The sequence below is a fragment of the Tenebrio molitor genome, chromosome X (genome assembly GCF_963966145.1).
Source record: "Tenebrio molitor chromosome X, icTenMoli1.1, whole genome shotgun sequence".
In the NCBI taxonomy this organism is placed as follows: Eukaryota; Metazoa; Arthropoda; class Insecta; order Coleoptera; family Tenebrionidae; genus Tenebrio; species Tenebrio molitor.
In genome coordinates this window covers 4,651,022-4,870,776 of record NC_091055.1, presented here as the reverse complement: position 1 = coordinate 4,870,776, position 219,755 = coordinate 4,651,022, and the positions used below count along the sequence as shown (strand labels likewise).

The 219,755-nt window shown below is 35.6% G+C and overlaps 27 protein-coding genes and 2 long non-coding RNA genes across 71 annotated transcripts in view; 11 read left to right on the top strand and 18 right to left on the bottom strand.

Annotated features, from left to right (window-relative positions):
- Nucleotides 1-7,472: 7,472 nt before the first annotated feature.
- On the top strand, nt 7,473-14,295 carry LOC138139746 (facilitated trehalose transporter Tret1-like). 4 transcript variants are annotated; one of them, XM_069060203.1, is made up of 5 exons: nt 7,473-7,604; nt 9,745-9,808; nt 11,195-11,491; nt 12,678-12,791; nt 12,918-14,295. In XM_069060203.1, the coding sequence occupies exons 1-5, from the start codon at nt 7,540-7,542 to the stop codon at nt 14,181-14,183; spliced, it is 1,806 nt and encodes a 601-aa protein (XP_068916304.1). In that variant the 5' UTR covers nt 7,473-7,539; the 3' UTR covers nt 14,184-14,295. The 4 variants fall into 4 exon arrangements, with proteins under 4 accessions (XP_068916304.1, XP_068916307.1, XP_068916306.1 ...); XM_069060206.1 differs by lacking the exons at nt 7,473-7,604; nt 9,745-9,808 and adding an exon at nt 9,987-10,185; XM_069060205.1 differs by lacking the exons at nt 7,473-7,604; nt 9,745-9,808 and adding an exon at nt 10,212-11,134.
- A 6,690-nt stretch (nt 14,296-20,985) lies between these two features.
- LOC138139753 (putative carbonic anhydrase 3) lies at nt 20,986-24,607 on the top strand. The gene is made up of 7 exons (XM_069060222.1): nt 20,986-21,158; nt 21,907-21,945; nt 22,396-22,545; nt 22,596-22,716; nt 23,726-23,831; nt 24,020-24,250; nt 24,301-24,607. The coding sequence occupies exons 1-7, from the start codon at nt 21,104-21,106 to the stop codon at nt 24,493-24,495; spliced, it is 897 nt and encodes a 298-aa protein (XP_068916323.1). The 5' UTR covers nt 20,986-21,103; the 3' UTR covers nt 24,496-24,607.
- Nucleotides 24,608-26,152: 1,545 nt separating this feature from the next.
- On the bottom strand, nt 26,153-27,578 carry RNF220 (ring finger protein 220). The gene has a single exon (XM_069060652.1). The coding sequence runs from the start codon at nt 27,242-27,244 to the stop codon at nt 26,255-26,257; it is 990 nt and encodes a 329-aa protein (XP_068916753.1). The 5' UTR covers nt 27,245-27,578; the 3' UTR covers nt 26,153-26,254.
- Nucleotides 27,579-27,822: 244 nt separating this feature from the next.
- On the bottom strand, nt 27,823-29,615 carry BNIP3 (BCL2 interacting protein 3). The gene is made up of 3 exons (XM_069060229.1): nt 29,435-29,615; nt 28,949-29,229; nt 27,823-28,813 (listed from the first exon to the last, which is right to left on the bottom strand). Exons 1-3 carry the CDS (start codon nt 29,472-29,474, stop codon nt 28,565-28,567), a joined length of 570 nt encoding a protein of 189 aa, XP_068916330.1. The 5' UTR covers nt 29,475-29,615; the 3' UTR covers nt 27,823-28,564.
- A 351-nt stretch (nt 29,616-29,966) lies between these two features.
- Nucleotides 29,967-32,524, bottom strand: LOC138139751 (protein ABHD18). Its single transcript, XM_069060218.1, has 8 exons — nt 32,138-32,524; nt 31,967-32,051; nt 31,734-31,916; nt 31,438-31,686; nt 31,296-31,385; nt 31,106-31,241; nt 30,599-31,037; nt 29,967-30,158 (listed from the first exon to the last, which is right to left on the bottom strand). The coding sequence occupies exons 1-8, from the start codon at nt 32,227-32,229 to the stop codon at nt 30,086-30,088; spliced, it is 1,347 nt and encodes a 448-aa protein (XP_068916319.1). The 5' UTR covers nt 32,230-32,524; the 3' UTR covers nt 29,967-30,085.
- Nucleotides 32,524-33,967, bottom strand: LOC138139754 (protein SETSIP-like). 2 transcript variants are annotated; one of them, XM_069060224.1, is made up of 5 exons: nt 33,844-33,967; nt 33,510-33,790; nt 33,261-33,447; nt 32,864-33,202; nt 32,524-32,813 (listed from the first exon to the last, which is right to left on the bottom strand). In XM_069060224.1, exons 2-5 carry the CDS (start codon nt 33,768-33,770, stop codon nt 32,782-32,784), a joined length of 819 nt encoding a protein of 272 aa, XP_068916325.1. In that variant the 5' UTR covers nt 33,771-33,790; nt 33,844-33,967; the 3' UTR covers nt 32,524-32,781. The 2 variants fall into 2 exon arrangements, with proteins under 2 accessions (XP_068916325.1, XP_068916324.1); XM_069060223.1 differs by having other exon boundaries at nt 33,510-33,937.
- A 229-nt stretch (nt 33,968-34,196) lies between these two features.
- On the top strand, nt 34,197-35,758 carry LOC138139756 (R3H domain-containing protein 4-like). Its single transcript, XM_069060226.1, has 4 exons — nt 34,197-34,340; nt 34,389-34,549; nt 34,602-35,024; nt 35,077-35,758. Exons 1-4 carry the CDS (start codon nt 34,264-34,266, stop codon nt 35,184-35,186), a joined length of 771 nt encoding a protein of 256 aa, XP_068916327.1. The 5' UTR covers nt 34,197-34,263; the 3' UTR covers nt 35,187-35,758.
- Tbc1d22 (TBC1 domain family member 22) lies at nt 35,748-37,514 on the bottom strand. 2 transcript variants are annotated; one of them, XM_069060216.1, is made up of 3 exons: nt 37,378-37,514; nt 37,184-37,323; nt 35,748-37,136 (listed from the first exon to the last, which is right to left on the bottom strand). In XM_069060216.1, the coding sequence occupies exons 1-3, from the start codon at nt 37,449-37,451 to the stop codon at nt 35,944-35,946; spliced, it is 1,407 nt and encodes a 468-aa protein (XP_068916317.1). In that variant the 5' UTR covers nt 37,452-37,514; the 3' UTR covers nt 35,748-35,943. The 2 variants fall into 2 exon arrangements, with proteins under 2 accessions (XP_068916317.1, XP_068916318.1); XM_069060217.1 differs by having other exon boundaries at nt 35,748-37,115.
- Nucleotides 37,515-37,542: 28 nt separating this feature from the next.
- LOC138139747 (tetratricopeptide repeat protein 39B-like) lies at nt 37,543-43,286 on the top strand. 5 transcript variants are annotated; one of them, XM_069060213.1, is made up of 11 exons: nt 37,543-37,675; nt 37,729-37,765; nt 39,215-39,283; nt 41,031-41,065; nt 41,120-41,227; nt 41,283-41,624; nt 41,677-41,839; nt 41,892-42,220; nt 42,271-42,432; nt 42,485-42,946; nt 42,999-43,286. In XM_069060213.1, the coding sequence occupies exons 3-11, from the start codon at nt 39,233-39,235 to the stop codon at nt 43,096-43,098; spliced, it is 1,752 nt and encodes a 583-aa protein (XP_068916314.1). In that variant the 5' UTR covers nt 37,543-37,675; nt 37,729-37,765; nt 39,215-39,232; the 3' UTR covers nt 43,099-43,286. The 5 variants fall into 5 exon arrangements, with proteins under 5 accessions (XP_068916314.1, XP_068916313.1, XP_068916311.1 ...); XM_069060212.1 differs by having other exon boundaries at nt 37,626-37,765; XM_069060210.1 differs by lacking the exons at nt 37,543-37,675; nt 37,729-37,765 and adding an exon at nt 38,544-38,674.
- A 3,242-nt stretch (nt 43,287-46,528) lies between these two features.
- Nucleotides 46,529-48,290, top strand: LOC138139761 (Na(+)/H(+) exchange regulatory cofactor NHE-RF1). Its single transcript, XM_069060231.1, has one exon. The coding sequence runs from the start codon at nt 46,974-46,976 to the stop codon at nt 47,463-47,465; it is 492 nt and encodes a 163-aa protein (XP_068916332.1). The 5' UTR covers nt 46,529-46,973; the 3' UTR covers nt 47,466-48,290.
- Nucleotides 48,291-50,333: 2,043 nt separating this feature from the next.
- LOC138139748 (uncharacterized) lies at nt 50,334-52,905 on the top strand. 2 transcript variants are annotated; one of them, XM_069060215.1, is made up of 6 exons: nt 50,334-50,457; nt 50,652-50,876; nt 51,377-51,601; nt 51,654-52,098; nt 52,151-52,328; nt 52,393-52,905. In XM_069060215.1, exons 1-6 carry the CDS (start codon nt 50,410-50,412, stop codon nt 52,667-52,669), a joined length of 1,398 nt encoding a protein of 465 aa, XP_068916316.1. In that variant the 5' UTR covers nt 50,334-50,409; the 3' UTR covers nt 52,670-52,905. The 2 variants fall into 2 exon arrangements, with proteins under 2 accessions (XP_068916316.1, XP_068916315.1); XM_069060214.1 differs by lacking the exon at nt 50,334-50,457 and having other exon boundaries at nt 50,562-50,876.
- An 831-nt stretch (nt 52,906-53,736) lies between these two features.
- On the top strand, nt 53,737-57,766 carry IleRS (Isoleucyl-tRNA synthetase). The gene is made up of 4 exons (XM_069060197.1): nt 53,737-54,013; nt 54,062-54,369; nt 54,417-55,162; nt 55,211-57,766. The coding sequence occupies exons 1-4, from the start codon at nt 53,883-53,885 to the stop codon at nt 57,659-57,661; spliced, it is 3,636 nt and encodes a 1,211-aa protein (XP_068916298.1). The 5' UTR covers nt 53,737-53,882; the 3' UTR covers nt 57,662-57,766.
- Nucleotides 57,767-58,368: 602 nt separating this feature from the next.
- lgs (legless) lies at nt 58,369-65,696 on the top strand. Its single transcript, XM_069060616.1, has 4 exons — nt 58,369-60,399; nt 60,457-60,688; nt 61,024-61,214; nt 63,898-65,696. Exons 1-4 carry the CDS (start codon nt 58,809-58,811, stop codon nt 65,289-65,291), a joined length of 3,408 nt encoding a protein of 1,135 aa, XP_068916717.1. The 5' UTR covers nt 58,369-58,808; the 3' UTR covers nt 65,292-65,696.
- LOC138139989 (retinol dehydrogenase 11-like) lies at nt 65,680-70,410 on the bottom strand. The gene is made up of 4 exons (XM_069060635.1): nt 70,000-70,410; nt 69,092-69,454; nt 67,725-67,847; nt 65,680-67,297 (listed from the first exon to the last, which is right to left on the bottom strand). Exons 1-4 carry the CDS (start codon nt 70,115-70,117, stop codon nt 66,954-66,956), a joined length of 948 nt encoding a protein of 315 aa, XP_068916736.1. The 5' UTR covers nt 70,118-70,410; the 3' UTR covers nt 65,680-66,953.
- A 231-nt stretch (nt 70,411-70,641) lies between these two features.
- Nucleotides 70,642-75,967, bottom strand: disp (dispatched). 3 transcript variants are annotated; one of them, XM_069060618.1, is made up of 11 exons: nt 75,796-75,967; nt 75,538-75,677; nt 75,219-75,474; nt 74,957-75,157; nt 74,747-74,897; nt 73,793-74,025; nt 73,554-73,736; nt 73,124-73,499; nt 72,875-73,070; nt 72,280-72,721; nt 70,642-72,232 (listed from the first exon to the last, which is right to left on the bottom strand). In XM_069060618.1, the coding sequence occupies exons 3-11, from the start codon at nt 75,360-75,362 to the stop codon at nt 70,835-70,837; spliced, it is 3,324 nt and encodes a 1,107-aa protein (XP_068916719.1). In that variant the 5' UTR covers nt 75,363-75,474; nt 75,538-75,677; nt 75,796-75,967; the 3' UTR covers nt 70,642-70,834. The 3 variants fall into 3 exon arrangements, with proteins under 3 accessions (XP_068916719.1, XP_068916718.1, XP_068916720.1); XM_069060617.1 differs by lacking the exon at nt 75,796-75,967 and having other exon boundaries at nt 75,538-75,777; XM_069060619.1 differs by lacking the exon at nt 75,796-75,967 and having other exon boundaries at nt 73,277-73,499; nt 75,538-75,777.
- A 504-nt stretch (nt 75,968-76,471) lies between these two features.
- On the bottom strand, nt 76,472-78,186 carry LOC138139990 (3'-5' exonuclease-like). The gene is made up of 6 exons (XM_069060636.1): nt 78,015-78,186; nt 77,843-77,964; nt 77,569-77,790; nt 76,867-77,008; nt 76,713-76,814; nt 76,472-76,658 (listed from the first exon to the last, which is right to left on the bottom strand). The coding sequence occupies exons 1-6, from the start codon at nt 78,081-78,083 to the stop codon at nt 76,602-76,604; spliced, it is 714 nt and encodes a 237-aa protein (XP_068916737.1). The 5' UTR covers nt 78,084-78,186; the 3' UTR covers nt 76,472-76,601.
- Nucleotides 78,187-78,411: 225 nt separating this feature from the next.
- Nucleotides 78,412-84,618, bottom strand: CRMP (Collapsin Response Mediator Protein). 2 transcript variants are annotated; one of them, XM_069060629.1, is made up of 8 exons: nt 84,416-84,618; nt 83,690-83,969; nt 83,221-83,636; nt 80,123-80,334; nt 79,524-79,860; nt 79,262-79,471; nt 79,086-79,212; nt 78,412-79,025 (listed from the first exon to the last, which is right to left on the bottom strand). In XM_069060629.1, the coding sequence occupies exons 1-8, from the start codon at nt 84,452-84,454 to the stop codon at nt 78,949-78,951; spliced, it is 1,698 nt and encodes a 565-aa protein (XP_068916730.1). In that variant the 5' UTR covers nt 84,455-84,618; the 3' UTR covers nt 78,412-78,948. The 2 variants fall into 2 exon arrangements, with proteins under 2 accessions (XP_068916730.1, XP_068916729.1); XM_069060628.1 differs by lacking the exon at nt 80,123-80,334 and adding an exon at nt 80,520-80,752 and having other exon boundaries at nt 84,416-84,615.
- Nucleotides 84,619-85,940: 1,322 nt separating this feature from the next.
- On the bottom strand, nt 85,941-92,296 carry GluClalpha (glycine receptor alpha 1). Of its 8 annotated transcripts, none has more exons than XM_069060390.1 (9): nt 91,900-92,296; nt 91,730-91,842; nt 90,813-90,886; nt 90,271-90,494; nt 90,132-90,214; nt 88,895-89,029; nt 88,686-88,838; nt 87,205-87,485; nt 85,941-87,030 (listed from the first exon to the last, which is right to left on the bottom strand). In XM_069060390.1, exons 1-9 carry the CDS (start codon nt 91,953-91,955, stop codon nt 86,800-86,802), a joined length of 1,350 nt encoding a protein of 449 aa, XP_068916491.1. In that variant the 5' UTR covers nt 91,956-92,296; the 3' UTR covers nt 85,941-86,799. The 8 variants fall into 8 exon arrangements, with proteins under 8 accessions (XP_068916491.1, XP_068916495.1, XP_068916494.1 ...); XM_069060394.1 differs by lacking the exon at nt 90,813-90,886 and adding an exon at nt 91,533-91,600 and having other exon boundaries at nt 91,900-92,176; XM_069060393.1 differs by lacking the exon at nt 90,813-90,886 and adding an exon at nt 91,137-91,204 and having other exon boundaries at nt 91,900-92,164.
- Nucleotides 92,297-92,451: 155 nt separating this feature from the next.
- Naam (Nicotinamide amidase) lies at nt 92,452-94,425 on the bottom strand. The gene is made up of 5 exons (XM_069060397.1): nt 94,246-94,425; nt 93,985-94,171; nt 93,564-93,932; nt 93,168-93,336; nt 92,452-93,105 (listed from the first exon to the last, which is right to left on the bottom strand). The coding sequence occupies exons 1-5, from the start codon at nt 94,278-94,280 to the stop codon at nt 92,867-92,869; spliced, it is 999 nt and encodes a 332-aa protein (XP_068916498.1). The 5' UTR covers nt 94,281-94,425; the 3' UTR covers nt 92,452-92,866.
- Nucleotides 94,426-97,721: 3,296 nt separating this feature from the next.
- On the bottom strand, nt 97,722-111,467 carry LOC138139983 (ensconsin-like). Of its 7 annotated transcripts, XM_069060622.1 has the most exons (9): nt 108,902-109,199; nt 106,818-107,327; nt 100,995-101,438; nt 100,181-100,655; nt 99,329-99,815; nt 99,027-99,269; nt 98,864-98,976; nt 98,703-98,809; nt 97,722-98,644 (listed from the first exon to the last, which is right to left on the bottom strand). In XM_069060622.1, the coding sequence occupies exons 1-9, from the start codon at nt 109,053-109,055 to the stop codon at nt 98,631-98,633; spliced, it is 2,547 nt and encodes an 848-aa protein (XP_068916723.1). In that variant the 5' UTR covers nt 109,056-109,199; the 3' UTR covers nt 97,722-98,630. The 7 variants fall into 7 exon arrangements, with proteins under 7 accessions (XP_068916723.1, XP_068916725.1, XP_068916724.1 ...); XM_069060624.1 differs by lacking the exon at nt 108,902-109,199 and adding an exon at nt 111,278-111,467 and having other exon boundaries at nt 97,722-98,809; XM_069060623.1 differs by having other exon boundaries at nt 97,722-98,809; nt 99,057-99,269; nt 108,902-109,201.
- Nucleotides 104,777-114,039, top strand: Acat2 (Acetyl-CoA acetyltransferase 2). 4 transcript variants are annotated; one of them, XM_069060634.1, is made up of 8 exons: nt 104,777-106,043; nt 111,975-112,137; nt 112,196-112,317; nt 112,368-112,480; nt 112,527-112,723; nt 113,067-113,290; nt 113,342-113,527; nt 113,633-114,039. In XM_069060634.1, the coding sequence occupies exons 2-8, from the start codon at nt 112,092-112,094 to the stop codon at nt 113,912-113,914; spliced, it is 1,170 nt and encodes a 389-aa protein (XP_068916735.1). In that variant the 5' UTR covers nt 104,777-106,043; nt 111,975-112,091; the 3' UTR covers nt 113,915-114,039. The 4 variants fall into 4 exon arrangements, with proteins under 4 accessions (XP_068916735.1, XP_068916733.1, XP_068916732.1 ...); XM_069060632.1 differs by lacking the exon at nt 104,777-106,043 and adding an exon at nt 111,576-111,706; XM_069060631.1 differs by lacking the exon at nt 104,777-106,043 and adding an exon at nt 111,749-111,910.
- Nucleotides 114,040-114,162: 123 nt separating this feature from the next.
- Nt5a (5' nucleotidase A) lies at nt 114,163-115,979 on the bottom strand. The gene is made up of 2 exons (XM_069060630.1): nt 115,684-115,979; nt 114,163-115,633 (listed from the first exon to the last, which is right to left on the bottom strand). Exon 2 carries the CDS (start codon nt 115,519-115,521, stop codon nt 114,256-114,258), a length of 1,266 nt encoding a protein of 421 aa, XP_068916731.1. The 5' UTR covers nt 115,522-115,633; nt 115,684-115,979; the 3' UTR covers nt 114,163-114,255.
- Nucleotides 115,980-116,123: 144 nt separating this feature from the next.
- On the bottom strand, nt 116,124-121,428 carry LOC138139805 (alpha/beta hydrolase domain-containing protein 17B). The gene is made up of 3 exons (XM_069060309.1): nt 120,641-121,428; nt 118,291-118,423; nt 116,124-117,969 (listed from the first exon to the last, which is right to left on the bottom strand). Exons 1-3 carry the CDS (start codon nt 121,282-121,284, stop codon nt 117,886-117,888), a joined length of 861 nt encoding a protein of 286 aa, XP_068916410.1. The 5' UTR covers nt 121,285-121,428; the 3' UTR covers nt 116,124-117,885.
- Nucleotides 121,429-121,752: 324 nt separating this feature from the next.
- LOC138140333 (uncharacterized) lies at nt 121,753-122,432 on the bottom strand. The gene is made up of 3 exons (XR_011162486.1): nt 122,253-122,432; nt 121,994-122,056; nt 121,753-121,945 (listed from the first exon to the last, which is right to left on the bottom strand). It is a non-coding gene; the product is annotated as an uncharacterized lncRNA (long non-coding RNA).
- A 902-nt stretch (nt 122,433-123,334) lies between these two features.
- On the bottom strand, nt 123,335-135,554 carry Cand1 (Cullin-associated and neddylation-dissociated 1). 2 transcript variants are annotated; one of them, XM_069060615.1, is made up of 16 exons: nt 135,493-135,554; nt 128,646-128,730; nt 128,417-128,586; nt 128,154-128,367; nt 127,808-128,100; nt 127,593-127,755; nt 127,158-127,413; nt 125,749-126,536; nt 125,399-125,699; nt 125,039-125,351; nt 124,791-124,989; nt 124,460-124,717; nt 124,221-124,409; nt 123,890-124,133; nt 123,689-123,835; nt 123,335-123,635 (listed from the first exon to the last, which is right to left on the bottom strand). In XM_069060615.1, the coding sequence occupies exons 2-16, from the start codon at nt 128,685-128,687 to the stop codon at nt 123,505-123,507; spliced, it is 3,708 nt and encodes a 1,235-aa protein (XP_068916716.1). In that variant the 5' UTR covers nt 128,688-128,730; nt 135,493-135,554; the 3' UTR covers nt 123,335-123,504. The 2 variants fall into 2 exon arrangements, with proteins under 2 accessions (XP_068916716.1, XP_068916715.1); XM_069060614.1 differs by lacking the exon at nt 135,493-135,554 and adding an exon at nt 134,773-134,865.
- Nucleotides 135,555-136,059: 505 nt separating this feature from the next.
- LOC138140273 (furin-like protease 1) lies at nt 136,060-205,082 on the bottom strand. 6 transcript variants are annotated; one of them, XM_069061175.1, is made up of 11 exons: nt 202,593-203,132; nt 201,520-201,799; nt 141,609-141,803; nt 141,080-141,208; nt 140,690-141,028; nt 140,104-140,639; nt 139,589-139,881; nt 138,915-139,490; nt 138,637-138,806; nt 138,521-138,572; nt 136,060-136,641 (listed from the first exon to the last, which is right to left on the bottom strand). In XM_069061175.1, the coding sequence occupies exons 2-11, from the start codon at nt 201,670-201,672 to the stop codon at nt 136,172-136,174; spliced, it is 2,913 nt and encodes a 970-aa protein (XP_068917276.1). In that variant the 5' UTR covers nt 201,673-201,799; nt 202,593-203,132; the 3' UTR covers nt 136,060-136,171. The 6 variants fall into 6 exon arrangements, with proteins under 6 accessions (XP_068917276.1, XP_068917278.1, XP_068917275.1 ...); XM_069061177.1 differs by lacking the exon at nt 138,521-138,572 and having other exon boundaries at nt 136,431-136,641; nt 202,593-203,135; XM_069061174.1 differs by lacking the exons at nt 136,060-136,641; nt 202,593-203,132 and adding an exon at nt 204,869-205,082 and having other exon boundaries at nt 136,897-138,572.
- LOC138140276 (uncharacterized) lies at nt 153,331-155,026 on the top strand. Of its 3 annotated transcripts, none has more exons than XR_011162466.1 (3): nt 153,331-153,494; nt 154,726-154,791; nt 154,846-155,026. It is a non-coding gene; the product is annotated as an uncharacterized lncRNA (long non-coding RNA). The 3 variants fall into 3 exon arrangements; XR_011162464.1 differs by lacking the exon at nt 153,331-153,494 and adding an exon at nt 154,156-154,286; XR_011162465.1 differs by lacking the exon at nt 153,331-153,494 and adding an exon at nt 154,351-154,549.
- Nucleotides 205,083-210,600: 5,518 nt separating the features above from the next.
- LOC138140274 (cyclic AMP-responsive element-binding protein 3-like protein 1) lies at nt 210,601-214,725 on the top strand. The gene is made up of 5 exons (XM_069061179.1): nt 210,601-210,951; nt 211,148-211,326; nt 212,614-212,792; nt 212,935-213,135; nt 213,188-214,725. The coding sequence occupies exons 1-5, from the start codon at nt 210,847-210,849 to the stop codon at nt 214,147-214,149; spliced, it is 1,626 nt and encodes a 541-aa protein (XP_068917280.1). The 5' UTR covers nt 210,601-210,846; the 3' UTR covers nt 214,150-214,725.
- A 454-nt stretch (nt 214,726-215,179) lies between these two features.
- gish (casein kinase I gish) overlaps nt 215,180-219,755 on the bottom strand; it is an 8,195-nt gene continuing 3,619 nt past the window's right edge. For 3 of the 6 annotated variants that reach the window (XM_069061181.1, XM_069061180.1, XM_069061182.1), the window contains 5 exons: nt 219,726-219,755; nt 219,231-219,670; nt 217,310-217,387; nt 216,173-216,369; nt 215,180-216,117 (listed from right to left, as the gene is read on the bottom strand). The exon at nt 219,726-219,755 is cut by the window's right edge and continues 85 nt beyond it. In XM_069061181.1, the coding sequence (XP_068917282.1) occupies nt 216,036-216,117; nt 216,173-216,369; nt 217,310-217,387; nt 219,231-219,670; nt 219,726-219,755 (827 nt within the window). In that variant the 3' untranslated portion in view covers nt 215,180-216,035. The remainder of the gene's footprint in view (nt 216,118-216,172; nt 216,370-217,309; nt 217,388-219,230; nt 219,671-219,725) is intronic. The other 3 variants (XM_069061183.1, XM_069061184.1, XM_069061185.1) reach the window with 3 other exon arrangements.

Below are 219,755 nucleotides of genomic sequence, written 5' to 3'. Positions count from 1 at the left end.
GGTTGAAATTCAAAAAGGTATATTATTATACTCATGTCACATCGTGAGGAAATTCCTTAACATTGACACAGAACATAAAACACAAAAAAGTCAAAATGCGGAGGCGAGACGCCGGTAATTATGTTGATAAGCACTGCACTATTACTTGATAGTATTATCCGTAATAGTGTATGTACTCCGGCAAAATTGCCGTGCCGCCGGGTGGAGGTGGGATAGGTTATATTTATAAGGTAATAAAAACTGTTATCGGCTAACCATGCACTACTTTTAAAAGTGTTATCGATAGTTATGTATGTACAGGTGGGTAACGATTGTTATTATTTTATAATAGTGACAATTAAGTATACCAGGATGCAACACAGATAAACTTTACATAATATCTTTCACTGAACGCAGTCTCGTCATCAATGTTTTTTCTTAATTGTTTGTGATTGTGAAAAGTATTCATTTGGGATATTTAAGAATAATTTTTATCAACAAAAACCTTGACCCGGTAATTTGACTTAACAACTATTTAAAAATAATTTATTTGCATTCACACTGTGGCCACATAATTGAAAAAAAAAACAGTAAAACTAATCGTCGACTTAAATATTTCAGTTCAATGATTTTTAAGCATGCTAACATTGCTAACACTGAAAACAGATCAGGGATTTTTTAAAACGTTGTACAATTAATTGATATGACAATTTTGTACAATATATAAATATTGAAAGTTTGTTGAGTTCTGTAAAATCTTTCCAATCTTTCCAATGTACCTAATGTTGTCTGAGTGGAGCGATTCCTTGTAAATTCAAAAAATCGTGGACTCTAACAACAAATCACAGTCCAATGTTAATTTTAAATTTTTACACTACTTAAAGATAAGTAAGTCCGTTGTTGACTCACGCCTTAAATTAAACGTGAGATAACAACGAAAAAAATTATTTTTTTAAATATTAATAAAATCTCAATTTGCCAAAAAAACTGCTTGTGCACATTTAGGAAAACCTTCCGGTTTCATAATTAAGTTTTTAATCAAGCTCGATGATTTATTTCTTGCGACACCACTGACATTTTTCATATTTTTTATTCAAGGTAAGACAACTACGTCTATGGAAGAAAGTTTGGAAGTAAATATTTATACGTGTTTGCCTTCTGCACCTGGAAATATTTTATTTTACTAAAAGATACAGATCTAGGATAGTTAATTCAAACTGCCATCTAATTTTTAATATTTTTAAAATAATTCACGACACAGTAGATAACATTGTAAACACTGTCGATGAATAAATTTGCATCTTGAATGTAACGATAAAGTTACAATGAACCTAACAATTCTATGAAACAAACGAAAAGTAACTAATACAAAACATAAGGACGTTCATCATTGTTTTAAACAGATATTTTTTTGTTAGATTGGCGTCAGGTCCTGTCATATGACAGTTGGTTTTTAAATATTCGTCTTATTATCAGTTCCGTAATTAATTTAGTTCAATTCAATTATAACCTCCATACCTACAGTGTGTCTCCGAATAGGTGAAACGACTGTTTTAAAAGGTTAAAAATTCTCGATTTAAATTTTCATTTTCTGTGGTTCAGCCGTGCTTGGTTAAAGACTAATTATTTATAACATAATTTAATTTTAAAAAATCAAGTATGCCTTGGAAATTTTCAAAAAAAACCTACTTTTCTGTAGAGCAAAGTGCCCTTTATCTGACAAATATAACAAAAAATTATTAATAAAAGTTGTTTAGAATCAACATCTAGGCCCCTATACTAAATTTCAAAATCATCGGCCAACTATGGTTTTTCATTTTTTTAATGTTTATCTACTTATTATTTATTTCACAAATCAAAATTATACGGACCTAAGATTTTGATTTCAAGCAACTTTTCTAAATATGTAACTTTTTGACGTATCTCTTACCAAAAAGCAACTACATATCTCGGAAAAAAAGAAGAATTATAGTTGACCGATGATTTTGAAATTTTGTCTAGGGACCTAGATGTTGATTCTAAACAAATTTTCTTAATACCTTTTTGTCGTATTTACCACATAAAAGGCACTTTACAGAAAAATATGTTTTTTTGAGAATTTCCGAGGCCTACTTGACGTATCAAAACTAAAATTATGTTAAAAATTTGTCTTTAACCAAGCAGGGCTAAACTTTAATTTTTAACCTTTTACAAGAGTCGTTTCACCTATCCGGGGATACACTGTAGAATAGATTTGTTATGACAAATAAGTAAATAACAATGCTGCCAACTAAAATGTCAGATTTTCATAGATAGTCCGAATTTGAAACAATCGTGAATGCTTAATATTTATGCATACTATTATCATAAACAGAAATTCGTAATTTTGTAACACAAACATTAAGAAGAGATCTGACATAACCTGTATGAACCAATCTAAGAACCGAATTTTGTTTGTCGTGGGTGACGTAGATTCTAATCAATGGTGTTCGTACTACTGTGTAAACATATTCAGACCTTCATTCTGTTTTTTGTAATTTTATAATCCAGTTAAACACTTTTGTAGGATTACAATTTCTGTCTAAGAGTACTGCGGAAATTAACACCGTAACTGTGTGTACACATTAATTATGATTAAAATAAATCTGACTTTCTAGAAAAACTTTCATCCCAAATCTAACGGAATTTGCGCAATTTATCCCCACACCTACGATACACTTTGTCATGTTTCCTGACTAACAATGTTATGAGCATATGGTTTCCAAAAATGATCTACTTCATTACCAGTTTTTTATTGATTTGTTAAATACTACTGCAAAAATTCCAATTTCATGTATGGCATCGACGCATTAATGGAGGTGCAAAAGTTGTTAATATATACCAATACAATTCACACTTTCTTATTTGGAATACGATGGAAGTACGCAGTAGATTGTGTGAAGCAGAGTCGTACCTAAGGCCACACTTGAGACCATAGACACTGGTTCAGGAAATTGCGGTTAAATGTGCAGAGGCGTAAGAATTATATCGATAATCCGATCGGCAGCAAAATTGTTCTTCCTAGACGCTAACGGAGGTTACTGGGAAAAAACCGACAGAAAACAATAGAAATTTCACACTTTCAAGGATTGCAAATTTCTGCCTTTTTACAGTAAGACTGTGTTGCATAAAAAAATGAAATGAAATGAAATTGCGACTCCACGACGCCGCTGTATGTGTCATTTTTTAGGTGTCACGTTATGAATCAAAATTTTTGGGATAAAGATGACATGACTTCATTGTGCAAATTGAAACAGTCGACACCTAAATGCACATTAGCACTTGGTCAAATTGTACTAATAGATGTCCTTACGAAAGCGACATGGAAGCTTCACATTTTAAGTGATATTGTCTCGGCTTATTGGTGACAATTTGCATTCTAAAACTAGTACAATAAATAAGCTTACGTATTTGCTATGCTTATTTGCAATTGAGAGTAGTGTAATTTGATTGAATGGAAAATTTAAAGGTCATTTGCTATTTTTATTTTGCAACATTAACAGCTTTTCGTGCCGGTGAAATTTAGTTTATTACGCAATTTACGCATCGTGATAATCATAATCAAGGTGATCCTGAAATTTTCAAAATTCTGATCCCGGTACATTTTCACCTGACAAGTAAAACCTGACATTTCGATTCCACTTAGCAAATTGTTATTACGTGCAAAGAGCCAAAAATTATTTTGATTATGTTTGATTATCATAGCGTGATAAAAATAATTTTACGTGTACCTGACTCTGCTCTCTTTTTAATACCGCAATAACAAATAAAAACATTTCAATGGGTAATTTTCCAGTTGTAAGGTTATTAAAACAAAGAGCGTGCAACACGTACAAAGAGCAACAGAAAAAGACAAAGTAACAAGCAATTATTTGCAAACGTCTAACGTGATACTGCTTTTAAAGACTGATATAAAACGTTTTACAGGTTTTCTTTACTCGAAATGCTTAAGTACCCGCCACTGATTGGTTTCTATTTTAAAGATACTAAAGCTACTTTCACCACTCACAAAATTAGATGGCAAACTTCCCTTATCGCAAAAAACATCTCTGCAGAGGTCAACTGTTATTGGTTTCGTGTTGAAAAACTGAATCATTTGATTGTTTGAAAGTCTAAAATCATTTCATGTAATGAAATAAAACAACAATTGCATTTTTTTATACAAATGGAAAATTAATTCATCTGTCTCTCGTACGTATCTCGGATACTTTATGTTTTTCCAAACCGTTATCTGAAAAAGCAAAATAAAGAAAACCGGCGCTGGTTTATCTACGCCCGCAAAGGAAATTTCAACCTCCAAGAAATTGGAGAAGTTTGATGTAGACTGTTTAATCGTTTTACGTTTACAAATACGTAAATGATCTTTTATGGTAAAAGATTCTCGTAATTCTTGCATTACTAATTATAAATACGCGAATTTAAATTTGTTGTGTTTGCTGATAACAACTGAGTCAAGTTTGTAACCACGTGACTTATCTAAGATACCACAAGATACCTTGGTCGGTACATATTAAAATTTACTTTGCGCAAAGTTCCCGTTATTTTGATCTGTTAGTTGTTGTTATAACCTCGCACAAAACATCATTTATCTGTCAGTTGTCTAACGTTAAAATAGATTGTGTTCATCGGTAACTTTTTAATTTTTGGACCTCGATTCGCGACATAGCGAGCGACACTACTTATGACCTATGAGTACATATTGCATCAGTTCCAAAATTCAGAGAGAAATTTCACACAGTTTTTCAATTTATCTTTTTTGTGTTGTACTAATTTTAATAACCATAGAATTAATTACGGTGGACCTACTTTACTTCGAAAAATTAGATTAATAATTGTCTTCAAAATTGCAGATTCAGCATACCAATTACTTATGCACACAAAATTTCGTAATAATTGTTAACCAACCACTTAGTTCAATGGTCTTTGTACTAAAACGGTTTTTACCAAACATTTCGCAATCATGTGTCAAAATTTAGGACGATTATGTCTTTTGTTTTAGGAGATTAAACTGCAAATTTTATGAAACTGAAATTTAAATACGTTTTTATTGTTACTAGTGAACCAATTCGTATTGGTACAATAGCAAATATTTTATTCATTTATAACACATTAAATTTGATTAGGTATGTATTTTTTTTTTTGAAAATGTAGTGTTGCTTGTTTCTTGTAATAGGTCATAAAATATTAACAATTGTATTACTGACTGATAAAAAGGTAATACAGTAATCAATTCTGTAACATTTGTAAAATTTTGTAAAACGCCAAATAGGTACAATTCTAGTTGACCTAAACCAGATATATAAAATGCAAAATTTACATAATTTAACAATGTTATAAACAAACACACCCTCACATTGGCGTATAATTTTAAATGATGCAAGAAACACCAATTTGCTATCATTTATACTGGAACGTCAATAATCACACCTCTCTAATACGGTAAAAATGTTTGCACAGTGGGTGTGAAAACAAATAACAAAATTTTTTTGGCAGATGAATTTTCATCCGATCGGAATTCTGCAAAAAATATTAATCTGATAAGTATCGTACCACAAAATAATTATGTTTCAAATTTTATTGTTTTCTTTATCTCCAAATCTGATGAATTTGATATCAACTGAATCTGTAAATGTAAATTATGTATATTTTTACAGAAATGGTGAATTAAATTGGAAAAGCGATTGTTAGATTCGTAGGGGCCAAATTAAAACACTGGTTATTATAAATTTAATTTGAAATATAAATTCAAAACTCTGTGAAATAGAAACAGTGAAGCCATAAAAATAATTTCACTCCTCTGAATTTATTTTGTTCATTTATGTACGTAAATAAGTATATCTAAAAATAGTGTTACTTAAAGATACTAAAAATTGCACTTCGTATAAATGGATCTTAACGTTTAATTTAATCTCACATGTATTTTTGTTCTGCTGTTAAAAATAGTACAACATCTATTTTTGAAATTCAGTGAGTTAAACTCTGAAATAATTCCAGAAGGTAGTAAAATATGATGCAATACATTCATTCAATTAATTTGGTTAAATTGGTGATGTTTTAATCACACGTTTGTTATTAAAAGTAATTACATTGATTAGTAATCGTTAACTTTAAATCGATCTTTCATCTTTCATCTTTTGGAGGCTCGTCTCTGACGTAGATCAGTAGACAGTATCAATAAAAAATCTGTACATTTGATCCAATCGTTTTTATTCATCTGTCACTCATTCTGAAGCTGTATCCTGTACAAAAATCTAAGGTCAAGAGGCGCGTCACAGATTTTTAGAAAGGAAGATGTTTTGACATTTCTAAGAATATATTTTTAACAATTTTTTACAGCCATATATTGTTTCACTTGCATTATTGTTATGTCATGGTTGTTAGAATTTACCTAAAAAACAGTTCAAAGTACAATCTTTTGGTAATTTGAATGTCAGGCAAAGCAGTCAGAGGTGGGCTCGTCTGTGACGTCGGCACACACCCATCTCGACCATGTGTCGAAACAACTTTCAGTAGCGCCACTTCGTGGGTACAGTGGGGAAGAGGAGTTAACGGCTTATGTAACAAAGAAATCATGTGAAGCATTAAAATCGCAGATTTATTACTCACGGATCGAAAAAAATTGATTGGATTTAATTTTTCAACGATTAAGGCCATTACTTTGATCTTTCAGCGGCAAATAACGATACGTTACATCATATTCATAAAAAAAACGATATAAATGGATTTACATGTTTCCTGTTTTGCTCCCAAACAACAAAAAAAGAGCAAAGTACAACTAAACAAATTTGCACATTCAGTAACACAACACAACAAGCTAAAATATTATATACTATATTAAATCCATTCTTTTTGTTAAGATTTGTAAAAAAAGACTACGCAGTATTTGTGTTAAGACATTTATTTGTTGGAATTAAAATTTTAAATATGTATTTCAATAATTTTAAGAACGAAAAAGGGTGGATGTTTTAATTTGTTTTCTCAAAATCTTTAAAAAATGTCTTTTTTGCTCATTAATTTGGCCTCGACATTCTAATAAATTGATTGATTCAAAATTTATGAAAAAGAATAATACATACATAAATTTTCAATGGTGTATAAATTTTAAATGCTCATCACAAATTTTTAGTTTATGTTTCAGTACATCTTTGGAGATTTACAATAATTAATTCATTTCAATAAATGATTAGTAAACATACCTAACAATTTTTACAACTTTTAGATTGTTTTATTTATGATTTTGAAGGTTAGAAATGAAAAAAGCTATAAACCGAAAGCAAAAACAAAAATCTAAACAATGTTTTAAAATCAAATTTAATACAATTCGTTTCTGATGACAATAAAAAATAATAACTGCGTCACATACAAGGGGGTGTGACAGGAGATGATATCAAAGTTGAAAGAGCGATTGTGATAAAAGATAATAAACGCATATAAAAAGATGATGGGGATAAAAGATTTTTTTTTATTGTGTGAAACTGTGTACGAGATAAAAGTGTATCAATTTTTTAAATATTTTGTTTTTAAGAGTACATAGTAACAAAAATGAGTTTTGCAAGAGCTTGGATAAAGAATTTAAAAGAATCGTTAAAACAAATCAACGTAAAAATGTAAGTCGAGTATCTTTATTGTTTTTTAGTCGTAAAATTTTAGTGATACCATTTTAGTTTAGTTTAGTTTGGTTACTGACGTAATATACTAGAAGCAAGTAGTTTAACCGGTTGCTAAGGGTACTACCGAAGTTGTTTTTCTTATGCAATTTTCACCACAATTACGATATGACTTGATCTTAAATAGAGAGACTCCACCAGTGAATGTAACTTACAAGGTTACGCCACTGCGTTTTCCGTTAAAAAAAATAACAGAGGGAGTTGGAGTTATCGTAACGTAGTGGAATGTCCGGCGGTCGAAACGAGTCGGTAAATGCATAACCAGGCAAAAAATAAAATCAACTAAAACCAGCTCTTTCACAATATGGGGCAACATAGGTCAAGTAAATAATCAAGGAGGTGTGTCGTGACGTATCGCACAGTTGTGCTACATGTTATGCATCTGTTAATTTGCAGCAATCATCTTAACTTGTCACAATTTACGCTCGGCGACAAGGTTAAGGTGCAAAGGGTTTTGTCCAGTACATATAAATTATGATTTGACGTAAAATATTAATAGATGAGGCAATTGGCTTAAATAACTAGTATTAATTCGTAAAGTCATGGGGCAATCGACTCTCTACGACTCTACCAAGGCTACGTCACGTCTCGGGAGGCTTGTCCACAAGGCGCTTTCTGATTGGTCGAGCGACACACCTCCGCCGTCGAATTCCGCGATAAGCGACGAGTGACGTAGCGATTGCAATATTGCATCAGAAAAACAAAATATTAAATTAAAAACTGCTATTTTGCAAATTCATGCGTGTTTGTAGACCAGACATTAATAAAAAAATATAACAATAAAATCGGTGCATCTTTTTGTAGGTAAAAGTCAAGCCAGACAATAAAAAATTCTGACATTTCCACAAGGACGTTTGGTTTTTTTCAACGTAACCACATTCTAGGGTTGGTCGTTGATTACTTCGGTAAATATGACTTACGAGCGGTTGACAAAAGCGTTTTGTAGCCACCCTTCGTTGGTCGTTGAGAAACAAGTTGCTCAATAAAATAGAATTAAAATCGATACGAATCGGTGACAAAATTTTTGATAATGTGTGTTTGTGTAGAACACAGCCGGCGGAAGGATCTCGTGGAAATCTAGATTTGTGTTGTTATAAGTGGACACGAATTTTGTGTAAACATATGTCAATTCGAGCGGAAAAATTTTCCGTCATATTATTGGTGCAAATTTCATTCGAATGTCCGATCTAAAATCGTATTCACAATTAAATTTCATATCCAGCTGTAGAAGCGGCGGCCACCGTGATACTTCCAGCGATGGAATATTCCACGACCAACGTACTGAAACTTTTGTCTTCGTTTGTATTATTACGGCAAAGACGCCGCCGTTTCAAAAACAAAAAACAATAATATTAAATTCAAATTATTTAGAAAACAAAAACATAAAAAAATAAATTCCTGGATAATACAAGTAGGAATAAATTACAGACATGTTGGTTTGTGTCAGACAAAGATTTAATTGTGTAATTGATTCTACTTAATATCGAATCCATTATTATTTGATGTCGTACAAGAGCAAGATGCTACGTGTCCAGCATCACGTGGACCACTCTCAGCCCTGCGCTTAATTTCTAATTCCTTGACTCTGCTTAATATTAAACTTTTATTCCGATATCGATAAATATTGAGCAAATTACAGATCAACTCGAATTACAACCGCAACGCAATTTGCAACTAAAATTCGCTTAAAAAAAAAAGTTTACACTTACGCAAAAACTTAATATCCGTTTCATTAATTTTTTTTATTGTTTGTTTCGAATTCTGTTTTGAACCTAATATTTTTTCTACAAAATAATTGAATGGTAGTAAAAAAAGTTTAGGCTAGCGCTATCCTTGTCTTGCCCCCACTTCCAGGTAATGAACTGTGTGTATATATATATAATGTATTGGATTCGATGCACCAAGCATCAAGCTAGTGTTTTACGCGAATACATAAGAATCTCGAAAATCTTGATAATCGTTCGAATAAAAAAAAAACAGTTGGAGTTTATTAATGTAAATCGATTTTTCTTGAATTGTTGATTCGTCCCAGTGTGAAAATGTCGAGAGACGTTAGAGACTCAAGTGATCTGTATTCCAGGGTGGTGGACAACCAGGAACCCCTACCCTCAAAGGACTTCTTCCAGCGCATAAAACTAAAATGGGTAAGTCCCGGTTTTTACAGATTGCTTGTTTGAATGATTTTTTGCCGCCTTCACCTAGCGGTGAATTACAATAATTAAACTGCACAAAAAGCGGTCAGACAAGGTTCCGATGAATTAAACCAATGATATTTTTGCATAAATTTCGGTAATATATAAAACCCCGGAGTTCGAGCGTCGAAAGTTTAAAAATCTATAAAGTGGAGCGGTGTGTTCGTGTGTGTTCTGGAATATTCTTTGGTAGATTCGAATTCGCGCTGAGGAACGCACCGTTCAAAACTTTTACAGTATCTTAAAATAAATCTCCATCAACGCATTCTCCTTCACCGTGAAACTATTATTACCATTTATACAATCGACGTTATTTTCGACGCGTCTAGGTGAAGTTGACGACGATTCCAAAACATAAATCTTGAATTTTTCCAAAACTCTCAAACACCGACGCGTTTTATCCGTTCCCTCTCATTAGCATAACGATTTTTATTCAAATAAACGCGTTCTCAGTTTGGTTTTTTCTCAAATCTGAAATGTCAGAAAGTCGATTGTGATATTGGAGCCACCCCGTTACTCAAAATAATTGGGCACACCCATACACTTATTGTTATTTGTGTGTAATGCCATTAAAACTTGAATACTCATTATTTTTTATTTTTCAATGACACTTGCAATTATGCCGAACCAAGGCCTCTGATCACCTGTTTGCAATACGGTTTTAATTTAAAATTCAGTGGCGTGCCTGTAATTATAATCGACAACGTTAATCTCGTTATCTCCGCCACTGCAAATTACCCCTCTGCAATATCAACAAAATTAGAATCTGTGGTCATATCGAAAAGTTGTGTTAAATTATAATGAATGGACAACGAACAGACACTTAACTATTTTGATTGAAATGTTTTGTCCACTTCACTTGATCCAATTTATAGGAAGTGGTCAATAATAAAATGATAAGATAATATAACGTGGCTAGGCAACCAACTATACGTGTTCTGCAAAAATGTAAATACTTGGAGACATGTAATTATTACTAATTTTAAATGAAATTACTCCGTTATGTCATAATTTTAGCTATGAATAACTCATATCTTTCTCCATTGACGTCTTTCTTTGTAGTCAGAGTCGGTACGGACGTACTTTTCGTGGCACCTTGTTTGCAAAATTTGACCCAGAAGATTATGTTAAATCAAAAATTGACAAATGTTTGTTTTGGAAAAAATCAATTTTGATTGAGTAAATACATTCTTATCGAAGTGTCATATAATAATGACGATTTGAACTGGATTCGGTTCTGGAATTCACACGCTAGAACTGACAATGAGTAGAATGACCGTGGGTTATAGTTCATATGTTATCAAAAAAATGAAAATTTTTATATATTTGTCTTTACAGAACGGTGGTCATCAGTTGCTTCCGACCACCGACAGTCCAACGATTTCTGCTTGTACAACTTCGACAAATCTCACGAATTTGGAGTTTCAATCCAGTTCGACCATCAACAAATTCATGACGGGAACCACACTAGAAAACAATCTAAGAAGAACAATATCCGAAATTGAACCTCTGCAACAGACAAAAATTGACATGGCCATAAATTCTACAAGACCAGAGTTGGATGTCTCCGATGAACAACTTTGTCAGTCTGAACATGGAAAAGAAAAAGTCATTTGGAGCAAAATTATACGACAAGTGAGTACTTTAAATATTTTCAAATTTGGAAATTTTTAACGGAAAAATGTGATTCTGAGCCTGTTAGAAATTAAGTCTTTTTTAAAAGAAGCTTCAGACGTTTGCGAATCTTTGATTCTTCGATTTAAACTTAATTGTATTGTGCTTGAATCTTTAATTCGCCGATTTAAACTAAATTTTATTGTGCTTGTACACTCTGGTTTCCCCATCATGGCACATAGCCAATATAGAACACTACCGGTATATATCTTAAATAGGTATCATCTTGTCGTGACTTTTACTCACTTACTGCTTTCAACCAAGCAGTTTTTTGAATCGTTACAAATGTAGCAGTTTTTTTTTGACTTTTTGTGGTTTTTAAAAAACTTATAAATAACAGTGTTGACTGTTCTATAATACTGTCCTAATTTTCATTCAATGTGGATCTGCGCTTTTAGTGTCTCACTATTATGAATGTTTCTATTTGACAATACTAAAAACAGATTCTCTCGCGTTCACCTTGAGTGTAAATTTGGAAATCTTGAAGACCACATGGAAAATCTTCGTGCTCTTCTCTTATACCTTTTCAAATTTTAATTACGGTCAAATTTAGTTTGTTGTTTTTTCGATAAGTATTCCTAAATTAGACTTTATATTTATATAATTGGGCATAACCCTGTAGGATATTCACATCAATAATAATACTAATAAGTTTTTTTTCTAAGTGAATCAGATTTGTATTTGCATATTTTTTTAATTTGCAATAATGTATTCCTAATTTGTTCAAAATAGAATTGAAAATAGCAAATTGGTAAACTCGTGCGAGGTTTACTCCATGAACCTAATAAGTTAAAGTTGAATGCAGATAAAAACAAATCATGTCACGCTCATCAAAAACTCTATTTTTAATGATTAAAAAGAAGTAGGGGGGATTATTGGGATGTTATAAATACAAAGTCTGCCAATCACGCATTAAGTTTCTTCAAGTGGTCATACGATTAATATTGTTCGGTTGTAACAGTTATTTTATTGCTGCATGATTTTATAATCATCCGGTCACAATGAAAGTGTTGATGCGCGCTGACACTCATGTCACTTTTACTATTCCCGAATCTGAACCGAAAGCCAAGTGTACTTGTTCTCAGGTCTGATTTAAATGCGAACTCGTCCAAGAAATAATTTCTACAATATCGTGTTTTTCTTCCAGGTAATTGCAGCAATTGCAGTTTCGTTGGTGTCCATGGTTATAGGATATGTTTCGAGCTACACCTCGCCGGCAGAGATTTCCATGAAAGGAGACCTGCAACTGTCAAAATTTCAGGTAACTATTCACTTTTTCTTCAACATAAGATTTGCAATCGGTCGTGTTTCCGCTGTGATCAAAACGACAGTTTGGAAGCTGCGAGTTTATCGAAGACGTGACAGTAAATTTCTGTTGTTGTTACAGTTCTCATGGATTTCGGGAATAATGCCTTTGGCTGCTTTGCTCGGCGGGTTAATGGGGGGCTCTCTGATCGAATGTTTGGGTAGAAAATGGACACTCTTGCTGACCAACATTCTCTTTGTGATCGGCTGGACCGTTAATTACTTCGCTCAAGAAGATTGGTACATGTACACTAGCAGAACAATTTCTGGCTGCGGCGTGGGGATCGCATCATTGACCTTGCCAGTCTATTTAGGAGAAACACTACAACCCGAAGTTCGTGGAACCTTGGGACTTCTTCCAACAGCTTTTGGCAACACTGGAATCTTGTTATGCTTCCTGATGGGTAGTTTGCTGCAGTGGAGGGGAATTGCGGGAGTCGGTGCTCTACTCGCCTTGCCCTTTTTGCTCCTTATCTGGTTCATACCAGAAACACCCCGCTGGTACGTTTCCAAAGGAAAGAACGAAGAATGCCGGAAAGCTCTGGAATGGCTGCGAGGCGGAAGCAATCAAGAAGCGATAGAAACCGAATATGAAGATTTGCTGAAGACTCAAAAAATAGCAGATGAAAAATCCGAATCGTTGTGGGATCTTTTCTCCAAGCCCAATCTAAAATCCTTGGTTATCATCCTTGGGTTGATGTTCTTCCAACAAATGAGCGGAATCAACGCCGTCATCTTCTACACCACACAGATTTTCGAAGACACCGGTTCCGACATCGACTCCAGCGTGCAAACAATCATAGTTGGAGCCGTCAATTTCATATCGACATTCATAGCGACAATCCTCATCGACAGGCTCGGAAGGAAGATCCTTTTGTACATCTCAAGCGTTGCTATGATCATCACTCTAGCAATCCTAGGCGTGTACTTCTACCTTATGAACGTTGCTGAAATTGACGTTTCGTCATATGGATGGGTTCCCCTCGCAAGTTTCGTCGTTTACGTCTTGGGTTTCTCGTTTGGTTTTGGTCCAGTTCCGTGGCTGATGATGGGCGAGATCTTACCCGCTAAAATTCGAGGACCCGCAGCGTCCGTATCGACAGGATTCAACTGGACGTGTACCTGTATCGTAACCACGACATTCCCTCTTTTCAAAGACATTATTGGAGCGTACGGTGCGTTTTGGTCGTTCGGTGCCATAACTGTATTAGGATTAGTATTCACCATCCTTGTCGTGCCAGAAACAAAAGGACAAAGTTTAGAAGACATCGAAAGGAAATTGGCTGGTGTTAAAGTGCGAAGAATGAGTTCCGTAGCTAATCTAAAGCCGTTGCAATCTACCTTTTAGATTAATTACTGACTTTCTTATCCAAATAATTTTTTCTCAAGTAGATCTGAATGTACATATATTTTAATTTATTGATTTAGTATTTTTATATATAAATAAATTATTATAATTATTCTTTGTTTTCAATTCGTACCCTCTAAAAAGGTACAAAAGGCGATGCCGTAACATCATTTTTCTAATTTGCTGTTATAACAAAGCTGTTAACGCATTCGTTTTGAATGGGTTTAATAACCTATTAAATTAACACATCCGAAATCTAGGAACTATTTTCAGTTGGTAACACACATTGCCGGCAGCAAAATTTCTCTGGTATTCTCTGCTATTTGCCGTATTTCTAGATAATTCATCTTTAATTGCAATTTCACTTGCGAAAAATTACAATTATGTTTAGTCTAGATTCAAATTTAGAATTTTACTTTAAATGTTAACCACCATGGTTAACCATGAAATAAATGTGTCACCAACTGTCACAAAATTCCCTAAATTACCAAAATTGATTTTATTTGTAAAAAAACATGTATTTAATATGCAAATTAGAAAAAATAGCATAAAAAATCCGTTTTATAAATCTTAAGGGCACTCGTCATTTACAGGCACTCCTGCTTGCAGCAGCCGTGCTGCAAATCTGACTCGTGTCTTAATATAAGTTTTATAAAACTCATGTTTTAATATATCGGGCGCTCAAATGAAATCCTGGGCTGAGTAGACGTTGGAAAAATTAAACCGTTTAGAACAGTGTAAAGTTTGAATTTCCCGCCGTTTGACATGAATGACATTTGTTTATGTTTAATCGGGACATAATTGAACATGTTTGTTTTCAGCAAAGGGTGCCCTTAGATATTTGCTTCGAGAATAGGATTCGTTACGTTATTTTATTTTTGATGTAAAACATTGCAAAGAAAAAAAAAACATTTTTTGGCTATAAATTTTAGGTTAGCTGTCAACATGTTCTAATTAACCTACGCTTTAAAAAAGCACAACAATTGACGGTTTCCAATGCCTTCCCAGCCCAGGATTTCATTTGAACGCGCGATACTATTTACTTATCGGAATTATGATGCTTTCTGGTTCTCTTATCTCATACGACACTTCTTGTCTTACGACGAATTAGTCAATTCTTAATTGTAAGTCACAACTCCACAATTTATGTACAGTTACGTTTCTTCGAACTAATTAGAAGCTTCTCATAGAACTCGATACTGCTTCTTATACAGGGTGTAACAGAAAAAAGTGCATTTAATTTAACTGGTAATAGGACTCATCTATTACAACTTTTCTAAATAATTTCTTTTTCGAAAACAAATTCTGAAGGGTTTTAAAAATTAATTTAAATTCACTAAAGATTTGTTTACCTGCGTATGGAACGATTTTAATCTAACAACATTTAATAAAGAAACAAAACAAACGAAAGTTTTCATCAAATAGTTACAATACGAAGGGAATAAAAACATTCAGTTTTTACGATTCCTGTTTAAAAAGTTTTCATAAAATTGCATTCAACGTGAACGGCACGTCAAAATAAAGGGGAGACAAATAGCAATTAAATTTTGCAAATTCCAAGAAACTTTATGTAGAAAAGTTGTTGGAATTGATGAGTACTACTGGGAGCATGGAATTTCGAGCAGCAATTTATTTGTCATTTAAAAAAACCCGTTGTAGTCTAAGCTTTATTGTCATAAATGTCATAATAGTAATAAATTTTGACTGAACTTCAAAATAAACTGTCACAATTATTTTACATTTTAGTTATTGATTTTCAAAGTTTAATCGAAGACTGTTTAGTTTTCGGAAAATCACATCAAAGTACTTGCAACTTTTCAGGATTGATGAATGCAATTTGTCAAAATGATATGTGACAATAGTAGATAATAAAATGAGGTTATTAATACGTCAAGAACCTAAAGCCTATTTCACATCATATATCAGTCAAATTTCAAGTCTGCCCGAAATTCCGTGCTCCCAATAGTAGGTAAAATACCTACTATTACCAGTTAAAATAAATGCACTTTTTTTGTTATATCCTGTATGTAATTATTTTTTATTATACATTATCTATTAGTTGTCCATAAAAATTTCGATGCTAAGAATAATACAAACAACCCAATCATTCTCTAGATTGTGATTGTGCTGTTAGATTACAAAGAACAAAAACATTGTGGAAAACATCAACTTGGAAGATGTCAGCCTCTCGATTTTTTTTTACAGTGAATGCATGACATATTGGATTCCACTAATTTTTTTCTTCTTTGACCTATTTAGTCATTAGTTTTGGTGATACAAATCGGATTGACGTAAATTTGTATGTTGAGAAATAGATATTTTTTATAAAAAATCATATCTACGTTATTAATTATAATTTGATAAATCGGAAGCTTGTAATCAGTGTTAAAAGATTGCCGTTTATATCAATTAACCCGGACATAATCCAATATCTTTAAAAAACTTGACTCAGTACATATTATGTTGATTGACCCTCACCAACATGTGGCCAACGCGAGTATGATTACTACATCAGTTTGTTTGTTTCTAAATTTGTTTGTATTTTCGGTCTCTTATAGCGCTTGGTTACAACTAGATTTAGAATGTTTGTCATATAAGGTTTAATAAGTGTGACGTTCTACTTGCAGCTTGTAGTAGCAACAGAATGAGGACAATTAGCAGAAGCTAGTACCACTCTGCAGCAACAAACAAGTGTGATCTTTGGAATTTATGTAGATGACATGCTGCTGATTCCATGTGCTAATTTTTCTTAATCTCTGCATGTTAAGAAGATTGTTAAAGATCAACCAAAAATTGTGTAATACCGTACATGTGTAGTGTATTTCGATATAATTTTTGCAGACCTTGAGACCTACCAAGTAGAAGCGGTGGTAGACGCAGAGTCGCTTGGAAAACAGATAAGAATATCTATTATTATTAATAAATAAAGACGTCTTCGTCATGGCATGTGAACAAACATTTAAAAATAAAAAAAAAATCACAACAAAGATAGATGTTTCCAAAAATATTAAAGCATGGTATGTGTTTACGTTTCACCTGCTTCTTCATACCTACATATTCTAAATGTTTTTATTTTATTTTTTAAATTTAATTTGTTAGGTATATTTTTTCCAGTGACTGAAAATTGTTTTCATATAATTTTTCAAGTTCGTTGATTCGCCTTGCAGAGCTCCATTTAAATACAACAAATATAAACATGACCTCTAGGATAATAATTAACGCAAAAGACCATCAACTGTTTTCTTTAAAGTAATAAAACGGAGTCATTGTTTGGTGCTGAGAATACAAATACTGTTGTACAAAGTGGTTATACCCGAGTAATTATTCCACAATATGTTAAAATTTAATTAAATAACTTACCACTAAATCAAATATATACTTACATATTTAATTTGTTATTAATTATATAATAACAGAAATTAACTTTTGTAGTTGGAAAATTCCAAAGCAAACAAATATTCCGCGTGAAATATCTCACAATCGCAACTTGGGAGGATTCCGCCTAGAGTTAGTGTCATTTAAGTTTCATCCCTTACCAAACTATTTGTTACGACTAATATCAATAATTAAAATAATGATTTCTTGAAACGCTGATGTGTACGGACTTTTCAAAAAGATATTACAATAATTTAACGGTCACTAAATAATTTATTTCAACATAAATTAATATAAAGTGTAGGTATATAAAATTGATATAAATTGAAAAGTTGAAAAGAATCCAATTATGCATCTAACGTGTCAACATAAACGTCCATTGTAAAACTATAAATCTTGAAATAGAGCCACGTGTTGTGTAAATTGCCTAACCTACATTTTTTGGCAAAGATATGCATAATATTTTTTTAGACGTTGCTGTGGTACAATAGGATTCATACTTTAAGAGACATCCCAAAGGTAGATGCCATAGATGCCTTGATGATGCTAGTAATGTAGGGCATGTTTTTTTTTTCACAAAAAAAAGTTACTTCACCACTAAATTTTTAACTGTACGATTAGTTCAACGTTCAGAATTATCAGTCTCGTAGCGTAAGAATTTTATATTTACAAAAGTTTGACAAATATGTACTTTTCTGATTAAATTATTTATCGAATTTGTCGAATCGTCTTAAAATTTGTGTTGTTTTAAATAATTTTATGATTCGATCTTCATTATTTTGCGTTTAAGCAGAATACATTGTAACTTCATGAAGTATAATAGTACAAAGCAAAAAATGAATTTTTTGTAATTCTACGATTAGTTTTATGCCTAAAATAAGTACCTAAGTACTTAGTTGCGAACTGAATACAAAGTTGTACAATGAGTTGTTTAAAAAGAGGAATTACTGCAACCTTTAAATCCTATTGGCAATACAAATAGACAATAAACACATTTTAGTGGATTTTCAAATACAAATTAAACAACGATTGTTACATAAACTTTCAGAAGTACTAATTTGCAAGACCGTTTTAAATCTCCAAAGTAAATCTCGTATCGTGTCAGCCTCTGGTGTTAACAAAGAGAACTGTCAAGGTAATGCAAACCTAAAACTGCAGATGGCGGGATATACTTACATGTAAAAATAAATTATATCCTGCTATTTTTGAGACTATTTATTTATTATTAAAGTTGTAATAATTATATTTTAAATAATAATAAAATGTTGATATTAAAATAAAAGAAATCAAGTCAGAATTTTAATAATGTTGATGAAAAATTACATTGAAATTTTTTAAAATCAATATTTTTCCGAACTACATATACCAAATGTCGCGCAGGATAAAAAAAGAAATATAAAAATGTGTCTTAAAATCTCCATACCTACATACAGTTTTTAGAAGGATTCCACAAAAATTAATGTCAATATTTTTTTGTAGAAATTGTTGCAAAAATTAAAAGATGTCTTAATGAGAGAAATATGTCAGTAAAAAATAATTGCTCAACATGCTGTATTATAGAAAACGCAAATAGTAAAAGATTAAATCTTAACATTTTCTCGAGGTTAATAAAAGAAAAATTTCAGGATTAGTATGAAAGATAAAAATACATGACTTTGCGTCTGCTCAAGTAACAGAAATGCCGAGATCAACATCTTTATTATTAAAAAGATCAGGAAAGGTAGGTTTTATATTTTTTAAATCTTATCAGCCATGTAAAAATTGAATCTGCTTTCAATTAGTCAGGAAGATTTCAAATCTAATTATTCACTGAAAAAATTATTACCGAATACCTACCCTTGGTATTTAGTTCACATTTATGGTATTATTATACATTTATAAAGTTAAAAAGTCATATGTTAATTTTTTAAAATTTGAAATATTTGGCAAAGTAAATCTCTAATAGTAATTAGGTGTAATATGGAGTATATAAGGCAAAAGAACAGAAACAAAGTACACAGTAAAATTTCGTTTCTGGATTATTTCAAGGATTCAAACTGTTTAGAAAAAAGCTTCAAATAATTATAAAAATGTATCCGACAGACTTGGCTTTCTACACGTTCTATTATTGTATATTTTATAATGTCTTATAATAAACTGTCGTTTATTTTAACTACATATCCTTAATCCCTTCACGTAATAGTTATTAATATTATCTCCAATTTTAAAATGTTTTTTATAAACTCGAAGGAAACCAAGAAATCAAGTTGTGAAATGATATGTAAACTCGGTACAGGTTGCAAAGACACACTTGTCATTTGCACCAGCGCTTTTATGGCATTAGTCCTTTGAAATTACTTTAAAACTGTATTTATATGGAAAATATTCAACCCAAACTATGATTTTCTGGTCCCTTTGTGCCTTTATTTGGTTCAGAAATATGAAAAAAATGCTGTTGCAAATGACAAATGTGTCTTTGCCGAGTTTATATGTTTTGAAAAATTATAATATTTTGCATGTTATTAATCTGATTATCTCATTATTTATTACATAAAATTGAGTAATAAATGTGTTAACGTGTTACACGATATTTAAAGTACAAACAAGAGTCGGGTCAATAAAAGATGTAATCTAAAGATAAAACGCATTATTCATTATACAAAAAGTATGCATTTCGGTATTTTTACACTACTCATTATTACTTTATCTGTTTCTTTGTTTTATTCTTGTCACATTAAAATGAATAAACTATAAACATCATTCCGTAATTTTTTATTTTGTCTGACAATAATTTCACAGAAATTACTTCAGTAGTTTCAGAGGAATCACTCAGGTTTACAAGAGATGTTTGAGTATAATTGCATTCCTTTTGATTGAAATTAGTAGGTATTTTGTTGGTTTATCCCGAGTTATCCTTTCTCACTAACCATTAGTCCAACAAAGACATTTTGTTGAGTACGAAGACATATGCAAAATAAAGCTCAAATAAATTTCCCATAAATTGTATTTTTTTTTTGATAAGTGAAATTTTTGACGTATTAAAACACAGTGTTAAGTGAATACCAATGCTAATTGAAGCATTGAATAATTTCAATACCTGTTTTAAAATATGTAACATACATTTTAAAATAGCACAGATTTAAAACAAAACGAATAATAATGTGATAATTTTCAACCTCGTCGCTGCTAGTGTTAAAGTTTTTTTATGGAACGATAAATAATAATGTAATTGTCATTTATCCTCGTCACCCCATACATTATAGATAGATATTAACTGCGTTACGTGAAAGAGTAAAAATTTATACTGAACTTTTTAATAATAAAAGTAACAGCTACAAAAGCACATTTCCACAATTTATTACAACTAAAATAAGTTTTCACTCATAATTTACTTTTTGTTTATATACTTCGACATTATTGTCAGCATTCATTTTAATAATAGTATTAGGTGAGAAAAAGTGACCGTAAGTTGAGTTTATTTTCGCACCAAGAGGCAATTTGCCAATAGACTGTCAGATATTTTCTTAGGAGGCAGTTAGTAACGACAGTAATAACCTGCATTCAGCATGATTACGACTTCGGTATTATCTTTAGTGATAATTTTAATTTTTAGTAATTCAGGTCAGTATTTTTTTTTAACAATAATATTATCTGTTGCAATTTTATTATAATAATTTAATAATAAACGTAGATTTTATTATTATTTAAAAATAATAAAGATAAAACAATACTTTGCTAATATACCTACTTTTAAAGTCTGCAATTAGTTATTTTCTAATCAATTAAGCAACAAGAGAACAGGTGAAACTGAAACCTATAAATTTTATTTGTTTATCTTTTAAAAATTATAGTCAGTAATTGTTCCAATTTGTCTTCGATACATTCAACAAACTACATAATTTTAAATTTTTATGGCACTGTAAAAAACGATCTCCACAACACATTAAAATTAGACATTTTATAATGATTTTATTGTAACCAAAATTATTTATTTTATCATATGCAACATGTACACTCATGATCAAATAAATCTAGGACAGATGTATTTGTAAACTCTAACTATTTTCTAAAATAACGACTATTGATTGTTATTTTTAGTCAAAATATTTTTTTTTAATAAAATGTTAATTAACTGCTCAAAGTCACATTTAAAACCCAAAAAAGAAGTTGTCCCAGATTTATTTGAACATGACTGTACAACATTTTACCAACAACAAAACGTTTTAATGAATAATTTTTATTTTTGTTTTATGATAAAATATCATAAATTGCATAACCGTGTTTAGAGTAGTTCTCTTTAATTTGAATTAAAATATTAGTGAATAATGCTACCTAATGATAAATATATTTTTTACATTTTTTGTTATAGGGGGAACATTCGCTGCGGACTGGAGTTACAAAAATGAAGGTAAAATTGTCGTCAAAATTATGATTTTGATGAAAAACGTTGCATATAAACCAAAATAAAAATTCTAAGATTACATTTCTGCTATAGAGTTCGTGCCAAACACAATAATAATATTTAATGTTTGTTTCAAGTTATTTTCGTATGTATTATTTATTTTTTGAAATGTAAAGTGGACTTTTATTAGCTTCCATGGCAAAAATTCACTTGTTTAACGAGCATTGAAAATTGTTTTCAGTAATTTATTGTTGTAACGCGAAACTAGCCTGAAATTTATGATATGTATGTATTTCTTGTTCCGCTATAAAGTCATTTTGTGTTGTAAAAACTGACCTAAACATCCTTTTATTCCCTTCGTTTATTTTCATCAAAAGCAAATCCGTGTGCTGTTATAATTGCAATTGTACATATAATAATTCTCTTTTGTGTTTTACGAGTTTTTTTTGAATGCAGAAACGTGGCCAGCCGAATGCATCAAAGGAAAAGAACAATCCCCCATAGCTTTGTCAGAAAGTGCGGCTGAAGAAAAAAGTTTTCCTGAGTTTGTTTTCGAACAATACGACGACAGATACATGGCCAAAATAAAAAATAACGGCCATGCGGGTATGAAATAAATATTTGTTTTTAAGATATTAATTAAATACTTGTTACAGTTGAAATACGACTTGATGGAAACGTGAGACCTACTGTGAGGGGTGGGGGGCTGCCCTCTATGTATATTTTGGACAATCTACATCTTCATTGGAAATCAGAGCACACGATCAACGATGAGAGGTAAATAAATTTTACTTTATAAAACAATGAATAAAATAAAAAATGTATGTGTGTACAATGTACATACGAGAATTTTTTACTTTGTCAGTGTTGAATAAAATCTTTGCAACAATAAATTCACATTTCTAAACTTGGAATGTGTATCAACTAACTTTAAGGCAAAAAAATCGAACTATGATCAATGGAGAGTGTTCATGTCCTTATTAGCTTTCCTTGAACTCGATCTTTGTAACCAGAATAGCAATAAAATATTCGCAGTGTAGGTGTGAACAAAAGAGGCCCTAAGATAATACCCTGAGGTGCCCTTAAAAGTACAAATCTCTGAACTCTCTGAAATAAGATTAATATAGTCAAGCTCCTTTAACTGGACGAGATTGCATAAGATTAACGGATACACAAAGTGTAATAAAACAATTTAACTAATAGAAGCTTGGGCCATATGGTATCAAAGGCTTTAGTCCGTAAGAACGAGGACGGATCATAACTTAATGTCAATCCGTTTTAATAATATCTCTTCCAATGTGTGCCAACGATGTTATTGCCTCTGCAAGGTTCACGCTGGCATTGAGAGAGCTGGTATGACACAAACAATTAGATCAAAATAAGAGAGTGAATTTGATTTTTTTTTTGCTAAAGGTAAACCAGTCGCTGATTTATACAAAAATATGTTTTAAACACATAATAAAAAAAAAATTGACACCGTTTCTGCTTCTTTTAAAAATCATCTATTCTCCTAATTTCCTCAACGAACATCACTGCATAACAATTGGAATCATCATTACAAAAAAAAAAAAAAAATACGTACTATTTAATAAATTTAGTTCATTCGTCTTTTTCGTTAACCATCTGTAATTTATTTTTGTTAACTAGCCTTTGCTATATAAAATTGTCCATATTCGTATATACAATAAATTGTGCTCGATAGAGAAATTTTTATAAAAATTAATTTAACTTCTCTTTTTAGTTTCGATATTAATTTGTTTAACAACTCTTACTTTTAATGTTTTAGATTTCCGTTAGAATTACATTTAGTGCATTACAGCAACAACAGTAGAAATGTGGCAGAAGGTTTGAAACATAAAGGTGGTGTAGCAGTAATAGCTGTACTTTTTTACGTAAGTTGATTACCTTTCCGCAATCGAAGACGCACTAATAAATCCTTGTAATGATGATTGATGATACAAAGCTGAGTTTTTCATAAGAAAAGCGAATGAAACAGTATGACTTAATAACATCAATTTAGGGTTAAAAAACGAAAAATGTTACAAATTTTACTTGTCTGACATAATGGATTAATTTGTAGTTTTCTCCTGATGACGATGACGAACTTGATCATGTGTTTGATGCAGTAGACAGATTACACAAACAAAAAATCAATGAATTTCAACAAATTGGAAAAATAGATTTAAACGATTTTCTCCCTCGAGATCGAGCTGGATTTTATCGCTATAATGGCTCGTTAACAACACCAGGTTGTACTGAAGGAGTAATTTGGACAGTATTTACAAATCCTCTGCCCGTATCTCAGAGTCAGGTGAGCGTAATTTTTCTCATTTTAAATTATACTCTACGTTCATTTTTCAGGTAAAATCTTTTTCCATGTTGAGAACACACGAGAACAATTTCCTCAGTGCAAATTTTAGAAACTTACAAGATCGTAATGACAGAGAAGTTTATCTTAAAATAAGCCGTCCACTAAACTCCGGTACATTTAATAGTGCTTTCGGCAGTTTTAAAATATTTATGATATTTATTGCTTTATTTAAAATAATGTTGTAAATGTAAAAGCGTGTGGAACAAATTATTTATTTTATTTATAAATTATTTAAAAATATTATCAGTGTTGTACGTAATTATAATGAATAAAAGGTGTGTAACGGCATAAATAAAAGACGATTTTTCGCGACAAAACAGTTTACTTGTTTAGGTACTTAAATTTTAGTAAACAGTTCATTTTACATATATGTGACGTCACTCCTGACGTCATAACCTATAAACGTTTCACAAATTCAGTAAACTGGTTACCGAGGTCCGAGGTGTTTAAGTACTCTGTGTGTTTACTGTTGGTTGTGAGCTGTGGTTGGACCCTCGATGGTTTATTGTCAGGTTACGGAAAGTAAAAAAATTGCAGAGATAAAATTACGCAAGTTATTTTGTAACATAATTAATTATTTCACCCGGGGACCGGGCGCCGTTGCGTTACGGTTTTGTTCTGGGCACTCTGCTCTCTCATTGGCCGGCCAATGAGTGGGTTCCATTGATCTCAACTTTCCGACAAATACGCGACGCTGGCCGAAATTAGTTTACTTTCGTTCACACTTCACGCCATAGACGTGTTCGTTTTGCTCACTTCTCTCCTCTCCCTCTACAAAAAATACTGGGGTTCCGTAAAAGCGAGCTGGACAAAAAGACGATGCTCTTCTTGGAGGTCGGTAAACTTGATTTTTTCATTAATATGACAATAAAAATTATTTTGATGCAACATATTTTCCTTTTTTTCTCGGAAATTTTGTTATCGAAGGGTATAGTTTTTTATGCCATTACAATCAGAAAAAAAAACTAACAATCAATAAGAAAAGTATAGGTTAGATACTATTTGAAAAATAAAAGTTGCCCATTGCCCATAAATGGGTAGATCGTATAAAAATTATATGCTTACTCAGATTTGTAGTGTTTTTAAAGCCATTTCGTTTTCTGTATATTTTTTTTCATTTGGGTCCTCAATACCAAAGTTATAGTGTGGGCCGTTTTTTTTAAGACAGCCTGTTTAAATAAAAAATAAACTTAAATTAAGAAAACAAGATGATTTAAACGAAGTTATTAATTATTATTATTGAATATATTGCAAATAATTCTTGTGGTGTTTCATATTTTAAATATATATTACCTAATTAATTATTTTAAATTCTAACCATCAATCAATATAAATATAATATAATAATATATGATATATATTATGTATTATGAGCACTTAATGTTAAACATTATAATTTTTTAGATTGCTTAATTAAATTTAAAAAATTCTCATTTTTATCAGAGTTATGATATTTAATTTGATTTAATATAAATTATTAATAAACAAACTACATATTTGAAATATTCAATTATTACCCAGTAGATATGCAACATAATATACAGACTTTGGCACAGAGACTATATCTGCAGAACAAATTTTATCATAACCTATAAAATGACGCCAACAAGATTTGAGTTTTGTCAAGCTTTAAAATTATTTTTTACCGAGTACCTAGTGGAGTGTGCATATTTATAACTGTAACCATATTTCTCAATTCTAGATGGTAATAAAATCAACGTCTAATTTCGCAAAATTTGATTCTTTATGCGGCAAACAAAATCACGACTAAAGGCAAACATCTGGTTAAGTTAGGATAGCAATGAAAACCTGTAGGCAAGGTAGTATGAAATAAGTAAATAATCAGTATTAAAATTATAATAAATTTCCTTAAATATCTAATAAACTGGTATGTATATCACACATTAGGTAGTCAGTTTTATTTAAAAATTGTGTAAATTAACTTTACATATAAATTTTTCTCAGATCTGCAGGTGAAGTAATCATATTACATTGAGGGCAAAGCTTTTTAGCCCCTAATGTCTGTAACCAACACTGTTCACAATGTACATGCCAACAACACACCGAAATGACTGGAGTACGGTACCTCTCCATACAAATCAAGCATTTATAAACCTCTTCCCTATTTTTTTCTTTGCTTTCTAATTCCCTAATCCTATTTTTTAAAACTTCAACCAAAGGATCCCCTTTAGGTTGCGCAGTCAAACCATCATTTTCTTCTGGTTGCATCCTTTTAGGATCCTCTCCAATGACTGCTTTTCGCAGGGCGATATTCTCAGGATCACCAGGTAAAAGAATTACATCTCTTTCTGAATATTGTGGTGAACCGTAAGTTTGAGCATCGTCCCCGTCCACATTTAAGTCTTCATCCTCTTCAGTCATACTAATAGAAGTTCCTAAATTTATAACTCCACCTGGGAGCAGGCTAGTAATTCGTACACGCGATTGCCCGGCCCACTCATATTCCTCAAACGCTTCAACGTCTATACTTTCGTCGCTTTCACTCTCATTTCGTTCTGTACGGCGCAAGCACTTCTCAACGTGTAACGTTATTTCTTCAGGGGCTTCCTTGTTACATATTGGACAGACGATTTCCTCAGCCTTTCGCTTTTTTGTTTTTGATCTGTGTCGATTCTGTCTATTTAGTCTCACTTTCTGAAAAGTTTCCCACGTCTTATCCGCATTGTTATCACTTGTATTTGATGAACTAGGGGCATTACGTCCATTTGATTTGTGTTTGGTCGACGGTATCTTACTTAGTTTATCTATTTCGAGCACGAAGTGCGACTGAACTTCCGAGATTCTAAGAGTTACACTACACACGGGGCAGCAGATCGGCTCAGACAATTTCCTTTTGTTACGACAACCGCGACCACCTTCTTCACCATTACAACTGCTACTTGCCAATTCAATTTCTTTAACAGATCCATCCATAATACTATTAAATAACACTTACTTTATGCGCTACGCGACCTGTACTATGATTATTTCATACACTGTTACATTAAAAACTCTATCTTTTTTAGATGTTCCAAGATTTTGTTTATTCGTTGAAGGTTATGTTACGATTTGCTTGTTTCCAACAAAACTGCCACAAATATCGAACAGTTTAAGTTCGTCCAACTGGCGACTTCTCAGAACTATATTAATTTCACATAATTAAAAACGGGATTGTTTCAATTATAACCGATTCATTCGCAATTAATATTCTGGTTAAAGGCAACACACAAAGTCAATAAACAACAGTTTGAAAGACATGGTTACCAACGTCCTGTCAATCGTTGACGTAAAAACTGCAAAGTTACTAGATTCAAATTTATTACGCATGAAACCAATTTTAATCTTCAACATACGTGAATGCGGTTAAAATTTATAATTTGGAAGCAAAGCCACGTGTCAGTATATTTGTTTACACAACGCAAGGATAATCTATAAATAGTTTTATTGGTGACCATATTAAATGCGCTTTATACTGAACAAGAGGGTTAAAGTAATGTCAATAATAAGGGACGCACTGATAAAAAATTTATTTGTGATTATTCAAACACAAATTGTGTATTATTAAATCTAAGTTCTATTATTAAAGTTACTCATAGTCCATTCTAGCTAAACCAGAGAACTAAATTTGAATATTAAGTTACACTGGTAGAGCTGAAAATATACAAGTTATAAAAATATCAAACATAACATGGCAAATTACACCCCACCAGTACAACGAAGTTATAATTTATCATTAAAAATCTCTGTAACTGTATAAATATAAAAACTATGACAGTGTCATTACTGTTCTGCAAATTTAACATACAATACCACATTGTGTAGTATTACAAAGAAGTCTAACTAGAGTGTGCAATATATGGGACTTAATTAATTAACAAAGTTGGTCTGTGATGTTTTGTACTTTACTTATTGCTTATTTATTGAAAGCTGTTGGGCTTAAGGAAGACAAAACAATAATGACACTGTTATAGTGAAGGTAGATAAATCACATGCGCTTTAAATTTCCTAACATGAGTTTTAGGAAAAAAGCACAAACCAAGTAGAAATAAGAGTACATAATTGTAGATTTTCAGACAGATTTAAATCAGTTAAAACTAAAATATGTAAAGTAGCCTTAAATGTAAAGGCTATATATGCAGTAGAAAATTCCAGTCTCATTCACAAGGCAGCATTCACAAGCCACAATATAGAAAATAATCACATAGGCATATAAAATAGCATGTCAAACACCCTCCTGTGCCTAAATAAGCCCATTTAACGGACTTTGACGGCTGGTACAAAAAATCCATGTTTGCTAAGCCATAGTCCAACCCCAGTACCAAGAATGAGTGATATCAGATTGGTTAAAAACAATGTGCACAATCCTTTGCGCGAAAAGACACTGGTATTGCCAACACGAGCATAACGAATGCTCAACATATCCCTCTTGGGAGGCCTAAAACACCAGTTCTTTGGGGGTAGCTGATCAGGCCGACTGCTCCAATCATTAAACAAGTCTCCATACTGAAACAATTAATAAGGAAATTATAAAAAACCAGACGAGATACCAAGTTCGTCGACCCATAAATTTGATAATGAAAGTGATAGTCTGTATTATATGGGGTGCTAATTGGATAAATACATAGTGTGAATATTTACATCTTTAGCTTCAGAGTTCATGTAATATGATTGCCATTCTAAGTTTAACGGAGTGCCTTGGACGGGGCTGTTCGGGGGCGACTTGGGGCTGCTGCGGGGCGAATCTCTCCTCGAACCCGCTAAAGAAACCCTAGCAGATGATTGGTTGGATTCCCTTTGGGCTTCTCTCAACAGTCGCAAATAATCTTCGACGTTCAATTGGTGGGAGACAGAGCTCGGGGTGCCTGTGCCTCCTCCACCTTGAGAGCACGTTGATCCAGCACTTACGTCAACCCAAGATTCTGTCAAAATTCGCTTATTAATTAGGTAAAAATAATCTTTTCAAAACGTCAAATGCTAATTATAGCGAGGTCTGTTGTATTTATTTTTTGCGGTTTTCCCAGCTAGTTGCGACTTTACACGCCGATTGATTTACGGATTAAATGCAGTGTTTTGATGTGAAGCGTTGGATGACATCCCAGATGGAATGTAAACAACGCAACTTACCTCCTAAAAGGTCATCTAAGCTCGATTTTGACGATGACATTTTACACGCACTTACGAAAACGTCGCACAACTAACTTTACACCGTTCGGTTAACTCTAATTACCAGTTATTCAATAAATTTATATTAAAATCTCCATACAAGAGATGCACTAGAGGCGTACGTGACAGACACCAACACTCATCAACAACCAGTTAGATTCTCTGCCTTTGTCTGTTTGGATTGACGTCACTGATCACATGATGCCCACAAGCCAATCACGACGAATCCCAACACGCCATTGTACTAACAACGCAAAAATAAACACAAGCAAAAGCAAAAACCACACATCTTAAGTTAGCAAGACAGAGATAAATACATCACAAATACGCGCCTATTTTAAAACAAGGTGCACAACGCACGCATGCAAACAAATCAATTGCTTTGTTTGCTAAGTCCACAACTCACTTTTTACTGAGAACAAACATGTTGATAAAAGATGCACTCCTTTGTCAATCTCGCGCTAAAAATAGTCAACCTTCAATAATAACATCATTTTCAGAAACAAGTCTTTATTTTATAAAATTATCACAATACCTCAGTCAGGTACATATGTTAAAATTTACAAAATTCAACTAACACAATAAAATTAACTTCTCAAAACGAACACACTTTTAGACCTCAAAGTACGGTCCGGGAGGTTGCACAACCTTTTTTGCCCTTTCAAAACCTTCCACAATACAATCCCTAAAACAAATATTACTGGATAGTATAAAAAAATAGATAACTTTAAAGCGAGCATGCGTTATTTTCCGGACCTTGAACTTGATTTTTTGCTCGAAAATCTATTCAAGTCACTAACCTCGGTGCACGCAAAGGCGAGACTATTTCGTGATTCTCTTTTTTATCGAGTGATAAAGGAGCAAGAACTCCATTACGACGCATTAAAAAACATGTTCATACTTGATTAATACCAGTACATGTAAATTTCAAACATCAATCATTGCAGCCACTTTAAATCAATGACCGCAACAAAAAAAAACACACTACATTTAGCAACAATGTAAATAATACATTAGAGGGCACAGCCTAGATGATAAAATGACAAAATAAAAACTAGCGTTACGATTCATTTCATTTAATAGAGGTGTTATGTTTAGACGTCATGGTGGGAGTAAAATACAAACCTAAATAATTTTCTATGCCAAATGTAGGCCCCTACATGTCCAGTGTCCACATATTTAATAGTGGCTCCTGGCCAAATTTCATCTAACTTAGAAACACCAACTCTAGGAACATAACCATCAGACTTGGCACAGACAGCTATAATAAGTGATGAGTCAAAAGGCACAGAGAAATTCTTTAAATGAGTAAATTCATCCATCATTCCTCTCATAAACCAAACAGCTTCTTTATCACGCTTCCTCATATCACTGATGTGTTGACTTGTTTTAAAAATTGATAAATTCAAAGTTGAGTATTCACCATGTTCTACTTTAATATTTTGACTAGAATGTTTGTACGTGATGGCAGGACAAGTGGTAGAATCCAATATGTTCATCATTTCATAAGGTGAAATGTATCGTAATTTGGATTTTTCTTCTAGTAGAGTATCCAGCCCGTACTCTAGAAAGGAACAAATAGTTGATATTAGGAGTTTTACTGTGAAAAACTAGTCTGATGAAGGAACAAACCTGGCATTCTACTAAGGGTGCATGCAAATGGACTGTCAACAATTTTACAAGATTTTGAGAGAGTATCACAGTATATTGGGTTTGAAAATAATTGATCTTGGAGCATGTCCCAATCAATAGATTCACTCATCACTCCCTGAAAGGTCGTCTTAAGCATGTCATTTACGTCATATTATAATTTGGTGGTTACCTCTGTGAAAACAGATGAGGCAGTTGACCATGACAGACAAGGTACTAGCACTAAAGGTTTTGGCCAATTAGAAGCCGCCAAAGAAGCCATCTAACGAAAAAGTGAAATGACACAATGTTATTGGAACAAAAACCACACTCACATGGCCACCCATCGATATACCTGAAACACCCAACGGACCAAAACCAAGACGTTCACACCAATTCAAAAGAGCTATAGATTCCAAAATTAAACAACCCCCCATCACAAAAATGTCAGAAACAAAATGTAAGCTTGAGCGAATTTGATTTTTTGGTTTTCTAAGGCCATAATAGGGGTTTTCTAAAATAATTGAGCCTATCCCTGCTTGCAACAGTGGTTTTGCCATTAAATTTCGGCGTCTCCAAAAATACTACAACCTTTATATAATTCCGTGATGTAGTAATATATTATAATTACATGATCTCCAGTACCCGCCAAATGGATACAAATCGGTCTATAATCTTGCGAAGGCCACTTTTGAGGTAGTATCATTTGAAAAAAAACTTGTTGAACTTCAGGAACAAGTAACGTGGGTAAGTATAGTCTGAGTGGAGTCCAAAATCTACCTTCTATGATTTGAAAACCTGGACGTTTTTGGGCCTGCAATATTAACACCGTTTAACTTTGGCTTTGTGAATTGGAACACTTACATTAATTATTTCTATGGGATAATCTTTAGGCACCAGATCGTAACAAACATCTCTGTTGGAGACCACTTTACGAAAATTGAATAATCTGGGAAAACATTTATTTACAAATTTGTTATGAAATAATGTCAACATAACCTCTAAATGTTTTTCCGACTAAAAAAAATTACTTACTCAAGCAAATCTTCGGCACATCCCCATCCTTTAGTAAAAAATTTTGTTAGAAGTATTTTTCTATAAATTACGTCAAGTCGACTGACCGGCATTTTAAAATTAAAAAAAAAAATCGGCCCCGAAGTTCAAATCATGAAATCCACTCTCCCCTCAAGCATCTACTGAAAAATTTTGACGTGTTCGGAAAAATTTTAAATTCAGAAATATCAGTTGCTAGGCGACTTTGTCCAACTGGTAACAATTTAATAATTCTTAGAAAATTTACTATTACAAAAATTTATGCAATTCTCGCATAATAAATAATATATGAATGCAGTTAGACAATGCAACCAAGTCAAATAGTGGCGGGTTGGGAAATAGTTCACGAGGTATTATAAATAAATCTCACTGGCTACAAAAATTTAATACGTATAAGGGTACGTTTATGTTGGAGCTACGATGAGCGATAAAAGCGGCGACAAGAGCGAATTGCCATTTGAAAACCATGGCAGTTCGCTCTTGTCGCCGCTTTTATCGCTCATCGTAGCTCCAACATAAACGTAGGTACCCTTAGAAACTCAGACCTGCGATAATGGTATAAATGCAAAAAAAAATTATAAATCTTCGTAAAAACTACAATGGCTGGTAACAGTGGATGTAAAACATTACTTTGAAGAACTTCCCTCGCCGCTCGATCCTAAAAATCCAAAATTTATTACACACGAACAGTCTTTGAAAAATTATTACTTGGTATGGATCCTTTATCTGTACTAACGTCAAACAATTCCTCTTCTTCATAATCTGAAGATGTGGAATCTGAAGAATCATCTTCTTTGTCGTTTGTTCCTTCCATGTCAGGATCAGGAACCAAATAATAATGTAAGGAGTTAACCCAAATGTCGTCTTTAATAATTTCTGCGATGATGTCACTTGAAGCGTCTTCATTATTTGCAAACCAACCAAAGAATGTTTGCTGTGTTGAATGCGAACGTTTGCGCGAGCCCTTGGAAGATCCTTCTCTTGCTGCTGGGGTTATGGGATGTGGCTTCTTCCAGTCGATTTTTGTACTCACTGACGATAAATGTCCTAAATGAAAATGTACGCGTTATTATTTATATTTTACAATAAATTTAGTTGAAAAAACCTTGTTTGTAGAAAAACTCTTTCATTAAAACCTCATTTTTAAAATATGGGTTTTCGTTAAAATACAGTTTGATGCTGTAACCGGATTTGATGTTGTCTGCAGTCTCCACTTCTAATTTCTGAAGATGACGCAAACAGTCTTCTTCATCTTCATATAATATATGACAAATGCTTGGATGACTGGTAAACTGCATGGTTAAGGAATTTCAACTATTTAACCTATAGCATTCTCTTATATTAAAAAGGATACCACAGTTGACCAGAAATCTGGAATTGTCTCGATGACTTCACTTCTTTTATTAAAATAATGTTGACGCAACTTTTTGTATTTTTGCTCTATTGTTAATATTTCTTCATTTTCTTTTTCGTTTAATTTATCTAGTTCAATATGAACCATTTCCAGTTGGAAAATAGCCGAATCGATATCGGATTCTTGATTTTCGGAATCTATGTCATTTCCAAGGGATGTCTCCGAGGACTTAATTTTTTTCGTGCTTATTCTTTCCGACATTTTCGATCCTACACTTGATACTAAAATTGTAGAAAAAAGCTTCGAACGTCGTGTAAAAGCAAAGTTAGGTTACCGTTTATATTTTCTCACCCCTTTAAATTTCACCCCCGTTTTTATATGGCGCCCTCTATTGGTATTTAATAAATATTTCATACAAATATCGCAATTTTTAACAGAACCAAGTAAAGCCTTACTTCTTATTTATTATTATTAAATATGTTTTAATATTCTAGAGTGTTTACTTTGTTAATCGAAAAATTATTTGTATTTTACCCTCATATTGATTTTAAATTTAAGCGATTTGGCGCCGTGTTGTTGGTAACAACCATGATGTAACAACACAACACAAACATATTACGTAATTGGCTGTGGAAGTTGACGTTTACGTATGTTTGTTGTAGGTGGTTTTTATTTTTGTTATGAAAATGGTACAAACCCACAGTTAACAAAAAAATAAAATATTTGCTAAATTTTTGAGAAGTAACTCTTAACAATGACAGTGATTAAAGGCAAACCCAGCTATGCATTTCCCACACATTCTGGAAATAATTCAGATGTCGAATCCTCACGGTATGTACAATATTAAATTAATACTATTCACTTACATCCCGTTTTTAGTTTGGGTAGTGCCTCTGCCAGTGATACTGAATCCTTAAACAATGAACCATTTCTCAGAAACCAGCCTTTTGTCCCTCCAATTTTTAAAAATTCAAAAAGTGAAGAACAGCCAATTTTAAAAAGGTGTTCTGGTAGAAAAAAATTAAGAAGATACCAGAATCGTTCGTATAATTGTTTTACAGTTAGTGCAAAAAATATATTGTGTCAATATAGGTTGCTTGTTACAAACTCTAGCTGAGGAACATGAAGAGGAAGAAGATGTGGTAATAATAATGGAACCATATCAAGGCCCTTTCACTCGATTATTACGCGATAGTGCTGCTTTACACTTTTGGAACATATTTGTGGACAAATGTGAAGAGGAACAAGCCCAACTGATTGCTGCTTTTACTGAGAAAAATACAAAAGAGAAAACTGTTGAGAAAGAAAAGCGTTCTATTAAAATTTCACCAAAAATGAAACGCATTTTTAAATTGAAGAATAAATTGTCACTCGAACAGGTGAAAATCTCAGAAGATGATCTAATTGCCTTTTTTAAAATAACACCAAATGGTATTTATGAAAAATCTCCACCTACATTTTTTGAAAGATTGCTCTTGCACACCATTGCTCAATACCATGGATTACAATCTTTAGGTAAGCTGTTTGTTTTTTTTTTTTAATAATTTATTTATTTAACTTATTTTAGGAATTGTTGAAAATGAACACAGAAAAATTGAGGTTTATAACACAATTGCAGATTGGATGCCTGTTGAACCTTTACTGATAGATTTCGCTGCCTATTGGAGAAAATGTTAGTGTTGACATTTTAATATTTTATGTATTTATTTCCATTATAATGTGAAGGCGGGACAAAATAATTGCTTGTAATAAGAATAAGTATTGTTTTAATTTTAAAAATTACGTTCACTTTTAATTCCGTGTTGTACATTATGTTAACGTAAATATAGGATTTTAGCATTTTAAATGAATGTGCTTAACTTGTTCGTTTTGTGTTTCAATTTTATGAGTAATGAATATTAATTTGTGTATAGAGTTCATTACGCATCTGTTACTATAATGCTAATTTTATTAATCTTGATTTTAAAAAATACAAAATGAATTAGTCAAGATATTTAATTGTCATGTCAGTATAAATATATATTTTTATGAAAAGTACTTGTGACTAGTCCTACTAGTGAGTAGTTAAGTGGCGTTACTTATTTTTTGTAGAGTGAATTTTTAATGTACAATTTTGATTTGTAAAGTAGACAGGCATGTGTGATATTAGTTGACCCATGCGTTCAGTTATCAATGATATGTTATGCTGGTGGAATCATTTTAAGGGTAAAGTTTTCGCAATTGATAAATAAAAGTCAATTAAAATGGAATGAGTTTAATTTGAACAGCAGCTTTGTTTTAATGGGTTCATGTTTTATTGAGTAACTATTACTTCAAATCACATATGATACAATATAAAAATATGTGTCAAGTCATGTATTTACAACAACAATAAATGTAAGTTTTGTTTCAAAACATTTAAAAAACATTCAGTTTACTACAATACAGTATTTAATCAGCTATCACCAGTGTTGCTTTGCAAATGATTTGGAGCATCTGCAAACATAACTTTTAATTTGTATGCTTCTGCTACTAACATACTAATTTGAGAACTTGACCAAGATTGAGTAGGAAGATTTTGAAGTAATAACAGCAGTCCTTGAAAATCATTTTGGCGCATTAAATCATCTTTCCAATAAAGAAGAAAAGAAGCACATACATAAAGTTGAAAAGACGCAAAACAATCGCTTTCCGCTAAATATGTATCCCACAACCTAATAGTACACCTTAAAGGAAGCTCTCTGGTGAGTAAATTATTTAACCAACGAAAAGAAAATTGTAAATAACTGACATTATGTTGCTTCAGATGACGGTGCAACGTTTCATCAACTCGCTTAATTAATTCTTCTAGCTGATGTACTTTGCGTTGAATACCTACTTGTGCAAAAACATAATTATCTTGAATACCATCTAGGAATTTAGAAAGACACCAAAATGAATCAGCCTCTATAATTTTGAGTTGTTCCTCGCTTAATTTGTCAACATGAAAAGTTTCAAATGCTTGATTATCTAAAATAAATTCTTGAAGAAATACTACATAAAATGGTGTTACCAAATCGTTGATCCCTTGCACATAACCTGATGCAGGATGTCTAATAGACCAAATAAACAAAATTCTTTCAAACATAATTTGTACAGTTTTTTGTTGGAAAAGCGGTATTGAAGGATTCATTCTTGGCACATCGATATTGATCTGATGCTGAATATCACGATTAGTCTCGTCATGCTCAGCATAATAATACTTTTCCACTAAGTTCCAATAATCTTGTCTTTTTCTCTCCAAAACGCCGTTTCTGCGTTCCAAATTTATCGGTAAGTAACCAGACAACAATCTCCAAGTTATCGCGCGAACTTTAACTGGAATTCCGGACCAACTTAATTTGCAGAGTTCCGGAAGGCTGGGAGGATTGGCCAAAACACTTTCGAACCTTTCCAACTTAGATTCACTGTCCTCATCTTGGGGAGGGTTGAAACACCGCAACTGTTGAGGTCTACCTGGAATTCTGTTATTTCTAACAAAATCCACTTCTAATGCTGAAACTGACTCCAGCTTGTCGTTCGAGGTTACTGGAATATCTGTGCTGTTACGATGACTATTTAATACGTTTAAAGCTGCTGACTGAGATACTTTTTTTGATATTTTCGTGCCTAAAAAAATCAGCTTTAATCCAGCACAATTTTCAACAAATACTTACTCTCTAGTCCGGAAATAATGCAAAAATCATCGTCATCCATGGCCCAAGCGTCACTAACAGAAGCCTGGAAGTCCTGGAATGATGTAGTTCCTACCACTTTTGGTTTTACGCTACTTTTTACATCCTTCTTTGGGCTAGGTCTGAGGAGTAACAAGTGACAACAATTAAGGAATTTTGACAATTGTCCGTTTTACCGTCCGGGTACAGTTTTACTGTTTTTCTTCCAAAAGGATGTTTTATCATTGTCGGGATTTCTTGATCCGTCCATTCTTACAGTTTTTTCAAGATCACACACTTGTTGGCCATAATTTTCAACAGCACATCCCCAAATTTTTGAGGTTAAATTGATTCGATAGTGTCAACAAACACGGCAACGTCAAAATATGTTACGTCACCACAGTTTTAATTATCACAATGAATTTATTTATTTGCAACACCCTCAACTAATATCCTGTTAAAGCACTCCAAATGTGTTTACAGGAGAATTTTTAAGTACGACTATTATATTAATTTTTGGGAATCATTTTCACCCTAGGCTTTTTCAGTTTCACGTGTCGTACCACCATGTTGGTTGGAAGACAGGTAGTTTCATTTATTTACTTCAGTTTTATGCAATTAAATAGTGTCCTTTACTTATTTTGTACCTTTGCAATACATTAAACTGCATCCGCGCAAATTTTAATTTTACTGATACTCACAAATCTTAGATTTTGTGCTTACAATATACCTATTGCTTTCGCTACTATTTTATTTTATAATAAAGCTGTTTACGAAATTCTGCTGTGATTGCTTCCTTGAGAGATTTGTTTCGATAACGAATTAGTCAACAAGTTCTAATTTCAGTGTGTTCCTTATTTTGGAATTAAAATAAAACTATTGAGCCGTCATGTCAATGTCGAGCGCTGGAAGGTGGAACCGTTCAAGGTGTTGAGTAATATACTACATAATTTCAATGACGTCATCAAATGACAATTTTTTCAAAATCTATTATTTCTGATTCGCATACCTATTCATCGAGCAGGCAGTTCATTAAAAAGTAATTTTTTTTAAATACCAACTTCTGAACATACCAATTAATGTAATGATAAAAACATTAGTTAATACTGCAAGTCAGTTTTTATATGTATATATTAGGGACAAAGAGTCGAAAACTCAGTTATAAAGTAGCAATAAAACGCTCAACATAAACTTAAAATTAGTATGTATGTGGGTCTGTGTACTTAAATGATAGTCAACAAATTTTGAAAAATATATTTTTTTTAAATATGAGCCGCATGGCCATCTAAACCATTTAAATTGTATTATTGTATTACATGTAACACCCATGTAGGTAGCAGGTACTTAATTATGTTGTTTATATATTTAAATGTTATCTTTCTCCTCGATAATTAAGAAAAACAGGTTTTTATATACTCCACGTGCAACCTATACAAATACGTAGGTACACTGTTGAATGTTGCTTAATTAGACGATAGACACCCATATTCACATGTAAGTAGCCCATTGGTTATTTTTTGTGATATTATTAAATAAATGTTGTACGAATTTGTGATCAACAATAATTAATTAATACCCACGCACGTGTAAGTGTAATTAAATTACCAATAAATATCGGTAAGTGAATGAAGTTATGAGAGCGGAATTGAACAAATTAAAGCAAGTACCTACTACCCACTAATTTTTCGATGGTACTTATTCACTGTATAATCGACAATTGCTGAGTTGTTAGATTTTACCGATTAGAGATAAAAACAGATCATTTAGTTTTATCGATGCACCAATTTAAGGTACAGTATTTATCTGTGTGTATTGATGGATAGGAGAGAGTGTTCTGATATATCGAGGTTAGTCCCTACTTTCTTTAACTTTTACCAAAATCTTTGAAGCTATAGCAGTGTACAAACGGTCGCGTAACTAACAAGATTATTGTGTAGAATTCTATATAACTTATAATTTCATTATCCATGTTTAAACAAGTACTTGTCTATTATTTTTGTATAAATATGTTACTGATGTTTGCATCTATTTTAGTGATCCTTTGTTCAAGACATGGCTTCTTACTCTGACAATGAAGATGTGGACGATCAGGACTGGGATGAGGTAAAACAATTTTATAATGACACTACATTATTAAACAAGGTCGTTTGAAAATTCAAATTCCACGCTAGGTACTTAGGTATCAATTACGTTACCTATTTATTTTTATTCATTTGCTCTTGAACCAGTTTAGTGTACCTATGTAATACAATTCAGTGGTACGGCAGGTACTGCATATGCATACTGTTTTTATTCATTAACGGTGAAGAAACAAATAATAAGTTACATTTATTATCCATCAAAGAAGAAACTTAAGAGTGAATGTGAAAGTCTACCACTTAAAAATAAACAAAAATCCATCTCAACACATTCCCGCTTTTACATTTCCAATATTCATAGTTCCGAACACCTGCAGAATTATTTTCGAACGGATTTGCTACGTTTTTATCCACATTTTTTAACACGGCACAACGTTGATAAAATAGCAAATTGTGACGTTAATAGTTAGGTACATTATGTCTGGTTCATGAAGGTCGGTCGTGATTACGTTTTAAATATGTTTTAATATGCAAATCGAGGCGCGCCCGAATTTTTGATTAGGTACCTGGTTTCAGTTCGATTTTTACTATTGGAAGTAAAAATTGCCAATCTCTTGCAGCTAAATAATTAAGAAAAGATGAGCCACGGACTCGTACCGTGTTTACACCTCATTTATTTAAAAGCATAAAAATTAAATTAAGAAATATTGTTATGATCAAGTTATTAAAAAAACCCGGTAAGACAAATATAGGTAAAGCAATGTAATGTAATATGTTATTATTTAATTACAATTTGCAACTCATTAATCTGATTACCTTTTATTATTTCAAGCCGACACAAAAGTCAAAGTTGACTCTTTACTTTTTTTCAGGATTGCAAAATATACTGAACTATTTGGACTTTGTGTTGTATTTTCATTAAATATTTATCTTTTCCGCGGACAAACTCTGGCAGTTGATTTTCATAAACATTATCAATAAACGGCACTATGTAACAAATTAAAAATTTTTCCACGTGCCCGGGTCATAGGGTATTATTTCTCAATTGTTTATGCTTCAAAAGTATAAAATATGATATTATTCCCCACAAAATACGCTAGTTCACTCATTTTCGATAACAGTATAAATTTCAAAATGTCACTGTCATCTTTCCGTTTGTGATCGAAGTGCGGCCTTAATTTATTTAAATATGAGTTGAGCGTTATTTCCGTATTGTAGCAAAGTTCCTCCATACCTAACTCTGAATTCTCGTAAAGATCAAATATCAAGGTCCTGATCACAAAAAAGTTTGTGAAGAATAATAGCCATTTTCCATACTTTTTGACAGACGCCGTTAGCAAAAACATTTATTATCCCTGAACAACGGTTGTATTACATAGTGCTATCAATAGGTACTATTTTTCTACAGAATAATCTTATTTTTATAACATTGATAACATTATTATCGCTGGCACTTGTATGGTATCCCGCAGGTGATGAACTTTGTCAGACCCTTTTTTTTTGTCAGCTGATCTGCTTTTTCGTCGATAAAATACTTACATATTCGTGAATTTTGCGTTAAATAGACGAAATTATTTTAATTACCATTCTTGAAGTAATAATCATTACAAGTACATTTGAATTATTCAGTAGTACATAACTGGTCTAAACGTAGGTATTTGGCAAACACGATCTGTTTTGTTTACTCAATGAAATGTTATTTCTTGTATCCTGTGGTTTCATGACCCAGGCCTTAAATTTCACTTTCCCTGTGGTAAAATTGATATTTGCAGTTCGAGGATGCGGTCAACGACATTGACTTGCCGACGTAAGTATTCGAGCCTTCGATGGGAACCATTCCTCCAAGGAATTTAATTTTTAGATCGGAAGGTGACATGACCTTAGGACGAGCCGTTGAAGAAAGTCAGAGAGCTATTAATTATTTTTTCAATAATCAATTCATAGAAGCGAAAAATTTAATGACACCTTAGTGGGTTTATTCGTACTTTGCTTGTCACCGTTTGTAACAAGAATCAAAATTACAGTGCCACTACCAGTATATATCATTCCTTGGGACATTCAGTATTTCTTTTTCTTGAAGCCATCCTAACATTTGAACATAAATCAATAGTGAATGCATCGGCGGCTTTAAAACACGCACTTCGAGTATGCAATAAACAGAGAAAGAAAAACACTATTGGAGAATCTTTGGGCAAGATGGTCAGGAGAAATAATTTCGATCAGTATTCAGAAGACGAAGCACATGCGGAACTTTGCCATGCTGAGTGTCTTTTATTGAAATCTATGCTTACTTTTATGGAAGACGAGACACTGAGCAGTTTTATTAAAGCTGGAATTAAAATTAGGTCGTGCTATAATTCGTACAAGTAATAGATCAACAGTAATAACGATGACAAGGAAATAAACATTGTTTTGTAGGGATTGCCAGCAAATTCTTGTGAAGAGTCGGTGGGAGAATTCCTCGAGAGTACATTTTGAAAGCGGTGTCAAGATGGGTATCGGTACATTCAATTTAATGATATCTTTGCTGCCTGGTAGGGTAATAAAATTATTAGAATTTATAGGATTTTCGGGGAATAAAGTAATTACATCATTTCAGTACGCACATTTAAAACTAATCATTCATATTTCAGCAAACGGGCCTTAACGATCTAATTGAGGGCTACAAAACGCAAGGTCTGCGCCAAATTTTATGTTTAATGACTCTGCTCGGGTACAATCTGATTGTGCTTTACGTCCTCAGCCATCAAGAAGGTGATATTAAACTTAGCGAAGAAATATTAGAAAAGCAATTGAAGAAGCATCCCCATGGAGTGTGGTTTTTATTTTTTAAAGGAAGACTGGAATTTATGAAAGGCAATCTAGACCTCAGTGTAGACTGGTATAAAAAATCTTGGAAATCTCAAAATTTATGGCCGCAATTTCATCACGTGTGCTTCTGGGAACTGTTGTGGGTTTACTGGTAAGACAATTCTGGTGTTAACCACCAGAATGTAAAAAATATTTTTCAAGCTTAAAAATGAACTGGAAAGAAGCGTTAGTTTATTGTACGTCTCTCTTGGAGGGTAGTAGATGGTCGAGGACCATATACAGTTATCAAAAAGCTGCTTTGATGTGTATGATGAAAGAAGAGCTTTCGAGCACGGACATCGTAGTTATCGACAATCTCATGAAGTAGTGATGTCTTGCGGATTTGTATTTTTAATCAGCATCATTTTTTTTGTAGGGACGTACCTAAATATAAGCAAAGGATAGCTGGAAAGTCGTTACCGATGGAAAAATTCGCTTTAAAAAAAGCGGAAAGATATTTTGAGCAGAACCACAATCTTGTTTTACCCGTAATGGAATTAATGTACATATGGAATTTATTTAAAGCAATGAAAAATTTTAATGTCGCCAGTAACGTGTACAAATTGACAGAAAAAGCTCTCAAAGATTTAAACGAGGGTTTAAAATCTTCCAAATACGACGCCGACAACAGAGCTCTCATTTTGTTACTTCAAGGGGCGTGCTTGAGACAAATGAAAAGTCCGTTGCAAGCTCTCAACTGTCTGGAGTCGGTTATATCCTTGCAAAAAGATATCGTCGAGGATAATTATTTAGTTCCGTACGCTATTGTAGAATTGGCATTAATTGAATGGGAGAGGGGCAACAGAGAGAAAGCTATTTTGGCCTTAGAGGACGCAAAGTAAGACACTAGTTTTGTATCGTCGCGAGTAATTTTGTGTGATTTGTTTTAGGAAAAACTATTCGGGGTATTCACTGGAGTCGCGGTTGCATTTTCGAATTCACACTGCTCTAACCGAGTACAAAGCAGAAATGAAAAATGTTAAATGTTAACCAAGTAACACATAGTTTGTTGCATTTTAATAATTGTTGTGTTCCTGGTTGTAGCACTCGTAACAACATACCATTTTGTGAAGTAGTAGCACTATACACCCATCATATTTATAAAGAATATAAGGCTGTGTTGTTATATATCGTTTTGTGTTGTTTATCCTAATAAATTTACATTTAATTTGTTAATACCTGCGGCCTTGTTATTTATTTAAAATTGCACGTCTACACGTGTAATCAGGATTTCCCATTTCACCCGAAGCGATTAAGACGAGAATCGTGGGAAGCTGGATTTGTCACTACCATTGTCAATTATCCTTCAGTAACATTGATTTGGCCTTAAAACCATTGCCATAACGGAGGAAAGTGTCGTTAAAAGAAATTCACGTGAAATTGATTATGTGCGAATAAATGCACAGATTCGTTTTGATTTGTTAAGCGAATGTTTGTTTTCTGAATAATTCGCTGCGAATGATGCAATTATTACACAGAAACACCTACAAACCGAGGTGGTAAGTCGGTGGTACGAAGTGAGTACCTACCTTGAAGAAACATCAACATTATATTAGCGATGAGTCATTTTATTTACCAGTCGTACTTATTAAAATTCAATTTACTTCATGCAGGCCGGTTTTCGTGCCATTTAAAAACACACAAAATATGCAATCGAATGAAAATAAAATATGTGAATGTCATTGTTTTGCCAAACCGCCAACAGCCAATTCGGTAATTAACACGACGTTTTTATTGAATTATTGACAGAAGTGAAAGTGTCCTAATGTTCTAAATTAGCTCCGTTTACTAATTAAATTCATTACGTGTCCGCGTTAATTGAGGAAAATGAATTATTAGAATTTGCTGCGTCAAATATTCCACAGTGAATACCCACAAAATGCAAACTGCTCAAAATACCTATGTAATAGGAAACACCTGCAGAATTATTGATTTAATCCACATCTTCACCGAGAGGCGTTCGATCCGACTTGACAGTGGCATTTAATAACAATATAATAGTTGATTTAAAACATTGTTCGAAGATCAATCACCTTTACTTTGTCTGAGTACAAATTTTAAAATACAATCACCTCTTTAAATACGAATTGCGCTTTATTTTTAACCGAATTTATATTTGACGACGTATTGTATTTTTAGAGCAACATGCAGAGGTGTGAGGCATCTATAATTTTAATGTGCGTAACCATTAAGTGTTTTATCAAACATTTTTGTGTTGTTAGGCATGAATCTGAATAATTAAGATTATCGTTAATTATGGGAACGAATTACGTGTCAATGAAATATTTTTGCCTAGGATTAAGATGACTACAAGGTGACTCAGATCAACCTTGAGTAAATCATCTCAGTACCTTCATAAAAATAGAATAATTACATGGAAGAGGTTAATTAAAAATCTCATGATCGGGCTCGATAAGACCTGGAAATATTATACTGAGATTATCTTTTTCCAACATGCGATGAGTAGGTATTCAACGCTCCGATCAAAAATGTTTTGAAATGTACCTTATCCAACTAAAAAATGTTAAATCTAAACGTGTCAGATTCCCCCAATCAGTGTAAATTAGATTTTTACGAAATGATCCAGTTCAAGAGCCTATTTATACTCTATGTAGACTTTGTTGCTTAACATCTGGACTAGAGGAATGTAGAACAAAACTAACCGTTTTTAGTATTTTTAGAAGTAAAATGAAACGATTGTGTATCCACAAGTAAACTGTGTTATCTAGTAATTTCACACTCGTACATCGAGTAAATGCAAAATACTTTAGCACCATTAATACAGACGGTATCATCGATCGATGTTTCAGAACAAACAGAAATCGACAATCAATTGTTAACGTACCTAACTGGAACAATGTCGAAGTCTGTATTTTATTTTATTATTTTAATTGTGACAGTAAATTTTTGCGTTTATTTTATAAACAATTCATGTGAACCGTTCGGTTTATCACTTCCACTTAAATTTGTTTTGATTTATTTAGCGCAAAATTGGTATTATTGCATAAGTTAATATTTAATCATTCTCAAAGCATATGAATATTTACGGGAATAAACATCTAATGAGTAGGTATCACTTCTGACCTAAGTTTTGTTACCCAAGGATTGGAACTCTAGATCTCAGATGGTCAGGATAAAAAAAACTATGCCAAATTTCAAGATAAGACTTTAACAAGGAAGGTATGAATAAAATACCGGGTGTCCCACCTAAGACTCTCAGGTCTTATATCTCTATTATTTAGGGACCGATTTTTGTGAAATTTGGAAGATAAGTATTCTATGAATGAAGAATAAATACCTGGTAAAAATGTCCGATTAATAAAAAATGTAATTTTAGAACATTTTCCTTTATTTATCTACACAAAACTAGTGTCCGATTGTTATTCGTTAGAAAACATGCATCTACACAAAAAATTTAATCAAATTAACAGATTCTACTTCAAGAAAACATCAATTATTTTGTTAAAAATGTGCAAAAATTTTGAGATTTCAAGTCAAGTCGCTTTGAAACAATTGAACAATTCTGCGAAAAATCAAATAAATTGACACGGTTTTTCCTCTTTTTCTTGTAGTACGACTACGAATTTTTACGGAAGCTATTGTTTATTGTTGTTCTACAGTTTAGTATAAATCTTAAACGATTTAATTCACAAATAAAGGGAGTTAAAACGGCGTTTTAAAGACTGGAAATACTTGAGTACCTAACGCGAGATTAATCTCCACCTTTTAAATTATCTCTCTGTTAAATTTCACAATAATCTTTTCATAAATAATAGAGATATAAGACCTAAAAGTCTTAGGTGGGACACCCGGTATAATAAGCGAGAAACTCAACGCATGTTTACTTTTTTGTCGACTTCAAATCTATTTTTCCCCGCGTTCCCCTAGATTTCTCGAAAAAATGGATTAACGGAATATCTAATCTAATAGTTTATAAAAACGTATCTTATCGATTCTGTTTATCCCTGCATATGTGAATTTCAACTGTGTTCGTATTAATAATCATGGTTGTAATATTTCTGATGATCTTAATATTTTGGAAGCATTTATTTTGACAGTTATTTTGACGTTTATGTCATGTCTCTAGATTTGTAGATGTCTCGCGGAACTGAATAAAAATAAAAGCTTAAAATGTAATTTAAAACCAATTTTTAAGATTGTAATGTTTGTATGCTACTTTACAGGAAGGCGATAATTATCAAGAGCGGAAGCCATCGCATGTAACAGTTCAGTATAACAAGAATGTGACATAACTGTTGAGAGTCATTTTACGTCATATGGCAGATGCAGTTCTGCTCGGCGGCGTGATTCTCATCACAATTTATATCAATATTGTAGGTAGGTAATTTCTCAGACGGTTATAATCATCATCTTTGATCCCGAGTCGTTGTACTCCACGTGGTTGTTGACTAGTTTTGAAGATGGACAGTCGAAGCGTGTGCAAGAATGAAAGAATGAATGGGAGAGGCTGGAGGCTTCGATCTTCGGCGTGGTTGCAGAATTCCTGTCGCGGATTGGGTGGCGGTGGGCGTAGTAAAAGAGCGACGATGCCGGTCGTGACAATGGCGAAGCGATAGCGGTGGTATCTTCGGCGTGGCGGAGTATGTTGTCATTGCGGTACGAAGAGCTGGGTGGTAGTCGTGGATGTCAAAGCTGTTGGAGGCGAATAAGCCGGGTCCGGTGCTGCGGCCGCGGCGGGAGCGGGGCGACGTGCTCACTTACCTTACCACTTCCAGTATCACATTCTAGTTACCGACCATAGCCTATTGGCGATCGCGGTGTGCACCTGTAGACGAGCGACTGTGCGCGATGTTCGGATGTTCTTTTGTTATCAGTGATTAAATTGGTGAATAATCGATCGCGCCATGTCTTCCGAGCTGAAAAGCCACCCAAACGCCCGACTCTGCCACATCAAGAAGTGGGACCACTTCGACGGCTACGGGTTCAACTTGCACGCGGAAAAGGGCAAACCCGGCCAGTACATCGGCAAGGTGGACGACAACTCTCCAGCAGAAGCAGCCGGTTTGCGACAAGGCGACCGCATCTTGGAAGTCAACGGTGAGAGCATCGCGAACAAAACACACAAACAAGTCGTCGAACTCATAAAGAACCTCGTCGGCGAGACGAAGCTGCTGGTGGTGGACCCCCACGAGGACGGGATCATCCCCACGGAGCCCGACGACAAGTCGGAGAAGCAACTCAATGACGTCACCAAAAAAGATCAGGAAAACGGAACGCTCAATTTGAGCATGACAGCCGCCGAACTGCGGGCTAAGTTAGCATCCAAAAAGAAATTTGACCCCAAGAAGGAGTCCATGGACTTCAAGCAGAAATTCGACATTGTACAGAAACTTTGAGTGAGCAGTGGACTGACATTCCCGAAATGCTATTGGAAACATTTTTTAAATGACTAGTGTAACATTATTGAACAAGTGACCTTGGGAAAATTACGCTGAAAATTCTATTATTGAATATATACAGGTGTTACATAAATAATAATGGTGACATTAAATGATGCGGAACTGTTCACCACACGCAGTCGTTTTCCAATTGCTCACGTTCAAAGAAGCACCTCATCTACAACCTATTAATTTATTCGTCGAAAAACTAATTTGCACCGCAACTTCTCTTATCTAGCAACAACACGACAACAACAGTAAAATCTGTAACAATTCGCAATTCGTGTTAACAAATCGACCCGATACCAGCATGCATCGGTTTCCGTCATAAAAACTATAAAAGCCCATTTTTCAGATGTAGAAAACAATTATTTCTTATCGTGATGCTATTATTAATTTTATCGGTTCACATTACGAACAAACTGTTATTACAAGTGACACCAAAATAATACACGACACGTTGCTATTAACTCTTCATATATGTCTTTGAGTGTAGTTGTCAATGCCAAACACGATACGATAACACCAATTACGTTTCAACAATTGATTTGATGATATAATAAGATTAAAACAATACATTTCCAGTCATTTCAAACAAAACAATTTACATGACCCGTGAGACCAAGTAATTAGTTTAGCGATTTTTAGAATCTTCATACTTTTAGTTACTATATGAGATTACGACTTATTAGTTATGTTACTTGAATGAATTAGTTGAAGTTTTTACCCATAATTTTGTAAAATATGTTACATAATCTGTATAAAATAAACTTATTATGAGAATCTCATCGTTTCATTCCGTATCCTTCACAATCATGGTTGGGAGATGAACATAATCGTGCCTTCTTTCTATTTGGGTGAAGGTTGTCCACCGTGTAGCGGAACTCAAATCATCTTGTGACGAGTTGGTTTTCCTATGACTCGGCACGTTTCACTCTTCGACCACCTCGTTTACCGTCACATATTGAATTTGTTCAACCCGATCCAAAAAAAAATACGCCGAAATTGTTCGATTCGTGTTTTTCTAACGTATGTTGTGTATTTGGCACGCTGCTAGAAAACCGGTGTCGTGTCGAAACGTTATTCGAATTTTTTAAATAAATGAACAATGATGCTTTGGTACGATCTGTTTGTTACCGCCTCCGGATGAAGAAATGTGGAAGGTGCAATTTCGATACGTTTCCTGCAAAATTCAAACAATTCATTGAGCAGCGGAAGACGCAAATTTGCTAAATAGGGGCGACCCTTCGATCTGATGCCGTCAGCAATTTAATTCCACTTTGCCATAGCGTTTTTATGTTTTTGCTTGCTATTTATCATGTGGCAAATACCTAATCATGTTGTAAATTCTTTTACGTTGATTTTTTCCACTTTGACTCATTTATTTCTCGGAATTCCAATACACTTTGATTGAATTACCGTGTTCAATTCTCAGAATTCATGGATAATGCATTAGAATCATAAAAATGAAGATGTCTACCGTGTTTTTAAAAAGAAAGTTTTCAAGATCAAGCTCGCATCGACATTTATCAGATTTTTCTCGTTTATTAGTTCCTTGATAACTTGTAAAAAATTAATTTGCACACTTAAAATATTTCTTACATTCATGAGATTTTTTAGTTAGTACCTACAATTTATTTTCAGTTCTCAAACGACAAACTACAAATCTTCATACCAAATTAAATCATTAAATCCCTTCGACGGCGACGTGTTGAATCTTGGAAAAGCTTAATCTCACTAGGTTTGTCCCCAGAAGAGAAATTAAATACAGGGTGTTTCTGAAATAAGTGCATTAATTTTAACTGGTAATAGAACTAATCAAAAAGAACAACTTTTCTCTTTACCATTTTGGCGAAAAACGTTGCGTAATGGCTTAAAAAACTAGGAAAAATTTTCCTAAAACCGTTCATATCTCCAAAACTAAGCTACCTAAAGACGTGAAACAACCAGATTCTTACGAAGTGGATTTTTTTCTATACGGGTAGATTTATTTGAATTTCGATTTCGGCGTTAAAACACGTTTTCTGGATAAAAATGGATGTTTTTTTCATATTAGCGCTGATCTCTATTAGCCATTGCAGTATTTAGTGACGTAGGGCTATTTTAGTGAAAAATCTCTCCAATTTTTTTTTGGAATTAAACATCGTTTTTCGGCAAAATGGTAGATAGAAAAGTTGTTCCTTTTGACGAGTTCTATTTATTATTTAATATTTTAATACAGTTTTTGTTTTAATGCCAGAAAAATATAAGAGACGTGAACAGATTCTTTGTTATTTATTAAACAAAAATAGATATTTTATCCAAAAATAACCCCATACATTCTACATATTCTGCATGTGACGCAGTTATGTAAAAAATGTTTAAAAAAATTAAAATCACTTGTATTTTTTTAATTGCTTGCACACATGAATAAATACGCCGTGGGTTAATTCGAATTTGGTTTTAATTTCCCGGAGAAGATAATTTCTCACTGCCAATGATTTAATGGTAAATCCGCTTTGAGAATCCTACAACATAGGTGCGCCAACCGGTACGACATAAAAACCTTTATTGAAAATTTGTGATGCTTTTTAAAACCAATTCAACTAGAGATCCATCTGTTAGTTTATTTTAAAAATTAACACACCAGTGTAAAATTGTTTGAAACAGATTCGTTCTTTTTAACACGGTAACTACACTGTTTAGTCCAGCGAGAAGAGTTTTGCTTCTGGCAAAAATCACAAGATTACCCTCTTGGATTTTGTTATTTAGGCTAATGTATACTCGAAGGCCATCCTGTAGTAAGTGAAATCAACATCTTTTTATTGATAAATATCCAGATGCCATGATTGTTGACTGTGAATGTAATTTATCTCGCGCTGAATCTTTAAATTTGTGATGTATCAGTTGAGACGGAGGAAGAATGCGAAGATGCGCTAAAAGTGAATTCGCTGATAAACGTTCAATGAAGGTAAACGAGTTGTGATAGAAATGAGATAAACCTTGAACATATTAACATAAGGTGAAAATAACGATGAAAGTTTGCCAGTAAAGGTCTCGGTATTATAGTTCGATATGTTGAGTGACACAGACGTTGAAGATCATTATAGTCCGTCTGTTAGACTGATAAATCTCGAAAGAAATGGATCGAACTGTGGCTTTCAGTTGACGAGAGGAAAATGGGATCCCTACCCTTGGGTGAATTCTGTGGCGTCCGACACCGCTGCAGATTTGGCTGGAATCAAACCTGGAGACTGCTTACTGGAAGTCAACGGTGAAGACATCTTGGGTCAGAGAATCACCGAGGTTGCCGAAATAGTGAAATCAAAACCCAATCAAGTTTCACTTTTGCTGTGGAATGCCGGTGTTGATTCCCAATGTACGCCTGAGGTAAACCAATTCGCAACCATCTCACTTTTTAACAATTCTTTTCAAACGTCGACGAAAGACCCGCCCGACTTTCTTTTTAGCGGTTTTACCTGCAATTAGAAATTTTTGTATTCAGTTGACGTACACAGCAATTGTGCTGCACTAAATTTTCATTGCAGGGCGAATCCACCATTTCATTGAAATTCTAGCGAGGAATTTTTTACGTGAGGTTAATTGTGTCAGCGCTTTAAGCTATCTCCATTTGAATAATTATTTCATTGTCTTATTATTACCTCTAATGAAAATTCTATGTTAATATGAAACATTCTCACATTCAGAAGTACATCCGCTGCTTCACACTTATCTTATCAAACGCTGTATCCTCCTCGGCTTCGTTTAAATTGCCGTCATTTCCTCAAAGCGGTAATAGAAATTAAAAATACATGTGCGCTAAGCATTGATGATAAAAATTGCATCATCAAAACGTCTGTCTAGCTATTCGAGGCCACTAATTTTTGTAGGCCGTATGTTGCGGACCAATGCCGACCAACTTGCAACGTCTCTCGGCTTGCATGTCTACAATTCTTGCATTTTTGGAGTGTCCGGTTTGTCTGGACACGATTCCACCCCCGACCTACCAGTGTGACAACGGACATCTGATCTGCGTCCGCTGCAGGTCCAAATCCGAGAGATGTCCCATCTGTCGTTTGAGGTTTAACAGAGGAAGATCATTACTGTCGGACCAGGTGAATTTCAAACTGATTCTAATTGTCACGCTTCATTGCGCCACATTCACAGGTTTACAACGCTTTGGTCGACGCTTTCAACCTCCGAGAAGAGCCAGTCGACGCAAGAACGGCGAAGATGCAGACGATCTTTAAAACGAAAAACAAGAACAAAAATGTACCCAACATAAGAGTCACGCCGTCACATGCGAATAAGTTTTTGGCACGGATCGTCGGCAAATCGAGCTCCGTTGACAACTTGGCCAATCCCAACGAAAACGAATTCCATCTGAGGGCCAAGTCGTTATCGACGCAAGATATTTTTCAGACTGAAAGTCCAGTCGTTTCCAGAGCGAGTTCTGCAACTCGTCTGGGTCGAAACGAAAAAAATCGAAATTTGCTAAATCCAGATCTTCGCTCTTCCTCCTGTCACGGATCTTTTGAGTTGTTGCACAGAAGCGCCGAGGCTATTGTGTTCCACTGTCCGTTTGCTTCAAACTGCACTTCTTTGATCAAAGGTTTGCGCTGGTTACGGTGTTGAGTACAAAATAATCGTGGTTATGTGCACAGGAAAAAATGTCATCGAGCATTTCCAATTAAACCATGACGGACCATTGGTACAATACTTCAAACCTCACGTCTACGTCAGCTTTGAAAAAATATTTCAAGCCAAGGATTTGTGTTATGTGATGCAGTTTGAACGGAATACATTTTTTCTAAAAATAGAATTGGATATTGAGTGTGAACCGTGAGTAGACGTTCGACATCCTCATTCTCTTATTTATTTCTTCTTGTGCGTCGAATATTTTCAGATCTAAAACTGAAAATGTACTTTTGTGGATTTGGCTTTTGGATGACGGTAAAACCGCAAAAGAATTCGACATGCAAGTCAAGGTGCTGATTGGGGAATCACACGATGTTATTATTAGTGTTCGAAATAATGTATTTTCGTTGAGCTGCACTTCTTATCAAGAAATAAAAGAACTGAAGAAAGGAGTATTTTTTAATACTAAGTCAATTGATACGGCAAATTATTCTCTCAATGAAATTAATTTTGACATAGAAATTTTAAAAAGCGATTACATGTAAAATCCAACAAATTTTAATTTGCTTAGCTGTGATAAACGATAATTTAAAAATTTGTGTCACTGCCGCTATCAGCTACAATTTGTATTACTGTAGGTACTAATGCATATATTTGTCATGTCTCATTTTGTAGGTAATTATCACTAGGTTTATAGTTTTTATATTATCTATTTATTTATTGCGTGATTATAAAATATGTATTTATTTTTAAGTTAAATAAAAGTACCTAAAAGATTAAATATTATTATACTTAATCCTAAATAAGATAAATCAATATTGAAAAGCAAAAAAAAAACAGAAAACATGAAATATTTAGTGAGCCACCGCAACAGGAAAACATCAGTTAATAAAAAAGCCATAACAAAGACAACCGTTGAATCAATAGACTAACGGAATTGTACCATTACAGTTAAACTACCTATTAATTTAAAAATTATGAAAATTTTTCGCAACACGAAAAAGACATGGGCGGACTTGCTACCTACCTGTAAAAAATTTTGGAGTGGGAGCACTACCAGCATACAATATGGATGGAACTAAAATACGTCGTAAACACGCAACACCTACTTAACTTAGAAAATCTCTCAATTTATTTTACAACTTTTACAGTGTCTTATCTTGTACAGAGTTGCCGTTTTAACGCAAAAGTGTTAAAAGTAAAATACCTATCATACAGAAATTATTTAATTTTTTAAAATACACTAACTACGTAGTATAAAACATTTTTTCTTGGAAGTAAAACGAATTATAAAATATTAAATTATGTAAGCGGATATGTGATTAAACAGCTTTCGAAAAATGTGAATTTGATCATCCTGTCAGAGAAATACCTACTATATCGAGTAAAATCGTATCATAGCGTAGCGTAAACGCACGATTCTGTGCAATCTTCGCATATTATTAATTATAAGAATTACATTTTTTCAATTAATATATTGAAATATTTTTGTGTCATCATTATCAGATTCAATTAGATTTAAATAAATGTGTTGGTGCCCCTATTTTATATTTTTGCTGTGACGGTGACGTACAGGTTCTGGGGAATTTCATTATAACCCTAAAAAAACGTGGCGTTCTTGATATTTGCATCATCTGCAAAATTTGAGGTTGTGTCATATTGCACCGTGAGACTGAGGTGTAGAATGTGATATAATTTGTAATGTAACTTAAACTCGTATTACTTAATCTTTACATTTACTGAGTGAAAGATATAAAAATGCCCGTTCAGGAGATACCGCGTGTGCCGGAAACAATTAACTTCCCCGAAGAGGAAGAAAAAATCATAAAATATTGGAAAGACATCGACGTTTTTCAAACATGTTTGAAACAGTCCAAAGGAAAACCAAGGTAATTGTTGATGAATAACGTGAGTGAAATATAAAAATCGTATCGTAGGTATTCGTTTTATGACGGACCGCCGTTTGCAACTGGTTTGCCGCATTATGGACATATCCTGGCTGGTACCATCAAAGATGTGGTGACGCGTTACGCTCACCAACAGGGCTATCACGTCGAGAGACGATTCGGATGGGACTGCCACGGTTTACCAGTGGAATTTGAGATTGACAAAGCCTTGGACATCAAAGGACCAGATGATGTAATGAAGATGGGTATTGACAAATATAATGCGGAATGTAGGAAAATCGTAATGCGGTACGCCAACGAATGGGAAATTATAATAGGCCGCATCGGACGATGGATTGGTAATTCATGATTATTTTCTTTTCGAAAAATAACACTTTCAATATAGATTTCAAAAATGACTACAAGACCTTGTATCCATCATTCATGGAGTCTGTTTGGTGGGTATTCAAGCAATTGTATCAGAAAGGTCTGGTTTATCAGGGAAGTAAAGTGATGCCATATTCTACAACTTGCACCACACCTTTATCAAATTTTGAGTCGGGTCAGAATTATAAGGACGTCGTTGATCCAGCGGTGACGGTCAGTTTGCCGTTGATTGGTGACAAAGATGGCGCTGCTCTTCTGGTCTGGACGACGACCCCGTGGACGTTGCCAAGCAATTTGACTGCTTGTGTTCATCCCACACTGCAGTACGCGCTTTTCAGACAAATTAGTACTGGAAAATGCTACATCATGTTGGAAGTCAGAATTGAAACAATATTCCAATCTGACGACTATAAAATCTTGAAAGTATTCCCCGGCAGCGCGTTGAAAGGCATGCGTTACCGACCAATTTTTCCTTTCTTTGAAAATTTGAAGGACAAGGGGTTCCGCGTCTTGGTCGACGAATACGTTACCGCCGAATCTGGAACAGGTGTGGTCCATCAAGCTCCGTATTTTGGTGAAGACGATTATCGCGTCTGCCTCAGCAACGGAATCATCACCAAAGATCAAGATCCTATATGCCCTGTTGACGCCACCGGGAAATTCGTCAAACCCATCACGGAGTTCGAGGGACTTTATGTGAAGGACGCCGATAAAAAAATTATCGCAGCTCTGAAGGCCAGCGGTCGACTGGTTCATCAGTCACAAGTATGTTTGCTCTTGAAATTAGACTTTACCTGATGTTGTTGTTTATAGATCAAACATAGCTACCCGTTTTGTTGGCGGTCTGACACTCCTCTGATCTACAAAGCGGTACCATCGTGGTTTGTCCGTGTTGAACACATGACTGAGGAGCTCCAAAAAGCCACTTCTGAAACGTATTGGGTACCAGATTTCATCAGGGACAAACGTTTTGGTAATTGGTTGCGTGACGCTCGCGATTGGGCCATCAGTAGAAATCGCTACTGGGGCACTCCGATACCGATTTGGATGTCGCCGAAAGGTGACGAGTTCGTTTGCGTCGGTAGCATTGCCGAATTGGAGGAATTGACGGGCCAAAAGATAACCGACTTGCACAGAGAAAGTATCGATCATTTAGAAATACCATCTAGAATCGCGGGGAATCCCCCGTTGCGACGCGTTCCAGAAGTGTTCGATTGTTGGTTTGAGTCTGGTTCTATGCCGTACGCGCAAAAACATTACCCATTCGAGTACCTCAAAGAATTTGAGGAGTACTTCCCGGCTGATTTTATCGCTGAAGGTATCGATCAGACTCGAGGGTGGTTTTATACTCTTCTCGTGATCTCGACGGCGTTGTTTGGAAAAGCACCGTACAAGAATCTTATCGCTAACGGACTCGTTTTAGCCAGTGATGGTCAAAAAATGTCCAAAAGGAAAAAGAATTATCCAGATCCTTTGGAAGTAGTTTCCAAATACGGCGCGGATGCTTTGAGATTGTATTTGATAAATTCTCCAGTCGTGCGAGCGGAAAATTTGAGATTCAAGGAAGAAGGAGTTCGTGACGTTTTAAAAGATGTTTTTCTTCCTTGGTACAATGCTTTCCGTTTTCTTTTGCAAAATATCGAAAGTTTCGTGCAAGAGCATGATCAGCCATTCTTTTACACTGAAGATATCACTCCAACCAACATGATGGATCGGTGGATTCTCTCTTTTACTCAGTCGCTTTTGGAGTACGTTCGCAAAGAGATGAGTCTCTACCATTTGTACAATGTCATTCCCAGACTCACTAAATTCATAGATTACTTGACCAACTGGTACGTGAGAATGAACAGGAAACGTTTAAAAGGCGACGGAGGAGTTGATGATTGTAAAACAGCTCTGCTGACTTTGTTTAACGTGTTGTTAAACATTGTAAGAATGATGGCGCCGTTTTCGCCATTTTTGTGTGAAACCATGTACCAGTACTTGAAGAAATTGATGAGAACGTCAGTTGATAGCGTTCATTATTTGATGTTACCATCGCCGAACAACGCTTTGATCAATGAAGATATAGAAAGGGCAGTTTCACGAATGCAAAGTGTTATAGAATTGGGACGCGTGCTTCGCGATAGGAAAACAATTCCCATCAAGTATCCTTTGCCTGAAGTCATAATAGTCCATCAAGATCCTCAATATATTTCGGATGTTCTTTCACTGAAAGAGTACGTACATCTTGAATTAAACGTCCGTACTATTAGCACAACAACTGATAAAAGCAAGTACGGAATAACTTTACGCGCCGAACCAGATTACAAAGTCTTGGGAGTTCGTCTCAAGCAGGAATTCAAAGCTGTAACTGCTGGGATTCAAGCGTTGTCAGATGGTGAAATCAATGAAATGGTCAAAGCTGGATTCAGGGTGATCGCAGGTCAGAGAGTGGAGATATCTGAGGTGAGATTGATCTTCAAGTCTGAGAACATCAACACCAATCAGTATGAGGTTAACAGCGACAACGACGTTCTTATTCTTTTGGACGTGACTCCAGACAGTTCTATGCAGGATGAAGGTACAGCTAGGGAAATAATAAACCGCATTCAGAAACTACGTAAGAAAGCTCATCTAGTCCCCACAGACCAAGTATCAGTATTTTATAAAGCAACCGGTGATCTGGATAGAGTCGCAAAGTCTTACTGTGATTTTATCGAAAGCACTATAAAAGCAACATTGAGACCGCTAGAGAACAAGCAGGATTCGGACCACGTGATAATCGAGGACGCGCAGCAGTTGAAGAATTGCAACTTGCAACTGGTTTTGACACGGTTCAAGGATATCGTGATTCCTACCAGCAAATGGGTTAATATACAGTTGCTAGGCGTGAAGGCGAGATATTGCAACGGGACAACAAAGGGTTTGGCTTTATTGGAGGTTGCAAATCAACAGATCGGTTTAGAGCAGTTGCGCTCGGTCGTGTTCTGCTTGTTCGGCGTAGAAGATTTCAAATTAGTCAACTGTAGTGGAAAGGAAGTTGCCGAGAGTGACATTTCGGGATTGTCTGGACAAACTATTTTCGTCACTCCTCCAAATAAGGAAATTGCTCTGCCCGAAACTGGTGGAATACCGTTTTGCAAAGTATTCAATTTTGTCGAGCAGAATGTTACCGGCACTTTGATTTTAGAAAATCCAGTCGGGAACGAAACTTTGAACGAGAAGGATTACAAGGATATTATCAATCGTTGGGTGAAGGCCGCCAAGGAAATCACAAAATAATTTATTTTGTTTCATCAGGTTTTATTTTCATTTTTTTTGCGCATTGAGCTTGTTAAGTTTTCCTTATTTATGTATTCAGTACTTTTCAATAAAAGATAAGAAGCACCACGTCCTTTAATTTAATTTAAGTCGGCGATGTTTAAATTTGTGGTCAAGATACGACAACCGCAAGTATTTTATCGAAAGAAATACAATAAAATACCAATCTTGAAATGAATATTGTTACTGTGGTAAAATGATATGTAGATTTTTTTATTAAGAGCAGTATTATGTATTTAATGTGATTTTTATGCTGTAGTAACAAAAAATCATAATTAAAGGTACATAACTACTTTATGAAACTAAAAATGTGGAGGTCAGAATTAAAAAAAAATAAAGAGAAAGTAAAACTAGATATTAAGTGATTTTGAAGAAAGTCGTACGTGTAATCAGAATGATTTTTAATTTCCAATGAATTGCCAAATAATATGATAAGGATGCTTTTCAATTAAAAATTATTGTTTCCATTTAAACAACAATAATTAATTTAGATTTCGGTAATTTCATCGTAAATGTGTAACTAATGCTTAATTTAGTGTTTTTCTATAAAATTTTGTTGATCGCATTGTTTAAATTAATACATTTTTTATATACGTGATTCAGAAAAGTTTCAAGTGCGTGCATTTTTAAAAATGGTGCTGCACGCTAGTAACATTTGACGTTTAAACTTTGGTGAAAAATGTCAAAGTTGGTAACAACGCGTGTGGACAGTTTGGCATTTTGTGATGTGAGATTTTTGTTAAAAGTTTTTATTATGGTCTAAATGTTAAAATTATAACAATCATACATGTCATTAGAAATATATGGTAGCAGAGGATTAAAATCTTCCATTTTTAGTGTTTGTGCAATGGTAAGAGGGCCCAGAACACCTTGTATGCGTCTCTTCAAATTTGGTTAAGAGATGAAAATAAAAAATGATGGAATGCAAATAAAAACATTAGAACATATGTGATATGAAAGATAATTTAGTGGTATTCCAATAAACGGAATGGTTCAAAATAAACGTTAGTGCTCGAATAAAGGACTTAGCGCGGTTTTGGACATGATACAAGTGCAGTGTTAGTGTGTATACAGCATGAAAGGAAGGGGTATGTGATAAAAATACGAGATGATAAAAGAAAAGCACGAGAAAGGGTCGGATAGCGTGAAGGAGGAACCCGGGAGTTCCGACAAAGAGACATCAAGTACGGATGTTCGTATTAAGAAAGAAGATGAAGCAGCAGGGAGCAACTGTTCAGTCAAAAAGGAGCCTGGTCGTCCTGTCACAAAGAACGGGGGAATTATTGGCTCCACAAACACGGGCTCTCTACAGACTGGAACTGAGAGGAAGACCGAAGGTGAGGAGACCACTTCAGCAACAGACCCAGCCAATTTGACACTAAAAACGGAAGAGTGCATCGACAGTGAACTGCCCGGAGATGCGTTCTCCTTAGGACTGTCCGGCCCACCTCCACATCCTACACCACCTGATGGAGTTCAGCCTTTGGCTAGCAATGTCATCAACAAACAACCTGGCAGCATGGAAGTGCAATATATGCAGCAACAAAGCCAGATATTTGTATTTTCAACAGTGCTGGCGAACACCGGTGCTGATGAAGTGCTACAAGGTCGGTACCCATCCATTATTGCCTACCACTGCGCCCAACCGGGCACCAAAAAGTACCTGGAGAAGAACCCTCTCAAAGTGACTCAGTTCAATCGCCAGAATCCCGCGCAATGGCTAAATAACTTAGCCATGATGAAAAACAAGGGCTGCACGCGTAGTCCCGGTTTGGGCCCCAAAAATCAGCCTTCCATTGACAATTTCTTGGGCCCCGACGGCCTCGACGAGATTGGTCTGGGCGACGGCGATTTGCCCTGGGATCAGAAGAACAATCATCACCTTGAAGGACTGGAAGGCGTCAGCAACGGTTTGCCGGACGTCGGTCCCGACATGGACGCTTGTAGTCCTTCCCTCTCAAACGTTCAGCCCTCACTGCAGGGCGTTAAAGTGCCTGATGAGAACCTCACCCCCCAGCAACGGCAGCACCGTGAAGAACAGTTAGCGACAATTCGCAAAATGCAACAAATGCTCTTCCCCGAAAACCAAACCATGGACGGCCAACCACCCCCGGGAAGCGCCAGTGCCATAGATCTGCCTCACAACATGATGCCAACAGGCCCGGCTCCACCCAACACTCAACTCATGTCTAATCAAATAGAATGGCTCAAGATGCAACACCAATTCGAGGACCGGAAGATGAAGCCGGACGGCAGACCCCCAGGTCCGGGGGTGCCCATCGGTCCAGTAAGTTCCGGCGCTCCCGCCTGCTCTGCCCCCAACGCCCCCGCCGGGCCTCGCGGCATGTCCGGTACCGGGCCCCGCCTCCAAGGGCCACCTCCGCCGTACCACCAGACACCCAGATCGGCCAGCGTGCCGATCGCGCTGCAAAGCCCCAGTCCCGCCTCGCCCAACAATCCCACGTCGAACCTGTCCTTACCCTCGCCGAGGGCCTCGTCAGCCCTGAATTCGCCCGCCGATCCCAACCGACAGTTCGGACTCGGCCGACACGTCAGCACCGGACAAAGCCCCACATCACAAGACTCTCCTTCCGCCCCCCGACATAACCACAGCAATCCTGGCACGCCCGTCTCGTCACATCTGTCTCCCAGTGTAAATAGCAGTAACACCGAACCCACATCAACCCATCAGTCTTCAGGTTTGTTCGGACGTCTTCCCCTCACTCTGATCTTTCTTGATGTCGATTTTTGTCTAGTTGATGGAATGTTTGGGCGCACCCTCCAGTCAATGGCACAACAAAAACAGCAAATGAACACATGTACAACTTCATGTTCGACAACCCCCACAGCCGGGGGCAAGGAGCCTAATCTCATGCCTGTTCCGTCACCGCAACAAATTCAGTACCTCAACACGTTCGAAGGCCAGGAACTGATCATACAAAAACAACCAAATACAAGTCTCAAAGAGCGAAATATGATTTCTCCTCCGTAAGAACACATTTTTTTTAATGCATTTCATAAATTACCAAAAGATGTCAAATATCTTTAAAGTTTTGCACCGTATTTTTATTTCGATTGTTAAAAACTACTCGTACTTTGGAAATATTCTAAGTCCAAGTCGCAGACGAATTTCTAATTTTGATTAAAGAAAGTTCAAGTAAAAAATTAAGGAACTGCATTACAGTTCGTTCAACCTATTTTTTTAGCGAGTTTACTCTTTCCAATGAGAGAACTTATAACTGATGTCTAGCATATTTCCAAAAATGAAATAAAACACTTAAATTTATTTGTTTATTTTTTATTAATTGTCGTTTATTTTGTAGTATTCTGGCAACAACTCTTGACAGTGGATTTCCAGGCAATACAACTGATCTTCCTCACACTAGAATATCAGGACCTAATACTCCTACATCAATAGACGTAGGACCCAGGTTTCCTCCTACGCCCGGTGTGTCCTCTGAAGGATGTCGATTTCAAATACCAAGTCCTCATACTCCCTCAGCTTCTTCTACAGGTATTTTGATAGCCCGTTTATGAAAACACCAAAATATAAAACCAAGAAAGTTAAATAAAAATTTACCTATCGCTTTGTAATGTTCTTCTAGAGACGAGAACATTTTTCAATTACATACTCAAATATTAACGTCCAGATTTTTTACGTTATTTAATTTAATCGTCTATTTTGAAATCCTGGTCTACGATGAACGAGTTAAATCAAGAAAAAATAAACTAGCCAAAACTGAATAGGGAATTCCACAATTTTTCTTAGAAAGCAAAATAATAATTGCCCCAATCCTCCCATGTATTCTTAAACACTAGATAAATTTAAAATGTTCCAGGTACTTGAAACATTCCATCTAATGTGCATATTTATATATTTCTAACACATTTCATTATAAATTTTAAACAGAATTTATAAAAAATTCAAAAATGGAAAAATTCCCTATTCATTTTTGCCTAGTTTATTTCTTTAACGTCATTAATAATGTTTAAAGCCAGACTATTCAAGTCCATCATAATTGGCTGTCGAGTGTCCCTGGTGTGAGTTGCGTATAAAATGACTTAGTACGAGTACGTCTTGTTGAAAGATAAAAGAAAAAACCAGTAGCAGTATATTTACTGGTTAGTTTAATCTAAAATCTAGTTAAGCTAATTAACAAGCGGTAAAAATGAGTACATATTGACACTGTTGGATGTTTTTGAAACTTTTTCGAAGGATTGGAGATGTTTGAAAGAATCTAAATTTGACAAAAATAGAGATCAAGACTGTAAAACAAATTCATGCGTTCCAGATTGCAAATATGACCAGGAAATGATTTTTTTTAAATATCTGTTACGGATGTGTACGTTTGGATTCTGTTCTGATCAGTTCCGGGATTGCAGCAAAATGTGGTATCCCGATAACGTACACACATGACGCGGATTCATTCTGCACCTATCGTAATCTTGTGCGGAACAACCAGATTTTGGCAGACCCCTTTGAGCAGAACGCACGTTGACAGAATTATTTTAAAGAATTTTAAATTTAGAAGGAGACGCAAATTTTATTCAAATAAAATAATTCGTCAATGCAATTTATGCGAATGTAAGGACGTCGTGTCGTGTTTTGAGAGTTTTTGTCACATATATTTTTTTTAAATCTGTTATAAAAGAAACGTCGTAATCGGAATATTTTTACTTTAATGTTTGGGGCAAATGTGTTGATTGATTTACAGTGACGTTAAAAAAAAATCATATAATGAAACCTCCACATATTTTGTTTGAAATAAAAACGTTGAATGAAGGAAAACGAACGTGACGGGAATAATGAATGATTCATGGTTTCACCGTATCGAGTACTGCACGTAATAATAATCATAGTCTTTATTTTTGAAAAATAAAAATACAAAAAATATACAAAACATACAAAAACATAAAATACAAAGTTCATCAGAATCAAATTAAAATTCGCATGCTGGAGAGTAAAGAATGAGAGTCGTACGTGAGTTGAAACACGGAACGAGAAAATTATTTTTATTTAAGAGCCAGGAGCAGTCGATACTATTTTTTGATAAATTATGTAGAAGCTCGAGTTCTATTGTGTTGTGTCGAATTTGTAACGATATGTAGGAAAATCTGTTTAATAATAAATAATGATCGCGTCCTTGCTCAGGATATAGAACGCATCAAATAACGGAACAAATTCGATTTCGTGAATGTACGATTCGAAACCAAATTAGAACAGCATGTTCAAATTTGGATCTAAATTACAGAAAATACAACGTATTCGTTGTAAGAACGTTGAAAACTGTTTACGATTTCTATAGTAAAACCACAAGTTTTGAGAGCCCTTCAAACAATATCTACAATGTGATCCTTAAACAAAAATTTACTTAAGGTGTAAAGTAGCCACAGTAAATTAAAAAAAAAGTTTGTTTACAAAAATCAACTTGACAAGTTGGACCACAAAGAACTTAAAGTAAGAATTAAATTAAAAATTAATTTCTGATGTTTAATATTGTAACGTAAACATTAAGTGACACGATCGTACACCGTTCAGATAAAATCGACGAACCGGGAATAAGCGAGACGAGCTCACTACACCACGACGTACTCGACACAGGTTTGTCATTGATGCTCAGCTCCTCGAGTTCATATCGTGATGAAAGTGAATGCGGAACACGGTCTGACATTTTTCGTTTTAATTGACTTTGGTTAAAGAAAATTTATTGCTTAAGTAATCCAGAAAAAGTAGGTTTAAACATCGCAACAACAGACAAGACACTCCGGTTTTATTTACATGCATAATACGTACATAAAAATTTGTTTTGAAACCAAACTACGATATTTGTCCAGTCGGTTTTTATCACCGAGTCACTGACGATATTTTTTTTTTTTTGCAAGAAGTGACAGTACGAGATGGACTCGATTTTGTGATGTAATAAATTGTAGGTTGTCAGAGCAAACAAAGATGATATTTATAGTATCGTTAATTAATAATAGAAGGAACAGCGGAGCCAGGTATGAGCCTTGGGGCACACCAGATGTTAGGGAATAACGATCAGAGACGTTGTTGTTATTATTATTATTATTATTATTGTTGGTGTTAACGTTTGAGAAAAAGAGAATAGTCGGTATTTTGTGCGTACGTAAAGTACGCACGTCGAATGATGGTACTCGTAGTAGGATTTAAAACGTTGATTGTGTCGTTTTATTAGGTGATAAATCTCAGCGACTTACTGGTCCGGGGCCGACTTCAGCGCCCGGTCTGAGCCCGCAGACAGCTCCCGGCCCGACGTCCGATCCACTGAAAGGTGACCTGTTTCCTACTCCAAGCCCCCACATGATGGATGTTCCTCGCTTTCCGGGTCCGAACGCTTCTCCAGGTGCTAAGATAGGAGGAGGTTTCGTAAACGTTTCGCCATCGGGCAAGCCGAGTCCGTTGGAACTTCCGAATTACTGTGCTCGTGGCGATAACGTGCCTCTAAATCCGAACTGTACAAGCACCATGTCCGGCAACGCGAAAGTGTCACACTTCGATCCGATATCTTCGCTAGCGCAGATGAGTCAACAGTTGACGAACAGCGTGGCGAGTTCGCTTAACGGCCAAGGCAATCAAGGGCCGGGCATGATGAACTTCGGTTCACCGTCGATGCAGATGATGGACATGGGCGGCTGCCACAACATGCCCGACATGGACCAAGGTCCGGGCATGATGGGCATGGGCATGCAGGGCCCGCCTCACGGGTTCCACCCGAACTCGCCCATGGCCCCTATCCGCTCTCTTTCGCCAAAACTGCCAGGTGCCTTTCCTAACCATATGCCTATGCCGAGGATGATGGGTCGCCCACCGGGGCCGAATCCCTACAACGGAGCCAACGTACAAGTCAAACCGAACGCGCCAAACACGATACAATATCTCCCGGCGAAGCCCCAAGTGGGCAACGCCCCGGGACCTCGGGGGCCGCCTAGTCTCGACTTCCTCCAGAGGTTCGCAAATCCGTTGGCCAACATGGATTCGAAGATGCCGACGCAAAATTTACAATACTTCCCCAACAACGGTCCGATGCAAGGTCCCGGAGGTCCGATGCCCCCGCACATGGGGCACATGGACGGGCCGATGCAGCCGGACCCGATGATGGGGGGTCCGTTGGGGAACGGCGCCGGACCCATGATGGGTGGCAACATGGGCATGCCGGCGGGGATGCTTCCCATGATGAGGGGACCGATGAGACCCCCCGGCATGATGAGGATGCCTCAGATGGGCTTCAACGGACCGGCTCCCGGGGGCCCGGAGATGTTCAATCCGGGCCCCAACATGGGTAATCCCAACGCCCAGATGTTCGTCAGCGGTCCCAAGGGGAGCCCGATGGGAATGGGGGCACCGGACGCCAGCCAACCGCTACCGCCGTCGATGGGGCAGAACAACACCTTTAAAAATTCTCCCTTCGTGGGGCCAACTACTTCAGATCCTAACTACGCTCAGCAGTACCATAACTTCCAACAGCAACTGTACGCGACCGGGACAAGGAGCCAAATGGGGGGCCAAGCCATGGGGCCCGGACCCGGACCCCCGCACACTCAACAACCTCCGTACTTTAATCCCAAATAGCAATTGTGGTGCTGAGTGTGTGTAACAGAGTATTTTGGTTTATTTTTGATATTACTAATGAGTAATCTGGCAATAATAACTATGTGAGGTTAATTTTGTACATTTTCGTGTGTACGCATCGAATTCAAGTGCAGTTAAGGGTTGGCATCCACTGTTCATGTACAAAGCTGCCTGCCCCCAAGGGCTCTATTCACCTGAATACTTACGCTATTCTGGATTTGTATATTTGCCATAAACTAGAAAGACTTTAGAATAATCATTAAGTGTTGGACTTGCTTGGTCCTTTTTATGACAGAGATTTCACTATTGCTCATATAATTTGTTTCTATCCATCTGTTATTCATTTTATTGTACATTTTATGAGTAATCATGAATGAAATGATAACAATAAAATTCTATATTATATATTCTGTTTTTTTTATTTTACCAGTTATGTATACATCGGATTCGTCATTCGACTCCGCGGTCAATCGAAACCGCTAAGATTAACAACTCAAAAATTCACTCCCCACAATATTTAAATGACTCGTGTACAATACAACATCCACGAGTTTTATTTACACCACTTCATATTGGTGTCGGTCTCGAAAACCGGAATACCCCCTCAACCCTCCCCAATAACTGGATTCTCGATCCCAGGCTAACGAGTACATCTCGAATACATAATTTCACGTCTGAATATGAAATAAATAAAAACGTGAAACCAGACTCTTGTAATACGCACGAAATATCAGAAGAGATAAACCACAAGAGATTGAAAACATGACAGTTTAATTTTAACGTGCCCTGAATATTCAGTAGCAATGACGTCACAACAAACAAAATTTGTTACACATTTACTTAACAAATTTGAAGCCGTACGAAGCGTTTTAATATGGAAATTGGAAAGAGCATGTTTTAGTTGAAATTTCGTCGTGTAGCCCTGAAACATCAAATTTTCCAACCGATTTGGTTTCATACGTTTCACATTAAACGCGATGTGTACTAAGTAATGCATATCTAAATCGATAGACTGCGCATCTCATCAACAGTTTCACTTGTTTTACGTGTGTTGCACGTACTACATATTGAGTAGAATTGTTAAAAAAGTCTGGGAAACCCCAGACATGATGGTATGTAATATCCATTTATTTGGTCTGTGTTCGTCTCGTTCTTTTGGAAACATAAAAACGTGCGTGGAAAAGAACTTTATCTTCTACAAAACGAATAATGTGCGACATTACTTTTACGGTAAATTTTGTTTTTGAGGGGGAATTTGATTTTTTAAAGGAGTACGAGATTTTCATGTGGAGGGCTAATAATGACGGTACGATTTTTCCAAAAAGGCACAAAACATTTTTCAAAATATGTAGTAGAAAAATAGTATCTGACAACAGTCAGATCGTTCTGTAAATATTCTCGAGCCTTTTAAAATGCAGCGACACATTTCGAATTTTTGTTGTCTCTGGTGGTATCTTGATGAAATTGAAACTTTCTTATAATGTAAACAGAAGTATATTGATTTTATAAATATCGCGTAAAAGCAATATAGCTTGTGTCAGTGCATTTATTAGCTCGAGGTGTCATGGAAGTGCGAATTTATCACCTGCTATAATTGCGTTTTGTTTTTTGATTAAATCCGATCGAGTCTATTTAGAGGTACGTAATTAACTTAAAATTGATTCAATTTATTTGTTTGAAGGGATTATAGTCTTTGTCAAGCCCCACAAGTTCTAAGCTCTTTACCCAAAGCCGCTCAGCGTCTATCGCGTTTTTTCCATTTTGTGCGACACTCGCGACTGCACAATTTGAATAGTAGAGTCCACTTTGATCGGCACATTTTTCGTCCACCGCACAATAAATCGTCGTTTGTGCTCCCTGTTCTGGCGTTTTCATGAAAGGTGTCGCAAAAACGCCTAAAATCCACCGAAAACCGCGGAAATAAATCGAGTCCAAATGGCGGCCAAGCTCCGTTGCGATGACCCCGGGATGCAAGGAATACACCGTGACTCCATTTACCGCAGCTTCTGTAAAATTATTTGCCATTAAGAATTCATCACGATCGAGTGGTTTCAACACTTCGTTTCGTGGTGGTACCTACTTCCGGACCAGGGGAAATTGGTCGTTCAAAAATTGTTTAAAACGAAACCCCCCAGAATCTTGTTAAAACACAACGAGGAAATTTTAGATCACTCAAAATGGCATTTCGTTTTGGGCCTAGACTAAAAAATGCTTCAAAATAAATAAAAACTCAGTATCCTGAAATTTTTGGCCCAAGAGGAATTGGGAGATCTAAAAATCATCACCACCATGGAATGAAAAATTTGTAAAAAAAAAACTCGCTAACCCATTTTCTTTGATTTTTGCAGAACTGAAACCTCCCCAATTTTACCTAGCCCAGAGTAACATTCAACATACCACGTTCGTAATCTGTTTCCGTTCGTTTTTATTTACCTTCCAGTTTTCTTGCAATCTCTTTGCTGAATAAAACATTCGCTAACTTGCTTTGTTGATAAGCACCGATAGCACTATAATTACGTTTCTGCCAGTTTAAATCATCGAAATCTATGCAACCATCTGAAACAAATAGTTTACTGTTAATAACATGCAATTATGAATTTACCATTATTCATTTGAAAAAATATTTTTGCTGGCGTTATACAAGGTGTCTCAGAAATAAGTAGGTACATTAATTTTAACCAGAGACAGATCTCTTCAAGAACAACATTGTTATGTACCTACCATTTTTTCGAAATCTAATTTTCATTTCAGTATTTTACCCTCTCATAAATTAACGAGCTGTCTATATTTCTAGTTATATAACCCAATGACAGTAACCGTGATATAATATTTTTTGTAAAATCGGCGCCAAACATTGTGTTTTTAGAATAAAGTTTTTTCGCTGCGTGGCCGAGGTAGAGACAAGAGGATTACATTTTTAGTTAGTTTTATACCACCACAAAAGGCAGGTGTTTACGTGTTGATTTTGTGATTTGAGCTAAAATTTTGTGAAAATGGAACGTTTATTTTCGAATATTGAATACATAGATAGTGTATGATTGTATTGTGTTGTGTGTGAAATGTGTGGGAGTGCTCCTCGTGCCCAGAGAATTTCCGTCCGACTTCTTCTTCTAGAGCTACGTGAAGGACTTGGTATAAATTGAAGTTTTAAATGAACAGGTAGGAAATGCTGCCACAATAATTCGCAATAACAGAGGAATGCTGGAAAGAGTGGAAGAATCGTTTCATCGGCGCCTTCATTATTGTATTGACAATAACGGGAGCCCCTTTGAACACTTCTTGTAATGATTAGTGATTACTCTGATTACTTCGTGGGAACTTTTACGGATTAGTACACTTTTTTTTTTATCATTATCTTTGGTATGGGCGATTCATTAGTTTAAAATATTTGTTATTAAAATTATATGATTCTCTTTTTTCTCCTCCACCCTTATCATTATAGGTCACAGCAACGGGCGCAGCAAAAAACAAGTGAAAGTTTTCTTGCATTTGTTTTTTGTTCTTCCCTATCGGCATCGGCGAAACAAATAATCCCCATAGGCGGGTAACGAAATGTGTGCCAAATCTTTAAAAAAAAATTAATTGGATAACTTCAAGGTTTAGGAAAAAAATATATTTAAATATATTGTTGCTATTAACGAGTTAATTACCAGTTAAAATTAATGTAGGTACTTATTTCTGAGACACGTTGTATAATACCAATGACAACGCAAGATTTTTCCCATCAAGAATAAAAACGTCATTTTAATGTTAACAAAAAATCTGGTTTTTGTGTTGGACACTTAAATTAACGCACTTACATTTGTGAGCAACCGAGGACACGTTGACGATTCTTGCGGGTGTACTTTGACAAATTTTGGGCAGCAGTAACATCGTCAGGAGGAAATGTCCCAAGTGATTCGTTCCGAATTGCATTTCGAAATCATCTTCGGTCCTGCTTTCCGGGCACATCATAACTCCGGCATTGTTGATCAGCAGATTTATGTTCCCTTCCGATTCCAAAATTGTTTTTGCGCAAATTCGTACAGAATTCAAACTCGTCAAGTCCAGTTTTGTCACGTGCATTTCGCCCACATTTTCACAATTTGCGCATTGTTTTTTGATATCTGCAACCGCTTCATTGGCTTTATCTAAATTTCTGCACGCCACAATTACTCGAGCTCCTGGAATTAAGTGGTCATTGTCAAAAGCTACGCTAGAATCAACTTTATTTCTAAAAATCACGTTGGACAACATATCGAATGGAGTATTATACAAATTGTGCCCCAGAAACTGCTTTTTATGTTTATTGTGAAATAAATTAAGAAGTGGTTTTTTGATTTTGATTTGCGTCAAAAATGTTTGTCATTATTTGACAATGACTTAATCGCAGAAATAGATTCAAATCACCAAGATAAGATCATGCACAAGTTTGTAATTGAAAAATAAGTTTCAACCTGTATCTGCACAGTTTAATCAATTTTGTTATTTAAACGGTTTAATAGAAAGACTACCAACAAATAATTAATACATAATTAGTAATAAACATATAAATACTAAACAAATTTATTTGTTTATTTACAATTGAAAAAAAAAAGGTATATTTAATAAAGGAATAACGAGTAAAATTAATTAACACGTTCACTATACGCTCAATAATCCAGACACTTTTTTCTAATTTCAAATCGCTTCTTCATAATGAACGTGTTAACACAATTAGCACATTTACCTCGTTTGAAAAAATCTTTGGCAGTTTCTTTTCCAATTCCCGAATTGGCACCGGTAATAATTGCCGTTTTCCCATCTAGACGTGTCTTGGACATGCATTTTGCACTGAACAACCCCATTCTGCGTCAACAGTTGGAATGTTAATACAGATTGTCGGTGTAGGTCAAGACCACAACTTTTCACTGTGTCGTTCACTAGTGAGATTCGAATTGCCTAGAAATGAGGCCGACGAAAATGATGGCGAAACTGTAAATAGTGAGCGCTTCTCGGTTCTTTGCTTTTGAGCATTTTACAGTTGCGAGAGAGATGGTTGCGCACGGTGAACTATCCACGATAAGCTATCACACACGCACACCTGTGTGACACCACCTTTTGTTTAGAATAAGTCGATAAGCACCTTGCAGAACGTAATTTAACAGAAGCACTTACCTACGTCTTTTTTAATTAACAAGCGCACCGATTAGATTTAGAACAAGCATACAAAAATTGCATTTTCGTAATCAGTCAGGCTTTTCAGTAAAGCAAAAAAAAATGCATTTTTTTTTGTAAAATCGTAAATGTTTTTTTAATGTGATAGTCGAGCATTTAGGGAAAAATCGGACGTGTAGAGTAGGATAAAATGTGGAATGAACAGAAAAACTAGTGGTTTTAAATATGTCTGTCTATAATTATATATGTATGTATATATATAATATATTTATGTTTATTTGTTACGTAAATGCCATTTGAACAAAGGTAAATGATAGTTGTTGAAAGAGCATTTATGTAATAAATCGAAATAAAAATAAAAAAGAAATACAGAGTATATCACAGAACATTTAGTCCTAATGTTACATTTAATTGTCATCGGCCATGATAATAGTAATGGCGCTGGTGGCGGATGGTGACTGATCTGTAAAGACATACCTATTTGGGTTGTTTTTGCCGACACCGCCACTACTTAAGGACCTTTGTAAAGCCCTCGGTACAGGCCTAACTCCACTCTTGCAAGTTAACGAATCTAATTCGTGAGTATCTGACAGAGAGGAGTTAACAGGACGATTTCTCTCGCTAGAGGACGTCTTTGATTTACTGGAAGGACAACAGCTAAGCTTGGAATAGTGGAATTGGCCGAACTGATTCTGGGGTCCAATAATGGCCAACATGGCGCCCAGGTGGAATGTGGCATATATCCAACTAACACTCATTACAGTTACAAGGAATACTCCGACTTGTATGTACGGCAGAATTAAAGAGGGCATCATGAACGCACCAGCTGCTCCGGTTGTTAACGCTGCCATCAATACAGGTCCTGCCATGTACGATAATGCATATTTTGTAGCAGCTATTCTTTCATCTGCTATAGCGAGTGGACACAATCTATAATTCACAGTGTAATGTAAACTAAAATCTACAGTAAGACCTATAGCTGTGGATACAGTTATAGATTCCAAAATGTTCAATTTCCATCCTAACAAAACTAATACTGCAACAGTTACAAAAATACTGCATGTTATAGTTAATATCGCGTATAAACTTGTCAAAATATTCAATGTTGATAAAAGCAATACTATTAACGCTAATCCCATTGACACTATAATTGCTAATATAGTATTTTCTGATAATTCCCTTTGTAGGTCGTAGAACTCTAGTTCGCTGATAAACCAACCATTTTTCATGGTTTTTGGAGCAGTTTTCAACTCTTCGCTCATCCATTTTTCTACCTTAGTGTAAAATTCATGCATATACTCATAAGACATTGAATAACTATAATTACTATCGTACTCTACAATAACAGCTTTTATTGTCGGAAATTGGTCTTTAGAAAATTTAGGACCGGCCATTCCAGGTATTAAATATTGACTAGGTGTTTCATAAATATCTGTCATTTCTTCAACGATGCATTCATAGAACACACTGCTGTTGTACGGAAATTTGGATGTTTTACAACACGGTGAGCGATCTCTGAAAGAAAACGAATCGACGCATTCTCTTTGCATTGACTTGATAAAGGTTTCTATAAAACAGTTTGGCAAAATGGGTCCGAATGTCGGTTGAAAAAATGGTTGACGGTGAAGATCACGGCAAAATTTCAAAAGCCAAACTTGCGATTCGGGCTGAGATATATCGAATTCCGGGTCCAAAACCAATTTACCCAAACTTTCAGGATTCAAGTGATCGCCGTTATCCTCGGGAAGGACTCCCCACACGAATCGCAGCGGTAATTTAAAATTCACGCCCACCTCGAGACTCAACTGAAAATCAAAATTAAAAACAACACAAACAACAATGAGAACCTTACCCTTTCTTCGCGCTTGAACCAGAAGTGATTTTTATATTTGAAGTCGTACTGTTCGAATGGATGTGAGCTATCGAACAGTTGAAATTCGGATGAATCTGGTAGTTGAAATTTCGGATAGTAAATCACTATGATAGTACTTATTAAAGCTATCGTGGACAATACAGCTAACCATATGTATCTGAAATTGACAACACTGTCTAGCAAGAAACGTTCCTTGGAGCTCCATATTCTTCCAAACAATGAACATTTTGGCCATGTCGTTGAGAGATTCCAAGTGGGCTTGATAAATCTCGAACAACACCAACGTTGTAAACATGCCATTAGACAACTCTTTGCTAAATCAACATTCGAACAACACGAACGTTCCCATATTACAACGCATGCAGGAAACCATGTTATCATCAATAAAAAGTTTGTTATTACAGCAGTTCCGGAAAAAATACTAAAAACAGATTTGTTAATCGGTCATCACGTCATCACAACTCAAAAAATTGGGATCACGGCGAGTCTGGTCGAATTAGATTAGAATTACAAAAAATTGTTAAAACACACCGTGATCCCAATTTTATTTGGTAATATTGTATATTTGCAATACCTAAAACAACAAATTGCGATAACTGAACTGGCGTATGATGCTAGAAAAGCTACTGAAGTGGTTAATGATGTCACAAACATGGAAAAAAATGCATGATGGAAGGTATCACCCATTAATTTGACAATTGAACTATTTTTTTCCTCCTTGACGGTATGCCAAATTTTGCAAAATATAAAAGCATCGTCTGCCCCAATACCTGAAATGTCTTATTAGTATCTGTTTGGATTTATTTTAAGTGCATTAGCGTACCGATTGCAACAATAATAGCTAGCAAATTCATGAATGGAAAGAAACTAAGCTCAAAAACGAGCATATAAATAAAATACGAAATTCCCAATGAAAATATGATTGCAATTATTGTCATGATAGTCAGGAACAATGATTCCGTATATAGCCACATACATAGTAACACAAACAGGGCTCCAGAAGTCATTAACCAAGCGTCCCGTAAGAGGCACTCGTCAAACAACGCATCTTTTATTCCGAATTCCATTGCTACAACTGATATACCTTCGTATTCTAAATCCATTTTAATTATTTCATGATAATAAGGTAACATTGCTGTACTACAAGCTAGTGGTAGAAATATCATTGTTTCTTGTAACGTTGTACTCTCGAGAGTATTCTAAAATAAAAAACTTAATAAAAGTAATTTAAAAAAGTGACGAAGTGGTGGTACATTAGGTGGTAGAAACGTTGTACTTGTTAAAAAATTAAGCACGTTAAAAACGGCGTCGTGACGAATGCATTCTGATGGTGCATCACAGTAACCTTTGTCGACGCAATCGGGCATCAATTGCAGTTTATGAAAATATTGCGAACAGTTAATCAGTAAGGTTTTTGTTGCGTTAACGTCTTCTTCCTGCAAGTTGATGGCGTTTGAAAAATACATTTTTGTCGATGGTCGACCTGTCATACCGTAATTGCTAAGCACGAAGTTCTATTGTGTAAAATTGCTATGTAATTCGCTAACGACCAAGGTTTACAACACTTCGAACGATAATCCCGATCAGCAGCAGTAACACATAAATCTTTATAATAACGTGCCTCTATAAACTCGTGCTCGATACGACACAAAGCCAGCAACGGCTTCAGCGAGAAGAGATCGTCGTTAAATTTCGATTTTAAAACTATGTGAGCGTATCGTTCATCTGCAACAACACATTTAATATACACATATATATGTGTGCACGCACACAGTATTTCCTGTTGGCTGTAAGATGTTTTATTAGCACAAACTGCATCTAGAATGTTTGCTAACGTTAGCGGTCGGGCAGGTGTTTCAGTTAATGACACACCACGAGACGTTTTCTCTTCCCAAAGATACAGTGCCATTGTCGATTGACTCTAACACTTAACAGTTCTTACCTTGGTTGTCGTGGGACTCCATAAAACTGTGTTGTGCTCTTTTAAGGGTCAACGTTAAAAGAAGTTGAGTTTTGGTGGTGTTTGATTGATTCAGTTTAAAAAGCAAAACGACGGCACTGCATTTTTGGGACTAATATGTGTATAGTGAAGAGACGAAATCTGTTTGGGATCATGATGTGTGGGATATTTTTACAGTTCCGTTTGGTTTTATAAAGTTTTTTTAAAACGTGGAAAACATCGATTGAGTTAAAAATTGTTTTTGTTTAATTAATAACAATAAATTGATAAAAATGGTAATGTTTTAATAAATATAGGAAATACAGAGCTTGACCAGGCTTTTGCTATTGCATGCACAAATATTTCAAAAAATATAAAAATAAACAGTATAAAACTACAATTCTACGTGATAAAAAACTTTTAAAAATACGTATGCTTAAAAATATTCAAAATGAGTAAAATATGTCTAAGTCTAAATCTAAAAATTTCTATAAACTTTTAGCTCACCAGGATAACCACACCGAAATCCCTCAGGTTCAATGGGCTTTATAACGATATTTTCAGCAGTTTTTGGGTGCAACATGTTTTTTAAAGCTCTCCAATTATTATTCGCGTAACTATTGTCGGAGCGATTATTACTTGCTTCATTTATAAATACCTAGAATGATACAATTTTATAAGTGTTACCGTTTCCTAAGCACTATACACGTTGAATACTTTAGAAAATTCAGTTTTTTGTTTGTTTTTCTTCTTTTTTCCACTTTTCTTAATTTTAGGTTTATAAAATGTTGTTACATTTCGCTTTATCAAAATATCTTTGGGGTTAATGGCAAATTGTCCTGAAGGTTTAGTTGATTCATCTAAATTTTTCCAAGCAGTCAATCGATTTGATATAGTTGTTCCTCTGGTGGAAAAGCCCTGCGACATTTTGAAAAATATCGTGTTAAAAATAATTAAAAATTCATGCAGAGCGACTTACCATTTTGGGGTCAGAAAAGTCTCGAAAGGGCTTGGTTTTTAGTGTAAAAGGTATCACCAGGCATGTACCAGAGAAAACAGCCACCGCTGATATAATAATGAAGGGGTGATGGACGATAATGTGTGCGAACCAGTTCAAATTCATTTTTAATGTTCAATCCATTTACCATTGGAAATTGCTTTTAGTCCCAAGTAGAAAAATTGCTTCTAATTTATAAAACGTCTTTTGACTTGTAGTAAAAACGGTCATTTTAGGGCTGAAACATAATTTTTTTTATAAATACACTGCGAATTATCGAGTCGGCGAATAAAACAATTACCCTATTTCATGTAGCCAAAGCCACCCTGGATCGCTCGTCCGGGCAGCCGGGTGCGGTAACGGGTAAACTAACCCACGAAATGAGACCGCTTCGTTTGCTCGCACCAAACAATTCACGGAAACAACATCAAATAACCCGACCTAAAATAAACATTCCCGATGACCAACAAACCGACTCCTGAGCAAATAAACCACGAAAAAACAACTTTTATCTCATAACTACGGCAAAATTCGTGACGAAACTCGCGTCGAAACTTACCGATGTCGCACGACCAGGGGTAGTTTTAGCGTGTTTTCAAGGCCACACGAGATGGAAGTCAGCTGTTTATAAACAAATACAATATTTCAAGGACACATCTACACTTTTCTACCAACAAGTCAAGGTTACTACCCGTGCACTCTGAAAAGTATCGCAGAATATTCTGATGTGTTCTGAAGGTGTACTGGCTTTTTCTTAAGCCAGCGACTTTCCTGTATTGATTTTAAATTTTTAGGATGTACTGCTCTTGATAAATTATACGCGGAAACCGCAGGCAAAAAATTATCGATTGACTTCATTATTCTATATTAGCATTTTATAAGCCGAGAGGCACTTGTTACGTTAAGGGAGAACGTGACTTATTAACTTTCGGGGCTCAAGGACTTTGTTTACTTCCATTTTTATTAAGTCATAACAAAATAACTCAATTTGTTAGGGCGGAACCTGTCTTTATTTATGGGCGTTTTAAATTCAGGAGAGCATCACTTTTCGACTCCACGAAGAAAAATTCATTTTTCACGAAACAAAACGTCGACGGTGAATAATTAACAAGCATAATTTCACTTTCTGCATGCCAAAGTACTGAACACTTCATTTTTTTAACGGCCGCGCATTGCATAAAATTTCACGCCAAATTTTTTTTAGACGACGTACGACATCTTAATTAAATGCATGATTATTGATTAAACAAACTTGTATTTTTGATCATTTATTGTATACAACTTAAATGTCCAAATGAAAAAGATCAACTACTAAAGTCCAATTTTGCTTAATAAAAATTCATCTCCGCACAGCAAAGGCTCATTTTAGTTATCTTGTTGCTCTTCCCTGCTTTTCAGTTCGTTATATAATAACAAGGAAGCCTGAAATGATTCAGATGTAAATCTATTTTTAGACTGCAACAGTTGTCTTCTTACATAAGCATCTGTGGCTGCATAATTTAATTGTTCCTTACTTAGAGGACTTATGTGCCATTTACTCATTCTTACTTTATTGTCCTTGCTAATTTTCATTTTAAGCTAAAACATATTTTGTAAATCATAAAATAATCACAAAAAAAGCTGAAAATACCAAATATCCAATCAATTTTTCCATACTCCATCGTTGCTGAAATGGTAAAATTTTATTGGCTAAAACACCACTGTCAATACAATTCTCTACTATTCTATCACCATCAAATCCTGAGAAGTCCCTTGATAATTTTCTAATATCACTGAAATCATCATATTATCTAAATCATTACAATTCAATTATACCATATGATCAAAAAACAATACTATCAAAGTTACCTATGAAAAACAAAAGCTAGTCAACAGTTGCTTCTTGATACTGTACTAAGTATAAGAACTATGTAATTGTTTCTTATACTTTTACACAGTATAAGAAACAATTGTTTGTGTGTACTGTGCTATACACAACCAATTGTTTCTTATATAGTGCTAGGGTCTTAGCCTAAAGCCTTAGTTGAAGTGTCACTGCTGTCATTTGGTAGGTAGGTACTTTGTTAAGCACCTAAATACTAATATTGTATTACACAATTTTTACAAGATGGTTTTTACTTTAGACCATTTATTCTTGAATCCTACTTTATAACAGACAAGTGACAAGTCTCTCATAACAGGTATTTATGTAAAAGTTACATGAACTATGATGCAGTGCTAAATTTTGTTTTTTGAAGGTAACTTGGATGACTTTTTTAATGTGGTCGACATGAAAGACAATTAATATGGAACAAAAACTATTAAGACATAATATGAATTATAAGAAAATTACTTTTTTATGTTTACTCCAGTTATTTTTACTTTGGGATGGGCTAAAAACATAGGCAAACCTTTAGGCACACTTTTAAAGTCACTGATTTGAATAAGATAGCAAGTGTCTAAATCAGGACTAATTTGAATTAATGCTACTTTTCCAGAACCTGTTTGAAAAGAAAATGGCCATTCTATGTCAAAACCTACTATAAGTAAATCTGCAGCAGCATCAGCCAAATTACTAAAAATTAAAAAAACATAATGGCTGGATTTCACTGTAACATTCATATTACACCAAGTGGTCACAAATAATTGCACATTCTACAAAATCTCTTATGTACTTTATCTTGCCCTTGAATTGAATAAACGGTCGATTTGCTTCTTCTTTTTTTTCTTTCTCTTTTTGTAATTTTATCTGGAAGCTCAACAATCAACAGGTTATTTTAAAACAATTATAGAACATACCGTTTCTCTTTGTTCTGCAGGTACTGATGACCTCAATCTCATAGAATAGCGAGGAGTAATTGCACTCATTGTATGGTATATTTGCACAAAAGTAAAAATATACTAGCACCTGTTAACGCTATAACCCCATCAAATTTGAACTATGAATTTGAATGACCCAAACAAAAAAACCGTTAATTCTAGGGATTTCTCGCTGAGGTGTTGGTACCCCTGATGTTTAAAATTTGAAGAATACATTTAAAAGTGACAGATCACAGCTACCTACAAGCCATGAATAATAAAATTTGTAATAAAAATTATTTTGGTTTTGCCGTTTACACATTAATCTGGATAAAAGATATACATATTTATTAAACCATTTAAAATATTTTACTGTAATTTTTAGAGGAATAAAAAATACTTTTGTCATTCAGTTTATTAGTTAAACTTAATAAATACATTGTCAATGAATAAAATTAGTAATTAAGAATATGTTTGTAAGGCTCAAAGCCGACAATTAAAGTCAGAACAGTGCAACTTAAAGATATACATCTGTGCTACTTTCATGCAAATTTACTTTCACATCTTTATGATTAAATTAAAAGTTATAACAAATGCCAGAAAATAAATTGTGAGTACAGCAATTATCATTAGTTTCATTTACTGCACAATACAACATTTAGTTTGATATTATATTATGAATAAACTCTCCCAATACATTGTAATGTATAAAACAGTAACAAAATCGTTATGCATCACTCTAATAATAATAAATCTATATCATAAAAACAAAACTTTTGATTTTTGAACAAAGGTACAGATAAAATGTGTAAATGATGTAATAAATAGAGAAATCGAACTATTCTAATGAAATGATTGGAAGATTATTTTGCTTTGGTACAGTTTTTGTAGTTTGTAGCTTAAGCATAACTATTGAGGCGCCATCTTCTAAATATTACCAGAAACCGGAAGATTTTCCACCAGGTGGGTTTCTTACACGAATACAGGACTTCCTGTCTACATCAAGCTCCTCTGGAATACAAAATTAGATATTAAAAAGTAAATATTTAAACAGAACCAAACAAGTTGTACCGCTTATAGAAAATGTTGAATCCTGAATGTTTCTTTGACCCTCAGGTCTAGCACCTCTGCATGAAGGAGTGCTCACAGCAGAATCTGGCAGTGTAGGTGTGGGACAAACTTTGTCCACAATTGTAACCTAAAACTAAAATTTTACGAACACGACCAATTTACAAATCGAAACGAACCTTTTGAAAATGTTCTGCTAGCTGATCGTTATGGGTACCATTTTTGATCTGTTTCAAATCAGCAACTTTGTCAGGATCGTAAACAAATGGTGCATACACGGGTGTCTCGATAAATCTACCGTAACCTTCAACGACCCGAAGTTGTTCTTCGTCAACACAGACTCGTCCGTTGACTATGACGTATTCAGGGACGCCATGACACACCATTCCCTAGATACGACAATTAAAAGTTAAACGAAAAACAATTCCTACGATCAAATACTTCAAATATGTTGAAATCGACGGCTTGATGATGCGTAGCAGCAGAAATCGTCCTGGTTTTAAAAGGATCCCAAATGACGAGGTCAGCGTCGGATCCCAGAGCGATGCACCCTTTTTGAGGGTAGATGTTAAAGATTTTGGCAGCGTTTGTGCTAGTAATGGCCACAAATCTACAAGGGTCGATGATCCCCGTTTGTACTCCTTTCTCCCATATGACCGACATCCGGTCTTCTACCCCGTTTACCCCATTGGGAATTTTGGAAAAGTCGTTTTTGCCAACTTCCTTTTGCGACTTGTTAAAAGTGCAATTGTCGCTACCGGTGACTTGCAACACATCCCTACATTACAAAAAAAGTGGTTATTTTCGATCCTTTGTTGTACATAGTTGTTTTGCCACAATTCAGCTAATTATTTACCATGTCATTTACCCTGTCAAGTGAGATATAACAATTCCCCAATTTAGATAGTAATGACGTCAACCTAATGAAGGTGACAACCGATTGAAACAAACCCCAAATTCATGCTTGAGATATACAATGATGATTTAAGAAACAACAGATCTATTAAAGTATGTTAAGTTAGGGGTTAATTCACACTTACGATGCCAACAACCCCAAAAGCTGGGAGGGCGTTTCAGGTCTAGAGCGTATAGCTGGTGACGTTACCAAGTTGGCATTACGTGGATCTCCTATAACACCAATACTAGAGGCAAGCACTTCTCCAAAAACTGCTTGTCCTTTAGAACGCACATCTCCGATAATATGTCCAGATTCTTCAGTAGTGACATTTAGGACATAAATGGGTGCGTTTACCTGTACTTAAAATTGTTTTGACACTGCTCACATGATCGATACATTGAATATAAGTGCTAACAAGAAGCAATGCAATGCGACAGGGTTAATAAGTGAGCCGAATGAGTAAATTAATTAGTGAAACTGAAGTAACTTAAATGATAACTTCGTCTAGCAAAACAACTGAATGGAAAACACAAACTTACTGTGCTAATAGGTTCAATAAAAATTGCGGTGTTGTGGGATCCGGTCTTAAAGGAGGACTTAAAACGTGGCCAGCCGAGTGGTTAAAGCATTCATGCCTATAATGGGAACCATCTGTAGCTATTGCCGCTACTAACGTTTCGCCATACACTCGGGTACCTTGTTCGCATGCTTGTTTTACAGCTAATCCTGCAGATTTGCTCATCACATGCACTACATACAATGGACAATCTACCTACAATTACCACCACAACTAAACATTTCTGTACAGATTTAAGATCAGAAAATAAAGAAATTTGGGGCGACTACAGTGCTAACAGCATTATTTTTCAATTCGAAAAAGATACACCCCGAAAATAAATTCGAGACGGTTGTTTGTACCTTTTTCGCATTTACTAAAATTACAGGAATCTCCACCAATATTATTTACGTTTTGTAATGCGATAAAATTACGTTGTTAGTTTGTATTTATTTTATTCGGTAAATCGTACGAGCACATTATATACTGGATTACTTTTTACATTTTTTCTTTAAAAGTATTACACATATTTAAAAATGATTTCTGAATTACCGATTCTTCTCTTAAATAAAAACGTGTTTAAAATTCTTGCAAAACTTTCATTACTTTAATACTAATATTTAATAGCTCCAAGTACATAATAGTGAACAGTTCTCTTAATTAGGTCGTTCAATAGTAAAGAAAAAACTTGACTGTAATAATGCTGCTTATTAATGACATCATCTCCACATAAAATACAAGCTGACAAATTGCTATTTAAAATGTCAAGTTACATATACAATGTACATCTTTAACAAAAAAGTTCTCGCATGTGTTAATCACATTTTGTTTGTTGTCGATAAAAAGTTATAGTTTAAGACAGTCATAAAAAAAAAACGATGAGAGAGAAATGGCAAGCTTTTACATTCTTTTTCGTTGCTCTTTAAAGAGGGTAACAAACAAATTCTTACGAGAAATTAATTTTGTGGATACATTTAACATTACCTATACAACGTGTCTCGGAAAAAAATACATAGGTGTATTAATTTTAATCAGTGACAGATATCGTCAAGAACAACAAAATTGTTATGTACCATTTTTTTTAATATAATTTTCATTTCAGTATTTTATCCCCCCATAAATTAACGAGGTGTCTATTTTCTAGTTATTTGACCCAATGACAGTGACCGTGAAAAACTAGTTTTTGTAAAATCGGCGCAAAACCTTATGTTTTTTTAATAAAGTTTTTTCGCTGCGCGGCCGAGGTAGAAACCAGAGGATTACATTTTTAGTTAGTTTTATACCACCACAAAAGGCAGGTGTTTACGTGTTGATTCTGTGATGAGCTAAAATTTTGTGAAAATGGAACGTTTATTTTCGAATATTGAATACATAGATATGTATTGTGTTGTGTGTGAAACGTGCGGGAGTGTACCTCGTACCCAGAGAATTTCCATACGACTTCTTCTTGTGGGGGTACGTGAAGGCCTTGGTATATTCGATCCCGATTGATACAATTGAAGTTTTAAAAGAACCGGTGGAAAATGCTGCCACAACAATTTGCAATAACAGAGATATGCTGGAAAGAGTGGAAGAATCATTTCTTCGGGGCCTTCATTATTGTATTGACAATAACGGTGGTCTTTGAACACTTTTTACGGTTAATATACAAGTTTTGGGAGACATTTTATCATTAGCTTAGGTATGGGCGATTCATTACGGTCAATTTAAAATATTTATTATTAAAATTGTTTTCATTTAATATCTACCATGATTCTCTTTTTTCTCTTCCACCCTTATTATTATAGGTCGCAGTAACGGGCGCAGCAGTTAGCCACTGTGCATAAGTTAGCAAAAAACAAGTGAAAGTTTTCTTGCATTTGTTTTTTCAACTTCGCTTATCAGCATCAGTGAAGAAAATAATCCGCATAGACGGGTAACGAAATGTGTGACAAATCTTTCAATAATTTTGATTTGATAACTTCAAAGTTTAGAAAAAAAAAATTGTTTCTATTAACGAGTTCTATTACCAGTTAAAATTAATGTACTTATTTCTGAGACACGTTGTAGACATCTACTTGAAACGCATGAAGTGTTGCTTCTTCCTTATTAATTTTTTTTACCACAAAGACGTTTAACCGAATTTATTTACTTTATGTAACGATTCATAAAATGAATTAGTAATTATTTACAAAACTGATTACTGTAAAATGTTTGTCTCATTAAGTATAAAAAATTAAAACAATGTTATAATGGTACTCAACTCATTAAATGTGGTAATTACATTGTTGTTGCGTGTAAAAAAAAATAACTGTAAAAATGACAAATCTAACTAAATAAAAAAAAACTTTATAATGCTCATTGTAAAATAATTAAATCGTTTTTTTTTTATAAAATTGGGTTGACGTTTATGAAAATAAAAAAATGTTAGTTAAACTGTTAAAGAATGAGTGGATTAAGAATCTTGCGTGTGTTTTGATTTTGAAGTTTTTTAAATGCATTAATAAAAGAGTCAAATAAGAAATGTAAAGATGATGATGCAAATTCTTGCATGCGTTAATTTTTTAGAGCCAATTTCGGAAACTAATAACAGATTAGGTAATTTTTGTGCTGTTTTTTTGTGGTGTCATACACACCATGATAAACATGATGGTAATAATAATAATTTTTTGGTGGAAATTCCCACACTACAGTTAAACAATTACCTGTTTGGCAATGACGCACGCTCTATTGACTGCTTCAGCTTCGACTTCTTCAGGTCTGGACAACTCATGTCCTTCAGGTCCAGTGACACCTTTAGCTAGAAGTTTTTCTACATTTTTCGCAATTATCGAGCCATTCTCGGCATGAACTTGAGCGATGGCTCCCAACTTCTGACACGTCTCAAAAACGCTGTACAGTTCAGAATCGTTCAACATAAAACTGTAAGCCATGAAAACTTTGAAAGAGTTGACTCCGTGTTCCTTGCATAGAATCTCCATTTCCCTTTTGACTTGATCGTTCCAGTGGGTCAACCCCACGTGAAGACCGTAGTCACAACATACTTTGTCGTCACCCTTGCGTCTGTACTCATAAAAAGCTTCAAGAATGGATTCTCCCTTCTTTGGCATCACAAAATCAACTAAGGCGAAAATTCATTGGTATCAAAATAAACCGCGATCAGTTAGAGCTTACTTATCATGGTGGTGCCTCCTGCGACGGCAGCTTTAGTACCCTGGTAGAAATCATCAACTGATGTTGCCCCCATAAATTCAAATTCAAAGTGTGTATGGGGGTCGATTCCACCGGGCAGTACATATTTGCCTCGTGCGTCGATAACTCTTGTACCACCAGGAATTATTAGATTACGACCCAATTGTTTGATAATACCGTCTTCAATGTAAATGTCATCTTCAGTGATTTCATCATCGTTTACTACCTTGCCATGCTTAATAAGCAAACGATTCTGGGCGCTCTGCAGTTTAAGATTTATAAAAATATAAAAGACAGATTCTCCCCGATTTTCTATTCACTACATCAGCACGAACCGGTCTACGACATGACGTTTGTTGACCATAGCCATGGCATACTATGTTAATTTAATCATTATATTTGGTTATGGACAAATAAAAAATTGTGTAATGTTAAAGATAAGGTTTCAAGTGTTTACGCATAGAGGTTTTAAGTGTTTACGCAAAATATTAACATGCCGTGTAAAACCGACATAGGTACAGGAAAAGGAAGCGAAGTAATGTTTTAAAAAATCAATACACATAAAGTACGTTGAAACGTCGTTACTTCCTGTGATATCCCCACACTACCGTGCATACTTAATTAATTGCGTGCTTAAAAATCGCAAGTACTCACTCATGGGGCATAACATTTAAAAATATCTTATGCAATACACCTGTTATTACTCACCTGTAAATGAATGGGAACTTTTTTCACTGGAGTACTCATTCTGGGTTACCTCAACCTTTCTAATGTTTACAATAATGACAATTTCCTGTTTTTTTACCAATCAAATCGAACTGGAACGGATGACAAATTTAACACCAACAACCTATAGCTAGAACGACCTTGCCCGGCAATGTTAATATTTATAATGTTGGCAGTGGTGATGGTGAAGGTTTGTGCAGAGTTGGTAGTAGGGCGAGGTTGCCGGGTCTGAAAAATTGACCAATCAGAAACGTTCTCGCTTGGATTATTGGACATGATCGGCAAACATCGCTCCTCGATAAATGAAACTCACCCTTAAGTACTTGGATATAAGAAACATTAAAGCGAAAAAAATTTGCCAAAATAATCGCTGTTTAGGCAACCAATAATACACCAGTGTAATTTGAGAGTTTTAAATTTGTATTAAAAATATTTAATCGGTCGGTCTAGTTCAACATAATTAAATTTGTTAATTGCAAATAACTCGACTAAATGCGATTTAATAAAACCAACATAAAATTGAATACCAGTGGTAATTCAAATTTCCCGCGTAAACCATTTTAAATGGTTGCGATGTGGTTGTAGGTTTTCGCTCGCCTGTTGCTGTCATTTTCGAACATGTGTGTTTGTTTACCAATTCTGCAAAAATTCCTCATTCGCCGGTATTCTTTGTGGTATTGTATTAATTTGTTATTGTATATTGTTGATTTTGGAAATGAGCATAAACGCGCTTGATCATGAATATTTATCAAAGTTGTGAATGCAATTAAATAAAATACGCACAAGTAACACCCCCACAAAGTGAAAATAATAAATAACACCATCGTAACGATTGATACGTATAATTAACAGGACACGAACGCATAATACAGGTATGGTTCGTACAGTCACGGCCACGGAATTTCGTCAGTCAATGTTATTCAACTGACGTTAGCTGTAAAACAGGTTTTATATATTTCTAACCCCAGATTGGAATTTGTGACATGGATGTCAATTTGTCAATCATTTTTATTGTGCGTGACAGAATTTCTGTCACAAAATTTTTGAATGTCAGTCATACCTAATGACAATAAAGCTTAGGCTACACAAATTTTTTCGAATTGACAGTAAAATAACTGACGAAATTCCGTGGCCGTAACTGTACGTTGTTTCTATTTTTAGAAATGTACAAATGTGCCACTTTTAGTCCCAAATATTTAGTTCGTGTTTCAACTTTAGTAAATTTGAACAATTCACATTTCAGGGGTGAACTCTAAATGTATGTGTTATTTGCTGTTTATTCAGTCTTGACTGAGGTTTAGTTTTATAACTGCCGCCAGCGTATTTTATTTGTTGGTTGGGTGATACAAAAAGGTAAAATACAGCCGGCACATAAATAAACCTCATACAGTATTCTAGGAATCACAGCTACTGAACTGTGTTCAGGCTGAAAGCCAGGAAAATATTCTACATAGGTATTTTGTTTGTCGACCGAGATTTCAACATTCATCGGTGAAATAAAACACTGTTAAATTTCTACAATTTTATTACATTTACAATAGTCAAAACTTACAGTTATAACGCAATATCACGTAAAATGAGATGTACACATTCCACCCTGATGTATGTAATGCGCAATGAAGAAAATTCTATTAAATTAACGTATGATTCTCTATTCTATGTACTAGGAATATAACGATGCTCCCTTCTTCATCGAAGGAATTATTAGAGTATTACAAAATTTCCGATTGACAATGCGTGTAAATGTATAATGACGTATTCAATCGATTGTGATACGGCATCACCCTGTATAAGCAACTGACAAGAGGGAAATATTAGCGATAAACGTATAATTAGAAGTTCTAACATATCGAATTGTATGTATCAAGTAAGAAGGTAACAAACAATAAACAATGTACAATAAAATACGAACGTATATGATAAAAAACGTCATAAAAACAGTCATCTCGTACACTCCGCCGTTAACAAACTTACATAATTTGAAAAAACTAATCGACTCTCTCAACATGTAACAATAAACAGTTTTCACGAAACAAGTATTAAAGTATCTAAGTAGTTCAGTTAATTGGTAATTACTTATTATATCAATACAAGTTTGCGGAAATCAGGCATGAAGATGATGTATAAGAGACTTGTAGAATTATGATGAATCAACGTTGCTTTTAATACTTTTACGCCCGTTCAAAGGACTTTTGTGCATCAATTTGTTCACACATTCGTCCGGGTTATATTTTTTTTTGTTTTTTTTTTTTGAGCAACTTATCTACAAATTTATTGCACATTCAACAAAAACGTACTTGAGAACGTAATAATCATATTTACATTTACGAAAAATCACAATACTATTACGACTCTTGCAAGAGCATTTACGATTCTTCGGCTTCTTCACGAAATAAATATGTTGACCAGTATATTACATTGAATAGTGCGAAAACTAAAGGAAACGTGATTCGGGAGATAACATCAATGCGCTTAGATCTTGTCGGGAACTTTGATAACCAAGATCGGCAACAATTTGGACGTGCTGGTTGCATGTGAATTTCACATTGACGAACTTTTTCTAAACTCATCGGATCTCCGGGATGACGCACCAAAGGCTTCTGAAAAAATTACCATAGCTCAACTTGTTTAGGTTGTCCATGACTGGTCAGCAACAGCGAACACCTACGAGATCGGTTGCACCCCCAAAACCGGACGGGGTGCAACGAATCCCTTTCACGGAAATTCAGGAGTCACAACAGCGGGCCATCTATTTCTTAATATAGCATTACCATTGCGAATGTTGCGTTGCTGTCCGTGTCTATCAGATCCGACGTTGCATCCATTGACGCGGCGTGCTCCAGCTCGCACTGTCTTCTTTGCTTCTTCATGTTTTCTCTGTGCATGTCGGAACGTGACGCATAGTTTACGAGAGCAAATTCTAATAACGCCCCGAATACGAATGTCAAACAAACCCCCGTCCACACATCAATCGCTTTTGTGTACGAAACGGGGGGTAGAGATGCGTTAATACCCGATGTTTGCGTAGCCATTGTGAGCAAAGTTGTAACACCTGAAAATTTAAGTACCTTGTAATCCGTATCAATATCGAAAATCTTCACTCCTTGCGAAAAAAGCTTTCGTCGCTAATGGTCGATTAAACTCGACAAGGTCAGAGAGCTTAAGTTGTTTGCGAGACGTAATATCAAATTGGAAACAATTTTCTTCAATATGCGAGAAAATTCTCCTCGAGTTAGCTAACCGAATTAGTCGGACAATTGTCAGAAACGTTTTCGAGAGGAAATTTGTTTACCTCACACATCCCCCATTATTAAGGGTTATTTTTAGTTTCGCACACAAACAAGCGACAGAGCTCGCTCTTCCGGTGTAGGCCTACAGAAATCAACCCTTAATAGAAAGCTTTTAGCATTTAACGCAGTTTCCACCTTTGTTGTCATATAAATTAATTACGGCTCTTAATTTACAGATTTTATTGAACGAACTTTGACATTTACCAGATTGCATTAACCAAACGATGGATACACGACAGGCATTAAACTTATCATAACGGGACAACGCTTTTAAATTAAAAGCACTTACGGTTCGTTTGTTCTCTGGTTTGTTATCGCAGAAACTTGTTCGCGGTAAAAGCTAATTGTTACGTTTGGAATTTTTAAAACTTCCATACACGACATCCAGGCAGTTTATTTATTACGCCGGATTTAACCGATGCGATTAATAGCTATTTACAATCGAGTGTGGGAAGTTACATTTTGCAGCTCAGTTTATGAAACACTCCGCTGCGCGTCGTGTTTCAAATTAAACTTCGCGCTGCATAATGTTTCACACACAAATTATGTATAATGCTTTTTGGCCGACGTTTTTTAATTTAAAATGCTAAAAACAATTACTACTTTTCGAATTTTAATGGAACGCACCCCAGAATTGTCAAATGTAAGGTAGAACCGACAGATGGCGCTGCTATTTTGATTTATATTGTTCTCCTGAAACTTCATTAATTTAAAATTGTGTATTTCTTCTACGTTTCTAAAGTTTAAAAACAAGGATTATTTACTTTGCCGCATAGTATGTGGGAAAAATTCACCGTCGCACAGTCGCCGTAAAAACAAAGTTTCATGTGACGTGAACAGTGCGTATTTGCAAAGTTTCCATCATAGGAGGCCAAAAAATAAATCATTTAATTTTCGATGTGGACGGAAAGAGAAAAAATTCACCGTACATAAAAAATATCAGAATAAAATAAGTTACTTACCCAGGGAGACACGTGCAGGTACAGCTCCTTGATCGAGCCAAAAAGACACCCACGATACAATTACCAACATACAACAGGGTATGTAAATTTGTATTAGATAGTAACTGAATTCTCGTTTAAATAATAAATCGACTTTTAAACAACTATATTCACCTGCAAAAAGGTTATCATGTTTGATTTGTCAGTCGGTGCATGTGTGCATGACGTACCAGTGTTAGTTTTACTGTTACAATAGTCAGTAAGAAATTTTTCTAATGTAAATCTAGGTAGGTGTAAATTTTTAACTACTTGTACGGGATCGCCTTCTTTCCACAAAAACACTAAATCATCGGTCGTCCAGCCATCTATAACGGGAAAAGTTAAAACTAATCTAACTATTTAACTAGAGATGTAAGATATTCACAGATTAATTCGATCATACTGGTACCTGACGATGGCTCGTGATACCACTATAAAATAGTTAATGTCGTCATTTTATAGAGACAGACCGTTTAACTTCAGTCAAATCAATATTTAGGTTTTAAGTAATTCACATGCTTCGGCCTTTCTAAACTAATCGCATTTTAAAAATAGTCATGCAAATCTGCAAAGGACGTATTTATTCGATCGTCGATGGTCCAGTCGGCTTGTTCAATAAATACACCGATTGCAGAAAATGGCAGACGTTAACAAGTGTTTTTTTTTGTGTAATGGGTACGAATGATGAATGAAAATCAAGCGGAAAATGCTCATGTGTTTTTGCGGAGCTCGGTAAAAAATACCCGTTTATTAAATGTTTTCGGGGTATATTTAGTGTTAGTCTATTTGGCACCACCGCAAGAAAAATAACATAATTATGTCCTCATACGTTTGTCGGATAGCGTGTCAGATAGGTACTCTTGTCATCACATTATTTTCGAGTCGTTATTTTTCCAATATCGGGAGAATTCAGCTACCAAATCAAGTATAAAAAATATATATACATACATGTATGTATTTTTTTGGTCGTAATGTATAAGGTGTAGAAGAGTGTGAGGTGACGTATTTGATTTGGTCGAAGTTGATACGGTTGTATGATGAAATATGTTTTAGCAATTCATGAGGCGTCGGCTTTCTTATAACAGGTTCCGTATTGGTATTCGAGTCCGGTAATACGTTAAATCCGGGGATTTCGGACGGCGTGCTCAAAACTGAAAGTAGGTACCTACACCTATCTAGGGAGTTATTGAATGATGAAGTTCGTGTTGTGTGTTGTAATTATTGTGTAGTTTATGTAGGCGATGGATACGAGTATGTGTGTGCGTGCGTAAGCGTGTGTGTGTGTGTGTTTTGTACATACGAGTATGTAATTAATTTGCGATGGTGCTAAATGGACAGAGAAGGGTTGGAAATCGTCGGTCAGAACAGAGACTAGAGAGTAGAGAATAGCGAGAGAGAGAAGGACGAGGAGGAGTAGATAATACTCACAGCTAGCCATCCGTAAGGAACATATTTGACGGTCAAGGGGGTAGAGCTTGAGGTTCATCGGACATGATAATGTCAAAGATATTCTGAAATTGTAAACGCATTGGAGTGGCGATGGTTGTTCAGAAGGAGATGATTTTACCTTATGCTATAGAGGACCGAACCGTACGGAAAAATGCGAATGTAGACGTTGGGCATAATAATGTTGTGGAAGTGCCCCTCTTTTTCGTTAGAGAAAAAGAGATCGGGCATCCAGACGCGGCTGGCTTCGGTTAAAGTGAGATATTTGAGACGACCACCAAAGTCGTTAAACTTGAGTCTCTCGTCTAACCATTGTTCTCTGAAGGTGAGTTGTACACTGTATTCCTGTAATATCCAGATTGTGAAGAAAGAGCGTTTGCGTCGAGTTAAGAGAGAAAGCATGCGACATGCACTAGAAGTTGAACAACCTGCGATGGGAGTATGAAACATGCACTAGGTGGTTGGGTAGTTAGGTGGGTTAGGTAAGTAAGTTAAGTATATGTACGGCGTGGACTCGCCGGGGCTGCAGCGCCACACGGCATGCTCGGGCTGGTGCTGGTGCCCTCATTGCAACATCACCTCTCGGCCTGGTGCAAGTGAACGCAACCGAGTATTACACCCATCCAATACTTGACATGACTGGCAGACCGCGCACTCACTCACCATTTTATAATCGTCTATTTTGCTGATAGACCGTAGAAAGAAGTTGATGTAAACTACAGTCGGGCCGTCTCCTACTGCGGTGGAACAGAACAAAATAAATTACTATGTTAAGAAGGTAAAGTCTTGGCTGCGGGGCACGGCGCCAATCACATCTCGCATTGGCCATGTCCGCATGCAAGCACGCGGTCGCCGGCCCACCGCCCCACAAAACACGAAAAGCACACGCAGGCCGTCCCGCCCCACAGAAGATCAGAAGATGAACTATGAACTACCATCCAACACTACACAAATAGAGACCATTCCCTGCTGCCAATAGCCACTTACCATGGTAACATCATCTATCTTTGAGATACTTCTGACAAATATGTTGACACGGACAATTGCGGGACCATCTAGCGGTTAAAAAGAAAAACGGCTTTATTAGTGGACATCATCACCGGGGGCTCGATGCGATCGATGCATGAAGGCAATGAGGCACCTGCACCTGCACGACGGCACCGACAGAGCAGCACCAAATGCTACCTTACTGCCCGCTAGCCCACTCGAAAGGCATTCAGCAATCAAACCTAGAAGCTAGACGGGGTCGACGAGTAGAGCCCGCTCGACGCTTCCTGGTGGAGTAGCCGCCGCGTCAAACGGTCCCTCCTCGCCGCCGCCCATGCTGGCTCGTGTAGCATCTCTATACTAGCCTACAGAACGATGTGGTGGGCGCCCACTTACCATCTTGATGTCACTAATGGTCGCAATGCTGCGGACAAACAGGTTTACTCGGACAATGGCTGGCCCATCTAGAGCGATGGACAACGTGTTACATTACATATATGTACAACAAGCAAAGGCAACAAAAGACAGAGGCCCCGTTCTCTGGACGTCTGACCTAGACATTATAGATACGGCCAACCACGAAATTCGCTCACCTGTGCCGTTCACGCCAGACGGTCGGATTCTGGCATCGTACATTCCCTGTCCCAAAATCTGATCCAACACCTCTTTCTCCTTTTCTCGAAAATTAATCTTGACATTTGTGCACCTATCGTGTACGTGAACGATTATACGAACATACAACAAAAACTGACAAACAACTTACACTGTCACGTGGATGATGTGCACTATCAACGCGACGAGGGTGTAGTATGTATACATCGCTACCGGAACTGGCCCCAAGAGTCGACCTCTCTTCTTCGAGATGTGTCTCGGCCAGTCCTCCAGTGAATACTATTTCACTCGATCATCGGAGGGCATCAATCTCAAGGAGTTGCTCTGACTCCTCCTCGCGAAAACACACGCACTCACTGAGGAGAGCCCGTGCACCGTCGATTATTATGAGCTGTACCTCTAACTCATAGGAAGCGCTATATTGATCGTCGGTCGGACCTCGCGCACTAACGACGTCTATTTTTGCAAGCGCGCGAGTTTGTCAAATCCGACAATCAACAAACCGACCAACCTTCTCACTTGCGTTTCACGATTTCCGCACCTACCTCCAGGACAAAACTCCACACAAAGACACACGACTCTCCCATTCCTTGCACTTTTTATTTTCACACCACACCGTTTTTACCAACACCATCTACATACCTACCCGCATATTTTCTCCTCTCCTCCTCCTCCTCCTCCTCCATCCACAGACGCGTACGCTGCCACCGTCATCTCTGACGTCACAACAAACGTACATTTACCCTTATTCTTACGGCTTCACGGGAAGCCTTTTCATCTTTTACCTCCCGTACACCGATATTTAACGATCCTTCATTAAAATCTACTTACATTCAATAATCATTTTTTATTAAGCAGTAAAAAGGCTCCTCAAAGCTGCTTACCAATTTTATTTCATTCATATACAATTTCAATACAATTCCGCACAAATTGCCTTTTTATCAAAAAAACACCCACCGCATGTTTCGTTTGGAGCTCGCAATTTTTTCTTCGTTAAAATTTAAAATTCGTTTAAGCCCTCTAATTGGCAACGTGGCGATGCGGCAATAACAACTAACATACATCTAAGTTGCTATTATTAACAAATGCACCTAATTATACCGATAATAAATAACACTTTAATGATTATTCTCTAGCCTGTTCATTTTCAGTTCCATCGCCAATTTATAACCCAACTCTGGACGTCTGTCCCTTCCTTCGACCATCGCTTTTACTTGATTAGAATTAATAATGACTCCGTTGTTCTTGATGACAGTATTTTTAGTCTTCTCTATGTCCAGCAGGTCTACTCCTCTGCTGCAATCATCCAGCAGAATCGTTCTGTAACCAATTGCAAGTGCATCAACAGCTGTCGCACCTAAATAAGACCGATTTTTATACAACGTGATCATCTTGAATTCCTCAAACTGATAGATTTACCTACGCACACGTCGTAGGCTAAACCGCAAATGTATATGTCCGTCGCATTTCGCATCCTCAACTGAGCGCAAAGGGTCGTGTCTGTCATTTTCTTGTTGTCCCAAAATACCGAATAAGAATCGACGTCTGGATTGGTCCCTTTGTACACTTTTATCGAATTTTCCACGACCTAACAACATAAAAAGAACCGTCAAAAAAAACAGAATCGTGTCTGGGCTTGTTACGCGAGATGTCCATTGTATGGGGGACTACACAAAAGTACTTAAAGGAAAAAACATGTTGCGCAGTTTGCTGGCGAAAAATTCGAAAGTGCTGTTACATTATTAGATTTATCTGTGCGGTTTGCTTTGTGGAAATGTACAGTTCAGTCGCAAACAAACGCGATTCGTTGTGTACCTTCAGGTCCTTGTGCAGCTCCGACCCCCAAGTGTCCTGGACGCAGTGACGCGGCCAAAGCCTTTGTTTCATGGGCGGTGGTCCGGCGAAAATGACGGTGTCGTAAGTTTGTGCATTTTCGGCTGTGACGGGACTTGATGGATGGATCTCTCTCTGACCAATATTATCGATAAATGATACGTGATTGCTCGGATGCCAGTCCAAAGAGTAAAACACCACGTCGAATTGGACCGTGTCCAACAAATGATTGATAGGTTCCACTACTTCTAATCCATTTTGCTGTGCGGAACAATTACTTATGTTTAATGTGCCACTTATGAAGTCGTTCTGAACGTCGACTATTAAAAAAGCAGCAATTGGACGCACTATCTGAAAACACTTCCATCAACCGTTTCCGTTCACTCCTCAACTGGAGACTCACGATTTTGATCCAGTGGTTCCAACAAAAGACAAACTCCTCACGGTCCACGTATCCGTCGCCGTTCGAATCAAACACGTTGAAGACTTCTCTCAGTTTTTCTTCTTCCAAATTGTATATTTTACCTTTGTCATTTCGGAAAAGGGCGCGACTGAGCAGTCGGAACTCGTCCAGATCCAAATGTCCGTCGCTAAAGAAAATTGCGGGACCGGTGAGCGGTCATTTTGACGAAATTTCTTGACAGTGTTGCAGTGTTGACGTTACCTGTTCTTGTCGAATGCCGAGAAGCACGCGTCCATGGTACACTAGCAAACAAAATCTACTAAATCGATCATTTCCACCATGGACTACTGGCTCTGTTGTGGTTCTACAAAGCCCCAATATAAACCGGGGGTGTTACGGACTGGTACGGGGTGGTGCAATAAAAAATACCTCCCTCGATACAGTTTTCGACAACAATGCCCGCATTAAGAGCACAATGGGGTGGTGCCTCCTGTCTTACACCTTCAAGGTGTGGGCATGTGTACCTACGTAAGCACACATCGAATAATAATTTTCAGAGGATTCGAATTTCGCCAGCCACTCAGATTCTGGATAAATATTTGCGAGGAAATTGAATTCGTTTTTCCACGTTAATTCATATTAATAAAAGGAATATCAAAGAGATGTTTTAAACAGATATCGATTCTTAACCAAACCGCTTCGTAGCAATTATTTTTTAAATTACATTTGCTTCCGGCGAAAGCTCAGCTATATTTTTATCAGGTAATTTACTACATGTTCAACTTATAAAGGATTTACAAGACCGCTCTCGGTGCGCTGTAACTGTCATTTGATGTCATTTCCGTTTCATATTTTTTTACAAAACGATCGGTAATATTTGCTTCCTAATATAACCCATATTTGACGTGTGCAAACATTATTCCTCTGTTTGGTGTATTTTTCGCTGTGCGAGGTTGTCACAGAGAGACATTTTCGCTTATCGTTGATGTAGATTCCGACGGCATTAGTGTCACCTCGAGTGTCGTCTTTCGCTTTTCTTTTTCTGCCGGACTGGAAGTGGACATTTGAAGGACGAAAGTGTCTCCCCTGCGTTGCTAAATTTATAACGTAATGTATGGATTTACGCTTGGTCGAAAGAGATCATCTTCTTACCTAAACAGAACAAAAGGAGCGGAAAAAATTACGCACGACGGTCACGTTCCATCTCTCATTTTGTTTTATAAAGCCCGTTTTTCAATTTCTGTAGCTCTGAACCGAGTTCATTACTTGCCGACTAATTGAATCTGAACAATTAAGTGAGCTGTACATAACGCACAGGATGTGGAAATACACACTCCCGTGATTTCAGAAATTAGTGCGAAAATTTGGCGAGGTCTGTACGCATAAATATATTGTTAAAAACAGCTTGATTGTGATTTTAGACCATCATTTGATTAAATTTAGTAACTGTGACTGTTGCGTTGTCGTGTGATTTTTTGGTGCCAATGTTAGCGTCCCGATTGTGATCAAATTCACTGAAATAACCCGAAAAACAAAACGTCTCTTAATTATCTCCGGTTCTTCGTACGAATAAATGTATTAGATAAACAGACGCATTTTTACACAAAGCACATGCCAAATAAAATCGTTCAAGAGAATAGATGATGACTGGCGTGAGTCACATGTTATATTACTTTGTGAAACTTTTTTTGCGTGACATCTAAATGATGAAAATATCAAAAGCTCGTTTACCGAAGCACGTATTACGAGCTTCGCAGCTGGACAAGACAAGACTTAAAATGAGAAACATTTGTAAATCGATAAAAAGTAATTTTCAATTTCGTCTGCTTGTCTTAGCCGTACATCAGATGCTCAAATATTAATGGATCTCCTCGTTGTTTTAATTAAAAAAAAAAAAATGGAAATGCAGAATTCGTATTGTAAATCGTGAAGGTGTGGCAAATTTCCGTCGCCACATATTTATACTACGGTGATTTTTTCCCATTGGATTTTTTACGAGAATTGAGATATTTCGAGCAATCACAACACGTCAGAATGTTTACATTTCGCCGAAAAGACAAGTTAGTTGCTTGTTATTGTTTAAATTATCTGTTAATCAAGATCAATAAAGTCATCTCATAAAAGATCCGACGGAAGTGAGCTTTTACACCGGGAAAATTGTTGCATTAGTCCAATTGAAAAATTGGCGAATTGTTTAACAATCAAGATGCAATTGGAGCAGTTGGTACAATGGCGACTATTATTTTTGTTTCGAATCTCGATGTTTCTCGTAGCGTTAAAGCTTAAAGCGCGCTTCTTGAACCTGATGAATTTACTTATTTGCCGTGTTTGCTCAAATGTGAACCTTGAACTCTGACAATAGTAATTGGTTTTATTAGCTACCTACGTATAAATTAATTAAGTGCTTCGCAAATTAATAGATACCACATAATGTATCATATGATGTTGCTTACGGTATCGCTGACACGAAACTAATCAAAATATCAAGTCGGGCCTAATTAATTATTTTACGGCGAACCTTTGATTTTTTTCACGATTCTGAAACACCGAGACCATGTTGATTTTTTTGAATTTATGATTTGTCATTTTGGCGATGTAAACTGTCAGCAAAAACAATGAATGTCTCGGAGAGCCGAGCATTAGTTTTTAAGAAAAACGTTTTTGGCACAGGCCGCTGTAAATATTTAGACATCAAGAGATTTTTTTCGGAAATTTATTGAAGTTTGCGATTTGACAAGACAGAGCGATTATTTTTTTTTTTATTAATTACACAATAGCAAATTAAAACCGCCTTGACCACTCATTCTGACATATCTCCTCATTAATTAGACCCGAAAAAATTTGGCACTTTAAATTGAGCGAAGAACACGTCCCGTGTGTAATTTTAAAATTTGAAATGGAATTAATGTGGTTTGTTAGAATAGGTGCGGTTAATATTTCATCGAGTCGTGAAACGAACTACCCTTCCCCCGGTGTCTATTTTTGACAACTGTGTCGGAGAAAAATAAATTCTTGGAGGATCTAGGTGTTACGGATGATCGAACGTAAAATAGGAAAAGTTATTTTCTTCGCTATTAGTGGGTGTAGCAGTTATTTCTCCTCATTCCAAGTCTTTACGATGGAAATCGACACAAAAACAACAAAACGCCGGACACATCAATTAATGCAATTTTCTGACTCGAGACGATATACCAGGACAATAAAATCAATAGTTCGTTTAAAAATATGAATAACAGCAGTTTTTTATTCTTTGATAAATACAAAGTATCCGTGATTTATAGTTTACATTTGGAATGCTGATAAGCAAGTTAGAGACGACTCGGTAATTAAAATGAACGCCACTTATTTATATTTTGGCAGGTCTGACGAGTTCGTAATTAATTAATCGAGTTTAAAAACGGAAGGGTTAGATTATTCGAAATTACGGGTTCTTTGTGATTATTTGTACACACTGTTCACATTAAAACCACTCGATCCGATTAATTAATGATAATTGTCTTTTGAAATGCAAATCGCGATGTGAAGCTTTTCTGTCTGAAAATTTTACAAGTGATTGTTACATCAGAAGCACTTTCATCTTGCGGCTTAAAAGCAACGTACTCGGTTAACGGTTTAGTTTATTTGAGAATGGTCCAAGTCGGGCCAAGATAATTTAATCCGACTTGAACTCTATAGATTTTTTACAGTTTATGATTGGGTGAATTCGGATCGGTTATTTAAAAAAATAAGACAACATGTAGAAGTCATAAATAAATTTTACATTTATTAAGCACTTTTCAACAAGCGTTTTACAGAATTGTAATTAACCACATATTATTATTGAGGGTTACCTTTGAACCAGATATTTAAACCTATAATTGCCTCCAATAGTGAAATTTGTTTATATATAAATATGAAAATTAATTACGAGTTATAAGAAAATTTACAGTTACAATTACAGTTCCAGTCAAACAAAAAAAAACTTTAATCTAATCTATACAAAACCTATTTAACACACTAACAGTTTAGAGTTTATAGGTAATGCAAATAGGTAGTATTTGAAAATATATTATTAAACACTAATAACGAAATAACCCTTTTCCATATCATTAACATGTTCAGAAAAAAACATGACTTTAATGTAATAATTTCAAATGCACTATATAAACTGTTGATAAAACATTGTTGGACGAACATTAAAAAAAACCAACTAGTCCAACAAAGACATTATAAGAGATAACATTACACAACAATTCAATATACAATCAAGATGACTAGTAATGACTGAGTTTATCAAATGGAAGATTGTGCATCTCGACCAAACTCAAGAAGTTTACAAACAACGGAAAAAATTTAACAAATATACATATAAAAAAATCGAAGGAAGGAAACATCTCAAGTAATACTGAAGAATCACAAATATTAAATATTGCTTTTGGTCGAGATATATATATTTTTTTACATTCTCAGTCGAAAATAAATTGATAACATATTATTTAAACAAATTATGAATAGAGTTGCCATACTTTCCATGCACCCAGAAATTAAATATATACACGTATGCAGCATCGACGTGTATTTAACACGCAAAATATCAAAATAAATTACTTTAAAATTAGGATAAGGGCAATTCTATACATATAAATATGCAACTACAATTCAGTTGTTCACATCAATGGATCTGAAAAATATCAATAATTTGCTTCTTCAACTGTTATTATTATCACACACAAAATTACCATACTGCTGCGTAGTTTGCCATGTATTATTTGAATTTATTGAATCAGTACTATTAATTGTATCTATCGACACAGTGTTCGCATTCTTCACCGTGTCATCCGGAATACTGAAAACTCAAATTTAGCACTACCGCCGCGACTACGTTACCTTATATACCTACATATTATCAACTATGTCCACGTCCTTTCCGTTCTTCGTGCCGTTTTCTTGTTCGACCGCTTTCGTTCCGTTTACCTTATTTTCAGACTTATTCTCATTTTTATCTTCGGAATTCTGCAACAGATTATTTAAATAAAAAAAATGCCTCGAAAACGTGTCAGTACCTGTTGTACTGGTGCGTTAGCATTATTCACCCCTCGTGTCCTGCGCATGATGGCTTCCACTCGTTTACGGCGCGCCTCTCTCTCCTTTTCTTCGTTTTTCAATCTCTCCTGTTGCTCGGCGAACTTCTTTTCGGCTTCTTCCCTCGCCTTTTTGTCTGCTTCTTCCTTCAACAACTTCGAACGCTGCTCCTCTTCTCTCCTCAATCTCTCTTCTTCCTCTCTTCTTTGCTGTTCTTTGATGGCCTGAAATAAAAAAGACGCGTTACGACACGTCCACTCTTCCCTCCCTCCTGAAAACTTACTTCTTCCAGTCTCTCTTGTTCTGCGAGCCTTTGTTGCTCTATTAACCTCTGCACTTGTTCTTCTTCCTTTCTTTGACGTTCGAGTTCGGCTTGCGCTTCCATTTCGATTCGCAGCCTTTCCTGTTCCGCCTGTCTTTCCGCTTCTTCCCTGGCCAAACGTCTTCGTTCCGCCAGCGCGGCTTTCGCTTCTTCTTCGGTGTTGATTCGTACTTTCGTGAACGAAGTGGTCATTTCGTTTTCTTTGTTTTCTACCGCGGACGGCGCTTCTGGTGGTTTCGTTACTGCGGGCGGCGCCTCCGGCGGTTTTGCCACCGCCGCCGGCATTTCTATTATTTTTATTTCACTAACTACTTGGACAGGCTGAGGTTGAGGTGTGGACTCGGATTTGATCAGTTCAGTTGTCAACTGTTTTATCTGATCACTGCTGGTTACGTTAACTGGTTGGGATTCGGATTTTTCATTCGTCGATACGGTATTAATTTCAACTCTGTCAAATAAGAACCACGTTTCAATTTTAGTACAAATAAAACCCTACAGATCGCGTTTTTATTACGCGTAACTATCGTTAAAAACGAAATGTTTCCTTTCGTCCCGATTCGAAGTCTCTTAAAAACACATCGGCGAAATCTAACAAAAAAATTTCTACTGCTCGCAAATATATGAAAAGAATCACCAACAATCTTTAATTAACATTTTCCTTTTGTCAAACAATTGTTAACCGAATTAATTTCTTTCTTCATCCGCTAATCGAAAATAGTTCTTAACTTGTGGTGGCGATTCTTTTAAAAATATTGTTTCATAAAATCGACGTAATCTAAAACTGTTCGTCTACTGAAAATGCGTTTGACTCACTGTTTTACGTCTAGGCACGCCGTTTTCTCATTTTCCGCTGGAAGTGGTTCCGTTGCGGCTTCTTCTGTTTTCGCTTCTTTACCCTCAGTGGTCGGTTGTGGTCGTACAGGGGGAACAACCTCCGGGGGTACTTGCGACGACGTAACCACATCGCTGGTTTTGTTATCTGCGATATTGGAATTAGGAGCGGCCACCGGTGACGCTAAACTCTTTGGTGTACTATCGACGGGTGATGTTTTACTTTTCGTCGGTGGTTTATCTTTATTTATGGATTTCCTAGTTTTTGGTAGCGGCGGTTTATTTTCACCCTTCTTGTTATCGGCGTTCTTCGTGATTTCGTGAGTTATTCCCGTTATTGCGATGCTGGCCGGTCTCTGGCGTCTCGGCGCCGTCGATGGACGATGCCTTACACTTACTGAACTAGTTACGCTAGTTGTGCTCTGTTGGCTTAGTGAACTACTTGGTCTCGACGATGCTAGATAGAAAAATAAATGTTAGCGTTTCGTGGGAGTGGACCTCGATAAGGGACCACCATGACCGGTCCTTCGTATCGGATAAAACAGGGATAAACCGTATGAGCCACCACCGTAACTTATTCTAAAATTAATCGAAGCGTGTGAGAACAATACACTTAAACTGTACCAACGTTAATAGATAGTCGAGTTACTGACGTGTGCTTAGTCTAGGAAGCGACCCTGTGTTAGGTTAAACTGCCACCAACACGTGCTTGGACCCTGAAGAACCAGACAAAGAAGGAGATTACGTAAAATACGACAGCAGTTGTTGTAGCGAGCAATAAGGAGAAACAACGTACCCTCACTGCAATTAGAGGATGCTAGCAATTTCTGCTGTCTCAATTGCGTGGCGCGCGTTGTGCGCGGTGCGATTGTGGGACCATCCACTGATAACTGATGCATACTTCTGCTATCTGCTTTGTTCAGAAGTCTCCTATTTTGTGTCGGCACTGCTTTACTTACTGCTAGGTGGCTCATGCTACGAGTTACGGAGGATTGTCGAGGGGAGGAGAGTGGTCTAAAGGAATATGTTGTTTCCACTACAGCTGGTAAATCTGGCCTCTTGCGTGGTTTCGCTAGTTGGTCTAAACGCGACATCGAATAAGCCCTACCTGGTGAGTGATTAAGTGATTTGCGTGATGCAGCAAAGGGTGAATCTCTAGAGGGAATGGTTGGCATTAAATCTGTACGACGACGACCAACATATCCACTGGCACAACCAGCAGGTGTCAACGGTGTACTACCTAATAACAAAACGTTATTTTTAGAATGTATGTTTTGCAACAAGCCAAAGCAAAGCGTCAACTAGAGAGAAATCTCGAAAACGTCTCTTCCTCTGAACACAACGAATCAAATCACGATCGGATGGTAGAAACATTATTTACCATTTTCTTTGAGTTTTTCTCTCACTGCACGTTTACTGGAAACGACGTCAAACTTATCAACTCTTTTAACACTCTTCGGCGTTATCAAAGTCAACAACAACCTTCATTTCATCGCACCTGGAAAGCAATTTTCTCGACTACCTCTGGAAGGAACAAATTTAATTTAGCATTTATCGTTCTAATGACGAGGAATCTTGAACAGCCTCTTTAATTAACGCGTATATTGAAGAAAAGTGTCAATAAGGTGTGTTTAATCGTAGAAACATCTCATCCGAGAATTTCAGGAATCTTATATTTGCTGATTTACTCGAAATCATTACTTGGCGCGGTTAACAAACGGAAACTCGAGAGCTATTATGACAAAATTGAGTTTAATTCCTTTGGATCATCCAGTCGGTAAATAACAAAATAACGTTCAAATATCGAATTACTTGTAGGTATCTCCTTATTAACGCGGCCCGGATACTCGACGAAATTGAATTTTCTACGTTCCGCCGAGAACACGATTACATCCTCGACGACAGTGTAAATAATAAATATTTTCCTCGCTGATTACGTCAAATCGTACTGTTTCTGCTTGGATATATTACTGCACTGGTCCACTAATGATTTATCTGAATGTGACGTCTCGTCAACACATTTACCTGTGAAAATTGATGTTAATTAAAAAATATAGCTGTTCACACAATCGCCTGATGACTACCGTAACATATTAATAAAATAAAGACTAGTTTTCAAAGTGTTTCAAATGTCTCTGATACACTTGATCAAGAAATAATTTTCATTTCAAGAAATTTTCCTTTTTACAAATAACGCAAGACACATCGACAAACGGATGGTATCGGTATTATTGTAAATTACACCAACATATAGTAGTCGCCATAAAGGCAGCATCTTTTGCATATTCGTTGAACTGTATAAGATTGAAAACAAAAGTTTTTGATGATGACACAAAGTTTGATTTGTTTCAAAGTGATGGAGCTCAATTATGTAACGGGTGTTTTTTTTAAATGTGGCGTCGAAGTTGGCGTTGAAAAGTCAATTGTGAACGCACCACCGGATTATAACTCTGATCAGCTGTTTAAATCTAACCTAACTTTTTGAGTTGTGTGTGATTTTAATCTGCAATTTGAAAAATCTGTGTTTTTCAGACGAGTGATTCATTCATAATCGACTCTTCAACGTCAAATGTGTTCGTTTCCCGAGATAGGTACCTACATAACGTAAAAAGTGGTAAATAACCAAATATACAGGTATTATGGAAGTTCACGTAATACATTTTTTCGGCCTCCGTCTAGAAACACTGATTTTTCATTCGTCTAAAAACTAGCATTTCCCTGCCTAGGCAAGAAAATCGACACAGGAATTTTTAATGAAAAATTTTAGGTTGGCAGCACAAAATGTCAGTGTCATGTGGCATTTTTGTACAATTTTTTAAGTGTAAAATATTGATGTCGGGCAAATTTGTATCCTTTATCGCAAGCTGTACATTGTGTACAGCGGTAGGGGCCGAGGGGGGTATCAAGCGATAGGTTAGGAATAACAGAAACAACAACGACGGTTTTGAATATTTGAAGAATTGGTTGATTTTTTTCATGACAGTCGCTTCTTGAATCCTTTATGTTGCCAATGGAAGAAAAATAAACTCCCTATCTGGTAATTTTTTAACAAAAATGATTATTATTTTGCCTTAAATAAATTGTCAGCCGAAAAATGTTTGTGTATTACACGGCTAGAAAATGTTTTGCAAGTGCTCGCACTTGTGGGCCTCGGCTGGCGCCTCTGCCCCACAAACTATAATCACCAATGGAACTCCTTAAAATCAACATTTTTTAAATATTGATCTTTTTTAATCGAGTTTTTTTTTACATTTTTCTAGCCCCTAATTCGACACTTCGCTCATGGGATAATCATCAATTGAAACGAAAGCGTAAGTGCAAATGTTTTTGCGTGATAAAAGGGTTGCAGTTTCTTTTAAAACAAGAACGACCGCTTTTCCAATGTTACCGTTATCAGTATTAAAAAGTCACAGTACGGTAGCTGTTCGATTTTTAAACAGAAGTTAATAATGGTTTTAAAATTGTTAAAAATGGTGCCGAATTAATTCACCGATATGGTCTTATTGGGAAGTTTTAGGTAATGCGGTCGAACCGCGGCGGTTGTACACGGAGCGATTTCCAAATCGTAGAACTCCGAATTCGGGGACTTTTTCGGCAACTGTTCAACGAGTGCGTGATCAGGGAAAATGTGATTAACCAACTCATGATATGGGACGTCCAAGACGTGACCACGTTTTGGAAATAAAACCTGAAATTTTACAAGCCATCGAAGAAGAGCCAAATTTGAGTATCAGAAGACTTGCTTTACGTGTCTGCGTTTCCACTTTTATTGTCTATCGCACGTTCAATGAACAAGGATTTACCTACATCTTTACCATGTCCAACGTGTTCAAGCTTTTCAACATGGGGATCCATTTCGGAGGATTGCTTTTTGTCAATGACGTGGCCGGAAGATCGACGAGGTACCAAATTTTCTGAGTCGATTATTATTAACAACGGACGAAATCGAAATCGTTTAATTGGGCCCCATAATTTAACCTCCACGCTTGAATGGCGCAACGTATTTTCCTTCAAAATGTGCTGAATGATCCAGTTAATACCATTGAAGAATGTGATGCAAACGCCCGAAAACATACGTGAAAAGCTGGAAATGTTAGTGCGAACACAGGCTTCTTTGATTCGAAGGACACAAGCCTGCATGAATACTGAAGGCCGCCATTTTGAACATTTATTATGATTAAATCAGGTCAGTGAAATTATTACTAACCTATCTCAATAATACGTTTTTCTAACCCCTAATTTGACACTTCGCTCATGGGATAATCATCAGTTGAAACGAAACAGAGAGTGAAAATGTTTTTGTGCGGTAAAAACGTTACCAGTTTTTTTGAAGAAAGAACGATCGCTGTTCTAATACTAATACAGTTTTTACTGTTTTCATTCGATGATTTTAATCGAGTAATTCTTTTTTCGTGCTTCGTTCTCAATGGAAGTGTAAACACATGTGCGGGTATGAATTTTAGGTTTCAAATCATATTTAATTTTAACTCTGCTTTGAAAATTTTGCGGAAAAAATGTTAAAAAAAGTATATTTTAACGAGTCCTACTGTTGATTAAATTTATTACGTGGACTTCCATAACACCCTGTATAGACTTTTCAGTATATATACCTAACTTGATATCTGTCAAAGATATACAATCAATTGATGTTTTTTAAGACTTTGCCTAAACGAACACGAAAAACACTTCAATATTCATGCGTTGTCAGTTTTCAGGTGTTAGGCTTGTTTTGCATCACTCGGTTGACGCCTCGTGCTTCAAACTTCGGCCTCATACCTGAAAAGTGATCTGACAACGCTACTCATATGAAAGTAACTATTATGTAAAACATTTCATAGGATATGCACATTATCTATGGCTAAACATGGAGGTGGATCGATTGCGGTTTGAGGATGTTTTTCGTCATATGGAATTGAGCTGTCGTGTCAAATCCACAGTATAATGGAGATTTATGTAGAAAGATATTGTGTAGATAATTTGGTGTCATATATTGATAAAGCAACACCACTACGCTATCAGATATAAGGTAATGACCCCAAGCATATTTCAAAACTTGTTAAAGAGTAGTTCGAAGAAGAAAGAATAAAAGTTCTGATTTGAATCCAATAGAAATCTTGTGAGACCATGTTGATGGCTTAATTAAAGGCCAAAACTGTAATTTAAACCAACTCTTTGAGGCACCGAAAAGATGTTTGGACAGCAACGAATCAATCTTACATTGTGTGGTCAAAAATGTTGCGTCGTTGTTACTAAATCTAGGTTATTATTTTTGATGTTGGCTTTTTGTCCACGGTTTTTTATCTATAACATTACGTACATATATCGTTCCAATTTGCAATGTAATATGGCTACTTATTTGGGTTTTGAAATTTCGCAACTAAACCAGGACGCTATATTTACGGCGACTAGTTTAGAGAGATAAAATAAAAACCACTTTTGCAAAAAAATATTAGCAAATTTGCTACTTAAAAGACTCAAATTCTCGCTTTATTTATTAATGGATGGATTTGTTTATTTTATTACTACTTGAAATTGGTCCTCCGTTTCATTGAATTTTATCAATCAAATCAGATTCGACGTAATTGTGTTTTGCTATAAGTTTTTATTATTTTTTACAGTAATCTACCAAATTATTAGTCACCCTGATAAGTATATACATATGTATGCCATTGATAAGCGTGCACATTGTAACGAGTAAAAAAATATATAAAAGTGAAATTGTCACATTACTGGAGCATTTTTTACAGTACAAAGAAAGTGCACACTTGGTTCGTTCTTCGCAAATCTATAACTTCCTACAAAAACATATAATCCTTTATCGTCTAATCGAACTTCCTCTACACACGTGAGTAATATAGAATTCCAGAACAATTGTGTTAACCACTCCACGTTTGCGAATTTCCACTTAGAAATGATAAAAACAAAATCGGACCATGCGTGACGTATTTACAAAATTTTTTGATGTCACAACTCTAAAATTGGCGTTAACGTAACAATTAGATACCACCCGACATTGTTATTAATTAGCAGGTACGATTTGCGTTCAATCTAATACTCGTAACGGTGTCCGGAGCTCACAATTCACGTTCATCGGCGCAACTTAACTGGCTGGCCCGTATCTTCATAAAAATATAATGCAGAATCCCAACGTCCGTCTCCATTTAAATTCATCAATTTTCTCTACTGTGGACATTGGAGGCAAAAAATCCATTGTACATTTCAAATTATGAACATTGATGTGTGGTGTTTTAATGTTTGCTCTTCTCGTGTCGTAAATGACACTGCCAACTCGTTAGTTAATTGCTTGCAGCGTGGTGCACCCCTTACATCTTCTCAACTAAGACAGTATTTTATGTCGTTTACGTTTTAGTGCCACTATTAAAACCCAAAAATTTAAAGCGTTTCCCAGTTTTAAATGACACCGATACGTGAACGAAAAACTCAAAAAAAAAAAAAAAAATTGGAAAGGAAGCGTGGATGTTAAAACACGTAGTGAGAGAAGAAAGGAAGAAAAAAAAAAGGTTTGTTTCTGTACCATCGCGACAGCGCACAGAATGCAAAATAAAAATGAAATTGCCATAAAAGCGTAAGCCGCCACTGTCAAAAACTTCATACTAACTTTCACCAGATCGCTCCAGTCCGCTGGCAGATGTAGCCCGCTTTTTGCTGCCACCGTCTAGATCCCTTTCTGACTGTCTTCTTGTCAACGACGTCGACGACGTACACGTGATATTTTGTATAGAAGTCGCCCTTCGGTGTCCCCAGAACGACGCAGTCATGTCCGTTGGATCCAACATTCGTGGCGTCGACGAACCAAACGCGAAAACGATATTACTCCTTTCGTTCCTCTTTTTCGCCTCGATCCTCGCTTCCCTTTCCTGATTCCTCTTCAAAATCGACACTAATCGATCCTGCTCTGCCTGTACGATCGCCTTTTTCCGTTCCTCGACTTGTTGCCGTCTCACATCTTCCTTGCCTTTGAGATCTTCTAATCGTCTTCTTCTTTCCATTTCTTTTTGTTCTTTAAATCGTTGGGCTGCCAACGCTTGTGCTTTGATTTCTTCCAGTTTCTTTTGTCTCTCCTCATTTTGTCTTTCTTTCAGATTCTTTAATCGCACTTCCTTGTCAACTGCAACAAAATTTCGACGGTCAGGATATTTTTTTCTGAGTCGCGACCGACCGTGAAAGTTAAATTAAGTTTTAGAAGATCTTGACAACCTGCCAAATTATGTCATCGCAAGGGAGACATTCTTATTTTCAGCAAATCTAACGAATTATTTACTTTTCATAATCAAAACTAATATTTATTGAATCATAAAAATTATCTACAAATACGCGTTCAAACATTGTTGTGGAAAAACACAAATTCTTTATCTAATTATAACAACTCAGTTAACGGACAAAAATAGATCCGGGGTGTGAAAATGCATCGGATTCTACCGTTGCTGCTGCATCTTGACCTTACAACGATCCTTCGTTTCCAGATTTTTGCCCAAAATCTGACAAGTGCATCGGCAACGATTCTCCAAATATTTATTACATTTTAAACTCGTGCCACCTTCTTTTTAATAATATTTTTTATTGTCATTCTTTAACTTTCGCGTGTTTCTGTTCGGAACGTTTTTGTGGATATTTTTTATTGTCGTTCTTGTAATTTTTGCGTGTCTCTATTCGGAACGCTGCGTTGTGTAAACCACCACCTGAAGACGGTGTGCGTCATCGTACTTAGTGTACTACAAGACGCCCACATTCGGCTAGGCAAATGATGCCACCTTAGACAGTTGGTCATAAAAGGAAAACATTAACAATACTGCAGTAGGTGTAGGTTATCGAGTTCAATGTTGCACACTTTATGAATAATTAAACAAACCACCATTATAATGAACTGAGAATGTAGGTACACTTGCAGAAAAATCAGAAAGTAAATTATAGCGTCTGCGAAAAATGTTGACACGAGTGGGATCTCCGATCTTCTCTTTTCAGTTGGATTGTTGCTCTTCTTAATGATCGTCTTTTAATTTACAAAACTGTAAACATTTCTAATTTCATCGTTCTGAACAAGTTGAAACTCTACCGATTTTTCTTAATGAAATTAATTGTGGTCGTGTACCGTTAAAGCCACTCCCATGCACGGTTTGTTCCTTATCGAATTCAAATATGCCACATTTTATTCGAAATAAAGTCCACGGTCTATAAATATTTATTGCGAATAATTACACCAAATCGATTTCTACGTATAGTTTCATTATTACGGTGACGGTTTGATTAATTATTTACACGAATACTTTTTTTATATGTGTACAAACATGGATCAGTCATAAACAAAGTTTTTGAAGACAAGATCAATTACCTCATTTCCTGTCGTTCCTGTCGAGACTTCCGTCAAGAATTCTAATTTTAAACGGTGAAAAAACGTAATGCAGGTTTATCATTTGCTTAATTAAAATTGCAATAATGAAGTAAATTTCCGCGGATTGTTAAATTTATCGATGACTTAATGAACGGATAATAAAAATTCCTGGCATAAATTATTCGCTTATTTGAATATTTACGGAGAAGTGGGACAAAACGTGAATAAGACTTGCAGGTTATAAACAAACACTTTAATTGCTTTAAGGTCATTTGGAGGCTATCGCTAAGAAAGTGATGGCAATTTTAACTTAAGACACCAATGTCTATGCCGAACCTTTAACTTGATCTTACCTACATTCTTGGCATCGAATGTGACTTTCTTGTTGGTCTTGTAATGTTTCACTTTCAGTACGTCACCTTTTCCGATATTTTCCGATGACAATGACTTCACGAGAATACTCCTCAAATAATCTAGCGAGTCACTATTAATACCTTCCGGAACCATAATTAAACCGACACACTCTCCTCTACGTGTAAAACGTAACGCACTAATAAACGAACTACATTCACATAAACATTATCAGTTTGATAAAAACGAAAATATGAATAATCTTTTCGGTGAGCCAGAGAAAACTCAAACCTGCGCACATGAATCAACAATATAACCTTGGCCATTTAAGTATTTGTGTTATAACAATTATGTGCATATTAATGTTAAATAATGAACAACCGAAGAGATAGGTGACGCGCTTTTAAAAACTTCAGCTTCCCACTTTGACGGGAAATTTACGCGCAACTCAAATTTACTGGAATCGGCAATTTAAAAATTTTGCACCATCGAGTGTTCACCGATAGGTGTCTCTTCCATTGATCGATTCGATTCATTCAAAAAAAAATCCAGAATTACGTCAAATGTTAAATTTATTACCCTTAAGCCCCACCTTACCGATTCGAAAGCTAAATAATATCTAGTGGGGAACACTTCTTATGACGTTGGCACTTTGAATAATCAATTTAGCGAGAGAATGTGTGTGCTTGCGCTTCAAAGCCGGAATTTGTAATGTTTTAACACTTCATGGGACAAATACGAATTTGTTACAGTTAAAGAACAGCTCAATTAGTTGTGATTTTATTGCCGGTTAAATATTGTTAACAACCGCTGAAACGATTTTAACGTTTTTACGCCCATTCAACTAGAAATCAACTGAATTTCATTCATAGTGCGGTAATTAGCTTTTCAATTATCGACGGCGAAATTTTCAAACTGAGAAAAACTGATTATATGTGACCAATTATTCATTGATCCAAGAAATTGTTTTTCTTCGGAGATGCAGTCATCCTTCGGTCGCAAATCAGGGACACATCTATTATACAAAATTTATTCGGAGACTAGACTCCATCATAATCTACAGTTTTAGCGTGAAATATTTGGAAAATTTCGTTTTCAGCTGCGACGTTGACAATGATAAATATAGTTAAGTCACGTTTTAAAAAAGTTGTAGGTATATACGCTGCAAGGGAGCCTGCAGACTTTAAATATAGCCAAGACCAGTCGTCCACCACATATAGAATAAAATGTAAACAACAAAAGTGGAATGTTTCGAATTTCAGAAGCTGAAAGCATTAATTCCGCGACATCTATTCGAATTGCTTCGCACAATAATTCAATCGATAAGAACAGTCTAGAAAATGTTGTCTAATTGTTGGAGAAACATAACGTGTTGATTGTACAAAGCAACACAAGAGCATAAATTAGCACCTCACCCACCCATAAGCTAAATTAAAAAAAATTTGCACGTTGTCCACAAAACATAACGGGTTGTCTTAAATTTTTATTCAGAATTATTCACTGGGCACACGAAATAATTAATTTAATTACACTAATCAACTGTAAATTGAGATACGAGTAGGTAACACGGTTTGAAAGCCACTCCTGTTCTATTTGGTGAATTCAAATCAATTGGATTTGATTGAATGTAAACATATTCCTGGAAGGTTGTCAATTTGAAGGATAAATAAACGAAAACACGGTAATAAAAACGTTGGGCGTAAGGGATAAGGGCCCACGTGGCATCACAAAGTTATATTCGCACCTGATACAACCGGGTTATTTTCAACGCCAATCAACCAACCTATAACCAATATTTTATTAATTAAACTGATAAGATAAAATAATACTTGTGTAAATTTGTATATTATGCACGAAAATAACCGATGACTGAAGTTGGTATATTTATTTATGTCGCACAAGCCCCAAAACCGCACCACGAGAAAAACTAACCTATAATTACGAGTTGGTTCGGTCAACGCAGATTTATCCGTAATTACGATTTAGGGTGTCTACTACGTTTATCAGAGGCAAATACTCGAATTAAATTGTCGGTTCTGGGGTGAGAATGTTCAATTGAAATTTGACAGTTGAATTAACGAAACACCGGAGGTCTTAAAAATATCTGTCATTCATTTCGTTTCAATATTCCTTTAATAACTATGAGCACACGCGGTCGACGTCTTAAATTAACTAAACTGTTAAAATTTAACTAGTTAATACGAGATTACAATAAAATTTATCATTTAATTATGTAGTACATGAAACCCACAGATGGTGGACTTTTTTCACTTATATAACTTTACTCTCCATAAACAACGAATATTACCAACTATCAAAACGTGATAGACTTAAAATCGACTTAATTAACTAGAAAAAAAATTGTTCGTATTTCTAACCTGTAGTTTTGGGTTGTTCGGAAATATCCCGTCCGTTTTCTGCCATTTTGGCTCACACCACTAACCACTTACATCAACGACATAACGTGAACAATCTGAAGTTGACGTTTCGTTTCAATAAACTACCACCAGAGGGATTTCTCTCACCGCCCCATAATCACAATTTCACCAGTCGCATCCTATTTAAATGCAAAATTGCACACAATGCAAACACTACCGGGAAAATATCATTCCGAAGGGAAAATCTGAAAATCCTGCAAACATCAAAATTGCAGGTTATGAGAGTTGCCAGTGGTATCCGGTAGAGGTCGCCGAGGGCGCTGTTTGGCTCTAACTTCAAACTTAAAATAATTTTTTTAATGCTCATTAAATTTAATTAATGCACAACAAGGTTTATGTTTGTAACAGTTTCCCTGTGGTAATGTACACGTACGTCATCTTTACTCTTTTTCTATGATAATTAGTTTAAAACCAATTTACAATTTGTTTACAAACGGTGTACGACGAACGTCATGCACCTATTTTTTTTGTTCACAACTAATAAGAGATAAGAGTACCGATGCATCGCCGAAAAGATCAACATTCTCACTTCTCAGTTCTTGGTAGTACTTAAATAGACAAATTCCTGCTAAAGTTCGTGTTTGTAACAGGGTGCCTAACTTTTGTACGCAATCTAACCCCACTTTATTTAATTCAGATTTTGGTGAAGTTCTCTATAAGTGTAAGAATTGGAACAACTTTCTAATTAAACTCACATCACTGGTGTAAACAGAAGTATTAATTTAACAGATAGTATTAAATAAGAAAGTCAAAGATGTCAAATCAAGTATTTATTTTGTCAGGATGTAGGACTGCTGTGGGTAAGACAAAAAACTTCATTCCAAAAATTCACCCAAAATTAATTGTGTAAAATGGTAGGCAGCTTTCAAGGACAGTTTGAGAAAATTTCTGCATCAGAGTTGGGATCTGCAGTAATAACAGAGGCCTTGAAAAGGGCAACATTAAATCCTCAAGATGTTGACCAAGTGATAATGGGTCAGGTATTTTTGATCAATGTATTTTTAACTACTTTGTTAAAGAGCTGTTCTAGATTCTCACTGCAGGTCAAGGTCAGAACCCAGGAAGACAAGCTTCTATAGGGGCCCAAATACCTTACAGTGTACCTGCTTTCACAGTAAATATGCTATGTGGATCAGGCTTAAAGTAAGCTATTCACTTTGTAATTCTCATAAAAAATAATTTATTCCAGGTCTATATGCCTTGCTTATCAAGCAATTCGAAATAATGACAATGAGATTATTGTTGCTGGGGGCCAAGAAAGTATGACTCAGGCCCAACATTGTTCTTACATTCGTGGAGTCAGACTGGGTCCCATTCAGTTTTCTGATAGCTTACTATCGGATGGACTAACTGACGCATTCAATAATGTCCACATGGGAAAAACTGGTATAAAATTGAATCATTTTTTAAATTTGATTTTGTGCCCTGATCACAATTTTCGTTATAAATTTCAAAACAATGACGTATTTTTTATTGATGCCAATTAAAACAAGTTTTTGTTCATTGTGTTTTTTTCTTAACAGATTTTTTTATCTTGATTCACGTCAATTCAATTAGTAGATAATGTTTCGCCATCAGTATACGCAACGAATATAAAAAATTGGTACTTATAACTAATTATATGCCTCAACGTTCTATGTTTTATCTCCTTTTAAATAACGTTTTGTTGCTATTTTGGGTCACATTTGACCCAAATGTATTCACGTATTTAACTTATAAATAATTAAAGCTGAACACCTGGCTAAACAACACAACATTAGCCGTGAAGCGCAAGACAAGTTTGCTCTATCGTCGCAAATGAAGGTGCAAGAAGCACTCAAAGCAGGACACTTTAAAAAGGAAATCATTCCGATTGTGGAGAAGAAATCGGGAAAAGTTCTGGATATGGACGAATTCCCCAAAGCTGGGACGACTCTGGAGGGATTAAGTAAACTCAGACCTGCTTTTGATCCTGTAGCTTTTCAATAATCCCGTTTTTCAAATCACAATATTGTAAATTTTTAGAACGGAACAGTCACTGCCGGTAACGCTTCGGGAATCAACGATGGAGCTGCGGCTGTAGTTGTGTGCAGCGAGAACCAAGTGAAATCCAGAAACCTGAAACCTTGGGCTAAAATTGTGGCAATTGCAGAAACTGGACTTGATCCGATGTGTATGGGATTAGGCCCTATTGAAGCCGTTACAAAAGTTGTAAGTATGAGATTGCGAACTGTCTTTACATTTAAATGTGCATTATCCAACATTAAAATGATATCATCTCTTTCTCTCACTTGAACGGTCATGTTTTTGTAATAGTTACTCAAGGCGGGTTGGAATAAGAATGACGTCGATCTCTACGAGTTGAACGAAGCTTTCGCCGTGCAGAGCGTCATAGTTTTGGAATCGCTTAAATTGGACGAGAAAAAAGTCAATATTAATGGAGGTGCTATAGCTTTGGGACACGCAGCTGGAGCTACAGGAGCTCGCATTCTTGTCACCCTCTTGCATAACTTGGAACGTTTGGGCAAGAAAAAGGGAGTGGCTTCCTTGTGTATCGGTGGAGGCATGGGTATAGCCATGGCAGTTGAAATGTGTTAGATAAGCGTTTTGGTATTGAATTTTTTTATTATATATTTTATATTTGGTGACGAGTTCTACACATTGTTACATTTTTATATTCACTCGGATGTTATTTCGTCTGATTAAAGAAAATATTAAGGTCAGTTTTGTTTTTATTGTGATATTTCGCAAATCGTCTATTGATTAACACGAAGCGCCCTCTACCGGATCGTTTTTATTTTACACTGAAGGAGTACGCTGGTGACCCTGCAAGTATAAAAAGGATAGTTTTTCAAAAATTATTTATTTTACTAAAACTACTTTCAACAAATAAAATACAGTTTGTTAAAAAGACGAACAAAAAAACAAGTTGCTGCTAATTATACATCGTTGCCTTGAAATTCGTGGTCAATAGGTAACGCTGCGACGTACTCGATACTCGGAACACACAGTCTTGAATGTTTCTTCATCAGATCGTACCAGTTGGTGTTGACATTGTTGCATTTGAAATACGACCCCCACACTGTTGACGTGAGAAACTCTTGATCTGGATGCCACCGTTCATATCCCTGAACCCCTTCTGCTTCCAATTCTTCACACACAGCTACCGTGTCGCATTGAGAATGAATGTGAGGGGTGAAAATATCTTGAATCAAATTATCTCCTACATAAAGAAATTTGGGATTGTCTTTTGCAACGTGTTTTGTTAGGAACTTGTGAAGATCCGTCCAGTTCCCTTGCGAATACAATCCTCCCAATTCCAACTGAGATAAACTGACAGGTTCACCTTCATGATGACCTTCAACTCTTAGAAAATCTCTTTCCATGGTGAAAAAACCAGGTTTTTTGGCAAAACACACGACTATGTCAAAATAATCTCGCCAGTCAGGTCCCAAAGTGTTGAAAGCTGTATGAGATGCAAAATCTACATTAGATCCTGTTAATACAAATAACAACTTGTTTTGTTCCTTTAAGTTTTTAAGCCATTTGAGCAATTGTTTACTGCACTCGTGATAATATTTATCTGGACTGGATTTGATCTCTGCAAAGTAACCTCCTTCTCCAGTTGGGAAATTCTGTCTGTTGAACATATCCTGCAAAGCTTCTTGCACATCAAGCCACACGTAATATTTAGACTGTTTTTCAGTTTTTTCTTGATCAACTAAATCAATTGCACGAGCAAAAAGTAAACTCGCGGCTATATCGAAATAATCTAATAATGTGCGCATTCTTTCAGAGTAGGGACCATTCCATGTTTTCAGAGGATTTCGAACAAAAACATCTGAGGGTTCCCAGTGGCGGTTGGGGTAATATTCTTCAATTTCTTTGTCTTTAAGCATTGTTGTACCATGTGACGCTTGCAAAACGTAGCCATCTGGTCCAATTCTTAAGATATTGCCATTTTCGTCGTCCACTATCAAACCTCTGAGAATAAAATTGTGATCAAATGGGTTCTTCAACAGGTGCTCCTGAGAATAGCCCTTCTTTTCTACAAGAAACTTGGCCATCAATTCATATTCCATTTCAATCATTGCACCAACCTTGTAGCGAGATAAAGTGTTATCTAAATCAAATCCGATGCAGTCATAATCTGTGAATCTGAATACTGATGAAAGGTTTTCTTGAGTATTGAACATTGTTGACATATAGCGCGGGCCTTTCTCCAGGTGAATGAAACTCTTCTTGTTTGTGCAAGTTAGTTTGCTTAAAGTACTCTGACGCTTACTCAACTGCACTGAATTAACATTACTCCATGTTCTAAAAGCGTAACTAAAAAATTGTGAACGGCTTCCCAAAATTGACATTACTATCTCCTTTCTTATCAGCGATTATCGGAAGCGTGCACTTCACTGGCGGTACTTTTATTTAGATGATTAGCAACTTAATTACATGATAATAGTTTAAAAACCTTTATCACAAACTGGAACATCAACAGCTGATCACTTGACATTCAACATTTTAAATTTGAATTTCAACACATTCGCGCGTCGCGCCAAACAAATTAAAAAGAAATGACACCACACGTGCCATAAAAAGAATTATTTATTAAAATTAAACAAACATTAACTAAAAGAACGATAAAAAATTTGACGCAAATTTTAAACGTAATTATTTTTTTTTGGTTCGGCAAGTTTTTTAGGTTGGCAACGCTTCAAAACCATGGCGGGAGATCCAGGTCAAATTAAACGCGGACATAAAGCGTTGCAAGACCAATTATGTAATTTTAAATGAAAATAAATGAAACGCGTGAGTTTGAAACTTTTTATTAACGATTTGTTTATAAAAATGAGAAAACATGGTTCAGTAATTAACACGTTTGCTGCCTTTTTACAGTAATTGAGCGTTAAGCTGCTAACGTGTTAAACAGAAATTATTAAGACTATTCTCCTTATTTGAATAGATTTGTTTAGTGTTCTGTGTAAATAGTACAAGTCTTATTGTCTTGTAAATAATATTCGTAAACTTGAAATAATAGGTTCTCTGGTATGTGTCAGGTGGCCTGAATTTAAATTACAGAAATAAAACAAAAAAGAATTGTATAAATACTGTTTTTATATATTTATTTTAATTTTTCTGAAATTAAAAGTTGCAAAGGTGTTTAGGGACAATTTAACAACTCAGGTAAAATTTTGAAGATTCATTAACAGAACAAATACAAAAGAAAAAAAAACTTAAAAAAGTAATGTTATTTTACATAATTCTTATGTTTATAAATGCAAAATTAATTTAAAATGATATGTATCAAACGTTACTTAATTTCACAAAATAATCACAAAACATTAATAATTTAAATATGATCCGTATATTATCTATAAAAAATTGCCTATATTCACATAAATGACTGTTTTATGCAGCAGCCTGTCAACCCCCAATTCATCGAACGTTTTGTGTTAAATCATTGTGCTACAGTTATTAAAATTTAAAGCTTTTTAAAGCAAAAATCGATTGTCTCTCACTTTGTCAAAAAGCGAGTCTAGCCTGTTACATAAAACAATCCAAATATGGTACTTACAAAAAATTCATATACCATATTAATAAAACGTATTAAAGAATATTTTTAATCGTGTTATGTTCAAATAAAATAATTGATTTTGGACCAGCGAGGTGCTAGAATAAACAATAGTTCTTCAAGGAACGGCGTATTCTGTCTCACTCAGATTTATTATTTTATCGAACACAAAAACTAAGATAATAAATAAATTGAATAAAATACACCATGTCCACAAAACAGCTAAACAACTTCGGTCAATTCTTATATTTTAAAAAATGTTTTAATATCGTTTCGAAACATTAGTAGCGATATGAAATTTTATAGTTGATTTAACTAACTCTAGACTTGGTAATTTTGAAGTGTATTAAAAAAGTGAGTTGGTATTTGTACAACTGGTTAATTAGCCAAGGTGAAAAACGATGTTTGGTGGACATTTGTATGATATTTAAGTAAAGTATATTATTCGAGCATCCAGTCGTATGAAAAACAATAACTATGAAAATAATTTGAAGGAATATAAACATTAGCCCGATGCACCAAATGAAACACTTTTTTCATCGATCAATAGAAAGAGTCCACACTGTATAGTTACACTGAAAGTTACGTTGATGGGTACTACATTTAATATTGCATCACTTGAAAGATTGTCCGATTATTTAATTAAAAGTCCACATCATTATGTACACTAGTGCTAGCAAGTAGTTTCGAGAACCATACAGCGGCATACAGTAAGGCATACTGGTGGCACACTGTTGCAAGCTGGCAGAGAGTGCGCTTTCGATGGTGGCGCCGCTGCCACTTGGCGGGAATGTGGCGAACTGCGGGCGCTGTTGCATTGACGTTCGGCACGTGCCAAAATGCCAGAAAGCGCGCGCAGAGCGAGGTGTGGTGAAGGGCAGTACAGAGGCGTAGCGGACTGGCGGATCACCAAGTCCGCTGCCCCGGGCTAGAGCAACTTCTCCTCCACCGAACTTGAGGTTCCTGAACTGAACGTGCAGTCGTCGGTACCCAGTAGCTGTCAGTTGATTAACTCCACATTAACGAATTGTTTAAGTCTTTCCAGGTACACATTATATAACTCGACATCATTGTGGCCCGCACCCTGCAACACCCCCATCAGAAAACTACAACCACCTCCACTCATTCATAACAATTCTATTAGCAAGCGTTCGGAAACACCTGTCACAATGCGAACCCATCAAAAACCATCACATCCTTTTTGCTTCTATCAATAATTATAATGCCACACATACAGTGGTGAACATGAAACAGAGAGTCACTGTAAATTTTCATCAAGCAAACATTTTTTCTTCTTCTACGTTTTTATCTTCCTCATCATCTGTTATTCCATGTTCTCCACTGTATTTGATGATTTTTGAAGGTGCGTGAGACTACTTGCTAAACGAATGATTTGTAAAATTACCTCAACCCATAAGGGTTCGACAGCTCTTGGGCACTTTTCGAAAATGGTAAGCCCATGGGAAAAGTCTATAACTTCGTCTTCAGTACCGTGAATAACTAAGGTTGGCGACATAACTTTGGGAACTTTATCAATACTGGAAAAAAAGGTTGTTTGAAAAAAAAAAAAGATAATTTGGCTTCCTACAGTTTCTTCGTTTCTAATAATAATATTCATCTGGTCTGGCCGCCCACACGTAAATAGAAAAATATTATTGAGTGTGGGTGATAAATGAACACAAATGCAAAATGTATCTTTAAAATAAATATCAGTGCGTTAATAGAATTGATGTTCGAGATAGATTAAAAGCCAACAAAGCGATTGTTAAAAATAGATGATACCAGGGTACTAAACTTTATTAAAAATATCTTCACTAACTTATGTTTCGGAATTCCGATGTTCAAAAATGTTTCTAAAGATATATGCAAGATCATTTGCACGCAAATAGACTTGTAAATTCTTCTGCACGGCACTGTTGTCAACTCTTAAGTATCCTCAATGTTTTGAGCAGTAAGTTTTTATGTCAAGAAAGTAAACCTGTTTCGTTGCCAGATTAAATTTCACAGGAAAAAAAAATCGATTTTGCAAAATTAGAATCGCTCGCACTATAATACAGCTTAGGCAATAACGGTTTTTGACAGATGTCCAAATTATAAAAACAATCTATCGATATCTCTGCGTAATAAATAAAAATAAATTTTAAAAACCGCCCAACCTGTTACCATCCAATCATGATCAGTAATAACTATGACAAATCCTAGGCAGAAATAGTAACTGATAAGTGCATTGGAAACGTTTTATCAATTCAATAAATGAGTTATTCGTATCGATAAATAAAGAAAAAAACGTGGAACAATAGCAATTAAATAAAATACAGAAATTAGAAATGTAAACGTACAAGTTACCGGTTAAAACTGATATTTCTACACACGAATCGTACATAAATAGAATATGTAACTGTACCTAGATGTGATAATGAATAGACAAAATGAAAAAATCAAAGAATCCAACTATTCGAATCGATTACGTCTTAGCAGCGAGTTTATTGCAGACGTGTGAAAATGATACAACACTTCCGGTCGTTTAATTCCGCTGAATTACAATGAGAATCATTTAGTCGTAGTCCAATTTTTGCATACTTAATTTCATCAATTTCGACGCTTCCGTACGTTGCAAATCAACACTAATCATAACGGTAATCGATTTTTTATAGGTGCGATTATTCCAATACGATAAAAACATAGACTTGGACCCACTGTATCGATTAAAAGTTGAGAAACTCATTACAAAAGATAAGATTGACATCATTTGAACTAGTGATTGCGATATATGCATATTTTGAAAAAAAAGTTACACTTGCAAAATCGATTCCGTTCAGAAGTAGTATCTGAAAATAACTGAATTTTGTTTGATATTCCAATTTCACTCGGAACATGTTGACACAAATAATGATCGCCACCTATTTGTAAAAGTAAATTCAATGACCCCAAAATGAGCAAAGGTTTTACAAGGTTTGGCAAATCAGGTGGCCAGGTTGTGGGTTTAAAAGACAAGGTACCGACTTCATAATAGGTCAATGTTGAACAAATTTGGACTTTTGTCATGACTAACAACGCCTAGCGGTAGCTTTAGGTGTGCATTAATAAACGAAGGTTTTTAATTACTAAAACAATCACTCAGTTAATTTTATTTGCAGTCATTGTTTCAATTGACCTTTGTTTATATGGAAATTTCGCCACGTACCTTTCTCAACACGTGGAATTTCCAATATTGGCGAAGAAACATTACTGACATTTCAATTAGTTTGAATTAACAACGACCACCAAAAATGTTAATTGATCAACTTAAAACAAGAATTTAATTATTTTTGTTAAAGAATAAATCAAAGGCGACAGTCGTATTTAATTGGTTCAAGAATAAAGTGTCAATGGAAAATTTCGAGTATGACTAATTAAGAAAAATTTTTGAAAAATTGACGAGTTTTGACGGTTTATTGACACTCATAAATAAATTAAGCATATGGATTACTTCCTCGTGCGTTTAATTTCAGGGTTAGTTAAATAATTCAAGATAAAGTGTACAACAAAGTAACACAAGAACAAATTATTGATCGGTGTTGTGAACTATTGGGAAGCAAAACACATGTTTAGGATAAAAATTAGTAATCAGCGTTGGCAATTAAGACCGCATCGACACTATCATTCCTGCTGATTGAGCGTTTTAATTTCCGCCCAACAATGTGAGAAGGGCCTTAATTAGAGTCCTAAATCCTAGTGAAAAATGAGGTTAACATGCAACATTATTACAACTTTACCTGGGAAAGGCATCAAAAAACCAGGTTCTCTTGGTATTAGGGAAGGCAACTCTCATACCAGACATCAAGGGAGAATGTAAAATGACAGCCCCTACTTCATATCGTGCGGCCAAATCCACAGTTGGAACAGTACCGATACTCTGACCGTACAGTATGATGTTTTCTGGGCTGATTCCGTAGCGAGTGCGTAACGCTTGCCAGGCTGCGTCTATGTCGGCGTATAGATTCTTCTCAGAGGGTTTCCCGGCACTAACCCCATAACCAGAATAGTCATAACTAAATATGTTACAGTTAATTCTTGAGCCTAATCCTAGATAAAAACTGCTCATTTGTCCGAGATCGACGGCGTTTCCATGTGAAAACAAAATGGTAAATCTGGCAGTATTACTACATCGAACGAACAAACAGGCAATTCTGTTCCCTCTATTTGTTCTCGTGTAAAATCCCTCGACGTTTTCTTTTTCTCTTTCCGAATATTGCCATTCTGCACGATCTGTTAACGTAAAACTACACTTTCCATTTTCGTCTGAGACAAATTCGTAAGTTGGTTCTGGGGGTAAAAATGCCAATTTTGCTGCTATTCTGCTCGGGAAAGGTGGACAACAAAACAGACAACACAACTCACTAAAACTCAAACCGTTCATTTTTAATTAATACAACTCTAACTAAACTAAATTAACTTTTAAAACTAATATAATAATTGTTTATACAGCAATTAATCTAAGAAACCTAGGTGCTCATTGTTGACAACGCCATTTTAAAGGCTTGTCCACAACCGCCAACAGCCACACTTCATTCGTGACGTCAGATTTGACACTGATTTTGCAAAATCAACTCCAGCTACGCCTATACAGCCAAAAAAATTTTTAATTTTTGTAGAAGAACACCGTTGATCATCTGTTAACAAACAGAACCGTAATAATATTTTAAAGTTAAATATTTTTTGATTATGCAACCAACAATACACCATATTCTGATAATTGGCCTGTGTAAAAGATACTTTACACATTTAACCAATGATAACTTGGTAGAAACAACACGCTGCCAATCATTTTCGAGTATATGAGGCGCAAATAGGTTTCAAATTTTAACTAGAAAAAAAAACACAAATCTCAATATTTAACTCCATTTTTTTTTATCAGTAAACGAAAAAAAAAAGATCAACTTCTATTTCCTAATTTTCTAACATTTCTATTCATGTATAAAAGAACAAATACTGTTTGGCACTAAATACATTATCATTTTTTAGTTACTGTCTTTTACGAATGATTGTGGAAGTGGAAGATTCATCGTCGGACAATTCATCTGAAATTAAAGACTGTATTTATCGCATACACGGATTATCAACATTACCTTCAATGCTGTTTTCATAACATGGATCGTATTCCACTATCATTGTCTCGTTCTCTGACAAATCTAAAAAAAATGTGAAATTATTAGATACATTAATTAAAACAGATTTGAGCCTTCTGTACGTTTTTGTAAATATTCAGCTGAATATTACTTCAAATATGTGAATAAAAAAATATATTCATTTGTAACCACACCCACGTAAAATTTTCAAATTGAAAGACTGGAATAATAAAAAATAAGTTATTTTTGAGTAACTCACCTTCAATTAATTGCCACAAACGGGTTATAATGCCTAAAATATTTCCCATTATGAGAATTTATAATTGTATTATTCACAATGCTAGCTGGGAAAATTACTTCGCGCGAATACTAGATCAAATTAATAGTAACAGTGATCACTCGGTTTAAGTTAATGCATTTAAAGCTTTAGGTTGGCTAAACTTTCCATACAGTGGGGGAAACTGTGGTATTAAAAATTCTTTAATTACATTAATATGGAAAATATTCTATTTGTTACCGTCTAGATTCAGCTCTCGTTACATTTTATCGAGCAAAAAAATATAATTTCAAAACTTAAACAGTTATGAAGTTGCTTTACCAAGTGTAAAACCGCTGTTTTAATTTAACTTAAAATGTTCAAACTATTTATTTAAAGTAAATAAACTCGGTACAGGTTGCAAAGACACACTTGTCATTTGCAACAGCATTTTTTTCATATTTCTGAACCAAATAAAGGCACAAAGGGACCAGAAAATCATAGTTTGGGTTGAATATTTTCCAAATAAGTACAGTTTTAAAGTAATTTCAAATGACTAATACCATAAAAGTGCTGTTGCAAATGACAAGTGTGTCTTTGCAACCTGTACCGAGTTTAGGTAATTTAATTTTTAGAAATACATTCTTGGATATGATATAAAATATTTATGGGGAAAATTACCTACTAATTGTAAATCATTCTAAAAAGTCCGTCTTATTTGAATCAAACAAAAAATCTGAAACATGTTACAATTTGAACCTTGAGACGGTAAACCCCTATTCATAATAAATGTGTAACGTTCTTGTTGAAAATGTTTTGACGTGATATTTCAACAGAATTAGTGTAATAGTTGGGACTAAACTTATCTACACACTCGTTCTTTTTTGTTGCCAACATTTTTAGATGAAATCTTTTTTTTTAATAAAAAAGTTTTTCCCTTTTCTCCTCCATATTACGCAAGTGCTGTTACTACACAAAAATGTAATAAAACATGTATGAAGAAATGGTCATTCTAAATACGTCTGTATCGAGATTTCGTTAGAAATACTCAAGCATAAGGTTTTAATAAAAAGAAATAATTCGAACACGTTGAAACACAGCTTTATTAGCTCAGATCATGTAATACATCTGAAAACATAAGAAACAAAAGAACAAAGTGAATACACGAAACAAAACGAAATGAAATCCTAAGAAACAAAACGAAACAAAAAAAAAAACTTCAAAAACTAAACAAATTTGAAAAATGAACTGATATTTAACTTTGATCCATTAAAAAGAAATCGTTAATGCTGTTGTTGGAATCCTTCTGAATCGAGTCAAATATCTGCGCTAATTCTGAAGAAGTCTTAATCTGAGTGACGAATTCGTTCAGATGTTGATTTTTATCTGCAACATTAACAATGAAATTACAATTACCAACAACACTGCGATCGACTGACCTGCATCAGGAATGCTTAAAAGAGCGACAACAGCCCGCAGGGCGCTTCTTTTCAGTTCATCTTGTTTTTCGTATTCTTGCTTAACCGAATTTGCCTTAACTTTCATGGTGCAAGTTGCCTTCAATGGTTCAACAAGTCTATCTAAACCTGAAAAAAAGTATTTTACACACGATCGGTTCAATTTGTGACAAATATTGTTACTTTGCAATACTGCGCCGGGACATATTTGAGATAACCGGGACACCATCAAGTAAGTTAGCATTTTGATGTCGTAATGATCCTTAAGGCCTAATTCAACGTGATTGATAAATTCAAATATATCAATCCTGTCGAGACAGGAATCTAGTAAGGTGTACATGCATTCGAATGCAGCTTTACGCAAGTCTAACCCGTCATCTACGGTGTGTTTGAATGGACCCATCTCTACCTCACGAATTAAATCACGCTAAAAAAAGATTATGTCATAAGTCGCCACTCAAAACCACGACATCTTAGAAATTGACAACTTTGAAAATCTTGTGTAACACAATACCTTAATATTAGTTTCATGGTACAAACGCGGTAATATTGTATCAAGTAGATCTCTGATCAGGGAAGGTTTATTGTGAGCGGCCGAATTAAAAGCAACCAGAGCAACTCTTCTGACGTTCAAGTCAGGATCTTCCAAGGTATTCAAGAATTCACCGATGCACTGACGTAACAAGGCATCAATTGAAGCAGGCTAAGAAAAATCAAAAACAGTGAAAAATCATTAAAACAACAACACCATACCTGGTCAGAAATAGTAAATTTGATGGCAGTCACAATTGTTGTTCGCATCAATGAAGAATCGGAAGTCAGAGATTCTTTCAGTTTCGGTAGCAAGTGATTTGGATCGATCAAAGTGAGTTTACCCAGACATTCAGAGACCACATTTCTTGTGCCTTCTTCTTCGCTCTCGCAATGCCTGTAAAGGGTGTCCCAGATTGCGGGGACGAAAGGCAACAGCTGCTGGATACCTTCCGGAGTCGACGACAAACATGCAATGACCTTTAAACAAACAAAACATCAGTTTTAATTTGTACAAAAACACGATTAACAGATTTTTTTTAATCACACTTACTTCTTTCAAAGAGTGCAACAGTAAATATTGACGTCTGGGCTCCTCCTCATCTTCAGTCAGAATGAAAGGAAGATATTGTTGCAAGTTGCCGATTGCAATACTGCCCAGTGCGTAACTAGCTGCCGATTTGACTTCTTCAGAGACGGCAAAAAACGCCTCGGAGATTATTTGTTCAAGATTTGCGAAACCAGTAAGATCGCTGGAACGATACCGTCGCAAAAGTGTCACAATTTTGAATACGAACTTACATTTCGCGTCCGATTTCTCCCACCACAAGCAACGTGAAAATTTTCTGAGAGTCGTGGCGTGCAGTGCGTATTTCGTTTATAAATTGGGGTACAATATGCAAAGCTGTATGTTGCATCGTGACTGTGATAGCGGCGACGCATTTGGCTAAAGAGTAATAAGCTTGCTTGTGGATGACTACATCGCCAGCTCCTACACCTTGACTAATGCTAACAGGATGAATCAAGAACTGTAATAAATCATTGTACGATAATCCGGGTAAATTGCACTGGACCAGAGTCTTGAAGAACTCGAGCATCGAATTCAGAGCAGATCCTGAAAAAAATGGTCAAACATAAATGGATTAAACTGGACGATGATACCTTGCAAAAGAGGTGACTTAACCAACACCAAAATCTGGGGGAATATGTTGTTTGGAAGATCTTGCAAGGCTCGAGGGTGGTACTCTGCGATGGATTTCAATATAACCAAAGTGTACTGCGCAATATGCAGGTCAGACTCGTCTAATAATGGTGGAACTTCAACGATAATGTGGTGCAGTAACTCCACGTACATGTAAACGTGGTAATTCTTTATTAGACAGTCGATCAATTGCAAAGTACCTAATTTTAAAGCTCTTTGATTTTTTCTGAGGAACAACCCCAAAATGGGTACGGCTTCATCCTAAACGAGACAGTTAATAGTAATTGCTAAAATACAGAGAGGTCTTTACCAAAATGGGCAATTCGATGCCTAGAGGTGATCCAGCGATTTTGGTTAAAGCTTTAACTGTTGTCAATCGCGTAATCTCATTGCGTAATCTATCGAGGAATAGCGGAAGACAGAAAGGTAATTCGCTACTGAGATGATCACCTAAATTGCAAATAACTTGTCCCATCGTCGAGATGGCTTTCTCTTTAACTTCTTGATCAATGTCGGCAGTTTTTAATCTCATCAAAGTGCAAATATAGATATCTTTCACGAAAGGTGTGAAGTCAAAATTAGATTCCTTATTCAAAGGTCTAATAACCTTTACTAATTCTTTCAGTACGCTCAGTGCTTCAGCTGTGATCTTGTAAAAACTATCACCGACGTTATTAATGACCGGTGGCAGTATGATGTTGATGTGAGGATGAAAAACTTCAGGTGGATGAGACGTCAGTAGACAAAAAATAAACGACAATCCGTCGATTTTCATGTTGCTACTGCCGTTCTTTTCACTTAGTGAAAATAATATTCCTGGCATAAGGTCACCAATATGGTGGGTCAAAGCTCCCGGCAACACGTGGCAGAGTTCCTTCAACAACTGAAAACAATCTTGGCGTGTCTTCATGCTCTTCTCTTTCATCTGGGTCTGGACACCCTTCACGATCATGGGTACTTGCTGTTGGAGCAAGTAAATGGGCATCTCTTCTTGTTCCATCGAATTTGGGTCAATGTTGACGTTGATCGTTGATTTTGTTTGTCTCAATAAAGCGATGTAAGCGCGGAAAATGTCAGACTTTACATTCTCTTCTCGTTCTAAATAGACAATTCGGTGGCAGTTAATTTACAATTGTTAGTAAAAACAATACAAAACACATTATTAAAAACTCGCCTATGAAGCATCCACATAATTAAATAAAAAATTTGCAGATAAAAAAATATTTGTGCCAATTATGTTATGTAATTGCAAACGGTACCGGTACGTCTAAAGAAATCTCATCAAAGTTGCTTTTGGATTTATAACGCATGTCCTTATGTTAGCAGGGAGGTTTTTTTTAGAAAATTTTACGCTACGAGTGACTTTGTGGTTGTGAAAAGAATGACAACTCTTTCAATAGTTTCTACAAATTGTACTTTAGGTTACATAAAATAAATATTCATTTTCTTTTCAAATTACGTTTCCAACTTCAAAATTCATGAGACGTAAACCTTGCAAATAAAGTTACGACGCACTTTTACGAATATAACATGCCTCTGATGAGATTTTTTTTTGACATTAGTTATGACACAAAAATTAATGTTTGCTTCTAAATGGAATCAGACGATTAAAATAAAAAAAAAGTTATATTATTTTTAATTAATTGACTTGTAATACCCAAAAATACAAAGTCCCCTTTGGAATTTGATAAAAAGGGCAAAACTATTATAAAAGTGTACCTTTAAAGCGTGAAATCAGGACTGGTGACAGCACCCTGTAGAATTCAGACAACAATTCATGGCGGGTGCAGATGATGGATTCCAGACACTTGGCGGCTGCACGCCTTACCTTCCAGCTCATATCATCATCGTCGCTGTACTCATCGTTCTCTTCTTCTTCTTCATCATCATAGGCACCCATAGCTTTATCATCACCGTCTTCATCGTAATTATAATTTGGGTCATGGGTCATATAGTTCAGGCACAATTCAGTGATCTGTGAACAAATGTACCATCAGAAAGGGCAATAGTTAAGCACATTGACGAAGCAAACAGTGAGCCACCATCAAACAAGAAGTACGTGGGCGGAGCAATATTTAGCAAATAGTCGCGCATGCAGGAGACCACGTGACACTCTCGTCTGACATACGGCTTATATCTGAGCGTGATAATTACAGCACTGATTCTCGGTGTGATTTCTTTTGGACACCTATTAATGAAGCTCTCAAAGGCTTGCAGACAAAATTCCCTTGTTTCGTCGTCATCAACGCCGCTCCACATCTGAATCAGGGGCACGAACTTTTCAATGTGTTCTCCAAATTTATGTCCAGATTGTCGGCTACGAAACAATACATTACGGATCTGCAGTGACAAAAAAATGATACACTTACCAGACTGCGGCAATGCACTGCACGTAAGTTCTGATTTGCGAATTTTTTGTATCAGTTCTCATGCCGTTGTAGAGATGTTCGATCAGTTTGTTGTACAAAGCATTATTACAAGAGAGAACTAAGTTACTACAGGCACAAATGGTGCGCTTGCGCACTGCCTGACGTTGTGAACACAACTGAGGTAATAGGGCGTTTAAAATTGAGCTATGGTAAGATTGTAGGACATTCCCAAAACGATACAATAAATCAGTAACGATATCTAAAGCCTCTAGTTGTACAGAAACATCATCTTGCTAACAAAAGAGAAATGATAGTGTGATAACCAAGTTCTATAAATATGACTTACTCTTTCAATAGCAGTAGTCAAGCGACCAGTAATTCTCTTGCATATGTTTCCAGATAGGCCTCCAGGGGCTTGTGGCAGCTCAGCAATGACAGTCTTAAGTCCAATGCTTGATATATCTCTTAATTGTTCTTTATCAGAAACCATGTTAGTGCAGAGGGCTTCCACAATAGTCTCAACTTGAAACTCTTTCACTTTATTGACCAAAGGTCCCAAACTAGGATTAAAATGTTAACAAAACTTGTCAAGCCACATCAATTATTTACCATTTGACGGCCAGATTCTGCACTTCGCCATTTTTATCCTCAAGAAGTTTCAATAGCATACGTACAACCTTACGTTCTGAATCATCATCCAATTTGATGCTGTCTTTTTGTAATTCAGCCATCAAATCATTTGTAGCCATGAAACGAAAATCCTTATCAGACGATTGCATCTAGAACGAATTAATTTTGTGTTCGCCGACAATCAAAACTAACAAGTGATATTACTAACCTTCTCGAGAAGATTGGCAATCTGGTAAGAAACGCTAGCCATATCTACTGCTGCGTCGACTATATCGTTGAGAATGAGCCGAACTCTTGAAAGGAAATAATATTAAATAAGTCGATTTTTAAACGTATTACTGGGCCTATATGAGCATTTCATCTAGTTTTGTTAGGTTATAGCAACGAAAATGTAAATATAATTCGCTCAAATGTTGTTCTGTCAAAAATTATTAATACATGAATCGCAATTATCATGAGAGGGCCAAATTAACAGTAAAATCACAACAACAACACTAATAATATCACTAATAATCCAAAATTTGGAAATTTTATTATACACAAGCATATATCAATCCACCACAATAAATGACAACTTGAAGGAGCGGAGTACCAACTGCTATTTATTTTTATACCGGCTAAAAGTGATTTGACAAAATTCGTCGGTATTTACGCAGAATTTTCGCATTGCAACATCTTATTTGCGCTAATACAATAAATAGTAATATATTAATTCTTGCTTCCAGTTCAGAAAATTTAAGGTATTTTATGAACCAGAAAAAAACAAAACTCATTAAAACACGCTTAAAAAACAAAATCTTGATTTTGAAAAAATCTGGTGTTTAATCGTCAGGTATAAAAATGCGATTAGAAGATCAAAAAACCTACGAAAAACATCGTTTTGGAAAAGTCCCCCAAAATAACTTCAAAAAGAAACAAATCTGTATTCGATTAAATAAGAAATGTATATAAAGTTGACTCAAGTTGCAAAAAATCATTTTGCATTTGCAACAGCACTTTTATGGAAAATATTCAATCCAAACTATGATTTTCTGGTACTTTTGTGCCCTTATTTGGTTTAAAAATATCGAAAAAATGCTGTTGCAAATGACAAGTGGTTTTTTGCAACTTGAGTCAACTATATGTAAATATTTTTGAATTGTTGCAGCTTCGACTGTTGTTTTAATGCTATATAATATTCTGTAATAATTTTACCCTTTTTGAAGTTAGTTTATAATTTATTTTAAAAATTATCCAGTTCATATTTTGGGGCTAACTTCTTTTTTTAGGTATATGTACATTAATCATCATACGTCATTCAGTTATCTGTTCTATACCGGGTGTTATAGAAGTCCACGTAATAAATTTAACCACCAATAGGACTCGTTAAAATAAATATATTTTTTTATTTATCATTTTTTCCACAAATTCTTCAAAACCGAGTTAAAATTAAATAAGTTCATAAAGTTGACTCAACTTGCAAAAAACCAATTTGGATTTGCAACAGCACTTTTATGGCATTAGTCGTTTGAAATTACTTTAAAACTGTACTTATATGGAAAATATTCAATCCAAACTATGATTTTCAGGTCCCTTTGTGCCTTTATTTGGTTCAAAAATATTGAAAAAATGCTGTTGCAAATGACAAGTGGTTTTTTGAAACTTGAGTCGACTATAATTTGAACCCTAAAATTCATACGCGCGCATGTGTTTACACATCCATTGGTAACGAAGCACGAAAAACGAATTACACGATTAAAAACTCGAATGAAAAATAGTAAAAACTGTTAGTATTAGAAGAGCGGTCGTTTCAATTATTGATGATTATCTCATGAGCGAAGTGTCAAATTAGGGACTCGAAAAATGTAAAAAAATATTCGATCAAAGAAAAAATGAATATGTAAAAAATGTTTATTTTAAAGAGTTCTATTGGTGTTCCTCTGCTTCTGAAATTTTCTTAAAATGCCTAGAGCTCGTGCTACACTACAATTTAGAATTTTAGACAATTATCTGAATTTGAAACGAGGCGAATTATCGGCATGAAGGGGGCAGGTTTGCTTTTTCAGGAGAGTCATAAGGTTAGACATTGACGCTTCTACGGTTATAACAACATGGAAAAGATAGTCTGATATTCACATGCGCTAGACAGGTCCTAGTCGTCCTAGAACTATCCAAAAATGCGACGAACGGTATATGCGACTTCTTGCTGTATGAAATCGAAATGAAAGCATTCGGCAAGTTCGTGATGGTTTCGTTGCAGCTACGGTACGTGCGTAATTTCGAAAATCGCAATTTGCTTGCAATGGAGCTGCATGCTGTCGTCCTTTTTGGGTGTCACCACTTATAGCACGCCACGTCGCCACAAGGCGCATCGCTTTGAATGGTGTCAAGCTGCACTCGGATTGAACTTAGAACCGAATTCTATTTGTTTTAATGATGAGTCCAGATTTTGCTCCGGAGGTCATAATGGCCGTAGAAGATTCAGGCGTTTCCGGGGCGTAAAACGGAAAGTAGAGTTTGAGTTAGAACAATTACTATTTACTGGAGGAATTATGATGTGGGGGGCTGCATGCTTGGAAGTAGTTCACCTGTAGTATTCATTGAAGACAGTTTAACAGCAGAGCGGTGTATCATCTCAATTCTGCAACTGGACTGACCGACGAGGTCTCCAGATTTAACTCCAATACAGGTGATTCTGAAATAAGTTTGGAAAAAAATGCGTAAAATGAGTATCCTTGACACAAAATAATTCTGCGTAAATGACTTTTGGAGGTGAAATCAAAAGGATGGAAATTACCCTATATCCTTCATTAGCAACCATTGTTACATCAACTCCACAATAAAGTCTTAGGTGCAAGCACACTGCTTTGTAAATGTTTCTATGGAAATGATCGAGAGGAGTAAGGTTGCGTTTGTGACTGACGGGCACCTTTAATTATTATTGTTGCTAAACTACCAAGATAATCAGGTAATCCCCTTTAACTCAGCAGCGTACTAGCAATTTTGACCAAATTTTCAATCATTTGTATCTCGAAAACGAAAAAACTTTTATAAGAAAAATTTTTTGTCAATGACTTCTTCTCTTCATCACCAATTACCGGTTTTTTTTCCAAACTTATTTCAGAATCACCTGTATGTGGGATAGCATCGGTTAAACTCTTCAGCGATTGCCTCGCCCGTCAGCACGCTAGAAGCTTCGGGCATGTGTACAGGCCTGGGACCACTTACCATAAGAAGACATGGACCATCTAACTCGATTCATGTCTCAAAGAGTTAGAGAGTGTTGTCCCCAACCGCGGTGACCAACTCATGATGTTATTAGAATTTCATGACTCTCTCATCTTTTTATTTAATCAGGATATTAAAAAAATACACAAATTTATACAAACAACCCATTTTAATACGATTTTTTTGAAATCTGCAGAATATGCATCAGGTGTTTTTTTAAATTTCACCTCGCAGTAGACGTTGAAGAGTCGATTGTAAACGCACCACTCGTGTAAAATGTAAGATTTAAACAACTGATCCGTAACCTGTATAATGCGTTCACAATCGACTCTTCAACGCCTACTATGAGGTGAAATTAAAAAAAAAACACCCGATATATACCAAGTGCGTCCTAAAAAACACCGCAAGCCATATCTCCGTTATTTATCGCTTGATTTAAATAAAACAAAAACTGGAATAAATCACTTTCAACGCACTATAAGCACAACATAGACAAAAAAAAAATTCAAAAAGTAATTCAAGGTCGGATGATAATCAACTTTGTTTTTTTAAAAATCTTGGTATATATTTTTATACCCATTTTGAAAGAGATTATTTTTCTGAATCCAACGGAATGCTGCATGTCATGTTAAAATGCATTTAACAGTTACCGCGAAAATAAATAAATAAAATAGCATTATTGGAAAGTTTTTCTTCGAAAAAAATCAGGTATACTATGGAAAACAATCTAAACGCAATAACAATACTTTCTGAAGAACAGAAACAAAAAATAATATGACAGAACGTGTAATAAATATTGCGTTTAGGATTGTTTTCCATAGTAACGTGACTTTTTTCGAGGAAACATTTTTTAATAATGCTATTTTATTTATTTATTTTCCCGGTTACTAATAAACGCATTCTAACATGCGGCATATTGTTGGATTCAGAAAAATTATCTCTTTTAAAATCGGAATAAAAAAATATACCAAGCTATTTGAAAAAACAAAGTTGATTTTCATCTGACTTTGAATTACTTTTTGAAAAAAAAGTCTACGTTGTGCTTATAGTGCTTTTAAAGTGATTTATTCCAGTTTTTGTTTTATTTAAATCAAGCCATAAATAACGGCGATATGGCTTGCGGAGTTTTTTAGGACGCACCCTGTAGACATTTTACAAGGGATATCCTTTCCCTTATGGACAAATATGCTTTCATTGTTTCAGTGGCGTTCAATGACTCAAATGAGAACACTTTAGTGACAATTTGTAGTAAGCCGCCTAACATTATGAGTCCTATTCGTTCAATTAGTTTTCTTATTCTTTGTTTATAATACAGACTAATTCACATAACTTTCCGACGCTGACGAACTTTAAATGCAGCCAGTATTACGTTACACATTCATTGCTTGATTAAAAAAATGAATAAGTTCAAACTTTTGTGTGGTTTGGACATTCCTCATAAGTCTTAATTATAAAATTTAAATATGGCAGTAATCGACAATATTTTTTTTACGGGGTCATTATACCTAAATGATTGTACCATCGTAGGTAGCTGTGCGCTATGCTTAGGTGCGTCGCTACGCCCACTAGTTGTTACAAACATTTATGATGACCCCGTATTGACACTGACACCTACATTATATCAATATCGTCAATCGTCATTGGAACACATTTTAATGAACAAAAAATATTTATTTCAAATTTCAGCAAAAAGGAATTGTCAATAGTGCCAAGAATGTCCAGATTTCATTTCATGGTCAATAAAAGTACAAAGATATAAAGGTATGTACTTTATCAAGTTATAAACTGAATAACGTATTACTGGCTGTATTTAAAATTTGTAAGGGCCGAAAACTTATGTGAATCAGTATGGAGGTACTATTAACTAATACAAGGTCCATGGTATATCATCAACAAATATGCGTTTATTACAAATTATTTATTTTATGCATATTTAAGATCGAAAAACTTTTCGATCTTACAGTCCTGCTGATAATGCTTGTTTAAGGAGACAGGGCTTGTGATCAAAGAAATAAACAAGATTAACATATTATTTTAAAAAGGAATGGCTTACTTAATAACCATGGATTATTATCATATTCATAACCTATACCTACTTAAAATAAATATTTGTGTTTATAATGCGTGCACTTGCTGCAAAAAGTGTGGCTCTTTTTACTTCTCGCATGGTATATATGCAACCAACATTATACAACAATTGTTGGAAATAACACTAAGTTTGTTTAGTTTAGTCACCGTCACTTTAATTTTAGAAATATTACTTATTTCACTTAAATGTAAAAGAAAGTCCTTTATTAATATAGTTTAAAAATAAAATACTTGTGTGAACGTTATTCAACATTTTCGATTACAGATGTGCGTTATGTTGGTTGCCTCATTACATTAGAAAAAAGCAGTAGTTATCGCTAAAATCCATACGTTTTAAAGTTTGCAATAACGTTTTATATTATATCTCGATAGTTCTCTAGAAATACATTGTTGTTTTTTTTAACATTGTACATTCAGAAAATAGGAATACCTGTAGGTTGTTTAAAAATGACAAATTTTTGTACAGTTTATGGATATTGATCGGAATTTTGACTTTACGATTTTTTGAAGCGCCCAATAGAGTGGCCTATAATTTAATGGATTGAAAATGAAGTGCCTGAAAAAATACAGCGTGATCAACATTAATTGAAAAATATTGATGTTTTTTTTCTCGTAATTGGATATTTTAACTTTACACCAGAATTTAAGTTATGTCGGTTATGTTTATGCTATTACAAAAATTATCCTTTGATGGTAAGTTACAAATTTCAAATTTTCATTGCTACCAACAGATTCAGTCATTCTTGATCACACCGTAAATGTTTACTAGATCTTGGTGGGTTTTTTTTTGGAATTTTTAATAGATTTTTCAAGTGCTCAAACACTTTTAGTACAAAAATGAAATGCCATTTTAGTTAAGCCACAAACTTATATTAAAGACTTACCGTTTACAAATTTTAAGCGTAAACTTTGTCAACAATGGTGAGTTTTACTTATGATGATGCGCAACTTTGGCGGGATTTTACACATCTGTGCGCGGGCATTTGTTTTACGCGTAAAATTGAAATTTTAGAAATTGATAATGTCTGTTTTATACTTACTCGAGGATTACAAAGGCGCGCTCGATTTCATCGAGTTCATTTGATCCTCCTTGGGCCATTTTCGCCTTTCAAGAAATAGATGTTTTGCAATTTCTGTTGGAGGTTATAAAAATAAAGAACACAATCAGATTCTAATAAGTTCCATGTTTTGATCTCATATGGTCCAAGAAAAGAAAATTAGTTAATTCATGTCATCCCATCCTTGCACAAGTTGAGAGAACGACGATGAATAAATAATGATTTATGAGAATCAAAACAATAGGTCGGGACGGTTGAGGGTTCCTAAGAAATTGTTAACAGACACAGTGGTGAAATTGTTTTGAAGTAACTGTGGACTGTACTAGCTAACAATTTTTGGGGAAAGTTCTAACAATTTACTTTAATTAAATATTTCAAAATCATCAAAGTTACATTGTCTTTCTAATTTCATATATGACTGAAAGATTTTCGAGATGGCGGCGGCGCCCCATCATTTGTTTTCTATAAAATTCTTTTTAGAAATGAGCCGAAAATGTGTTCGACCAAAATACATCATAAAATTGGATTTATTGCTTACCTTATACAATTATAAAGGTTTAATTGTCTTTTTTTGATGTTTTTCAGCAGAAAAAGATTCTTAACAGTTACTTACTGTGTATTTTTTTACTGAGCAAAATTTATCTTCGAGTAAAGTGCACATCCAAATAAAATATTTTGTAAAAACATTATTTGAGTTCTTACCTTACGGATGCACGAAGTTTTGTCTCGGTACTTCAGGTAATATTCAAGATGATTTAGGAATCAAGATAAAAGAACACATTCGAACCATTCGAACTGACGCCGGTAAATAATATGGTCGGCTACGACCGTATTAAGTTCGGTTCACGTGATTAAAATTTCGTTGCTTAAATTTTTTTAATTAAAATCTACAAATTTCAGAGTCGTAATTTAAATATTTGAAATTCGTAATTTAAAAACGACTCGCACCACAATAGTGTTTATACAATCGATTTTTTTCTACACGCCTTCATTTGATTTAATTTGAGAATTCGGAACGTACACCAATTCCGCGAATTGTTTTCGAACCTCTGGGAAACCGCTACAGTTCGACTACGTTAACGCAATTTGCTTTTTATATATATTAGCTTTTTCAATTTTCTGATTGTTTTCGGCTAAAAATTCAGTTTCCGATGCTTTACTCATAGTGAATTAGTCTCGACAGTACGATTGTATTATCAGTTGTTCCTCTGAGTCGAATTTGTGCGTAATTGTCACAAAATTTTGTTGAAGGATATAAAATACTAGAGAGAGACTAAAAAAATTTATTGCCTTTTAATATCTCACAGGTTTCAAAATATAACAATTCTTTATTTACAAGGAAAATAGTTCTAGTAATGTAATACAACAGTAATATCAATAATTATTCGCTATCACTATAAACAGCCACTTTTGGATTTGATTCTATATTATGTGCGGTTTTAACTAAATTTAAGTGGAAATAGTCCCGCTTCCGCTTTTTTCTTAACCTACATAATTGCCAGATTAAATGAATTGATAGTAAGATAGTAATTACAACTAGCATAATAAATACTCTTATATACCAAGCATTCGAAGATAGAGTAGACGCTATAGATGTAGGATAGCAGGAGAACTGGTTATCGGAAACCGATACTAAAGTAGCATCTGGAAAACACTCGGTACACTGATAGTCTATGGAACCCGTACACTGTCTGCAGGTGTAGTGACACGGTAAACAAATATTGCTGTTATTTTCTGCAAGCAAATCTTCAAGTTCGGAATTTCTTTCGGTGGTGACGGTTAAGTTGTAAAAACCGTCAGGACACGTTTTAATACATCGACCATTGTGTAAAAATAAGTTTTCGGGGCAACCTGAAAGTGAATCATTATTAATTAAATGTAACTGTAAACGTAAAACGTACGAATAAGTAAAAAATAAAACCATTAGTGCTAGCTGTTTACAGAAACATAAAACAAAAAAAAACAAAAATCTGACAACAATTTTAACACAACTTAAAAACATGCAATTTTAAATTGGCAAATTTGGGTTAAAAAAAACTTACCTAAAATTATCTAGGATCGCTGTCTTGATTTGCTGACTGCTGATTTGGAAAAAATTTACTGAGAGTCATTTTAGCCACAATTTATTATCCTTTTATAGTTTACAAACAGTTGATGTACATGTATTATAACAATATATTTTAGTTATTAGCAAGTCCGTTGAGAATGATGCATAAATAAGCGGGTTTGATAAAATAAAAATTGCCAAAGATTTAGTCTTTGGTACAAAAATAAATAAACATCTCAACAGAATGGCTAAAGACTAGGCCATGAGGACTAAAGAATTTTTCAAAATATCTAAGACTAAAGTTAAAAATACAGATAAGTACAGACATTTACTACATACAAACACTCATTCATTCATTGAGCTGATACTCGTGAGAGTATTCGTCAAATTAACGTGATAAAATTAAGGCATATTAAGTAATTTACTTACAATTATAATTATCAGACAAATTCTCAATGTACATAGGTAGGTACCTTAATAGTAATGGTGAACTTGTTTTCAGGAACTACTATTAAAAAATTAACAACATAATAAAATATAAATGAGTCTTTCAAGTTATGTACAATAATTAAATAATCACAGCTAATATGTATTACCGTTGCGTGTAATGTAGAAAAATAATCCAGAACGTAAAACATATCGTTTCTATACCATCTTTATTGTGTTTCCGTTTTCTAAAAGTATTGGTACTTTTGTAGGTTGTTAGGTAATTGCACTTATATGTCGAATAATGCGGAACAGTTCTGCGATTACCTTGTCCTTTTTTGTAACATCTACGTACTACTTACTCTTAAATTTGGCACATACATCTTAATATTACTCGCAAAATACTGGTATGTCGTCAGACAGGCAAACGTAAAAGAGAAACACGTAAATGAATGCAAAAAAGTGTGGTTAATTTACCAACGAATTTTACTACAAGTTTATGTAATCACTATGTACCACAATATATTAGAGTACACTTTATCCCATAAGTACAAAGTGATCGAGCACTGGACATTTGCTAGTAATTTACTTCGGTGGACGAGAATATAAATTGCTCGTAAATTATTGGCTAGTAGTAAAACAATAATAAAATTGTACAATAGGTATAAAATAAATATTTTATAAACATAACAAAATTGAGATAATATGATAATAAGTGAATGATTATTATATTAGATTCGAGAATTCAGTTGGATAATTTCGGGTATGAAGGTAACACGTATAATATTGAACACTTTAGCTTAAAAAATATATAAAACGTTGAGATATCACAAAATAGTACTACTAATCTAAGCGTATTTAGTCTATGTAACCATTCGCGAATCGTATGATATATTATTCGCAAAAAATTACTTATATTTACTACTTGTACTAAAAAAAATATATCGTTCAAAAAAACATCTTTAAATATATGCCGTGTTATTTTACATTTATTTTTCCGTGTGTCTCTGTGAAAATTGTTGTCAGAATTTTCTTTGTCTTGATTTGTGGTAGAATGAAAACAGTGAAGTTGGTATGGTTTCTTTACATTGTGAAATTCAACGATACTACGTTTAATATGGCAAGACTTGATCCAGATGTGTAAATACAAGTCGAATATGAAAATTAGTATGTTGATAGTACATATTAAGAGGGTATAGACAGTGTCTTGGCAGTTATATGAGGACGTGCAACACATAATTATAACAATACACAAACCTAAACATAACTGGCCGTTAGTTTTTGAACAGCCGGACGTATCTTTCTTGACCTGCAAATTCAAAAACGAAAACTTCAACATACCGAACCTGGAAACTGTTACGTTAATGGATTACCTCTGCACCGAATTGCAACGAATTGGCCGACGCGTCATGGATAGAGTTGTCATCGATTTCTTCCGGATACATGTCAACTATGGAAGGTTGATGGACCGTTTCTTGCTTCAAATCGGCAGCTGGTGGAGTCGCCGTGCCATACAACGTCAAGTTCCAAGAGGTCACGTTTGCTGCAAAACAACGATTCCTCAACGATTGTCTTACAATTTACAACACGAATATAATATAATACAAAAAAATCAAACAAATCAAAATTAACCATATCGTAATTTAATTACCCAATTTTCCTTTAGGGGAACTGGTGGTAGTTTGATAAGTTGTTAATTCGGTCGTTTTAGACGTGAATACTTTAGCGTTACGATTCGAGTTGATGTCGCGACTCTTTTCTTTTTGTTTTTGAGATTTCTTAAAAGATTCGCGAGGTTTAGCAAAATCTCTAGAAGGAATCATTATCGGATACGTTATTGTGATGTTCTTTACAAATTTTAAATATTGCTTGACGCTCTCTTCCGAATTTTTGAATTTGCTACTGTTTATCGCGTAAAAATACGGAGAAAATTCAGTCGTGGTCTTGGTTACTTTTCTATTTTTCGTGTAATTAATATTAGTAACGTTCGGTACGTAATATTTTGGTGTGGTATTTTTAATTTTTGATTTATACTGAGATTTTGGTGGTTTAACAGTCGTCACCGACTTTTGCAAGTTTTTATTTTTTTGTTTTTTAGAATTTTTCTTTTTGAATGCGTTGCTTTTAGTTTTGTTTAATTTATTTGGTTCTATATTATTAGCTAACGGAGGGAGAAAAGATTTGGTCCCGTAAAGGACCAAAGACCAGTTCTGAAGTGTAGCCCGACCTGAAAATCAAACAGTTACGTTACCATCGTTAGTATCCTAAACTCTACTCTTGTATTAGTACAACCACAAGCGATATCTTCCGGTCAAAAAAACTCACCCAGAAGGCGACCATCGTTGTGAATTTCCAATTGCCACGTTCCAAACGGAGTCTCTCCCCACGAATGCACAGACATAAAAGGCCAATGATTAAAACCTATTCTGGAAGTGTCGTGGGCTCTGTGGGCTAATAAAGTTACTCTCGTGCCCATCGGAGAAGTCAACTGAATGTTGAGATCACCACGCCTTTGAGAAAAAATTGTTAATTTGGCCTGGACATGTTCCAACACTTCTACTCCCTCGCACTCTTTCACTTGTAACTGTAAGACGACGACGCTTTTGGCAGGAATAGGCCTAGAAATAATCCCATCTTTCTCCAGATCTCAACAGACAATGAAACACACACGTCAAAAATAAAATCGTACGTTTTCGCCGAAAAAATAATAATTTCAACACCAAATTAACTCGGACAGTCACAAAGTCCTCGCTTTATTCTACCTGTCAAAACATGTCGTTTTGGACAACGACAGTTTTATTTTTGACATGACAATCATTCGTTTCTGATTCTGCGAGTACCTTTGGACGTGAGGTGCAGTGATTTCGCATTTGTGTTGTTCGGGCACTGTGATCCAATTCCTGGAGAGCTGAACCATCGCGTAGGCATCCATGAGACCGTATCCAAAACTGTGAGAAACGTTTCGGCCCACTCCGTTGGTTTGCCAATCTGAAGCGATCAAATTTTGCGGTCTCGCTGTGCGCACAACAATGTGCTGCATATCTCTCCAGGTTAGATTAGGATTAGCTTCTAAGGCTAGAGCACAGATTCCTGCAGCTAGAGGAGCCGAGGCGCTGGTGCCCGTGTGACTACTGGTGCAAGAATATCTCAGATCGGTGGTGACCACTTGTCTTTCGCCGACGGCTCCGCTGCTGTAGGTCGAAGCTAGAGTGGAACTGCAGGCTTCGCTGTACCAAGGAACGTGTCCATGTTCTGTGGCGCTAGATATCGACAAACTGTATATGGAATTCGTGTAGCCGTCACAGTTGCAGTTGTCGTGGTCTCGGCCGCCGTTGCCCGATGCCCACACGAAAATCGAGCCCTTTCCGTTGCGTCCCTAAACGAAAACGATCTGTCCTTCCGAGTTCTGCGAGCGGGTCGACCTACCTTTGTCACTCCCTCGATGAAGGCTCTGGTGGCCAGTTCACCGGGACCGTCGACGGTTTTGCCGTCGTCGTCGGGTCCCCAAGAAGCGCTGTAAATGTCGATGTGTTGGGGATTCAGGCTTAATGATCGAGCTTCGACGGCGTCCGTCACGTCTCCGTCTAACATTCTCACACCTCCTACTTGGGCTCCGTGAGCAACGCCCAAAGCGCACACCGAATTGTTACTAGTGGCAGCTACTTCGCCTGCACATCTCGTTCCGTGACGGTTCGAATCTATCATATCGTATCTTGGACTAGGATCAGAATCATGACTGTTAACGTCATACGAAGCCATGGGATCCTGCGAGTCCATACAATGAGACTGGATTGTGATGATGCATACAAAACTTACGTAATTTTGTACTAGGTCGGGATGGTCTTTCTCAAGTCCGTCGTCTAAAATCGTCACGACAGCGCCTTTCCCTGTAATTCCTTCCAACCAAGCTGGGATGACATTCATGTCTAAGCCGTTTCCTCTATTCTACAATTTACATGCGGCGGTTAGAGTTTTTCGGAAAAAATAATAGCCAAACGTTCATAGCATTGCTTAAAATTTTGCTTGCATTAAAATTTCTAAATTTGAGTAAGTTTCGAGTCTTGAAAAAATTTTATTGGAAAAACACAAAATTTAGTACAACAACGCCGTCAATGACACGAGAAATAATTAATACTGCTAATAATATGTAATAAAAAATAGTGATGTCAAAGTTGAATGATGAAAATAGAAATATGAACAAGATAAAGATGGGCGGAAAATGTGAGAATAAAGAGGTAAGAACTGGCACGTGACAGTCGATAAAAAGGAGGTTGCGTGAGTTCTGTTGGTTATTTGTCGAATTTAAATGAAATTTAGTTGAAGACGAAGGAATTGTGGGACTTACCAAATACCACATGCTGGGCCACTTGGGGTCCGAATCTTGGAGTTTTAAGTCTCTCTTGACACGTCTTCGTGCTTTTTGTTGCTGTGACCATCTAACTCTGGTATCGACAGCTAACCTGACTCTTTGTTCCGGATTGACGGTGAGGGACCTCTTGGATACGCCGCTGTGGGTGAAGAGATAATAATCGTCGAATATCTGGAAAGGAAATAATTTAGGTAAAGAATAACCTATCGATCAGAGGGGGTGGTGTACATTTGGGAGGAAAGAAAGTAAGTCTTTGATTAGAGTTCGAAAGTAATCAAAATGCTAATATTGTCATTAAAATGCTTCAAATCTGATTCAGTGTTTGGTGAGGCAGCAATAGGAAGAGCCGGGTTAGTTAGTAGTCTGACTTTAAAGTCAGTATTATTTCTGCATTTAGAAAGGGACTGCATCTTCCGGCGGGTGTTGCTTCACGCTTTGCGTTGTTCATCCCGGTGTATTGTTCTCGGCGTTTTGCTTTCATATTTCCTAGAGGATCCCTTGCAAGCACCTATTCACTTATTTGTAAGGGAGCTCTTTAGACGAAAATCCGACCCAATTAAACGAAATCTTGAGTTATACCTCTTTATTGTGTCTTTCTAGCGAACTGCTGTACCAAAGTGCACATAATTTGCACCCAGATGCTCGCGAAACAAAAATATAACAAAATAAGGTGGAATTTACTGAGTGCCGTGCTATTGTGGTGAAATAACAGAACGCGCTTTGGAAAAGTTGTGCGGTAATTCTGTTTAATTATTCAAAAACTTCGTGACGTGCCATCAAACTATTCTTCAGCATTATGGATGCAAATTGCATTATGTAAAAAAAATTTAATGCGATTTAGGCTCAACCAGTTACAGAGCAGCTGACAAGATATTGTGACAGGCTAATTAGCCGACAGTTTAACCTAAACCTTGCCAGCCGGGGAATCGGCGACTCTCCCCCAAATCCGAGAGCGTCATGATATAAAAAGCAGAAAAGAAATCCTGTAATTGTGTTGGTTGATAGGATGATGAGTCATCTCTTTTGTAATGCAGTGCACCCCGTAAATGAGGTGCATTGGAGAAATCCGGCAGAATTGCTGGAGAGATCTCATTAAGTTAATGAATTTGCCGAATTGAATTTTCTCTTATGTGCTTTGGGGCAGAAATGTTTTACGTCGGCATGATTATTCGAGGCACAAAGCACACGTTATTTTCAAAATGCCGTTGTTTTATCCACATTTGCGGAAACGTGCGAGAAATGTCACTTTCGATCCAACCAGCGTTCCGACGTTGTTTCATCCCAAACATTCCCTTATTAAGGATGTTGCGGCAAACGACATCCTTCTTTTGGACTCCAGGGCTTATCGTCTTGAACATATCAATTAACGCGTTCTGATCCCCTTAAACTTCCAACCTCTTCCTACAACTAAAAATATGGCTCGAATTCGAGAGAAAAATGGACCAAGATGAATTTACAACGCGCGCCGCTAAATTTATACTAAACAACTTTTCAACTATTTCAATGGACCTGAATCCAAACTTTTATGAAACGCCCATCGAATTCTTTTGAATAGATTTTCTCGACGATTTATTAAACTTGATACCACAACAATTTTTAGGGCTCAGTTTAACTCCGTACTCCCTAATCCTCGTCTAATCCTGCTTATATTAAAAACACAAATTAAAATACTACTTCGCCGGGATTACAAAGTATAAAAAGCACACAACGTAACGGGTCGCGTTTCATCAAAAAATTCAAACCAGAATTTATACACGACCGCTATTTACATCAACAAATTGTTTCAGAACTGGTTAATTTCGTCCTGAAACAGCAATACTTTTATTCAAACATCGCAAACCAATTTAATCAACTAAATAAATGGCTCATTTTAATTAATCATTAGTCAATGTCGCATCGATCACACACGCCTATTATTTTCCGAATATGATTCGGTTAATTAAAACTTCCCACAAGAAAATGTTGCATAATGGCTACAGTGCTACACGCAAATCATCCAACGGTATCGAAATATTTAAAATCATACAATAATGTTGTTGGAAATCAGTAAATCTATATAGCATTTGAGACTTTGGAAAATATTTGTGTTGGAAAACTGGAACATGAAAGTTTGTGTATCTATCTACACCTGGATCAATTCAGGAATGTAAAGATCTTGTTTATTTTCTGATAACAAATATTTAAAAACTGTAACAAGTGGGACAGAACCCACGATATATTTTTGAATATTTTTTCGGATCTGCGTTGGACAGACTCCCAGCCCTTGCCTGTTCCGTACGATGTATTACTGGTTGCATAGAACACTCTTATTTCATTAGTGGATAATCTCTAATTGAAAATTCGATTTGAACATCGAAAAAGAGGTCGAATACATTTGTTTATGTGAATATGTACACCTGCCACATTTTTTTAACAATAAGACTAAAAATATCCTAAAATGTAAATATTTATATTTTTCTGGAGAAGAAAATGTGCAGAGGAAGAGGAAAAGCGGTGTATAAAAGAATTACTGTAGAAAATTGCGAGATCTGATGTCACATTCGTCCAAACGGTAAAGGTGGAAAATGCGATATTAATTTCGGTGGGGTCGGTTAAAATTCTGAAATGAAAGAAGTGAACGTACAATGCGGGATAATCAAATCAGTGGGAAATGATTTTTGACGTTTTAATAAGCTTGATAACATAGTATAGCAACTAAAAGTTTGGGAAGTGTCATAAATATATTGGAACGCAAAAAATAAAACTCGGGTGTCGGTTTACCGAATGTTCATCCCGAAAAGTTTCTTAATCTTATCGTTGCAGTAGCTACCGATAAATTATTTTGAAAATATTTATGGACAGGCAATACGAGTGCGGGGAAAGAATTCTACTGTCTACCAAGTTGTTTACATAAAATAATCGACGGTTAAAAGTAAAACGAATCAAAGTCATTATTTCTGTGAAATCTTTAGCAATCGGAATGAATGTGTTTGTTTTTCTCACTTTCAGACAGAACGACGATTTTGCGTTATCTCAACAACGGAGACAGTAATTATTATTAAAAATATCTCCCTGACCTCACCACATCTGCGTTCCCGGGGATTTGTTTGAAATTAAATCGCCTGAAAACACAATATTCCCGAAAAGTCGATTAAACATACATCATTTACCGGAAAAGTTTCAGATTTAACGATACAAGCGTTGAGCGGTGAAAATATTGGAAGTATCGGTTCTTGGGAACAATCGTTTTCACGAAAACGCGACGGATTTCAGATAAATTCAGTTATTACGTGAAATTTAACTAATGTATTTGCGACATCGCCAGTGAAATTTCCCTTTTATATATATCCATGAGTCCATCACAATCCAACTGTAATCGCATTATGAGCAATGTGAATTTGATCCAATACTCCATAGAACTGGCCCATTTTAACCTAACACAACCTATTCTCCGGACAACAACAATTGATCAACCCAACAATTTGTAAGCGCCTGAATTATTAATTTACAAAGACCCGTTTGACTGATTACAACAAAATATATTGAGCAAAGCACAAAAATCTTTAACAGACTTGAGGAGAAATTGATATTTGATGTTAACTCTCCGGTCCAGCTCTAGTAAAATTTATTACGAAAAAGATGAGAAAAACTGAATTTAAAACAAGACATTTTACAGTTAAAATTAACACAATATTTTTTGGTGTTACATTTTTTAAGTACATACATAATTTATTACCAACAGTTTGCTTTGGAAAGAAGCACAGCTGAATTTTGTTAATAAATATGCAATTAGTACAGGAGGTAGTAATTCATTAGTATTATTAGATTCAGCAATGTTTTAAATATTTTGTCATTAACCATATCGGCAGATGAGCTGAGAAGACAAAATTTGGGTAAAAAAACAATTTCAAAAACAATAAAGAGTCAAACTGTCGACACAATTTCGAGTGTATGGTTCAGGATTTAATTAGTGCGCTATTCGGTTGGTGAATTAAAGAATGTACGAGCACATATTAACACCCCATATGAAGAACATTATTCATTTAAATGGACACATAATGACAATATAATAACACAACAAATGCTATTTTCAACTTCAAACAATAGTACAAAAGCAGTTTGTGATAACACTGCATTGTAATCACGTTACGCATTTGTTGTACCTAATTGCCAATTACAGCAAATAATCATGTAAACAATCAAATTTTAATAAATTCTACACGATCCAGTTTAGATCATGACAGAATCGAGCTTATCACGTAATTAGATTTTTGCGACAAAGAAACGAGTTGAGAACATAACGTATTAAAATAACAAATATTATCGCATGTTAACTAGTACAATAATAAAAACACGGATACATGCGACGTGACGTTACTGGGAATTGAGCTGAAGTAATCGGATAAGAGAGATCTTTGACGGAGATTTTTGTAGCCGGAAAAACGTCAATATTTATTGTGATTACAGCTATTTTTGACAAGAAATGTTGGGATATTTGTCATTAGGTCTAAAAGTCGAGTTTATGGGATTCACATACACGTCTTTTACAAAATGGACGTAATGTTCCATTTGTCAAGAAAATCAACTGGGTCGATGTGTATAAAAGTTACAATTTACATAATTACGGTCAATTGTACGCGTTTCGCCAGAAAGAAATAATTTGGGTAATAAAATAGAGTATACATATATCAAATCGTTTTTTAGACGTTACAGAACATTCGTCGGTCCTAATAGTAAGCCATCTTGCGAACAAATTGATGTTGTTTCGCTGGTTATTGATGAGGTAGCACAACATAAATCGACCATTATAGAGAGAACGATGAACGGTCTAACATAATGTAACGTGAAGAATGTCCTGTGACTGTCAATGTTCACATTTTATTGTCGGGGAATTTTGACCAACATTGTGAAAAAGTCGTATTTCATAATGTACGTACATACATCCATTTATGTTTATTTGGAATCGTTTTATAATACGACAGCTGTATTTTCCCACTATATTCGATGTAATGAAGGATCATGTTTGTATAAAAATTCAAGATGGTCTATAAACAAGAGCAAATGAGCTATCAAAATAAAATAAATTTGTCGAGTGGGACGGTAATTATGTTTGGAAAAATTCAGATGTTGACCAGATATTTGAATGCGGTGGTAATCGAGCCATCAGGCGAAAGACGATATAAATCACCAACACGTGAGACTTGACAATCTTGACACCACGGCACGGTCTCGTTCTCATTTCCCTCGTTTCGTTTTCTGGTGGAAAAACTTTAATGATGTCGTTAGAAAAAGTCGAGCACAAATGAAAGCAATTCACTTCAGAGACGAACAATATTATTAAATATGTTGTAGGTATTTCATTACAATTACTAAAAGCATTCTACCCTTTTTGTTTAGAAATATAGTCTGGAACATCAAATAAATTCATATCCGTGAGCATGTACGGTGTAGGTTTATATAACAACAGGTCACCGTTCCTGCTATTTTACATGTCTTATGAATATTCACCAGAAATAAAGGCTTTTTGTTTTCATTGTAACAAAGAAAGGCTGATTAACACGACATCGTTTAGCGAAATGCAAATTTGGCCGTGTATAGATTTTTATTCCGCACACACTTTTCCCTTAATCGCGACGTTAAACCACGTCAACTGCAACAATATTTGCCGGTTCCATTGAATCCGAATTCGGGACGCGTGACTGTCAACAAAACTATGGTTTGTATTCATGACTGGGGAAACAGAGGAGACCGTAAGATTTGCCGAGTTGAAAATTGAGATGCGTTCTTGCTATCTTTAATAACGTTGATCAAGTTGCTTTTCCCGATACCTTTCCGCTTCATCGGTTTGCTGAATTTTCTAACGTCGGGCCCTTATAACGCTGTGCTCACAATGCTGCGGTTGTTTTCATGTTTTCGGGGCCGCGAGCTCGTATGTGAACTAAAATTTGTTGGGTAAAGGGCGACACGACGCAACCACCAACACGATTACTCAGCGGACCGAGAAACTCACTTTACTGTAGAACAACTTCGGAACTTTAAGCCAAATGCAAGTGTACCTACAAAAACTTGCCCATTTTCATAGTCCCCGACTCTATCTTAACCATTTCTAATCCATTTCGCAAAAAGAGCCACGTTTAAATGATAACGAAACTTGGTCCTCTCGCCAATTTTCATCCATCCTCTGAGCGGATACTGTTTCTAACGTGACACTCCAAATCTGCAGACATGAATAATGTATCACACTTGCAACGATATCTAACTGCTGCTAATTTAACCATAGAAACGTTTCTGTTCTGGAAATTTTTACTCGCTTTTATTACTGGAGGACAAGCGTAAACAGTTAATGTTTTATGTCGCACATGAATAATTTACACCATTGGTTTAATCACAATTGTCTGATTAAGCAAATTGCGACCAATAAATACGTCAAGTAGTTATTAATTTTTGTGACGACAAGATCTCAATAAAAAAATGATTAAACAATTTCGTTTAGTATCATCTGCAGGTTCTCTCTTCCTGACGCATGTGGTACACACCATCCACACGAACCAACAACTATAATTGTCAAAAAAAAGATCATTAGTGTTTCTCTAGCAATATTAGAGCGACTGGGGTTGTTCTGTTTGATCAGTGTAAATTCAATTTGGAAAAAATGACGTCATTTGGATGTAGGACAGGTTTTAATTATGAAGTGCAGAGCAGCGAATGAAGTTGTCGACGCCGGCTTTTCATCTTCCAGACCGCAAAGATGACTGTAGCAAAGTTGACGAAACATTAAGTGAAATTTAATAACTCGGGACAATGTGCAACTTAAACCTAGGACGTTCTGTCGACTGGAAAATCATTAATGCAATTACGTTCTTATTGCTGACACTTTTCTGCTTTCAGTACGGTGACCCTGGGAGGCTGATTTAATTCTGCGGTAGGTCAGTAACGTGATGTGACGTTCGATGTGAAGACGAGGATCACCTCGTGGAACGTGTTCGAGCCTGAGCGAGAGGACCTCGACGGAATCGGGGTGATAATTTTATTTGGGAAAATTTTTTTGCCTGCAGATTAAACCCAGACCAGATTAATTCTGCACTGTTGGCATAAATTGATCAAAACAAATTTCGAATTCTTGCAACGGAACCATCTTTAACCAAAAGGACTGACCCAAATTTAAAAAACCACATCCATCACCTCGTCCACCGGAATCCTCACGAGAGATACACCTCCGCATCGTTGCTACATGCACCACAATCATGTGTTTTAGCTTTGTTATGGTCGCACCGTGCACAACCCTTAATCGACACTGAATGTGTACGAGAGTTTTTGCACTGCGAAAGATAATTGCTTATTTGCCGTTTCTGCGATATTTGCTGCACTAATGGTGAAAAGCTACAAACCAATTTGAATTAAAATTCTCAGGCCGACTGAATGAGCGTCTTACTCATTAAATTAAATTACGAATAATTAACGGCGACAGAACCCAGAAACTTTCATCCTTTTGTACCTTATATTAGATGGAAAATTATTTTAATTAATTAATTTTGAAAATTCATCGTGCAGTTTAATCAAAACGACCAACTCAGCATTCGTCAACCGTCGATATTAACAAACAATTCAATCAATCTAGACTAGACTAAGGCACCGGCTACAATATCACAAATTACGAGAATCTACCCAACTGGCTAACTTTTTAAGCCGTCAGGATGCCAAAAAACTTTTCCGACAAGGACTGCAAAAAATTACGATTTCGAGATAGTGCAGATGATATTATAAAAAGATGTTTCCGCTGATGAATTTTAGATTTGTTGAGATATCACAATCACACTCAACTTTATCTCATTTCTTCTATTTAAAAATGTCGGACGTTGAAAATAATACCGCTGTACTTACGATTCCTGTACTTTGTACATAATATGTATGTATGTACTTTCATTTTTTCTCTGACTGTACGCTTTCATCAAATGAAAAAAATCGATACTGTTTTAATTAAGCTTTAAAAGCACTATAAAACATAGATGAAAGTGTATCGCCGGTTTAATTAACATACAATGGCCAACGCTAATACACTCTATTATATTTTTCAGTATTTTAAGTAAATAAATTCCTACATGTACTGTTCCGATAAAATATTCACGGCATTTCTCTTCGAGTTTTGTGAACAGTGAGTGATTCATTGGGTTTGTGGTTTATTGTGAGAGATAAGGGGAAATTCTAAGAAGTTTTATAGAAAAAAATTCGGAGGATTCTTAGTCCTCACATGAAAACTCATATTGTCAATAAAACGGTCGAAATGCTTTGTTCGGAAAAATACGATAAATGCATTTTAAAACATACTCTACACAACGATGAAAATTTAACTTGTTTAACTTACCAATATTGCAATTTAATTTCAATTGGCTTTATCTGGCTTCATCTGTACATATTTGTACAAGAGTTAGTACTGTTGTGTGCCCCAGTTCTGTTTTTTAATGCTATGAGTGAACAATATGTTATGTAGCAACATACAACAATAACAAGTTAGGTTCAGCTTAGATGAGCACCTAGGTTTCCTCAACAACATCACAATCTTCAGGAAGTTTTCACACTGCAGCAGAGAATGTAGTACGGGAATACGGTGTATAAATATTGAACATGGTACCAGAAGAACGCTCGACGCTTCTGATTCCAGACTCTCTTTACCATTTGAATTTTTTTTTTTAATTAATTTCTGATTGATACATTCGTAGGTATCTGTTTGACAAAAAGTTGGGTTATGATTATGAAACAAAAGAAAACAATGGAGAATTGGAGATGGCCTGATTGACTTTTGGCGTTTGTTAAAATGCGCGCGACATTTAAATGAACGTTCAGGACGACTAATTCCCACAAAAAGTCCAATAATCCTCTAAATAATAGCCGTTAGCCGATAACATCTTATCTGGGGTTTCCGATCGTTCCATCAAGATAAAACAACGCTTAGGTGGACGGTACGGAAAAGCAATTATTTGAACAATTGGGTTTTTATCGAGTCAATTATGATTATGTTTGTCCCTTCTAACCAAGTAGATTTCGATTGCCGTGTTCGTGTGGGGTTGTGCCGTTTTTCACTAACAACAATGTCCTCCCTTAAACTGCTTTGTCGCCGCGTTCCGAAAACACGTTTGTATTTGTTTTGTTCATTATTTTCTTATTTTCCCGAGAAACATGATCGATGACGTTAGTTGAAATCCGCCAGCTTTAATTTGGAACTTGCGTGCTTTTTGGTAACCGCAGTACAAACAATAATAATAGCATATATATGGGGTAACGCTTCTGATTAGCAGTATACGCCGAGCGTAAGCTGGGTTACGTTTGCTTTCTATTAGCGATGCTTCCACTGTCATCCTAATTTAACGAGGCTTCGTTAATGTACTAATGGTGGAAGAGCGAAATTCTTGCTTGTTGACTAAAAAGTAAATAATGAAACTGAGAGGTAGAGCGAATCCTTTTGTAATAGGGGGAGAATAAGTTTGTTTTGGAAATTTCGCCGCAAAAAATTTTTTGTTGTCATCGGAGCGGATTAATTAATTTTTGGCAATTTCGCATACGGGTTCGTGGGTCCAGCTTTGGTCCGAGTTTTTGCCCTCTTTGGGTTACTCACACCTACGTGAGCTTGTTGCGTGCTAACTCCGGTGTTAAGTGTAGGTGAAGGTGCCTAAACCTGATTTTGTTTTAAGCGATTAAAGTTCTAATGTGCAATAATCCGTTAGAATGGGGCCGTAAATTATATATGTTGTTATAAATAATTATTCGCAGAGCAGTGACGGCGCGCTAAGGAAATTTTGGGTGGTGTTTGTTGGTTGACGAACAAAGAGGTCGTGTGAAAGCGGCTGGTTTAGATAATGTGGTGGTGCTTGTAAAGAGAGGGCGTAATTGTAATATCTCGCATGTTGTAATCACAAGCAGGGATGTGACTAGGGAAAGCATGAAATAAGAGAGTGGTCGGTTTTTGCTGTAAGGTTTTTTTTTTAAAGAATGAGGATGAAGGAAACGGAGTTAAGTCCTCTGTGCGAGGTTCATCTCCAAGCATTCATACAATCGTCGACTTTTCTTTTGTAAGTTTTTTGTTTTCTGGCTACATGGCTCATCCTGACGCAAACAATAATAGGAAAATAGACCCTAAGGACCATATCTAAAGTAATTATCTAACAAAAGAAATAAAAGAAATAACTCGTAAAGCAAATATGCCTCGGACAGTTTTATTTTCATATTTTAAGCCTATAAATCAACCAATTATCTGATGCACACGGAAATACTTTCAAATATTTTTGCGGAAGTTTCCAGCACCAACTTTGATAATTCACAATCTCTCCGTTTAAATTGTCACCAGCACAAGCTAAAATAAATCGCAGAAATTGTGATTGTATTTTTAAATTCTTGACCACAATAATCCCACAATCGCAGAATTTCTTTAAATCACGTCACGCCCAACCCCCGCAATTTATTTTTCAAACACAATTTAATTACAGCTCTGCAAAAGTAGATAACTGGGTTAACGTGCAATCGGATTAATTTAATCTGTTCGATAATCTTTATCTACTATGCATAATACGTGTGTGTGCGAAATCAATTTCCGGTGCATAGAAAGCTCCCAAATTTAAATTTAATACACCCCAGTGAACAATTAAAATTTATTACACGATTTTCTTATTGCGGAAATTGTTGGATAAAGGAAAATATCGATAACATAAAGACATTTAGGCTAAGTTTATTATTTGTAGCCGCACAAACGTTACCATAAACGGAGCTATAAAAAAAACAAAAGTACAAACTACACACCATTAGGCTGGTGAATGCGTCAAAAAAAAGTACACTAGGGACAGATTGGTGGTAGCTTATTTTATACGAAGACGGAGACCTAAAGGCGTTACAACCCCAATCAACACGAAACATAATTTTGCTTTTTACAACTAAAAGCCAGAAAACGGAGCATCAGCAATGCAGTGAAACCCTGCCCATATGCAAGCGATGTTTCAACGCTTTATTCGATACTCTTTCGATGCGAACAAGCATTTTCAGTCTAGTAACATTGGAAAATTGAACACTAATGGACAATTTATTGATTTATCTCGTTCGAGAGGGTTCGCTAAAACACTGTGTATACCAAAATCATTAACTGTGCCGCTCCGGTGAATAAATTAACTTTGCCGCTCATTATACTCTTCTTGTCAGCGGTAATACCAACCGAAATTTTTGTTGCGTTAAATATTCTAAAATTTGGATAAAAAGTTACTACGAAAAAATAATTTACATTTTAAATGTCTTCCTGAGAACGACTTCGCTTTACGCCACTCGACTCCATTATCTGCCATTATCTGCTAAACTATATGTCATATGTTTTGACAGACAATTGCAGATGTCTAGATAAAACAAAATTTGCAGTTCATCTACACCGGCAAAACAGATTTCTATACAAGTAATTGTTACGTGAACAACAACAAATTGTTGTTGTGAGGTCGAACAAAATTGAAATTATCAGGCTATTCTGTTGGAGTTGAAAAAATATGTGTATTTCGTGCCGCGAATATTTTATGTTAATATTTTTTATATTCGATAATTGTAAATAAAAAAAAAATGTCCACATCTGTATAACAGTTTAAAGTAATTTTTGACTACTGTTTTCAGTTACTTCGATCGTAATTCATAAATTAAATTAATTTTTTTTAAAACGACAGATATTGCGTTGCGCAGTTGGCCATTCTTACTAACTGTCATTTCAATTTAATTGCATAAAATTAACGAACTGTTTGTTAAAACGCGTGAAATAATATATACATATTGCACATTAGATTTTTTGAGCTGCGACGATAAAAATCGACACCATGGGAATCGTTTTCAGCTGGTTTGCTAAATTTTGGCGATGGTTCACTAAAGGTAGGTTGATTGAAAATTTATTAAGATGTCTGCCATAACCTCATACTTTATAACTGGCTGAAAAACGAGAGATATGGCGTTGCGCAGTTGGCCATTCTTTCTAACTGTCATTTCAATTTAATTGCAATAAAACTAACGAGCTGTTTGTTAAAACGTGTCAAATAATATTGCATATTAGATTTTTTGAGCTGCGACGATAAAAATCGACACCATGGGAATCGTTTTCAGCTGGTTCGCTAGATTTTGGCGAAGGTTCACTAAAGGTAGGTTGATTGAAAATGTATTAAGATGTCTGCCATAACCTCACACTTTATAAATGGCTGAAAAACGAGAGATACCTATCGCGTTGCGCAGTTGGCCATTCTTACTAACTGTCATTTCAATTTAATCGCAATAAAATTAACGAATTGTTTGTTAAAACGCGTGAAATAATATTGCATATTAGATTTTTTGAGCTGCAACAATAAAAATCGACACCATGGGAATCGTTTTCAGCTGCTTCGCTAGATTTTGGCGTAGCTTCACTAAAGGTAGGTTGACTGAAAATTTATTAAGATGTCTGGCATAACCTCACACTTTATAAATGGTTGAAAAACGAGAGATATCGCGTTGCGCAGTTGGCCATTCTTACTAACTGTCATTTCAATTTAATTGCATAAAATTAACGAATTGTTTGTTGAAACGCGTGAGATAATATTGCATATTAGATTTTTTGAGCTGCGACGGTAAAAATCGACACCATGGGAATCGTTTTCAGCTGGTTCGCTAGATTTTGGCGAAGGTTCACTAAAGGTAGGTTGATTGAAAATTTATTAACATGTCTGCCATAACCTCACACTTTATAAATGGCTGAAAAACGAGAGATATCGCGTTGCGCAGTTGGTCATTCTTACTAACTGTCATTTCAATTTAATCGCAATAAAATTAACGAACTGTTTGTTAAAACGCGTGAAATAATATTGCATATTAGATTTTTTGAGCTGCAACGATAAAAATCGACATCATGGGAATCGTTTTCAGCTGCTGCGCTAGATTTTGGCGTAGCTTCACTAAAGGTAGGTTGACTGAAAATGTATTGAAATGTCTGCCATAACCTCACACTTTATAAATGGCTGAACACATTAAACATCCACATGTAATTCATTTACCGGAGGTAAAAGTTCGTAAACAAACATTTGATAGATACATTTGTCGAGAAACGGCCTGATGAAAATATTTTAATTGTTTACAGCGCCCCTTGAGGAGATAGAGCTTCAACCGCAAACGGTCTGGGGCTTCGATAATATTTTTTTTGAGGGTTTGCCAGATAATTACTTTTAAGGCTCCATTATTGATCTCATTCTTATTTCAGGGGATGATATCGACGACATCGACGACGACGATGAGCCTCCAATTCCGTCGCCTTTTCCTCCGAAAATAACTTTCCGAAAGCGTTAAGTTCCACATGATTTTGTTCCATTGTAAAACAAACATGATTGATTAAAATTTCTAAATGACAAACTTTTATTATTATATCAATTTTTCAGAGTGTTGCTCTGATCTTTACATTCACAGTTCCCATTATCCCATTTCTCTTTTGTACAGTATATCGCGGTAAATCTTAGGGTAATTGCTGGAAGCATAAATCAAACAGTTTTGAAATTATAAAATTATCATAAAAAGGAAAGAGTGAGCTATTGATCTAATATTCCGTAAAGATCGAGTTGCAAATTAGTCAAGGTTTTCTGGACGATATCTCATTCGGGGATTTTTTACAGACGATTTATTAAAACGCCCAAAGTTTTTTAAGTACTTGAGTCTGCGACATGATTTAACTGCTCACGGGTTGCAAACTACTATGCAATAAAGTTTAATACATTGAGCGTGTAGTCTTTGTAGTCGAATACTTGTTAAAATATTTTAAAGGGATGTTATTAGAATTCCCTCGACGTATTTTTCATCGTCATTTAAAATTTATTAAATAAATCATATTATATTATTAATGCAGCCAAGGGAACGTGCAATGGTATTTTTATAACAAAAGACTTGAACGAACTAGTTCAGTAAATCGTCATTGAATTTTTTTTATTTAAAATTAAAAACGGTAAGGGTTTATTTAGCTACAGAAGCATATTAAACTTTTAAGAAACGTATGTCGTCAAAGAAAATGTCTGTTACAAAAGTAAAACTTCCTCGGTAAAATACTAAGGAATTTTGTAAGTAATGCTGAGACGCCTGTTTGTACATCTATTGAAAACTGTAATGTTTGAATTTGTACATAAATGCTTAACAAAACAACGCTTTCCATGTCAGTACACTGGAATATTATAGCTTTCGTGTCTGCGGCCATAATCCTATTACTCCTGTATTGTTAGCATACCCATTTAATTTCAACAACTAGAACGATATTAGCTCTTACAGGTTTTTGACTACCTATTAAACGTTCTCTTTAAACGTATTTATCTTATACGATGGTTTACCCTTAATTCAATTAATACAAGATGTAAATACAACTATCCTTCTTTGGTATTAATGCTAGACTAGGTAGAATCCGAAAAGATCCATAAATATTGGATTTCGTCGTGATCCTTTTGATCCTGTATATTTGAAGGGCAACTTGATTTTGGAACATCTTGCTAACTTCGTTTTATCACGCAGTCCGAGAAGGAATTTTCCAAAACACAATATGTTGGTGTACATTAATAAAAAAAATTACAACGTAAGAGACATTTTTCTCTGTTCCTAGTCAGCCTTCCAGCAGGATTTCACATACGTGTGTAAAGAATTAAAAACTATAATATTGAATAAAGAAATTTCTCACAAGAGTCATATTTTCATAATTATTTTCATTAATAAAAAATTTTGTTTAGGCAACTTGTTATACATTATTCTCTCCTCGAAGAGATGATTTATGGTGGAGTTCAGCCAGTCAGCAGGGAAATAATATAGTACTCCTCGTCAAATAAGATTATATCCCGCAGTATAGCCTTTAGCCCTACAATAGGGAACAATTGCGTTTATGAGCCCTATATCTTATTAGACGAGGAATAGTATAACTGCTTTTGTATAGAACAGAATAGGATGAAACCGAAATATTTCTAACACAAAACAATTTTCACAGATATTCAGTATAATATTCAGTTTTTATGTAACAAGTTTTTCTGTAAACGCATTTGATACGATAATTTAAGTCTACAGGGTGTTGAAAGATATGAAAAAACGGACAAAAATGCTTGATAAGTAGAAATTAAAATTTAAAATTTCTGATTGGTGCTGTAAAAATTACAAACTATTCTTATTATTCTTATTATTATTCCGGTTCTCAGTTAAATGTAAAAAATTATTATGTACTTTTTAAATTATATCTTCCTTATTTGGTTTTTTTAGGTCATAATATAAGGTCATATAATTTAAAGTTCTCATTATAAAAAGCAATGAGTCAAAATTGACCATTAAAGGGTTTCGAGATAGATTTCACAGCTTTTTTTATTTTTCACCATTAATTTTAAAAAGGTTTTAACGACCAATAAAATTCTGCATTTTAATAGAAGACAAAAAAGTATTTTGTAAAAATTCCTGCATAGCTGTGAATTATTGACAATAAAAAAGGATGTTTTGCAATGCAAATTCGTGGATAAAACGCAATGCCTTCGATAAAGCGTTTATATAGAACTTTTTTGAACAAACATTTAGATAATTGTGAAAAGTGGAATAAAGTATTGATTACCGAAAAGTGGAGACGTTTTTTCGCTAAATTAGGTTTGTACAGTTTCCATAAAAGTTAATCAGGTGGACGTGAGGGCGAAGGCGCAATTTTAAGGCAAATAAATGCAGATTTAGGCAGCCCTGGAGGTTTTTTTTCGCTGAAATACATAACAGAAGGCCGTGCATTCAATAACATTTGAAATAAAAATTGATATTTATTTCCGGTGGAAAGTATGAAATATAGCGATGAGTTTGTGTAATTTAAACCCCATTATATCCCAATGGATTCGTATCCATTCACGGAAAGGGAGGTGATAGGGAATACTCCACCATCTCCAGCACCACTACTCAAAATTCCACGCGTTCTGCCAAGATACGGAATGAATTTCGATAAAAATGATTTATACTCGTCAAAAACAGCCATCAAAATATAAATGGAAAGGCACTATTGAGATAGCGCCTCTTTCTGATTACATGAAACAGCGATTTGTTGATGACGATATTGATGGCTCTTGAATAATTGATTTATTATTACAACCATCTCGCTGCACCTCACTAAACGGGTTTCGAACGCTATTATACCCTCAGCTACACGTAACAATAACCGTAACAATATAGCACAGCCTCAACTCCCAAACTGCTCAACGAGGGACTCCCGTTATACAACATGCACTCAAACATTTAACACAAGATTAAGAATCTTCTCTCCTGCAGACAAATTTTAATCAATCAACAACAAGCCGACCCGACCGGTCGTAAAACAGTTTCAGCTAGCCCCTAACCCTCGATCCGTTTGTATACTTGCTATCTAATTTTATTTCGTCATCGCCGAATCCATCGGGAAACCGTTCAACTTTTTACTAATTCATGAAAGTCCCTTGCACGTCAGAACTCACATGAAAAACATAAACTTGGCGCCATTCTCTTTCCAAACAGTGAACAATTTACAACCTCTCTTCTACAAGATACATATGCTAGCAATTGTCTCGACGAACCTCTCGTTTAATCGGTTCAAGTACATTAAAAAAGTATGCGGTTAGAATACATAAATACATTGATTCCTCACGTAAATACAGCGCAACAAAACACTACACAAACACTTTTAACTCATCGAAAGATGTGCTAAGCGAATTCTCACAATTACTCAAAAAAAAAAAACAAAAAGAATTTTAATCGTTACTCACTCAAAACTAATTAACAAGTGGCGATAGAAATAGAACGAATCTACTCGAATCTACCATCCTGATGCTGTTGAAAACTTGATGTAAGTTTCTACGTTTTTCCCTCGTCTCGAAATTGATATTTACGATGTTAGTGAGAAAGTGTTCGCATCAAGATTTTAACAATCACGTTCGTATATAATTATTAAGCAAAATGCATTTGGCAATTTATGGCTGCGCTCCTCGTACGGTCGAATTTTCTATTCTAGAAAGCCCAAATTCAAACAAATACTTTTTTCAATGAAAAGTGACAAGTTGTTTTCCCCTCTTATAAATCTAGGCGAAAACTGTAATAAATATGCAAGAAGCTAGCTCGTGACGTTGCTTTAGTTTAATACGATTATCGTGATCTACGCCGTTTGTTCTGATCGCATGATGTCAAAAGGATGACGTTATATATCGGTCAAGTATCGATCTGGTAACCTAAAATAGTTCCGACACTATTAGCACAAAGAATCGAGACATCACTGTATTTTTTTCAGACAAAAAGCTGATACTGTGCTCTTTTAGCTTTATTGAAATATATAATTAGTTCATCTGTCTGCTTGAGATATCCATGCAACGCAAAACCCTTTGAGACTCGTTTCATTTCTGTACTTGCATCTACTAATGCAGATGCAGATGTAGTTGTAATCTGGATCTTTCAACGAGAAATTCAGATTGTTTTCGATATTTTGTTATTTGACAGTTGAGTAAACCAGGTTTGATGATTCCAGTGTTCAAATTCAAAGAGTATTATTTCAATACGTCGTGTACCAGCGATATACCGGATCTGCATAATTTCACTAATATTAATTCATGTTTATTATGGACAAATATAGATCATAAGTTAACATGAAATATAAATGTTGACTAGGTGCTCTGCTGTCGCATGTATATATCAATTTGTAGTATGAAATATGCATGGCAAAGATGGAATCGGCGGAATGGTTAATGAGAAGTACACACGTTTAACTGTAAATGTTAATGATAAAGTAATCACGACTGGTGACGTTGTTAAATAAAAGTTGCAAGTATGGTAGTGGGTCACAGATGAACGGTGAATCGCATTGTGACAAACGATCATTGTATCATCGATGCAATCCTAGATAACTACTTAGTATCGTGACGTCACATATTGTGTTCTGTTCAGGTGGTGGTGTTATAGAGTAGAACGTGATAATGTCAAATATTGGGACACAGCTATGGCGTTATATGTCACAGTACCATTGTGCCTCGTGGTAATTGTTTCAGGTGTATAGTCAGAATAGTTAGGTGCAGCAATCGATAGGGGGCTGTCAGTAAGAGAGTGTAATCAATAAAATGCAAAAGTGCAGCAGGATCTTGGACCGTTAGCTGATTTGTTAGTAAAATGAGAGTCCCTTTCAGATTTGTAAATCGCGTCCCAAGGTGCATTTGAGTGTAGCGTGGCGAATGACATATGAAGTGCAATAGTGAAGAAAGATCACTATTTGGAAGATTTGAAAGACGCTTGCGAGTCGTTTGGCGTCAGACAAATGATATCCACGTGACATATGCCGTCCTATACGGAACGATCTTCTTTTCGTCCTTTTTGAAATGGTCCACTTTAGCGGAGTCAATTGACTTTTGAGTCGGTGCGCTCAAATGGCTGGAGAAACGTCGCAGAAGAGGGTCGATACGAAGACGCGGTTGCACTGACCTAGCCCCACAAACCGCTCAGGAAGTGACCGTTTACGGAAGCAACAGTCCAAGAAAGACAATTAAATGATCAAACGAAGTCAGCGAGAATTTTTCAGCATGAAGTGATAAATTAATAGGTAACGGGGGTTACGAGCTGCGACAGCAGAATCTGGTCGCGGTGACCCCTGCAAGAGTAAAGTGAGCATTCAGCATGTTACACAATATTCGTTATTCACAAAACGAACTCGAACATGAATATGCACGAGCAATAAAATAGCCGATAAGAGCGGTGAAAATTCGATGGCGAATAGGGCCAAACATGAAAAATATGCTGAAAATAGGGGAAGTCTGATAAATAAAAACCGGTGGGTCCCGTGAAAGTACAAAAATGATCGATCTCGCCGGATTATCTACGGCCATAACCGTGCGTACGCTTCTCGTGAAATGTCGCTTGTTGGTGAGTGCAGATGTTACAAAATTGAGAGATTGTAAGGTGAAGCAGAGTTTATTTAATTGTTGCAAGAGAGCGAAGAGCGAAGAACGAAGAAGAAGGCGCAGCACTCTTAAATGTCAGTCATTTGTAGGTCACGTGATGAAAGAACGATTAAACAATAGAATTGACGACCGAGAAATTAACAACTCCTTAGTTTTCAAACTATCAAGATTTAACCCTTATTGACACAAAGGTCTCGAGGAGCGAGTGCCACGAAATTATTCTCGCTCTATCTATTCATGGAATTGCAGCAGGAAAAGCCACAATTTGTGAAAACCTCCGTAGCATTTCTTTCATGTGACCGTGTAACTCGACACAAAACGACTTCAGTGTCCTATTTGAAGTGTTGTTCCGTTGTTCGTTTTCCCTACGGACGAGAACACATCTGTCCTCCCCTTAATCCATATATCCCAAATCTCGTTTCGGCGCCAGACTGACCAAATTAAAAGCATTATTACATTTTTGTCACAATGCCACTGGGCTTTGCCACCCGTAAATATAATTCGCCCGTCCTCACCTCCGAATCGACAAAGGAAAACATTACGTTTTTCAATAATTTTTGCCAGACTTCAATATCTCGTCATTTAGTATTCATGACGCAAAGTGTGTATACGAGGAAGACTACATAAAAAGTTACACGACAGAGAACGCCACTTCTAAAATAAACACCCCAGAGGAGTAAATAACTGACTCAATTTTTTTATCCATATTTTAAACCCATTTTAGCAAGCATTTCACATTTAATATGGCTGACATACCATTAGAATGCGAATTGTAAAATATTAGAGCTCTGCCATTTCACCATTAATATTCTAATCTAATACACATAAAAGTGACATTTACTTCAGGTTTGGGGCGAATAAAATCCCATATAAAAAATGACACTTTCGTCTGAAATGCAAAATAAAAATCTCTTCCTATCGTTGTTTTACGTTCATCGTAAAATACATGTTGAAACACCCTGAATAATTAAAAACAACAAAACTCGAACGAAAACATAACAAAAATTATGTAGAATTATTCACCTTACTTGTTAATTAATTATATATACACATATTTTTTTGCGATACACCGTGAAGTTTTAATTAGTGTCAAAGATAATTGCCCTCATTTCAGAAATCAATAGAATGCCAATAATGAAGGGAAAATAATTTGCCAGGAAATAATTTCGGCTTGCATATTTGTTTTAAAGATTGATAGGCCGAAATTGGGTCGCTAACCTAATAAAAACAAAATTTATCGACGTACACCCGATTCTTGGGCGAAACAAACTTAAAATTAACTTCGAAATCGAATTTATTTTTTGTTAATGTTCTACGCGTCACGTGGAAATGTTAAACATCCCCTTTTCTCTCCGGCGAACAAATTTCCAAGCAAGTGTCAAATTAGAAATGACACAAACGTTTGTTTAAAACAAAATACACCAACATCACTCTCGCAACAAAAAATCTGCCTAAAAAACATATTTTATACGATACGGCAACATGTCGTCGCCGATAGGGTGGGTGGGCAAATGCCACCCTCTATTTGTCCCCCGACAACAACTCGTGTGTGTGTGTTGCAAATAACATTGCATACTCGTATTTTCAGATTCAGATTAATCTAATGTTGCCCGATTCGTCACACAAATACACACCGATCCAGCAACACACAGTACAAAATTTAAAATTGATTTTTTAATACTGAATCATAATTATTATTATCGCTTCTCGCATGGTGGCTAAAACGTAACGCGATAAAACCAATTATCGTTAAATACGCTCTAGTTTTGATCACAGTAAAATATTTTTCAATAACTGATAAAATACGTTGTATACAAGCTTGTAATAATTAGTGTTCCTCACCCTGAAATTCCTGAATGCTTTATTCCGGTATTCGGTTGTAAATGAGAAAGGATAATGAGTCCTTCAGAATTACGTTCCTCTTTTAAAAACAAAGGATTTAATATATAATAAAGCGTATTTCTGTGTCCAATAACAAAATACCTAATTCCATTCCCCAATTTCACGCTATATTGAGTTAACAAGTCACGAGGGGTGAACAGTCTTTAAGAACAAATTTTAGGAAAGTGCTCATTTTTCATTTTGAAATTTTGTTCGTTTAATAATAAAAATACTTCCGTTTCAGGCATTTAAGATTATCCCCCGTTTCGAATTTTACAGATTTCGGAGTAATTATTTTTACGTGCGTGAGGTCGACTCGTCTGCAATAATTTGAAATTTATTATACGAATAATTAAACTTTGGATTGATAAATAATTAAACGTTCATCCAGTTCCCCACTTGCTCGGCATAACTAGAGAAAATTCGAGGATCTTTTAACGTAATACGACCGGTACAACAATAATGTAATTTCAAATGATGATATGAGAATTTGATGGTATAAATACGCGACTCTTGAACAAGTCCTCAAATGCGATTTTTCCAAGAGATATTCGATAATTTGATTTGTGAAATTTACATTATTTCTGTACCACTCGATAAAATTCGGAACGAGACGAAAGTGAGATTTAAAGGAAGCGTGGCGTCTCTCTGAAATTAAAAAAAACACCGACTTTTGCCAATCAACTGCGGAAAGATATTTTTAAATTGAATTTTGAAAATAGAGTGACGCATCACTCTACCCGAGCGAAATTTGCAAGTCGCGACAAAGGAAGGGTCGGATAGACTGTACGAAAATATTTAAAGCGGGGAAGTTGATTTCATTTCCGGCCAAGCTCTGGTCGTGTAAAAAACTAATATTGTTTTAGGTGGGAAGCAAAAATATTTGAACTGTCGCCTGGGAGTATCGGTATTAAAGCGAGTGTATCAATATATATTTTGACGATTTTCGGAAGGATTCGCTCCTGTAATTAATGATAGTGGCTGGCGGAATTAGCTTTCCGTAATCGATAAGACGTCTGGTCGAGACAATACATCAATTTCGAGCTTGAGAGTAAGAGGTTGCGGTGACACAATGTTGCTCCACATATTGTTAGAATAGTTGATAGGACTATTATTATTATTGCCGAACATTGCCAAATTCGTCTTGATGGGAATGCTTGTTTCAACTGTCGTGTTCCTGTTAATCGTGAGGCATTGTTGTGCATTGTTTGGTGTTAAGAGGGGTGATATTATTAATGCGTGTGCGATTTATCGTCATACTTCTATTAAATAAGTTCAAAATTCGTCGAGTATTGTTTTGCGTATCAGGATGTTCATGGTTTGAAAGCTCCAAGACGCGTTCTCTAATCAAATTTCCGCAAGCTAGTGGAATCCTAACATAATAAGTTACCACCTTAGGGATTAGTTCCACTAGACAAATTGCATTTGGTGTCTGTACACCGTACTGACACGTCGTTGGCTGGAAACCAACGCGGTTCCGTCAAAAGGTGGACCACCCTTCGGAAAAAATTCGATTGATCACGAGAAAAACTTACTTACATTAATGGAGGGTAGGTACGCGCAGAAGAAAAGCATTTACCTGAAACAAAACACATAGTTGAAGGAAAACGGAAATTAAGATATGATTACTTGGGAAACGACTGAAACATTTATTTAATTAAAGTTAAGTCGGCCGTTTGATAAAAAAAGTCTCAGCTTAATTAAAAAAGCGCTTTTAAATTATTCACTCTATGGTGGTTTAGTCACAGAATGAATATCAACTCTCATCGTGGATGCAAAACGTTTTCTACATGACAAAAAGGAAAATTCGCCTTCGATCAAAGATCTTGAATAAGCTGTTAGCTTTTGCAGCCATGCGTGCTCCTACTTTGCGTCAAATAGCCAATTTAAGAATATTTGGTTGATTCCTGACAATATTATTTACGCCTCGTGGACATATTTTATAAACGCGAGATTAGAATAGGCTATGCTGATCCTCCCTCGAATTGTGTACTTTATTTATATACAACGCATAAACAACGGGAAATTCAACGTCAGCCGCATGCTTCACACCCACACAACACTAAGCAGCTATTTCATATATTTTTCAAATGCAAGAGCCTGAACAAATTTCTTAAATTGATAAAGGAAAGTGAGATTGGGTCTGCTCGAAATTGCACCCCGACTTTTAAAAAATATTTATATGTACTTCTTAGGGAAAAAATGGTTTGAAAATGCAAAAAACGGAAGCTTTCCAATCATTTAATGAGCATGTGAGGGTGAATGAGTTCTGTCGATAATAAAATACATACGTCGATTCAACCGGTCGAGCCGATTAAATAATTATACCTGGGGTCATTACTAATCCGCCCACTCACTAGAGTTAAATTTACAAAATTGGGTGGTGTAAGTTGTGCTTTGGGGACAAATCTGTCAAAGTGTTAAATGTCAGAAACGTCAAACGAGATCGTGTGACCGTGAAATCGGATGAATTTTTATATAAAACGCAATAATACTACCTCAATCGTTGTTTGAATGTTCCCGTGGATAAATATCAAAGCTACCAACCATATAAAGCAAAAAGTACCAAAGGCAGCTCTGTCAACCTTACTCAACTTTATTAGAACTTTAATCCTTCAATTATCTTATTATGAAATTTAAGAGTTTGGGAAATTTTAGTCCTCTTAGGAACAAGATTAAAATGTAGGAAATATGTCGCGCGTTCATGAAATCCTGGGCTGGGAAGGCGTTGGAAACCGTCAATTGTTATGTTTTTTTAAAGCGTAGATTAATTGGAGCATGTTGACAGCTAACCTAAAATTTAGAGCCAAAAAATCTTTCTTTTTGTTCTTTCTTTACAATGTTTTACATTAAAAATAGAATAACTTAACGATTACTATTCTCGAAGCAAATATCTAAAGGCACCCTTTGCTGAAAACAAACATGTTCAATTATGTCCCGATTAAACATAAATAAATGTCATTCGTGTCAAACGGCGGGAAATTCAAACTTTACACTGTTGTAAACGGTTTAATTTTTCCAACTCCTACTCAGCCCAGGACTTCATTTGAACGCGCCATACATTACTAGTACTGTTAAATTGTTAAATTTAATTGTTGTGTAATGTTAAAAATTCACGGCCAAATTTTTTCACTAATTTATCCACAAAATATACTGGCCAACCAGTTTCCGTTAAGTATTCTTTTTTATTTAAAGCCATTAGTCCAGTAAAGTGCAAACATCTTCGTTTTTTAATGGTCACGTTATATCAGCTGATTAAGTCGCAGTTTTTACTTAATTTTTTTTTCTAAACCGAAATAAGAGTCGACGATTCACGTTCAGATCCAGTTTCTCGACCTTGCCAATTTTCTTGATCAAAGATGGTTCCAGGTGCAAAGTGGTTGTGTCAAGTGTAACAACCTTTTCTCTTCGAATCAGAATGAATTCAACAGTTATGGTAAAGCAGGTTCTTGACCCCCACAGACAGTTGTAGTTTTCTTATTTTCGACCGATCATCTTGAAAATCCTTGCTACCTCCGCACCTCAAAACAATTCCATGTTAACAAATAATGCAAGATCGTTATTTACCGATCTGACGACGAATGTACTTTTTGAGATGCAGAAAAGGCAGCAATAGAAATAACAATGCAGTCTTTGCATTTCCGGATAAACTTTCAATATTCAATATAATATCCAGCCTGTTCTGATGTGAATTCGTTTTCGACCGAATACGAGTATGAAGATTACAATAATTTTTTTATTAAACGTATTACTATACTCCGTCCAGCGAGAGATTGGGAGATTTTAAATTGTATTAAACTAACCCAACACTACAAAATGCACTAAAATACATTAATTAGAGCATAATTTGAGGGCAAAAATGTTGCTGCTTGAAGGCTATATTTCAAATTTTACACTACTTTCTCTACGTAGAATTTAGTGATTTTTATGTCAACTAATCTCTCGCTGGACAAACTTTACCAAGCTAATTTTCGGAATGTAAAGAGAATACATACATATTTAAATTGTTCTTTTTTAAAATAATTAAAGAAAATATGTACGAGCAATAGAAGAATTCCACAGCTCGTAGCTTTGGACGAGTCCAAGTCGGGAGTAAGGGAAGCTAATTTTCGGAATGTAAAGAGAATACATATTTAAATTGTTCTTTTTTAAAATAATTAAAGAAAATATGTACGAGCAATAGTATTCTACAGCTCGTAGCTTTGGACGAGTCCAAGTCGGGAGTAAGGGAAGGTGATCTGTCAGTGGCGTATCTAGCATGTGCGCACCCATATGGTAATGGTACGCTGTACCCATCATCAATTCGAAATTACATATAACCCAGGCAAAGTCATATTCGCCAGTGAACGCGCAAAATAGTTACACCCCCAAGCTCATCTCTAATAAATAAAAGTCTAAATGCGGCGTTTAACTGCGACATAGGAGTGCAATTATTTATAGTCGACTACTTTCATATTCTTTACTGAAATCATAATACGCTTTCCGCTTTTCCCACCTTTGCTTATACATAATTTATTGGGTGGAAGAGTGGTTAATACTTACTTTTCAACTTCCTCAAATCTTTATTATTGAACTTATAAATTTGCAAATAACAGCTTAGAAACAAAGTCGACCGTGATTTTGAGATTTGAATAAATAATGCTCAAAAGAACTGTCAAAATCTACGTTGTGGACGTGATTTCGGACTAGGAGAGGTAAAATTGTTTCAAAAGAAAAATTGGTGGATTTTTTCCTCTTTCACGTGAATAAAGTAAAAATGCTTTAATTGAGATAAATAAAGATAAATAAAGTGGTGGTATAAAAGAGACAATCCACGGCAGGATCAAAGAACATAAGGTAAAACAGACGGTGCTGGGCTTAAAGGGTGTTCGTAAACGATAAAAAATTTACAAGGCAGTAATTGAGCCGTTTAGATGAACTAAGCCTCAAATGTATCTTTGAATTTCGAGTAATTATGGTAATTAGCTTTGAAGTACCTACACATGTATTTGCCAGTGGTACACAGTACACGGTACACAATAAAGGTCGAGCATTACTTCGTACCCATGCGTAGTGATTGGGATATCTGTAAACATTTAAGATATCCTGTCGGCGCCTCCGCACACTTATTGGAAAATTAAAGAAGGTCGGAAGGGTTGGTTTGTATTGCTGGTTGCGTTTGTGGAGATCGGTTGTTCAATAAAAAGAAATAGAAATAGACATTTTTGCAAGTGCAGGAGAAGGTGTGAAGGTGTCAGTTATTATTAACGAGAGGGATGTTTTATGTGTAGATAAGGTAAAAATTGTACGAGATGAGAAATGGAGGTGTTACACGTCAAAAACAAAATGTTTGTTATTTTAAAAATAAAATTAAGTTCGTCCGAATTCACAATTCCTGGGTGTTATTTAATGCAGTAGAGAGTGTAAGCTGTTTAGATGGAACCGTGGAGTTCCATCAGAATTATTTATCGACTTTTCAATTTTTAAAATCTAATTCCGATACAAGGCTGAACGTATATCGGTAGCGCGCTCACTATTGTTTATATTGCCATTGTAGCTTGGCAGTCGTGATGTATTCCTGCAGGGGAAGCATCAGGATGATAATGCAGTGTGTACCGAATCTTCCATTAAAAGCTCGATAAAATTGAGCTTTGTTTATTCGAGATTAATTTTCCGAACAATCTATGAGCAGCAAGAAATTGGTCAATTTTAAAAGCTGTGGATGGCTTCATAATCCCGAATAATCATTCCATCATGAACATCAGTCACGGGCGTTGAAGCGAAAATAATGTCATTTGGCAGACTGTGAAATTTAAAGTGCCTTTATGAGTCGACCAATTACCAAGTCATAAGGCTAATTCATTTAAGAGGCCACAAAACAATTAAAGTGGTAGTGTCTATTTTTCCAGGGGCTTGTTTTGATGAATTGGAGCTTAATATATGCACCCCTATCTCGAGCAGAATGATTACTACTTTGGAACGTTATTGCTCCTGTAATTTTTCCGCTTTATTGACTCGAGACGCCGAAAACGAAATTTCTAATTTACCCGGCTCGCGCGATTTATCGTCGAAAATAAAAACGAAACAGGAATTAAATCATTAAGAACGCCGCCATGAATTTTTATGAATTTTATCAATTCGCCGATTCCCCCTGATTCCAGTCGAAATTTTTTTCGTATAGGTAATGGCTGACATAAAGGAGCAGGTTGTGCCTTGGTTTTAGGGACCGCACACGAATACATCTTTTTATAATGACCACCATTAAAAGAGTAGAGGGTGAGTTCCGCCGCGATACAACCCAAGGGGGAACAAGATTATTGCACAAAACAGTAAAAGGCCGAGCTTTATGAAAACACGAGCCACTCCACTGGTCGGCGTAAACATTTGACATGGAGGACCGAAGTTATCACCGTTGTGATTTTTATTAAGTGTTAAATATGGAAATCAGCCGCAATTTCAACGAATTCGCTGCCTAATCAACTACTTCAAACTTCATTTCATTGTAATGAGACCGACTGACTTCCTCTTAATTAATCCGCCAACTTTCGGCGAGATTTTTCTATCGCCATTCGCTTGGGGCAATTTGAAAAAGAATTTTTGAAATGCGTGACCCAGTATTTTCCCAACAATTGGCAGCGTCCACAGCGCTGAAAAATCCATAATTGCATGTCTGCAGCAACCGAACAAAAACGAAACCTTACTTACGTAATAGGGCAATCTAAATTCCCACTCATGTTTTAGAAATAAATATGTGTATGTATAGCATGAACCAGATACGGAAATTTAGTGGAGTGGTAAGACGTGGCTAATAAATAGGCTTACAACTATTGGCCTAGCGGCCAGGACCGAAACGATCCCATATCTCTTATTCCCTACGCATCCCTTCATATCATCCTCGCCAGGACGGACACTTTTTAAAACACGCCAGTTTAATGAAATAATTTCGATTTGTTTTCGAACTCACGCGGCCACGGATTCCTCCAGCTTGCAGATTCCCGACAATTTCATTTCAGACATCAGTGGCGTAGCCGCACCCAAATCATCCCTTGCCCCTAATTCACTTAACGACAACGAGATCATTTCGGGACACCGAATCATATTTCACCGCCATCGTGATACCAGCCCGGATACAATCTTGCCCCCGACACATTTTGCAAAAACTGACTGATCAGTTTATGTTAATTGCAACTTCCCACCTTCACTCCCACACCTCACCGCCAACTCCACCAAAAATTAACTTCGCTCATCACCTGAAAAGTAAAATCGTGTCGTTGCTCAGTCCGCGTTTCAACGAATTCACACTTGAAGTCAATCTCAATTACGATTGTGGTCGAAATATAAGCAAGTGAAATAACTACATTTCTTTATCGTGCAAAAGCTTTGTTTTTAGAAAGCGAACGGGACGCCACTGCCAGTTCCGACCCGACCACTTCAAATCCGTTCCGAAATCAAATATTTTTTACAAAAGACAGACAGGTAAATCGTTATTTCACACGTTGCCTACATTTTGTATAGAATTTCCTCACCGTAAAACCAACAAAGTACGAAATAAATTTAGCCGATTTGAAATCGAGGCAACATTCATCTTTATCATACAAGACTTGAAATATGGGAAAACCCAAAGCTCTTTCTGCTGTTATTTAAATTGCACGGACATTTTTTCTTACTGGAAATTGAGGGAGGGGGGGCTGGTCACGCAAGAGCTTTTCTCTCCCACGGATGGGAAATCCGGGAGTGATACACAGAGAGACCCGCGATGGGAGGTACAGGGGCCCATGGCAGATACAGAAGGTCCGTGACAGATAGGAGAGACCCATGAGAGATACCGGGAGATTCGGGGAGATCCGACATGGAAGATAGAGGAAGATTCAGGGAAGACTGCGAGATCCGGGACGAGAGATCTATTGAAGATATAGGGAAATCCGGGGGAAGTACAGAGAGATGGGAGAGAGTACTTTTCTGTACATTTATTTTAATTTTAAATTGCTCCAACTCCACAATAAATATGGTCCATATTGCAATAACCAACCTGCTGGGACTTGAAATTTGTCTCATTTTAATAGATAGATAATTCGATTACAACACAACAAATGATTAAACTTTCATGTAACTTGCCACATATGGCATGTATTTATAATTAAAATAAAAATTCGTTGGTGATGTAACAATAATCGGTGTTTTATCGATTTTCGGAGTTTCTATTGATGGTATTGTGCATTTGAAAAAATGTTCCACTTTTATAGCTATTGATAAGCGTTGGGTCATCACGCCTTTGAATAAAGCGTAAAACTGTAATAACCGTATTAAGTGAAATCATAAATCGAATAATGTCCAAACAATTGATACTAAATTAAATAAAAAAAGTAATGAACAATCGTCGCATGGATTCAGAAGAGTCAAACTGTTGATTTAAATTAAATTAATTCCACACGCACCTATTGTTGTTGTCATTTGAGGACTTACGTGCGTCAAGTGTTAAAATCAAGTAATAATTCATAATTTAGAAGTAATGGACTAGCAAATTAAAAAAATAATAAGTATAATGAATGTGCGCTACCGCATCTACAATGTTAGTTTTTCGCTGGACGTTAAAATACATATTTAATCGCTTGATTAAACCGTTACGTATTGTTATTTATTATTACAGTCGTTTATTATTTGGTGAATTCCATGCGAATTTCAGCTACCACAGTAAACAGAGTTAAATTAATTTACATACCTAAAGGTATCCGCATACGGTTCTGTTAAAGTGTGTCGAATAAAAATAAAAATACAAATTGTTTACAAATATTGAGTTTTTGAAAAGTGTCCAAGAGAACAGTAAGCATCAGGTTAACATGTTTTCATCCGCGTTTATTTTTGAAACGTGACGTAATTTTTGGCATGCCAGTATACCACACAATGATGCGTTGTGGTAGTTAAGTTAATAAACAGAGTATCAAAATAAACAGAATGATAAGCGATGCCATTTTGAAATATTGTCATGCAAACTAGGAATATCTGCGGTTAAGCTGGACCTTTTAAAATTCATCAGACTCACTGTCTGATTTTTGGGAAAGATCAAAGCTTGAATAATTAGAATCTTTAGTGTGACCAACATGTAAAGAAGAAGAAAACGTGTAGGAATAAAAGACGAGGAGAGTTGAGAAATGTCATCAATTTGAGAACGATTTGTGTTGGTTTTGATCTTTAATCGTTGGAGCTTTATTTTCGGGGGCGTCGTTCGTTCCGAATGGCACGGTCATAATGAAAAATGTTGTTTTCGTAATTTAAAGAATAATATATAAATAAATCTGCTATGAAGAGACGGCAGCTATTATCACCTTCACTTGCTGTGTTTAAATTAGTCCACAAGAGAATAAACGGGAAAATACCCTTTTTTGATACTTCGGTTTGCTTTCGTTGTTTTTGTATCCAGTGAAGTACAAAAATTCATTCCTCATCCGAGTGTGATTAATTTAAAGTTGGTGCACTCAGACTCGCCTGCTAAAAACAAGTTAAATTAAAAAATATCTGAGCGTGATTTAACCCCAATCGTTTCATCTCAATAATTTCAATTTAGACCGGTCGAAAATTCTTTGAATGATCGAGATAACGGAGACGGTCACCGAATCGTTTCGATTATTAAAATTAATTTTTACGTTAGTACGTGGGTGTAGATAATTGGGAAGTGCACTCAAATTCGAAGAGTGATTAAATATTTGGAGTGTTTGCTTGTAGCTGCATGCAGCAGGAAATGTTGGGAGTTTTGTGGCGTGAATGAATGCGGATTTACGTCAATTAGGAAAGTTGCAAATGTGCGAGGGTATTTATCTAGCATGTTCATATGTATATGGAATTTGAATATTGAATAAAACGGCTTATTTCATCGGTTTAAACGGATTTGCAAAGTTTGTCTGGACCGAATCCTGTCAGACAGAATGATTGATTTGTAAAGACTAACTTATCGAGTTTGAGCTGAGTCTACAGTAAATCAGTTGTTAGATGATTTTAAGTTTGATAAAGTAAGCTTTGCAAACTTTATTACAATCACTTCGATATTGTCCCAAGATATTTAACTTGGTAAGTGGCTCCTTTCGAGTCTCAGTTGACTTATTATGGCACCTACTCAGACGTCGAGCTTTTTCCAAGTCCGTCTGGAGACGTTTCTTTCGGTAATTTGTCGCACACGTGTTTCGACCTAATGAGAGAAACTCGTTGTGGAAAAACTTCAAGCAGCGAAACAATTTTCTGAATAATAGCGGCTTAAATATTGTCTGATATTCGGTAGCTATGGCGACCGCCTCCAAACAGCGGCATCCAGACGATAGACAACTTTTACTTGTGCCAAACAGCGTGTCCTGCACCCCCTATCCGATAAGAGCTTTCTCGGTCCCCGGTTTTCTGCACACAAAACAACGAAGCGATAATTTAGGGCCAATTTCGTCCGGAAAAAAATCAAATCCAAAACGTGCGCGATGCAAATAGGCGACAACACACGTCGCGTTTTAAATTCATATTAGCAGCTTCGTTGTCTCCGACAGAATATGAAGCGGGCAATTTATGTTTTCTCTTTAAACCCAATTAATGGATTTGGCGAATGGCAGTTTTAGGAAACAAGCCAATTTTTTGTCAAATCCATTTGTGGCATTTCAAATTGATTCGGCACCGAGAGAATAAGAGGGAAAAGGAGATGGCGCTGGTATCGATTTATCAGTAATTAAATGAATTACCTTCGGAAACACGATACGAATAATAAATTTGTTTTCTCTGTACCGTATAATAAGATTTGATTCCTAATTTATATTGATGCATTCTTTAAATTTCTTAAATTTAAAGTGTTTCCCTTCAGGTGGCAACCATAACATCCCTCAATCTTCGTCTGACATTTATTTATGGCTGCAGGATTATGTCTTAAATGTCGTCCTGGAAAACGAATCAACACCCAACACCTTACTTTAAATTATCACCGCCAATATTTCTGTTTACTTCGGCGTTTCTTTACTCTCGATCCTTTCCTTCTTCCTTTGAACCAGTACAAATTGTTCCCGATAGTCCCCGTTGGGTCAGGATGGACAATTTTAACCATTCTTTAATCTTGGTTTCAATGCTATTTTATGACCACTCCGACAAACATAAGGTTGATGCCGTTCGATATTAGACTTTATACATCACCAGGGGACTATATCTTCTCCTTTCCTCTCTCCATCACTATGTACAGATACAGCCTTCGGGAACGTTTGAATAGGTTGTTGACACATTAAACCTACTATTCCACTTGCGGTTATGTATGTTTATTAGATGGGAAATAAAACAATAATTAAGAGCCTTCCAGAGATCGTTGGTTCGAGAAGAGAGTCATATATCAATTCCACCACATCACGACCGCCCTATAATTAATCACGATTCACTCAGAGTGAGCTGGATGTAAGTTTTAAATGGTTGCATATGCGGAACTGACGCTCGTAATTGTCTCAACTAACAACCACCGAGAACATGTTTGGTATACGAGAAGAAGAAACAAGTTATCGTCCAAAGTTGAAAGTCATCTTGTCGGGATAGCATCATCGGACATCTTTTTCTCTCGAATGAGCAGTTTTAGTCTGTCGAACGACCCCTAGATATTAAAAGAATCTCTTGTCTAGGTCCAAATCGTTCGTAATGACCGGTCCGGCGGTGGGCAGGGCGGTTTGTTTTTGAGTCGGCATCCGAAGGGTTGTTTTTCTTGTTGTGTTGCGGGTGCGGTGGCGGCGATTGATGTCGATGAGAGTCGATTCAAAACAAAGTTAATCTGAGGCATGCGGAGCTATAAGTTTGCATTCGGCTCAATTACAGATGGAGGGGTAGTGGGTACAGATTGATGGAGGTGATGGGCTCCGGTTGTGATCGCGGAGGCGGTAACGGGGATGCCGCCTTCAACTCTTGATGCCGCTCTTCTGATGGAACGGATAGAGCATCGCCACTCGCCACTGTCGGTCGATAATCAGGCGAATGCGTCCCTGCGTGTCCCTGACTACGTTTCCTGCTTTCAATCCAGTCGCCTCACATTGTACGGAAATTGGTTTACGTTACCAACTCCTCCAAATTCCATTTTATTAGACTTTACTTCAAATATATTGTGGGGTGACTCGGTCTTAAACGTGTTTAGATGCCGTGAACTGGACCGCACTCCGAATTAAGACTGCTCCAAATCGTTATAAACTCGAATCGCCGCCCCCGTTTAACACGACCAAACCGAATTCTTTTTTCATTGTTTCCTCCTATTTATTTTACACATCTAATAAACGTCGCCGAAGAATGTCGTTGTTAATTACACCCCCTGCCGGTTTTATTACAGATTTAATAAGGAAAATTCTTGATACGCGGCTATTTATCATTTCATTCTGCTGATATCAACTTGGAGACCTCAGACCGCTGGGAGCCCTTTAAGCTCGGGCACCGGGCTAATTGCTACGTCACCCCTTCCACCTTAAAATATCATCCCTCGGCGCGACTCCAAAATGCTGATCAAATTTTTATCCAAAACAAACCTCATTGAAAGCCGCCCATGTAAAAAATAACACAAACGCCACTTTTTCACCAGCTGAGTAAATTCGTGACCATTCAAATTGCAACAGAGTTAATCAATAGCGACGAATTTTACAGACGGTAGTAATATTGATATGCAAATGCGGCGGAATTGAAATGAAGTTTGCGCCAGGCAAACATCATCCGCGCCTTTTATTCATTTGCTCATTTCACAAATTAGCACTTCCCATTCAACACCAAAACACGGGAGGTATGTGCAACATTCGCGCACAATTCATGCAATTTTTCCACTTCGAATCGCGCAAATGGATCGAACAAAAAAAATAAAACAGACACGCTTCCGATAGTCAGAAAACGGCTCTCTTAAGTAGACAGTGCGGTTTTCTCAAGAGACCGGTGCACTATTTATCTAAGTAATATTTCTTGTAATGGTCTGGTGAATTGTAGCTTATTGTGCACAGAATTCAGTATCAGGAAGTACAACAGGAGTGTGCTTCGAGAAAAGTGTTGGTCGAGGAGCTTTCGGGAGTAACTTGCGGCTCGTTTGTCGCATGACAACATCGAACAGAATTACCGTGACGTGTAAAAGTCAACTTTTCTCCACATTTTATGCGACCCTCGCAAGTCAAAACAATGTACCTAAATAAAACTGGACCTAAAAGCTGCGAGCTTGCGACTCCTTAACCGTTACTTTCGTTCGAGAAGAACGCGTTGATTTGACAATGATAAATGATATATTGTTAATAAATTACGCTGTTTACTTAAAAGGCTTATTTTTAAAGATGACAAATTATTGCGTCTTGCATTATAATTTTGTGATTGACCAGAATCATAAATTTAAAGCGTCGGTGAAACTAGTGATGGATGTTTTTTTCAAAATGAACTAAATGGGATCTGATATAGATGATAGACTGTAAAGCTGGCTCTGGTGGTAATGGATTTAGTTGAACCCTTCAGGGATTTCACAATTTGACACAGTCTGACCCGGAGGATAGTTCTTTAGCATAAAGGTATGAGATTTAAATGAAGCTTTTAACGCAAATTCCATGAGATCCACTAGTCTTTTTTGACAGGCATAATCTGCTTTAAACCCAAATTTAAATCCAAATTTTACGGACGACCGACGTACTATTAAGGATTAATTGCTCGATGCTTTCCCATTAGAGAACAATTTGTCTTGCAGTGTACGTTTTCTGAAATACACTGATTAAATTTCTGAGGTGTCAGACTTTTATTCCCCAGAACTTTAGCAAATACATTTACTGTTGTCAAGTGTAACCTTAAGCAACAATGTTTTATTCATTTAAGACTCCACGACGCACTCCTGACTTCGTTAAATATTAAGCAGCCATTAGCTAACGACTCTTAGGAAGGCGGTAGTATATTTAAACACTTTCTTTATTCTTTGTGTGATTTCATTACCGCAACCCGATTATTTTTCGGCAAGGTCTACACAGTATGCGGTATTAATTAGATATTTCTCGGGACGTGGGTTTTCGTTCGGAGCAAAGTGCTGCCGAAGGAGTTTCATTCATATAAAAATAATATCTTCTGTTATTGACATATCAGGAATTGGCATTGCGATAGTACGGCCGATTACTGGTCGTAGAAAAGAGAGTCGGAAAGCTGCTTCCTTTGCTCGGTTCGTCTAAAATTCAATTGCCAAAACTACAATAAAAGTCAAAAGTACGTATCGAGACGACTTTCGTGATGCGGACAGGATTTAATCACATCATGGAATAAATTTAAAAAAGATGGGAAATGATTGAATTTGTTTTGATCCTAGAATCCGATACGTCCGTGCATTCTGGTGAGATATACAGCTTTTTATTTTTGTTGAACTAGTTTAAGTCCTGAGTTGGGTCTGATGTAATTTACCGGTCGAAAGCGTTAAGCCGACCTTTGTTATCGGATGTAAGTCCGTCACGCTTCTTCCAAGTACGAAGTAATGTGGAACCAATAGGTCCTCTGAAACTAGTTGGCGGTAAACAGACGGTGACCATTGATCCAAAAGTAAACTCGCAAAAGTGATAATAGGAAAGCGCAAATGCGAATGGACGAAAGTGGTTACACTTTTGATTAGCCACCAGGTGACGGAACCGATGCCGAAAGATCGTCAGCTCTTAGAGAGCAATGATTATGGTGCTAAAGGGACAGACACTTTATGTAGATTCAGGAGTCTCTGGGGAAAAGGTCAGCGCAAACACCAACGGCCTCTGCAATGCCGGAACAAGCTCTCTGTATGGCCCTATCATCGTCTAATCTTGTTTGACCATACATAAAGTTCAACCACAAACATCGAGGGACTTAACCTATAACCTATAATAGAGTAATCAACGGTCCCGTATAAAATTCGATTATTTACGCTGCCGGTGGCGCAATTTTGCAACTTAATTGTCCAGCTGTCGGCCCCTTTGCATTGTTTCTCTTCCTTTTCGGTCGTGAGTTGTTTAAAACGTGGCTCGAGATTGTTGACATTTATCAAAATAAGTGGATGCGCCAAGGGGTTGCATGTCGGGTTCTTAGCAGACACGCCAAAGCGGTTATTTGTAAATTACGGCGGTCTTTGAAGAAAAATATCGCAATATACGTAAAAAGTTAAGACCGACTTTGATATATTGGAACCGTCAAAAATCCAATTGAATCATTTATAAAAGCAGCAACGGTTGTGCGATTGTCCCACAATGAAGAGGGTAAAAGCGCGCCGTGTAATTACATCGGAAGGTATTGGAGACGATCTTGATGCGAAGACGTTAAAAGTATGACTGTCAATTACTGACTGAGAGAAATTATGAATGGGTATCACTTAATTTCTGCTTTTCTCCAAAATTACGAATTAGTCTTTGCATTACAAAGGAATTAATTCACCATTCAATTAAAGGATTTGCCCTTAATTATACCGCAGCCAAGCACCGGTTACAAGCTCAACGAACCGAAGTCCGTCCTACCTGAATTATCTTACGATCCTGAGAGTACTTTTACGTGATATCGAATTTTTAATAAAGACGAAGAACCCTCAGAATTATTTTTTTTATATCAATTACGTCTTCGGCAAAAATTAAAATTTAATTCGCTTTTAATTTAAACTCGAAAGCTTCTGATCGAAGGGTAATAAATCACACCTTGGCATGTGTTGCTCGGTGATTGGCGTTTTTCACATCTTTTGACCGTCCACCCTTACCTATTAGCACCAAAAGTAAATTTCTTTTCCGTCAAATTCCTACGAAAATGAAACCTGATGATCGGAAGCGACCTGAAGAAGCCCGGCTCTTTCCGTTCTGGTTAAACAAAACAGAGAGAAGACTGGAAACAGGTAGAGGGAGCATAGACGGACTAAAATATTACACCCAATTAATATCATTTAAGCTTATTAGCCAAACGAGAAAAATTTTTGTAAAAATTTACCGTCCAAATTTATTTCGATTAGTATTCATAAAAAGACGCTTTTTGCGCGAGCCAAATTGTGACCTGTTTGTTAGACAGTTTGCACTTCGCTTTTGCATGTTTGCTTTTACGACGTTGATTGCCGCCCCACGAGATGTTTCCAACTTCTTCACACTTCGAAAACATAATTTCCCCTTCATTGACCTCAAATCTAAAAACCATGCAGTGCCGAACTTGAACGTTATGCCGCAGTAACCGTAAACACGTTACAACAAAAGTGAAATCCAAGATCGATAAAGAAAAACTGCCCCCTACTGAGTTTTATTTGTGTTAAGTTAGAATGTTGAATTAACGTTAATTGGTAATGTGCTTAAAGTGACTAACACCATATCGTCAAACACTGTAATTAATAAGAACATCTGCGAACTAGTAAATATTGAATTTGCTTGTAATCTCGTACAAAGCGAAGCGCGCTCTTAAAAATAACCTCTCCGCCGCTAGTCCAAACATTGTATTCAAAACTTCTCATTTTCAGAAGTTAATAAACAAAACGGAGTTCACAGTTTTGCTCCTAGCACTATACCACCCTACCAAATTCGTGCCTGAATAGCAACGTTTTTTACTTCCGTTCTCTGTAGGTACATAGTTCTTTCTCTATTTCTCCCCTTCATCCCCACATATTATTATTTACCTATCTTCCTGTTATCTCGCAAGATTCACGGCTTAAATGTGCCACATAAATTGTGAATTTTCATCAGACAGTTATAGTCGTCGGTTCACACATCAAACAGTTATTGTTATCAATATTTGACGTTGCCGCTGTTGTAAACTACCAGAAACTGTACATATCTGTTGCTACAATTTGTAATAAAGTCTTGTATTTCTTGGTCCCTGCACGTTCGCAAGTGTATGTTGTCAAAACAATTTCCAAACTTAGGACAAAAGTTATTGAAGTTTCATATACGAGTATGTCGGGCACATTCACGATACATACTCACATAAATTTTAAAAAACTCTTTTGAAATTATGTCCAAACTCTTGTTGTTTATGCAAAGTGAATAATAAACTAAGGTCTAACTCTCTAACTGTTTTGCAAATGAGCTCGTTATCCTGTTTTGAAGTTATCCTAGATCTCTGTATGCAAGCTACTGTATGGCGTCACATATCCAAAACTTTCCCATCTTAATTTTAATCTGACCGCTAATTTACTATAACCGGGTGAATAATTCTCCCTTATTAAATTCAACTACAACTATAAACTCCTCCATTGCAAATTGCTTTCCAGGCGGAAGTGCAACACAGCACTACACATCCAGAGGATCTATTAGATTGCCACGTCCTCCCCATTTATACATGTCACTTATTAATTTTCATAACACCAGTTCAACACCAAGAAATTTGAAAGGGTACAAGCGCATTATCATATCACACTTGAAGTAAAAAATATAAGCGTTATTAACGACGGACCCGCCAATTATTCACAGTTTATGATCCAATAAGCAACGGAGTTGGCAAAGATTGCATAACTGAACGTGGAATGCAGAAATACATGACGACAAAAATAATTAAAGCGAGAACTACTCTCGGAAGTGAGATGCACTCCAACACCAAATATAATTACGTGTGTTTATCACGATTTTCATATTTTATTTTCGCCTTTTTACAGTCTATCACTTAATATTCACCGCAAACGCAAAAGTAAAACCGCGTCCAGTCTGGACTAATCTGCAAGGACGGCGTAAAAGTCTTCGAGTGATTTATTTCGAGACACGGATAGAACCGAAGAAAGTTTACTTGTTATGTAATGTACAAATAATAAAAGTAATAATTCAATTAACACGTGAGTATCGATTTAAGTTAGGCAACCAACTATTCTTTATGATGGAGTTGACATAATATTAATGACAATAGAAATCAGATCTCGTTGCTGTTATGTCTAATTTGACATGATACGTGTAACAAAATTGTTCCGAAGATTTTCAATAATATTGCAGTTGACAAAAGGAAAATTTTCATATTGTGTAGTTGACGGTATTGACGTGCAATAAATAATAAACCACTGTTCCACAAATTAAAATTGCAGGATTCGACTGTTTTTCATTTTTATTCGGAATAAAAGGCAAATGCTCGGGAATGCATTTAATTGTTCGCAAACTAAGGGATCATTTGTAATGGAACTCTCGATGAGTAATTGGACCGAATATATTGATGCCATTAATTTCTCGACTGACTTTATTCGATATTTTAGCTTTTTAATTTTGGCGTTAGCGCAGAAGAAAAACAATTTATTATCTATGTTGGCGGACGTGTATTATATTTTTATTCATTTGATGTATGTATTGTGGAAAATTCGATATAAATCCTTTGGAGTGTTGGATTTATTGATATATGAAGTGTAGCTGTACATATTTTGATATAATTCACTGACATAATCTCCAAGGAGCTGGCGTCAAGCCAAGTAAAGACATTGTTTTAGGTACCTTACTTCCGAATCATACTAAAAGCAAAGTTTTGAAATGTAAAATAGGCAGAGATGCGAAAATGGCTGTCATAATTTTGTACGTCTACAAAAATTTTGCACACAATTTGCATACAATGTTCACATGAAATTTTACAAATTTTCGAATCATAACGGTGCATTAAATGTACAATTAGAGAAATGCGTCGTTAAAAAGCAATATCGTCATAACATGTTTGGCGGTAAATTTTTCATTTTAACGATATTGTTATAAAAATGCATATTTGAAATTTCAAAATTTTATTATACTCGACTTGTTTTGTAAAAGTGTAAACAAGGAAGGCAAATAATTTACATTGGTATTAAAGATAGATGTTTGTAAGTATACCTAACGAAATAAAAAGATTATTTGTTTACTGCAGCAGTCCATTAATACTAGTTGAACGTAATAAAAATGTATAAAATAACATATGATTCTTCAGTTAAATAAATAAACGTCGGTGAGGATTACAAAGTCAAACAACTTTAGGTACGTTATTTACATGGAAACGAGAAAAACACATTAAGAATCTATTATTGACGTACTTAGCGCGGTTATTGTTGGTGATCGTCATAAAAATTTGCAATAAAAAATATGTAAAATAAATTGGACCGCGGAGAGTCGTCGAGTACATTTTTTAGTTAATTTGTAAAACTAAACCGACCGTGGATGTGTAATAAACGTTTGATTATGTAAATCAATTCGAATTTGAACCGAGTTGGACGTTAGTAGAGAGTTAGTGATGTAAAGCGATGTTTGTGTGTTCCGCATATGATAATCACATCGAGGAGAAATGTGGTCGATGGAAAGGTTCTTGGTTTAGCTAGCGTTGGTGCTTCAATCTCATCCAGGAGTAGTGGTCGAAAGTTGTCATAAAAAGCGAACCATCAACGTCTAGCCATTGTCGTCTGTCACGATTTCGAAAGCGTTCACGTCGAATCATCAGTCATTACGTGAGTGCAGAGATAATGTAAGGCAACAACGGAGGCTGTAATTTTCGACACTCGAGATTTTATACGAGAGCACCAACGAGGAACGGCAGTTGTAAACGGGTCTTCTGTTTAACAATTTTAAAATTATGTTGCCTACCTCGAGACATAACGTTCCGAAAAGTTTTTAGGGTCTCGCGTAATGAATTTACAGTTTATGAGGTTGGCGCTTAAATGATATTACCAATATCAGTAGTTTCACTCTAGGGAAATTTTGCAGTCACGAACATGAACGAAATTCCGGCTGAATAGTTGGATGTTATCAAAAATGTTCCTGGAACAATGAAATTTTGGCGAAAATTTTGCGCCCGCCGCGTTGATTGTCTGATCAATCGAGACGGAATGTTTTTGTTTGGTGTGTGGATGCAAATGAGGACGGGGGCACAATTTCGCCGGCGTCTTGTCTGCTTCCAATCAAAATCCAAGTATTGAACTTCATCGTCCGGATTTGGTTGTTATAAAATGCTGTACAAACGCTCACGCTGATTAAACTACCAATGAAAACGGATTCAATTTACTCGGCCCTTCATAATTCCACCGTCAGATTAATCGAGTAATCTATAATTACTTTCAATTATAATACGGGGGTTCGTAATTTGCGAGACCTGCATAAAACGCGGAAAAAAGACCGTCATCAGTGCCGATGAGACAAGAACTTCTTCATCAACATGTTTTGCATAAAAGTTTCAGTTCCCGTCGTCCCCGGCAACCCAAGACAATTTAAAGTGAATTTTTAAACGGTCGGCTTTTTCAATCGATCTATTAAGTCAATACTAAATCACAGGACGCAACTTGCAACTAACTAGTTTCATTATTACCACACCAAGTTCCGCATGCGAACCGATACGTTTTGAACAGGCGAGTGTACAGAAAAAAAACAATAATCAGTACTAATGAGACAATAGCACTTATCGCCGCAATTATTACTACTTGTTTGCTCATCATTAATAATTACCCTAACAAATCACACTCGACTGTGACGGCTAATTGATTAACAATTGTCTAAATTAAGCGGTTAATATTAAATTTTATGTTTGGGATGTAGAATCGCTTCGACAAGCAAAGGGATGATTGTTTGATTTCGATCGACGAACATCAATAATTGTTGACTACAAAGCGAAGCTTTCTATCTGTTCCATTCGAGAAGAACCAAACTTTGGAAAATAGCCAGTCGTCAATTGTTATTGCGAACTTTTCTATAGCTTTATGTGTATTTACAGGCGTTCTATTTATGATTTCTTTTGATTAAGTTCAAATGATTCATAGAATTTCATTCGACTGACTTTATCATTTGAAAAGAATGAAGCGTATATGGTTCGAGCAAAATTGTGATGTATATATGCATAAATTCCTGTTCGATCCAAATACGCAATCTAAACATCTCTCGTATAAAATTCAGTTATCTGGAGAGGTCCAAGTCGTGAAATAAATCAAGAGAAGTGCATCTAAAATGGCGTGCACTTTACCCTGCTCGAAAATTCAATTAACACCACTTGCTGTCGGAAAGGTAACAATGAAAATAGAAAATTTATGTATCGAAAAATCAGCGACTTTCATCGAAAGAAAACCGCTGGTTTCTGTTGAAAGGAAAACTGAAAATCTAAATAATATAAACAATAAGTTGGTATGAGGGAAATCCAGTTCCGAGTCGATGGCAATCGGAAGAAGAGACTACACGATGTTTTCATTGCCTCGAGCTCTTTTGTTGGAAGTTCTGTTGAACAAAATTTGTTTGAGGCTGATTATTCGAGGAGAAAAATCGGTCATTTTCCGAATTATCCAAATATAACATTTCAAAAAATTATGTAATACGTGACGTTACAAAGATTCGTCTCTTCACTACAATACTCCTTCTGAGACACCCTCCGGCTAGATCTCGAAAAAACGTTTCACCCTAGACTAAACAATTTGTCTTGTTAATTTTATAAATAATTATCTCGTTGCTCCTCGTTGCCCGTTTCCCTTTATTCTCCTCGTTGCCCCTTTCGAGCGATCTTATTCGGAATTTCGTCAGAACTTGGATGCTCCGCATTAACAGGTGAAAAGGTTAAAATTCGACACACTCCCGACGTTTTAAAAATACAGTGTCCTAGAGCGAACAGACACACAGAGAAGGAGATTCTTCCTTCAATAATGTAAAAAACATTCCATGACTTTGAAATTCACACGGAAACCTGTCTGTCTATTTCCATTTTAAATTTGTTTTCCTTGAACGTTTTAATCATGCACGTTGAAAAAACTCAACGTGTATCAGTCTGTCTCTATTGTAAAAGTAGAAACGATTGACATTTAAACAAATACAATCGTGTGGCTTTATTTGTTTCGTTTGGTCTTGTTTTCGTACGGATGGAGTGATGTAACAAGCCGATTTTTGTGCCTAGAAATAAGGATGTTTGTTTATGAAACGTAATCTCCTTGGTCTTTGTTTGATGCGCCATCATCTATCTAGATGCACGTTTGTCGGTGATGCACCTCCCCGACGAGTCATGTTCATTTATGAGAGATATTACGTTTACGATGACGGAAACATTGAGCTTTTAGGTAATTAATCGCTTATATGATGCAAGTTGGTATGCATCGATTAATGGAACACTGTCGCCGGCCTCATGATCGAATTAAAGCAAGCGCTTGTGGAGATGTGTCCGTGAGTTTCCATTGTTGTGATATTAAACAGAGTAGGTCATTTTGGCGACCATATTTGCCCTACGTGATACCTTTGTTCCAACATCACGCACCATTTGCGCACAAATCTATTTGTCTTCGTACACAACATTCATCTGCGTATTTATTTATTCAACGTCGGTTAAGATGCACAAAGGAAGGATGTTAACTCGGATGTTAATCAGATGTTGTTTGTCATTTTTACGCAGTTAATAGAAACAGAAACCAGGCTGAAATAATCGCCGCAAATGAGATATTTACGTCTTCGCAAACTTAAAGGTCGATCGAATTCTTCTAATCCATAAATAAATATCCTGATTACAAACCGTTCCCAACCCTTTCCCGACCCGGACACAGACCGGATAAAAGATGTAATAAGATTACCCGGATTAATTTTGAATATATACCATTATGGTCAATGCTATTCAAATCAAGCGAGAATACATGGTAACGGGTTAAAGGGAATAATTAGCATCCCCTCTGGACTCGACGAGGTTACTTTCCAATAATGAACAGGTTGACGTTTGGAGGGTGTTTGAAAGAGGGTCGGTCGGACCAAGTTCGTTCAAAATTCACTTTTGCTTTCGAATTGCACGACTTGTAAAATATTTCCTTTCGGTTCGTTGTTCTAAAATGAGCAATTAACAAACGCAACGGAAATTGTGCAAGCTATAATATGAGAAAAAATATTTGATGGTTGCGTAACCGGTGGAATATTGCCAAAGTGCATTAATTAAATTAATTATATGCACCATCACTGAAGTAATATCTCAATTGCGAACTTTGTAAATTATGCAAACTTGTTTCGCAGTTGGGTGGTAGTATTTAAACCTCACATAATCTAGTGACGCTTCAGTAGGTACACACTGTGTAAGTACGGAGATAAATTGAACTTATTGCAGACAATATTGACTCGATTGGAATACAAATATTTTACTAAAAATCCCCAAGTAAAATATTGATAGAAAGAGAGGCAACACACAATGTATGACACAAACGCGTTCCTTTGGCGTTTCAATTAAAAGCGTTGGCGATAGCGATTTTTGTTCTTCGTGCGGTGGTGTTATCTTATCGTTCGGATTGTATCGACTCTAGTAGTGCACGTCGAGTGTCGTTCCAGAAGGTGGCATATTTAAAGGCGTGATTTTTGTGAACGCAAATAAAGAATAAATCCATTTTAAAGCGAGTTGATTGATCAAGGAAGGGTGTTCTTACGTGCGAGTTTATATCCTTTTACAAGCGCGGTATGAACCGGAAGAGGAAAGTTTTTTGCATAAATAAAACGATGATCGCAATGAAAAATCGTTTAGAAGAGTAGGTAATCAAATGTGTTTTCCCTAACGCAATTTATTTTCGGGGGCGGTATCCGTCTCCGTCTTCGCGTGTTTATGCATCTCTGCGTCAGCCACAGTGCGAAATGTTATAATATAATATTTGATCAATGGTTGCGAATAGCTTATGTTATTACAGTCTGCGCTGGTTGCGAATGGGGTGGTGCTGCACGAGGCGAAAAATCGTCTCGCTTAATTTTAAGTTTTGTCCTGCGACTTCCGTTTTGCAGCCGACATAAAACTGACGTAATCTCGCGAGATCCGTCAAGACCAGATAAGCAACAGCAAAATAATGAAATCATTGTTTATAAAACGACCTATTCACGTTTCGGACTTTCGGGGGTAAATTGAGACGTTTGAAATGTTAGGGGTGAGTCGGAGCAAAGCGACTATTTATACCCTTTTTAATTACGAAATCTGTCTTCTGTTTTATTGATATCGACTCGTGTTTCCCCTTCTCCAGAGACGGTCATTAAGATGATTTCGTAAACTAATGTCACTTCGGGACACGGGGGCGGGGGATGTTTGTTTCCATCTTGGTAGACTTCAATAAACGGCGTGTGACTCATCTTGGGCATATTGCAGTTGGCCCTTCCCGAACTGAGGTGAATCAATCCCCCTGCGACGACCTCGTAATTGATTTTATTTATCTTAGAAAATTCCCCACGCCTCCCGACACTGTCAACGCAAAATTCAATTTTCTTGGACAAAATCACTAAATGCAAATAGCTTCCTCTTATACCCGCTTCTATAGACAACAAAAATCAACTTCCATCTCCACAGGTGGTTAGCAACCCTTTCGAAAAACCCACTCCCCATACGATAAATTTTCATTTAATCCCTTAGATTCTAATTAGCACTCCGGTCCAACTTCATTTCCAAATTTGTACGTATATCTAGAATCTAGATGGACTCTTGCTACTCGGCCTTAATCATAGAGGCTTAACAAAAGCCACCGGTCAGTTTCATCTCGTGTAACTTACCGGATCCGGTTTAATTCCCTTTTAGAAGCTATTATTTACTCTGTTTATCCATATCCTTTTCATAACCAGAACGGACTAAAATTACTCTTTGACTAATTAAAAACTTCACAGGTGCCTGCGTTACGTGACATTCAAATTATTCTAAACCTTAATTTACTAGATGTACACATAAATGCCGTGAATAACACCGCCACATGATACATTATCTCGGCTCCCTTCAAATGAATCGGAACAGGGAAGATTAAATATATCAAATTTCCCAATTTTACACTGAATTATGTGGGCTTTTGTTCAATTACCACAATCGAACAGGCATCACGACGAAAATCCTATATGTGCGTTCAACTACAAACAATTTTGTATTTAAAAAGTACTAAAACATCAATATTGACAAAAGCAAAAAAAAAAAACAAAATATGTTGGTAGAGGAAGCATCTAAAAACGTTCAATCTAAATATACATTATGTACAGAAACAGGTGTCCCAGAATTACCTCCCCAGAGAAAAAAAGGAGTATTTGGGTAAATGTGATAATCTGAATCTAATTTTAAAGAAAAAAGTCCTATCTCAAGCGATAATCGAGAAAAGACATCCTAAACTTGACCAATCAGAGTTGAGCACCATCAAGGTACGATGACCGCAAAGTTGGGTTGCCGGAGTTTCGAAGTCAAAATTCCAAGTGAACTTCTCGCTGATTGTTGCGATATCAATGATTATTTTGGCTGTCTAGCAACTTGTCCAATTTTTTTGTAATACCTGAGGACAAGCTTCTACAGGAAAATCTATTTTAGTCTTTTTTTCTATGGGGAGTCAGTTCTGGGACATGCTATATATATTTCTAATCGAGTTTTTAGATTAGCTCTTCGTTTAATGTAAAAATACTTTTCGTTTATTACCGAGAGTGGTGGGAATATTATTTCGATTAGTGCCCCCGCTAATTTAAAAACTATTTCGTTTCCAAATCAAATAGTTAGCTACAAATCCCATGTTGGGTACAGTGAGTGAGTACTCCAGTTAATGCACCTTGCATTGATAAAAACCGCATCGCGCTTTTGTAGACACTAATTTGAATATGCGTGTGATGTATTCATGCCGACCACATTCGGGTGAATGAATAAAATTCCCTAATTCGGATAGGATCCGAAGAAATTAGGCCAATAAATCGACCTCCACATACACGTGTGCCGTATATGTGCAACTAAAGTTTGAAATTAGTGAACCAACGAAACTTGTAAAACCTCCCAGCGAACTTTGATGTAGTATACCAGCTTTGTGTTTACGTGGTTGACGATATGAAAATAATTTTCTGCCGGAGTTAATTAATGACGTACAATCTTCACGATTTAATTACAGTTTATGTTTGTGTTGCATTACATGTGTAAAATCGTCTAAGATTTCATGAATTTTGCCACTTGAAACTACGTCATTTGCCACCACTACGTACAGTAAATCGCCAAAAATGTTTGAACTTTCATTTTATCCCAAAGTACACACGACTGCTGAATCAGAACTACATTCTCTCCGGCTTGTTCTCGTTATTTCTTACATTTTTTTTTTATCACACGTACTTTTATAATTTCCCAACTTCCTCAATAAAATGCATTTGTGATAAATATTCATAACTGTGCCGCACACGTCTTGTGTGATCTGTTGCTATGTGACGTAAGTTTTGGCATGATCACCCAAATTGGACCCGCAACGCCCAGTACCAGTTTTTATTTTTTTACATAATTACTTTGTTAACTCTCCATAATCACACTGTAATAAATTAATTTGATAATTGATAGAATTGATTTTTTTTATAAATTAAAAATTGTCCGATTTAATGTAGGCAAGCCTCCTGAACCGTAAATAAACAATTCTGACCAAATTCGAATCAATTTTACATAACTACGTGTTCCAATTAAAATTTTAAATTTGTTGTGTGCTGATAAATTACGGTTCTCCAATTTGAAATTTAATATACATTTTCATCCAGAGATGCGCTTTACAGATTTTAATAAACACAATAAAGTCTCTTTTAAACCGACGACTGTAAAACGATCGAAAGGGAATCTTGTTTAAACAACAATTAACGACAATCACATGTGGGAAATGTTCAGATAACACTCCGAAATTTATGCTAAAGGTCAAGCGAACCTGATGGCCATGCAACTATTGATTTTTTTTAATTGGCTCTGATTTAACCAATTGGAGGATTCCAGTTAATACAAGTGTCTCTATTTCAGTGGAAATGTGCAACAATTCGGTGATACTTTTTTAATATTCGGTTCACCATTATGGGATCTGTTTTCCGCCGATTAAATTATAAATCGTGTTTAAAACAAATTTCGCTAATTCTATTCAATTGCGATGATAATCGAAATCGTTAAATGTAATGATTCGTCATAACTATAATCGCGTTCCGGAAGGCCCAACTGCAATCACCCCGACCACAAAAGTTTCAACTAACGTGACCCAAAAATAGGTACAAGTTGTTAAAATACTCGTATTATTCTCTTTAGAAAAACATTTCATGAACAACTGTTCAATTTGAGGTTATAATAATGCTTCACGCTGATCAATACTTGTTTGTTATATGGAAATGTACAAACATTTTCAACATTCTGTAATTTATTTTTAAACGGCCAGGTAAGATAAGAGCCTAACAAACAATAATCTGCTTATCCACAATCACGACGAACGAAATCAAAGCGACTGCCGATTTCTTTGGCTATAATAAATACATAATTGGTTTTATAACAGAATTTTCGTTTTATTCTTGAGATATTTCATACTGACGCATCATAAACCACGAGTACGGTCTATAAATTTGTGAAAAATAAAGTATAGTAACTAGTCAACTAGTACACCATTGGGTATTGAAAGAATTTCAGTGATAACAATATCTCCTAAGTTGATTGAAACTAGCTTATGTGATGCAGCCACCACAATGTTACGGTTTGTGCAGAAAATGCTTAATTGAGAAAAAAATGAGTTAATGCACGTTATTGGTGGAAAAACATTTAAAAAAAGAGCACATCTATCAAGTGTGGACTACGATTTGATTCAACATAAAATGTACTGATGAAGCTTGGTTTTTGATCAACGTGGAGAAAAAAAGACGTAATATGGTTGCACGAATTGTAAATCGCACGGCTAAAGCGAATGCTGCTTATGGATTATTTGCAAGAACCACTAACGTGATTAAGTGGGATTTGTGTCCGACAGAGATCTTGGAAAAGGTTATTAGAAGACAACAGCTTAAAATATTGCAATGCAAACCAAGAACAAAACGGGTTCGTCACAATAGTTTGGCCACCGTAGTCTCCTGACACACACCCTATTTTAGGACTATGTTGAGAAACTAAGAAAATGTGAAATGATTATCGACAGGAGGAGATTGGAGATCCTCCTACTGATGTTCGATTGGTCCATTTATTTGCGAAAACAAATTTATTTTAATAGAATATTCGTATGAAAATCGTCACGTTTCTATTGAACAAACTGTATTACTTCCCAGTCGGTAAATAAATCCTGCAATCGTAAAATATTGAAAGGTAAATCGAAATCTGACGTTACTTTTGAGAAAATTTTGCATGTGATGAGGGCAATTGTATTGTTGGAAACTCTGACAAAAACTGTCAAACGATGTTCATTATGGTTGCGTTTCCGTATCGTGATTATCCTTTCATCTTTGACATATTAATAATACACAAACGAGAAAGCTACAGTTGATGGAAAACGCGTGTAACAACTACAACGTAACTTCTAGCTGTTCGAGAGATAATCGCCAACCACTAAACTAATGATCATCAATTGCTGTTGTCATTAATCAGTTATCTAGAGTCGATACCTATGTTTGAGATTTGATTGGGTTATTTGAAAATGAATGCACGAGAGAGAAATATTCCACCTGTGCGGTCACCGGTTGGAGAGCACTCACTCCTAAGGATATGCATGTAGATGTTTTGGGTAAGAAAGCACTTAAGCTGTTGCAAAGTTAAAGATAGGATGACGGTCCTTTTGTTGCATTGAGTAAAGCCATAAAAGCCAATCTAAGTTTAGACGACTAGTAACTACACTAAATTTGGGAGCTTGACGTCGAGAGTCGTGAAGTAACCGAAAAAGAGTCGTCCCATCGAAAATGTGTCAAGTTTAAAGGTTTCACCGGATATAATCCATGTAATTAGAGTAACCATTTGAACTTTAATGAGCGCGCGTTGCCAGTCCAGTTACATACAAGTTATTAATTTCGATCACGTGTCAATGTCATGTGTCACGAATTAGCAAATGGAATTAAAGTGATAATATAATTAGTACATTTGTACCGCGTCACGAAGGAATTGTTCGTAAAAGTGTTTGTGATAAACAGGCTAATAAGTACAGCAGACACGTGGGTAATATAAGGAAAGTCCCCAGAAAACCGATTGAAGAGTTAAAACGTGCGGAAATCTTAAAAGTCCTACCGAGAGGCTAGGGGTTTTGTTCACGTGACATTTCCCATTACGTTCTTGTCGGTCCGATGACAGCGCTGGAACCGAAGAAAATTAATAAATAAACAAACGATTGAATTGGAAGGATATTGATGTTGATATTGCAGAAGTCAAACGGTGAAACGGTCAACATTTATTGACACTTTGTAAAGTCCGTTGAAATTGGAAATACAATAAATTTGCAGTAGAACATTTTCAGCGAGATTCTTTACAACATTTGTTAAATCTACCATGAAACATCGATAACCACCATTTGACTTGAAAGGCCACAGACACTGTCACCCTTCACACGTAAATTGTCAACTGGCGTGTTCATATTGACATGTCAACGTGTCATCCCTACCTCGATATGCCTCCAGGCCTGTTAACATTCCGCATATTTAGACTTACTGTACCCTTCCAAGTTAAAAACGGAAATACCCTCATAAACGAGCTGCTTAAATATATATATTGGCTTTCACAATTTATCTACAAAAATGAATTTCTACGAGATATTTCTCTCCTTTGGCAAAATCAAGTTTCTGAGGCGACCCCTGTTGGCGTCGTTGTCAACCCTCGACACACGCCCGCACACGTCCACAATTAATTACACAATCACATCAGTAAATACTAATTTGAATTTGTGCAACTCTGTTTAAAAATGTAACGTCGATGCGTGCATATCCAATATTGTAGTTGATACTTGACGGCAGAGTAAATGGGGGTACTCTACGAGGTCTACGACCCCCATGAATCGAATACAGGTGTGCAGGTAAAAATAAAAAATGTGAGAAAGAAAAGATTACTTCGAGTGAAATTTGGTTTATAAACCCTGACTTCGTAACAAGGAAATATGTTTCATTAAAAGATAACAATTTTGCAATGTGGAATTATGAAATCGGGATCGTTCGACATGTCTGCATTACTGGAAATACTATCAACAATTACTAAAATGCCTCGTATCTGAAATTAAACATCTGACTAATTAAACAATGAGTGGCATTACTAGAGCAAATGTAAAAACCTTTTACTACTATTTGCTTGGTTGTGTCACACAAATATTCTTTGTTTAGTTTGTCTGTTTCGCATTTTTTCATCAATTTGCTCAACACTTGATCCTCGACCCGTTGCATCTTAATCCCGCTGTTCCCTTCAGCCTCAGGCTGACAAATTTTAGGGACATCAAATTTGAAAAGGGCGAGCTCTTATTGTAGGGAACTCGCATCGATCAAATATAAACAGACCAAAATTAACGTTTCTGTTACTTTATTACCGTCAAGTAAATACATTTTTACGTCTAAAATATGAATTTCCTCGTTTTCGTAAAGACAATCCCGCAACGAAAATAATTACTAATGATCTCCAACTAAAGGAAGGAAATGGCCAGGAAATTCTGGACTACTTCGCTAATTTAAGCAACTTCGTGCGCCTTATAATAACGAATAATGCTGCTAACTTCGTTATTGTAGTAGCAACAGTGTGTCAATTAAATGTGGCATCCTGCATAGCGCGAGCTTATAATAATTATTGTTTGTACAGAACCTGCAAGCTGGAAAAATAAAGCTGGTCAGTGTATCTCAAAAGTATTTGTACAACAAGAAAACAAAAGAAAAAATAGTATGTATAGAATTCATCGATCCAGTGAGAAAGAGAGAAAGAGATAATAAACTAGAATAATAAAATCATAATTATAGGATTAATGATAATATTACATGTTTTATTTAACTCTGAATTTGTTTATTTAAACATAATGTTGCAGCCTATTTTTATCAAGGAGATAAGTAAATTTATTGTGCAAAACCCTTGATATAGAAAAATGTATGAAATGGATTATTTTATTATTAAATCAAATATCAAACGAAACATGTTTATTTCTATTTGTATCTTAATTTCAAAATAATTGTTATCATCATAAATAATTACCTGTTACTAATATGAGTGTTATTATATTGAAAGTGTATAATTTGTTTGTCGAAATAGAACAGATAACTTTGGTAAAATTGACAAACCAATTGCGTTCTGAACTCGTTTGGAAAAAATAATATGTGGCGATAACATTGTAAAGGCTAATGGCGCATATTTTCAAAGGTAATTACCGTTTCTGTAGAACAGAACCCATTTCGAAACACAAGTAAAATAGGTAATGGCCTAGAGCAGTAAAATTTTTAATATAAATCGATTGCGACAGCAATTAGCGAAAAAAGCGACAAAGTGGCGAAAACGATTTGTTACGTTCAATTACAAGACCGTCATCCTTTATTTCGTCGAAGAATAAATCCGTAGTGAACCATACGATTTTATTGGAAATTTAATTTAGCACTTATTGTATTTCCAGATGGTTACGATAAGTCTGAGGTGTTGAGAGTGGTCGAGTTCCGATAAACCAATAAAAGTGATTTTGTTGTAGTTTCCGTCATTTCCCGTTTCCTGTAAACGGGTTGAAATGAAATAATTAAAAACTGTCCGATATCGGGTGGTCACCGGAATGGAAAATGGCCGAGGAGTGGTGGCATTTAGCAGAAAACAAGGTTAGATCTTCAGAGGTACAATTCGAGTTGTTGCTTCGGCTGCGAACTGGAGTTTCATCCTATATAGGGGTAATGACACTGGCTGGAGGTCATTGAAACGCGTCATTCACTGACAGGTGTGACAGAACTTGCGTACGCGCTGCACGCCAATTCACAAAATTGCATTCTGCATTTCCGAAATTTTCAATTCGGGCTGTTCACGGCCTGCGAAAAATCGACAACACAACGTTACGAACTGCTTTCGAAATGTCGAGAGATTTTCTTTGGAATTGTAAATCACACCGACACACCCAAGCCTCTAAATATGAATTTTACTTACGGCCCTTTCTATTCGTCTTGATTAAAACATTTATACAAGAAAACAAACTGTATCTCTCAAGTGTGGTTTGGTGTGTGGTGGTGTCCTTGTTGGGTCAGTTTATAACTTCAGTCAACCTTTCTCAGAATTTCACCATCTTCAACTGTAGATCACACCTATCTAATACCACGAAGTGAACACGTAACGTGCGTTAATCACACAGGATGCAAACTGAAAAACCATCAAGACTGCTCGAACGCAGTAAGAATTTAATTACTTTCGCAACGTTCAAATGTGGCGAGATTGAGGCTGGTAATTTTCGAGATCACCATAAATGTAAAAGCACCCACGACATTCTTTCGGAAGCTTTTGACGACAGACGCGAACGAGTGTGGATTTAACGGAAATAGCTGAAGATATCGGTCCCGACAAATTTACAGCAAAGTAAACGAACGTTTAATCCATACGCAATCAAGGAATTTTAATCTAGAGGGTGTGAAAACCACGAATGCTCCGATGGCAAGAGTTCCTCTTTCGTTCAAATGTATTTGGACAAATTAAAATATCTTGTGCAAGTCCTTTTAATTTAAGAGGGTTGGTATATATATAGTAAAACAATCACAAAATTTGATCCTCAACAAACAAACCTCCGACAAACTCATTAATTTACGTGAAAACAAAAACCACATTAAAAAAAAAAATCCGTCTCGCAATCAATACGACGTTCCGATCCCTTCATTATCACCTTCAGAAAGATTAAAACCCCAATTTGCGCAGAAAAGGGAAAAAGTTCTCGCGCAAAATCAAGGACACATTACATTTTTCCTAAATTTGCTAATGGCGTTGTAAATTGATGTTTGCTTTGTGGAGCTTTACGGGTAAATGAAAGATAATCTACAGATTTAGATGCACTATCATTACCATTTCGCCAATAGCACGAGCATGAAACGTTTCAATCTTGCCTTTAGAATGTTTACTGAATTAAGATGCACGATGGCATTAAACAGGATCAGTTTTCTCGATTCTAAAGACGCAACAGAGAAAAGACACAACTCCACTTAGCGTCACGAGGAAATTGCCACAAAAAATGGCGTAGGTTTTGATCGTAAAGAATATCCCAACACATGCTTAATTTTGATAAGCAACAACGTCATCCTGATAAGAGCACGTGAGTAAGAAATGCGGCAAGTTTCATCAAAACAGTTGTCGCAAGATTATCATGTGTATCGACTTTCTGGTGTCATTTTTACTTTCAAGTTGAATTTTTATTATAGAACCATTTGTCTCTGCCAAGAACAATTTGTTAGGTTTTTCCTTTAATTTTGTTAGTTTTTAAAATATTAAAGAAAATAAATCAAAGTGATGCTTCATAGCGGCGACAAAACTGATGATGACAGAGTTGTGTACTCTTAGTCACAATTTGTATAACGTTTCTTTAACTTTTATTCGAATTTATCGTCGTGATGATTGGAACGGTTTGCGGTAAAAATGCATTAATAAAACTTGAGAGTCATTGTAGTCATTTTCGGTGTGACCGGAAACGGTACTCATTTTCACGGATATTTATATTTTTTCCTACTTTAAAACGGTATCCGCGTCTATCGAAAGTGGTAATAAGAAACGTCTTGCTGTTGAATTCTGATCAAAATCGGTGTATTTCATACAGATAATTTGAGTTAATTTGATTTTGAGGATAAGCATTTAATAGACTTCTCCATTTTGGAACTGCCATAAGATCACGAGATGTGATAAGCGTAAGGGTTTCCCTTTTATATTTGTGGAGTCATTATTGATAGCGCCATTAACTAATAGAGCAAGTGTAGACAAAGGAACAGTTCCAGTCCAAATCATCTTGATCGTGTAATCGCAACGCCAATATCCACCTCCATTTGATTTCCCTTCGGTTACATCAAAGAGCATCTATAATTAAATGGTTGTTTGTTTTTTCGTGATTTTTAAAATACTGCGAATTGGTCGGGAGAAAGATGGAAGATTTCCCCTGACGAAAATGATGAGCGATGGAACAACGTTGGGTCTTCGCTTATTGAAACCGGGAGTTGATAAAATTTGTTAATGAATAAGATCCTGCAAGCGAATCAATTAGAATGGTTGAAGACCGAGGTGCGAATCGGTGAGTAGGGTAGTTCCCCCTCGAGTTAGGTTGGTTAATCAAACAGGTGAAGTGGTGGTAGACAACTTGTTCAATTTCCCTGTTTGTATTCGGTAATTTAACGTTGGGGCAAAACGTTGGACTGTTAGAAAGAAAGAGCCAGTGATGTTATTTCCGGCTTTTGCATGTCATGCTAGTGCAGGTAAACACGCAAGCAATGTACATAACGTGGAATTTTAAATCTGGCATATATAGATCGACGGTCATTAGGTGAAATATATGTCGACTGAAATGCATGACCGGTCGACCTTCATCTATGGAATTCCATCCAATACGCGCTCTAATAAAAATGCGCTTCCCATGTTGTAAAAGTAAATAATAACTTGAACTTGACTCTCCTCCATGTTGGCGAGCGAAAGGAAGGTGCATCGGCTTCGGCTTCTTCGTCTTGGTAGCTTTCGCTTTTCCTGGCAATTGCAAAATCACTTCACATGCAGACGGTTCGCTCATTCGCCAGACAAAACAAGAGACGTGCTGAATCTCAAATGTATTAATTTATGAAGATTCTTTCGAAGATGGTCGACGTGCCAGGCACAAACATTTCTTATCGTCTTCCACAATTATTATTATTTCACCGCGATGAGACACTTCCATAACTCATAAGACATGTTATGACATAAAATGAGCTTTTATGACTTGAGGGTCGTTTACACGCACAGATGTACCACGGAGATAGCTCTGATGGACGAAGCGTCCACCATTCCCACAGACATTTTGCATGCTGCATCTACGACCGAATCGTTCATTTCGGATCGACAATATGGCGACTCTCGATCACTTCGCGACTCCATCTTGCTGTCAGACCAGATTACAATGGTAATTAGTAAAAATTCTGGTGGATCAGACGGGTGGCCTTGCCATTTTTAAAACCGCGAATTCAACTTTACTGACAAAGCACGCGTGAAACTAGATGTCCCTGTAATTAAATACCTCGGCTTTAAATCGTACAGTGAACGTCTAAACTTATTTTAGTGGTTAATCTAAAGTTTCCACTTCTATATGATTCGCAGTATTCCCTTTATACATTTTCGGGGTGAGTTATAAAATAAAGGGAGATTAAATTACAAAACTGTTCGTACCGCGGTTTTAAAATCTCACCAAACGTATTGAATTTCCACCGATAACACCGTCGTTTGGAAATTTAGGTAGACATGATAGTAATTATCAATGCAAACGGGAAATGTGGAGCTACTTTATTCCCTAACTTGAACTTACCAACCCATCCGTAAGTACAATAAACAAAACTGCAGCCAAAGTAAACTGTTACAAAGTCCCACCAACAATCTATTTGCGCCAATACTCCGTGTTTAACGCAAACATACGGTAATGTTGTTTGTGATTTTTATTCGTCAATACCAAACGCGCAAGTATTTGAAACCTCTGCAAAATTTTCATATCGTAATTATGCAACGATTTCCGAACACTATTATTCATTTTTAATTTTATTACGAATATGCGACCTTGCAAAATCTTACTTTCAAAAGTTTTTTAACAGATTCTTGCCACAAAACAGATTCTGCAACACTAATAAATTGAAATGCATTTATGGTCAGCAGGATAATTGACTCTAGATATATTTTTAATTACATACGTATAAATGCACATTATGGACAGGAGTACAATAATATGTGCTCTAATTTTTATTGATAATTTAATTTACACATGGTACCCAGGTTTTTCAATTTGTATTTTTCATTTTTAATTGGAATAATTTTATGTCAGCGTGGTACATTTGATTAAAAAAATGTTTCGCTATTAGAAACTCATTAGAGACACTGATTACAAAGGAAATTAATAAAAATTAAATTTAATGCAATTTTATTATTAAATACATACATCATATCTGTCATATATGTACATATTGAAAAAAATATTTTTTTCATTTTTATTAGAAATTAGAGTAGCTCCGATGATACCGCTACACATAATGTAATTAAAAAAATATATCTTTATTGTTTATTAACCAGCGATTCTGCTGGCCACAAGTGTAATTTAGCAACCACAGGAAAACATAATTTTCAATCGACATATTTTTCGCTGGTATTTGTGATTTTGTGATGGTCGAGTAAACATTTGCCTCTGAAATAAAACAATTTAAAAATTAATACTGATTTTAATTTCACATAATATGAGCGTTTAGTTGTTTAAACACGCCCATAAATTGTTGGCTGACATTTTGAACAAGCGTATTCAAAATATCGTTAAAATTTGATCGGATTTTAGAACTGTTATAAACAAGAAGATTAGCAGAAAAATGTGAAACAAAAACATGAACAAAATTGTATTGGTGTATTTAGAAATTTATAAATTGTGCCAGTTCGAGTTTTATGAGTCAAGGTCTGGGATAAAATAATTCTAGTTGACAAATTCCCTCATGTTATGGAAACAGTTGATATTGACCAATAGTGTGCCGAATATCGCGAAAAAATCTAGTTATGGTCAGAAAATGCGTGTTCCGCCGACAAAAATTTCCCTTCCGGTGAAAAACCACGTTGACAAGGCTTTTGTTTTTGTTGGTAACACAAATTAATGAACAAAATGTCAGAAAATTATTTTTACGTTTTCCGAAATGGATTTAAAAAATCGTTTTAGAAATGACTCCAGCAGTGATATTGACTACAGTGTCAAAACAATTTGGAATACAACAGGTAAATTATTGCAGGAAAAATGCCACGATGAATATAAACTAACCTTTAATCCGTTTTGTGATGTTGTTCCGAATGTTTGTTTGAATTGTTCATTCGGGAATTTGTCTAGAAAAATATAACTCGACTTCCCATTTTTTTCGGAAAATTTTGATTTTATTAGACCTTTATTAAACCTGGTGGTGGTTATTGCCAAGCAACAAACTTTTCGTCATAAAATCAAAATTTTCCGAAAAAATGGGAAGTCTTGTGATATTGTTTCTGAAAAAAAATTCACTCTGTACTAATGACTCTCGTAATAATTTAACACTTTACCGAGAAAATTCCTGATCATTATTACACCGTCATCTACATTAATAAAAAATTCTGTAGTTTGTGCTTCGGTACTAGTTGAAAATCGTAATTACGTCGGCATTATTTCCCTATTTCATTTTTTGGTTCGGTCGAAATAGTGGAGTGTATAATGGTGATAACGATAAATCTTTGTGGTTTGAGAGTCGTTAAAATTTCTTACTCATCGAATTTAGTGGAGACCTTGTTAAAAATTCTTTCGAATGTGCCTCATTATGACCATCACAATAAATAAAATTCAATTGTCATCACTCCGAGAAACTGTAATGAGTTAGACTTTTGTAGGGAAAGTTTGATGGCCCCATCGAACGTGGATATCAAATTTTTAAGGGACGTTAATTGATTCGTCGAGTAAGTATGAATTGTGGAAGGCTTCATTTTAAATTAAAAATTTAACTCTGTGCGAGTTCATTATAAAATCGAATCGTTATAATCCCATCCGACAAAAGCACAATTTTCATATTAAATTTGCAGGAAATTTTAATTCAAATTACCACATAAAACTATTAGCTTGTATTACATAAATTCTGATTAGATGATAACAATTCTAATAGAAAGACCGGGGTAATGTGGTGATACGGTAATACCCTTTATAATTAGGTTGCGGGAAGGGTGCGGATGATGCTTTTCATGATCGTTGAAAATTTAAATGAAAATTATGCAAAAGTTCTGACTGAGAACCGCAATTTTAAATCGTATTAGCCAATTAAAATGGAATTGTATCTTTCTTTTTTCAAAAATAAAATGCTGACGAGTTGGCAGACAGAGAAATTTCCGTTTAAACCTGCATCACAGGTAAATCTTTGACATTATTTTTGACTTAACTACTAACTACCTATAATGTGAACGCTAAATCTATCTGTGCCAGATAGGTATGTTTCTAGTTCCCGAAGTGACGCCGAAAAATTCTACACCAGCCGTTTTAACGGTAAAAATAGTCTATTTTAAGTTATTATTACTAACTTTTACGACTCCCTAAAGGAAAAATTATCTTTAAACACTGGATCTAGACTGGATTTCCAACACCTATTTTTGTCATTTCGAGTTTTATTTATAATTTAATGCTCCCTCACCGTTTCAAATTAAAAATAAACAGACACACTAAACCTAAATGCATTAAACCGAATTGGAAATAGGAAGTTTTGCCCTCGTGGTCACATCACGTCGAGTAAAAGACGAAACACAACATTGCAATATTTTCTTCTTCACCAGACGCAACACAAAACGTAATTGATTACATTTAACAAGACTACTTAAAGTTGTAGTCTGTTTTTATGGTGAGGATCCACGTGTGAACGACAGCCACCAGGAACTGATGCAAATTATATTACTAAGGGGAGCTTTTTGTTTCATCCATCATTATACTAACGGACGTGGTGCTGGATACAGAAAATTTTTATCACCCGATCGTGATTTATTGAATAAAAATAACTCGACCTATCGACAGGACACTGTTCCTTTCAATAGAAATAACCCGGTGTTTACAAATAGACAGGTACGGCGAACTTGGAGATAAATAGAGCAGAAAATTATTGTATAAAATTTAAAGAAGTATGAGTACAATTTCTGCTCGAGGAAATACGTTGCCGGAGGGAAACATTCGGTTTCGTTTACAAACAGTTGCTACAACTCAGCATTGCTCTTTATCGTCATGGACTTTATGGACGCTTAATAAATTATCGTAGGGCTAAACAGACTGTCGTGTCTATTTATGCTAAACATGATGATCGACAACTGATCAAAATAAAGAAACTAAAAATTTAATGTTCATCGAAATTTAATAAAGTAATATTTCCGCTGGCATAAAATAAAACGTAACGCTTAAACACCGACAATGTGGAACAGAACGTTTTATTTACTTCGCGGCACATCTTATCATTTCTGTCAAATAATACTGGGTGCGTTAGTAAAAAGCAAAGTATGTACTAAATACCGACAGTTACTCATCCATGACTGCGCGTGAGAAATGGCAAAAAGACGAGTTAAAAATATGTCGGGAGATAATAGAGGAATGGAGGATGCAATTTTGAGTGATAATCTCGTCATGAATGTGACTTAAGTCACGTGCGCTTGCGTTGTAGGTGCAGATCAAAGTAGACTTGAAAGGTTGCCAGTTGATGTGTTAAGAGTGTAATCACAATCTGCCGTAAAAATTGTCAATTGGGGCACAAGAGTCGGGTACGTGATCGAGCGCTGATCGTGTGCCCCAAAGGAAGTAAAATAATTCGAGACAGGATGAGCATTGGTCATTCGGCTTCGGCAAGGCTAGTGTTATCGAACCGAAATGCCGCAAAATTTCGTCGGAAATTAGAAACTTTCTGTCTTACCTGGCCTTGGTTGGCGAAGCCATGATCTCGAGCGACCTCGTCAGCTACCTGGGGCCCACCTTCGATGTGTACGGCCCATTGTTGGGTGTAATGTGCTTCAGATAAATTCACAACAATGACACAAACATATATACAGCACACAAATAAATACATTATCCGTCGGACACTTTTAAAACTTTATCGGCGTACTTAATGTCTCGTCGTCGTTTTGCCACAACCACTCCTGTATGACTACCTTAAAAGTTTCTGTAAAATTGAAAGTAAGAAAATTCGTTGAAATCTGAAACAAAAAGAAAGAAAAAATTATGCAATCGAGTTCTTAGACAGTGACACAAGTAATTCACTCCAACAACTTTGTTGCAAGATTAATTTTACGGTAAACGTGGATTTACAAAATGCGCTTTCTACTAATTACAAAATATCAAAACAAAAACGCTGCACATTACCATCTTAAGTGCAATTCACAAATCAGAACAGCTGTATCTGACATGAGTTTAGTAAACTTGGGGCATCCACCTCCGAACTGGCATTTTATTGAAAATTATTTTCACGAACGAACACGCACTCGATGCATTTTTTCGAAGCAATTGATGAATAAAGAATGGCACCGGCCGCAACACTGGAACCAATACAAATACCCAAAGTGAAGTGTTTACCTGGAAACTGTTTCGCTTTCAGGACAGGTAGAAAACAATTACTACAAATTTCAGGCCTGACGTTTATTCAAAATCGAATGAAACATGACACACAAAATTCATTTTCTTACATTGTATCGGGCAGCGTAATTCATCGCGAACACTGATTCGTTCGGATTTAACAGATTGCAGAAGTCTATTTCCTGTTTGTCACAACGAGATAACCAACAAATTCAACAATAATCCCACACGCATTTTCAACAAATTATGACAGCAACGTTCGTCCCAACGGATCAAATTGACGCTCAAGTCGAAATGACTTAAGTCAGAGCTGCTCGGATTTGTGAGACTTATTAATTCTCGACAAGTGTTGAAGCAAGAACAACGTGTTACGTTTCAAATATATTTATATATTTCTAGAAAATGACAATTACATACTGGTTGATTATCACATAAGTCATGTTAAAATGTTCTGTTAAATCAGGAGCACTAACTTAATCACATGTGCGATCCCATATCACTACAACGCGGCCACAAACTACCGCACCTCTAAACACACTGAACGAGCTAAGAGTTACTGGCCCCACTGACTGGTTGTTTGCTGAACGAGAACGACTAGCGCCAGCGCACCAAGAACCCACGAAAATAAGCTTTTATATGTTGATGATCGCAGTATCGGAATTCAGCGATGAACTTTCTTCTTCTTGAGAATATCACCACCGTCAATAATTTTTACCCGAGCCCCAGGGCATTAACGATATTTGCAATTAAACTTAAATAAGTAATCACCGCCACAGACAACTTCCCAAGATAAACACTGACATCAACTTTATCAAGAACCGAATTGTTACTCATCGAGTAAATCCCACAAACCCCAACTGTGTGAATTACAATAACGGACAAATCTCTTGCATCTCAAAAAAAAACACATTTTACGCACACTTTGTTGGTATCTTAATGGCTCAAAACAATCGGACTTGGGTAACAACGCTATCACATTTCAAAACCATCGTAATCAGAGTCGACATAAGTTGAACAATTAATTTTCACCGTCGATAAACCTCTTCAAACTTGCAAACAAAATAGAGCGATAAAGAGTTGACAAAAATTTGTGATAACTCCAGGTGAGTCACGTTACTCCTTTTCCTTTGGAAACCACTATTTCCCAGCCATTTTAGCAGGTACTGTCGTAAGAATCCCGAAATATTTGTAAAGTTGGGGATACATATGTCGAGCGCTGACAAAGAAAATTTCGAATCTCAGTTGGCCACACTTCCGTCTTCATATTGTGTCTAAAATGACATCTGTCATTTCAGACGTGGCTTTTTTTAGTTGTCGGTGGCCTTGAATAAATCACGAAGATGATTTATGACGGAGCCGCGAAGTCTTCAATTGTTTTGATCGTGTGACAAAAAGGCGAATCAATCGATCAAATGCACGGGATTGCATCGAGAAAAGTCGGCGTAATTTTTATTTATGTGATTGTCTCTGTGGCTGTGATAACAAAGCGGTGGCAGCACAATTGAAAGTGCCGTCTTGGAATACCAACCCTTAACCGGGGTACAAGGTTGGCACTAGATCAACAATTTACAGGAAAGCGGCACACAGCATCACGTCCAGGAACATGCTCTTTCCTGTTTGGTTTAATTAGTCCCGACTAACTTTAAAAGAAAAGGAAACAAATAACTCATTTAATTAATTTTGCTTTCAAATTTGATAACCTTGGAGTTTGCACATAAACATAACTTATAATGCGGTACAATCAAATGAAATGAACTCGACAATTGGTTTTGATAGCACACTTTTAGAAACATTCTTTGTGCGGAGTTGTCCCTTTCACTGATGAATATTATATGACAGCTTTTGTGTTTTTGATCATACAAAGGTCTTTGGTTCGGTCTTGTAAAAACAGCATTTGTTTATGACAATTTGCGCACCAAGCAAACCGTTTCATTCTGTAAAATGACGTTTATTAAAATATTTTTTTTAAGAATTAAAGAATTTTTAAATCATCAAAACTGTATAGGTATAACATGATTTTGTTTTTAGTCGTTTTATTATCCATTTCCCTATTTATCCAAAAAATACATGAAAGTCATTTTAACTACCTACATTTCTAAAAATTATTATTACTCATTTGCTTCAGTCAAATTGTTTTCAAGATTATTCTGATTTTTAAATTCCTTTTACCTACATGTGTAATATGAGTGTAGAAATGATATACTCACAATACACATACGAGTACATATTTACATTGTAATATATTTACGCTGAAAGATAAGAAATTATGCTTTGTTAGATATGGTCTCGTTGCAATTATCAATTTCATTTTAAAAGTATTGTTGCGACTTGTTGCGATGATTAATTCTGTGTTCTCAATATATTTCTATCGGAAAACTTTGAAATCAGAATGCGTCAACGTCAACGAGTTCTAATAAAATTGTTAAAAACAAGTACAAATAATAGAGTTAGTCACATCATTTTAATGATATCATCATGATATTTGTTTATATTATTATTCTGCGCCTATAAACAGTAAGCGCCCAATAAAAAGCGTGGATAATTTGCATTCGGCTGTTTCAGTTATTAGTGTACATTGGTTAACTTTCCTACATTGCTGGAAGTTATTAATGTGAACTGCACACTATACAAAAGTAACTCCATTCAATACAGAGCTATTACCATATAAATCAATAAAGTTAAAAGATACTTACAGTGTGCGAGGAAAAATTTGGCGCATTTATTCCGGAAATTTGTTTTCTTTGGAACTTTAATATGTACGAGTATATCTTAATTCTTAAATCCCTTTTAAATATTAAATACCAAAATTATCTTCTAATTAACTCGTTACTTTGAGATTTGCTTTTCAATAATCACGGCAAAGCAGAATAAGCACTTAAGAAGCAAACACAATGAAACATTCATACCCTCAAATCTTATTCATTTGAGATTATCAATCATTATTTTACTTATATAGTAGTTATTGTTATCAATAGATTTATTGATATACAGAATGTCTCAGCTAAGACTTCCGAGCCTAATATCTGGGTTAGTTACCAATGGATTTTTATGAAATTTAAAATACAGATATTTTAGACGGTGAAGGTTCATCAATAATGAAATTATCTCAAGTTAAAAAATGTAATTTTAACACATGTTTCCTTTATTGAAAATTAAGCGCAATTATTATTAGATTGTTAAACATTAAAAAATAGGTGTTTACACAAACAATTAACTAAATCACTCGTCTGATTCAACGAAAAGATTAGATTTTGTTGTTAAAAATGTAATCTAAATTTTGAAGGTATTTGAGTAGTTACCTTTTGAAACAATTGATGAACAGTTGCCAGGCAACATATTGTACACCTTTTAAAATCTGTCAAAAGTGGGCGCGCTTTATTAGAAAAGACGAATTGTGTACATTTATTGAAAATACTCTAAAAATAGACTATAATGGCAGAAATTTCAATGTTGTTGAAAAAGGAAACAATTTTTGGCTATGGAGAATGTCGTCAGAACTTCAATGACACAGTGCATTTTAAATTTAAGGTTCAGAGAGTCGTCAATTTATTTGAAGACACAGGAAGCCTACGTGAAATAAATTACCTTGCTAAAATATCCCGATCGTGTTTTAGTCCTTTCTGGAAGAATTAAAGCATCTAGTATAATAAATTACGTCCAAATGTTGTCTTTAACTTTGTAAGTGTTTGTAAGGTTAGAAAGATAAACGTCAAATATGTCACCTGCGTTTGTGCGAAGAGGGATGACCAAAATTCGCCGATAGTGTGCGTTTGTTTCATATGCGTCTATGTTTTTGCATCTGCAGCCACCTTTAATACAGTTTTTTCTTTTTTCTTGCAAACCAGACGTCTTTCTCCTTACAGCAGTTATTGACGGTTAATTTTTTGATATAAATCTTAAGTGATTCAAGATTTTAAAAAGGCACGTAAAAATTACGTTTTTAAGACTTGGGTTATGGCATTAATGGGATTTTACTCTTCACCGTCTAAAATATCTGTATTTTAAATTTCACAAAAATCCGTTGGAAAATAACTGAGATATATTAGACTCGAAAGTCTTAGCTGAGACACTCTGTATATAAACAATGAAAGTGTTCTAAATTTACTTAAATTGACGATACAATTATTGTCAGTAATGTCGAAATACGTTAGATACTTTGTCTGTTTTAATAAAAATATAAATTATGAAAGGTTGTAAGTGTATCGTGGAAAGGTTTAAAAACGAAAATTTAATTTCTTGAACATAAACTACATATTTTTGTACTAATTTCGATACACTTTTACGTGGTTTTTTAAATTTGTGACGTATATATTCGTAATTGTTTCTCGTAAGTTTTTAAAAGGAAGTAATTTTCACTTTTCAATTTTTTAATTAGTTTTGTTTCTTGTTTACTTTACACGGAATAATTCTCCAGCTACTTTCATTCTTTTTTATTTCAGGAATTAACAGTACCCTGCTTGACCACACTAATGCCTATTTTATAATTTACAATATCATTTTGTATGTTTGAAAATAGATCTGTGTTGATATTACATTTTATTTTTATTTAAAAGCAAAATCATGCATAATATTTCTGGAAAAATCGATCTTCACTATCCTCTCTAACAAAACTGTCCTTGGTAAAAATGTTGTCCATTATATTACATCAGTTTGGATCTATGTTGACTGCAAAATTTCATTTATTGATGTGAGAGATTAGAGCAAACATGGAAGCTGTTTAAAATATTTAACATGATAAATAATAAATTTACAATATACACTGGATTCTGGTTGGGACTCATTGGGAGAGAACCGATTTGTCCCAGTTAAGCCCTAATCATTCCAATTCGCATATTACGAACTAACAAATACACACTTATTTATAAAATGCAAGACAATTTTTTTTCAAGTAATATTATGTCACCAAATAACCATTCATTTCCATATGCAGCGAGTCAATGATCTAAAATTTTGAAAATATCCCTAAAACCCCCTAATGATTAAAATCCCTCTATTTTAAAATTCTTGGCCCAATTAGGCAGAATTTTGTCAAAAAAAAAAAACCTATTAGTGTGCGTGATCCAAATCCAAAACAGTACCTACTTTAATTATTGTATTCTACTCACGTTTTTGATATCACCTGAATTTGATAATTTTAACTGAATTAACAGTGGGGTATTCCGATAATTATTGTCTACAGCCGTTACAAAAGTAAAGTGAAAATGCCTAAGAGAAACCTCGCTATTTAAGGCAACGTGCATTAAAGGTATGCAGTATACATATCTGGTAAAAAGTAGTTAATTTTTATATGGACTCAATAAGAATTTATATGTATTTACATTTTTACAAAAAAAAAAAAATTACGATATGCTCCATAAAAATTTGATATCTTGATAGCTCGAACCTCGAACATTTTATAATAATTGCTCGGACTCAGAACATATACTGAGTGCCTCAAAATTCGCGGAACAACTCAATGGGGCAATGTCAACTCATGTTAGGAAATAATGAGAAATATAATTTAAAAATTCTATATCTTTTAGATTTGATAATATAGGGGCTCAAAAGGTGCAGCTTTGATCTCGTTTATTTTAAATATTAAAAAAGATTTTGATTATTTGTCTTTTACTACCCAGTGGCATAATAATTCTGAATGATTGTGATCAGGTTTGCAATTATTTACTTCATTATTTCCAACATTTCCAAGATGCGATTTTACGTCGGTTTTACCTCAAATAACGTATGGCAACGTGACTTTGATTTTTCTCTCTTATTTCCATGGATACAACAAAAATGAAATATTTGCGGACTATTGGGGTACATATAATGTTTTTAAATGTTGTTGCCACATTTAGTGTAACAAATAGGTCCATATCTTCTACAAAAAAAGAAGAATGATTTTTTAAAACATTTTTAACTGATATTCTAATGACTACTTAACAACGTACTGCTACCGCGAATTTTGGGGCACCCAGTATTGTACAAAAAATATACCGAGTGACTATAAATGATTGAAGGAAAATAGTGGATTGGGAACACTGATGCAGTTGGTAGTGCAAGTCTTCTCGTGGATCATCTGTCAATCATTTCTATTTAGGTTAGGTTAAGTCACGAAGTACATTGTCGATTTAGATTTTTTTGACGTTTGTTTCAATTTTAAAAATTGCGTGTGTCATGCCAACGATGTTGCCAACTAAAGATTTCAAATGTGTTACCAACATAACAAAATAATTTTAATCATTTATAGTCACTCGGTATATAACTTTTATGTTTGAGAATAATACAGAAATGATTCGATCACATTTTTTATGTGCAACCTGAATACCTATAAATGAAAATTCCTTTCGTTTGAAGCTCTCGATTCTATTTTTGTGTCATTTATGAAAACTTTCGAGGGCGTAATATTCTGTGCTTATTACGATGCAAATTATTTACGAGACCACAAATAAAATCACCTTTGCCAAGGTATTCCCTATAGAACGATCTTTGACCGACAATCTTTATTATAATTATGAAAGAGAAGTCCTTAACAAAATCTGTTTCTGGAAAATAATACGTAGCGGAACACCATTCAAAACCTCTAAGTCATGTAATAACATTCTCCATCCTTCATCCTGTCATAACTGCTTAAAAATTAAGATAGGAGGATGAATCTTTCAACACCGTTGCTGGTATTTCTCTTGACGACTTTGATATATATTGCCGGAAGTCCGACCACAGATTTAAATAAAATACACAAATTTTGCACTGCATTAACGAAATGCGTTTCTTCCAAAAAGAAGATTGATCGTGTTTATTTTCGGCGGTCGCGAAATTATAATTTTAATGAAATCCTGCCAGCAGTAAACAAGAACATTGATAAATCAATGAAAAATTCAAATTAAAAATCACAAAGTAAAATTTTGGACACAGATGCCCTTAAAATATTCCCAATTTTGTGTACAAGTTCTTATCGTGATAAATTACGTAAACTAGCAATAACAATTTTACTATTTTAACATCTATTGTTCGCATATAATCATTAATTTTGTTAGTAGAATATAATTAAACATTAACTCACAAAATGTATTAAAACAATATTTTTGTTCATTTAGTCCACGAACTTTAGTTGCAGCAATTAGAGTCCATGTTATTTTATCATGTTAATGCAAATCAACGTTTATCATTTTATACTGTTCCACGTGTACTATAAAAGTTTTTTGATTTATGGTATAATGATGTTAAAGCAAAGTCTCATTTTCCACCACTAATACTAATTACCGACAAATGTTTATTACAATTTCAATAAGTAAAGGTTAGTTGTAATAGTGCAGAGCATATTTTACAAATCCCTTACGTCAGTAGTGTTTCAAGTTAAATGCAAGAACATAATCGAATCGATTCACGAATAAAGTGATAAATTATTATTATAGAACATAGAACGGTGAGTTAAAATTAATGTATATTCGGTTGCCTACCCATGCGCCGGATTAATCGGTCAAATTAAAACACAATTGATTTTGTCCATACTATTTATCATTTTCGTAGTTTTATAATTTGAAAATGTAAATCCCACCTTCCGTGTGTTTACACACTGTTATCACCTTCCAGTCAACCTGTCACTATAAAATATGTGGAAAAACCCGGAATATTTTTATTTACAGTGTGGAGGTCGTGTAAACGAGCAGTCTCAAAACAAACTGCAAGATGCATTGTGGTTGGTTTTTTACAATGTCATCAACAGCCTTGATCTCATTATTGATAAAATACTTAAACTGACACTATCAATGATGACCTTAGTTGTGTTATCAGTACTGAACAACTGGTTGATCTGTGTTTTTGTTGTGAAATTTTTATTCAAAAAGTTAACACGGGAGTACGGGGACCAATCACTTGGATAATTAATCAGGAACGTCGAATTAAAAGCGGATTTTCATGTTCCGTTTAAATCAGAATTTAGCTCTGCCATCACACCCGGACGTAATGATTTTAAAAATAAATGAGTAAATAAGGGATGCCGAAATAATATATCAAACATTGCTTAATCGAATACAAGGCGAACTTCCGAGATTTACTGGATTTAAACCTAATTTTAAGATCTGCAAAGTAATCCCTTTTCCCCAGCTCGAGTTTTTATATTTGACAAAGTACTGGATTTGTGCCAAAGTTTAAAAAGATTGGGACATATTCAGGCTGCTCCTGGAAAGTTTTTTTTTCTACTCCGGGCAGAAATATTTCCAGTGTAAAGTGCCCACAGCACCTAACAGTTTCATTATTTTTACGATTCAGACATAAATTCCGAATGACCCACCCCATACTTCGCAAAATTACAACTGACTTGATTCAATTATTGCGTACTTCTCTGTGCGAGCAAGATAAGTAGATAGCAATGATGGCGACGAGAGGGGGATCTCTCCCCTCCTCCGCACCGACCAACCAAATCGAACCAGATAGCAATATTTGGGTCGTGGTAGTGGTAGGTATGCAACGTCGAAGTCACCATTGGGTCAAGCGCAGCGAGTAGGGAAAGACAAAGGACAGGCGAAGGGGGCAAACCTGTCTGGTGACGTCATTAATTCCACGCTGGCTGTCATGGCTTTCACATCAAATTGTGCGGCGTAGCATATTGAAAATCTCGCGTGGTTGTTGACCAAGTTTTGTATTTAGTGTCGGCAAAGTGCAGTTTCCGCGGGACACGTCAAGATAATGCAAAATGTTCAACCCGGACCTCTCGCAAATTTTTAAACCAGACGATGGGCGGTACGGCGAAATGGAGAATGTGGATGCTCTGCTGAATTACGAAAACAACGAATTTATGGTTAGTTTACGCATTTTTCACAAGAAACACGCGAAAAAACCCGCATTTACGCCCAATATTATGAAACGGCGCTAATAAATTTTTCTTATCTTATTATCTCAAACCAGGATTTAAAGGTCAATAAGCAGCAACGTGAACGCACTATGCTTTTTTATTATTTCATGAAAAACCGTTGACCTTCATATATTTGTTTTAGAGCTCGGACTTTTTCGATACGATTAGGTCCGTAGAAAGTGGAATTCAAGATGATTTCCTCAACAATTCCACAGACGATTTTAACACTTCGAGTGACACAAGCTCACACATCGATGGTTATACTTCACCAGGGAATGATGCTTCAGAGAGCGAAAGGAGCAGCATTTTCACTGATGAATCGTACGTATCTCAAGTACCATAAGGGAGGTCTGTTCTGGGTCTAACTGACCATGTCAAAAACAGCAAAAAGATCATTTTGGAAGATAAACAATTATATAACATTCACAAAAAGCGAGGTTAGAATCAATTACTACCATGTGGTAGCCATATGGATACTGCACCCATCATGATGTCCCATTTCCACATGGTTAAGTCCAATAAGAATCTATAAAATAATAATGCTTATATCTTACAGTATCACCTAGATTTTAGTGCCAATTTTGCAAACTGATATTTAAGATGTTAGGATTATTATTACAGTACTTTGTGCAACTTTAAGTACTTTTTCAGTATGCAAAGAGATGATTAAGTATCTTGATCTCAGTAACCTTATTAACGGCAAGGGGTATGGCTTATTGTATATACCGTTAGGGAGTAGTACTTTGAAGATCTTGAGAAATAATGACTAAATTTTGTTTTGGTTATTATTTCTCAGAATTTCAGAAACACTGTATAGATCAATAAAAATAGACATAATGGACGGCTGTGGAAGACAAAATTTCAGAAAACGTCAATTGTCAATTTTGACATTTATGTGAATTTTATTTAAACATTGTTTTTACACGAGAATTTAAATTATTTATGACAGAATCTTTTTTGGAATTTCGTCAAAACACTCAAAACCACTCCTCGTTACGAATCTTTGTATGATTGAGCTACGCCGTACGTTTTTAGAAGATTTATTTTGCACAGCCGCCCCTTATCCGTCTTTTTATTGTCATATGGTATGACTCAGTACAATTGAAAGTGAAAAAAAAACCAAGGACAGCCTCTTGATTTGTCTGTTATTTTCGTCGAGAATTCGATTAAGTGATAACACTGATAACCATTAAACGTTGGTAATAAAAAGTAATATATATATTACGAAACAGAATAACCTTCCGAATTTTTATTGGAAATGATGTAAATTATTTTATAAGACGGAAGATATTATTAACGTTATTATTAGCGCAGGTCCGATTATCCTTAGTTCTACAAGGAAAATGTAAACGGATGTGTACATTTAGATTTTAATTTTTTATAAACCATATTGTAATTTTTACAGTATAATTCAAAAAAAATATATACATATTAAGACCATCCGTAAAAAACTTATGACTTAACGTGAACCATCCAGTCATGTGTCTCATTCTTTATTACAGTTGAGGCGATGATTTTGTGATCAAAACTGCGCCACACGTTTTTTTTTTAATCATGCGGTAATGTAATGTATGTAAAATGACCAATACAGTGATTTGATTTTTATAGAGTTTCACCCTTGAGAACTGTGGATGCCATTGATGATTCGTTGTTCGATTTTCTGCAGCCTGTCCAAAATAATTTTGAATTGGAAACGACACCAGTTATCATCAATTCCCCAAAACCAAGAACCAAGATCATAATCCAAAATCCCAATAAGAAAATTGTAAATAAACCAATAGTAAACAGTGAGTAATATTTATCACGTATTTGCAAAACGTGCTATGTTTCACCTGTCATTTTTGACGTTTGCCGTACTGTAACAAGCACACTAGATTTGAAATGTTGTCGATTGCGCTGTATTTTTGACAGAAAATTACCGATTTTTAGCACCTATAAAGAAAATTGGGAAGAAGCAGATTTTGAAAGTGCAGTCTTTGACGACCAACGGCAAACCTGTAATACTCCCGTACGGTTTGAAGAGCATTAAAATACTTAACGCTAGCGAGCTAAAAACGGATAGAATTCACGTAACAACTCTTCCAACTAGTTCCGTTTGTAGACGTAAAGTGGAACCAACTAGACTTAAAGGTTTTTACAGGAGTAATGTTACACGTGGAGTAATCTAATAAGTGTTTTTCAGATGAGGCGGATACTACTGTACCTATCAACGAGCTTACCGAAGTTAAGTTAACATCTGAAGAAAAACGTCTTTTGGATAAAGAAGGAATTCAGCTCCCCGCGTACCACCCCCTGACCAAGCTGGAAGACAGGGAACTGAAACGTATTCGGCGGAAAATCCGCAACAAGATTTCGGCCCAAGATTCTCGTAAACGTAAAAAGGAGTACGTTGACGGATTGGAAGAGAGAGTGAGGCGTGGCTCCGAAGAGAACAGAAATTTAATGCAGCGCGTTAAAGAGTTACAAAAGAAAAACAAGACGTTGATGGCCCACATCAACAAACTTCAGTCGTTAATATTTAACTCTACATCGTCGAAAGCCACACCATCGACTTGTCTTATGATAGTGATGTTGTCAGTTCTGTTGGTTTCGCTACCAAACATTCGATTGTCCCAGATGAGCAAGAAGGAGTTATCTACAGAGCAAGAGCAAATAACAATCAGCAGGTCTCTCCTGTCCACTCAGAAAGTGGAGGATGACGGATTGAACATGGAGGAGTTCTTTATTTTTAACAAGGATGATGAGGGTGTTGACAACGAGAACAACACCGAGAACGAATTCTTCAAAGCAATTGAAGAAATGGAAAGTAAATATGAAAATATGAACTTTGAAAAAGACAATTCGGATGATAATTTCTTCAATTCGTTGGTGAGAAATATAAAAAATTTGTTTAATAAAAACGAGCTAGGCTCGTATTTCGATTCGGATTATGGCGGATTTCATAATAAAAAAGGCTTCATAGAGCCCGACATAGATGATTTGGATTCTGCATCAGTTGGAGTCGACCATGAACCTCCTGCCAAGAAAATGAAATTAATCGATGAGCATTATCATCAAAATGACGAAAACTTCGTACCCTTGGGTAAAAAAGTTATCGCTACTACTGTTCACACCAGCGCAGTGGGGGAAAGCAAGGATAAATAAAATTTGTCTTCAATTGATGCTTGATAATTTTTAAATGTATTGTATTTTACTGGTTATTGTCATAGTTTGAGGTTCTTTTTACATTTTACGATTTGTGTTTTTAAAACCATGTCAGTGAATTCACGTTGAGTCACATACCTAACTAAATAATAGCTTGAATATTAAACTTAGTTTTCATAGTGTGATAGTTCCTCACTTTGTTTTTATAAATACAAATGTTAAAAATGCGATCGTTACTTTTTAGTCACGTGGCTGGTGGAAAGTAACTATATTTTATTACTTACATATAATTAAAAGTTTGCATTCCAATAAGTACCGCACTACCCAAAGTCCCATTGCAGGAAGGAGTTTGTATATTTTTCAAAATATTTGGCACTGTTCAGGTTTTAAAAAATTATTAAAAAATAGACTGTGAATTTTAATCTATGAGATTGTTATTGTATTTATTCAGTTGTAAGTTTTTTTCAGACAGATTTTTATGAATAGGATTTTTATTCAAGTCCTATTAGATATATGTTATGGAGACATAATTTTATTTGTAATGTCTTAAATTACTAATAAATATATGTTGTAAAATCTTGTTTCGTTGGCATCCGATGAGAAAAAAAAATTGATAAAAATGCAACTGATTTGCCGCTCTTGCAAAGCACGCCTTTTCTTTTGTTTTATTGAGCCAGATTCATTGTTTTAAAACGTATTATTTTTCAATTTCAGTTTTTAAATAACTGATAAGCTGTTTGCAAGTTAAAAATATTTATTTTTTGAAACATGCTGTATATTTAGGAACAAAAAATGCAAAGTTGCACAATGATGAAAAGTAAAAAAAACTACAAGTGTATAGCATTTTTCTTTTATTAATTTGAGTTCAACAATTTATACATATTACAATAATTTTAAAACTGTAGGAAGATAAAAATGGAATCAATTATACAATACATCCAATAAACTGTTTCATTATGTACAAAAAGTTGAAATTTGAGAGTCTGCCGAGTTTAACAAATTATAAGGGGTTAAAGAAATAAGAAAACACTGTGTTCTAACATTCTATATTTATACGAGCCACAAAAGAAATTAAAATCAAACTGTTGGTATGAAGCAGTGCTACAAGTTCATGAACTTCATTGCAAACTTGTAGGCTGCTTATAGTTTAAAGAAGAATTAAGCAGTCGATCAGTTTTTACTTGAGATCAACAACAAAGCAAATTTATACAACGATTAAATCACAACTTTACGTTAAAATCTTTCAGGTCCCCATATTGAACGTGCTAAATATATATGTATATAAAAAAAAGTAAAAAGGCTGCGAATTAAATATTTTAACGTTCAACATGCGAACAATTCTATATACAAACATAAAGAGCAAGCTTTAAAAAATAGTAATAAATTTGGCGTTAAGAATGATGCGTGTTCCAAACAATTGTAAATGCGGTGAAAGGCTGTTACGATTATTTACACCTCATTGATCAATTTACATTGTTCAGTAAGAATCATCCCTTATCAAACATACTAAAACTCGGCCTTACTCGCAAAAAATCAACAACATATTCTCATCTCGTGAATAAAAATAATGTTATATGTTTACTAGAACACACACTACACTAAGTCAAATAATTCATACAACGTAGTATTTGGTAAATAATAAATAGCGATAAACTACAGAAAAGTACAGAACCGAGGACGAGTAAGGCTTCCGTAGACGTTCACAGATATGGTATGACTTAAACTAACTTATATTAAGTTAAGGCTAACCTAAATTAGCTATTTAAATAGTACAACGTAACAAGTTGACGAAAGTCTTCATTTTAACATAGTCAATTAAGTGTTGCAGCACTACTATGTCCACACGGCAACAGCGTGAGATGTTGGTCTGTCTCGCTATATTGTAGTCATTTGGTGCGCACACCTTTCTTCTTCTTTCGTTTAAAGAAACAGCAGCACCTAAAAGACAACCACACACATATTCTTTTTCTTAAAAAGAAGACAATAAATATACAACGATAGATAATTAAATTTATATACTCACTTGGTTTCGTCCAGGAGTTCAATTTCCTGAGGTTGAGTTATAGGTGTGTTGCTGTGTCCAGCTGTGGGGTCATCTGCGTTCAATTCGCCATTGGTCGAACTGACAACCTGTACAGAACCGTGACGGTCAGCTGGCGTCAAGTTGCCCAACGTACTCTGCTTCGAAGCTTCAGGCCATGCATTTGCTTTGCTAGTTGTCTACAAAGGACTCTTATTTAGTAGTTGCGCACCGAGAGTTATCTCAACGTTCGAGTTTCAAGCGGGGATCAGGCCAGCCCAGGCCGCATTTCACACAATCATCAAACAAATCAATCGTACAAGTTAACACACACGTTCACTTCGCCCGCCGGACAAGGTGAGGTTTGCAAGATGCGAACACGGGATATCTTCATCTTTCATCATTCATCATTCAACTTCTTCACACAGACACGACACCGCGACACAAACTTTTTAAAAAATTTGGAAACACAAAAATGTGGTCAAATCATCAGCGTTCATTTGTAGCGTTCTGCTTTCAAGAACGAACAAAATTTATTATTGCACATTTATTGCAATCTATTTTGAATACATTTTCAAAAGCTAAATGATTCCATCACTAGATATGCGAAATATATACCTACTTCCTTTTATAGTAATCCGTCAAAAATTTCTTGTGACTTGATCTACTTCTTAACTTTAAGTAATTTAAGCTATAGAAAGAAATAAATAATATCAATATGTTTGCCACGGTGTATTCCACCCAACCAGAGAGTAATGAGGAAATATTTATAAACTTATTTACAGTAGCAATAGCAATCGTTTTAGTTTTTTAAGAAAAATTATTCTGTCAAAATCATGCGGGATTTCCATTCCAAATGAATAAGTTTTGCTGTACAAATTAGCCATTCAAAGTAATAAAAGAAAAATGCGAATGTATATGTTATGTATAATCAGAGTGTTAAAAGTGAACAATGACTTCTGAAATTACGATTCATCTTCAAATGGATCAAATAAAAATAATCCTTAAATTTATATTTGATTGCTTCGATCTATTTCGAGTCGTTTGATTCACTTTCACTATTAGCAACTCTTAAGTATACCGTGAATGAGAAAAAACTTATGGAAGAAAGTAGAGATTAGTTGAAAAAGAATACAATACCTTTGTTAAATGCCTTTCTCTGTTTGGCGATACGACCACTTCGTGCGCTGTAGTCTGTAGAGAACCAACCGGGGTGCTCTGAAAAAGTATCGCCCTTGAAATATTTCACAACTGAACACGCATAAAAATATTAATTTCGTAACGGGCAAAACCTAATCGAAGGAAAATTACGTACAGTTAATTACCAATTTGTGAATGTGTCAATCAATTCGTTACTTGTCTATAACTTTATTTCTTTTCTCTTCATATTACGTATTTTATGTGTTCAATATCGCCAACAGTTCTATGTAATCATGCCATAAATTCTTAAAAAAAAAATGTATTGATTGACTTTTAGACTTTAGAAGGTCATTCTTATAGTTTCTTGTAGGAGATTCAGCAGTTACCAAGAATTATCTTTGAAAATTTAAAACGTCTCACAAACAGGTCATAAATAAATATTATGTCAAAGATCAAGTGAAATGTTTATTTATTCAATGCGACATTGGCTGAGGTCAGTAGCCAATAATGCATCATTGTAAACGGGAACATTTACCAACCATACAGGGATATTCCTTTAATAGTCACATACGGAAACTTGTTTGTTATTTGGACTTTTCATTTACCATGCAACAGATTGCAAAACAATTAAGCATCACATTGATTTTCTTTTTTTTCTCAGGGTTATCATAAATGTTTCCTACATCGTAGTTCGCTGTGATTTATGTTATACGTATGGACTTGTCGCTTCTTCTGAATTCGCAAGTTTGACATGTGACAGCTCATACTTGTCACTATGCAATTTGCTCTGAGTTAGTTAAGGCAGCAAACGTTTTTTTCAAGACTATCTCGCGTAAAAGTAATCACATCAATTTACCTTTCGCTAATACATACAGTATAGTTACGGTATGCATTGTAGGTGGCAAATTTCATAGCCAACAACAATGTGCAAAACATTTATAATAACTCTGTACAACATGATACATAAAAAAAAATGGAAAACTAGATTTCTGAAAGGGTGTTGCGTAACTTTGTAAACTGTCACTTGTCAGCTGAGACATTTCAATTTTTTTTAGTTAGTTTTATTTAAAAAAAAAATCGTTTTCACTCGAGAACACGAAATATTCACGACAGAATAACATTTTCGAAACGGGAATGAAGAAAAGCTTTGTTTTTTACGCCCCTCTTATTTTTTTTTTCTAGATATTATGTAATTACTAATAACAAGAATAACTGAAACGATTCCGTTCCGACTGGATATCTGTATTTATTAGAAAAAAACGGATAAAACTTATTTCCGTTGACATTTCGAGAAATAATACGTATTCATAATTCATTGTCTTCAAGATAAAACACCAGTACTACATGCATACATAAAATTTTCATCGTAGAATCGATTTTATCACTTTTGTTTAAATACAAATTTTCAATAAATTTTCGTGAATAAATTTGAATGCAAATGTATTTGGAAATCGAATTGTTGTTTTTGTCCTCAACGCCAATATAGCGCATGCGCCATAATCAAATTTCACATTATGCAAAAGAACGTAATTTTCTTGAAAATTAAAATGTAAATTCGTGACAAATTCAATAATAACTTTATCAATATACGACAATTCGTTACGGGATATTGTGTAATCGGCGGTTTCGAGAATATTCAAGCTACCGATGCGGTATTTTGAAGCTTTCTACGAGGGAGCAAAAGCATACCGAATATAAAGTACGAGCCGGTTTGCTACAAGGTTACCTTTGCTGATTTTGTTTTGATAATATTGGACGGCGGTGCATGCCGAACTTGTTGCAGAATGTACAAATTCGGCGGCTGCGTGTGTTCGACAAAAATTTCGAATTAATGATCGCCGTATGTGGTTTTAAGTTGCGTTTGAAATTATGATTTAGAAAAAAAATGCGTTGTAAATGAATATCGTGTGTGCGTACTTACCATAGTTTTTCCCGCCCAATCAAAATCGGCATCCTCGGGATATCCTTTGCGGTTGTACAAATTTTGAAATAGACCCCTCAAATATTCATAATCGGGTGTTTCAAAAAAATCCAGTCGACGTACGTATCTAAGATAAGTTGCCATTTCTTCTGGGTGACCCTCGCACAAGACCTCGATAGGCGTAGCCCGTTTAGTATCACCTATTTTTTGATACCTCTCTTTGAGCGTATCAGCTTTTAACCCTTGCCACGGGAGTGATCCCCTCAAGAAATACATAAACATGTGACCCAAAGCTTCTAAATCATCACGACGAGATTGTTCCTTGCCAAGATGAGTGTTTATCGACATGTACCGCGCCGTTCCGGTCAGAGATTTGTGTTCTCTGTACGGAATATGTTTATTGGTTTCCATTTCCACGTATTCTTTAGCTAAACCAAAATCTGCGACGGATTTGTATTACAATGAGAGTTTAGGTGTTGGGTCATGGGCGCTTACCTATAATATGAATAATTTTTTCACGTTTTG

Bases quoted from the DNA above. Each gene is read 5' to 3' on its own strand.
- lgs (XM_069060616.1), top strand. From the start codon at position 58,809: ATGATAAAAGAAAAGCACGAGAAAGGGTCGGATAGCGTGAAGGAGGAA. The intron at 60,400-60,456 runs GTTTGTTCGGAC...ATTTTTGTCTAG, and splicing joins ATCAACCCATCAGTCTTCAG to TTGATGGAATGTTTGGGCGC. The intron at 60,689-61,023 runs GTAAGAACACAT...TTTATTTTGTAG, and splicing joins CGAAATATGATTTCTCCTCC to TATTCTGGCAACAACTCTTG.
- LOC138139989 (XM_069060635.1), bottom strand. From the start codon at position 70,117: ATGGGGTTGTTCAGTGCAAAATGCATGTCCAAGACACGTCTAGATGGG. The intron at 69,455-69,999 runs GTAAATGTGCTA...ACTTAATTCCAG, and splicing joins CAAAGATTTTTTCAAACGAG to GAGCTCGAGTAATTGTGGCG. The intron at 67,298-67,724 runs GTAAATAAAAAC...ATAATTTTACAG, and splicing joins GATTGCAAGAAAACTGGAAG to AAGCTGCGGTAAATGGAGTC.
- LOC138140273 (XM_069061174.1), bottom strand. From the start codon at position 201,672: ATGTATTTATTTGTGTGCTGTATATATGTTTGTGTCATTGTTGTGAAT. The intron at 141,804-201,519 runs GTAAGACAGAAA...TTTCCTTTCCAG, and splicing joins GCTTCGCCAACCAAGGCCAG to ATATTCGACGATTATTATCT. The intron at 139,491-139,588 runs GTGAGTTTTTTT...TTTGATTTTCAG, and splicing joins CAACGATGGTCGCCTTCTGG to GTCGGGCTACACTTCAGAAC.
- RNF220 (XM_069060652.1), bottom strand. From the start codon at position 27,244: ATGGATGGATCTGTTAAAGAAATTGAATTGGCAAGTAGCAGTTGTAAT.
- LOC138139748 (XM_069060214.1), top strand. From the start codon at position 50,562: ATGTTGAGTGACACAGACGTTGAAGATCATTATAGTCCGTCTGTTAGA. The intron at 50,877-51,376 runs GTAAACCAATTC...TAATTTTTGTAG, and splicing joins ATTCCCAATGTACGCCTGAG to GCCGTATGTTGCGGACCAAT. The intron at 52,329-52,392 runs GTGAGTAGACGT...GAATATTTTCAG, and splicing joins TTGGATATTGAGTGTGAACC to ATCTAAAACTGAAAATGTAC.
- Cand1 (XM_069060614.1), bottom strand. From the start codon at position 134,831: ATGGCCCAAGGAGGATCAAATGAACTCGATGAAATCGAGCGCGCCTTT. The intron at 127,756-127,807 runs GTAAGTGTATCA...ATTGTTTCGTAG, and splicing joins CAGTGCATTGCCGCAGTCTG to CCGACAATCTGGACATAAAT. The intron at 124,718-124,790 runs GTAAGTGTGATT...GTTTGTTTAAAG, and splicing joins TGTTGCACTCTTTGAAAGAA to GTCATTGCATGTTTGTCGTC.
- Naam (XM_069060397.1), bottom strand. From the start codon at position 94,280: ATGGACGCGTGCTTCTCGGCATTCGACAAGAACAG. The intron at 94,172-94,245 runs GTAACGTCAACA...AATTTTCTTTAG, and splicing joins TCGGCATTCGACAAGAACAG to CGACGGACATTTGGATCTGG. The intron at 93,106-93,167 runs GTAAATCTATCA...GGTCTTATTTAG, and splicing joins AGCCTACGACGTGTGCGTAG to GTGCGACAGCTGTTGATGCA.
- LOC138139761 (XM_069060231.1), top strand. From the start codon at position 46,974: ATGTCTTCCGAGCTGAAAAGCCACCCAAACGCCCGACTCTGCCACATC.
- Nt5a (XM_069060630.1), bottom strand. From the start codon at position 115,521: ATGTCAACAATGTTCAATACTCAAGAAAACCTTTCATCAGTATTCAGA.
- LOC138139753 (XM_069060222.1), top strand. From the start codon at position 21,104: ATGATTACGACTTCGGTATTATCTTTAGTGATAATTTTAATTTTTAGT. The intron at 21,159-21,906 runs GTCAGTATTTTT...TTTTTGTTATAG, and splicing joins TTTAATTTTTAGTAATTCAG to GGGGAACATTCGCTGCGGAC. The intron at 23,832-24,019 runs GTAAGTTGATTA...ATTAATTTGTAG, and splicing joins TAATAGCTGTACTTTTTTAC to TTTTCTCCTGATGACGATGA.
- LOC138139805 (XM_069060309.1), bottom strand. From the start codon at position 121,284: ATGAACGGTTTGAGTTTTAGTGAGTTGTGTTGTCTGTTTTGTTGTCCA. The intron at 118,424-120,640 runs GTAAAGTTGTAA...CTTTTTTTCCAG, and splicing joins TTTTTTGATGCCTTTCCCAG to TATTGATAAAGTTCCCAAAG. The intron at 117,970-118,290 runs GTAATTTTACAA...GGGGTGTTGCAG, and splicing joins TCGAACCCTTATGGGTTGAG to GGTGCGGGCCACAATGATGT.
- LOC138139747 (XM_069060213.1), top strand. From the start codon at position 39,233: ATGGCTTCTTACTCTGACAATGAAGATGTGGACGATCAGGACTGGGAT. The intron at 41,066-41,119 runs GTAAGTATTCGA...TTTAATTTTTAG, and splicing joins AACGACATTGACTTGCCGAC to ATCGGAAGGTGACATGACCT. The intron at 41,625-41,676 runs GTAATAGATCAA...ATTGTTTTGTAG, and splicing joins TCGTGCTATAATTCGTACAA to GGATTGCCAGCAAATTCTTG.
- disp (XM_069060618.1), bottom strand. From the start codon at position 75,362: ATGAATTTGAACTGGTTCGCACACATTATCGTCCATCACCCCTTCATT. The intron at 73,071-73,123 runs GTACGCTAATGC...AAGACATTTCAG, and splicing joins AGCTATTATTGTTGCAATCG to GTATTGGGGCAGACGATGCT. The intron at 72,233-72,279 runs GTAAGGTTCTCA...TTTGATTTTCAG, and splicing joins GGTTCAAGCGCGAAGAAAGG to TTGAGTCTCGAGGTGGGCGT.
- LOC138140274 (XM_069061179.1), top strand. From the start codon at position 210,847: ATGTTCAACCCGGACCTCTCGCAAATTTTTAAACCAGACGATGGGCGG. The intron at 211,327-212,613 runs GTACGTATCTCA...TGATTTTTATAG, and splicing joins AGCATTTTCACTGATGAATC to AGTTTCACCCTTGAGAACTG. The intron at 212,793-212,934 runs GTGAGTAATATT...ACCGATTTTTAG, and splicing joins AAATAAACCAATAGTAAACA to CACCTATAAAGAAAATTGGG.
- BNIP3 (XM_069060229.1), bottom strand. From the start codon at position 29,474: ATGTCATCGTCAAAATCGAGCTTAGATGACCTTTTAGGAG. The intron at 29,230-29,434 runs GTAAGTTGCGTT...GAATTTTGACAG, and splicing joins CTTAGATGACCTTTTAGGAG to AATCTTGGGTTGACGTAAGT. The intron at 28,814-28,948 runs GTAAATATTCAC...TAATTGTTTCAG, and splicing joins TGAACTCTGAAGCTAAAGAT to TATGGAGACTTGTTTAATGA.
- LOC138139746 (XM_069060203.1), top strand. From the start codon at position 7,540: ATGAGTTTTGCAAGAGCTTGGATAAAGAATTTAAAAGAATCGTTAAAA. The intron at 7,605-9,744 runs GTAAGTCGAGTA...TCTGTATTCCAG, and splicing joins AAACAAATCAACGTAAAAAT to GGTGGTGGACAACCAGGAAC. The intron at 12,792-12,917 runs GTAACTATTCAC...TTGTTGTTACAG, and splicing joins TGCAACTGTCAAAATTTCAG to TTCTCATGGATTTCGGGAAT.
- IleRS (XM_069060197.1), top strand. From the start codon at position 53,883: ATGCCCGTTCAGGAGATACCGCGTGTGCCGGAAACAATTAACTTCCCC. The intron at 54,014-54,061 runs GTAATTGTTGAT...ATCGTATCGTAG, and splicing joins CAGTCCAAAGGAAAACCAAG to GTATTCGTTTTATGACGGAC. The intron at 55,163-55,210 runs GTATGTTTGCTC...TGTTGTTTATAG, and splicing joins GACTGGTTCATCAGTCACAA to ATCAAACATAGCTACCCGTT.
- LOC138139751 (XM_069060218.1), bottom strand. From the start codon at position 32,229: ATGCCGGTCAGTCGACTTGACGTAATTTATAGAAAAATACTTCTAACA. The intron at 31,917-31,966 runs GTAAGTGTTCCA...TTAATATTGCAG, and splicing joins ATCCCATAGAAATAATTAAT to GCCCAAAAACGTCCAGGTTT. The intron at 31,242-31,295 runs GTAACCACCAAA...ACGACCTTTCAG, and splicing joins CCTCATCTGTTTTCACAGAG to GGAGTGATGAGTGAATCTAT.
- GluClalpha (XM_069060389.1), bottom strand. From the start codon at position 91,955: ATGTATACATACTACACCCTCGTCGCGTTGATAGTGCACATCATCCAC. The intron at 88,839-88,894 runs GTACGTCATGCA...ACCTTTTTGCAG, and splicing joins TAACAGTAAAACTAACACTG to GTGAATATAGTTGTTTAAAA. The intron at 87,034-87,204 runs GTAATGCTATAT...TAATTTTTTCAG, and splicing joins GCAACGCAACATTCGCAATG to AAGCCTTTGGTGCGTCATCC.
- LOC138139754 (XM_069060224.1), bottom strand. From the start codon at position 33,770: ATGTCGGAAAGAATAAGCACGAAAAAAATTAAGTCCTCGGAGACATCC. The intron at 33,448-33,509 runs GTATCCTTTTTA...TTAACCATGCAG, and splicing joins CAGATTTCTGGTCAACTGTG to TTTACCAGTCATCCAAGCAT. The intron at 33,203-33,260 runs GTTTTTTCAACT...ATTTTCATTTAG, and splicing joins AGAGTTTTTCTACAAACAAG to GACATTTATCGTCAGTGAGT.
- LOC138139990 (XM_069060636.1), bottom strand. From the start codon at position 78,083: ATGAGTGCAATTACTCCTCGCTATTCTATGAGATTGAGGTCATCAGTA. The intron at 76,815-76,866 runs GTATTTTCAGCT...AATATGTTTTAG, and splicing joins AAAAATTGATTGGATATTTG to CTTAAAATGAAAATTAGCAA. The intron at 76,659-76,712 runs GTAAGAAGACAA...GAATCATTTCAG, and splicing joins ATGCAGCCACAGATGCTTAT to GCTTCCTTGTTATTATATAA.
- Acat2 (XM_069060634.1), top strand. From the start codon at position 112,092: ATGTCAAATCAAGTATTTATTTTGTCAGGATGTAGGACTGCTGTGG. The intron at 112,481-112,526 runs GTAAGCTATTCA...AATTTATTCCAG, and splicing joins CTATGTGGATCAGGCTTAAA to GTCTATATGCCTTGCTTATC. The intron at 112,724-113,066 runs GTATAAAATTGA...AAATAATTAAAG, and splicing joins TGTCCACATGGGAAAAACTG to CTGAACACCTGGCTAAACAA.
- LOC138139983 (XM_069060621.1), bottom strand. From the start codon at position 109,055: ATGGTTCCGGAAGGTATTAATAGTGACTCGCTAGATTATTTGAGGAGT. The intron at 107,328-108,901 runs GTAAGATCAAGT...ATTTTGTTGCAG, and splicing joins ATTCGATGCCAAGAATGTAG to TTGACAAGGAAGTGCGATTA. The intron at 99,816-100,180 runs GTGAGTCAAACG...CTTATTTGACAG, and splicing joins GCGTGCCTAGACGTAAAACA to AGTTGAAATTAATACCGTAT.
- LOC138139756 (XM_069060226.1), top strand. From the start codon at position 34,264: ATGACAGTGATTAAAGGCAAACCCAGCTATGCATTTCCCACACATTCT. The intron at 34,341-34,388 runs GTATGTACAATA...TCCCGTTTTTAG, and splicing joins TCAGATGTCGAATCCTCACG to TTTGGGTAGTGCCTCTGCCA. The intron at 34,550-34,601 runs GTTCGTATAATT...GTGTCAATATAG, and splicing joins ATTAAGAAGATACCAGAATC to GTTGCTTGTTACAAACTCTA.
- Tbc1d22 (XM_069060216.1), bottom strand. From the start codon at position 37,451: ATGGACGGATCAAGAAATCCCGACAATGATAAAACATCCTTTTGGAAG. The intron at 37,324-37,377 runs GTAAAACGGACA...GTTACTCCTCAG, and splicing joins AGTAAAACTGTACCCGGACG to ACCTAGCCCAAAGAAGGATG. The intron at 37,137-37,183 runs GTAAGTATTTGT...TGATTTTTTTAG, and splicing joins CATTATTTCCGGACTAGAGA to GCACGAAAATATCAAAAAAA.
- CRMP (XM_069060628.1), bottom strand. From the start codon at position 84,454: ATGAGTACTCCAGTGAAAAAAGTTCCCATTCATTTACAG. The intron at 83,970-84,415 runs GTGAGTAATAAC...CTTAAACTGCAG, and splicing joins AAGTTCCCATTCATTTACAG to AGCGCCCAGAATCGTTTGCT. The intron at 83,637-83,689 runs GTAAGCTCTAAC...TTTTCGCCTTAG, and splicing joins AGGAGGCACCACCATGATAA to TTGATTTTGTGATGCCAAAG.